Source organism: Lepisma saccharinum, chromosome 2 (assembly GCF_977018435.1).
Source record: "Lepisma saccharinum chromosome 2, izLepSacc3.1, whole genome shotgun sequence".
Lineage (NCBI taxonomy): Eukaryota > Metazoa > Arthropoda > Insecta > Zygentoma > Lepismatidae > Lepisma > Lepisma saccharinum.
Genome location: NC_139230.1, coordinates 164,157,916 through 164,446,273, shown reverse-complemented (window position 1 = coordinate 164,446,273; position 288,358 = coordinate 164,157,916). Strand labels below are relative to the sequence as shown.

General features: G+C 38.4%; 3 protein-coding genes and 1 non-coding gene across 5 annotated transcripts; 1 reads left to right on the top strand and 3 right to left on the bottom strand.

Annotated features, from left to right (window-relative positions):
- Positions 1-111,778: 111,778 nt before the first annotated feature.
- On the bottom strand, positions 111,779-133,097 carry LOC145984167 (uncharacterized). Of its 2 annotated transcripts, none has more exons than XR_014441284.1 (3): positions 132,994-133,097; positions 130,465-130,565; positions 111,779-115,489 (listed from the first exon to the last, which is right to left on the bottom strand). XR_014441284.1 is itself a non-coding variant. In XM_083117653.1 (3 exons), exons 1-3 carry the CDS (start codon positions 131,212-131,214, stop codon positions 115,349-115,351), a joined length of 309 nt encoding a protein of 102 aa, XP_082973779.1. In that variant the 5' UTR covers positions 131,215-131,247; the 3' UTR covers positions 111,779-115,348. The 2 variants fall into 2 exon arrangements, 1 of the variants encoding a protein (XP_082973779.1); XM_083117653.1 differs by lacking the exon at positions 132,994-133,097 and adding an exon at positions 131,148-131,247.
- Positions 116,525-130,016, bottom strand: LOC145984324 (uncharacterized). Its single transcript, XM_083117978.1, has 5 exons — positions 130,003-130,016; positions 129,491-129,590; positions 126,248-126,536; positions 125,477-125,570; positions 116,525-124,201 (listed from the first exon to the last, which is right to left on the bottom strand). The coding sequence occupies exons 1-5, from the start codon at positions 130,014-130,016 to the stop codon at positions 116,782-116,784; spliced, it is 7,917 nt and encodes a 2,638-aa protein (XP_082974104.1). The 3' UTR covers positions 116,525-116,781.
- Positions 133,098-133,530: 433 nt separating the features above from the next.
- LOC145984165 (dnaJ homolog subfamily C member 25 homolog) lies at positions 133,531-266,996 on the top strand. Its single transcript, XM_083117652.1, has 7 exons — positions 133,531-133,691; positions 153,856-153,997; positions 170,503-170,691; positions 181,576-181,758; positions 238,994-239,189; positions 248,678-248,743; positions 263,473-266,996. The coding sequence occupies exons 1-7, from the start codon at positions 133,592-133,594 to the stop codon at positions 263,593-263,595; spliced, it is 999 nt and encodes a 332-aa protein (XP_082973778.1). The 5' UTR covers positions 133,531-133,591; the 3' UTR covers positions 263,596-266,996.
- Positions 177,197-177,268, bottom strand: TRNAT-GGU (transfer RNA threonine (anticodon GGU)). Its single transcript has one exon. It is a non-coding gene; the product is annotated as a tRNA-Thr (tRNA).
- Positions 266,997-288,358: the final 21,362 nt, after the last annotated feature.

The window sequence follows — 288,358 nt, the reverse complement described above, 5'->3', positions numbered from 1 at the left end:
GAATGAAATAAGGCAGTTTTCTTTAGCAACGTGAGTAAAATGGCAGTGACTCTAGCATTGATGTTGATGATGAATGATTCAGCTGCTTTTATTGCATCTTTATTCCAGATTCTAACCCAGTGAAGGTTGGATACTATGCGGAAGGTAATAAATGAGCCCACAATCAGTGTTATTTTAAATGAAATTTTATTTTTTGACTTTTTTGTATTGAAATTTATGGAAGAAGCTTCTTGTGTCTATCAGAGGTGTTTTAAGGTTTTTTGTTTTTATTTATTATTCTGTGTAATAGTAAGTTTGTTTAAAATCCAATTTGATCTGTTATTCTAATTTTTAATTTTAAAAATTTTCCTTGCATTATTTACATGTTTAGATTTCTCAAGTGTAAGAAATGTGCAAAGTTACAGGGATTTTGATAAGTACACTCTGTCCCAGTAATCTGTGGAGCAAGCAAACAAAAGGAAGTCCTCTGTGCAAGTAGTGACTTGATAGTGCTCAGCCAATGAACACATGAGAAAGTGATTTCATGGATGGGAAAATATGGCTTTAGCTACCAGCCACTTGTATCATTGTGCACTGTTTTGCTCCACTCACTCACTTTCTTCCATTCTCTAATATTGTGTTTGCATTGCTCCACAGACTTCCAAGACAGAGTGTGCCTTGTTTTACCATGTACGTTGGATAGAATGGAGTGTTTTGCTTTTTCCAGAGGAGTGGTCATGTGGTCTGCAAAGAAACAAATGAGAGGAACAAGCATCAAGGAGCAAAACCTGAGGGTCTGGCGGTGTCTTCGTTTAAGAGGACAAAGCGTTCAAACAGGCATGTATCTAGAAATCTCTTTTGGGTCCAAGCAGTGGTCCTCCTCTTCCAGATATAGATCTTAGTAGGAATGTGAGGTGGTTAGCAGAGCACGCTACAATGCCAGGGGTTAAGGGTTCGGGTCCCAGTTAAGGCATGGGTATTTGTGATTGTCTATACTGAAAAGTCCTGAAATAGAAATGTAACTGAAATGATATGAGTGAATGAAGTGTGATGGGGAAGCTTCTGCTTAGGGGCTTTCCTTTAAAAAAAAATTAAAAAATTATAAAAGAAAAAAGTTGGTAATGCATCTGACTACCATGCTAAAGGTCCTGGGTTCGATCCCCGTCTGGTTCAAATCCGGGAACTTTTCTAATGGAAGCGCTCCCGGTGCCCACCCAGCGTCGAAGGACATGGGTACCTTGGAGAAACCCTGGGGAGTAAAGGCAGTCAGAGGCGTGATGCTGATCACATCACCCCCACTCACGACCAGTTCAAGAAAGTGTGGGGCATTACCCCCACACCCCTTATGTACCTTCATGGTGTGGTGCTAAGCACAGGGGGCCGCTTTACCTTTATATATATATATATATATATATATATATATATATATATATATATATATATATATATATATATACACACACACACACACACACACACACACACAAGGTGTTACTAAAGTTTGTTCCAATGCCTAGGAGGTGATTCTACAAGTGAAAATAAACACAAACATTCATATGACGAAATGCCGAAAACGGCACCCATTCGGAGTTATTGAAGTGGGAAAAAGTGGGAAAATTATGTTTACAAGGAAATAGTGGCACAATGGCCAACTATATGACCGCAGCAAAGTGCGTTCCACAAAGAAATGTGGCGTGTGCTCTATTCAAAAAAGCACATGGCAGATGTGTGAAGTTGATGCACAAGGGATTCCCCAAAGGAAGCGAATGGGTCTGTTGAAGTTTAGGGGATAGGGGAGGGTTTAGTGAGATGTGAATACCACGGAAAGTGATATGTGGAGACTGGCAACTAAGAAGAAAGTGAATATCCGTAGTGTACATCACCATTACGTAGAAAAACAAAGATGGTGGTGGTGCTGCGCTAGGTTGCATATGTGTCGACATGTTCAATGTGTGCAGAGTGGCGGTGCCGAGGGAACCACATCACAGACGATGTTCAAACTGTCTGCCATTAACTGCCACGCAGAGATGACAATGCTGAATCAACGATTGTCTAGTGCGAGCAAACAACCCCGCGGTGTCTGCTATCATCGCTGCAGCTACATTAATGCATGTAACGAGATCTTTGGCCGACACGACAGGTGTTTCGTATACAAGGCGTTTCATCTCTCCCCATAGAAAGAAGTCCAGGGGAGTGATGTCCGGCGATCTTGCTGGCCATGGCACAGCCCCACCCTTACCAATACACCGATTGTGGAACAAGCCATTGAGGAAGTGACGCACATTTTGGTCAAAATGTGGTAGTGCACCATCATGTTGGAACAATAGTCCTTGCCTCAGTGCCAAGGGCACATCCTCCAACAGTTCAGGCAAAACATCAAGAAGATATGCATGATATGTACCACCAAACAGGCGAACAGGGAAAATGTACGGCCCAATCAAATGGTCATGCACTATGCCACACCACACTTTAACCGCAAACCTGTGCTGATGGTGTGGCACGAGAATTGCATGTGGATTTGCAAAATCCCAAATGTAACTGGTTTTACTATTGAACATGCCCGTTTTGGTAAACATTGCTTCATCGGTCCACAACACGCTGTTCACAAAATTCTGGATAGTTTCCATTTGATGCAAAATCCATTGGCAAAACACCACATGTGGGTCAAAGTCCTGACGTAAAAGGTCTTGTACCTTTTGGAGTGTGAAAGGGTGCATCCCCTCTTCGGATAGGACGCCCCACAGATTAACATGGGAGGTATTGTGGGCACTGGCTATAGCGCATGTACTTGTGTCAGGACGATCCCTGACAGCATTTAACACCGCAACTTCACATATCTGCCATGTGCTTTTTTGAATAGAGCATGCCGCATTTCTTTGTGGTCAGCCTACCGCAATCTGTCTGCCCATTATGTAGAATCACAGATAGTGAACTTAATCATCTCCCAGCTTCCATATAGAGCCCGCAGTCTGAGTTTGGCTAATTCGATGATATGTTCCATATTTTTATGTGACGTCACAACTTTAAAATATGTCACTGATATATTATATTTTTATGAAAGGACACGTAAATGTTGTGTTACTATATGTAATAATCCACCTTGTTTGTAATGTATAACTTTTGTTTAATGTTTATTGTATTTTATGCTCTATTATGAGGAGTTTAATGTATCTTCATGTTTGCGAGAGTGCACTATGAGAATTTGTATTTCTATACATGTGTAGATGTCAGTTTTGTTGGTAGTATCCTTTTGTAGATAGTGAGTGATTCATCTGTACTTGAATCTGTGTTCTCGAAAATAGTATAAAAGCGAGGATATCGTGTACAAAATAACACACTTTCGCCATGGATCGATGAAGCTTTTAAATTTAGAAGGAAATTCTCGGTGCTGTGCATACATCTTGGTATGGTAGTTCGGGGTGCAAGCTAGGCCTATGTGACCATAGGTACACCGATAGCCATGCATTGATGCTATGCACAATACTGCAACCATTCTATGTCAAATAATAAAGCTAGCCTAAGGATTAATTTGGAAATAAAAGGCTAAAGAGCAAATATTGGCTCAGTTAATATTGCATAACTCTTGGTGTGGTAATTCGGGGCGCAAGCTAGGTCTGTGTGATCATAGGCATGCCGATAGCCACGCATTGAGTTTATGCATTTTAGTTGAGTCAATTCATCGAAAAAGCAAAATCCTCGCCTTCGTCTGAAGTATATTTGCATTATAATTGCAATAAATAAAGAATAAAACCTTTCAGTTTATACATACTGCAGTAATGTGGTTTTATTTCTCTGTGCTGTGAATATTGTCTTTGCCTAACATTATCCCTGTACCTGAGAGGAGTCTGTGTACTTCACCGAGTCTCATCGTTCACTGCTGAGTATTATTAAGTTATTAATAAATATAATAATACGTTTAGTAGTTTAATAATACAGGATAGGAATGTATCAAGTGGCAGCTCAATGTGTTAGCTCGATTTTGTAGTGTACAAGGGCAAGACAATTGTTTAAAATTGATATTCATTGTGCAAGAGAACTAAACCTTTATATTTGTAGAAAAGCACAGAGCTACTTCATTCGAAATGGAAAGAAAAAATTTGCATAGCGCAAATGAAAATCTTGCTTCAAGTTCAGAGCTTAATGTTCCCGATTGTTGTTGGGACATGATAGAGAAAGAACCACATTTGTGTGCAAGAAATGTACACAGCTTCTACATTATGAATGTTGTGGCCTAGATACTCGAACTGAAAGCCACGAAGCTACCGATTTGGTTTGTAAAGATTGTGAATCATTGTCTACAGATTGTTCATCTGATCGATTAAATATGTTCAAAGCATTAAAAGCCATGATTGAAGGAATTAGCAATGATATTAGCAAACAGCCTGAAGCACTGAAAACTGATATTTGCAAACAGTCTGAAACATTACAGGCTGATATTAAACAGCAAGCTGATTCCATTAATAACTTGAAGGCTGATATCTGTAGACAATGTGTGCTATTAAAGGATGATATCGGTAAGTAGCACGATGAATATATGAAAGCTTTAAAGCTGAAATAGGTGAGATGGCCTGTGAAATACAACAACTAAAGTCTGAAAATGAGGAAACTAGGGCCCAATTCTCTGAGGAAATTCGGCAGGCTAGGGAGATAGACTTTGATGAATTCCGGCGTAGCTTGGTGGCTGATGTTAATAAAGCGACAGAAGGTGTTCGCGTCGATGTAGAGGATATTAATTCGAGATTCACTGAGGAGTGCAATAAGGTTATTGAAAAACAGCTGACGATGGAACAGATATTGGCCAAGGCCAAGATTGACAAAATACGGTTCCGATCTGAGGTCCAAGAAAATATTGGTCAGATTTCCGTAGTTGTGTCTCAAAGAAGTAAGGCCATTGCGGAAATAAAGACTCAAGTAGAACAACTTAGGAATCAATTAGAGACCATGCACATTACCCAGCAAACAGAAAGAGAAACTGGATCTCGAACAGCTGGTCATCCATCTGCAGTTGCTGAGAGTGCAGTGTTGCCAACCATGAACATTGATCTAAATGAAGCGATGGACAGAGCCGGTGGAGAGAGAACTAGAGGAGAAAAACTAGTCTGTCGCCCACGAGTTACTGCTGATTCAAGAGCTAATGAAGTGGCATCTGCTGTTCCACCTACCTTTAGTCTTTCGGGCGATGACAGAGGTTACAGAGAGTGTGAATCTTGCAGGGCATGGCATCATCCTTATGAAGAAGGGGCAAAGAGGAAACGTCCAGAAAGGAAGAAAGATCGCAGTTCCTCCTCTTCCAGCACCAGCTCTGACTCTCAGTATCAAGCGAAAATCAGGAAGTGAACACTAAGGCATGGAAATGTGAGAAGCGGGTCAGATGAGTCACACCGCAAACTCAGCGACCAGCAACGACAGGTACCCCAAGGATGGCAGACCTTAATTCCTTGTCCAAGTTCAAGGGAGACCTGGAAGCCCAGAAAGATGAGCAGTATTTAAAAGAACTCAATATCAACTTTGATTTAATGCAAGTTCCATACGAATACTGATTGGAAATTATTGCTCGGTTATTCAAAGGCCAGGCTGAGCATTGGTTTCGAGCAAATCAGTTGGAGTTCAGGTCCTATTCTGATTTCTGCCGCCATTTTCACAAGCAATATGCTTCTGAAGAGGCCAAAGAGAGGCAGCTGATGGCAGTGAGATCTCGCAGATATTCAAAGCAGTCTGGTATGAGTATGAAGGAATATGCTTGGTCCATTTACTCATCCTACCGCAATCTGTCTGCCCATTATGTGGAACCAGAGATAGTGAACTTAATCATCTCCCAGCTTCCATATAGAGCTCGCAGTCTGAGTTTGGCTAATTCTCCTCAAACTGTATGACAGCTTGCTGATTTTTTGAAAAGATTCGAGGTGCTTGAGGAGCAGGACAGTTAGAAGCCGGTGTGGAATAGAGAAAGTGCTGGACAGGGAAATTCTCCTAGACAAAATAGAATTGTAAACGAACCCCCCCCCCCCCCCCCCCCAGGTCAGACAAGTTACGCAGAACCATAGAAATGGTTATTCCAATTACAACAGGTGGCATAATCCTCCGAAAAGGGATGGCAGGAACAACTACGCACGTGGGCCGCGTCGTTCCAGATCTGATCCAGAAGACCATTCCTGTGACTCTGAACCCAGTAACTTCAGAGCGACGGTGCCTCCGTTTGAACCTTCTGCTTCACGTTTGATGAACAAGCAATGGAAAAGCGTCGACATAACAAGAGACTTTTGTTGGGCACCATCGACTAGTGCTAATCCGAGTGGTATGCAGTCAGATTTAGCCAGTTGCCCAATGTGAATTCTTCGTTCCCGTTCATGGTTGGGCTAAAATCTTGGACTTCTCTGGGAACAGATGACAGCGTTATAAATAGTGAAGATAATCATCTTTTTGTTGTGCTGACTCTCAATGAAGGAGAACAAAGTTTAGATAGAGCACTACAACAGGCAGTTAGAAAGGAAAATTTACCCAGGGCTCCGTTAATTAAAGCAACTGTAACAGGCGTTGCTTTTATTTGTGTTCTGGACATGGGTATCGAATGTAATCTCATGAGCTACGCCATTTGGAAGAAGATTAAAGAGAAGCTGCCATCATTGCAGTTACAACCATGTCCAGATTTTGGATTGATTTGGTGTTTTAAGTCCACTTTATGCACAGTAAGGCTAATCGGGACTGGACCTACAGTTTAAAGTGGGATCCGAACCACTTGTGCCTCCACCGGGTATCGAACCCATGTCCAGATGTTAGGTTGACTGACTTCACTGCGAGAAACAAAACTAGAGTTGTGGGATGTAGACAAGTATATCGGGAAATTGCTGGAAGAAATTTATTGGAAGAAATGTTTGTCTTGAAAGGTTTCAAAGCTGATTTTATGTTGGGCTACCCATTCCTCAGGAAATATGAAGTGGGAATTGACCTACAGCGTGAGAAGCTATCCCTCACCGTAGACAGAGTTTCGGTAGAGCAGGACCTCGTTAATAATGAATCTTCAACAGAGACGTGTGTAAGAAAAGTCCGTCAAGATTCCCATGTCGATCAGTGGATGGCTAGTCCTGACGACATTCTTCAGAAGGTCAATATGTATGAAATTTTATGCAAAAGGGGGGGTAGTAGCCAATTGAAACAAGTCTTATGAAGCATAGAGATGTATTTTTCGAGAAACCTGGCACTATTAAAAACTTCCAGTGTGAGATTGAACTCACCACAACAGAACCTGTGTATCGATCTCCATATCCCATACTAATAGCCTAAAGAAAGCTCCTGAAAGAAGAACTGAAAAAGTGGAAACAATGAGATGTTACTGTGCCTTGATATTCATGTTGTATGAGCCTTTTAATTGTTGGTAAGCCTGATGGTAACATACGCCTGCAGTCATTTGGTTAATTAATTATTCTATTTCTGAGACCACTGGATATTCGCCTGCTGCACTATTCTTCAACCGTCCCATACCCAGAGAGATCCTAACTCATTTCAATTGGCCCGAACGGGAAGAAGCCCAACCGGATTGGAAGTCCAAATTATTCTTAGCCCAAGTCAGGGAGAAGAAGAAGCTATCAAAGAATATAAAACAAAAGGGAAACGCCAAGCCATTGACAGCTGGAGACTTTGTGATGGTTAGAAACCACTCTTTAAGCTCCCTACTAGATAGGATCATTCAAAAGTTATTTATGTTGTGGATAGGACCTTATTTAGTGGACAAAGTGGAAAATAATGTTGTGACATTGTTAATTCCAAAGACTAAAGAATTATATGGTAAGGTTAACTTGGATAACCTAAAACTGGTGTACTTTTCAACCACCTCCAGGTAGATAACTTCCTTCCTGAAACTTAGTTTCCGAAAGGAAGGGGCAGATGATATGATCTATCACGTCTATGACGTCACAACTTTAAAATATGTCACTGATATATTATATTTTTATGAAAGGACACGTAAATGTTGTGTTATTATATGTAATAATGCACCTTGTTTGTAATGTATAACTTTTGTTTAATGTTTATTGTATTTTATGCTCTATTATGAGGAGTTTAATGTATCTTCATGTTTGCGAGAGTGCACTATGAGAATTTGTATTTCTATACATGTATAGATGTCAGTTTTGTTGATAGTATCCTTTTGCTGATAGTGAGTGATTCATGTGTACTTGAATCTGTGTTCTCGAAAATAGTATAAAAGCGAGGATATCGTGTACGAAATAACACACTTTTGCCATGGGTCGACGAAGCTTTTAAATTTAGAAGGAAATCCTCGGTGCTGTGCATACATCTTGGTATGGTAGTTCGGGGTGCAAGCTAGGCCTATGTGACCATAGGTACACCGATAGCCATGCATTGATGCTATGCACAATACTGCAACCATTCTATGTCAAATAATAAAGCTAGCCTAAGGATTAATTTGGAAATAAAAGGCTAAAGAGCAAATATTGGCTCAGTTAATATTGCATAACTCTTGGTGTGGTAATTCGGGGCGCAAGCTAGGTCTGTGTGATCATAGGCATGCCGATAGCCACGCATTGAGTTTATGCATTTTAGTTGAGTCAATTCATCGAAAAAGCAAAATCCTCACCTTCGTCTGAAGTATATTTGCATTATAATTGCAATAAATAAAGAATAAAACCTTTCAGTTTATACATACTGCAGTAATGTGGTTTTATTTCTCTGTTCTGTGAATATTGTCTTTGCCTAACATCTTTCACCACTGAGCATTATTAAGTTATTAATAAATACAATAATACGTTTAATAGTAAAATAATACTGGATAGGAACGTATCAAGCGAGCGTACTGGTGTCAGGACGATCCCTGACAGCATTTAACACCGCAACTTCACATGTCTGCCATGTGCTTTTTTGAATAGAGCATGCCGCATTTGTTTGTGGAACGCCCTTCTCCTGAAAGATTGCTGGACATCACTCTCCTGGACTTCTTTCTGTGGGGAGAGATCAAATGCCTCGTATATGAAACACCTGTCATTTCGGCCTAGGATCTCGTTGCGCGCATTAATGTCGCTGCAGCGATGATAGCAGACACCGTGGGGTTGTTTGCTCGCACTAGACAATCGTTGATTCGGCATTGTCATCTCTGTGTGGAAGTTAATGGCAGACAGTTTGAACATCGTCTGTGATGTGGTTCCCTCAGCACCTCCACTCTGCACACAGTGAACATGTTGACACATATGCAACCTAGCGCAGCACCACCACCATCTTTGTTTTCCTACGTAATGGTGATGTACACTAAGGATATTCGCTTTCTTCTTAGTTGCCAGTCTCCACATATCACTTTCCGTGGATAACACATCTCGCTAAACCCTTCCCTATCCCCTAAACTTCAACAGACCCATTCGCTTCCTTTGGGGAATACCTTGTGCATCAACTTCACACATCTGCCATGTGATTTTTTGAATAGAGCACATGCCGCATTTCTTTGTGGAACGATCTTTGCCGCAGTCATATAGTTGGCGGTTGTGCCACTATTTCCTTGTAAACATAATTTTCCCACTTCAACAACTCCGAATGGGTGCTGTTTTCGGCATTTCGTCGCATGAACTTTTGTGTTTATTTTCACTTGTAGAATCACCTCCTAAGCGTTGGGAACGAACTTTAGTAACACATAATAACACAAGTAATATATATAAAGGTAAAGTGCTCCTCTGTGCTTAGAGCCACACCATCGTTATTACCTTTGCCCCTCCCAACAGAAAGCTCTCCTAGATCTCCGCAACAACCATAACATCAAAATCCTCCCAGCTGACAAGGGGTCCATCACGGTGGTCCTGAACTCTCAAGATTACCTGGTGGAAGCCACCTGCCAGCTGGGTGACCCATCCACCTACAAACCCACTACAGTTGACCTATCCTCCGCACACCTCAACAAGATCCAGGACTTCATCCACACCCATGGCCCCTCTGAAGGCCTGACAGCAATGTTAATTCCTGACAATCCCCGCATTCCCACCTTCTATCTACTGCCCAAAATTCACAAACCTGGCAACCCTGGTAGACCCATTGTGTCCAGCTATAACTCACCCACAGAAAGAATCTCAGCCTTTGTTGATTTCCATCTCCAGCCTTGTGAAAGCTCTGCCCTCCTACCTCCGTGACACCAACCACTTCCTCCAGAAAATCAGCAACTTTCCACCACTGCCCCCAAACACCATCCTTGCCACCATCGACGTGACTTCCCCCTACACCAACAATCCCCATGCACATGGCCTCCACATGTCATCAAGGGAGGACATCTGACAACCTCTATCCACATAAAACCCACCAACCACATGCAATACCTACACTTCTCCAGCTACCAACCATTTCACCCCAAAAAACCATTCCATTCTCTCTGGCCCTCAGGGGGACAACACTTCACCCACCTCCCGCCAGAATTATAACCTCCGCCTACACCAAGCCCTGGTCAACCGGGGATATCCCTCCATCCTGGTCACCAAACAAATATCGCGAGCTGCCTCACACACCACTACCACCAAGAAACCTGCTGCCAGCACCCCACCTGCACTCATCACCAAATATCATCCCCACCTCAACAAAATCAGGCACACACTACACTCTCTTCTCCCCATTCTCCACAGTGATCCTGAAACCAAAAACATATTTCCTGACACCCCAGAGTGGTTTTCAAATGACCCCTCAACCTCCAAAACATCCTGTCCACAACACTCCTTCACCACACAACCAACACCCCCCTGCCCATAAATGCAACTGCCCTAGGTGCAAAACCTGCCATATCCTCATTACCTCACACATCCTCCAGGTACACATGGCGACTGGCACAAATTTACCCTGCACCCCAAACGGACCTGCTATAACGATAAAACGTGATTTTAATGTTGTTAATATTATTATTAGACTTAGTTTTCCTTTTTAACTACAGTTCGGTTTAGGTAAACTGATTTCAACCATTGTTATAGATTTTTAATGTTTGAAGGAAAGAATAACCAATTACCTTTACTTTCTTTTATTACAGAAGAAAACTAAGAATAAACTTCACAAAAAAAATAATTAAAGGTTCACACTGATTCGCTGGTGGTTCTTGGTTTACATGAGTAAACCCAATACAAGAGTTGACACCAGTACTTTAGATTATCTAGGTAAAAGAAATATAAGAAAAACCACTCTCACATATATTTATAAAGAACAAATTTAACCTGTTTACTCACGATTACTTGGCCGGCCTTTAGAAAGAATTAGCGCTTTTCAAAATTTAGTGGGATTTTTTCATCAGAAGATCAAGCTTGTGGGGGTTAAAACACGAGAGCTCTCGACACTGGGGATCACTTCACTAAAATCCTCGTTGTTCCGTTTTCTTTTTCCGAAGATCCTTGGTGTCTTATCGCTGGAGAAAATCCATCTCTGCAACCTTGGCGTCACTGACTGAAAATCTGCTAAAGTTCTGCAGAGTGAGTTCACTTCCGCACCATCTCTTTTCCGGAGATCCTTAATGCCGATTTAACGTTTCTTGTGCCTCTGCAAACAACGGCGGACTAGCGTGGTCTTCCGACTGAAGAGACTACTTTACCACTTCGCCAACAAAATGTCACCGGAGGTATGCAAAACTCAACAGAAAGAGCACTGAATTGCGCGACCACCTTCCAGTCAAAATCTCCACGGCAACTGCTGTAACTTCTCCGCGCCAACTCCTCGAGCGCTTCCTTCCATTTGTGTAACGGACTCAGTCTATTATTTCAAAAAGGGGTGTTTCGATTCCTTTTGCTTCTTTCTTCCCGGAACGTTCTGTAAACAATCTGTTACAGATGCTCCCTCCCCGAAGAGACATTAGATGGACTGATCAAGGAGAGCTAATGTCTTTCCAAGTCTTTTAATCTCCTTAAATATTTGACCAGACCTCGTACATACATTTTTTTAAGAAAAAAATAATAATTCAGGTTACAATTTCAAAATATCTTATAACATAGTAAACACATATAGATTTTCCTTCAATTTCACATATTAATTCTGTTCAATCGTTTCTTACAATCACATAGGAAGAATAATCTCAAGAAAATATACACAATTACAATTTGTAAACATTGAGGCATAATAAACATATTACTCAATTTCTTTTCATTACATATATACCTTCATACATTACATAAAATCAACTTCGAATCTTTACTACGTAATTTATCAATATACTACACGTAACTTCAATCATTTACATATTGTCTTGCAGGTTTTCAAATTGTTTCAACTGACTTACATAAATTTCTCTCTTACAATTACTACAATTCCATAATTTTAAATTTTCCACATGTTGTGATTCAAGTACCTCTCCAGAGTAACAATCAAGTAAATCAAAACTTCCAGCATTAATTTGCTTTTTACACAAATAAGGACCCTTATAAAGTAAACAATATTTTGCTATAACTTTATTAAATGAAGAACTCTGATTTCTAGTCTTCAGGAACACTAGGTCCCCTTCTTGAATTTCCCTTCTACCTTACTCTTCATTTGCTTTCTTCTTCATATCCTTTTCCCTAATTGTTCTTGTCCTTGCTTCCACCATTATCAGCCGTTTCTCCCATTCTTCTGGAATCTCTTCTAATTTTAAAGCAACTTTCAGTGGGTTATCTATTTGCTCATTAAGATGAATTGTGACTGGCGCTTCCCCTAAAGTGTCATTGATAGAATAATTTAGTAAATTTACAACTTTCACCACCTGTTTAGGCCAATCTTCGTGAGCTTCATTGCAAAGAAGTCGCATCAATCTATTAATTTCTTGATGGATTCTCTCCACGAGATTAGTCTGTGGATGGTAGCTATTACTGTAATAAACCTCTACTCCAAAACTGTTCATTTTCTCCTTAATTTTTTTACTAATAAAACAAGGTCCTCGATCACAGATGATTCTCTTAGGTATCCCTAGGTGCACAAAATAGTTATTTACAAGTTTTTCCAGCACTTTCTCAGTTGTTGCAGCTGTTATAGCATATGCTACTAAATATCTTGAAAAACCATCCAACACCGTTAGAAGAAAATTTTCTCTCCGGGAACCTCTAGGTAAAGGTCCTTGCAAATCCACGAACACTTGTTCTCTCATTGTCTCCATGCGATGTTGCCTCAAATTAGACTTCGGAGGGTGCTTGTCAGCTTTACTCCTGGCACAAATCTCACAGTCATTAATCCAGTCTTTGATGTCTTGCCTCATTCTCCTCCAACTAAACGTCTTCAAAATTCGATCAAACGTTTTCTTCAATCCAAAATGTCCTGATTGATCGTGATAAATGAATAACACATTGCCAATCAAATTTCGAGGCAAACATATTTTCCACACTTGTTCAAAGTGAAAGTCTCTAATCATCAACACTCCAGACTCAAGTTGATAATATTTTAGTAGCGGTCCTTTTCTCTTAACATTTTCTACATTTTCGTCAGTTTCTAAAGCATCAATTATTTTCCTCATTTCTTCATCTTTTCTTTGTGCTATTACTAAATCTTCTATTTTCAGATTTAAATCTGATAAAGAAATATTTCCCACTACATTAACAAACAATTTCTCCTTTTCAACTTCAGGCTGAAAACGAGACAACAGGGCAGCTAGATGATTTTCTGAGCCCTTTATGTATTCAATTCGAAAATTAAATTTACTCAATTCCAGCAACCATCTACACAGCCGAGGGTTCCAATGTTTGGCCGCAGTCAGCCACTGAAGTGCTTTGTGATCGCTCAAAACAACAAATTCCATGCCCGCGACATATACTTCAAACTTTTTAATGCAGAATAGTATAGCTAGACACTCTAATTCTGTAATTGTATACTTTCTCTCAGCCTGATTTAGTTTCCTACTAGCATAGTGTATAATTCTCCGTTCACCATTTTCAAGCTGGAACAAATATCCACCTAAGGCCATAGTAGAAGCGTCACAGCTGATGTAAAACGTCTGTGAAAAATCTGGATGGTACAAAAGCGTTTCCTGCACTATAAGAGTTTTCATTTCATCGAAGCTAGACTGCTCCTTTTCTCCCCAAGTCCATTTTTTATTTTTCTGTAAAAGTTCCGAAATTTCAGCTATTACTTCCGAATAATTAGGTACGAACCTTTTGACCCACACAATGCTTCCTAATATCCTCTGTACTTCCTTTCTGCTACGGGGGATCGGTAACTCCACTATACTCCTGACTTTATCGGGGTTAACTTTTATTCCTTCTGCAGAGATAATATGTCCCAAAAAAATAACTTCAGATTTTCCAAACTCTGTTTTCTTCAATTTCACTGTCATTCCAGCGTCCCTTATGCATTTTAAAATCAAACACACGTGATTTACATGATCATCAAAGTCTGAATCAAAAATTAAAATATCATCAACATACACAATACAAAAATCAGATACATTGCCCAAAACATGATTCATTGCACTAGTAAACGCCGATACTCCAGTCGAAATTCCAAAAGGCAGCTTCTTAAATTTATACATTTTACCATCAAAAATGAAGGCTGTACAGTCTCTACTTTCTTCTGTTAACGGTATTTGAAAATACCCTGCACATAAATCAAGCGATGTAAAATACCTCTTGCCATGAAAGCTCGCCAATATTTCTTCTAAACTTTTCACTCTATTATGCTCCAGTCTAATTTTAGCGTTAGTAGTACGAAAATCCACAACTATCCTTTTCTCATCAGAACGCGGCTTGGGTACCACTAACAAAGGGTTGAGGTAAGCAGAATGTCCCAACTCAACAATATCATCTTCTTGCCACTGACCTATTTGTTTTCTAACTTCCTCTCTCAAAGCAAACGGAACAGGGTAATACTTTCCCACAGCTGGTTCATTATCAATCAGTTTAATATTATAAGTGAATTTATTGCAAGTCCCAGGCCGATCCGAAAATACATCTAACAAAAGAGAAGTTCTATTCAACATTTGTTCTTTTTGCGCCACCGTCAGAGCAGTAGACATTTCCATGCGAGCTCTTAGGTCTTCGATACTCGCGTCTCTAACGTCGCCAGTTTCTAAACCTGCTACGGTCACCAAATCGGACATAGTTCTCCCCTTCTCTTCATAATCACATCTTGGCAAAAATCCGAAACTACTTTTCCACCATTAGTTTGAAATAACATTTCTTTCTCTTGAAAATTAAGAGTAGCTTCAACGGTAAATAAAAAATCGCTACCCAGAATGGCAGACACATTCAAATCTCTAACAACAATAAATTCCATGAGCAAACTAGCATTTGCCAGAACAGTCGGTATTACTGTTTTCCCTATCACTCTTGTTTTGTTTTTTCCACTATAATCTATTAACATAATATTATCTACCTTTTCTAGAGAAGGCCTAGTCACGTCAGAAGTAATATTTTTCCATGTATTAGCAGAAATTAGCGATACCTGAGAGCCGGAATCCAGTAAACAGTTTACAGCTTTACCATTCATTTCCACTTCTACGCAAATAGAATGTTTAATTAATTTTCTCTTTTCCACACTGTTCAAAATTTCATTATTACATTTCAAGTTTTCAATTTCCAGATTTTCATACTCCCTTACATCTACTTCACAAATATGTACAGGTTGCAATTCTAAAAGAGTCAAAAATTCCTTCATAGCCATTTCATTCCAGTGAACTAAGTCTTCACGTCTGCCTTCTCTCTTTAGTAGGTAACGTTCATATTTGCTTAAATCTATCTCTCCATTCTCCATATAAAACATCTTTTCTAGATCCACAACCTTCACATGATCACACTCTTGATTTTTTATTACTCTATTAAAATACAACAATTTTTTCCAATGACCATATTCCGAAATATGAGCCACAGCCGGAATAGGTGGAACAGTACACAAAATAATCTCATTACTTCTTTCTTTCAAATACGACACTAAGTAGGAATACATTTCCTCAAAATGCTCCTTTTCAGTGAATCTCATGACATCATTGGTCCCTACAAGAACTAGAACATTTTCCCATTTACAACTTGCACCTTCCTTTCTTTCTTTTTCTTCCAAAGCATGAACAAGCTCAGAGACTCTACTTCCACTAACACACAACTCTTCCCAGCCGCTTTCTATACAGTTTAATTCAGGAAATTGCCTTCTACAATATGACGCTAATCTTTTTAACAAACTATCTCCTAACAGCACATAACTCTTGAGACTAGCCACAGAATTCTGTAAGTCTGCATTTATTTCAACATCAGTATGCTTTTTATCAGCATCAAAAACATTTTTACGGTTCACCTTCGACCCTATTTTTGATTCTCGTGCCTCACTCGCACTTTCATTTTTCTTCTCTACATACTGACTTCTGTTGCTTATTCATTCAAGAGTACTAATTATTTCATCCTTTTGTGTCTTCAGATAAATATCGCTGTTTATTTCACATTTTGAAAAATTTCCCAAATCTTTTTCCTCCGAGTTTAACTGTTCAAGTACGTCTTCTATTCGTTCTTCATCCTTTCTTGCAGGTTCAATAATATCTTTGAAATTCATTTTAATATTTACATCTTGGTTTTCAGTCCGCCCACTCTTTAGTGGCGGAACGGTAACTCGTTTTTTGGATCCTCCTGGTTATGTACTTCGGCGGCGACGATCTCATCTTCGCTTCTATTCCTCCTAGGAGGCAGACTAGAACTTTCATAATTTTCACTCTGCCAGATTTTTCTCTCAAAACGAGGTGAATAGTTGCTTCTTCTTCGCTCATCCCATGGTGATACATCAGATCTTTCATTTCTCTTCAAATTTTGGTTTCCTCCTCTTCCAAACTGCAAATTCCGACGATAGAATCTTGAATCGTTCCTCCCTTCATCATGATTCTCAAAACTTTCCCTTCATGTCTGTCTATAGTTATCCTTTCTTGGTGATGTAGGAGTAACACCGACATTACCAACATTATATCGTCGCTCCTCTCTACCTCCAACTTTTCTCTCATTTTTCTGGCCTCTAGAAGAATCTCGATTCTTCTGTTTCATCCACAATAATTCATGACTCCTTATCAGATCAGCAACTGAAGACAAGGTTTTACTTTTAACGGTTAACAACATTTCTCGAAGCCTAAAAGGGAGTAAGTTTGCTATTAGGCTGACACACTTTTCTTCCGATAAGGCAGGTTCGAGCAGCTTCAGTTGCCTCGCCTTGTCCCAATAGAACTCTTCTACACTTCTTCCCTGACCTGGCACAAATTTCTGTGTTAGAACTTGAGCTAAACGGGCAGACTTAACATTTTCTGACTCAAAAGCATCCAAAAATTCCTTCTTAAATACTTCATAGTTCGTAAACTTTTGCTTATTTTCTATATACCACATTTTAGCAGTCTTTACCAACACAAAAGGTATCACATTCAGGTACTGATGCTTGCTCAGGGCCATCAGATTCAAGCTGTCTTCCACATGCTGAAGGAATTCAGTGGGTAACATTTCGTCTGTCTCTCCTGTAAACTTGGTTAACTTCGACACTTCACTGTACTTAATCCCTACTTCCTGCCTGCTAAGAATAGTCACACCATCTCTCTTTACTTCCTCTCCATCATCAGTCTTTACTTCATTCTGAACAAAATCTTCAAACGGCTTAAGGTCACAACACTTTCTAGAATCCTCAGTTTCCTTGAATCTGACAAAATCATGCTCTAATACGTCAACCCTATTTTTTATAACCTGTATTTCAACATCAGTTTCCTTGAACTTGCTTTTATTAACACTCCATTCCTGAACCACACCAACTCCCAAACTTTCAACGTTCCCTCGAATGATATTTAAATCAAATTTCAACTTTTCCATTCCTGTCTGACATGATACTTAATTTATCTCCATAACGTCCTCCATTTTTTCTATCCTCGTGACGTGCACCTCCAAAACGTTTAGTCTTTCCTCCATCTTGTCATTTATTTTTTGCATGGAAGCATTTATTATTTCCTTGAGTTCCAATTTATTCTGTTCCTGTTTCTGCTCCAATTTTCTGTATAAGTCTTCCTGCACGAGCCTATCTTTTTCCTCTTTCTGTCTCCGTTCTAACCTATCTTGTTCCATTTTCTCGTATAATCTCTCCCATTTCAATCTATCCTGTTCCTTATTTTCTTCCCATTTCAGCCTATCTTGTTCCTTATTTTCTTCCCATTTCAGCCTATCTTGTTCCTTATTTTCTTCCCATTTTAGGCATAAGTTCTCCTGCGCTAGTCTACTCTGTTCCATAAATGACAAAATTGAATTCAAGACATCATTTTCCTTTCCCCGACCAACGTCAACTTGACAACCAAATTCGTCGGTTTCTTTCGAAACACCCTGTTCTTTTTCCGTTATTTTTACTCCAACGGCAGGTTCTTTTTCAACTTGATTCTTGCATCCTTCACATAAAAAGTCTTTACCAATGTCAGTTTCGTGTTCTTTATACTCTTCCTCACTCATTCCTATACAGTCTTTATGCAGCCATTGTTCGCAACCCAAACATTCTATCGCTCCATCTACTTTCAACAGTCTTCCACAACAATCCAATATTTCCTCCCACCCCACTTCGGGTGGGAAGTCCTTTTCAGACGGAGTCTTTCCTTTTGTGCGAACCATGTTGCCGACACACGCTGACCAACGTTACAACACAACGATAAATGTTTACATAAACATTGCCGACAACGACGCAACACAATGCCTGTTACCCCTTTTATTTTTTCTTTCACCAAGATAATCTAAGGCAACTCCCGGGAGTTTCGGGCACCATATAACGATAAAACGTGATTTTAACGTTGTTAATATTATTATTAGACTTAGTTTTCCTTTTTAACTACAGTTCGGTTTAGGTAAACTGATTTCAACCATTGTTATAGATTTTTAATGTTTGAAGGAAAGAATAACCAATTACCTTTACTTTCTTTTATTACAGAAGAAAACTAAGAATAAACTTCACAAAAAAAATAATTAAAGGTTCACACTGATTCGCTGGTGGTTCTTGGTTTACATGAGTAAACCCAATACAAGAGTTGACACCAGTACTTTAGATTATCTAGGTAAAAGAAATATAAGAAAAACCACTCTCACATATATTTATAAAGAACAAATTTAACCTGTTTACTCACGATTACTTGGCCGGCCTTTAGAAAGAATTAGCGCTTTTCAAAATTTAGTGGGATTTTTTCATCAGAAGATCAAGCTTGTGGGGGTTAAAACACGAGAGCTCTCGACACTGGGGATCACTTCACTAAAATCCTCGTTGTTCCGTTTTCTTTTTCCGACGATCCTTGGTGTCTTATCGCTGGAGAAAATCCATCTCTGCAACCTCGGCGTCACTGACTGAAAATCTGCTAAAGTTCTGCAGAGTGAGTTCACTTCCGCACCATCTCTTTTCCGGAGATCCTTAATGCCGATTTAATGTTTCTTGTGCCTCTGCAAACAACAGCAGACTAGTGTGGTCTTCCGACTGAAGAGACTACTTTACCACTTCGCCAACAAAATGTCACCGGAGGTATGCAAATCTCAACAGAAAGAGCACTGAATTGGGCGACCACCTTCCAGTCAAAATCTCCGAGGCAGCTGCTGTAACTTCTCCGCGCCAACTCCTCGAGCGCTTCCTTCCCTTTGTGTACTGGACTCAGTCTATTATTTCAAAAAGGGGTGTTTCGATTCCTTTTGCTTCTTTCTTCCCGGAACGTTCTGTAAACAATCTGTTACACTGCCATGCCTCAAACCTGCTCTACATCCTCACCTGCAACATCTGTGGTGATTTTTACCTGGGGATTTTTTACCTCCGCATCAATAACCACCGCTCCTCCACCCAAAACCTGGACTTCACTGTCACTGTCCATACCAACCACCACAATATCCCTTTCAGTGACTGCTTCCAGGTAGCGATCATCCATCTCTTACTCCAACCAGCCAACACCTCTGTTCGCAAAAGATGGCAGAAGGGCTATATATCAGCCATGAGTTCAACCCCCCCCCCCCCCCCCCGGCCTGAACAAGGCCACCCAGTAACTTCCCCACTTCATCTGCCCCCCTCCCCCCAACCAATCCCACCCACTCACAGTTTTCGATGAGCCTGGTGACGAAGCAGTGTTTTTCAGTTCTACACACTGCTTCCTCTTCGATCGGGACCTGGCAACTCTGCAGGCCCCAACTTCCGGTTCCGTCTCTTTCTTCTTACTCTGAAGATGCTAGGATATAATTAGCGAAAATTCAATTCTTTTCCACTGTCTAGTGAGTGTTTCCTTTCTCCTTCTTTGAATTATATATATATATATATATATATATATATATATATATATATATATATATATATTGAATGAAACACATTAGAATCACAAAAATATTGATGAACATCAGTGTGTTCATAACAGGTACTCGAGTAGGAAAACTAATGTTAAAATAGGACAAGAAATGTTATAAAACTCGCCAGAAAATTCTGTGACATCTTGTTAGCACAGACAGTCTCTGAGTGACTAATTGTCTTTCTTCAAAATATCACATACATAACATATTTCACATATTCCATGTAGACCTGTACATACACACACTATTTACAGTTTACACTTCACTGTACTTTGCAATGAGCTAATGTACCAAATTGATACACCTATCTCATCTGGCATTCAGTCCAGCACTTCTCCAAGAAGAACCTTTTGGTCCAAGTGAACTGATAATATGGCCAGGCTGCTAATTCGTTCCCTGTACTGTTTCTTAAATATGTCTTGAGATGCTTCAAGACATAAAACAATCTCCCAGCACTGCCATTGATACAGGCAGGGTGGCCAGTAGTGATGTATCGATGGGTACAAATCTATGGAACAAGCTTCCAAAGATGTTAGGGCATCATCAGGTAAGATGTCCCTATCAACACATTTCCATTTCTGAGACCATAATAAATACTCTGCAACTACTGAAGAGTTACTTGAACCCTTGTCTAACAAGGGAGGTTATCTAAGTGTCCCCCTCCGATTTCCATGAAACTTGGCAGGTGTATAGAGGGGCCCAAAGGAAGAAATACGTGTTTTTTGTTTCGGCTAAAAAACTGTTTTAGGGGGCAAACCCCCCTCTAATATCAAAATGAGAACAAATTGAAGTGGGGATCTGACCCCTATGTCCCCCTCCGATTTCCATGAAACTTGGCAGGTGTATAGAGGGGTCAGATCCCCACTTCAATTATTTGTCCTCATCTTGACATTAGAGGGGAGGTTTTGCCCCCTAAAACAGTTTTTTAGCCGAAACAAAAAAACAAACACATTTCTTCCTTTGGGCCCCTCTATACACCTGCCAAGTTTCATGGAAATCGGAGGGGGACACTTAGATAACCTCCCTTGTAAGAATAAACTCAAGTTCTCTAATTTCTCAATTGCACTTATTTCAACATTTCTTGGCAGCAAAATATCAAATACAGACAACATATCTTTGTTTTCTCCAAATCATGACTTCAGGTTTGAAATTAAGTCTTCACACAAGGTATAAAAACAGCCCTTCTGAGATCAGAAGTTCTGACGTTTCAGATACATAGTGCTTGCTCCCTGTATGCTTGCTTTTCAGCCAGACGTGGAATTTTTAGTTTCGAGTCAAAGTTTTTCCTCATGACCAGAGAAGCAAATTGGAAATGTTTATTAAATTCAGCCTCAGCATTATGCCTTAGTTTTTCCAGTTGTTGCATATATCTGCTGCATATATCATGTTTTGGGTTTTGAAGGTACTGTGAATGGTGAAACTTAGAAGCTTCTCACAGGTCAATAGAGAGATCAAGAAATAACTTTTCTCTATGGAGGATAACAATTGTTCGGCAGTGTTGGAAATTGTTTCCCAACTTTCAGCAAGGGTCTGCAGGCTGGCAACAATTGGCTCCAGAAGATCCATAAAAATCATCACGGAATTATGACATTCAACAAATCTTGTGTTACATAACCCAATCAATCTAGTTTACTAGGTTTCTGGTAACATTTCACTGATAGGCGTTTTCATCTAGCAAAAGAGTGGTTGTAAGACATATTACAAACATCACTCATTGTGCTAAAAAAAATTGTGAATGTGAGTTACATTCATGGCACATGACAATGCTAAATTCAACCAGTGGTTTGCACAATGTACAAATTTGCCTCAGGATATCGTTCTCTAAGTTTTGCCAGCACACCATTGAATTTTCCAGCCATAGATGCACCATCGTAGCCTTGCTTGACCATGTAATTAATTTCTAAACCCATTTTAATGCATTATTCAATCAGTTTCTGCAATGGCATTATCTGACGTGTCATATATTGGCACAAAACCCAAAAAATCTTCTTTCAATACAAAAGTGGAGTCAACATATCTAGAGCAAAGAGAAATTTGTTCAGTTGCTGTGATGTCTAATATCTCATCCATGATAACACTGAAATATTGGGAGCGATTGATATCCAACACCAGTTTGTTACATATAATATCCCCACAAATATCCAGTACATCATTTTGTATAACATAGCTTGTGTATGTGGTATTCTTGTTGGTACTGGCCAGATGTTTCTTCAAGGTCTCCTTGCCACTGTTAGCTCCGAAGCGAAGGAAGGCACAAAACTTGCCATCTTTCTTCTTGGGATTCATCAGAGTTAGTTTCTATTATTGAAATTAGAGTGGCTCGGTTTTCTTCCACCTCTTTTTGCCACTGAGAACTTACTTGACATACCACATCTTTAACATTACCACTTTCCACTGTCACGAAAAATATTGCATCATATCATTACTTATCCTCATCTTTGCGATTAGCCAAAAGTGGCAGAAAAGCAAAGTAATATAAACCAAATCATTGAAATTCTCAGCTGACAGTACACAGTCTTTGTACTAAGCCCTCTTCTGGGGTTGGTGAATACTTCCACAGAATCCTTCCATTTGCAGAATGGTTTCATCACTAAGGCTCTCAGGTTCTGATAAGCACCTTGACCTACACTTTGTTTGCAAAAAAGAACACAATGGCAGCAGTGAACGTCATCTTATGCCTTTGAATAAGTTAAACAGCCCCATCTCTCAATCCCTTGATGCTGAAACGAGAGTCTTTTAGAACCATGAAGCTGCACAGAGAATGTGTATGACTTTTCCAGCCTGGTGTGATTAATAAACATTTCATTCCGAACTTCCTGGGATATGTTCACATACTTACTTTCCTGGGCCAAAAATCCTATGTCCTTGCTGTAATGTAAGGATGTTTTTTTTCTGGTGACAATGATGATCTAGGCTGCACCTCTACCACACAATAGCTATTATCATTTTGTGGTTCTTCAAAGCCAGTATGCCATGAATTGTTATCAGAAGGAACTGTTTCACTTGCATTTGAAGTCTTAATATATTTACTTCTTGGTTTAAAGATGCTGTCTCTTGTCACAGTTCTCTTCACCCTTCCACATGTCCTACTATTATCCACTCTACACGTACTATTAAAGTCGAAAATTAACACAAGATTATAGACTCTCACACTTGTATCTGTATTACCACAGCCACTCACACAATGAATGACCATGAAGGGGGACGAAAGCAGGTGACTGTTTATGGTAGTAAAGATATTGGTCAAACTATTGTAAAAGCAACTTTTTCCTGACAATCTGCACACCAGATGAAGTTGTCCTCTCACATTTCAAGTAAACTGTTGAAAAGAGTTAGGGGATACTGTGTGGTATTTTGTGATGTTTTAAGAACTAGTGCAATCAAACAACATGCAGTTTCATCACCACACATAAAAATTATTGACATGTAATCCAATATCCAACTACATACTTTGAATTATCAGGGTAAATTCAATGTAGGGAAAATATTGCAGGTAAATATTTGCTTATTGAATATAGAAGCTCAAAAAATGTGGGTGGGGGACCCCTGGACCCCACTCCCTAAATATGTCCTTGTGTTTTAGAAATTAGAAATTCTATATTCATGGGTGAAATTCAGTCTGTGGTTGCTCTACCACTTATCCTGCTACCACCTATCACCACTATATGTATGGTACAGTCTTTGGAAAGTTACTTTTTAATAGTAATTGAGTTACAGTTACAGCATATTAGGTGTACAAATTAATTCTCAGCTGCTAAATTAATTTACCTTTACTGTTGTGATTGTTAAAATTTTAACTTTCCCTGCCTATCTGACTAACAGACCATGTAACATAAAGAAGCAGTAGTGAGCACAATGTTGTTCTAGAAGCAGCATGTCAGGCACTGCATGCTATTTGCACATAAACTGAAGCAGTGCCTGAAGTGGAAAATATTAGCTTGGGGGATGTTTGGTCTAGCCTTGGGTTAAGCTGGGAGAATACTCCTTTCTTTTAATGTGGTGGCAAAGAGACAGATGAGAAGGTGGGAAGGGTTGGGGGTGTGATGCAATAATTTTGCTAGTTGGAGGATAACATCCCTCTGCCTCCCACCTCACTTTGGACATTGAGCTCAAGGAAATGTTTTGTTCAGCCTTGGGTGAAGATGCTGTATCATATACAGAACCTGCAGGTAGTAGTTTCAGTGATTCTTGAAGGGGAATTTCAGTCTGGAAGATGCGCAGCATCCTGGACAGCCAAAGAAAGTGTAAGATGAAGATTTGGAGCAACTGTTAAATAAAAATCCAAAAATCAACATCAACTGATTCGTTTGAACAACAAAATTGAGAGAAAATGTCATTTATCAGCAGTGGGACTAGGTAGGTGATATTGTTGCACTAAGACTCAGTCAAAGTCCAACAGCTAATGTGCTCAGCTATCCAGGTGGCTGGTATGGGGTAATGAATATCAAGTAACTCCCATGTATGGGTAGGCCTCAAGGCACCATGTTGTGTATTACTTGGTTCGAATCAGTCTGTTTTCTTTAGGACTGCATGAAGCCATTGTGATTAAGAATCTTGAGCATTTCAATCAGTGGCTACAGTTATGCATACTATGTTGGGAGCACCTCAATAGCTCATCTTCTAACCAAGGTATTCTGAGGTCAATTCCAGGTGAAAGAACTTTAAAATGATTCAGATATCAATTTAAAATTTAGAAATCTTGATTAACCCATCTGAGCATAGAATGGTCTAAATACAAAACTGAACACTTGACATGCTACAAATTATGTGGAAAAGATGTGGATGGAATGCTTCATGGTGCTATTTTTACATTGAAGATACTATCTGCTGCTTCATAGCATACTTACAGCTAATAATTTGAAACAAGCACTATACTTGGAGACATAAAAGTATATGTATGTATAATTTGTTATGTTACCACATGTGCAAGCACACATGGAAGTAATTTAACAAATACTGCAAGAAAAATCTTGAATAGTTGTACTTGAAAATAATATATTTTTTAGGAGTATAGCAATCTATGGTTTTCCATTTTATTTTTTTATATCTATCATCTACACACTAGAGGCCAATCAACTGTGCAGCCCTCATATGAATTTGATCATTGAATGATGTTTTATGCATTTAGCCATTCATACATGATTCAATTGACACTGTAACAGAACGTTAAAGATACAGTAAGATTGGCAATTGAAAGGCAAATTTGCAGTCATGCACCATAGATTGCCACAATAAAGATGATAACTTTATTTCTGATGGAAGGTCTATGGCAAATATGGCTGTCACACAACTACATATTTCTTAACATCACTTTCTGTTCAACGCAATAAAAATAAATGGCATTAGGTGTCTTGTGCTTTGTTCAGCAATCTAGTTTTATACAATGTTGATTAGCATTACAGTGGTAATGGCTTTACTTAAAATCATTTTTAAATATGAATTTCTGGATGCTAACTTTGAATACAAAAAGAAAGTAGGTGTGTGCCATGACATTGCATCTACAAGTGCTTCTTTTGAGGTTCATTTGACCCTGTATGAACAATTTTATATTGGTAATATATAATCATATTAAATTACAATATTTATTTTGGCTTATGTTATAGGTGCGGGACAATCTCCACTGGAAGATAAATCTTGCACTCATACTGATGAGAAGCCAAAACCTAAAAAAAGATGCACACGTGAGTTATTCCCTGATGCCCATCATGATGGAGAACAATGCTCAGTATCCCATAGGTAAAGCAAACAAATAGATAGAAATTAATGTAAAACATAATAAATGTAAATCTTTTCTGTGCATCAACAGCCAAAAGTGTATTTTGCTAAGTTGTACTACTGTTAGACATATGAAATTGCCTTACTATTTTTCAGAGCATTCCTGCAAAGTATTTGGCTAATGTAAACATTGAAGATCTAAAGACTTAACTTTATGGCTAATGAGCAAATTATCTTATGAAAGGCTACCAGAACAACTTTACCCCCCCCCCCAAAGTGTGCATGTGTGTGTGGGGGTGTGTGTGTGTGTGTGTGTGTGTGTTTTGTATAAGCAAGTTATAGTTTTTGTTTAAATGTAACCTAAATCTGGATAGTCAAATCTGCTTATGCAATGAAAGAAATGAAAAAGGAAAAAAAAAAAATTTATTCACTCCTGCTGCAGTGTCTGAGATATTGGGCCAGAATGGTATTGGTCTATTTAAAGTCAAATATTTCTTTCTGAAACTGTAAGCACCAGCCGATTACAATGTACATGTTGAATGCAGTTTTCGAAGTGTCGGATGTCCCCCCCCCCTTCCATCATAGATATTTTCCTGAATGAAGGATGCCACACCTAATACAAAAAGAGCCAGGGGCAGCCAGAATGGTACATGGGTTTATACGAAGAGTCTCAAAAGTTAATACAGAATTGTAGATGATAATGATCATACCATCATATACTCATAATAAAATATTTTTCTAAAAGCCAGGGATGCCATAGTAATTTCAACCACTTTTCTATTTGAAAGGCTCGAACACCCTCGACCAATGAATTTACCACTTCGTGCACCAAATTCTTGATTGCTTTTCAGTTGGCTTTTGCCCTGGAAGTGTACCATGTGAAATGTGAAAAACAGCACAACACAAGTCCATAAGGGATAAACTTTGCAAGCAAAGTTCCCAGAATAAGCAAAGGAGAGCCAGCATATATTAAAGAAAATAATAATAAATAAATATGAGAAAGGAATTTGTGGCTACAAATTTTCAGAACACTTTATCATTTCATACAATGTGCAGGAAAAAACAATTACATGAAAATATTCCGAGAATTTTGAAAATATCTGTGCAAGGGGCATTTGCTCTGCCATTCTTCAATGAACACCACAGTCTTAGATCATTTGAGTATGGTATTATATATATTATCCCTTCTTTTAAAAGCATAAAATAACTGCAAAAAGTTTCTCCTGTGTTGTTGTATTATTCTTTTTTTAACCCTTAATTTGTGAGGTGTGGTCTCACAGACCACTCAAGGTTCTGGAAGTTTCAGATTACCACTTTTCGATCAAGCTAGTGTCACCACCTTCCATCTACCTTACACAATAGTGTACGTTTTCCTCCTCACAGCATCAGTTTCTCGCCAGCTTATCACATGTAAGGAGTGAAGCTTTGTTTATTGCCAAGTGTGGTCTGCCTGACGTACCTCACAAGGAGCGTTATGGTGAGTCTTCTATTAGAAAATAAAAAACTAAACATATTTTTGAACATTTTTTGCTTTCTGTAGTTAAATTGCACTTACTACTTGCTAAATATATTGTAAAAGGTTATTTTTATGTATATTTTTGACAGTACAATAAGTGAAATGAATATGTTCACATTTATAATAATTTTTGTAGATTAATAAACTACTAAATATAGTAGCTATATAACTTACGTTCTGGCACTAATTGCTGTAAAATCAGTCACTAATACCCATAATGTATTATTCTTCAATATCAGAAAGTTAAATTGGCAATTTATGTTGAGGCAAGGGAGAAAAAATTCAGAGCGGTCTGACAGACGTACCTCTCAAAGTATGTCCCAGTATAAGCACCTCACAAGTTAAGGGTTAAATTAAAAATCTAATAAATTTCTGACTATATCTGGTATTTGTTGATTACCTAACTGCAATGTATTGTTAACATTTCAGCAGTGGTGAATTGACCAATGAGACAGAAATCGTGAACTTGAGCAGAAGTCTTGGTGGCGTATTGGTGCTCAAAGGTAAGCAGAGTTCTCTAGACAAAGTGACCTGAAAGGTATATTGCGATGCTTCTCGTTTCCTCAAGGAAGCCAGAATGAAACAATTTGAAGAGAGTAATGAATTTACACTTGAAATTGTGTTTGGTTGATGATAGTACATTTTTTAATTTATACTGCTTCTACTGTCTGATATGTTTAAGTTCAAAGTGGAGTTATGTTTTAAAAATCTATAATTTTATATATTCAACTTAAATAATAAAAAGTCTTCTTTTCGTATTAATAATGTATAAAATCCAAAAACATCATTGTATGAACAGGTTTTTTCAAGTTTAAAAATGTTTCAGGAGATCACATGCACTTTTCATCAGACCTTTATTGAAATTCTAAAATGTAGAAATTACAGTCATAAAAATGTGTGTGACAAGAATTTATCTGAATAAAAAATGGCCAGTTCCAAAACTAAACAGCACTTGTCCTGATGACAGCTCAATGAGAAATGATCAAACATTGCAGAGAAAAGACTTGTTAATGTAATTTATACAGGGGAACCTGGGGCAGATCAGGATGCATAACTTTCAATGCTAACAAAAAATACACTATTAAATTTAAACTATAAAAATAGATTTTTGGTAAAAATCTTTAATAACCACAATACATTGAAAAACTTTATGAGTATTAAATACATATTATTAATTTTTGAAAATATAACAAAGGATGCAAATTGCCTCTGCTTTTTGGGCAAGGTAAAATGGGATTCCCTGTAAAAAGTCAGTTTTATGATGCACACAATTCACAAGTTAGTACCTCCTCATTGTCATCACTGTCTATACCTGCACATGACTTGCATGATCACTTTCTACATAGAACACGTGACACCCAGCCTTCCTTCAAAGTAGATAACACAGTAAAGATGTGCTGTGCCGAATCTTCCTGATCATCATCTTCACTTGACCATCTATTCTAATAGAGCCTTCTTCGTCAAGTACTTTCCAATTGTTCTAGCCGGCCTGGACATGGATGTTTGTGAGTGTCCATTCATCAATTTCATCATGTCACCACTCAACCCCATTTTCGCAAATTAGCCAAAAGTGGCACAAAAAGCAAAGTAAAATAAAGCAAATCAATCAATCAATCAACCAATTGTTCAATATTTGGTCCTTGGAAAAGTTTTTTATTTTCCCTTCTTTCATATTCTTACTTTCCTACCCCATTCTGCCCTGGGTGTTGTTGTTTAGCTGTGGCAACTAAAAATCAGTAAGAACTTACATTTAATAAAAATTATTTATCCTAATATAGAGCTGAAACTATTGGGATTTACCTTCTGCAATTGTTAGATATATAGTATGAACATAATTCAGATTACCTGCAAGGAGATATTCCTCAAAATTATGAAAATTCAGAAACAGGCTGTGACAAGCTCAATCCTTGTAAACAAACGATTCTACAATGTGATTCACAACTTCTCATGATGCAACAGAAGAAAATAAGGAAAATTGCACCATCTCCACAGGATGCAGAATCTATAAGAGGTTTTAGGCAGAGTACCCCTTCTGCCCTGGGTTCCAATACATATGGTACAATACTGGGACCATTCTGTGGCTTTATTATGTTCTTGACAGCCATGTTTGTATACATTCATCCAAAGTAACCACAACCATTAAGCTAACTGCAGTTTTTATGTGGGAAAGGTTATGTTTCTGTTGGCTGGCAAATTGAAGTTGGTGTTACGTTGTTGTCAATGGTTGTTGCCAATGCTTGCCCAATCATGGAAAAGTGGGTCAAAACCACTTTCAAAAACCACTTTCTTCTGATAAGACAACTTTCAAGAGTATGCTGTAAATTTTAGAGTGTAAAATAAGTGATGTGTAACAGTGTTTCTTTTAAAATATTCCAGTCTCAGCACATACTGAAAATATAATATTTGTTAATGAGGGTAGAAGCTATTCTTAACTTGTAGTCACTCACCAGTCCTTTGTCAGTGGCCATGAATGAAAGATGTGTTGGGAATTGCTTATTGTTTGTCTGTTTAGCTGTAGCAGGAAATAAAAGTACATTCTTGCTGGCATTCTTGTGAAGGTGGTTCAAGATCTATATATGTAAAATAAACAATGTTATGTACAGACTAAATTCCTTGAAAGGTGGAAAACTAGGAAAAGTCTAGAAAGTGTTTTGTGCTACTACCGAGCATCCATTTCGATCTTCAGCCGAGAGATCGGGAGAAGCGTGGAGGTGGCGCTGACGGAGATGCCGACATTTGGGGCCTGTAATGCCCGCTTATTTTTATGGACATATGCAGACATTTATATAAATATTGCAAAACGAGCAATAACCTGTGTTATAAGAGTACGGTTTTAATTTTAGTAGCTTAGTGGCTGTATGTGCTGATGATTTTGACACGTGCATCTCCTGTGAAACACGGCGTAGAGGTTTGTTTGGAGAACGTTCTAACGCTGCACCAATTTCATCAAGTTTTGCTTCGGTTAGAATCCGTCGTTTTTGCATAGGTGTTTTAAAATTTAACGATCCAGTACCTCGTAATTTAAAGACAAGATGTCTAACCGCATCTCTATGTGCAATGTGGAGTTGAAATGCCTGGGAATTTCTGTACAAATTGCCTACACACGTCTCGACACGAGTCTGTTTTCACGTAAGTGTCATACATAAAAATTCTTTGTTCTAACGTGAACCTTGCGGCTGGCATTCCAATCGTCTCACTGACACAACACACATACACACTGCAATAACACAGACAAGTTAGGGCAAGTAACCAAGAATAACACTCTTGCGCACAGTACGAAATTAACATGCTCTTGGTTTACATCTGCTCGCCACTATATTCACAGCTCTGTCTTCATCTAGTCGCGAAGGAACAAAAAAACTCGAGCTCGGAGATTTCGGATTGTAAGGAAGCTCACGAAAACCATTCACTTTTAACGGTTTTGTCTGCAGCGTAATCTTGATACAGTGTTGCACATTCGAAACCTCCAAACGATTCCCATCGCCTCAAAACTATTTCAAGGATATAAACTTAAGCAGGATGTTACTGGTCAAAACTATGATTAAAATGCTTTATTATCTGTGGCTCTTAACATCGTTTCTAAAGCATATTTATTTGTGTATATAAGGGCAGAACTTGGATGAATTACACAATAACTTTTGCGTGTTATAACACAGGTTAGTGCTCGTTTTGCAATATTTATATAAATGTCTGTATATGTCCATAAAAATAAGCGGGCATTACAGGTCGCAAATGTCGGCTTTTCCGTCAGCGCCGCCCGCCACGCTTCTCCCGATCTCTCAGCTGAAGATCGAAATGAACGCACAGTACTTGAAGGTATCTTAAAGGAAATTATACCATATGAATGAGATAGTGCTGTGTATTTTTTTTATCTTACACATATAATTTGTACTGTAGTTTATATTTAGCCTCACAATGAATTATACATTTATATATATCAGAGCACAAATCTATCTATACTTTAGTTTTCAGTAAGTTGTCCCAAGGTAAAAACTATGTGGGCCCAACATAAAAACTGCACTTTGGCCCAACATAAAAACTGCACTTTGGCCCAACATAAAATCCACCCATTGGTACATTAAAAAAAAACACGTTGGCCCAATGTAGAAACTACATGTTGGGCCAACATTGGAACCACAACCCAACGATATGTTCTTATATTTGGTCAACCACTTTTGGTTACTTGGGATGAGCTTAAAGATTTTATCACTGACATAGTCATTTCAGGTTCTTGTATTTATTTCTCTTAAACCTTGCAACTGGATGACCACTTGTTCAGTGCAAATATGACCACCCAATACATCAGTACCATTTCCAACCCTAAAATCTTGACAGTGCCTCACAGGTTGGGGTAGGGGGGTGGGGTGGGGTGGAGCCAAACTTTATTTTTACTAAAGGAAAATGGTTTTAATTGTACTTCCCTTCATGTCATTCTTTAATTTCCTTACATTACTCATATTTTTCTCAAAATTATGAACAACAAAAAGATATATTCAATGATTCAAACTGTGGGTCCCTGGCATTATAACCTGCAGCACTGACCACTCTGCCACAGAATTTGACACTGGGGCACCGTGTCTTTTTTTGTAGAATACAAAATCAAAAATGTTGGAATGAAAATATAAGAGATAATAAACAAGGTTATACTTTCCCACTTTATTTTAAATTTTGAACCCTGATTTCCATTGAAGGGGTGAAGGTGTTTTTAAATGTGCAATGCTGGGGAAAGAGGTTGAAGATTTTTGCCATCAAATTCAGTTGATTCCGAAATGACCATTAATTTTAAGTGCTATATTTGAACTATGGCATGATGAGGGTACAAAATTTGTACAAAATGTTTCTGGGGTTGCTTTTGAATTTCAACTCTGTGGCCAAATTTTAACCCTTAACTTCTCACGTGTGGTCTCACAGACCACTAGCGTTTATTGTTATTCTCTTTTTTATGCATAGGGGTGGGGTAGGAGATTGCAGCATTCTCTAGTTGTCCCTTCCTAAACCCTGTATTGGTTTACGTAGTCAGTTGCCACTTGAACGTGACCTTGAGCGATATTTATAGCTTTTTTAATGCTTAGCGGTCTCCAAGACCAGACCTGGCCCTGTGTGTTATGGTTTCATTACCTGGCTCTTCGTCTACTATGTGTGTTACAGACCCTGATTTTGAGGGTGGGGTGAATGCGTTTGTTCTTCACAACTCCTACAAAGACAGTTCTCAAGTGAGCCACTTTAATTTTTTGAATATGCTTGCAAAGTCGTTGGTGACCCCACAGATGGAAAAGCGAGTCAACAACACCCACTAGCCAGACCCTGTGGCCAAGTGGTTAGCACATCGCGCTGCGACACAAAGGGTCCTGGGTTCCAATCCTAATTGGGCTTGGTTGTTTGTGAATGTCTATTCATCAATTTCATCATTTCATCACTCATCCCCATCTTTGCCAATTAGCCAAGAGGCACAAAATGCGAAGTAAAATAAACTAAATCAATCAATCAATCAAAAGCACCCACTTGACCTACGAACTTCATGTGTTGGGTGTAGCAGAACCAAGACCAGAAATGGTTGGAGAGCAATTGAAAAAATGCAAAACATGTTCCACCTGTGACCAATAAAAGAGGAAGATGCCTTATGTTTGCCATTGTTGCAAGAAGCCCATCTGCCTTGAGTGCTCTACCAAAATTTGCAACAAGTGCAGAGAAAACTTATGAGAAGAAAAAAATTGGACCTAAAAGTACTAGCGTAATTTTTATTTTAGTTGGTGTTTTATGGGTCTCTTTTATATTTTTATTATTACATGTATAATAAACAATAAAAATATAACAAAAGTAAAATTTAGAGTAAAGGGTATTTGATTTTTACAGTAATAATGATATCATGTAATATTAGGTTAACTTTTTGCGGTTTTATGTTTTAATACATGTTTATTGTACATAAAATTAAAAATACATTTTTCTTGTGTTATTTGTGTAGCCTTTTACGTAACAAACCAAATTAGTTAAGTTAAATAGCATTCAGCAGTTGTTGAGTATTTTTTACATTTATTTTAAAATAGAGGTCTGTGAGACCAGACCTGGGACAGTGTGTGACAAAAACATGACCTGGGAAGTTAAGGGTTAAGTTTGGAATTCTGAATTGTGAACCAAAAATTCCATTGAAATGTTAAGGTTCATTTTTTTTACATTGTACGAGGGTATAAAATGTATTATATTTGTCAATATAATATTGTTAATTATGAGCCTTTTGCAAAATTCTCAGCTTTGCATTTCCTTCAAAATGGTGAGGGTACAAAACTTTTTGAAGGTGGTACAAAATGGTGCAATGCTAGGAGAAGAGGCATTTTCTTATAAAAATCAGTTGGTGGCAAAACTGGGAGTGAGAGTGTGAGAGTGTAATTTTGAAGGTTGATCGATTGATTGAGTTGGTTTTACTTTGCTTTTCTGCCAATTTGGTTAATCACAAACATGAGCATGAATGATGAGAAAATGCAAGACAATCACAATACATATGGATAACATACTCAAGGTCCCATAGAGGATTATACTGGCCGTGAGTCCAGATGGCAAAGCTGCACTAGTTTGCAAGATGCAGTACAGGGTGTACTACATGGAAGTGAGGTTAACATTTCGGTGTCTTGAGAAAGAGTCACCCTTACACCCCATTTTAAAGGTTGAATTCCATCGAAATGATGTGAGTGCAAACATTTTTAAAGATGGTGCACAATTGTGTAAAATAAGTACAAAAAAAATGAAATAAATGAAATGTTAATATAACAAAGTGGTACTCCAAGTTTATGGAATCTAATGATTACTTACTGCCCGGATCAAGAAAGTGTGGGGCGTTACCCCCACACCCCCTATACGCCTTCATGGCATGGTGCTATGCACAGGGGAGCACTTTACTTTACTTTATATTTCTTGGAGAACAATATTTCTGTACCATAAACTTTTATAGATGCAATTTACATTGAGCATTTGCATCATGGGATCATCATTTATTATTACTAGAGCCCGGAAGTTCAGGCATTTATTTTCGTTAAAATAGGCAGGCAAAAAGGCATTTATAATGTGGAAAATAGGCACTAAAAATGAAAAAAGGCAAAATAAACCAAAAAAGGCACATTTGGAAGTTGCTTACTTTTATCCATAATTTCTGGCAAAATGTTAAAATCTACATTGGGAAAAGCATTTCAATTTTCTCCGTCTTGATTGCACATAACTACCAGGTGTTTTTTTAGGTTCTCAACATTCATTGATAGTCGTCTGTCAGAGAGAATGTTTTTCATAATAGAAAATGATATTTCTACTTCGACAGAAGTTATTTGAGCATACATAAAATAAGCTAATGTAGCTGGACTCATTTTGGTAACAGAATTTTCACCTTTTAGAATATCACAAATTGTTTTCAATTGTTTCAAGTCCTCATTTGCACTCACTACCCATTTGCACTTTTCCGCAACAGCTGACCCCTTTTCTCCTGGCACTTCCATCGTATGCTGCATAGATTCCTCGTAGATTTTCATGGATGCTATAATTGTAATTGTCTCTGGCAATGCACCATAATGTGCAAAAATAAACTTGCATAGCACAGGAGTTTTTCCACTTCAAGAATTGAAGCCGCTTCATTTTCTGGAAGAGCATCTATCACCTCACTGATTTTTTCAAGGTTGTTAGCATAATATATAGCTGATGATATCCAGGTTCTCCATCTGGTCAAAATTGGTTGCGGAGGTAAACTAAGCTCAGATGCAACTTCCTTAAATTTTCGGGTTCGAGAGGGAGATTTCAGAAATATCTTCTTTGTGTTCGAAATCAACCTGTCCACTTCAGAAGTCAATTATGCACAAGGAAATGTTAACCGAAAGGCAATATCCTAACTCAGCATGAAATACAGTTTTCTCACACTTTTCTCCTTCAGCAATGTTGAAACATGCATGAGTTCAATATTATGTAAATAAGGCAAAAAATATTCACATAATAAACGGAAGAAAAATAAATGCCAATAACGTTTTTTGGAAGAAAAATAATTTATATACACATTTTTTTAAAAAAATGGTCAAATTTCATTGAAAAAGGCAAAAAAAGGCATTATAATTAAAAATAGGCAGTGGGATCCCAAATAGGCAAAATAGGCAAAATGAAAAGGCTTCTAAAACATTCGAAACAGCATAAGAAACGTATATCCAGAAAAATTTTATCAATATATGCAGTAGATAAAAAGAGGCATTTTGCCAAACTTCCGGGCTCTAATTATTACTATACCTCTTAAAGTAGAAGTTTCTTTTTTTGCAAGCAGTCATCCAATTGTGTTTCTTTTCTGTGAAATATTAGCCTACAAAAGCATGAATATGTTAGATAATTTTGGTTATATTTCCTCTTTTTTTTACTTTACACACATATATCAACTATAGTATGAAGAAATAGCTTTCTCTAGTATATTAGGAATGCTTGGTTTGATTGCATCAGTATTCCTGCACCTTTTCCTTCTTGTATTATATAAATATAACACTTTGTATTTAAAACATGAAAATACAATTCCAGCCACTGAAATCTTTCAGTACTGTGGCAGGGATTTTTCTACACCCCAAGAGCCCATCATCCTCAATTCCCTCAACACCCCCTAAAATTTTTCACAAAGGCCCACTTTATGGCTATTTTAACATTAAATTTGCCCTTACACCCTCTAAATACGAACTTGCACCCTATCCCCAAGATAGAAAATTCTTGGTAAAGCCATGCACAATGGCTTCCACAAACATTTTTGGAACAAGAAATTTTGCAGAAATACTGTTTCCCTTTATGATACTTTCCTCATCCTCGTATGCACTTTGTATGAATCACCCTGTTGATTTCATGCATCACTACTATCATTTTTTTTATTGATTTGCTTTATTTTATTTCGCTTTTTGTGCCACACTTTTGGCTAATTTGTGAAGATGAGGATGAGTGATGATGTGATGTAATCGATAAATGGACACTCACAAACATCCATGCTCATGCCAGTATTCAAACCCAGGACTCCTGGCGTTGCAGCGCAAAGTGCTAACCACTCCGCCACAGGGGCTGCCTACATCACTACTATCAGTATGATGATTAGGATTAAATACCAGAGTGTTGGTTGCTTTACCATGATAAATATTCCCAATGAGTTGTGTGAAATCTGGTGAAAGTATGGCAAGATGTTAGTTTTCTAAATATGTCAAAATTATGACATATTTTTTTAATATGCAATATTTCAGCTAATTTTAGTACTGATGACATTGAGCATGAGAATTTTGTTGTGAAAAGAAACATGTATAATATATTGTATTTAAAAAAGTGTCAATTTTACAATTGTAAGTAATTACAAGTTGTTGTTTTCTTATTGCTGTCATTGCAGAATCACATACAGATGAGGCAGTTTTTGATCATTCTGCCAGTTCCATCACACAAAAGCCTTTGACGCAGGAGGTAAGAATATACTAATAATCTGGGCAAATAATGATGGAACATTCAAAATTCTGATACCAATTACACTGGGAAAAAAGTCTTAATTTTATCTGTACCACAAATTTCAATAGATGAACACATAGTCATATTGCATTGACTTCAGATCTGTATTTTTAGCAGTGTTACATGTCTTCCATGTTACGTGGTAATTACCACTGGTAAACCAACTTTCTTGATACATAGAAAGTGCCAGAAAATTTGAAGTTGCCAGACTTTTGTTTTTGTTTTACTTGCATGTCTGCATTGGTGTTTTATTTCTATTATACCTAAATTATGTATGATAAATATATACAGCAATTAAGAATTGTCAGTGTACACTAGGTTGCCACTGGTTTTGGGAATTTTTTTGATATGTCATTGTTTTTTAATGGACAACCAATAAATTGTGCCCCAATATGTTAACTTAAATATGGCTACTGTTATTTAGCTTTGGTTTTCTGCCACTTTTGGTTAATGGGGACAATGAGGATGAGTGATGATGGAATTGATTATGGACACTCACAAAGAACACCCATAGCCAGACCAGGATTCAAATCTGAGAACTTTGGTAGCAAGATCAAAAGTCAACCACAGAATGTGCTTAGCCCTCAAGCTGGCACCTAAAATATGAATAAATTACCATTAAAATATACAAGTTTACATTTGACTTCTTGTTTCATAATTGTTTTCATACCCAAAATATTCTGATGAAATAATTTGCTTTGTGTACCAACCTCCATGATAGATAGATGATAGATAGATTTATTCTCCTTTAGAATGAGTACATTCATGGTTAGCAGTGTCCCTTCATCATTTTCATCATATCATCACTCATCCTTCATGATTAACCAAAAGTGGTAGAACAGCAAAGTAAAATAAACCAATCCAAATCAAATCAAATGATTGATTGCACCAAAATTGCATGTTAAAAGTTCAAATGTGTGTCCAGAAGTGAATTTCGAGACTCTGGAGTTTTCTGATATGTGATAGCTTAAAAAGTCTGAGTAAAACTTCTTCAAATGAGAGTCATGATTTTTGTAGTTTGTTTCAATCCTAATTGAACTTTCTTGAAACTTCTCCACTCAGAGCAGTTTCCTAATCTCTCCACAACCAGTTTTATCTAGCTATCTTTTATATCAACCCATGCTTGATATAAAAATGTGATATCAATTTTCTCAAAGTGCACAGGTTTCTTACAATAAATACTTAAAACTAAGTCAGATTAATGAATTTCTGTTTTCTCATTCCTGGTGTAAATTTTCACAAATTACCCTTCTGTTCGCAGGAACTGATTCCCTATAGAAAGCGAAAGGCTGTTGCAGAGTTGGAGGAGGATGAAGATGTTGGAATAGTGAAGGCTGCTCGTTTGGATTAGAGGGAAAAGTTTAATTACGTTTTATATTTTACTGCTTGAATGTGTGTTATTTGTCCTGTTTTCATGATTAGTTAAACATAGAATATATTTGACATGTTGTGGTGTATTTGTAATTTCAGCTGCCATGTGCACTTGATCATACATTTGGTGTAAAAATAAATGTTCCATGACCTCCAATGACTCTCTTTTATGTTCTGTTTATTTATTTGAAGATGCAAGTGTAGTAAAATGCATATGAAGGTGTCACCATACCACTAACAAACTTTCAGAGTGTGTGGAGTTCAGAAGCCTGCATAAGACCTAGAAGTGACCCATTTGTGAGAAATATCAAACAGTATATCATGCAACCTGTGCAACAAACTTGTTTCAAAACATTGTCTTACCATCTATTTAAACATATGCTCCCATCCCTCCTACCCAGTTTTCTAAACAGTCAGGAACCTGCAGACCTGAAATAACCGGGAAATCTCAGAGACTTCTTTTAATTAAACACACACCACTGTGTGATGTAGTTGCTGCATGCCCATAGCCAGGCAAGGGTCAGGTGGGGCTCAGTCCCCCCCCCCCTGGCACTGCTGTCAGCTCCTTGACATTCAATCGTTAGGTAAAACTATTTTTTGTATAATTTGTTTACAGTGAAAATGCAGACAGCAGCTATTACATTCATTCACCTTGTTTACGAGCCGAAGTCTAGGCAGAAGAGTCTGTAAACTTTAGAAAGTTCATTTTTAAGGGAATTTCTTTATATCATTGCTGCCCCTTCCACATCTGCATCAAAGCTCAACAGCTCCCAATTTTTGGGAACGAAGGGGAGTTTTATTGCTTTGGACAGTTGTCGAATGTACTGTAGGCACTATCGTTGAATATTGTGCATTTTTTCTTGTATGATATTAAAAGTAGCATGGAGTGTGTAGTAAGGGGTGATGTCAGTAGAAGTCAATTAACACTTCAAGATGTTTTATAAGATATAGAAAAGACTGTAGTATTTGCATATTTCTAAATTTTATGTTTTACATTAATTTGATGACCCCTCCCACATACACACACACATAATTTACCTTAATTTAATACTGTTTCAAAAATGGACTTGGTCTATAAAGTCCCCCCTGATAACCCGTGAGCCCCCCCTGGAGATCAATTCTAGCTATAGGCCTGAGTTGCTGCACACACAAATTGTAGCAGTGGTGAAGCTTCTTTAATATTGCCAGCTGCAGTGAATTCTCTGAGAAATTCAAATTTCTTTATATACTCTCTCTATATACATTAAGATGCACCCTTGAAATTAAATATTAATAAATAAATTATGCCATATGGTATATGTCTAGGCTTGTTGAGAAATATAATATTGGGTGTCAAATTGTTGGCAAGCATTGGATCCAGTGAACTCTTGCACCCTGGTGAACTCCTGCACAGCCATTGAGAAACACTGCCCTAGTACACTGTGGCCCTAAAAATGAGGCAGAAACTTTAATAGATTGGCCAAAAATGACCAAAAAAAGGACATTATTATTATTATTATTATTATTATTATTATTATTTTTAATCTGGCTTTCCGTCTGTAAAATTTTGTATAAGTCCATTTTATGCTCATTGTGCTTGAACCTACAGCTCAAGATGGAACCTGAACCATGTGTCTACATTGGGGATTGACCTTGGAACCTCTTGATTACAAGGTGGCAACATTACTTTATCCCATCAGGGACGCTGATACTTATATATATATATATATACAGGTAATGGACAAAATAATATGAACACCAATGCAATTGCAGAAAACTTGTATTAGTAAGGGGTTGGGCCCCCCCTTGCCTGAATGACAGCTTGTATCCTACGTGGGATAGACAAATAAAGGTCCTGTACAATGTAAACTGGAATACGTAGCCACTCCTCGCACAAAACAGTCTCAAGTTTCGAAAGTGTCATTGGAGGTGGATACTGATTATGCACTTTGGCCTCCAAAATACCCCACAAAGGCTCAATGATGTTAAGATCGGGGGACTGTGGACACCAGATGAGATGTTCTACCTCATCACTGTGCTCATCAAACCATGCAGTGTGAATAGGGGCGTTATCATCTTGGAAGATGGGGCATGCATTGGGAAACAAAGTCTGAACCATGGGATGGAGGTGGTCACCCATGATGGTGCAGTACTTCTCTGCGTTGATTCTCCCACGCAGGACGACAAGTGGGCCAACACCATTCCAAGATATAGCCCCCCAAACCATCACAGACCCCCCACCATGTTTCACAGTAGGCACTAAGCAGTCAATATCAAATGCTTCAAGCCCGACCCTGTGGCCGAGTGGTTGCACATCGCGCTGTGACGCCAAGGGTCCCGGGTTCGAATCCCGGTCGGGCTTGGTTGTTTGTGAATGTCCATTCATCAATTTCATCATTTCATCACTCATCCCCATCTTCGCAAATTAGCCAAGAGGCACAAAACGCGAAGTAAAATAAACTAATTCAATCAATCAATCAATCAATCAAATGCTTCAGCAGGAGTTCTCCACACATAAACACGTCCTGTGGTCTGAAATAATGTGAAAGACGATTCGTCTGACCATATCACATGTTCCCATTGCTGCTGTGTCCAATTCTTGTGCTCTTGGCACCACCTTCTTCATGTCACTGCATTACGTGGAGTCACCAATGGTTTGGGGATGGCAACTCTGCCATGAATGTTCACAGAATGCAGCTCACTTTGAATGGTTTTCGTTGATACAGGGTCCTGGAGGTGATTGTTCATCTCTGCGGTTATCTGGGACAGTGTTGTCTTGTGCTTTCGAGTCACTATTCGCTTCAACACACGTCGATCCCTGTTGGATAACTTTGTTTTTCACCCACTATTCTCCTTTGCGGACGTTGTCTTTCCATGTTGTCTGTAGGCTGTCAGAACAGTTGACACTGTGCTCCGTGCTACACCAACAAGTGTAGCTGTTTTTGTCACAGATGCTCCAGCCAGGCGGGCTCCTATGATCATGCCTCTTTTGAAGTCTGAAAGGTCAGACATACCTGCATTTGACTGATAGCTGACTGCTCGCATGCAACTCTCACACCAGCTTCTGATAGACTGATGTGTTTGCTTTCATCGCTACTAGATGGTTGAAATCTCTGCTGAGTGTTGTTCCTTTTCCACGACGGCATATATAGGCCTTTGCAAACCAAGGTGTTCATATTATTTTGTCCATTACCTGTATATATATATATATATATATATATATATATATATATATATATATATATATATATATATATATATAACACTCAATCAGAAATTTGGCCATTTTCCAACAACAGAACTTGAAATAATAAGTTACATTGGGCTCTTAATCTCCCTTGTAGTAGCATACTGATCTTAATTATTTTATGGATTATATACACATGTAGTTCTGCGTATGAATTGTGAATAGTAATGTTTTTAATTGTCCTGAAACATCTAATCGTGTAATGTTAACATTTGCTTAATTTTTTATGACATTAAGTTCTTTTTATACTCTGATAGGCTAATCAGGTCTGGTTCTACAGTTTAAAAATAGAATCTGAATCATTATGCCTTATGACCCCACTGAGGATCAAACCTGATACCCCTTGATTACAAGATAACATTATTATTACAATGCATTTCAGGATATACACAAATTCACAAACAACAAAAACAAATTAATAACTACTGGGTGTTCAAAAAGTCATGCAACTGAGACTGAACATACATAACTTTCATATAAAAAGTGATAGAGACATGATCCTTGCATTGGGTATTGACTTTGACTATGATTCTCTGCAAGAACATTCAGTATGCAGAAAAGTTACTAAGGTGTAAACATTTTTGTACGGAGTAAAGAAAGACATGGAATCACTTGTAAACATTTTTGATTTGTGTTGATGGTCTCCATGGGTACTTCTCAAATTGGCAAAAGAACGATAAATTCTTGTGTATTCTATGCATTACAGATGATTTATGGGGTTATTTATGGCATATTCATAAAAAAGTAAGTTCTTTGAAATTATAAAAACATTGATCAAACAAATATATAGGTAGGTTAGTGTTCTTGTACTACAAATTTAAAATTTCAAACATTTTCTTTCATCTGGACATTGATGACATAACATAGACAGATGTTGGACACACCTGACACTGCCATCTGACACAATCAATGTTGCCAGTACACTTTGTAATTTTGAAAAAACAAAATACTGTTTTGTGAATATGCCATAAAAAACCTATAAATAGTATCTTAATGCATAGGATGCATCAGAATTCATTGTTCCCTGGCCAATTTGATAAATACCTATAGAGAACATTGACAAACATTGAAAGTTTTGCAAGCGATTCCATATCTGGCTTTAATCCATTTTTCTTTCCTTTGTACAAATACTTTTTTGCACCTTAGTAATTTTTCTTCCACACTGAACGTTCATGCAGAGAATCATTTTAATTTTTAATATTTTAAAAATATCCACATAGGGAAGATTCGTATCTCTATTGGGTTTTATACAAACATTATGTACGTTCAAAGTCTCGGTTGTGTGACTTTTCGAACACTCTGCAGAAGAAATGGCCAATATGTGACTTCCGACTGCTACATGTAAAATTATTTAGCTACTTACAAAATATGACATTACAAATCCCTAAAGTAAACAAGTAAAATAAGTGAGCAGCAATTGGTAAAAAGCCAAGAAAGCCAAAATTTTCGGGTTTTGCTCCAAAAAAAGCTGGCCTTTTATAGAAAAAAAATGTCCATTAAAAAAACTGGCTTTTTTGTAACTCTACTCCCACCACTGTAATTTTAACCTTGCTTTCTTCTGCTATAGAATAAACTAGGTGGTTATGGAAGTGAAAGGATTGGCATGCTAAATACATTGGATGGAGGGAGAGGGGGGTGGATGTGACATGGGTTGGTGACTCATTGAATAGGTTTGATGTCATTCGCTCTTGATCAGCATAGCAACAACATTACGACCTACCAATAAAAAAGCCATTTATTGAATTTGAATTGTCCTGTGCATTATGCACAAGATATAATTGTTTGTCCCTTTTCCCTATCAAAAATCAAGTTGCACATTATGTTTCCCAGACCTACCAGGTCTTGTTCAATCCCAAGTTATCTTGAAAGCACAACATGTTTTGAAGATAAGTGCATGAATAGATTTGTTGGCACAGATGGAACAGAAGGGAAACCTGCTCTTGGAAGCAGGAAGCAGCAGGCAGCAAATACCTGGATACTGCATAACTCTGGTAGAGCACATCAAGATGAACAAGTTTTCTTGTAACAGTTTGAACATTGAGGTCTTGTTCTCATGTAATAAGCTGTCATAAAATCACATTTTCTATCCTGTACATATGCAATCGTGCAGCACAGCACAGGTTCAAAATTAATTATAATTGACATTGTTTCTTGTCAGAAAACAACACAATTTTTAATAGAATATGAACAAGCTATGTCATTAATCTAATCAAGGGTTATCCTCTGGAGCAGGAATACCTATCTTCAAAAGTTGAAATCTTTCTTTAATACATAAGTATTGTATATGAGAAGCAACATATGTGTATCTGTATATGGTGATAAATTAACAAAGAAAAGGGTAAGACCATTAACTTTACTCTGACATGATATTGTTTCATAGTGTACTATCACTTTTAGTATCTTATCAGTAGGGGGCGGATTTATATTAATATATAAAGGCCAGACATATGTATTCAAATATGCACTAAAATTTTAGAAATTGCAACTGTCCCCAGTGTGGAACAGTTTGTTGCAATAATTAAATAAAATAACTTGACAAATGTCACTTAACACAAGAGTATATTAACCAATTTCTACAGTCACCACCTCATTCCTTTCACATTTTCTCTATAGCCATCTTCAGTCTATTTCTTCTTTACTGTAATCTCTTCATTATCATTATTATTTCAAAACTATCTTACATCCATTTGAAGGGTTATATTCTTCACAAGTGCACTTCTTACCTTTGAAGCTACATGTGCAAATGAAGCCCTTCAATAAAATTGTAAACCATATTACATTCATCTTACATACATTCCTTCTTATCATTCTTCCTGCGAGGTACCTATTATGTATTCAACACCTTTTTTATAAACTCAGTACCATGTGCTGGCCAAAATAAAAATAAAAAAGATGACCAAGACAGGCGCAAAGGCTTTAACACCTCTGAAAAATAAAAAAATCAATCTTCATATCACCCATTTCTGAACTAGAATAACGAGAAATATTCAGGTCATTAAAAAACAAGCACTCATTTGGATTTGATGAAATACCAGATTTTCTGATTAAAGGTTCCTACAAACAGCTTTGTAAACCTCTCATACACATCATAAATCATTCCTTTGAAACAGGTATCTTTACTGACTGATAAGATAAGATAAGATTTATTTCCATCCACTTGATCATATGAGTACAAATAGCACTATGATATGAGATATGAGATAGGTCAATTACATGTGTAATTTTGAGTACAAAGAAATTGACACATACTTAAGCATATTAAAAGTATAAAGAGTATAAAATAAAAATAAAATAAAATTACATGTATAATTTTGAGTACAAAGGAATTAACACATAACCTCGAATGTATGTTGGTCCCCTCCCCCAAAATGTACAAAATTTTTATTTCAATCAATTAAACAATACAACACTGCTACTACATTAGTTTAACAGTCATGAGACAGTCTGATATGATATGATATGATTTATTTCCATCCACTTGATCTTGTATGTACAAATAGCACTATGATATGGGATAAGTTAATAGCAATATAGCAATTGTAAAACCAATATACAAGAAAAATGATCCAAAAAATGTAGCCAATTACAGACCTATATCACAACTTTCTGTGTTCTCAAAAATTGTTGGATGTGCAATGTTAACAAAAGTTTAAAAATTCTATGAAAAGTATTCAGTACTAAGCAAGACACAACATGGTTTCACAAAGAAAAGAAGGCACAAATTCAGCCCTGATTGATCTCATTGAACAAGTGGGTGAATCACTTGATAACTGCAAAAACACACTTGGGATTTTCTGTGAACTTACAAAAGCCTTTGACTTAGTCAATCATGAAATACTCCTAAACAAACTAGAAAATTATGACATACGAGGACTAGCACATAAATGGTTTAAATCATATCTTCATGAAAGAAAACAATTTGTAGAAATATGTTACTTAAATGCTGATGGAAATACAATATATAATCAATCTCCAGTTCAAAAAATAAATTGTGGAGTTCCCCAAGGCAGTATACTTGGACCTTTTCTATTCCTGCTCTATGTAAATGAAATGCCAAAACTTTTGGTTGAGGCACAGGCTGTACTGTATGCAGATGACACAAACATTATATTAACAGATTACTGTGAGGATGCCTTAAAAAATAAAGTAAATGACACATTATTAAAGCTTGATATCTGGTTTCAAGGAAATAATTTAATTTTAAATACAAGCAAAACAAATTACATAAATTTTACAGCCTCTGAAACAAAAAAAAAACACTTAAATATTAATGTTAAGTCCCAAAATACAGACTTGATGCATGCAAAAGAAACTAAATTTTTGGGTATTGTTTTAGATGAACACTTGAAATTCTCAAACCACATCAACATTTCTCCAACAAAAATTAAGTAAAGCCTGTTTTGCACTGCGTGTAATGGTAGACATTACCAGATTTTGGTTTGCCAGAAGTCTCTATGTAGCAAACTTTGAATCAGTAATAAGGTATGGAATCATGAGCTGGGGAAACAAGGCACATAGCTCCATACTGTTTAAATTACAAAAAAGAGCACTTCGAATTGTGGCAGGGGTCAATGGGAAATATTCGTGCAGAAATCTCTTCCGTGACTTCTGCTTGCTGACATTACCCTGTTTGCATAACTATGAATGTCTGGTATACATCAAACAAAATATTAGTACTTCTGAAACCAACGAAGATATCCATAGCCTGAACATGAGAAATAAAGATAAAATTCGTCTTACTCCCTACAAGAAGGGACCTAAAAACTCAGCAGTTGACCTGTATAACAAGTTGCCCAGAGAGTTAAGACACGAACCAAAAGTGGAAAGGTTTAAAAATAAAATCAAAACCATGCTAATTAAACATTCATTTTACAGCATACAAGAATATACAGAGGCAACACTCATCTTTTGAATGCGTACAGACATATCTAATGGTCAGTGTGTGAAGAACTCAAGGTCTTGTGTATGTGTAATCAGAATAATTGTTAAAAAATATGGTTAGTTACCATACATGCAGAGCTTGCTGTTGCACATCAAACTGAAATTGTCAAGTATAATATCTTTATATGCAAGGGTTATGATGCAACAATATATATGTGTGTATCTTATGTTAAAATTACCAAACTTTATTATCACATATTTCTATTTGACATGTCCTATACTACAGATGTACCTACTTGTACAAAATTGTAGTCCTTGGATGCAAATAAATCATATCATACGAAGGGCTTGGGTGTAAAACATGGTAAGTGACATTTTGGTCATTTTGGAGTTACAATCTGCATCGTGTAGTCCATCGTAAATGGAGTCGTATTGTACTCGAAGTGTTTCGTTTCGTCAACAGATGACAGAGCTAGGCATGTTGAAAGTTATGGTATCTACCAGCTGTTTCATGTAAAGTATGGTAAGTAGCAAAGATGGTGGCGAAACGGCTGTTACTGAATTGCAACGTGTCTCAGAAAGTTCGTGAGTATTGAGGCAACAGCAAAGATGAGAATGAGTTAGAAAGTGTATATGATTCCCATAATGACCCGGAATATGTACCACTGACTAAGAATGAGGAGAATGAAGAGGTTGCCAATCAAGAATGCGATTGAAACTGTGCATGGCCACTTACATTCTATTTCATGTAAAATGTGGTATCTACTGTAGATACCACTGTTTACATGCAGCAGTGCTCATAATGCCAGTTTCGAATTAAATTTTACTCTCGTACCTGGATGTGAACTGCGATCTAGTAGAGAAACACATACTTTTCTTCTACTAGATATAAATAACTAGTCACATAGAAATTAGTTTGATTTTTAATTGGGTATGCACATTTAAGGCTGCTTTAAGATACCATGCCTTACAAGCCACGTCAAAAATGTATTACACTTAAGGAATATGTAATTTGATCTGAATCATATCAATATTTGGAACAGTTTAGTTTTTTTTATAAAATATTTCTTTCAGTCTTCTGTAATGCGCATTTTAAAAGTTACAATATTTTTATGGTGAACCTAATAAAGTATTTGTAATTTAATTAACTTTCGTATTTATGATATGTGTGACTTTGATTAAAGCAAATTATTTTATTGTTGATATTGCAAATATGTCTTCTTCTTGGTTCAAAATTATAACTATTTTAATCCATATGAGCTAAATATCAGTGAAAACTATTAAAAACTTAATCCCTGTGTACATTTGAAATCATTCTTTACAAACATGTCAAGTTAAAGAAAAATACAACAGAAAGTTACAAGGTCATAATTGTGTCTTCATTGACTTGCTTTGCTTTACTTCACATCTTGTGTCACTTTTGGCTTAATTCCAAAGATGGAGATGAGCGACGATATGATGAAATTGATGAATAAGCACTCAAAAACATCCATGCCCAGGCCAGGATTCGAACCTGGGACCTTTGGCATTGTAGCACGATGTGCAAACCACTCTGCCACAGGGGCTGGTAATTGTTAGCTTGAAGATAGAGATATAAACTAGGGATGGCCTTTTCGAAAAAAAGAAATCGATTTTCGACAATGAAATTTTTCGATTTTTCGTTTTTCGAAAAAAAATAGTTTTTCGTTTTTTAAAAAAATCTTTTTTCAAAAAAACATAGTTTTTCGGGAAAAATTGTTTTTTGTCTTTCGACAAAAAACCGTTTTTTGGAAGAAAAAAATCGTTTTTCATTTTTCAAAAAATAAATGTTTTTCATTTTTTGAAAAAAAATCGTATTTCGTTTTTCGATTTGAAGACACATGCTACTTCGCAGCACGTAAGGCACTTCTCTTTTCTTCATTATAGCATTATCAGTTTATTTCTAATCAACTTATAATTTTCGAATCCTGGCTCTGGGTCGCCAATTTATTGCAACTGTCCCCAGTGTGGAGCAGTTTGTTGCAATAATTAAATAAAATAACTTGACAAATGTCACTTAACACAAGAGTATATTAACCAATGTCTACAGTCACCATAGTAATTAATAACAAAACAAAATAACATGAACATTGAATAAAGTATGTACAACAGAATTGTCTTCATTCATTTCAGATTAAAACAAAACCAAATAACAAAATATGATTGCAAAAATGTCTTAAATGTGCCCTATAAATTGTATTTTATTGTCTATAGTAATGTTTTACACCTTACTCTTACTCCAGGGACCCATACCTGCTCCTAATTACAACAATTGAATGAATTCTTCTCTATAGATCCATATTTCCTGTATGGTTGGGTAATATAATATCTCAACATAGGCCAAATAGTGAAAAAACATTTGGATTTCAAAAAGTTGGTACTGGGATTGGAAAAAATATACCATTCCATTTCGAACTTTCAGAAATGATTTCCAGGCTTTTCAGGATTCCAAAGAGTCAGGAAATTCCAAAGAGTCAGGAAATTCCAAATTTATGTGTAATTAGTGCTTAATTCTCATTAAAAGTGCCTGAAATTTCTTGAAAAAAGCAGTTTTTATTTCAGAAATGCAAAAATGATTATTTGAAAGGGAAATAGTGTGTACAATTTGAGACTTTCAGAGTGTTAGGAAATTTCGAACATTTCCCATCCTGAAAATTTCCCATCTTGGTCAAGAAACAAAGTTTTTCTATACCAAACATCAGGACATAAAATATTTCCCATCATGACCAAGAATTTTCCATCCTGCACAAACCTAATTAAAGAATAAAGGTCATTTACAAAGAAAATACTAATTTGCAAAGACTAATTGCTCACCCATTTTCTTTGTTTCTTTCTTTCTATCTTTGAAAATAGGACCATATGCAATGTAGTTAAGAAGGCCCGGCTGGTTCTTTGGTAAACACCAGCAAACTGTTTTCACAACTTCCTCTTCTTTCAAAATACTGCTATAATATTCCAACTTTTGAAAAATTACATCTGCTTAGAATTTATTTCCAGTCACAAAAGCCAGAAAACCGTGGCGATGGGATCCGATGCACTGGCCACGTGTCATTCAATGAAAAGCTGCTCTGGCAGCCCTGGCCCTTCGAGGGCTGTTGTGTCACGGAGTTTAAGTTTTAGAATTTCTTGTTGAGCATTAATGTGAATCTTCATGTTCTAGATATTTGCAGTCAGTGGCGGCTCTTGGTGAACCAAGGTGGAGGGGCGATAGGTCATAAATTTGCTCTACTAGTAATGTGAGTTTAAATTATGAATTTCGTATATAACAGCCAACGTGATAAGAAATTGATAAAATTGATATATTCGAGTTTACCGAATATCATGTTTTGCACGTTTTCACCTATTATGATAAATTAATAATTATTTAACAGTAATGAGAAGATTTCGAAAGATGGAAGAAGAAATAGAATTCTAACAGATTTAGTCTTAGCATTTTTTAACTTAACAGAGAGGAAAATTCAGAAGGGATATTAGTTTTACACAGCTTGATAAGCACAATTACGAATATTTACGTGCATTGATATGAAAATTACTAGTAAATAAGTTACACAGAAAAAAGTTCCCTGTCCACCATGACTAATTGATATGTGAAATAGGACACCAAAATGAATATCTCACGGGAAAGGTGATATCTGCATTACTAGAAGCTCTACCAATATACTAAGTAAAAACTTCAAACTTACCAGAAATCTTCTTCAGACATGCTTGTAACTGAAACCCACCCTTCTGTCCTTCAAACTGGCAAACTTGTTGATAACATGGTTGTTAAAATCTAGAATATCCTGGTTGAACTTTCGCTCAATAGAAAGCATGGCCAGAGCTGTTAATCTGTCCTTAACCATTGCGTTTCGCAAAAATGTTTTTCGGCTTCTGATGTGGTCATGAGGATTGTTCCAAGCACATTTAGAAGCTTCGTGCATTCGCCAAACGTATCTTGGAGATTATTTGCGTTCATCAACGAGAAAAGAAAAGAAAGCATTTTTCTTGTTACAACCGCACAACCAATCGCACTTGTTGTATGTTTATTTTTTCATCGGTAGAAAAACTTCGCACCAACAAGTTCTCCACATGGGCGTCGGGAAGGGGAAGTGGGGTCGAACGGGTCGGTGGACCCCCCTGGAAATTGACATTCTTTCAAACATTGTTGTTTATTACTCTTATTGTTAAGAACAGAAATAAAGTTCATTTAGTTAGTATCCGAACAGAATAATCAAAGCAAAAATGCATTGGATCGAAAACGTTGAGAGTAAAATACAGGAACAAGGTTATATTCTACCATTTCATGAAAAGAACAAATGGTTCCACAGTTTTCAAAATTCTAATAATTACAGTTGTAGGAGAGGTCACACAACAAAACTTTATGAACAAAAATTTCCCCTAACATTTAAAGCCTTTCCTTGAACGGGCATGCAAAAGTTAATATCAAAATGCATTTAGATACTAACTTCATAAAATGCAAAAGAAACAATGGGAAATAGTTGTGCTGGTATTCACTCGTTTGGTGGATCGAGTCTCCGCATTTATATAATAATAGTTATTATTATATTTATTTTTATTTCCATTAAAATGTGTTTTTATTAGAATATAATATTTATTATTGTATATTGACATTTATAACCGTGGTAATAATACTCATTCTTATTTTTTCTGCTATTTAAATTTTATCATTTTTCCGTCCCCCCACCCCCCCGCAAAAATTTCTGGCGACGCCCATGGTTCTCCACATTGTCCATCGCGACAAACCTACAGCACACAACTACCGAAAAAGTTTACTTCTCCATGGAAAACGAAGAAACAACAAGTGTCAATGCTATCGTCTTCCCATCCGGTCGTTTTATTGCCTCGGGGTTGCCAGACAATTTTGCCAACTTTTCAGAAATCTGTAGTTCATAGGATCCTGTAGAGGTTCTTGATGAGTTTAGATGACGAGTTTCTAATTTACTTAACAGAAAATAAGTTTTGACAACTTTGTCACATTATCAGGAATTTTTTGAAACGTGCTAATCAAAACATCTACATCATTGCAGTGGCGGCTCGTGGTTTGGCTCTATGGGTGTGCACTTCAGTCTATTGTCCAGAAGTGCTATACCACCCCTGTGAAATACTCACACCTGTTTTTGCGTACATAATGAAGCTTAATATATTGGCAACTGTAGCGATTTATTGCTATTACATCGCTAAATCGTACAACTTCCAACTCTGCGTGTTGGTAATTGCTGCGCTCAAAAAAAATACGAGATAAATAAATGACTGATAAGTTCATTCCTTGAACTTCCGAGAGATAGCACCACTGACTTATTTGCGAGATTTTTGTCGTAATCACGCCAGCTGGAACTCTGACGTAACAGGAAGTGAAAGTAGTAGGTGTACGTGCGCTTTCACAGAAACAGTCGCGCATTGTTCTTATTCACGCGCTCGTCCGCAAACGTTGCTCGCCCACCCAAAAAATCCTGTGCCCACCCAATCAAATTCACTAAGTACATACACTTGGGGATATGTGAATGTTTCAATAAATAAGTGTATTCTGGTGTTCATTACATGTATATTTTACTCGTGAATATTATCTATACTAGAAATGTTCACATATCATCATCCCATAGAAAGCTGCCTTAACTTTTTCATTAGAAAGCAAAAAGAATTACTAGAGAACTTGAAACAAAATAAACTGTCATCAATTGAATACTTCTATGATTAGAAGCAGCTAGTAGGCTTAGGAGGTACAAAATTATGCAGGGTATGGTCAGGATTTAGAGTGACCTTGAGGGCTGCAGCTCTGGGCCTTCTCTGGGGAAAACTGCTCTGAAAAGTACTGCATAAAGAAAGAAAGGAGGTACTTCGGATGTGATGAAAAAATGTAGAAATACATGTAACTAACCACCTCATGTAGCTTAGCGAAAAGTTCTAACTGAAACTGGAGGGGATTGGGGTAGGGTCTTGGTGTTGTAAGCTCCGGGCCTTCACATATAGAAATCCCGGCCTGCGCATGATTAAAATAATCTCTAAATGAACCAATAAAAAACATCTTAACCATGCTTCCTCCAGCAACACAATAAATAATTTCGACTCTTTGTAATTACGTCTACATTGAAATTCCAGAAGTGTATCTTTCCTTATTTTATTACAATTTTTACATACATGTCATCTTCAAATATCTACGTTGTATACAAACAACAACTTTGTATTCGTTCTACTAATAAATACTAAAAAGAAGTAATCACAATAATCACTACAATACCGAGGTGTATAAATTTTGATGTAACAGTTATGTGGGTTTGGAAAAATCTACAGAATTATTTAATTGATTATAGCCAATCAGTTACGTAATAATGTGATTAACTTACGTAGAATTAAAAGAAGAAAGAGGTTGGTAGGAAAGCTTTGTTTTGAGGGCGTCAGAAAACTAATCAATCACGACGAGAATGGTTTAAACTTTAGAAGCATCAGAGGTTCGGCCGAAAAGGTCAACAGAATCTGTAGATGCAGATGAAGTAAAGAAAAAAGGTGTCACGAAATATCCATTAGAAAATTTTGTTTCTTTGTTTTTAAATCCACTTTTATGCTCAGATAGGCTAATCGGGGCTAAACCTACAGTTTAAAGTGGGAGTCCGAACCAGTGCGTATTGTGCTCCCACCAGGGGAGGGGGTAATAGAAGCCAGAACCTCTTCATTATAAGGCGACAACATTATGCCATTCGATAAAAAAATATACATAAAGAACTCACAGAAAACGTTTCATTTTATCACCACAGAAGATGCGTTCATTTAAGAGGGTGTATTGACAGAGACAAATATTTGAGATTTTCGGAAAACAACTTCATTGTTCACGGACTTAGATACCTTGATCCAAGAATGAAACAATGTGAAATTGAAACTACCACCTCAACTTTCGAAGGGTATGAACTAACGAAACTTCACTTTTGAAAAAGTAAGTTGTTGCTGATTCGACTGATTTGTTCTATGTGAAGTCACTTTTCTGCTAACTTGGCTAATGGCGACGATGAGGTTCAATGGTGATTAGGTGAAAGTGACGAAGGACGAAAACAAATGCACGCAGACACTGAAAATACAACCCACCACAAGTTATTATTTTGACTGTGGTTCCAGGCGCCAGAGATTCGTTCACCTGCAGGATTAAAGTTTCCAGGTATGCTGGGCAGGATAGAGGTTGACATTTGAGCGCTTTCGAAAAGGTCGCACCATACAACCCAAGTCATCTGTGAAAAAGATATGAATTACCGGGTATGGTGATCAATTTCGATGAATTCCTTGTGTCCAAAATCACATTCTACAAAATGTAAACTATTTGTTACCTCAGTGCATGTGTTCATCTAACCCTACGTGTGTTACTTCACCCGCATGAGTAACGAAGACTAACTTCAGAAAACGAATAGCAACTTAACAAATAATCTCTTCAATTCTTAACAGATTTTTCAATGTTACTTGATTATTACTTTTGGGCGATGTCTTGTCAAAATAGCCTTTCATAAGCCTTGGGATACTTTATGCAGATTGAAGAAAGAATTGTTTTTAAGACTTTTCTACCAAAAAAGTAAACTGTCCTTGCCCCCAAGTTTTGCCACCCGATCACCGTTACTGCAAACATACATTCAGATACATTTGTCAGTTGCAATAACCTTGTAAGCCAAGAAAAGTTATCATTAACCCCTAAGTTTCAGTCAAAAACTCATATGATGAAAATAAAATAATCAGGAACATGCATTTAAATTACGAGAAAGTAATTTAATTCTTCAGCATTGTCTACCATCACACTTTCTATCACTGTCGCCGGATAGCTATATAAAATTGAGTATGTGCCTTGTATTTTTTGCACTTGAAGGACAAAATGTGATGCAACCGATTCACATTTATTTCACTACATTGACATGAATGAAAGAATGTGATTAGAATGTATGGCTGCGCACCAGTGGCGGCTCGTGGTGAACCAAAGTGGAGGGGCGACAGCTCACAAATTTGCTCTACTTGTAATGTGAGTTTAATTGATTAATTTCGTATATAACAGCCAACATGATAAGAAATTGATATATTCGTCTTTACCGAATATCATGTTTTGCACGTTTGTACATATTATGATAAATTAATAATTATTTAACAGTAATGCGAAGATTACGAAAGATGGAAGAATAAATAGAGTTCTAACAGATTTAGTTATTTGTTTTTTAACTTAACAGAGGGGAAAATTGATAAGCACAATGACGAATATTTACGTGCATTTGAACGTGAAAATTACTAGTAAAAATGTTACACAAAAAACGTTTCCTGTCCAACATGACTAATTGATATATGAAATAGGGCAGCAAAGTAAATATTTCACTGGAAATGTGATATCTGCGTTACCAGAAGCTCAAGCTCTACAGTAAAAACTTCAAACTTACCAGAAATCTTCTTCAGACATGATTGTTTTAGATTCATATTCGGTGTAGGCCGGCGTAGGTTTTTTATGTTTATTTTATTCATCCAGACTTCTGATAGAAAAACTTTGCACCAACAAGTTCTCCACATAGCTCATCGCAACAAACGCACAACTACAGCACACTACCGAAAAAGCTTCACTTTTCCATGGAAAACGAAGAAACAACAAGCAAAGAGAATCGAGTATTCTCTTTGAAACAAGTGTCAATTCTATCGTCTACCCATGCAGTCATTTTATTGCCTCAGGGTTGCCAGACAATTTTGCCAAATTTTCAGAAATTCGTAGTACACAGATTCCTGTAGCGACTCTTGGTGAGTTTAGATGACTAGTTTCTAATTTATTTCACAGCCGGCTTGAAAAGAAATAGTGAAACTTTGTCACACTCTCAGGATTTTTTTCAAAGCGTGTTAATCAAAACATGTAATTAAATCTAATTTTGTGAGTAACACGAAGCTGTAGCCGACTTCCGTGGCTAGCATACAGCATTACAAAGCCATGGATCCTGGGTTCGAATCCCGGCCTGGACATGGGTGATCTTTGTGAGTGCCCTTCCATCAATTTAATTATCACTTATCCTCTTCGTCGTGATTACCGAAAAGTAGCAGAAAGCGACGGTATATAACAAATATCAAGCACCTGTCTGTACTTCTTCAGTTACCGATATTTTCTTTCCTCATTGGAAATTGCATTTTTTATTGCTCTATGGAATACAGAATGATTTCTTTCGACGGTTGGTAATTTCCCTTCTTGTGTTAACTTCATTGCTTCTGGCAACTCTTCATTGTTTACCGTTCTTCGGAGAGAGGGCCAGTTTCGCCAAGGGGGTTGGTTTCGGACGACAAACCCTCCGTCCTCCCAGCCACAGATCCCGCGCGTGTTATTCCGCCAGTTCCCTCGCCTCTTACCCCTCGCGGCCGCGCTTGAGAATGCTCTACGTCTCGTAAGGTGGGAGGACGGCGACCCGCCACATTTCTCTGGAAGTTCCGTATTCCCCCGCACGGTGGCGTGCAAACTTCGCAATTGTCGCGGAAGAATTAATACAGAACCGACTAACCAACGATCTATAAGCAACGGAATATTTGTAATTCAGGCAATGTAAAAGAAAATATATAAATGTTAAAGTAATGTTTGTTCACTTGTGATTACACACGGCAGTGCGGCGTCCGTATCGTCCTTATGAGCGGCCGCCCCTGCTGCACACACACAAACACTTCCTTGAAATAATTGTGTCCATCGGAGACAAAGAAGTGGAACAAGATGCGAGAATAGATTAGTAAAAAAAGAGGAAATACACCAAAAAGAGAAATACTTGAACACTGCAACGAGAGAAAGTGAAAAGGAGAAAGAGGTAACAAGCTGAGAAAGATATGAGAAGGGATTAAAGAGTAAAAAAGAAAAGATGAAAATTAAAGGGAATAGAAGTGTAGGGAAATCAGGAGTGTAAGAGAGGAGGGGATACATATTAATATATACATACATATATGTATATGGCCATACATTTATACACGGACGTCGTTAGGGAGGGGCACGCGGGGGCATTCGCCCCGGCAAATTTCCACGTGGCCCCGGGAAGCTATTCTGTATTTGCTGGAAATTTTACTTTGATAACAAATATTGCAAAATAATTCTTCAGTAGCTTTTCCTTGCAGTTTGAAACACTTCTTTAATTTCCGTAGTACCCTAAGCAAGGCATTTCTTTCTTATTTCCCTCTTTCTTGCTTGTTGAACACAAACAGATGTATTGGCAGAGGATGCAGTTAATGGTTTTGTGGTCCGCCCCGGTCAGGGAAGTCTGAGACCTATTGAAAATACACTTTTCCTCCCTGCTGCACACCAGACCCAGGATCCCCCCAAAAAACTGCACTTTCTCTTCATCTGGCCCTGCACTGGCACCATGGGCGCCGAAAGGACGACACAAACAGGAGGATTTAGCTACGGGTGGCTATAACTTTCTGGGTTAATTATTTTATGGTTCAGAAAAGATATCCCCATGCGTTTCAAATTCCAAGAACAGAATTCTATTGCTTGTCCCTTTTTCAGCGCGGGAATGAATGAAATAGCGGTTCTTTTCACATGCACTCAACCCTCCTGCTAATGACCTGCCCTGCAAAGGAGGGGAAAGGCTAATTTCTGAAAATTCGGAAAAACATCGAAGCGGTCGGTTCATCTGTTGATTTGGTGGACAGTTGATATCTGTCAGATAGTTTGAAGTAGGATTTGTGGTCCGAGCGTTGGTAAACTTCTGTAAACGCGAGAAGATAGCATCACGAAGTGTTTGTGATCTCGTTTTCCTACATCGCGAGTGAAATGTCGAATGAGAAGCTGCCAGATTGTCTTCCTCTGGAAACAATGGATCAGGATCGACTGATTGACCAAATATCCAACATATTGGCATTCTAAAAGAGAGTCTGACTACCACACAAGATCCTGGGTTCGACTTCCAGGGTGGTTGATCTCATGTATAATGAGGATAAACCACGTTTCAATTAAGGAAGGAAACTAGGTATGTAGCAATTGTTTTTACAGCCGTCTGCATGCTCTATAAGTATTATGTTACAAAATTTGTATATCTTTCTGACTTTCTGTGATTTTTCTTCACTTAGCCTCCACCTGCAAATGCGGAAGCTGCTGCAGCTTAGGTGGCTAGGTTGGCTAGACATACAAATATAATTAATCCCTAGTAATACACGAAAAGGGACCTCCCCGATGGCGCAGTGGTAGCGTCGTCGCCTAGTAATCAGGGGGTCCTGGGTTCGATACCCGGTGGATGTACAAGTGGTTCGGATCCCACTTTAAACTGTAGGTCCAGTCCCGATTAGCCTTACTGTGCATAAAGTGGACTTAAAACAACAAATCAATCAATCAATACAGCGAATAATAGTTATATAATATAATCATGAGTTATGGAGAAGCAAATTACTTATCAAGCATTTTCTGTTTCTATTTGTTGTGCTGTGGTTAACAATGTGCACTACGATGACAGGGGTTCTGGGTTCGAATCCCGGACTGGGCGTGTGTTCTTTATGATGGTCCTCTCATCAATTTCACATCACTCATTTTCATCTTCATCTTCACGATTAGCCAAAAAGTGTCAGAAAAGCAAAGTAAAATAAACCAAATCAATCATTTATATATTTCTATATTACGTCGCTTTTCTACCTCTTGTGTTAAATGCGACGGTGGGGATGAATGTGTGCCGAAGGAATGACGATGGGACAGACATGATACAACCATATCTGTCCAATGTCCGAACCTTGGACCTCTGGTTTCGTAGCGTGTTATACTCAGTGGAATTCTTAGGAAGAAAAACTGTAAAAGTAGGGTGAAAAGAAGCAAAGTTGTACGATGAATAAAAAGCAATCTTTGGTTCTTCTAAAACCTTCCAATTATCGAGCTCGTGTTTTAAGTTCACTGTATGCACAGTAAGACTATTCGGGGATCCGAACCACCACTATGTGCCTCCACCGGGTATCGAACCCGGGACCCCTTGATTGCAAGGCGGCGACGCTACCACTGCGTCATCGAGGAGGCCGAGAAAAACTTACAATTAGTCCGCATATTAATATTGAGGGACAAGGTCTGTGAAGAGTTCTTTCATTCGGTTGCGTGTGGTCATCACATCGAGTCTCATAGTTTCGAGAGCAGAATTTGCTTCCATATGGCTTTCAAGTACTTCCCAAATTGTCCTCAGGATGTTGGAACAGCACAGAAATTTTGGAACTAATACAAGCAGGCACATACCCAGGGAAGGGGCTCGGGGGCTGCAGTCCTTTCCCAAAATCTTACAAATATCTGATTTTAATAATGTGTAGCAGTTGTGAAACGCCTTCCCTTGCCCGGGAAAACAAATGCTACCACTACCTAGATAGGGGCGGCAAAATCTCCCTCGGACAAGTGAAATAGCGTTACGGTCCAGGTTAAGTTCGTGTGTATGAACCGGTGACCAACAGTGCATAGTGATTAGCCGTATCGAATAGAAAACAAAAACATATATACTTTCAAATTACCACCTCTTTACCTGTAGCCGGGAAGCTACCTGAAAATCACGGGTAGCGACATGCGTGCGAAATGATATAGCCCAAAATTAACATGAAAATAAAAAGTATATTCTATTCATAACCAACAAAAATCAATTTACGACATCTCCCCCTCTCTCGCTCTCACTTTCATTCACACATTCAGTCAGTACGGGGTCATCAACACAAAATTATACATGAAATGTACAGGTTTTATGACAATAAGCCCTGATTATTGCGTTCGCATTGAAGTTTACCTTGAAATTTTGTCTAATCAGGCCATTTGTGATTTCGCTCCAGTGCTACATCAACTCATTAGCCAGCCCTTACTTAAGTTCACCTTTTTTTTAAAAAAAATAGGTCGGTGCGGTGACAATACGTTATTTGTCCAGCATAAACAAAGGCGTCTCAACAGCAATTACACTCACGTGGGCGGACGTTTTCCTTTTACATGACCTCACGTGGTTCTAAACTTAACAATAACCTCCGTTGAGTGACGCAAACATATACTCTCTAGCAGGCGGGACTTAAACACTTTGCCGCGACGAGCAATTCATATTACCAGGCAAATACTTTAACAAATAATCACATACACGACCTGACGTAGCTAGCAGCGACACAGCGCTGACACATAAAAGTGAACAAACCTCAAATAGATTAAACAATTAAGCGGGCGGCGCTTTACTCTATTAGTACGCACTTTAAACAAATACAAAAGGAGCACAAACAACAACGAATTTAAGATCATTAAAAATAAATCACAAGAAATAAGTACAATTGACCTGAGACAAATAAATTACAAATGATAAGCGCAACGGGAGTTCGGTATGAAGTTCGAGTTGAGTGGGCGTTTTCAAAATGTTGACGAATTTCTAGGGCGTTCTCTAAATATCAAACGAGCCGGTACGTGTTGACATAGATGAATACATTACCAACTCTCAGGTTTCACGGTGCATCCTGGCATCTTCATGGGCGATTGAAATCACTTAATAGTCACACGAAAGGTTTTCCTATTCTTCCTCGGTCGCGACGATGAAAATGCGAAGAGCGTTCGAACAGCTGGTTCCTCGGCGTCTCTTCCTCTCGGGATCGGTGAACATCTCCGCGGTCAGGCGCGATTCGGACGTCGCATCTAGGCGGTCGTTCTTGGCTCGTCGGCGTCTTCTCCATCACCGTCGGACGATCTCACGCGTCGGGACGTCAACAGGGCAGCGTTCGACATCTCTCTCTCTCCGTGGCGGCTGGTAGGCATCGTCGGCGCGTCGGGACGTCAACAGGGAAGCGTTCGACATCTCTCTCTCTCTCTCTCTCTCTCTCTGGGGCGGCTGGTAGGCATCAGGCGGCGTAGCTCGTCGTTTCTGGGCATATTGTAGGCATGGGTCGTGGTCTCGTCTGGCATCGGGCGAATCGAGGAGGACGCCCTCATCTCTCTTCTTCTCTTAGCCCGCCATAATTTTCGATGTTCCTCGTTTCACAAAAACTATAAACGGCGTAAGGTTATCACGGAAACACAGTCTCGCTTCAACTTCCTCCAGCGGTTGAGGTAAGCGCACTCGTGTAGACTTACTGCCTATCCACACTGATGTTCGCGAAGCACAACAAAGTCCACGGTATACGGAGAGGTAACACGGAGGTGCTCTCGCTACAAGAATCGCGGCAAAACTGTATACGGAGAGGTAACACGGAGGTGCTCTCGCTACAAGGATCACGGTAAGACTGTGTGTCGAAAAACCATGTCCTTCGTTTTATTTGGATTTCGAAAAAGGACGCTCGGCGCTCGTTGAAGGGACGCTTCCGGAGAGGTCATTCCACTTCGCTCTATTGTCTCCCAACCTGGACGGGTCGTGCTCGAAGTTTGGTTTCTACGGATTAAGCTTCCGCCTTGCTGTCGCCCATAGCTCAACTGCAATCAGTGCCCATAAACTGATCGATTACAACCAATTTGTTCTGGCATCCGTAATTGTTGATTGATCGCGACGAAACTCCACACATCCGTCCTTGCACACATGCTGCTGCGCTGGTAAAAGTTTCACTTAAATCTGGAAACCGAGATATTTAAATGGTTGTCATTACGGTCGAATTTCCTAAGCTTTACACGCATAATGTGACCTTTCAGGCGCTCGCCCTTAAGACACGCGAACGTCTCCTTCCTCCCGTTGGCTTGGTGCATCAAATATATATATACATACAATTAAAGACACTCAACACCTTGATTAAGCACATTATTTCACCGCTATGGACATGAATAATAATAATAATAATGACGACGGTAAACCTGAATGTCAGACAGTAATTAAATTTACTTCATTAACAGGATTAAACATCTTGTATATGGTAAGTTGCAATATACCAAGAAATTCATCTTCAGCGCATTTACTCCTCCCCCCAACCTTTTCGTCTTTAGATGGCGGCTGCCGATAAGGGATAAGCCACTTCCGAAATCAAATTCTGGCTACCGGCCTAACCACCAGCGATCGAACCTTGAACCTTTCGATTGATTCATTAATTGAACTGGTGTTTTAAGTCCACTTTATGCACAGTAAGGCTAATCGGGACTGGACCTACAGTTTAAAGTGAGATCAGGTTTTTGAACCTGCCGAACCAAAGACGAGAGCGTAATCATTTGAGCGTGTGGGAACTTTGTTTTATCCAGTGCCATCATATATTCAGTTTTCCACACACAAATAAGATTAATTTTAAGAAATTAGATGTGTGCATATAATTTCTTATCGTCATCATTTCCCAAGTGAACAATCAGATGCCGTAGAAGACTCGGGCCCGCCCTTGAACTAAGATATACCGGATTCAATTCCGGTATGAACTGTATACATGAGATGCCTAGCTTGAACTCATTACGCACACATTTCATATTTTCACTGTTGCCAATACTTGTAAACCTGGTTCCAGCACTTTATATCTAAAACCACGGAAAAGGGTTTTATCTACTTCTCAATTTTCTTCCAGCAAACTTACAAATCTAAAGACTAAGAACATTGTTCTTGGTGTATCAGCCAATAAGTTAATGAAGTTCATTCTGCATTTAGTTTCCCGATTAATGGCTGTGGATTTCGCGAGAGTATATCCGTAGACTGTTGGGGCTACAGAAGAAAATGACGTTCTTTTCCAATTTATTGATTGATTGAGTTGGTGTTTTAAGTCTACTTTATACAGAGTAAGGCTAATCGGGATTCTACAGTGTAAAGTGGGATCCGAACCACTATGAGCATCCACCGGGTATCGAACCCGAAACCCCTTGATTACAAAGTGACGAGGCCCTTGATCCTTTTCTATATAGGTCTATATGGTGTATAAATAGTTTGTTAATTTATAATAGTTTGATAGAAAAAACCTTACGTTAGGGCCCCCCAAACTGATAAACCTAGCTACGTCCCTGCATTTATACCTGCCCACCCTAATCTATCAATATACAGCTTCTGCCCACCCGGTGAAAAATTTCTGGCGCCGCCCCTGTTGCGTTTTATAACTCGCGATGAATTGTGGAAGTTTGCATGAAAGTAAACACGTTACTTCGATGTAAATAGACATCGCAACAGTTTAAAATATGGTACTAGTTGGATAATTGACGTATCAAAGGAACACGCTATTTAACAATTTGCTGCAGGCAGTGATATTGGTAATGTAGCAACGAGGTACTTCAGTTTCCCATGACTAGGTATTCGCGATTAAAATTAACCGATATGCCATCTGGTGGGATTTTCAGGAAGTACTCTAAGTAGGATACGTTGTGTTGAAGTCGTTTAAAGCATGGGGAATATGCGAGAAAATGAGGTTTACTCTTAAGTTGTTTTTTTTTTTTTTGCTCTAAATCGTTTTATGGGTCAGAACAAATTAAAAGTTTTCATGTGTTTCCATCCCGTGGAATCAACAAAATGAAATTTGTTAATAAATCAGGGAAAACGTAATTGACAGAAGATTGGTATGGGGGATATAACACTGTAATTCAGCAAGGAAATTACGAAGAATGCACGAGTCTGCTTACTTTATTTTTTGAGAGATAAATATATATTACCATGAAAGTAAAGTTTTAAATTGTACTTTATAAATAAAGTTGTTTTTCTTTCGAAAAATCATGAAGCGTCTTACCCAATGCGTCCATGTATTATCGGTATTACGTATGTGTGAAATTTAAAACAGGGGCAAGTCGATTAAGAGGGAAGATGAAAATAGTTTGAGAATGAATTAATGGCAAATGTAACCAGAAAAATGTGGACATGCTAATGTTACTGTTTCATTCAGTACTATGTCCTTTTTCAGTGAGTATAGACTGGTCATGAAATCGTGAATATTATTATTAAACCAGCCTTTCTCTTTCGAGAAAGAACTGCTACGATATCTTCGCAATTTTCTCCTGTCCCAGCTTTTCAGGTCAATTTCAATTCTTTTATTTTCAAATAATTTCCGAGAACCCCAGTTACAACATGACGTGCAGATGATACAGCACTGCTTTGGACAACCAATGGTGCGTATACACAGTGCATTTTCCGTGTTATTTTTGCCTATCATAATTAAATGCTTCGTTCTCAGTACAGCTTCAAGTTTGTTAGAGTACCTGGAATTCACATCGCATTCCCAATATTTAAAAAGAATGCGTAATTTAAACGTTTTCTACCATACCAGTCATGACAACACGCTGCTATTTTGTACTACTGCTGAATGTAAACAAAGATTTATCCTACTTAGAGCGGCTATATTGGAAGCGACACTAGCGCTCAGGTGGTAATTTTAATCGCGAATAGCTATACGCCCATTTGGATTAGTTTCCAAAAGTGAAGGATGTCGTCCCTTTCAGAACCTTGATGTTTTACGTCGCATAAATTAAGGTAGGCAAGTGATCTTGTTATTTTGGTGAACTTAGTGCGAGTGATAATGCCGATTTTGACTCTACAAAAACTACGCATTTGACGTAACATTAGCGTAAAAGTGATGAGAATCGCTAGTTTGTCAGTAGAAATGTTCTATCTAGCCTCAATATAACGATTTACAAAGAAAGGATAGAATGGAAACTTGTAGACGTTCGATAACAGTAACTTAAAAAGGCAGCGTATTGTAAAAAAAATAAAACTGTACGTCACGTGCTGACTAAGAACCATTTCTTGGTTGAACATAAAGATGGAAGTTTAAATTGATTTAAATGCATGCGTGCAATATTGTTGATGAATTGCAATTCATTAAGCATGGTTTTGGAGAGACTTGTGTGATTTGTGAAACACCGTCACAAAAAGTCACCGGAACTAATCGCGACGAAGTCTCAGTACTCCTATTTCTCCCCATTTTTACGTTGCAGTAATTACTGGCAAATTGAGTAACGTCAGTTAAATTATTTACTAAAGCCCGAATCACACGAACTGGATTTCCAGTAGGTATGCCCTAGTTGGCGCTGGACTGGCTATCAATTTGCGAGTTTTCGCCTCACACGATACTTATCAGCGTACTTGTCGATAGACTTTTGTTCCCATACGAGGGAAGTTGTAATGGCGGCCGCGTGAGATGTAAACAATGTATCGCTTCACATTTTTAAAAGCCGATAACTATTTAACCGAGAGGAATAACGTTTCGTATAAAACGTTATTAGGTACAAAACAAAGGCGCTGCTTAAATACATACTTTAAAACGTTTACTGTACACGTATGGAAGAATATTTTACTTGTTTCAAATGTAAACACCGTGCACTCAGCATAGATGGTGTAACTCAACGCGCCTTTCATGCTGTATACGTTATACATTGCTGGAGTAACACTCGGAAACCAAAGACAAAAGCGCTCCTTTGCACACTCACAGATTATCGTCACATGGCAAAACTTTGCTCTGATTGGCTGTTCCACAGAATCCAGTCGGGGAAAGCAAGTTGCAATTAGAACATGACTATTCGTCCAAACCAGTCAAGCAGTCAGCCAGGCGGCCATGATTGCTACCTAGAAAGTTAGTTCAGCGCCAACTAGGGCATTCCTACTAGAAATACAGTTCGGTGAGATAGGGGCTTTAGGATGAGCGTCTAGGTAACCTTCGACATAAAAAAATGTTGATGTAAAATTTGTCACAAGCCTCTTAGTATAAATTTCCGCAATTTAGGAAACCCATTAATAATGATGATGATAATTTGAAAGATAAATTTATTGTATTTTGTGTTGATCGCAAAACAGTAAAAGTATAAATTTGAAGGAGAGTTAACAAAAAAAAATAGTAACGAGGTTAGAAAAAAGACATTGTAGATTTATAATTTTGCTGGTTCAAATTTTGAAATCTATTAAACACTTGTCTCACATTATTTGAAATTGTAAATAGAAGCCATAGTAATACACGTGCTATAAGTTGTTTTACCCAATTGTTTTCAGTCATCGTAAAAATGACGTAACTTGTTGTTTGATTTATATTTGCCAAAGTATGTGAAATGTTATGAAGAATGTTGTTGATGGTTTATACGGCGCAATATTGTTATTGAAAATTGGAAGGGATGATATTTTCTTGTTGTTAAACTTTAATAATGAATAAATTGCGTGATTGAATTGTTAAAAAATTGAGATCTGAGTTTATCTTCATTTATATTAAATTTTCCCATACCATGAAGCTCTTGATGAAAAAGAACGAAGAGTAAAAAAAGGCATTGTAGTTAGAAATGTTTCTAGTTTGGTGAAGGTTATTATTATATTGTGATTACAATAAGGTTTACTGTATTGTGTAACGCACTTTGGAAAATTCGTTGCAGTATATTGTACGACGTTCTTATTTTCTAGGATGAACTTGAAAAGGCAATATTTTTACGCATATGTACAAATTGACATTAGCATTTGTGAAGTTCTTAGGTAACTTTGAGGCGTCACGAACAACGCGACAATAACCTCCACCCAATTGATTTTGTAGGTTCTGTCAAGGTGCTTAAATCAGACCACGGCATTTGAGGTAGCAGAATTAACGATCCAACCCAGTCACGACTTTTAAAATAAAAGCACCTTTCAACTTGAACGTTACACAACCCAAGTTTTGATCATCTTTCAGTGAAAATGAGGCTATGACAGAGTAATACGTATTTCATGATTTTTTTTAACACGGATATCTTCACAAATTTCAAATATTTTGGAAATTATCCAGCCAATCACGAGAAGAGAAATGTTATTGTGCAGTATGTAATTCAGCATTCGATAACCTGACAAAATCACTCAAAACATAGAAATTCCGATCTACAATATCAATACTATTGTCGATTTGCAAAATATTTCATAAAAACTTTCTCCCCCGCTCTGCTGATATTAATGAACAAGGAGAATAATAATCTTTTCGACAGAGAACTCGAATTTGTGCACAGTCCTTCAGAATGAACCGTTTCACGATAGTGCGACACGAGGTTCAGAAGGTTTTCAGAGAGGTTTTAAGAGGACTCTAGGTTCGAGCCCGTTTTCAGATAGCAAATCAATATATTCGCGACTTTATAGTACGCGAGATTTATTACCGTGTGGAATCCTTCAGCAAGGATTTTATGTTGTTGTGTGATATGTACATCATTATTAAACCATAGAAGTGATAGACCTACAATATATTATCGTTATTCTAGAGGAAGTATAGTGTTTATTAAACAACTTCGTCCAGGAGGATTTCCAGGAGATTCAACTTATTTCTCGTCGTCTGTTCAACCCATACTTTTTCGACCATAAAAGGGTGAGTAATACGACACATACTCAAAATTATCTCAGTTTTTATTCAGGTTACTCTTTTACATTATCCAGATTCTTCATCACCCCGCTTGGGTGGCGTTTGCACTGATAGTTTCGTTAACTTTTTTCCCGCTCCTTTTCCGTACTTTCCTGATCCTGGAGAGGATATGAAAGTTTTCCTTTTCCCCCATCTCTCTTCTCGGTGTCGCCTGTCGCTTCTATAGTGGTGGTAACTCAGCCGTCATTACAGGGAAATTCTCCCTCCTAAATAATCGGTAGAGATCCATTGCCGAACGAACCGTGTAATGAGATTGAACATCATCTTTAGAGAAAATCTTTCGGAAGATGTCTTCCACCCTTTCGTTTGAACGCATGTATTACGTCAGACCGGTATGGATGGCGTACAACCCCAGTAGTGTTATTTGACCTATTATAAACCCGATAAAGTATGAGCCCTCCTCAGGCAGATTTGGCTACACTTAAAACTAGCTCAAGATGTGCATATGAGCTTATTGCTCAAGTGTGGTACTCTGTCTAACCCAAGATTTTTGTAAAAATGCCCTCGGGAATTTCCCGTGAAATGATGAGCCCCCTCAGGCAGATTTGCCTACACTTACAAAAGCTACATCTGCCAAATTGTTGTCCATAAGCTTGTTAAAAATATGGCCTTCTTGATATTGTGTTTGCTACACTTAAAACTAAGCCAAAAATGCTCATATGAGCCACCCACATACGTACACCCACACCCACCCACACCCACACATATTTACTTCCGGTCCACTTCCGGTCACTTCCGGTCCACTTCCGGTCCACTTCCGGTCCACTTGTGGCCTACTTCTGGTTTATTTCTATTGCATCATGTTGTGCAACGAATTATTATCCAATATTATGCAATAAATTTTTAGGCATGTGTTTTTTTTCTGATCGGTTGGTTATGACATAATGTGATGATGTGGTATATTCTGATTGGCTTATTGTTTCAGATGTTTTCAATGCGGTCCGTGCTTAGGCTATATAAAGCGATTTTGCATTACATATCAGCTAGTATTGTGAGAGTGGCTGAGGAGTAAGGGTATGTTGTTGCAGTACTCCTCATATTTTTTAAAAAACACAAAAATATAGCAGATTTGTATAAATTGAATTATAGGTTTGTTTGATTTAATATACAGAATTTTTTTTATTATTCATATCAAACATATTTCTAATATATTGAACAAAGGGTTTATATCTGTCCCAGTTTGTTATACATGACACATGGTATTAGGTCATTGCCTTTCTAGGACATGCCTGTGTATACATGTATTTGTGGTGGCTTAGTGCTTCTGTAGATTAATACTTATTCTACCTTTGTGCATGTAGGCTATCAGCTTTATACAACCTGTCATAGTTTTATTAAGTATAGAGTTTTGATTTGGACCCCAAGAAATTTTATATAATAAACCAACAACAAAAATACCAAAGCCAAAAATATTAAGACACTAAGTATACACACTAGGTATACAAAGCACACTGCTGAACCCAACTGATATTTTTTATTAAGTATAGAATTTTGATTTGAACCCCAAGAAATTTTATATAATAAACCAACAACAAAAATGCCAAATCAAAAATATTGTAATCAATGCAATAAGAATATATCCAGCCCTAATTGGGCTAAGCACCAAAGGAATTGTAATCCAGACAAATGCAGAACTCCCACAAAAATATGCCCAAAATGCCATAGAAAATAAAGCATGGAATACTTCACATATAAACATATGGGTACTTGTTCTGCACAGTCATCAACATTGCCCCCACAACCATCTACATCTGGTCTGAAAAGGAAGCTTGAAACACCTGTTAATGCTAGACCGGCAAAGCAGCCACGCTATGAACCCATCCATAGCAGTTTTAATGGCCAACTTAGGGATCACCGTTTTGTATCAGAGCCAAGATGTGATATTAAGAATATTTTGAACAGTATAAATTCTGATGTGCAGGCAATTCTAAATGCACAAAATGGCTCTTATAAGCTGTCCCTCAAATTGTTTACACAATATAAGAAGCCAAATGGCACAAAATTTACACAGCCCCACATAACAGAAACTGTAGCTATATATTCAAATACAAATTCAGACGAAATAATAAGCAGTTTGATAGATCAATTGAATATTAAACACTCTGAATTTGCTGCAAAAGAATCAGGATGGAGCCTATGCGGAACTCCACACAAGCTCTATGTTAATATTTCTGAATTCAGCCCATTACAAGGATCTACATATCTGCCATTACCTGCCAATATTAAAAACAAAAGAGCCGTGGTTAACATAGAAAATAATGATGAGAAATGCTTTTTGTGGTGTATTTTAGCAGCTTTGTTTCCAGTTTTAAGGCATCCTGAGAGAATAATTTATTATAAACAACATGAACATGATTTTGATGATGCTATGGAGGGCTTAGAATATCCAATGTCTGTTCAGAATATTGATAAATTTGAAAAAAGGCCAGGGATATCAATGGTAAACAATTATCTATTAATGTATTTATTTGTTCCACTGGTCGTGGCAATTGCTTGATAGCACCTCTCAGAATCAGTACACTTGATGATGATTCTGCTGTTCCGATTGATCTGCTCTTAATTGAAGGGGATGACATACACCATTACACTCTGATACACAGTCTTGAAGCTTTACTCAGAAAACAACAAGGCAAATCCAATACAACATTCAAGTTGTGTAGAAGATGTTTGACTGTATTTGATGGTAGAAAAATGGTGAATGGTGTTTATGAAAAGAATGCAGAAATGGCTAAAAACAAGTTAATTGAACATTTAAAATACTGTGGCAACCATAAACCTGTTCATATGGTGATGCCTAGTCCAAGTGAAAATGCCAAATTCAAAAAAATTGAAGCCTTGTTGGAACACCCAGCATATATAGTCTGTGATTTTGAATCAAACCTCAAACCCCTTGCATTATGCAGACCAGATCCTGATGAATCTTCAATTACATCATACCAGTTACATGAGCCTTCTAGTTTTTATTATGTTGTTGTACAGGATGGTGTTGTTAGTGAAGAATATTTATACATGGGACCAGATGCCATCAAAGAATTTGCACATAGAATAGAAAATAAATGCCATGACATAGCATCTAATGTCTTATTAAAATCAAAACCTATGTTGCCTTTAACAGAGGATCAGATTGAAGATTTCAACAATGCAGAAAAATGCCCGGTATGTGATTCTGAATTTTCAGATACAAATATCAAGGTGCATCACCATTCTCATACAGATGGTAAATTCAAAATAGCCCTGTGTAATAGCTGTAATATTAAGATCCAGAGACCAAAATTGTCCCTATATTTTGCCATGGTGCATCCAATTATGATTTTCATCATCTGATCAGGTACGAGGGGTTTGACAAGCAGAATTTAAATATTTTAGCAGAAAATGATGAGAAATATATTGCTATTAGCAAGATAATTAAAGTTAATGGTGTTCCCTTTCACTTAAGATTTCTTGATTCCTAAGGAATTCTGTCGGCTAGCCTGGCTACACTGGCCAGTCAATTATCTGATGATCAATTCAAAATCACATGTGCTTTGTTTCCAAATCAGGACCTGAAATTAATTAGGCGGAAGGGTGTATACCCATATGACTATGTTACAGATTTTTCTAAATTTGATGAGTGTGCTCTGCCACCACAACAAGCATTCTACAGTAAACTCAGGGCATCTGGAATCACTGATGATGATTATCACCATGCTCAGTTGATGTAGACTAACTTAAAATGCCAGACATTTGGTGGTTATCATAAGGCATATTTAAAACTTGATGTGACTCTCTTAGCTGATATACTTCAGGCATTTAGGAAATCATCGATGGAAAATTATAAGCTGGATCGAATGTATTTCTACAGTACTCCAGGCCTAGCATGGTCTGCAATGTTTTTAAACACTAAAATGCAATTGGATCTGATCCAAGATCAAGATATGTATCTGTTTATGGAGCAATGTATAAGAGGAGGCATGGTGCAATGTTCTCAGAGATATGCCAGAGCAAATAACAAGTATATTCCCAATTATGATCCAGCACTGCCATCAAATTATATACTGTATGTAGATGCCAACAGCCTGTATGGTTATGCTATGATGGATAAATTGCCATATGCAGGGCTTGAGTGGGTTGAAGATTTCAATATTGAAGATCTTCAGGATTTTGATGACAGTAACTATGGCCTGTTCTTAGAAGTTGATCTGGCAATTCCTGATGATTTACACAACAAATTTTCTGATCTGCCCCCAATTCCTGAGGTTAAGTGTTCACCTGGCTCTAAACAGAAGAAGCTCATGATGACTCTAGAGCCAAAACAGGATTATGTCATATATTACAAAAACCTCCAGTTCCTAATGAATCATGGTGTTCAAGTGACCAAAGTTGGCAAAGTCTTAAGGTTCAGGCACTCAAGATGGTTGAAGCCATATATTGATACAAACACAGAGCTTCGAACATCTGCAATGAGCCAATTTGATAAGACCTTGTTTAAATTGATGGTAAATTCAGTGTATGGCAAAACCATAGAAAATGTCAGAAAACATACTGATGTTAAATTAATTACTGACCCCAGCCGGAGCAAAAAATTGATTGCAAAGCCTAATTTCAATTATAGAAGAATTTATGATGGCAATATGGCACTTTTCAACATGAAAAAAACAAAGATTAAGTTTGATAAGCCTATTTATGTAGGGGCTGTGATATTGGAATTAGCCAAATTACACATGCTAGAGCTCTATTATGATGTGCTGAAGCCTATTTATGGTGATTGTGTAAAACTGATGTACATGGACACAGATAGCTTTATTCTTGATATTCAGACAGAAGATGTTTATCAAGATATATCACAGCCTGCATTGCTTGAATATTTTGATACCAGTGAACATACAAAGATTCAACCCCACAACAAAAAGGTGCCTGGCAAGTTAAAAGATGAGACACTTGGTGATGTTATTGTGGCATTTGCTGGATTAAGGGCCAAGATGTACAGCTTTGAAACATGTAGTGGTGTTGTTGCCAAAAAGGCCAAGGGCATTGGCAGAGTAACTGTTGACAAAGAGCTTGCATTTGAAGATTACAAAAATTGTCTCAAAACCCAGAGTTTAATAAGAACATCAGATCCAGAATTCAGAGTGTGGATCACTTGTTGACTACAAATGTTGTAAGAAAAGTGGCTCTGGACCCACATGATGATATAAGAGATGCATTTTATCATGTGGCATACATACTCTACCATGGGGTCATTGTGATTTGAAAAGTGGTAATCAATGCCCAATTACAGAGCATGATTTGAAATAAATAAACATGCCAATGAACTTATTTGGGTTCAAAAAACAGGCTATTATGGACCTGGCAACACCAGCACTCTCTTCTAATATACAATCTATGATATCTAAACTAAGTGCTTTGTTAATTATTCATTTGAACAGCATACTTACAGATGTTGATGATAAAACAGGTAAAATATTATACATATTTAACAATAATTTAAATCATTACCAATTACCTGTAGGTGGTCAATTACAATTTATTACAACTCCCGAGGGTAATGTCAAGATTTCAGTAGGGAGAAATATTTATAGAATTAAGCACTCAAACATGATTTCTGGCACTGTATATACTGTTTCTGCTGGTGACTGCTTATATATTGAGGTCCCAGGATCCTATGACAAGCTTATACCTTTTTTTATAGAATTAAGAATTAGATATTTTATAATAAATAACCACTAAAACAAAAATGCCTAATGATATATTTGGCCATACAAGGCATGAAGATCACAGTGATGAGATTCTGATGCTTGATGTCAGAGTCAAAAAATTAAGAAGTGATTTACAAGCTTTACAAACCACACTCAATGCCAGTCTTCAACTAGAAATTACAAATTTACAATCACAATGCATGGACCCTCTTCTTAAAATTGATTCAGAACTCAAATTGCTGCTTCAAAAATATACTGACTTGGCCACATTAGAAAATTTTCAAAGTTTAGAGGAGGCTGTAGCAGCTCTTCAAGCCAAATTTAAGACTCAGGCTACCAACTCTGAGCAATTGAAACAACAATTGGAAGAACAGATTAATAATGTCCAGACACAGCTCCAAACAATTGTCAAAAGCATAAAATCACAAGAAGATTTTGATCTAGTAATTTCCACTCTAAAGGAACAGATTCAATCACTACAGATACCTAATCTGGACCCCTTGAACAATGCCATAGCTGAGGTTAATGAAAACATTGAGACACTTGAAAATTTTATGAACAACTTGCCATCTTCTGATGCTTTGAGTGCAATAACTCGTAGTGTTTCCAACATCAAGCTGCAACTTGAAACATATGAAGATTTTGGAAAAATTTAGACTACCATAAGCCATCTTGAGGGTACAATAGCAGCAGTGCAAAGTGATCTGACAAATGTACAAGAATCTCTAGAATCTCGCCTGCCTGGTATTGTAGACACCCTTGTCAGTTTCCAGCAACAGATCACAAAACTTGAAAACCTCAACACTGAATCTGAGCTATCTCATTTTCATCACTTGATCGATGATATCCAAACAAAGCTTGAAATTTTACAACAATCAACACCTACTCAGGCAGACATAACCCTGCTTCAAGATGCTATGCGTAGTGTGGCTGATGCTTCTGAATTAAATGATGTGAAATTGGCACTTGAATCTTTGCAGAATACTGTAGCAAATCTGCCTACATCACAGGAACTTAAAAATATTAAGAGAGCTGTGAATCGCATATTGAAATCAGAAGATATCAAGAATATCCAGACAGAGATCAAACAACTTACTCAGACAGTGGCCACTCTACCAACTAATCAACATATTAATGAACTTTATGCTTTGTTTGAGGATATCAGAAGACAAGTCCATGATCTTACTGCTCAAAATTCAAAATTGGCAGTTGTTGAAAATTTACAGCAAATTGTAGCCAACATCAAGCAACAGCTAGGGACCATGGAATCCAACCAAGCAAATGCTCTGTCTGTTTTTGCCACCCAGCTACAAGAGATTGTCCAACAATACAAGAAATTTGCTGTGGACATAAGAATTAAACCAGGGCACGATGAGATTGTTAGGACTATCAATGAGCACCTTGAATCTGTAACAAGTAGATTGCTTACAGCAGAAAAAGAAATAACTGGCCTAATCGAGGATCCTAAACATACAGTAATTCTTGAATTGTACAGTATCCCCAACAAAGAATATGATTCACCATTTACACCAGGTGGCAAAATATATATGCTGTCCCCTGCACAATTTTATTACAAATTTTTTGTTAGGGGCAGACTTAGACCAATCAAGATCAAATATTGGCTACAACCACAGGCACACCACTACCCTACCTTATCAATAACAAATGCTGACAACAAAGCAAAAATCAACAATTTTTGAGTTAGAGGATTTTACAGATCCCAATACATTAGAAACATCTTATGCTGAAGATGATGGCTCTCTTGAATTTAATATACAAATTTGGAGACAAATTATATTTAGAAAATCCTGTAGTATCAGCTGCTGAACATCCCATAGTTGCAATATTCTTGTTTACATACTATGTCTAGACAAATTATTGTTGATGAATTACACAGACAAGCCAGACATAATTATAAGAGACTGCCAGTGGTTACAAAAGGCATAGATGATTTATGGCAGTGTGACTTGGTTGAGATGGCAAGTGGACAGCTGAAAAACTTAGACAAGATCAACATGTGCTACAAGTATCTACTCACTGTCATAGATACATTTTCAAAATATGCCTGGGCTGTGCCACTCAAATCCAAGACTGGAATATGTGTTACAGAAGCCTTCAGGACAATCATCAATCAGAGTGGAAGATCACCGCGCTATCTACAAACAGATAATGGCAAAGAATTCTATAATTCTGTGTTTCAACAATTTATTAAAAGCCAGTCAATACAACATTACTCGAGTTACAGTGATCTCAAGGCCTCTATTGTAGAAAGATTCAACAAAACCCTAAAAAATCATATGTATAAACAATTTACCCTTCAAGGTAATTATAAATGGCTCAGTATCCTACCAGAACTTTTAGATAGATATAACAACTCGGTCCATTCCACAATCAACATGAAGCCCTCTGAGGTAACTTCATCTGATGAGCAAAAATTGATCAGTACTGTTTATTATCCTAGATACCAGCCAACAACAAAAAAAGCTAAATACAAGGTTGGTGATCAAGTAAGAATCAGCAAATATAAGCACTTATTCAAAAGAGGCTTTACCAGAAACTGGAGCACTGAATTATTTACAGTGGTTCAAGTTAAACCTGGGACCCCTAACACATATCTAATAAAAGATCACCGAGGATAAATTCTCAAAGGCAGGTTTTATGAAGAAGAACTCAGCAAAACTAAGCAGCCTGACACATATCTCATAGAAAAAAATCATCCGCAGAAAAGGCAATAAAATACTGGTCAAATGGCTAGGTCTCCCAGAACACAGCTGGATCGAGGCAGACAAAGTGATACTATGAACACCTGGGATGTTATAAAAAGACTGCCAGAGCCTGAACAGCAGTTTAAGAGAAATGGCAAGCTGCTGCCTGATAATATTAGATGTCTTATTGTTGGGCCATCGGCTTGTGGTAAAACTACACTAATGATTGATAATTTTTTATTGGCACCCAACTAGTTAGACTGGAAAAACAGGCACTTGTATGTCTTCTCTAAGAGCTTGGAACAATTAAAATATCAGCAGCTGATGAAGCTATATGATGGACTGGATATAGCCACTTTTGAATCAGATGTTAAGCCACTCCATGAATGTCTTGATAACTCTGTTGTTGTATTTGATGACATTATACTGGATAATCAAAACAAGGTTAGACATTTCTTTACACAGGGCCGACACAAAAACATAGATTGCTTCTACCTGGCACAGACTTTTTCTAAAATTCCAAAACAGCTGATCCGAGACAACAGCAATTTTATATGTGTGTTTCATCAAGATCATACCAACCTCAAACACATACATGATGAATATGTAGGTGGGGACTTGAGCTACAATGATTTTTCCAAGTTTTGCAGTAGGTGCTGGAACCAGGACAGCTATGGGTTTGTCACAATTGATATGACAAGGAAACCCAATAGTGGTAAATATAGAAATAAAATTAACAATTTTCTAGACATTGAAACATATATAAATAACCATGAAAAGGCCAATTATTGATGATCTTAAATTAAGAGATTATCTTGTAAAAAGATTTAAGGGATGGAAATCAGGGAACCGAGGAATCTATGAACAACACAAGCAAACAGAACAACCTATTATTGATGCTATTAGTGAATTAGGTAAAAATATCAAAACTGTTACAGAGCAAAATCAAAATTTGATCACAGAGCTTGTACCTGTAGCTGCTAGGAACATATTAGATTATCCAATCACCCCAATTTATAGTAGTCATACACCTAGTCCTGTTCCTCCTCGAAGAATTGAGGCTAGTCAGGATCCTATTGAATTGGGTCTTCTTACTCAAAAATATTTAAGCACACCTAAAGACAACAAAGATGAGGTCTTTGGCCTATATGCTGACACAGAGCGTGATGATAGCATCATACATAGAATTGGCAATTTTAGAGTAACATTTATGGGAGATGATCTAATTGTATATTCAGAATCTCATCTTGGAGAAAGAGGTGGTTTTGTTAAGTATCCTGGAACACCTGGATTGTGGGAACTGATGACTAGGAAGAGACCTGGCAGCTATACAGATCAAGATTATGAACATTACAAAGAAATATTAATAAAATCAGATGCTCTATACCAGAACAATGATCCCACACAAAAAAAAGTCAAGTCTAGTAGTGGAGCAAAATACAACAACTTAATCAAGCCCATATGGTCACAGATCAGGACAGGTAGTGGAATCAAACAATATAACACCCTGCCTAAAGAATTTGTGTGGGTTGATGATGTCAGGAAACTTGTAGATAGGTTGCTGGTGATAGCTGGGGGGGGGAAATGCTGGCAACCACAATTTTTGCAATGAAAAGGTTGGAATTATGGACATGATAAGCACCAAATTGTCTAATTTTATAGTGAATGACACTAAGGGCATTGGATATCTTATAAAAATTATTAATACTCTACCCCCCAAATTTTCGAATATCTCTGAGGGTCGGGGGCTGGTTAATGACATCATAAACAAGCTGCCATTTGAACTACACATACCAGGCTATCAGTATTGTGGTCCAGGCACCAAACTAGAGCATAGATTAAACAGAGGTGACCCTGGTGTTAATCCTCTAGATGCTGCTTGTAGAGACCATGACATAGCATACAACACACATTCTGATCTTGATAGGCGACATGTTGCAGACAAGAAATTAGAAGAGGCTGCATTTGGTAGATTTGTAAGCAAAGATGCTTCTTTAAGTGAAAGAATAGCAGCATTGGGGACCACCATAGCTATGAACACCAAACAAAAACTGGGGTGGGGGTTGTGATAAATTAAATAAATTTAAGCCACTTAATTAAGCTATGTAAACCCAGAATATGTATATAATAAACCTAGGATGAAGGCCAAGGGTGTTATGTATTAGATACCTTATGCAGGTCTTAAATATCTTAAAACTATTGATAGCCTTCTAACCAAAAAGCAGCGCAAGAAAAAAAATTCTTGTCTTGCCAAGGGCCATGGTATGAAATTATTACTTGGTACCCCTCAATTAAAAAAATTACAGCATTCCAGGAAAAAATCACATGTAGGTGACTTGATATTTAGTATCCCGGCCATCTTAGCAGCACTTGGTGATGTTGGGAGCTTGGCTGGGGGATCAGCTGCTATAGCAAAAACAGTAATAGATGCCAAAAAGAATAAGGCAGAATTAGATGAATTGAAGCGCCATAATCTGGCCATGGAGAAACAAGGCAAAGGTGTTAAGAGAGCCATGAATAAGTTTAAAAAAAACAAGAGCCGCTTACAAACCAAGATATTGAAGCTTGAATCAACAAACTAGGCATCAAAAATTTTAGAGGTGTATACATGTCTGATTCTCTACCAGAACAACCACTCAACAAAGAGTGTGGCATAGTTAATTTGGATAAGTACAAAAATCAGGGCACTCACTGGATTTGTTATCTTAAATATTTAAAAGATGAGGCATTTGTGTTTGATTCATTTGGAGGTATTCCACCTGAAAATTTAGTAAAATATCTAAAATCAACTAATCTTTATTACAATAATGCCCGTGTTCAAAATTTCAAAGATGTTAATTGTGGACATCTGTGTTTATCTGTTCTTAGATATCTGTCTCAAATAAATAAACCATCAATTGAAGATTTTCAAAAGGCCCTGTGGTATCTGAAGCATCATGGGAGTATTCCATCTCACCAGCCAAAATTCAATATTGAAACTTAGATTACATGATGATATAGTTTATCCCAAAACAATAGCTCTCAGAGCATTTTATGGCATGTACTTGATCCCTAATATTACACACCACAACAACAAGATTGCAGTTGGTGACCAAAACATTGTCATCACTCCAGGGCAGTATAATCTGTCTACTTTAAATGCTCAGTTACCCAGAGGTATAGTGTTAACTCAAAATTCTGTCACTCACAGAGTAGAGATTGTGTCTGCTACAGAAACAGTGATCTGGGTACTATAGGAGAGCTATTGGGCTTCCAGAACAACACAAAACTTGAACCAGCCATTAAACACACTGCTATTAATATACCTAAATTCTTAGCCATAGAGACTCTGAATATTCACTCTAATGTGGCCGAGGGTATGATCACCAAATCAAATGGCATAGGCACTCACAAACAAACTGGCTTCATTGCAATATTCAAACCTAACTCTGAATTCATGGAGCCGATCATCTACACTCCATCACCAACATTATATTTTCCTGTGTGCCATAATAGAATAGATTACATTGAGTTGATGGTCACTAATGAAAAAGAAGAATTAGTTGATTTTGCTGGAGCCACAACAACTGCAATCATAGAAATTAATATTTAAATAAAAATACATACAAAAAAATGGAAAATATTGAGAGTTATGAGCTACAATCATTCCCCCCAAACAGGAGGACCTTTGCAAATTTAAATCAACCCAACACAGAGATTGAGGTTGATCTTGATGTAGGAGATGGCTTTATACACCCCCACAGAGCAGATCTCTATATCAAGTTTGATGTTGTAAAGCTCGATGGTACAGATTATCCTGCTAACTCAAATATAAGATTGGTAGACAATTTTGTGCCACATCTGTTCTCTGAAATTGAGATCAGAAAACATGGTGTTGTTATAAACAGAGTAGATTATCCCGGCATTACCTCTACAGCTTTGGCCACACTAAAATTATCCAAAATACTACAAAATAGGTGGATTTGAGGCTAGTGATAAGATAATATCTAAGAGCCACACAGTGCTGTTTCCTATGCGCCTGTTGCCAGGATTCTTCTCAGATTACAAAGATATTATGTGGAAGGGTGGTTTAAGAATTACATTTAGAAGAGCTGCCAATGATAATAATGCTTTGATGAGGTACAGTACATTAAACTCTACAGGGGAAGCTCTGCCTAATACCCTACCTGATGAGGGCAAGTGCATTATTCAGACTATGGAGCTAAGAATTCCAGTTGTTGAATATGAAGCCAGTTATGCTCTTAAATACAAAGCAGATATCCTAAAAAATCCACAGGTGCCTTTACAATTTTATACATATCAATGTGTGCAGAAGCCTGCCACTGGTAGCTATTATGAATTTGATGCTACAAACTCATTCTCCAGTATACAATATGACATTCCAGATTTTGTGGTGGTACTGTTTCAGACTGGAAGACACAATAATCAGGAAAAAAATTCAAGTAAGTTTGATAGCTGCAACATCAAGAACATATATCTTAAAAATGGCAGAAATGAGGTGTTTCCTAGAGAAAATTATAATTTAAACATGTCCAAGGATGATTTTCTTAAATTATACGAGGCATTTACAGCATACAAAAGGGTTACAACTGGCAATACTGACATGTATTACACACCAGATGAATTCAAAGCACAGAGACCCATGTTTGTCATCAACACCTCAAAAAGAAAACAGGTTGTGGTTAATGACAGGACAAACATTAAAATTATCTGTGAATTCCATGATACACTCCCTGCCGACACCATATGTAGTGTTTTTCTTATAGGTGAAAAATCATATATTTATGATGTAAGAAATGAGAGAGTCACAGAGCAATTCTAGAAGGCCTCTGCACAATGCATTGTCTTAGTACTAGATATGCAAGTTGGGCCTGGTGCCCAATTAACATATTCGGGATAACATATTAATACTCTGAACTGACTGTCAAGTATTTAAGCACACTTTACAGAGTCTTACACTAGAGGCAATAAGCTCATATGAGCATCTTGGCTTAGTTTTAAGTGTGGCCAAAACAATATCAAGAAGGCCATATTTTTAACAAGCTTATGGACAACAATTTGGCAGATGTAGCTTTTGTAAGTGTAGGCAAATCAATCTGAGGGGGTCATACTTTCACGGGAAATTCCCGAGGGCATTTTTACAAAACTCTTGGGTTAGACAGAGTACCACACTTGAGCAATAAGCTCATATGCACATCTTGAGCTAGTTTTAAGTGTAGTCAAATCTGCCTGAGGAGGGCTCATCATTTATCGGGTTTATAATAGGGTATTTTACACTACTAACCTCGTGACGGTCCTCTCTGTCTGTTCGGCGCAGCGTTCAAAAGCCTCAAAAAACTCCTCCACGTCGTCGTCCATTATTTGTTGAAGGTAGAAAATCGTCTCATTTCCTCCGGACTGGATGTCACACTCGTGGTCTTCTCCACCGTTGGGGATTACTTTGCAAGAAACGCAGTAGCTGGCGGGAAAATCAAACGATGCTGGATTCATCTGCAAAACATATAACAAATAGAAACATATTACATATCGTCGATTTTAACCTCTCTCTCCACACACACACACACACACACACACACACACACACATACGCACCTATTGTTGTGTTCTAATGAGTGTATAAGGATCTTCTGCTCTCGGAATATTATCTTCCTCTTCTGGATATGGTTCGGTATCTTCCCCTTCGCTCTCACTTGAAGAGTGAGTAGAGACTGTCTGATTCTTCTGACCCTGGTTTTCTGTTTATGTTGTTATTTCTGCGTTTGTGCTTTTATTGCCCTCAGAGGAGGATGGCAGCACCACCTCTCGTTCTTCGTTGTGAACATCCGGTTCCATACTTAAACGGTTGTTTTTTTGTTATAATAACGGGGGTGTCTTTTCCTTGCCTACGTTCGTAAATTAACTGAACATCTGGTGGACTGGGAAAAAAGTATCTCTTCTATCTGAGCCCATGCGTAATATATCCCTCGGTATGTGACCGGGAAACAACCTTTCTATTGGACAAGTACCATCTAGTTCTTTGTGAAAAAGCGAAGCTACTGAAAAACTTTAGGTGGACTTGTAGTCACTGTGTCGTGAAGAATATTTAACGCTGCGTTTATATCCTCCGGACGATTTGCGTGGATGATAAAACACCTAGCGTAAGCTCCTACCATATTTGGAAACTGACGCAGCCGCATCAAACACAATCAAATGATGACGTCAACAACAAATAAACAATACCTGACCACTCCCTTTCATAACAATCAATCGATGACCATATTTGGAAACCAACGCTGCCACAAAACAAACACAATCAATCGATGACGTCAACGATAGACAATACCTGACCACACCCTTTCATAGCAACCAATCAGTGACCATATTTGGAAACACTTGTTTACCTAAAATGTACAAAAAATTAAAAAAATAGATTTTTTACCCCCCAAAAAGTTATTGACCACTTATCGATTATTGAAACGATTAAGGTAATCGATACTGATTGATTATCGTGCCCGGGCCCTTATTTAACTACTAACCGTGATAGGTAATGTAATGTAAAATATTTTTTGAACACGATTTCTATGCAGCGTTGTCGTGTATGAGCTTACGCTAGGTGTTTTATCATCCACACAAATCGTCCGGAGGATATAACAGTTGATGGAAGGGAGCTGCGTAACGTATTGTTTATTTAATTGTTGTTGATGTCATCGATTGATTGGTTATTTATTGATTAGTTGCTTGCAGTTGACAGCTTTCTCTGTGTCTGCGGCGCTTCTGGCTGTGCTATGTGTTGGACGATTTAATATAGATGTGTGTGAACCAATAAGAATGCATGTGCTGTAGTTGTGTCAGCAATGACGTAAGTGTAGCAGGTGTGAACCATGTAGTTCGACGGCGAGGGATAAAGAAAGTGGAAGGGGGCTAGAGTCCGGGTGTTTCTGGGAATATCTACGCAGCAGTTGTGTCAGCAAATATCAAAAGACATCTGTGTCGGTGATGACGCAAGCGTAGCAGGTGTGAGCCTTCTGGATCACTCTCTGAACGACAAACGGAGATCTGTTTTGTTGCTATGCGAAAATATTTCCCTGAAGGAATTCGGGGCAGGTGTCCACTGGAGATGGCGAATGTGACAATGTGCTTGGTCAGCGAATTGTTTTTCCACGCTACAGCACATACAACTTGAAATTTTTCCCATGGATTCCGAGTAGCATAACAGACTGTGAACTGCAGGTGTTTGTTTTGCAGAATGACAATACTGGGTTTGTACAAAATTACAGATACTAAATATGTTTGTAGGTTCTTTATGGTTGATGCGAAGAAATTTAAGATAAATGTTAATGTATCTAGAAATGCTAAATGCTTTGTGCTAAGGGAACAGGGTTCGATTCTTGGTGGTGGTACACTGATTAGAGTAGTCAATCTGCTTAAAATAGAAATCTAAGTTATTGGATGGGGTGTATACCAGATAACGTGCGAGTGGTAGTGTATTATGTTACTATAAAATAGCGCATAATATGTATAATTTCTTTATAGATAAATAAAGATGGCGACCGGTATAAATTGAAAATGTGAATTAATGTTTGGGCGATTGTCAAAGGTACTCGGAGAGAAACTAGGTTGTTAGTTCGAGTGATTCCAAAATGGTGGACAAGAGAGAGAGAGAGAGAGAGAGAGAGAGAGAGAGAGAGAGAGAGAGATCCTAAGATAGTCGACAACGATACTGTTATGTTGTAGCGTTAATCTAAGAGGTGACGGGGATAGAAGAATCAAAATGGCGACAAGGTAAATATAGTATAATAAGAATTAAGGTATGGAATATTGTAATATGGAAGGCAACAACATTATTATAGAGGATATATGTGTGACCAAGGAGTGATTGCAAGATGGCAGATAACAACATATTAATCAAAGGAGTCCAAATAACTCAGTGGGTAGAGTGTTCTAGTCCTTGTTCGGACAGAGTTTCATATTTGTACTATGTTGTTGTTGGGAAGACTCGCAATAAAATGAATAAGTCTACCGGCATATGTAACTAGTGTGTGTGCACTCCAAAAGGTTGCCACTGGTAGCATGTATGTGTGGTTGATATGCGGCCGAGCGAGACAAATTCTCTCTCCATAACAAACACAAATACGTGCTACAAGTGTTGAACCCCGGGACGACATATAGTGATAATAGAGAGAGAGAGGATACCACCTCGCGAGCGTGTTGATGCTCCACATAGTGTGCGTTCCCAAAACAATAAATGTTTGCAAGGGGCGTCCAATGGCCTTTGGCCGCGCGCGCCGGGGTTTTCTCGCTCTCTGTGTCTCTGTCTGGATGCGACGAAGTGGTGGTTGTTGTTGTTGTTCGAAATAAAACACAAAAATAAATTGGAATACAAATATGTGTTTATTGGACACACATAGACAAACGATACAAAACATAAGAAAAGTCACCAAATTGAATGTCCATTATAGGTCATCCAACCACAATTCACCACCGGTTGGGGATGGCTTCTGGTTTAGTCTCTCACTGTACATGCCATCCGCCGGAAATAAGTTTTTATGACCACTGCGCTCGTCTTGGACGCAGTCTCTCGGAACGTGGGGTTGATGATGACGCTTCTGCAATCCAAACGACGCTCGTAGAGTCTTCACCAACTCGATGTACTTGTCCGTGTAGAGGATCATGTTTGCTGTGGAAGTCGATCGACGTGACACTTGCAAACTCTCGTCGACGACGAAGACGACCTTCTCCATGCTGCACTCACACCGACGAAGAACCGAGAGCTTCCGGTTTCTCCAGCTGCGCACGCACAATCCGCAGAAGGTCGTTGTGGAATCGTTAGAGTATGGATCGATGTGGACGTGGTGGGGGAAGATGAAGATGTGTCGTCAGACTGCCGTCGATCCTTTCCTTGTGACGCTGCACGCACGAAGCGACCTGGTCCTGGAGGTGCTCGTAGAAGGTCATGTACGCTGACAGTAGTCCTCTGATGCTCAGGAAATGGTAGAATTCACCCTCGTTCCAGTGGATCTTCCGTTGCCTTACGATCAGCATGAGATGTTGCTTGGAGAGCAGCGTCATGGTGCCGATGATCATGCAGCTCTCGTCCTCCTCGTCGTCCTCGCTGTATCTCTCGCCCGTCCTGAAGTATCGCTCCATCAGAGCGGGATCGAGCGCCAGGAATCGGAACACGCTCCACTCGACGGCGATGTCCAGATGGTGGGATCGAAGGAACATGCAAGGCTCGTATTCTCCTTTCCAGCCGCCGTCGACGAGGACACGTCGATAGCCGACCAGGATGCATTTGGTGTGCGACGGCGTGAGATACTCGAAACGTACCCCGCTCCTTCTCATCCCTTGGATGTAGGCGAAATCGTCTTCTTCTCCTTCTTTGGCCTGCCGACCCATCTTTATCTGCTGCTGCTGCTTTACGTCTCGATCTTCTGTCTCCGACATCCTTGGCTCGTCTTACTGCCAAGTACACGTCTCGCTCTCTGTATTTATGGAACCGCTCCCGCTGCTGCTGCCGGCACGTCAACGATGGGGTGACGTCATCTTTGTCGGACTCACTGCTCGACGTAATATTCTGCTACACGTTGCTGCTGCTGCTTCTGCAACCACAAAGGGGGGTGAGCGGTCGAGCCATGGACGACAGAGCTGGTTGCAACATGCTAACTGCGACGTGCAGAGTGCTGGCGCACATATTTGTTACACAGACGCACTACGGTTCCATCGTTTTGTGTCAAAGCATTGGTGAAATGCATGTAAAATGGATGTTCCGACGGTGACAGGCAGCAGTACTGACCACACATCGTGCTGAGGAAACCATGCAGTTAGTGAGGGTTGTTCGACCACCGGACGCAATTGCGATCCATAAAGCGTCGGAAGGTGGATCGGATGGCAACAACGCCGTAGGAATCAAAGTATCTTCCATAACCCTGGTTGTCCACTTGAATGGCGACCCAATGCTGACCCTCTTCGCCGGATGGGTCGGTGTTGGCGACGAACACGTCAGGTCTCTTAACGATGACGACGTTGAGCAGTAGGTCGCTCGGGTACATCCGTTGGAATGCAGCTCGGGTGACTTGGTTTCCAGCGAGGGCTGCGTGGATCTGGGTCGTGTTCATCGTCGAACTACGTGGCGTGTGGAGAGTGAAAACATTTTTATTCCTACTCTTCCTCATGTGACTAACCTTTCTTTTGTAATCTCCACCGATGCATCGTATAGTAAGTACATTAGACACGTCATTGCCTTGTCGAAGACGTTCTTGAATCGTGCCTCGATGCAAAGTTAACCCGTTTCCGAAAGACTTTTGCAGCTGTTGTCGTCGGCGAGGTCGAGTGTCAGCTGGTAACACAGCATGAAGTATCCGTTTGCAAACATCTCCTTGGTGATTATGTGACCCTTGTTGGAGTGGTCGATGTCAGTCCCTCTGAAGAGCGTCTCGTAGGCTCGAGTGATCGCTCCGTGCTGTCCACGATCGAAATCGAGTTTCAGAGGCGTTGTCTGCACGAGCTGCTCTCTGACATAGAGAGTAAAGTAGTTGAGGCACTCCGGCGGCAGATGCCCATGTTGCGGTAGCCACGGGGAATCACACCTATCGTGTTGTGCGAAAGGAAATGTCTTCGGTACGCCAGGGAACATGCCGAAGCCATGGTGAAACAGTCCTGTAGAATGTCCACATGGGCGATGTCTAGAAAGTACTGGCGAAATTTGAGCACTCCCCTCCGAAGAACGGTGACGACCTGAATGCAATACTTCCAACACTCGTAGGCGTTGTGTGCAAGTCGAACTCCTTCGATGCTCGGTTGTACCACTTGTAGAGATTTCCGGTAAATAACTACGTTTATTATATACAAACTTACCGAAAATCCTACAAGTCTCATCTCTCTGTGTTCTTGGCGTAAAACGCTCACGTAATACATTGAAAGTTGGGTAGTTCTAAAAATTCACGATATGTGGCAGCACCTGTTCGTCTATTCTCGGCCGTTACTTGTATCACACGAGGTGTGGCATTGACGTAACAGCAGCACAGGTGAACCAGTAGTAGGTCACTTGCTCAGGCTTCAACCAGTCTGCCTGAGTTCTAATCACGCGTCAGCTTGATGTGGAAGCAGCACCTGCTTCGGCAAAATTCGAATTGGGGCTCACGTTTACTTGGCCCGTTTCGGCAAGTGCGATGCCTGTGGAATACGTTCACGTAATTGTAAGTATCGTCAACGAACTATAATACAGAAACTACTGACGATATTACGTGGAATGAACGAGAACGCTTAGGACTGGTGGGCAAAGTTGGAAATTCACCCCCACGTTTCTTGGAGTCGATAAGAATTCGTCAAGCAACCGTGGAAGGAAAGAGAAACGTCGACGCAATTACGAGGAACATCGTTTGAAGTGCAGTACAAAGGTATGAAACTTATTTTGTCAAAAAAGTGCGGCCATTATACTTAGTCTTACAAGTGGTTTACTATGAATTTAACAGTGCTATAACCAGTGATTTTGATGAAGGTGTAAAGTGTTCAAATTCTACCTTTCTTATGTAATTGGCACGGCAGTTACACAAAACACAGTTTAAAACAACGTAGAGAGTTCCTCCCCTTTTTTTCTGATGCGAACCTGGTGATTGAGAATATTTCGCGATAGCATTGCGTGTAGAGGAAAATTACGTAATTTGCAATTCTTGCGATGAGCGAAGTAAAAAGTTGGACCAAAAGAATACTGTACAATTTTGGAAATTGAATTGATTTTTTTAAAAAACTTGAGACTAAGTCGTGTTAAACACAAATTGATTAAAACAAGTGAATCGTTGCAAAAATGCAACTGGCCTAATCGAGACGTGTGACAATAGGTGCATAATGCATTGCTAACACACGTACGATACCCAAAGAAAGTAATTTGCCCTCTTTTACATCTACCTTTTCCTTAAAAGCATCTAATTTAATGCGTAGTAAATTCTTGTGCTGTTTATATACAAAAAAATGGAATAACGTTTAAGGCTGTGTGATAAAAAAGCTTCCAGGTTGTTAGTGAGCTATATAAATGAAAGCCATGTTAGGGACTAATGTTAAATTAAGTCTTGAGATTGCCGAATGTTGAACACTGGCGTGTTTAATAGGATTTTTCTTGCTGAGCGAGAATACAATTTAGTTTTAAGCGAATTGTAGATGCTGTGATCTTAAAGTTTTTTGAACTGCCCTGAAAGAAATTAACTAACTTTTACAATTGTCAAAATAGCATTTGTTAATTGAACGCACGATGCATTGTTTAATACAAAAACTGTATCCCATTAGGTTTATTGAAGATTGTTGATTGTAACATTAACATGGTTACTCGTCAAAGAGGTAAAGCCTAAAATTGTTGCTTGGTTAGCGTAAGAAAAAGAAGAGGCAAATCTGAAATTTATGATATGAACGCATGTTTTGCATCAGAATATTGACGTTTGTAAAAGGAAGTAATCCAATTGTTTCCAAAGTGCCTGTTACTATTATAATCTTGTTGTTGAAAGATAATGCATTTTTGAATAAATTTGTTATTGACGTTAAAAGAGAAACACGACGACAATAATTTAACCTTACTTAACAAATACTAAGTGTGGCCTAATTTTATACGTGTGCATATATTTATACATGTGTAAATAGGTAATTGGTAACCAGTGCTAAATGAAACTTAGTTGTAAGGAATAACAGTATTTTTACGCATGCGCAATTTTGAAATTCTTGTCGCGACACTTATTTTGCAGCTGTACGTAAAACCAATACGAGAACTTAAGCATAAGGTAACGTCCCTTTGGTACGAATTGAATTTTGAGTATTCTGTAGTATTTTGAGATACGACTTTTGGGCCCAGACAAACAAAGTTAATATTGATGTGCTGTGAACAACACAGCGAATACATCACGAAGCTTCCTCTTTATTTTCAGTAATTTTGCACGATCTTGCTAGTAATACCTTTCGATCCCGGTCTCAAACTATTTTTGGTAATTTTGGTAGCAATATTATTATTATTATCCTAGCAAGCTAACCGTTACACACTCTTAGAATTTCTCGCGGTGCTGCGGTGACATGTGGTCCGGATCGAAGAACCGCTCGTTGGGGAAAGGACCCTTGTAGTTGCGGTTTCCTTTGGTGTTGAACAGATGCGGATAGAATCCCTTTGTCTCTTCCAACTCGAATGTCTTGGAGAATCTCGAAAGCGGCATCTGCAATTAGTTCAAGGAGTCCTTAAAACGTAACTTCTTCCCCACGCTCATAAACAGGACTTTTGTACCGTCCATGATCACCTCGGGTGATCCCACATCCCTCTTCAGCAAATCGGACAACACGAACATACCGTCGTAGGCTCGGAAATTGTGGGCCACCAACACAATCCTCTTGAAGTAGGGTCGCTCCACGAACACGTAGTCTATAAACTGTCGCACGGTGTCCTCTCCTTCGAAGCAGTGCTGTAGAATACCACACTGTACGCAACCTTTCATCATGTCCGCGTCGTCGAGGCATGCACTGCACACTTGCTGCACCACGCATAAACAGGGTTTGTGCACATATGTCGAGGGTCGGCCTACATACGGTGTGCACGGCCTGGCCACGAAATCGGTGAACATGAACAGGTATCTTTTGCAGGCGGTCTCCTCACCGCCTCTTTTATCCCTCTGCATACTTTATACTTGCAACTCCTGTTCCTTTGAGAGACTTAAGGTATAAGGACCTATATTACTCAATAAATTTACTAGATAATATCATATATTCAAAGTTAGTATTTTATTATATTTATCATTATAAATTTCTGTAAATTTCAAGCTGAAAATCAGCACCAACCAAATCCTTAACATATACAAGTCAATTTAGAAATTTTGGAAACACTGGTCAAACATATATATGATTTAGTTTGTTATATTTTATATTCATATTCTGTATATACTTTCCTTTTATTATATTTATTCCTCAAGTACAATAATCTTAGAAAACACATACATATATATACACAGCTTGGTTTTATTAATAGGCACCAAGGTCCGAAACTTCTCCCTACAAATACTCGAATCCTCTTCCATATTCCAATCCTAAACGGGATACTACCGCTCTTGGCGAAATAACAGCTATGATAAGCAATCTACGCAAAAGTATACCAAGAGAGAGGGTTGCGTAGTGTGAGTTGCGAGAGGAGGCTGGAGGACCTCGTCCCTCAGTGTCCCAATCCATATATCCCTCTGCATGTAGCACAGGTGGTTCATCTCGCGGTGTTCTTTGCACGTCTTGCAGTATCTGTAGCCGCAACGATGTTTTGCACTCTCCGGATGGGTGGCATCCAACAACTGGTAACAGCACGTGCAGCTTCGTATCTGCGTGCACACTGTACCCCCATCGTAGCGAGTGTTTAGGTGTTTTTTTGTAACACACATCGCTGTTGAACATCCTGTTGCATCGTTCGCAACGCACCACATCGTCCTTCTTGCACACGGGCGAATTGTGCCACAGATGACACATATTTTTGCACACGTGCCGCATGTTTCGGGAAAACGCGTAACAGCGTTCGCAGAAATAAGGAATGAAGAACGCAGCCACGGGATTCACAATGACGTCATAGTGGTTGTCTCTCTGATTCAGCAACAGGTATATGGACTTCTTCGGTTGAGGAACCTCTTGGGCGAACAACACCTCCGACTTCTCCAGATCGCTGAACACAAAGATCTTGTACTCACTTCCGAAGTAACGTTGAAACGCAGCCAGTTCGGCGAGACCTCCTCCCGTCGTCTCCAGTGACACCCCGGCCTTTCCACAACAAATCCATTGCCTCCGACGTCAACACTCTACGGCCAAACTTAAATTGTTTGTGGTATTTCCGGAAATACTCAGGATCTGTCTCTTTTTCGGCATACATACGTCCGATCACCAGAGCTTTGGCCAGACATATCTTCTCACCCCTGGACTCGTTCTTCACAGTCACCACACTTGTCTTTACTTTTGTGTATCGCTCGGGCGGTAGGAGACCGCGAGAGTTCAGTTTTCGTCGTCCGTAACCGACAGGCATAGCAATCAGAGACACACGCCGCTGCAGCGTTTGATTGCAGAACCCGGACCGCCACAGTCCACAGCATATTCGACCCCAGTTGGTCGATCCTCCGAAGGGACAAGCCGATCGGTTGAACCGACTCGTCAGATCTGTTCTCCAACACCACTCCTACTTTGTCCAATTGTTTGTGTCGGTCCACAATATCGTTCAGAACAGCGTCCAAACCCTCGTGCATCCACGTCATAGCATCCGTCTTCTTATCCGGTGATCTGAACGTGAACGTCATCGTAGTGCATGTGGCGTTATACGTTTTCACTCGACGAACGTCATTCTTTGATGTCCACATATTTTGTGCGGGGAATCTCTCCCGGACCAGGCACCATTTCCCCCTCCACCAGCGGTTCTCCGTTGACATTGTTGTCTCTGTTAGACGATGTTCCCGCTCCCTCCTGATTTCCATCCAAAGTACGTACTTCCCACCTCAAACGTTCCAACAAATCAAGGCGTCGGCATGGTTCACCTCGACCCATCATTCGGATAATCTCCTGCAGGATCATCCTCTTCCTCTCCGCACCTCTACCTTCTCCCCTTTCATATTGCTCCAGCAGGATATAGCAGGCGCTCACATATATCACACTCGATGTGAAGAACACCATAGTGTACTCTTTGGTTAGCACTTGTTGTATTCTAAAAACAACAGCGGCCACACAATCGCTCACAGCGATCGACGCTCACTTATATTCTAACTTTGATGTGCGCATGCGCTCGCGCGTGCCGCCCACACACTCTACACCCAGAGCATTCTTGCAAAACAGACACCTGCAGTTCTCTGAATCCGTGGGAAATATCTCCAGTCGTACGTGTTTTAGCGTAGAAAACAAATCGCTAACCAAGCACATTGTCACATTCGCCATCTCCGTTGGACACCTGGTCCGCATTCCTTTTGTCGTATCAGGGAAATCTTTCACGCATAGCAACAAAAGATATCCCTTGCCTATCAGATTCTCCGTTTGTCGTTCAGAGAAATCCAGATGGTGCACACGTGTTAAGCTTACGTCATCGCTGACACAGATGTCCTTTGGTATTTGCTGACACAGCTGCAGCGTAGCCATTCCCAGAAACATCGAACTCTGCATATTTGCCAACGTCGAACCAGGTGGCGCGCACGTGTTACAATTTCGTCATCGCAGACACAGATGTTGCTGATACAGCTGGTGAGTAGATATTCTCAGAAACATTCGGACTCAGCCCCCTCCCACTTCCTTTGACCTCCGCAGCCTCCAAACCAGATAGCTCACAACTGCTACGATTGTGTCATCGCTCACACAGCTGCAGCACACATGTTCAGATTTCAGCCTAACCGATCCCCCCACCCACTTCCTTTGATCTTCGCAGTCGTCAAACCAGGTGGCGTACACGTGTTACGCTTGGCGTCATCGACAATCGCGCGCACATGCGTTCTTATTGGTTCACACAAATGTATATTACCTTGTCCAACACACAGCACAGCCAAAAGCGACGCAGCTACGGAGACATCTACCGCCTGCAATCGACAACTACAATAAATAACCAATCAATCGATGACGTCAACAACAATTAAGTAAGCAATACCTGACCACGCCCTTTCATACCAATCAATTAATCGATGACCATATTTTGAAACTGACGCAGCTGCAACCAACACCAAGTAAACAAACACAATCAATCGATGACGTAATACTTGACCACTCCCTTTCATAACAACCAATCAATGACCATATTATAAGCTCCATTGTTTACCTAATGCAGTCCCAACCAACAAGTAAACAAACAGGTAAACAATACACAGCGACGCCCTTTCATAGTAATCAATCAATGACCATATTTGGAAACACTTGTTTACCTAAAATGCACAAAAAATGAAAAAAAATCGATTTTTTTACACCCCCCAAAAGTTATTGATCACTTATCGATTATTGGAAAACGATTAAGGTAATCGATACTGACTTATTATCGTGCCCGGGCCCCTACTTAACTACTTAACTACTCGGTTCTTGACCCTGTTGATTGATCAACAGTCATGCCAGGGTTTCTTATCCCGATGTCATACTTTACTTTGCAATCAAGAGCGCTCCAAATTTGGCGATCGAAATGACCTCGTCTTACTCTACATATGAAGTCCACCTCCGTCATGATTCTGCGCACATATACAGGACCCGCCAGTTCGCCGCGAGCTTTCACAGCCTCGAAAAACTGGTCTTCATAACTTACCAGTCCTATATGGGAATAGACAGGAAGTCGCTCAGACGTCGAATAACATGGGTACCTGGGGGGTAAAGGCGGTCAGGGGCGTGATGCTGATCACATCACCCCCACTCACGGCCGGATCAAGAAAGTGTGGGACGTTACCCCCACAGCCCCTATACGCCTTCATGGCGTGGTGCTATGCACAAGGGAGCACTTTACCTCTACCTTTAGTCGCTCAGACGGGTCGATTGTGTGACACAACTCTACAGACCCAAAGGGGTTGACCGACATCATACATTTCACGCTAACCAACTTTCTATCTGAGTTAACAACCTCTCTTCCCTGCTTACTAACTGTCACCAATAAATCGCCATGATTTATATTTAAATCAAAAGAGTAATAATAGAGCGGACTTCTTTCTATGGGGAGAGATGAAACGCCTCGTATACGAAACACCTGTCGTGTCAGCCGAGGATCTATTTGCACGCATTAATGTCGTCGCAGCGACGATAGCAGACATCGCGGGGTTGTTTGCTCGCACTAGACAATCCTTGATTCGGCGTTGTCATCTCTGCGTGGAAGTTAATGGCAGACAGTTTGAACATCGTCTGTGATGTGGTTCCCTCGGCACCTCCACTCTGCACACAGTGAACATGTCGACACATATGCAACCTAGCGCACCACCACCACCATCTTTGTTTTTCTACGTAATGGTGATGTCCACTACGGATATTCGCTTTCTTCTTAGTTGTCAGTCTCCACATATCACTTTCCGTGGATAACACATCTCGCTAAACCCTTCCTTACCCCCACGAGTTCAACAGACCCATTCGTTTCCATTGGGGAATCCCTTGCGCATCAACTTCACACATCTGCCATGTGCTTTTTTGAATAGAGCATGTCGCATTTCTTTGTGGAACGCCCTTCGCCGCGGTCATATGGTTGGTCGTTGTGCCACTATTTCCTTGTAAACATAATTTTCCCACTTCAATAACTCCGAATGGGTGCCGTTTTCGGCATTTCGTCACATGAACTTTTGTGTTGTTTTTTTCACTTAACGCCTGTGACAAGGAACTTCTTGAGAGTTCCTCAGCAGGGGGTTTCATTGAGAGCAGGAACAGCCCATACAGTACTGACGTTACAAATTCATTGCCATAAAAAGCCTTCATTATCTGATGAATGTCAATTGGGGGACACATTTTCTGCAGTTAGAAACTTGGTCACCACACACAGTTTCAGGTTAGTATAGTTACATGCTGCCATTTTCCTCGCTCTAGTTCAGCAACCCCTGTTGATAGAAGTTTGAAACTTGGAATGGGAAAGTCTGGAGAGTACAATGCATGGTTGCTCAAAATCCAAAATGTCTTTACACCGTCACAAAAAAATAGGAGGCATTACTTTTCAGCCCGCCCTCGTACCTTGGTAAATATGCGTTTCCGGACATATGTTGATATGAACATTTTTGTTCCTTTACTTATCAGGAATAACCTCCTGAAGTTTGTCCCTATACTTCTGTTCACCCTGTATATACACAACATATTATTTAAATTACATAATCCTTTCATCTTCCTCATAAGAAACAAACAGCGAAAATGATTTCAATTCTCTCTCAACAAAACTGTTTAGCAGCAACTTTCTGAAGTACAGTAAAACCTCGTTAATCCGGACTAATGGTGGGATAAGTTGACCAGTTTAACGATAGTCCGGATTAACTAAAATGACCTAAAAGAACAGTAGAAAGTGCATTAAAACGCCGTTTATAGCAATAAAACACCTTTATTATGGTGTATTTAAAGGGCGTAGGCCTAAATACACTATACAGTACAGTAAAATGTAAAGCAATACGACAATGCAGTACGTACATACGCGATAGCCATATTATGATGATGTACCCGACGGATTTAAAACCTTGCATCCTGCTTTTTTCCCCTTTGCCTGTCCGGATTAAGCGAATTCCGGCTTATCGGGGTCCGGATTAACGAAGTTTTACTGTACATAGTTGGTCTCGCTTCTCTCTCTGGTAATTTAGAATGCATTACAAAAAAGTTCGCTCGCAAGAAAATATTTAGATCCAAATTTTTGCAAACTGAAAACAATATTGAATGATTTAGGTAGTGATTGCTGCCAGAACTGTTTCATTCAGGCATTGCCATTTGCTGACAGCTTTTCGGAGTAGTGAATATAATCTGTGGTGGTCAGGTTAGGTTAGGTCTTTTGGGTTTGGTTCTCTAAGAAGACGACGAAAAATGGTTTGTAGCAGCAATACAGACCAATATGACCATTGATTTAATAGAGCGCAAATAATTTCACGGGGCGCCATGGCATTTTCTTTTACATTTTTTTCTCCTTCATTTAGATTGTTCGGCTCCCAAGGCCGACTCTCGCCGATTTTGACGAGACTATTAAGAAAAGCGTGCAAGAAAATATTACGAAATATATTTTTATTTGTATAAGAATTGAAATCAAGGGGGACAATTGCTCCTCTGTGCCCCGCTGCAAGTATCCTGTGCCGTCTGGAAGAAAAATGCAAGAAATACGTAAAAAATTATCCCATCTTGAGTATCGATTTGTCCTGCTCCTGCTACTCTTAGATTCTGCTAGTCTTGCTTATTTTTACTTCAATGTTTGCCCCCCTTGCCCTCCCTAGAATGGACTTCCGTCCAAGGTAGGTTGGCAATCCCCCTACCCCCCAGTGGTTGCGCCACTGGAAGAGCCCCAATCTGTGAATCTCTACCCCTTAGGAACCGGGGATCAACCTGGAATCTTCAGAGCAGTCGGGTAATACCGAATGGTCATTTTAAGAAGTAGTTAATTCTGGACGTTTTCTGCATTGGAAGCAGTGGCGTACGCAAGGGGGGGGTTACGGGGTTTAAAGCCCCCCTTGAGCTTGTACAATATTATGGAAAATGCTGTGGAAAAATTTCAAAAAGGCCAATTTATCACAGTCGAAGATCTGCGACAATACTATTACTATTACTACTGCTGCTGCTACTACTACTACTACTACTAATAATAATAATAATAATAATTTGAATTATTATATCTATGCAGCACGGAGAAAAGCACTGCATTCCAAACACACGCGTTTTTCCAGAGTGAATGCCTTGAAAATAAACACGAATTCTTGAAAATAAAATATAAGGGTAACTATGATTTAAAAGAGAAAAAAGGTTGATTTGTATCTCAGTTGCAACAATGTTCAATACACTGGCGTACGGAGGATTTTTTTTCGGGAGGGCTGGAATAGTAAATGTGGATAGTACATGACTTCGTTTTGGAGGGCAGGATGCATAATAAAATATTTCGTATTTTTGGAGCTTTTCAGTCTATTAAAATTGTATTCAAAGGCAAAAATGGTAATCGGGACTCACTTTAAAAGAGGTTTCGCATTTAAACATTTTGATGTTTTAAAGTTCTTAACGGATTTTTATCTGAAAATTCTGATTTTCTCAAAATTTATGTAAAGGACTGTAACCCCATCAACCACCCCTCTACGTACGCCAGTGTTCAATGAAAATGTATTTATTTGTGTGAACAATGAGAATTAAATAAAGAAAGTTCTTGGTTCGTTGTAAGCGGCTAATGTATTGACAAAGGCTAGGTGGACAATAATACAGTTACCAGTCTGCCTTCCTATTGTTTACCGCGGCACGTTTGAATGTGTGTTTAAAATGTCTCACCTTGTTGACTAGACAATTATTCAAACGACAATAAGCTTAGCTATTGCAAAATGTTTTGTTGGTAAGAACAGCGAGACAATCCAGATGTGAATTATCGGGGACAATTATGCGGGGAAGAAGCCAGAAAAATTCCAACCAATTCCGGGAATTGAACCCGGATCTCCCACGTGGTTGTCAGACACTCTACCGACCAGACCACCGCAGCTCCTTGGATGAGTTTCATACTTTGATTATTTCAATTTATTTTAATATATTTTCTTCTTTTTTATGGATTTTCTTCACACTTAAAATGTCTCACCTCGTTGACCAGACAATTATTTCGTAACAAAGAAACAAAAAAATGCTCCCAGAATTTCATAAAAATAGAATGACTAGAATGTAATTTCGTTCTATTGCTTTCATAAATACTATATATATATGTAGATCTCTACTACTTAATAGTCGTAGTGGTATTAGTAGTAATTCAGATAATTGATTATAAGTATTGTTAATTAATTATGAGAATTATTATTTAATTAAAGTATAATAAGACAATGATAGTGTGAATTTGGAGAAAGTTTTAGAAATAAACCCCCCTTTATAAAATCCTGCATACACTACTGATTGGAAGTGTCTGGAACTTATCGAAAATCGTGTTTTTATTCCAGAAATGCAAGAACAATCACTTAAGTTGAAAATGACGTGTAGAATTCGAGATTTCCAGAGCTTCGGGAAATTTCAAACATTTCCTGTCCCGAAAATTTGAAATTCTCCCGTCCCGAATGTCGGGATTAAAAGATTTTTCCGTCCCGACTAAAATAAATTCTGTCCCGCACACCCCTACAATACACACTAATTGGATTTTAGGTCAAGATTGTCCGAAGACTCGCCGTATGGAAGTAGAACTGACGACAATGTGCAGGTAGAGAGAATCGACACTTCTATACCTTATACATATGTACAGTGGGATCCATGAGTATTACCGTGCAAATTGTCCATGACCATTTTCATTAAATGTTTCTCTTACATCCTATGTGTTTTTAAGCGATGGATTTTTGTGTGTCCTGGTGCAGAACTTGTCAACAGCTTGTTTTGAGTTTTCTTTTAATTTTGGTAAAATTTTCGTATCCCCAAAACGTATTTCTTCAATTTTACAGGAGAAAGTACTTACCGAAATGGCTTTATTTATACTTTAGGAAGGTCTTGGAAGTTTGTTTTCACCTCGTTGAATTTTTTTTTGCCGGTAAATCATGTAATTTTCGACATTAATGTCACTCCGATGCACGAAAGCTGTTCCCTTGATGTCCGTCTACTACGTGAACCAAATATTTGCGAGCGTTTCATGACGTAACAAGCGGTCAGTGTTTCCAAATACGCGGTTTTGTAACTGTGTAACAGTTCTAGAACGTAAATAAACGTGAGTTACTGTTCATCATTTCTGATTACGAACTTGCGACAACATGACGTGCACAGGATCAGTGGCGTGCTCAATGTGAGGTTGATGGGGGCTATAACCCCCCCTTTCGCCCAGTATCTCTAAGGCTATTTATGAATGGTTCGTGGGCTATTTATGAATGGTTCGTGGGGCTATCCGTGAATGGTTCGTGGGGCTATTTATGAATGGTTCGTGGGGCTATCCGTGAATGGTTCGTGGGGCTATCAGTGAATGGTTCGTGGGGCTATCAGTGAATGGTTTGTGGGGCTATCTGTGAATGGTTTGTGGGGCTATCTGTGAATGGTTCATGGGGCTATCTGTGAATGGTTCATGGGGCTATCCGTGAATGGTTTGTGGGGCTATCCGTGAATGGTCCGTGGGGCTATTTATGAATGGTTCGTGGGGCTATTTATGAATGGTTCGTGGGGCTATCCGTGAATGCTTCGTGGATCTATTTATGAATGATTCGTGGGGCTATCCGTGAATGGTTTGTGGAGCTATTTATGAATGGTTCGTGGGGCTATCCGTGCATGGTTCGTGGGGTTTTCGAACCCGAAAAAAATTTCTAATTTTGAAAAACAAATTTAACTATGTTTCCTAACCTAACAGAACCTAACCTAACCTTGCCGTGCATGGTTCGTGGGGCTATTTATGAATGGTTCGTGGGTCTATCCGTGCAAGGTTCGTGGAGTTTTCGAACCTGGAAAAAATACAAAATCAGTAACACGAAAGTAGGTATTTTTCTATGAAGCAGGGTGCAACACTGCATAACCACTGATCATGGACTACGCTAGTCAAGATTTCTCCGCCATATCGCGTGTAACGCAAGCAAAAGCGAACAAAATAAAAATACTCGATATTTCGAAAATTGAGATTATTTGCCTGCAAAAAACGAAGGTAGGCGTTCGTGCTACACCCCATAAACCGGAAGTAAACACAGTAATGACGTCATGTATGAAAAACTGGCGGAATTGATGACGTCCTAATGAGCAATTATACATGACCACCATCACAATGCAAGGGCATATCCCATGCTTCACAATGTCTAAATGTTCAAGAATGTGAAGTCTTCGCTAGATTACCTTGAAATTGCTCACCTGAAAGAGAATAGCACCTTAAATCACGCAACAACAAAATAACGACATGATATGTTCGACAGTTCTATTCATCTTCAATCACAACTGGAAAAGCGTTCGTGCTACACCCCCACTGTAGAATCTAGAGTTTCTATCCGAACATCACGAAACTCGGCTGAGAGCATTCATATGGACCATAGACATGAACGATAACAAGAAATTCGGCATTCTTTTTCATTTTCATAGTGAACTGGAAAAGCGTTCGTGCTACACCCCCCACTCTAGAATCTAGAGTTTCTATCGGAACATCACGAAACTCGACTGAGAGCATCCATATAGACCATAGACACGAGCGATAACAAGAAATTCGCCATTACTATTCATTTTCATAGTAAACTGGAAAAGCGTTCGTGCTACACCCCCACTCTAGAATCTAGAGTTTCTATCGGAACATCACGAAACTCGGCTGAGAGCATCCATATAGACCATAGACACGAGCGATAACAAGAAATTCGTCATTACTATTCATTTTCATAGTAAACTGGAAAAGCGTTCGTGCTACACCCCCCACTCTAGAATCTAGAGTTTCTATCGGAACATCACGAAACTCGGCTGAGAGCATCCATGTAGACCATAGACACGAGCGATAACAAGAAATTTGTCATTACTATTCATTTTCATAGTAAACTGGAAAAGCGTTCGTGCTACACCCCCCACTCTAGAATCTAGAGTTTCTATCCGAACATCACGAAACTCGACTGAGAGCATCCATATAGACCATAGACACGAAACATAAAAAGAAATTCGGCATTCCTGTTCCTTTTCATAGTAAACTGGAAAAGCGTTCGTGCTACACCCCCCACTCTAGAATCTAGAGTTTTTATCCGAACATCACGAAACTCGGCTGAGAGCATCCATGTAGACCATAGACTCAAGACATAAAAAGAAATTCGGCATTCCTATTCATTTTCATAGTAAACTGGAAAAGCGTTCGTGCTACACCCCCCACTCTAGAATCTAGAGTTTCTATCGGAACATCACGAAACTCGGCTGAGAGCATCCATATAGACCATAGACACGAGCGATAACAAGAAATTCGTCATTACTATTCATTTTCATAGTAAACTGGAAAAGCGTTCGTGCTACACCCCCCACTCTAGAATCTAGAGTTTCTATCGGAACATCACGAAACTCGGCTGAGAGCATCCATGTAGACCATAGACACGAGCGATAACAAGAAATTTGTCATTACTATTCATTTTCATAGTAAACTGGAAAAGCGTTCGTGCTACACCCCCCACTCTAGAATCTAGAGTTTCTATCCGAACATCACGAAACTCGACTGAGAGCATCCATATAGACCATAGACACGAAACATAAAAAGAAATTCGGCATTCCTGTTCCTTTTCATAGTAAACTGGAAAAGCGTTCGTGCTACACCCCCCACTCTAGAATCTAGAGTTTTTATCCGAACATCACGAAACTCGGCTGAGAGCATCCATGTAGACCATAGACTCAAGACATAAAAAGAAATTCGGCATTCCTATTCATTTTCATAGTAAACTGGAAAAGCGTTCGTGCTACACCCCCCACTCTAGAATCTAGAGTTTCTATCGGAACATCACGAAACTCGGCTGAGAGCATCCATATAGACCATAGACACGAGCGATAACAAGAAATTCGTCATTACTATTCATTTTCATAGTAAACTGGAAAAGCGTTCGTGCTACACCCCCCACTCTAGAATCTAGAGTTTCTATCGGAACATCACGAAACTCGGCTGAGAGCATCCATGTAGACCATAGACACGAGCGATAACAAGAAATTTGTCATTACTATTCATTTTCATAGTAAACTGGAAAAGCGTTCGTGCTACACCCCCCACTCTAGAATCTAGAGTTTCTATCCGAACATCACGAAACTCGACTGAGAGCATCCATATAGACCATAGACACGAAACATAAAAAGAAATTCGGCATTCCTGTTCCTTTTCATAGTAAACTGGAAAAGCGTTCGTGCTACACCCCCCACTCTAGAATCTAGAGTTTTTATCCGAACATCACGAAACTCGGCTGAGAGCATCCATGTAGACCATAGACTCAAGACATAAAAAGAAATTCGGCATTCCTATTCATTTTCATAGTAAACTGGAAAAGCGTTCGTGCTACACCCCCCACTCTAGAATCTAGAGTTTCTATCGGAACATCACGAAACTCGGCTGAGAGCATCCATATAGACCATAGACACGAGAGATAACAAGAAATTCGTCATTACTATTCATTTTCATAGTAAACTGGAAAAGCGTTCGTGCTACACCCCCCACTCTAGAATCTAGAGTTTCTATCGGAACATCACGAAACTCGGCTGAGAGCATCCATATAGACCATAGACACGAGCGATAACAAGAAATTCGTCATTACTATTCATTTTCATAGTAAACTGGAAAAGCGTTCGTGCTACACACCCCACTCTAGAATCTAGAGTTTCTATCGGAACATCACGAAACTTGGCTGAGGGCATCCATATAGACAATAAACACGAGCGATAACAAGAAATTCGTCATTACTATTCATTTTCATAGTAAACTGGAAAAGCGTTCGTGCTACACCCCCCACTCTAGAATCTAGAGTTTCTATCGGAACATCACGAAACTCGGCTGAGAGCATCCATATAGACCATAGACACGAGCGATAACAAGAAATTCGTCATTACTATTCATTTTCATAGTAAACTGGAAAAGCGTTCGTGCTACACCCCCCACTCTAGAATCTAGAGTTTCTATCGGAACATCACGAAACTCGGCTGAGAGCATCCATATAGACCATAGACACGAGCGATAACAAGAAATTCGTCATTACTATTCATTTTCATAGTAAACTGGAAAAGCGTTCGTGCTACACCCCCCACTCTAGAATCTAGAGTTTCTATCGGAACATCACGAAACTCGGCTGAGAGCATCCATGTAGACCATAGACACGAGCGATAACAAGAAATTTGTCATTACTATTCATTTTCATAGTAAACTGGAAAAGCGTTCGTGCTACACCCCCCACTCTAGAATCTAGAGTTTCTATCCGAACATCACGAAACTCGACTGAGAGCATCCATATAGACCATAGACACGAAACATAAAAAGAAATTCGGCATTCCTGTTCCTTTTCATAGTAAACTGGAAAAGCGTTCGTGCTACACCCCCCACTCTAGAATCTAGAGTTTTTATCCGAACATCACGAAACTCGGCTGAGAGCATCCATGTAGACCATAGACTCAAGACATAAAAAGAAATTCGGAATTCCTATTCATTTTCATAGTAAACTGGAAAAGCGTTCGTGCTACACCCCCCACTCTAGAATCTAGAGTTTCTATCGGAACATCACGAAACTCGGCTGAGAGCATCCATATAGACCATAGACACGAGCGATAACAAGAAATTCGTCATTACTATTCATTTTCATAGTAAACTGGAAAAGCGTTCGTGCTACACCCCCCACTCTAGAATCTAGAGTTTCTATCGGAACATCACGAAACTCGGCTGAGAGCATCCATATAGACCATAGACACGAGCGATAACAAGAAATTCGTCATTACTATTCATTTTCATAGTAAACTGGAAAAGCGTTCGTGCTACACCCCCCACTCTAGAATCTAGAGTTTCTATCGGAACATCACGAAACTTGGCTGAGGGCATCCATATAGACAATAAACACGAGCGATAACAAGAAATTCGTCATTACTATTCATTTTCATAGTAAACTGGAAAAGCGTTCGTGCTACACCCCCACTCTAGAATCTAGAGTTTCTATCGGAACATCACGAAACTCGGCTGAGAGCATCCATATAGACCATAGACACGAGCGATAACAAGAAATTCGTCATTACTATTCATTTTCATAGTAAACTGGAAAAGCGTTCGTGCTACACCCCCCACTCTAGAATCTAGAGTTTCTATCGGAACATCACGAAACTCGGCTGAGAGCATCCATATAGACCATAGACACGAAAGATAAAAAGAAATTTGTCATTACTATTCATTTTCATAGTAAACTGGAAAAGCGTTCGTGCTACACCCCCCACTCTAGAATCTAGAGTTTCTATCGGAACATCACGAAACTCGGCTGAGAGCATCCATATAGACCATAGACACGAGCGATAACAAGAAATTCGCCATTACTATTCATTTTCATAGTAAACTGGAAAAGCGTTCGTGCTACACCCCCACTCTAGAATCTAGAGTTTCTATCGGAACATCACGAAACTCGGCTGAGAGCATCCATATAGACCATAGACACGAACGATAACAAGAAATTCGGCTTTCTTTTTCATTTTCATAGTAAACTGGAAAAGCGTTCGTGCTACACCCCCCACTCTAGAATCTAGAGTTTCTATCCGAACATCACAAAACTCGGCTGAGAGCATCCATATAGACCATAGACACGAGCGATAACAAGAAATTCGTCATTACTATTCATTTTCATAGTAAACTGGAAAAGCGTTCGTGCTACACCCCCCACTCTAGAATCTAGAGTTTTTATCCGAACATCACGAAACTCGGCTGAGAGCGTCCATGTAGACCATAGACTCAAAACATAAAAAGAAATTCGGCATTCCTATTCATTTTAATAGTAAACTGGAAAAGCGTTTGTGCTACACCCCCCACTCTAGAATCTAGAGTTTCTATCAGAACATCACGAAACTCGGCTGAGAGCATCCATATAGACCATAGACACGAGCGATAACAAGAAATTCGTCATTACTATTCATTTTCATATTAAACTGGAAAAGCGTTCGTGCAACACCCCCCACTCTAGAATCTAGAGTTTCTATCGGAACATCACGAAACTTGGCTGAGAGCATCCATATAGACCATAGACACGAGCGATAACAAGAAATTCGTCATTACTATTCATTTTCATAGCAAACTGGAAAAGCGTTCGTGCTACACCCCCACTCTAGAATCTAGAGTTTCTATCGGAACATCACGAAACTCGGCTGAGAGCATCCATATAGACCATAGACACGAGCGATAACAAGAAATTCGTCATTACTATTCATTTTCATAGTAAACTGGAAAAGCGTTCGTGCTACACCCCCCACTCTAGAATCTAGAGTTTCTATCGGAACATCACGAAACTCGGCTGAGAGCATCCATATAGACCATAGACACGAAAGATAAAAAGAAATTTGTCATTACTATTCATTTTCATAGTAAACTGGAAAAGCGTTCGTGCTACACCCCCCACTCTAGAATCTAGAGTTTCTATCGGAACATCACGAAACTCGGCTGAGAGCATCCATATAGACCATAGACACGAGCGATAACAAGAAATTCGCCATTACTATTCATTTTCATAGTAAACTGGAAAAGCGTTCGTGCTACACCCCCACTCTAGAATCTAGAGTTTCTATCGGAACATCACGAAACTCGGCTGAGAGCATCCATATAGACCATAGACACGAACGATAACAAGAAATTCGGCTTTCTTTTTCATTTTCATAGTAAACTGGAAAAGCGTTCGTGCTACACCCCCCACTCTAGAATCTAGAGTTTCTATCCGAACATCACAAAACTCGGCTGAGAGCATCCATATAGACCATAGACACGAGCGATAACAAGAAATTCGTCATTACTATTCATTTTCATAGTAAACTGGAAAAGCGTTCGTGCTACACCCCCCACTCTAGAATCTAGAGTTTTTATCCGAACATCACGAAACTCGGCTGAGAGCGTCCATGTAGACCATAGACTCAAAACATAAAAAGAAATTCGGCATTCCTATTCATTTTAATAGTAAACTGGAAAAGCGTTTGTGCTACACCCCCCACTCTAGAATCTAGAGTTTCTATCAGAACATCACGAAACTCGGCTGAGAGCATCCATATAGACCATAGACACGAGCGATAACAAGAAATTCGTCATTACTATTCATTTTCATATTAAACTGGAAAAGCGTTCGTGCAACACCCCCCACTCTAGAATCTAGAGTTTCTATCGGAACATCACGAAACTTGGCTGAGAGCATCCATATAGACCATAGACACGAGCGATAACAAGAAATTCGTCATTACTATTCATTTTCATAGCAAACTGGAAAAGCGTTCGTGCTACACCCCCACTCTAGAATCTAGAGTTTCTATCGGAACATCACGAAACTCGGCTGAGAGCATCCATATAGACCATAGACACGAGCGATAACAAGAAATTCGTCATTACTATTCATTTTCATAGTAAACTGGAAAAGCGTTCGTGCTACACCCCCCACTCTAGAATCTAGAGTTTCTATCGGAACATCACGAAACTCGGCTGAGAGCATCCATATAGACCATAGACACGAAAGATAAAAAGAAATTTGTCATTACTATTCATTTTCATAGTAAACTGGAAAAGCGTTCGTGCTACACCCCCCACTCTAGAATCTAGAGTTTCTATCGGAACATCACGAAACTCGGCTGAGAGCATCCATATAGACCATAGACACGAGCGATAACAAGAAATTCGCCATTACTATTCATTTTCATAGTAAACTGGAAAAGCCTTCGTGCTACACCCCCACTCTAGAATCTAGAGTTTCTATCGGAACATCACGAAACTCGGCTGAGAGCATCCATATAGACCATAGACACGAACGATAACAAGAAATTCGGCTTTCTTTTTCATTTTCATAGTAAACTGGAAAAGCGTTCGTGCTACACCCCCCACTCTAGAATCTAGAGTTTCTATCCGAACATCACAAAACTCGGCTGAGAGCATCCATATAGACCATAGACACGAGCGATAACAAGAAATTCGTCATTACTATTCATTTTCATAGTAAACTGGAAAAGCGTTCGTGCTACACCCCCCACTCTAGAATCTAGAGTTTTTATCCGAACATCACGAAACTCGGCTGAGAGCGTCCATGTAGACCATAGACTCAAAACATAAAAAGAAATTCGGCATTCCTATTCATTTTAATAGTAAACTGGAAAAGCGTTTGTGCTACACCCCCCACTCTAGAATCTAGAGTTTCTATCAGAACATCACGAAACTCGGCTGAGAGCATCCATATAGACCATAGACACGAGCGATAACAAGAAATTCGTCATTACTATTCATTTTCATATTAAACTGGAAAAGCGTTCGTGCAACACCCCCCACTCTAGAATCTAGAGTTTCTATCGGAACATCACGAAACTTGGCTGAGAGCATCCATATAGACCATAGACACGAGCGATAACAAGAAATTCGTCATTACTATTCATTTTCATAGCAAACTGGAAAAGCGTTCGTGCTACACCCCCCACTCTAGAATCTAGAGTTTCTATCAGAACATCACGAAACTCGGCTGAGAGCATCCATATAGACCATAGACACGAGCGATAACAAGAAATTCGTCATTACTATTCATTTTCATAGTAAACTGGAAAAGCGTTCGTGCTACACCCCCCACTCTAGAATCTAGAGTTTTTATCCGAACATCACGAAACTCGGCTGAGAGCATCCATGTAGACCATAGACTCAAAACATAAAAAGAAATTCGGCATTCCTGTTCATTTTCATAGTAAACTGGAAAAGCGTTCGTGCTACACCCCCACTCTAGAATCTAGATTTTTTATCGGAACATCACGAAACTCGGCTGAGAGCATCCATATAGACCATAGACACGAGCGATAACAAGAAATTCGTCATTACTATTCATTTTCATAGTAAACTGGAAAAGCGTTCGTGCTACACCCCCCACTCTAGAATCTAGAGTTTCTATCGGAACATCACGAAACTCGGCTGAGAGCATCCATATAGACCATAGGCACGAGCGATAACAAGAAATTCACATTACTATTCATTTTCATAATAAACTGGAAAAGCGTTCGTGTTACCCCCTCGCACTAGAATCTAGATTTATTGTCTGAACATCAGGAAATTCGACTTAGAGCATTCCTGTAGACCATAGATACAAAAGATAACAAAAAATTCGAGATTGGCATTTATTTTGATGGTAAATATTAGGAAACGCACCCCTGAAAAAAAGTACTGAATAATTGGTGTTATGATCAAAAATATTTCTGTATTGGAATGATTTGATTGAATCTTATCCGCACTGATACAACCCGAAAGGGCCGGTGACTACAATGCACATTCCTCTGTACTGTTGATTGCTTTATGGAGCTAAAACACAGCTGCCAAGTTAAATAGAAAACTCTTCGATATAACTTTTTTTAAATATATATATATACACACACACGGTGAGGCAGTCAAACGGGAAGATTTAAAACCTTTAAAAAAAATAGAGAGAGCAAATATTATTTATTTTTTAGACATGAATGTACTGTACATGAGTGGAAATTACTAGTGTACCTGAAAAATGTTCATTTTTTGAATATGGTGACAGTAAGATGACATCCAATGTGCAACACACATTGTTGGATTCTCGGAGTAAATCCGACCATGACGTTGCATAGCATCTCCAATGGAATGTTGTGGATCTCTTGCCGAATTCGCTCCATCAAATCTTCCCTGGTTCTTGGAGGGTTGTCCTTGAATACTTTGGATTTGAGGTAGCCTCAAACAAAAAATTTCAGGAGATTCTAAGTCAGGTGAACGTGCAGGCCATGGAATATCCCCGAATCTGCTGATGCGAGTCTAAGCACATCCATAGACACGCTGGCCGTATGGCTAGTTGCACCATCTTGCTGGAAGAGTTTCTTCACCTGGCTCCTAGTCATCAAGGGTAGGCAGGAAAATGTTACAAACATGTCAGCATAACGTCCAGCATTTACCGTCACCGTGTTCATTTTCGAAAAAGTAGAGGTCGATGATTCCACAAGATGATAATGCACCCCACCTCTCGCAACCTCATGGACGGATTTACTCTGAGACTCTGAGAATGTGTGCAAAACCAAGAATGCCATCTTGCTGACATCATATTAAAAAAAAATAACATTTTTCAGGTACACTAGTAATTTTCACTCATGTACAGTACATGCATGTTAAAAAAAAAAAAAATTGCTATCTCTATTTTTTGTGAATTTATTAAATCTTCCCGCTTGAGTGCCTCACCCTATATATTACCAGCTTATCTGCTTTTGAGATATTTAAAACAGTTCTGAATATCAAAGTTTTTAGATTAGGTGTTTTTCCCTTAGCACATATCAATGTATTGCAGTTGAATTAGAATGAAATTCTTTTGTTTGAATTCTTGTTTTAAGTGCACTTTATGCAGATAGGCAAATTGGGACTGAAATTACAATTTAAAGTGGGATCTGAACCACTGTGCAATGGGCCTCCACTGGGTATGGAACCGATCCTGGGTTACATGGTGACAACATTACCACTATGCATCGGTTGGGTGAAATTCTTTTGAAATAGTATATCAAATGCTGGTATAGAGTGTAGTCAGACCACAATGAAAGAATTTTAACTTCCATGAATTTGAATTTTTTGTGTGTTTAGAATATAACCACACACACATAGCCCTCCTTTAGAATGTCTTCTTGAACGAGATTGAAATGTTTCAAACAGAAAATAATTTATCTCTCCATCTAGGGTAAAATAAACAAATTTTGTATCCTCATAGCCAAATCAAAGAGTAAATTAAATTGCAAGTTCCGCGTATAGAAAAATACCATCCTTAGTTGTTCCCATTTGTTCATACATTTTCACTTACAACTGTTGTGGCTAAACATGTTGACTGATTGACCACCACAGATGCAATCTTTGAGTCCTGATGTTAGCACGGGTGTTTCCTTGAGGTGTTAGCAAATTTTCCTACTTAACATTTCATTATCAATCATCACAATTACCTTACAGAGGCAGCAGAAGCTGAAAATTACAATAAATGCAAAAGATCTTTCTTTCATAACTGGTTTGTGGTAAACCCTTTCACACTTCCCACGCTAGCAATTGCTCGACAATGAGAAGTGAGAAAGAAGCAAATCAAGCAGATAGAACCAAGGAGAAGTGCTTACCAAGACAATGGTGTCACAGTGTAGTCTAATTCCTTGTGTTTTGTTGAAGAAACTTATTTTGTAAGCAAGGTGTTATCTTAATCCTGAGGGTTCAACTGCCAAAGGGTACTAGCAGTTACTCCTTGTTTCTTTTCTCAGCAAAATAATTCATGGCATTACACACACAACTATATTATATTACATACATTCATAGCTCATTCTCAAAGAGAATACCAAACACCAATAGAGATTTACTGTTCACATGCTGTGTAGACCCAACTACACATGGATCCCATCATGCATCCTTTGTGAGAAATGCATATCCACATACACTTCAGTAAAGAACCTGTGCTGATGTCACCAAAATTTTAATTTCAATCAATGAATCTAGTAACGAAATTGGTATATTCATCATCAGCAGGGGTAGAAAAATTATGGTTGCCATGAGATTTGGAAATTTTCAAATGGTGTCTGAATTTTCTTTTTCTATTAAAAAAAATGGAAATTTCCACTACCTTTTTTTTTTTTAAAAAAAAAAGAACAAATAGAGTATGTTTCTTATGGTGGTGTGTTTTCTGTATCACGTGCATCAATAAATCAGAATAACAAACATTAAATTGTTTTACTGTTGCTAGCTGAATTTTAAAATATTTGGATTTGCTGCATATTAAAATGTATTGCGAAGTTATTCATGCTGTTACCAGTCGAGTCTTTTTGAATGCCACTCCAGCAGCAATAATTCAAGACCTTAAATTCAATATTGTATTAATTAATCAAATGCTTTAATATCTCAAAATGTCCAGACTCCTGTATTTTGTATTAACATACACGTGGTTCATTTTCTTACAGGAAGGAAGTTAATATAAAGCATAACTGCTCAAATTTTGCATGTCACAGACAAATGATTTACTAGACATTCACAGCTGATGGTAAAGGTAAAAGTTTGATTTCTATTATGATGCTCTCTCAGTTTCAGACAATGTGAAAATCTAAGTAAAATGGCAATGCCTAAATGCAGAGGAAACTTGCTGCAGTCTCACCTCAATACCATTCCATAAAACACTGCAAGATGTGGAATAATGAATAAAAACTCAATACTGTTACCTTATCATATACACCATGTATCAGACACAGTAATGGAAGAAAATCTACTGCTGAAGCCAAAGAGGCATCAGTCTATGTTGCTTGACAGACCAGCAGTTCTCAAAGAGTGAACCATGAAAACCTACATGAAATATTATAAAAATGGGAAAACATGCACACACATTATGCATGGTGAAATCGTATCCCACAACAAACAAACAAACAAAAAGGTATGGTTTGAGAACAGCTGCTCTAGACACTACAACCTAATATTTACTTCATGGCATGTAAAGCAACTTACAACATACATGCGGCATCACAGAATGATGAAGGGAATTCTCCAAGAAAGTGAAAGGTCAATGTGTCAAATATTTAATTTATTGAAAGCATAGGAAGTATATATGGATGATGTATAAAAATTACATATTAAGAAAACAATGCATAAGTACAGAAAGCTTCTATTGATCATATAATATATAAAAATTACATATTAAAAAAACAATGTATAAGTAAAGGAAGTTTATATTGATCTCATACAATATATAAAAATTACATATACAATGTATAAGTATGAAGTTTATATTGATCATATAATATATAAAAATTACATATTAAAAAAAAACAATGCATAAGTAAAGGAAGTTTATCAGGGTAGCTACGATTTTTTGATTATGAAATTCCCTGACTTTTCCAGGTTTTCCAGACCAGAAATAAAATTTTTCCAGACATGTTTGTCATCATGATTTTTGCTTTTGAACCTCACATTTTTCAATTAAATATGCAGGCACGTTAATTATTATGAATATGAATATACACAGTTATTAGCTGAAAATTTACCTAGTGATTAATATAATGCTTACTTGAAAACCAAAATTAACGAAATTGAAACAAACAGCAAAAATAAAAATATCAGAGATTTATATAAAGGTGTAAATGAGTTTAGAAAGGGGTGGCAACCTAAAGTAAACTTGATAAAAGATAAAGACGGTGATTTTCTAGCTGACCCAAGTGATATTCTAAATAGATGGAAGAACTACTTTAATGACCTTTTAAATGTCCATGTAGGAGATAAATCAGAAGTGAATTAAGTACACACAGCAGAACCTTTAGTTCCAGAACCTAACTTGACTGAAGTTAAAGATGCTATTAAAAGGCTAAAGAATAACAAAGCACCTGGCATTGATTTAATACCAGCTGAGTTAATTAAATATGGTGGAAATTCATTAATATGTCAAATTCATAAATTAATTTGTTTAATATGGAATAAAGAAGAAATCCCTCAACAGTGGAAAGAATCCATAATTGTTCCTGTGTTTAAAAAAGGTGATAAAATGAACTGCAATAATTACCGTGGAATTTCTCTACTCTCAACAACATATAAAATATTATCTAACATTCTTTTAACAAGACTAACCCCATATGCTAATGAAATTATAGGTGATTATCAATGTGGATTTAAACGTAACAGATCAACTACAGATCAAATTTTTCACATCAGACAGACACTTGAAAAAGAGTGGGAATATAATCAAAATGTCCACCAGCTATTCATTGATTTTAAAAAAGCATATGATTCAGTCAAAAGAGATAAACTATATAATATATTAGTAGAGTTTGGAATACCTAAGCAGCTTGTTAGTATGATAAAAGTATGCACCAGTGAAACAGAAAGTAAAATTCGTGTGGGTATTAATATGTGACAAATTTACAATTCATGATGGGTTAAAACAAGGAGATGCATTATCTCCATTGCTCTTTAATTTTGCCTTAGAATATGCTGTTAGGAAGGTAAAAGAAACTAAAGAAGGACTAAAATTAAATGGTGTGACTCAGTTGTTAGCATATGCAGATGATGTAGACTTACTGGGGGATGATGTGAATACAATTAAGAATAATGCTAAAATATTTTTCAAAACTGCTAAAGAGATAGGTTTGGAAGTTAACAAAGAGAAAACTAAATATATGCTTACAGGCCGAAACCAAGTGTTAGGTAATAATCAAAATCTAATTATTGATAACAACTCGTTTGAACCAGTTTCCAAATTCAAATACTTAGGAGTAATATTAACAAATGAAAATTATATTAAAGAGGAAATAAAAAGTAGGCTTAATTCAGGAAATGCATGTTACTTCTCTCTTCATAAACTTTTGTCTTCTCGTTTAATATCTAAGAAACTAAAAGTTAAAATATACAAAACAGTAATTTTGCCTGTAGTATTATATGGATGTGAAACTTGGTCCCTTACATTGAAAGAGGAACATAAATTGAGAGTATTTGAAAATAAGATCCTCAGGAAAATCTTTGGACCTAAAAGGGATGAGGACACAGGTGAATGGAGAAGGTTACATAATTTAGAACTACATAATTTGTATTCATGTCCAGATATTATTAGAATAATTAAATCAAGAAGACTTAGGTGGGCAGGCCATGTGGCACGAATGGGAGAGGAAAGAGGAGTTTACAGGATTCTTGTTGGGAAACCTGATGGTAAGAGACCTGTAGGAAGGCCAAGACGAAGATGGAGGACAACGTTGAGATGGACCTAAGGGAAATTGGTAGGGATGGAAAAGAGTATATAGATCTTGCTCAAGATAGGGAAAGATGGAAGGCCTGTGTTGCTGCAGCCATGAACCTTCGGGTTTAAGAAGGCTAGAGAGTTAGTTAGTTAGATTAATATAATGCTATTCAATGAAAAAATAAATAACTATTGTACTTCCCCATTTTCACTAAGTCATTACAATTAAGGTGGTGTAAAAATCAATAAAATATGTGGCATATATCAAAGCTTTACAATGTAACCTGTATACAACCTCAATTAGTCTATATCAATACAAATGAGAAACAACAGAAAATTAGGTCATGTACCTTTAGAAAATATGCAATAAGTTTAATGATTATATTTTTTAATTTATTGAAAATAGTATATATTACGGAAATTCAGAACTTGAATGGGGCCAGTGACCAACCATACACCTAAAAAAAAAATATACGCGGGCCATACTTTGGAATCAAATATCTCCATTATTTGAGTTTTCACACATGCTGGAACCAATTTTATATTACGGAAAACATCGAAATCTGTCTTTTAAAAGGTAACAGTTCCGAATGTTTTATGATTTTTTTTTCAAATTTTCCTAGCAGGAAGACTAATTATCATAGAATTTTGGCAATCATTGTGACACGAAATTTGAACCTTCCTTAAAATAATGAGCACTATTTGGATTCAAAAAAAGTTATTTATATTGAAAAAAAAACTTCAAATCGATCATACACGCTTCCCACGGACAAGGTATTCTCCGGTTGACAAGCGACAGTAAGTATCGTAAACTAGTGGGAATGAATGTAGAAATAAATCGGAACCTTAGTAGAGTGCATTCAGGGTCTTTATTTTAATTCTAAGGCAACCAAAGCTGACATTCCTAACCTAACCACAAAAGCATATATTCACAAAATCTTAAGTAATCGCTAAAACTCTGCAGTATGTGTTAACAGACATAAATCGAAATCGAACCATGTAAAAGTTGCATTTGTAGCATAATGAAATCGTAATAAAACAAAAGGAACTTGGGTTCATTTTCACCACTTTTCAGCATAATTTCATTCTACACGCAAACAATACGTAAAATTACTATCGGCATGAAACCAACATTCCTAACCTAACAACGATGTGTGACCAGCGTACGTTTAATTCCTCTATTTCGCACCAGTTTTTAAAAAATAAATTCGTTCTACATGCACAAAACACGTGCATATTTGAATAATGACGTCACTGATACTGCATAAAATCACTAATTTGTCGGGTGTAACACATCTCTGCAATGTAAAAACTACGACAACAAGCAAATGAACTAGTTGATGAGGTTGCTTCTGAATGGGTCGCAAACGAAGGACTCACATTCACAGAATGGGTTCATGGGGTGAACGAAGTAGTGAGTCCCTTTGTTTTTACTCGGCATCCACACCCGTCCAGTGTGACGTCAACCACAGATAGTTACATGAAATTCTGCTCTTCAAGCTTTATTGCAGATCCAAAACCAATGAACTGTCCGAACACCAACCTGCTCCGCTTCACGTATCAAAAGAGAACAGGTTCCGAACGGGTGTGTTCTTGCAGAAAGGAAATTTCCTAACCACACACAAAGCTAAAGCAACATTTTCTCCGTAAGAAATTCTGAGGATGGCTGGTGCGTAGGTTTCGTCTTGAGTAGCTTGTTTTCTAAGGAAAAATCTCACACCTCTCCAAATTCCGGTCTTGAACAAGTTCTCAAGAAAAGAGTCGCAAAATGAACGGATCCAAGAACCTAGATCCGAGAGTGAATAAATATAGAATTGAAATGTGAAGGAACCATAATTTTGTACGTAACAGACTAGAAGTCATAATGACGAGAGAAACAAGTTTCTGAACTGAATCTTTTTGGGGGACTGGAATCACAAGAACCGAATTCGGAAGTGGAAATGAACCATTCGTTCATTTTGTAACTGGTTCTCCTGCGACTCCAAAATGCCCGTAAATTCCAGAAAATATGCAAAACCAACCAAATTCCCTGACTTTTCCCTGTTTTCCAGTCGCGTAGCAACCCTGTTTATATTGATCATATAATACACTGTGGCCCAAATATAGGTATACAGTATATACGACTGTCGGCCTGACATTGTTCTTTGTAAGTTCATTATCCTTTTAAGATATCTTGATACTATGAATGATGGCTAGTAATTTGAAAGTACACAGTCATCCTACTACCCACTAAAAATTGTTCATTAATTGTTGATGAATAAAGTCACTGGTACTGTATACCTACTTTTGGGCCACCCTGTATATAAAAATTACATATTAAAAAAACAATAAATAAGTATTACAAGACACAGAAATTACATATTAAAAATGCAATACATAAGGATTACAAGAGCCAGGAATTACATATTAATAGAATACATAAAGATTACAAGACCCAGCAATTACACATTAAAAGAAAGACAAAGAAGAAAACTTCAACACCCTGCAACAATCTTCAATCAAAAATCTTCACACGGTGCATCATATCCATGACGAAGCCTGAAAAGAAAAGCATATTAATATGGCAACAGGAAATTCTGTAATACAATTACATGTTCAAAATTATCTGTTGTCTATAAAATAGGGCATCGGTATTGGCAGTTAACAGTGGTATTGGAAAGTATCGGTTGGAATTCACTGACAAGATTGTTTTCCGGCATACTGGTCTTTCACGGAGTCCACGAAAGTACCGTGTGACATTTTTAAAGTTGAATTATCTTGGAAATCATGCAAAATTCTAACTTCCTCTATCTTTCGCACAAATTATGAAAGAAAAACTATTTTTTATTCCATAACATCTACTTTTAATACTCTCAAACTCACGACCGGATCAAGAAAGTGTAGGGCGTTACCCCTATACTCCTTCATGGCGTGGTGTCCTTTACCTTGTAATTACCGTGTAATTCTTGAATATTCTACAGCAAATTTATTGGTAAAATTCATGCACATAATTGTAGAAGATTAATTACTGAATATTTTGAACAAATTTTAATTACTTTAATTTTCAAGTATCGACATCAGTGGTAATTGGTAGATCATTGGCACCTGTTCTGCCCTACTTTAAAGCAATTACAATGCAGACCTATGAAGTATTTTTTTTCCTGTGCGCTACATACCTAGAGTGGGTTCTTATGTTATAACAGAGAATGTTTGTTTTAGTCTTCTTTCTCTACTTTCTGAATTATGTTAAATAAAATCTTCACACTTAATAAAATGGCATTTATCAATATAGGTTTTAATATTTACATGCTACAATTAATTCAATTTCCTAAGGAAATTTGCTTGTGGGTAATACATATTTACCCAGCATGACCCCTTGCATACAATCAGGTTAAAAAAGGTCTGACAAACACCCTTAGTAAAAATAATATAACTTCAATTCCACTGACTCACTTTGTTTTACAGGTCAATGGGAATCAGGGCAAACTGGATAAATGAACAGGGAAAACTAGATAAATTAACAAACTACGTAAATGCAATATAAATTAGGAAAGTGGCACTTATCTTTTCATTGAAATTCAAAACACAACAGGTCCGCATAATGGAAATTCGCCTACAGGCTTCTATTTGTGGTACCCATTGTACAGATGAATAAATGTTCTTCAGCTGCGAAAAACAAAACCACATGAAAGCAAAAAGGGTAGTAGGAACAGGTTTATTGATACCCCACAAAAAAAGGTACTATTGAAGGAAAATGATGTGCAAGTGCATCATCAAAAATGATAATTGCTAGGACTTGTATCATCCTTACAGAATAATTAAAGGAATAAGAATGGAAAATATGCATGCAATAATGTTCACTGCAATACTTTAAAGTAGAAAGACAATACTAAAATCCAAGTGATACTAAAGCTGGATATGTGTAAGTGAAGATAAATTTTGGGAAGGAAATTAATTGTAGCCATTTTATGTTGTAAGCGTGGAATGAAAGAGTGGGGAAAATAAATGTAAAATGCATTATCATACACCACTGACAAACTGGGATAACATCATTGAAGATTTTTGTCATCTTTTACAAAGCAAAAAAAGCAAAGTAAAAATTAGGGATGGGACGATATGAAATTTTGGCCAATACCGATAAAGTACCGATATAAAATTTACCGATACCCGATATTCTACCGATCCGATATAAAATTAGAAATGGTCCTGGAAAAACCTGAAAGGTTCATTGACCTCCTTAAAAAATGTGTGTTTCAAAGTGTCTGCAGTGCAAGAGAAATTGCATATTTAGACATTTACTTTTTAAAAAGGTAGGGCATGGAGATTATCCATAAAAATTACAACAAAATGGCAGAATTTTGCACTAAACTATCAGATATTTATCGATATATCGGATCAGTAAAATAATCGGTAATTTTACCGATAAACCGATATGCCTATATCGGCCGATACCAATAGAGTACCGATTAATCGGTCTTATCCCTAGTAAAAATGAAACTAATATATTAATAATGATAAATAAATATCACTGGGTAAAGAAGGCAAAAAATACAAAAATGAAAACTTACTGGGGATTGGAATTTACATACACTTAACATTTTTGAAGGAAAAGTATAGGGAAACAACCAAAGAGTCACAGTATGCCAAGTGGAAACACACACACACACACACACACACACAAAGTCAACCATCAATGCACATAAAATATATAAAAATATATAGTATCAAAGTATATGGTATAATATAAAAATATAGAATCTTAAATATAATAAAAATATATAATATAATAAAAATATATAATATAATAAAATATATAATACAATAAAAATATATATAATAAAAATATATAATATAAAATATGAGATATAAACATAAAATAAACATAAATATACACAATGAGAATTACTATACCAGGCACAAATAATTTTTTTTTGTCTTGGGAGAAAATGTCAAGCTACTTAGAAGGTGTGCTCCTTGGGGCATCTAAATGGAATTCCCTTGACATCAAAAACAGTGTCATCGATGCCCAGGCACTGTTTATGATACCATTCCCCACATTTGTTCTTGGAACATTTCACCATTATGTCTGTGTGACTGTAGATGCTTTTACCGCGTGTGTATGGTTGCCGGCAAATGCAGTACAGGTCAAATTGTTCTTCACGCTCAACAGTCCTCCTGGGCTGTTCTACACTTGCTGGGAACTGTTGCATTTTTCCTGAAATTATGCATTGCAGCAAATGTTGCCTCATCAACTTCTCATCATAGGCAACTGCAGTCATATCCAATTGGGCTGCTACAGAAAAAGCATTAGCAATTGCAAACAAGGCACAATTGTTAGTACCTCCCGCCTGCAGCTGACTCGGTTTTGTAACAACCGTTATTCTGCTAGCATCACACTTGACAATATTGCACACCTGATGGAGAGCATCAACTGGTATCATTTGATCAAGAGAATTGTACACATATACAGTATGTGAAGGTGCATCAATATTTGTGACTGTGATCCAATGTCTAAAAGACCCACAGTGTAAAATCTGCACAAATTTATCTGTAGAAGAAACCGGCTGAAACTGCAAACATTGACCTACAACAGAATCTTGCAAGCTTTGAATTGTAGGAAAGCGATCTCTAATCAACCTTTGTGCAGCATTCACGATCCTATCATTCACCATGAGCCCTTCTCCTAAAAGTTCCAACCTGTCACTTTCCCTCAGATCAAGGTGAGTAATCCACATAGGTGACGGTTGATCGTTTTTCGAAATTTTTGAAAGCCCTCGGTCATGAACTAAGCTGTCTTGAGGAAGAGCAGGCTTTTGAGAAGGACCATCCTTTCTTTTGCAGACCCTCTTCACTGGAGGTTTGCACTCAACATCAACAGCATCATGTGATGAAGCTGTTGATGGAGGAAGACAGGTATGATTGAACTCAGCAGCCATCATGTTTGACATGCATGTTTCCAAAGGTTTTAGAAAGGCATCCATCTTCATCTGTACATTTGGTTTCAGCAGAGCTTTCCTTTTTTCTCTTGGCCTTCCTCGCCTGTGCTTTGCAGCATTGATGGTGATGACAAAGTTGTCCAAACTACCATTGTCACTTGATGTGACATGTCCACAGGTTCCATTTATGCCGCTCATTTCCAGTTCATGATTTATCTTTTGTTCAACATTAATTCCATCATTTATCAACATTTCCTTCACCTCAATGTCTTCTTGCTTGTCATTTTGAGGCGATCCTGTTACCTTTGCAACTCTGATTTCTTCATAATCCTTTACTTGCATGCACCTTTCCTTAACCTCAACAGTTTGATGCTGAACATCCTGTGTGGGGTTTGTTTCCACAGACTTAATCTCATCATCAATTGAAGATAAGATACAAACTTCCCGGTCTTCGTCAGCAAGAGTTTCAGGTTTCACGAGCACAAGATCAGAGTTGCTTTTCCACTCCTTGAATAAATGCTCCAGCATTTTGTACTTTTCCCAGTACTCATGCTCTCCACAGGTTGACAAGAAGGAGCCCATTCCTTTGAGAAGCACCATTGCATGACAGTACTTTGATTCAGGACTGTCCATTTTTGGCTTTTTCTTAGTCGTTTGCATTACACTGGCAGTTGGTGGCTCAACCTTAACCTTTCCCAGGAATTGAGATTTTAGCCATCTTTCAGAAACCAATTCAGAAGAAAAAGTCTCCAACTGGCAATGGACCCTTGAAGCAAATATGTGGTTGCATGGGAGACCCATCCTTACATTGAAATCGCAAGAACAGCATGCGTTATTTAATACACAGTAAGACTTCTTGCCCAACGAAACTGTACATTTGTCAGCCTCCATGCAGACAGTATATGATACTTTGTTCTTCTCATACCACTGGAGCTGGGAGAAGATCAACTTGCTTGCCATGGACGTGCAACAACTAGAAACTGACAGGGTGGTGGAATTCAACATTGTCGTATCAAGTGTAGTCTTTAGTTGATTGTATGCAGATTGTCCCAATTCATCACCAAGATTTTCTGCAAACTGTATCAATTTGTGAAGAGCCGAAGAAAGGTGATCATGTGGTTTTAAGACTTCTTTCAGGAGCTTGTTATGTCTCTCCATTCTGTTGTTTGTTCTGTTGCTCAAATGACACAAGCCCTGTTGGAAGCAAGGGGCCCACATTTCCTTGCATGAATGCCAGTTCTGTAAAAAATATTTATGAAAATCTGTATCTGTTTTCTCCAACAACTGTAGACATTCATTATAATCTTCCTCATGTGGGGAATAAACCATCTTATTGATAAGAGACATCAATACATCCCGTACTTCGGCACTACCAATGCTTTGTATTTTCTTCTTGAATGCCTTAATAACATGGAAAATACACAGTATTATCCATGTATCAGGCAAAAGACATTTCAGTACATGGATTTCATTGAGGTCCTTATCAACTACTAAAACTTTACACTTTGTACAAATACATTTATTTGCATCAATGAAAGAGGACATTGCAGCAGAGAGAACATCCCTTGATTCATTTTCAACAAAGATATACCCCAAAGGTCTCCCCTTGCCATTCCCATCCTCGCATAAAATTGTATATAGAGGAAAACCTTCAATGTTAACTTTGTAGGTTCCATCAACAAACAGAACATCACTGTACTTTTCAGCAAGCTCCTTCATTGTTTCAGTTTGGAAAAAAACATACGAAAACGTATCATCATCATTTTTTCCAACAACAACATTACCATTAGGGTTTCTGGATTGAAAGTTCTGCACAACATCAATGAAGAGCTCAGATTCAGTCTTACCTTTATTGTTGTCTCTTCGTAAATCCCTGCGAATATTTCTAACATCCTGAGAGGTTAACTTCTTCCCGGTAATATTCAAAATGTAACGTTTGAACTCCCTGGTACTAACACTATACTCTAAGAGATGTGCATATCTACCCTTCTCTTCTTTTGTCAATAACCGATTTCTATTATACGATGCAAACAGAGACTCACCAATTTCATGGCAGTGATTGGTATCAACTTTCCCAATTCTGTATCTGAATGGTTTGGTCACCAAATTGACATTAACAAGTGCTGTGCAACCTAAAGCGTGAAATGATTGTGTTCTCCTAATATTTTTGCCCCGTGGTTTTGGCTTACCAAAATGGGTACAGTAATATTTAGCTTTTCTAATAGGGAAATTCAACAAAATTTCTTCTGTACAATCATCACCAACATGTTTTTCAGACTTTCGGACAACCATTGGCTGAAAGTTCTCGCAACACCATTGATTGAATGCAATGATAAAATCTTGAAATGATCCAAACTCCATGCCAGTATGAAGATCACCCCCTCCCCACAGTTTGGTGTGCGTACATGAAGAACAATGGTTTAAACAGTTTTTTGACTCGAAAATATATTGCCTGTACAAATGACATTCCTGAACTTTGCAACAAATTCCAAATAGTTTGATGAAAGAGCTTGCTGTGAAAAACAGTGAAATAAGAATTACTGGAAAGAAAGAAATTAGAAAACACACACACTCTGGACACACATTCAAGATTGGACAGGTTGGTAACAAGTCAGAACAAAACAGAGAAAATACCTTATGAGTTAAAGGGAACATTAAAGAAAGCACGTGTATGGGGCAACAGTGAAGGAAGAAGCATGAGAAAATTGAAGATGTGTTAGGAGACAAACCACGGCTAATAGAATGGCTACAATATTCTGATGCTGAGAAAAAGGTTGGAAATGCAGGACATTGAAAGGTGTTATAAAATATAGATGGAGGTAAAAGAAGCAAAGTACAGCATATAAATGCTAAAACAATTACTTTACAAATTATATGTGTAGTCACAAAGGATGCGGACAGGGAGGAGATAAGCAAAACAAATTTACTGAAAGTACTGTGTCGGACATCTGAAATTTGGAGTGGCTTGTGGGAGGTTGAAGACAGTGGGGTAGACAGATCAAAAGGGATAGATTTTTGAGTACGGCAAGAAAGAGGAGACTTTGGAAGAGCAGGAGGAGACTTAGGTGGCGTAGACTTTAGTGCAGTGGGACAAGGAGACTTTGGTGGGGCAGACTTAAGCAGAGCAGAATGAGATGGACGAGACTTTGGTGGGGCAGACTTTAGTGAAGTGGGACAAGAAGGAGACTTTGATGGGGCAGGATGGGATGGAGGAGACTTTGGTGGAGCAGATTTAAATGGAGCAGGATGAGATGGAGGAGACTTTGGTGGAACAGACTTTAGTGAAGTGGGACAAGAAGGAGACTTTGATGGGGCAGGATGGGATGGAGGAGACTTTGGTGGAGCAGGATGAGACTTTGGTGGGGCAGAATGGGATGGAGGAGACTTTGGTGGAGCAGATTTAAACGGAGCAGGATGAGATGGAGGAGACTTTGGTGGAACAGACTTTAGTGAAGTGGGACAAGAAGGAGACTTTGATGGGGCAGGATGGGATGGAGGAGACCTTGGTGGAGCAGGATGAGACTTTGATGGGGCAGATTTAAGCAGAGAATGATGAGATGGAGGAGAAATTGGTGGGGCAGATTTAAGCGGAGCAAAATGAGATGGACGAGACTTTGGTGGGGCAGACTTTAGTGGATTGGGACAAGAAGGAGACTTTGGTGGAGCAGGATGAGACTGAGGAGACTTTGGTGGGGCAGACTTAGGAGAAGACTTTAGTGGAGTGGGACAAGGAGACTTTTGTGGAGCAGGATGAGATGGAGGAGACTCTAGTGAAGTGGGACAAGAAGGAGACTTTGATGGGGCAGGATGGGATGGAGGAGACTTTGGTGGAGCAGGATGAGACTTTGGTGGGGCAGAATGGGATGGAGGAGACTTTGGTGGAGCAGATTTAAACGGAGCAGGATGAGATGGAGGAGACTTTGGTGGAACAGACTTTAGTGAAGTGGGACAAGAAGGAGACTTTGATGGGGCAGGATGGGATGGAGGAGACCTTGGTGGAGCAGGATGAGACTTTGATGGGGCAGATTTAAGCAGAGAATGATGAGATGGAGGAGAAATTGGTGGGGCAGATTTAAGCGGAGCAAAATGAGATGGACGAGACTTTGGTGGGGCAGACTTTAGTGGATTGGGACAAGAAGGAGACTTTGGTGGAGCAGGATGAGACTGAGGAGACTTTGGTGGGGCAGACTTAGGAGAAGACTTTAGTGGAGTGGGACAAGGAGACTTTTGTGGAGCAGGATGAGATGGAGGAGACTTTAGTGAAGTGGGACAAGAAGGAGACTTTGATGGGGCAGGATGGGATGGAGGAGACTTTGGTGGAGCAGGATGAGACTTTGGTGGGGCAGAATGGGATGGAGGAGACTTTGGTGGAGCAGATTTAAACGGAGCAGGATGAGATGGAGGAGACTTTGGTGGAACAGACTTTAGTGAAGTGGGACAAGAAGGAGACTTTGATGGGGCAGGATGGGATGGAGGAGACCTTGGTGGAGCAGGATGAGACTTTGATGGGGCAGATTTAAGCAGAGAATGATGAGATGGAGGAGAAATTGGTGGGGCAGATTTAAGCGGAGCAAAATGAGATGGACGAGACTTTGGTGGGGCAGACTTTAGTGGATTGGGACAAGAAGGAGACTTTGGTGGAGCAGGATGAGACTGAGGAGACTTTGGTGGGGCAGACTTAGGAGAAGACTTTAGTGGAGTGGGACAAGGAGACTTTTGTGGAGCAGGATGAGATGGAGGAGACTTTAGTGAAGTGGGACAAGAAGGAGACTTTGATGGGGCAGGATGGGATGGAGGAGACTTTGGTGGAGCAGATTTAAATGGAGCAGGATGAGATGGAGGAGACTTTGGTGGAACAGACTTTAGTGAAGTGGGACAAGAAGGAGACTTTGATGGGGCAGATTTAAGCAGAGAATGATGAGATGGAGGAGAAATTGGTGGGGCAGATTTAAGCGGAGCAAAATGAGATGGACGAGACTTTGGTGGGGCAGACTTTAGTGGATTGGGACAAGAAGGAGACTTTGGTGGAGCAGGATGAGACTGAGGAGACTTTGGTGGGGCAGACTTAGGAGAAGACTTTAGTGGAGTGGGACAAGGAGACTTTTGTGGAGCAGGATGAGATGGAGGAGACTTTAGTGAAGTGGGACAAGAAGGAGACTTTGATGGGGCAGGATGGGATGGAGGAGACTTTGGTGGGGCAGAATGGGATGGAGGAGACTTTGGTGGAGCAGATTTAAACGGAGCAGGATGAGATGGAGGAGACTTTGGTGGAACAGACTTTAGTGAAGTGGGACAAGAAGGAGACTTTGATGGGGCAGGATGGGATGGAGGAGACCTTGGTGGAGCAGGATGAGACTTTGATGGGGCAGATTTAAGCAGAGAATGATGAGATGGAGGAGAAATTGGTGGGGCAGATTTAAGCGGAGCAAAATGAGATGGACGAGACTTTGGTGGGGCAGACTTTAGTGGATTGGGACAAGAAGGAGACTTTGGTGGAGCAGGATGAGACTGAGGAGACTTTGGTGGGGCAGACTTAGGAGAAGACTTTAGTGGAGTGGGACAAGGAGACTTTTGTGGAGCAGGATGAGATGGAGGAGACTTTAGTGAAGTGGGACAAGAAGGAGACTTTGATGGGGCAGGATGGGATGGAGGAGACTTTGGTGGAGCAGATTTAAATGGAGCAGGATGAGATGGAGGAGACTTTGGTGGAACAGACTTTAGTGAAGTGGGACAAGAAGGAGACTTTGATGGGGCAGGATGGGATGGAGGATACTTTGGTGGGACAGACTTTAGTGGAGTGGGACAAGAAGAAGACTTTGGTGGGGCAGATTTAAGTGGTGCAGGACGAGAAGGAGACTTTGGTGGGACAAATGTAGGAGTAACAGGCTGTGAAAGATGTGGTTTTGAAGGGCCAGATTCAGGTAGAGTGGAAAGGGAACAAAACTTCATAGAGGAAAAATTTGGTATAGGAAGAGACTTCAGAGGGTCAGATTTTGCTGGTGGGGGGCAAGGAAGAGATATTTCTGGAGAGGAAGGAGTATGAAGGGCATTTGAAGATAGTGTAGTAATGAAGTTCTGAGGAATGGTAGAAGAATGCAACTTTACGATTGAGGAATACAGTGGCTTATGTAGGGTATGAGGATCAGTCAGAGGCGGGTTTTGGATGCAGAAAGAAGAAGGTTGAGGAGACTGAACGGGAATAGCAGGTAAGTTAGACACTGAAAGTGAGGGGACAGGATCAGGAGCCATGCTTGAGATATTGAAACAAGTACTTATCTGTTGCACATGCTCCAGAATCCTCTGCTCCAAGTATGAAACACCATCAAAATTCAGATGAAGTCCATCCTTTGATAGGTATTTCCCTGGAAAACTTCCCCAGTCCAGAAATGATGCACCAGTTCTGGAACAAAGATCCTGCAGCTCGTTGTTCAGCTTTCTTGCACTGGAAAAGCGAAAACCATTAGCAGAATGTTAAAATTAGTAAAGAAAAGTTACCATGTTCAGATTTCATATAGCAACCCTCCCCCCAAATGCTAAATAAGTAACATTATGGTGCACACTGTTAACCTGCCGTTCGACATGTTAGCGCTCCACTAACATTGAAATTCATGTTTATATATCTGTTGTAAAATACGAAAGCTCCCTGAGATGCAGTCTAACTGTTTTCTTACAGGTAGTAAAATATAATAGGGTGGAGTGTTCCATTAACTTATTAGGAGCTATGAGGTGATCACCGTCAACACATTGTGAGATGTTAGTGTAATGCCCACATGTCGACCAACTGCGGAACTGAGCATATATGTATTCACATAAACAAAAAGTAATGTTGAGAACCAAAAAAGATCAACGAAATTTGAAAAATGGAGGTGCTACCATGATGCTAACATCATTATTTGACCTAATTCAGACCTCAGAAGGCGCTGAGTCAGTAAATGAGTTTAAGAGTTTATTTTGCATTTTGCAATTCATATCATAACAAAACATGGTAGCAAAATGCACCTCACACCCCTCAAACATGAAAAATTAACATTACAGTGTGTTACTTTACATTGCATGTTTTCACCAAAAACTACATATGCAAGCTACTACGTATTATACATATTTCGTTACAGATCTGCCAGTCCAATGTGAAATAGACATAGTAATAGAATAAAAATGTTCTTGCTAGCTAGAATATTTTATTTGATATCTGCTTCAATATTATGTGTGATTATGTTCTTATATTTGCAACAGGTGTCTCATAACCATGTTAGGTAGCAATATAATGAAAAAGTTATTGCTAGCAAGCACATTTTGTTGTTTTCATATTGTCATTAATGGTCCTGCTGATAGCTAAACGATACCTAATTATTTTAATATTTATTTTATATTTTCATTTTTAATAGTAATTTTATTAGTAATGTTACTAAATAATAGCAATAGAACACAAATCCACATCGACGACCCAAAAACCCACTATGCAGATGGAAGTTCACTCTGTGGACAAGCCAATTATTACCAATTTATAACTTTTAGATTAACTAGGAGCAAATGATCTTGGCCAAGGTTAGAATTGGACTAGGTTCTTTGAGAACAAAACATTTAATTATTTCTACAAATTTTAAAACAATTTTATGGTTTTGTGAAATCATATAATTTATAAACTTATATTTTGAGAATGGCCCACATACAATAATAATAAAGAAAACAGATTAAAGAGGTTAAGAAATGAATTTACCAAGCGTTGATCAGCCCAACCCGAGAAATTTCTTCTGGATAAAGAGACTTCTTGCTGTTGAGGTCAAAGGTGTTCACATTTCTGGGCAAAATCCCTGAAAATAAGACAAATCAAATATAAAGTTAGCAATTATCTGCACAAAAAAAAACCAGACAAACATTTAAAAAAACAACGTACATTCCATTCTACAGAGTTTAAGTTCACACTTATAGGCAGATGGCTTGCGATTCAATGTCTATACAAAATATAAATAACTTAAGTTTTGCAAGTATCTAGGGAACTTCTGCGACGTTTCGGGACGCAACTGCTCCCTTCCTCAGGCTGCTCACATTTAGGTTATGTATAAATCATAACCACGTCGAACTCACCATAGGTACAGGATATATGATTGGTAAAAGGGGCGTGGTTAAAAAATAATAAAAATCTAAAAGCCATTACAGGTGCATGTCAGACTACCATGCTGTTTCCCGGATAACCTAAATGTGAGCAGCCTGAGGAAGGGAGCAGTTGCATCCTGAAACGTCGCAGGAGTTACCTAGATACTCGCAAAACGTAAGTTATTTATATTTTTACATTAAATTTGTGAGTAATTTGCACAACTTTCATCATGTAGTCTATACAAAGAAATCAGTTAATAAGTATGAGATTAGTCTAGATTTATGAGTGTGGTGCAAAGAATTTATGCATTTGTGATCCCCAACAGTACCATGCAAATGTGAAAAAGAAAAAAAACAACCCAAAACTAAGAAAAGAAAAGAAATAATGCAATACCTGAAACAACAACACTTCCTGTTGGGTGAAGCGACTTGATGTTCGACAGCAAGACCTCAAAGTTGTGCAATACAGCTGCAACGTTTGTCAATGGTCTCCCACTTCTCTCTGACAGGTCATTTGCTCCAGTGTGGATCACAATAACATCAAAATAAGGCACAAGGTCCTCAATGTGTTCCCACAACTGGTGCACTTTTGACCCAGGAAAAGCCAGGGAATGGTAGTCATTCCCTTCACCTTCACATGTGTGCAGGTACTTAACCTGGCTGTGTCCAACGATAAGAAACATCTGTAATTAGAAAAGTCTCATGTGAGTAGAAGTGAATGAAATATTATATACTGAAAAACATCAGAGTTTATTCACAATGGTGAAGCTATTTTACTTGAATATCAATTTGGCTTCTACGATTGTGGACATTTCTACATTTAAATTATCCTATTGGAAGTTGCTACATCCCAGAAGTGTCTGTGATCTTATAAGACGAGACTGATTTCAAATATGTATGTGAAATATATGATGGATAGAATGTTTGAATGTATAATAGAATATACACTTAAAATGAATTAAATACAAGATTTTAAAAATATTTATGGCTAAAACTGGAAAATTAATATTTATCTGAGCTCCGATGTAATTATTATACAACACAAGATAAAGGTGTTCACAAGACCCAAAACTCAGTGTAGAGACAAGTTTCCACTTTGGAGAACTCTGTACCTTTCAAAAATGCAAGATGGATTAATTTCATTATCAGTTTTGTCGTGGAAAGTAGATTGTTTCAGTTAAGGCTTGAAAGTTGCTGTGAAATTCATTTCATCATAGAAGATGCAGGATAGAAAGGAAAGTGTGGAAAAAGCAACATATTACACACACAGGTTTCTGATCTCGTTGAATGTGAATATTTGTGCCACATAGTTAAAAACCAGGGTTCCCAGTTTCCATGGTGCCTGAATTTTCAAAATTCACTTCTAAAAAAAAGTTTGAGTCGCTTGTGGAAATTACAATTACTTTTTTCATATAATGAGTGCAGCAGGGTTTTTTAATTGTTGTGCGTTTTCTGTATCATGTGTACCATTAAATCTGAATAACATACAATTAAATATTTATGCACGGTTGCTAGCCAAATTCTAAAATCTGCAGTGATATCATAGTGCCTGCCGTACATTAGAATGTATTGCAAAATTATTCATGCTGTTACCAGTTGAGCCTTCATTAGGCCATTGCCCGGTTTGATCAACACATGTTAAATTTTAAAGAAGCGTTAAATCAAGTTAACACTACATTAGCACATCGAGGCATTTCTACCACTTTCGCTAAGGCTAACAGACCTCTAATGTCGTCGTTAAATCTAAAAGCACTCTTTTGCTTCATTGAAGTTCTTAACAGTGCGTTGTGTTGTCGGAAATAAGATGGCGAAATTACATATGCCAGCAGTTGTGTTGAAAGGTTATACCAAACCGATTTGAACACATTATTTGCATACCATCGCAAAACGTACACTAGTTCGATTTCTTTCTACAGCAAAAATAATTTTCCCATTTCATATTATAAATTCGTACTGCAAATCAGAAATCACATGTAAGTTAAATGAGAAATATTGTATCAATGTACTTTTTAAAGTTTTGTCAATAATGGCATCGTGATCATCACACATTTTTCAAATTTTATTAATTTTGCCAAAAATGTATGTTTATAGTTAATTATACGAACTTGAATTTTATAAAATTCATATTGGGCTTCCACCTTCAATGCACTGTAACCATAACACAAAACATCACATGACTTTTTAAAATAATGTAACCTTCTTTTACATATTTTAATTTGTTAAGGTAAAGTTATTTACCAAAATATTCGGTGTCGTCGTCCACACCGTTTTCCAGTGGATTACGTAGAAACTGAGGAAGGTCATGGTTTGTTGTGTTTATGCTTGTGTCTGCTTATAACTACCATTCCAATTTTATGGTGTTTTTTTTTAAACTGAAAAATGTCAGAAAACTTAAGAGATAAAATTAAAATGAAGCAACTGTCCTAGAAATAGGCAATACATGTCCTGTACTCTCATTTAATGTAAAATAAATCTGTGACATTACACAATGTAGCCTGCAAACTTTGAAAATAGTAGGGAATTGTTCTTTCGAACTTTTCAAATTATTAACCACCTACTCCAATTAACATAATGGAAAAAAATGATTTTGCAGTGAAGAGAATGGTCGACACAAATGTTCATTCTATATTGTGAATCACAGTGCGTGCAACCACAAGCGGCTAGCGACAGCTGTAGCAACCTGGAGATAAATGTTAAAAGCACCAAACCTGACCTGCCTAACCTAACCAAGTACAGAAATAAAGAAAACCTGCCTAACCTATTTACTTATTCAGCTCATAGCTGTACCTAAGTACTGTACAATAAAACATGTTATTTAATATAACGTGAGTCTTAATATAATTATTATGCAGCATACTGAAAATGGGCTGACTTAATAACAGTGCAAATGGAAATTAAATCATATTCCTAACAAACTCAAAGAGCACTTAAAAATTGAAAAAAATAATCATCCGTTACATGTACAAAATACATTTACGAACGACTACCATCTCATCACGTAATATAGATTACATATGTTGTTTTATTAAAAATAAAAGCTTCAGGTCCTAAGCAGTTTCAGGTGTTGGCGTTTCGTGCATGGACATCTTTAGACCTCTTTTGAAATGCCATTTTAATATAATTAAATTTATCAACTTCAAACAGACTACCCTAACCTAGAACAGTAGTTTTTATTTATAGATTTATAATCTTGTATTGGCAGTCAGTAGGCACTCATTAAAATCTAAGTTACGAAATTACAACGTACCTGTTAACATTTTCGGTGTGTGGACCTAAATACCTAACTAACATTCCTTTCTTAAACATATGTTTATGTGTTCACATTACTTTATTTATTGTTGTTCCTGTGATTTCATATAAAAAAGTTCAAAACAAATGTTTCGGAAGAACGTGCTTACTGTCTACGGTGCAACCAATCAAAACGTAACATTTCTCATATCAAAGTATGAGAATAGCAAGGAATCAAAGCAAAATGCCTCTAACATGTCATTAGTTAACGGGCCTATAAAATCACTTGAGCGAACATTAAAAGTTTAACAGGCTGCTAAGATTACTAGTGATGCGTTAACTATCAGCTCATTAAGAACACTTTCAGGATGGTTGAGCGAACCGGGCACATGTCTTTCATAGTCCATACCTTCGTATGTACAATGGATGCTGGACGAAATCCCTTGATGAGTCGTCCTGTTGGTGAGTCCTCTTCCAGTGGTCCCTCTATGCAGTTCCGGGGAGAAATCCTGCAACATGAAAAAACAATGTAATCCCAATCTCAACCAATAACATTAGGTCATGTTGTCAGTGCCGATCTACAAGTTTTGGGCCCTTCCACAAAATATTTCCACCCCTTACCATCCCTGCTATATAAAACACACGTACTTATGAAAGAACATGTGAAAGTTGTTGCTATTATTAAGTTTATTCAGTGTGTACACACACACACACCTCTATAAAGATATAATTTAATTTGGCTTTTGTTATAAAGTGTTGCTTTTCTGCCACTTTCGGCTAATTGTGATGAGGATGAGTGATGATAGGATGAAAATGATGGAGTACTCACAAAGAACACCCATGCCCAGGCCAGGATTTGAACCAGTACTCTTGGCTTCATAACACACTGTACTAACTACTCCTCCATGAAGGTCGAAATACCTCTTGAGAGCCATGTAGAATTACATTGTATTGCACATGCAGATGAAACTATGATAAGTTGAGGTAAGCAATGAAAACAATGGGGAAGCTGGGAGTATTAATAAACCAATTAAAACGACAGGTTAAGGTACTTCCTTGGCATGCTATAGGAGATTGTGGATTGTTGAAAACTGTCGAAATGCGAGTGAATTGCCTGTTTCAGTTGATTATGGAATGTCGCGAGGCTGGGACAAAATCTGTACAATATACTACATTTATTGTAAACCTATTTGAGTATGTAACAGGCAAGGACCCTTCTAAAGGTTTCCTTATCCCCCTTGCTCTGTTGGGTTTGACGGTTTATAGATCTGGCACTCCATCGTGTGCATTCCCCTTAGAAAAAACAGCTTTTTGTGTCAAATTGCACATGCAAAATTTTAATAAACAATAAACTCTTCGAGAATCGTAAAAACAAGCACTTACCTTCCTATGCACGATGGATGTTGGAATAGATCCCTCGACGTGTCTCCTGCAGTGTTCCGTCCTCTTCCAGCGGTACCTGTATGCAGTTCCGGAGAAAAAACCTGCAACATGAAAAAACACAATGTAATTCCATTCTCAATTAATAACTTTAGATTAATGTTGTGTATTAAAAAGTTCAGTTAAAAAGGTCACCACAGCAGGATTTGCAAAATCAATATTTACAAAGCAAAAGAAATGAAGCTCACATCAAAGAAAGACCAATCAACGACAAGCAAGGGAACATATGTACCATATTTCTTTTAGTCACAGAGGTATCTTATGTGTAGCTATGGGGCAAGCAGCAGTCCATACTGGACAAAGCAAAATAGGCTGCTCTTTAAAAAAATTATAATTGAGACTTTAAAACCAATCTTGCTTGTGGGTCATATTTACTCAGTTTCCATCTTAATTAGTTAAAATATTTTCCTATGGTTACCTAGCAGTACTGAGAAATATGCCCAAGTTAGTAACAATTCAATTTACTTTGCAGAACAATCAAGTAAGCATTTGTAGGGATCATTGCAATGCTGAAGTCATATAATGGGTTTTTCAACATAAGGTTTGGCAAAACACAAGAGCTTAATTGGTACTAGTTTACTATCCTTCGGACAGATTTCTTCATTTCTACAGAAGAAACTACTTACCGTAATAAGTTCCTGTAGTATTGTCTAACATCTGGAAGGTGTTTTGTGTGATGTCGGAATGTTTCATAGCGGAAATTCAACCATTGACGCATAGCCCCACGAACCATTTGTGGTAAGGTTAGGTTAGGTAGGGTCACAATAGTTAAAAATTGGTTTCGAAAAAAATATCTGTAGCCCCACACACCATTCTCGCATAGCCCCACGAACCATTGACACATAGCCCCACAAACCATTTGCGGAAACGTACGTTCTTCAGTTACAAAAACACTTTTTTTTAAAAAAATTGAACAAAAAAACGTGAATACACGTTAAAAAATGATCTGCGAAGCAGATAGGTAAGTAGAAATGTCAATAATTAACGAAACTCAGAAGTTATAGGTGTCCGAAGGATAGTAAACATTTACCGTTGTGGTCATATGTGATCTGAAAAAAAAAAATGTAAAAATTCCCATATACCATGATTTATTCGGAATTTAACAATCGGAACTTGGTCCTTAGAAGCATGATAGCTTGAGAACTTTTTTTCCACAGCATAATTCCTGACTGAATGTCACTTTCAATGACTTAATCTGAACTAATCACATTCTCCAAACTTCCAAATAATGCCCATAAATATCGATCCACTAAATGACCCTTCACTCCTAGTAAAACTTGCGAACATTATCACACAACCTGTTTCCGGACCTGATCGACAAAGAGCTGTACCCTTGACCCTCTGTACCCCCTTGAGAAGCTGAAATATCTTACATGGTTGATGAAGATTTTGTTGTTTATGAACGTTTTCAGTTGATTTTACCTCGCCAAAATGTGTTATTGGGAAGTAAAGTACGGCTGTTATCTTGTTACTTTAATGTGTATCAGAACAGTCCGAAAGCTTCGCACAAGTGAATATAGCACCCAAAACGACTTTCCACAACAGCAGATATAATTTTGCATAGTTAGGTTAGGATTGCAAGGTTTGGTACTGACAAGTTATTTTTGACGTGTTCTTACGCTATTTTACTGTGCATACCACCAGTTCTTACTAACAAAAAGCGGCGAAAGTACTCTGAAATTGCAGGTTTTAACTTACGTGGGCCATACTAAATAAAAGTAAAAAAAAGTACGTGGGCCATACTTTGTGGTCAAATATCTCCATTATTTGCTTTTTCCGTTCGGGAACCAAATTTATATTACGTAAAACATCGAAATCTATAGATTAAAAACAAATTCAACATAATTCTCGAGGGAGTACAGTGGGTCAACGACCCCCAAAGAGCTACCTATTAAATATGGTATGGGAGAAATATCGAACAACTGACAAAAAATGCTATGCATAATTCAAGCGTTGAATTAAAAATTAACAACGGAATGAAATTAATCGACAATGCATCTAAAAAATGAGAGAGAAAAAAGCAAAAATAAGACCGCCTTTGAAGTCTGGAATAGCCATTACTGAACGATACCTCGTGCAACCTATGCAACTAGGTAAATACACGTTTCCTTGTTCCCGGGTACTATGAAAATTAGTTTTGAAAACTGCCAACAAAGAGATACAACAAAAAACGACAAAAAATCTGGGATGGAGGGTTGTATCGCAGGTCTAGCCAACCATCGTTTTTAATTGTAATGGGCTTTTAATAACCCATCGGACATTTATGAGTATAAAATATGCCGCAATAAAGCCGTAGAGGAACGTTTTATGCAAGAATTCTGTATCTATAAACAAACTGAATTTGAAAGCCATCACGATACTGAGATTGCAATTCTCGCATATACGCCAATCCTGACGTGCATGGATACGAATTTGGCACACACACACACACACACATATGCAGTTCGAAAGCATAACGAAGCTTGTACTTACAATATATAGCTGAAACTACTGCTAAATAAGGTCTTCTATGACACCAAGAAATGCAACTTCCTTTCACAAACACGAAAAGAAAGAACAATATGGATGCCGGACGTTTAAACTTTCCTCCGCACTCCTTACTCCTTATCCTCCAATGAAAAGATTAGATAGTAGTGACGTCATTACAGTTACACAACGTCACCACTGCGGCCATGTTCCCATCGATGACGTCACGACATTGTTTACTTCCGGTTTTAGGGGTGTAGCAGGAACGTCTACGAAAAACGAAACGCGAAATAGAAGAATCGTTACGAATGCAGAATATGTAAGTATCAATGTGAAAAATACGAAAATAAGGGAATTAGAGACGTTTGGTGGTTACCGAAATTTTAATTTAATTTTTTATGCTCTTATTGGGTCAAATAAAGTGCACGAACATGGTGATGGACAATTTGCAAGGTAATACTCATGGATCCCACTGTACATATGTAGCATTTCTCATTAATGACAATTGCGATCTCAAATAAAACGGCTCGTGTTTATGGTAATATCAAATATGGCCGCTGAGCGTTTAATGTTATGTTAACATGAACAAAATTGACTGTTAGAAATGAAACTGATTCTTCTTTATTTCTTAATTTTATTAGAAACATACAATGTCAGTGCAATGATAGAAGGACTGTACTGTGGTAAAGATAATTGCTATGAAGGTAAGTTACAGCATGAATATAAAATATCAATCAATCAATACACGTCTACGACATATAAGATAATATAAGATTAGATTTATTTCATCCATGAATAACATATTTGCATATACATGCAGAGCAAATTAAGTGATAATCTGATGCTGCTGTGCATGGAGAATAACGATTTTTGCTCCATTTCTAACAACACATGCCGGACCCTGTGGCAGAGTGGTTAGCACATCGCGCTGCGACGCCAAGGGTCCCGGGTTTGAATCCCGCTCGGGCTTGGTTGTTTGTGAATGCCCATTCATCAATTTCATCACTCATCCCCATCGCAAGTTAGCCAAGAGGCACAAAACGCGAAGTAAAATAAACAATCAATCAATCTAACAACACGTATGGTCTTTAGTTGTCCTGGTGAATAACATTTCCTTTCTTATTGGGCAAACCTGGCCTCTTCTCCTGTTATGTTGTATTGAGTTTCCAATTGTGAGCAGTACTTACTTATCTGAGTTTATTGTCTTGTCAATCAGGAGAAGTTCAAAGTACAGAGTTCCATTCAAACTTCACCAGACACGCAGTATAAATTTTTGAAGGTGATGATTTGCATTTTGGGTGATTCACCTTTACTTACCCTGGGTCCTTTTCTTTGGATTTTGTACACAATCTATTTTTTTGTTCGCAGTTACTAGTTATTTGGGCCCAAGTTCCATTTGTTTAATTGCGATTTCATCATGCTTCACACACATTTCTTACATGGTTGAATTTTGATTGGTACTAATCTGATATTCCCCGGACAGATTTCTTCATTTTTACAGAATAAACTACTTACTGTAATAAGTTCCTGTAGCATTGTCTAACATCTGGAAGGTGTTTTGTGGGAATGTTTCATGGCGGAAATTCAGCCATTGACGCATAGCCCCACGAACCATTTCCGGTAAGGTTAGGTTAGGTCACGTATAGGTTACAATAGTTAAAAATTGGTTTCGAAAGAAATATGCGTAGCCCCACACACCATTGTCGCATAGCCCCACGAACCATTGACACATAGCCCCACAAACCATCTGCGAAAACGTATGTTCTTCAGTTAAAAAACACTTTTTTTAAAAAATAAATTGCAATTAGTTTGATCAAAGAAACGTGAATACACGTTAAAGAATGTTCCGCGAAGCAGATAGGTAAGTACAAATGTCAAAAATTGACAAAACGAAGAAGTTATAGGTGTCCGGGGAATATCAGATTTTTACCATTTTAGTTATGGGTATGACTCATCGTACATACGTCTAATGCCTTCTCCTTCAAAAGCCGTATTTCATCTTCTGATGCAATCATGGACTCTTTTCATGGTTAGGTTAGGCTTGTTAGATTTAAATCTCGTAGTATAAATACACTAGTTTAGCCTAACAATGAAAGCATTTAACCTGACATGAAGGCCGAAATATAGTGCTTGACTGAGAAGGTGTTTGACTCACTTATGTTAAGTGAACCCCCAGAGAAACAAGTGAATAATGGTAGTAGTCTGTGGAATGCGTCATCGGTGCGAAACGGGGATGTTTGCTCAAGGCGCACATTTCATCTTCTTTGTGCCTATAAATTGGACTTTTTGTAACAGCAAACTGTGCTAATTACTTAAAAGGAAGCTTCCAATTTACTTCCACAATCATTCCCACTAGTCTACAAACTTCTCTGAATGGAGAATATCTTGTCCATCGGAAGTGTGGATGCTTGCGTAAGGTAATTTTTAGCTTTTTTTCAACCATAAATACCTATTTCTGGAAATCCAAACAGGAAGGTTTAAATTTAGAATGACTTTGAGTGCGTTCTGAAAGTCTTAACGAAATTAATGCATTCAACGAAAATAACTGGGCTCGTGAATCTGGTGAAACCAGTGAAACAGCATTTACGTAAGCGTCTCTCTTCTGGTTTCCAACAAACTACTTTTTCCTAGTTTCTCATTGGCACTGAAACTGTCGAGCGATCGCTAGTGGGAGAAACATGACAGGTTGTCACAAGTGCAGTTTAAGTTGCGCTGGATAGATAAACCCTGGATCTCACTTGTGTTGGTTAACATGCAACTTATGATCAATAAGTTTGATAAAGCTTGTTAATGAAATCCTCCTCTTGGATAAAGCAGAACATGTGCAGAGAAGTTGACAGGAAATGAGATACCTATAGTTATACATACTGAAATTGTAAAATGGCCATTAAGTTTTCATTGAAATTTGTCTAAATATTTACATTGGTGATTCTTCTGATCCCTGATACAGCATGAATGCCAACTTATTTAATTTTGACACTTTCAGTTTTGTAAATTTACATATATACTTGGCGGTAACGGTTCCAAATGTTTAATGATTTTTTACAAGTTTTATAGGAATATTAGGAAGTGCTTTAGAATACCGGGAACAATTGTGGAAGTAAGTTTGAAACTTGGAGTAACTAATTAGCACATTTAAATGCTTCATTACATGTTATTTACCTGAGAAATTATGTTTTTTGAAAAGTAGCGTATGACAGTGTCCATGCTTCGCAACGAGCAGCTGCTCGCTCTTGGTTTATGGTCATCTACGGTGAAGAGTTCTGGTGGATTTTCATGCAAGGCTCGAATGAAACAGATATTCTGTGGTTAGGTTTTTGAAACATTTAGGGACATTATTGTAATGAAAAAAAATCTAAGCATAGCCACCTGACCTAATAATGAATCATTTCAGGACATTTTATGGTATGAATTTACAATACCGGAAGTATCTCCAATTGCTTTCAAATTCGGCATACTCACTAATTTTGGCCTCGTAATCACGAATCTGCAGTTAAAATTTGGGTAAAAATTTACTATCCTTCGGACACCTATAACTTCTTTGTTTCGTCAATTTTTGACATTCGTACTTACTTATCTGCTTCGCGGAACATTCCTTAACGTGTATTGACATTTTTTTCATCAAAGTAATTGCATTTTTTCACATTACGAGTACTTCTTTCTCGTAGTATTTTCACTTGCCTGAGACACAATATGGCGCGTACACCTTCCCACATAATTGCGCATTGTGCTTGTGTTTTGTCGATTTTCATTCGTTATGCAGTGTTTCAACCTTAGGAACCAGAAATACCCGTGAACAAAGCTCATCTGATCCAATATTTTTTTTTAATATATATATATATAAAACTTTTTCGCATTGTTTTACGAAGAAAATTGTAATGTTTCGTGGGGCTATCTGTCCCGGAATCGGTGGATAATTTAAACTAAAAACATATTTTAGTTTGAAATTTTTGATTCCAAATTTTCCACCGATTCCGGGCTCTGCCCCTGGGGTAATTGACCTACCACCCTGCCTCCGCTCCTCTCCGGCTCCCCGGCTTTCTCTATAGAGTCCCTGTTAAAGGCATGTTAGAAATTGGCTGGAGTCACCTACCCCCAAATGTGCCCCAAACTTTTAAATTTGAAGAAATCCATTTCCAGGATACGGAGAACTTACCTGAATTTCAACATGCATCCACGACACGTCATATTAGGCATACCCACAGCCCATTCCTTCTAACGAGTAGCTTACATTCACTGCCACATTTTTGACATTCCTTTCCTTTCTTCATGATCCCGTGTTCAATTAATTAAACAAATAAAAAAGCCACTGGATCTTCCACACCCGGTACGAATTTCACCACGCATCCACGACATGTCATGTTTCTAAATTTCGTTGCAAACACAGACAGTTCAAAACACTGGATACCCAATGAACATGAACAAAACACAATCACGACGTGTGATGATGTACGAAGGTGTACACGCCAAAGGCTATTGTCAGTCGGAGAATTAATTTTCAACAATGAACATGAATTTCCCCTATCATACATTCCCACATCACACAAAACATCTTCCCGATGTTAGACAATACTACAGGAACTTATTACGGTAAGTAGTTTCTTCTGTAGAAATGAAGAAATCTGTCCGAACAATAGTAAACTATTGGCGGCCACGTCTAGAAATTGCAAAATAACCTTGTAAATTACCGTTATGATTCTCCATACATTAACATGATGACGTCTTCCTTTCCGCACAACGGTCTTGCTACCAACGTTGCTCAAGCATTGTGCAATAAGTGAGAACGTTGATCTGCATGTGAGAAAATTGCATCTTGCGTAAAGGTGGAAAACATGTTTGCCCCACGAACCATTCACGGTGAGGTTAGGTTAGGCAAGCATAGTTAAAATTAAGGGTCATCATAAACATAGTTTCGAAATGCTAATCATTGCCAAAAATAGTTGTTTTCTTCATAAATCAAGGGTGTTTACTCCATTCACGGACCCACTTTTTTTTACTTTTTTTGCAATTTCTAGACGTGACCGCCAAATCAGTCTGTTTACTATATGGTGAACTAATGTGTATTTTGAGATTGGCAAAATCTTCCCTACGTGCTTTTATTCTTCGGTAGGTTAGGTTCAAGGCTTTTAGCAGTAATATAACACTTCAAAGTGCTCATTTAGTCAGGTTAGGAGGGTCTCAAACATGGCACCCCTTCGAACCTTATGTGGAGAACCAGCAATGAATAAATACCTGAATAGTCTGTGGAATGAATTGTCGATGGGAAATGGAATGTTTGTATGAGGTACCTTTTACATCTTCTTGCTCATAAATAAGTAACGGGTGTTACATAAATAATTGAGGGGTTACAAACATTTATTGCAAGTAAACTATTGAACTTACGTTAATGAAACCAGTCCAGAAAGAATGAGGAACTCTAGGGTTTTGTTTTTTTTTTGTTTTTTTTACAAATCTTCAATATGTGTGAATCACGGATGACAGGGCACACATCAACACGATAGTCTAGTTCTTGCCAGACTCGCATCAACATTGGTCTGTTAATAGTGTATATTGCTGCAATCACATGTTCCCGTAAGTTACCATATCATGCGGCATCGGTGAGATGAATACCCTGTTTTTGATGAAACCCCACAAAAAGAAGTCACACGGTGTTAGGTCCTGTGATCTTGGAGACCGAAACATTGAACAAAACACTGTTAAGTGATGTGGGTGATTTGAGTGTCACCTAGTGGTAGGATATGAACTCTCAGCTTATCAAAACATACATGCACAAACTGTTTGCGTTCCTCGATCATTCTGGACTGGTTTAATTAATGTAAGTTCAATAGTTTACTTGCAATAAATTTTTGTAACCCCTCAATTATTTATGAAAGAACAGATATTTTCAGATTTACAAACAGTGCTGATTACTTTCAGGAAGCTTCAAATTTACTTCCACAATCATTATCACTATTCCGTGATACTTTTTCTTTCATCTATAATTGAAAAATGCCTTGTTGATGAGAAGCGTGGATGCTTATGTAAGGTTGTCTTTACTTTCTTTTTGCTGGTAAATTGGACTTTTCCGAACTCCAAACAGTGGTAATTATTTTCATGAAGGTCGAAATTTACTGTAACAATCATTCCCACAATTCTGCAGTAATTCATCTTTCTTCTATGGAACTTAACAATCAGAACCATTACCATATAGGGAAGGAAAAAATATTCTCCAGAAAACATGCAGCAGGTAATTACTGAGCCTCTGAAACGTGCATTAACAAATTGAATCATGTAAAAAATGGATGTGGTCATGGTTAATTTGGAATTAAACAGTCGAAACTTGGGCCTATTTGGTAATTCTTGCTAAATTTACTTTTCTCTCTCTGATGGTGTAGTCACCTTAATATCAACCTCGGAAAATGTCCAATGGTAACGTGATTAAGCCTCATTCTATGACAGAAAAAACACTATGTATGCTGACCAAGGTAGTCTACATAAAATAAATAAATAAAAAGTTTGGTTTCAAGTTAAGTGTTTTTTCACTGCCATGTGAACTGCTTTGGTCAGCATATATAGTGTTTCCCCCTTCCCCCTTAAAATCAAGGATTCCTGGTTCATTCCTTGGTGGAGACACTACTGCCATATCTACTCCAACTAAACTCTCACAACAGAGTTGGGTGATAGATAGTTCAACTTTTCTGTGTCGTATTGGATGAAGAGTTGAGAAGTAGCATATTCATCTGCTGTAGGGGACTGAAACAAGTAAATTTTGCATCACGCAGAAAACATGTATGAGCTCTTTTGTGAGTGTTCCTTCATCGATTTCATCTAATCATCATTCATTCTCTTCAATGCGATTAACCTATGAACTATTCAAAAGCCTAGCATAGCCTTGCCGTGCTAAGCACACAAATATAACACTATTATATTTGATTTTGCTTTATAGGAATGCAAAAAAGGCGATAAAATACATGATAGTTATAGAAGTGTATCTTTTCCACACTTTCATTGGTTGATCAGCATTGCAGCAAGCATTCCAGTGTTGAATCAAGCCTAAAGTCAAAGATATCATTTTCAGAAATATTTATTTAATTTACCAATCAACTTGACTTCTTGTGGCTGTGTAATTCCAACAGATATTAAGGGACTCCAAACAAGAGATCCTTCGGCCGGAAACTTGCATGTACCTTTCCCTCCTCCCTGCTGCTCAGGCCACAGAGAAGTCTGCTCCATCCCTCCCCTTCTGTGGAGTATGAATTTGCAGGACATACACGCAGAGGCGCAACCATGAATTTTTGTCTGGGGGTCAAGTACCAGAATAAACGTACCAGTAATAATAATAATAATAACAATAATGTTATTATAACATTGTTATCATTATTATTGTTATTATTGATTTGCTTTATTTTTCTTCGCTTCTTGTGCCACTAATTTGCGAAGATGGGGATAAGTGATGATATGATGAAATTGATGGATGGACACTCTCAAATATCCATGCCCAAACCAGGATTCGAACCCGGGACCAACATTATTATTATTATTATTAGTAGTAGTAGTAGTAGTAGTAGCGGTAGTAGTACTAGTATCCAAGTCATTATTATCCTCATAAATTATGCAAGAAGAGGGTAGAAATTGGTGCTAAAGCATTTGTGTTCGAACAAACAATTTGAATTATTTTTTCAACACATTTAATTTGACATTAATAATGGAAAACAAGCACACACACTATTTTTGAAAGACAGAAAATGCTTGATAAATGCATTCCAAATATAATTCTTTTTTACATTAACATGTATAACTTTCATGCACGATATACTGTGTTTCACATATATGCAACATGGAGCGACGTGGACACTAAATTGTGTACGTATTCAAATTTTCTTTAATACATATTATATGCAACATATATTATTTAAATACATTACACATCCAATTCATCCATCCCACAATAAACCAACAGCAAAAATTACATAAATTGTCTCTCAAAATGTGCACGTTCCCTTTACTCAAAATAATTGTTTGTGCATTTAAAACAAAATTGGTACCAGTTTCATAGATCGGAGACACATTAAAATCTGATATTTTGTGTTTCGCATGGTTCATACTTAACAATTGTGTATTGCGGAACATAGTTCAAGGTGCCATTATGCTTTTTACACGAAAAAAGAAAACACAATTTTTCACATAGAGACTAATTTCTTTGACTCCTTTTTTCGCTTCCATAACACAGAATATGGCGGGCAAATCTTGACTACCGTAGTGGGCATGCAGTGTTTCAAACATCCTTCACCGAAAAATACCTACTATCGTGTTCGTCACTTGTGCAAATTGTAAATTATGCACGGGTAGCTGACGGATAGCCCCACGAACCATTATGCGCAGTAGCTGACCGATAACCCCACGAACCATTCACGGAAAGCCCCACGAACCATTTCTGATAATGTTTGGTTAGGTTTTGTTACGTTAGGCAAGCATAGTAAAAAAGGGGGGGTTTGAAACACTGACAGGGGCTTATGTTATCATACGTACACAGCATCCGGTTGTCGTAGGGCAAGCAAATGAAAGCAATGGCAATTGTGCGTCGGTGAGATATTTCTCTTGAAAAATACACGATTTCCTGGTCAAATATATTCCACGATGAAAGAAAATACCTCGACGAACGTTGTAAACCTTGGAGAAACTCATTTCCGTAAGTAGTTTCTTGTGTAAAATTGAAGAAATGTGTCTCCGATGTATGAAACTGTTACACAAAATCAATTAAGACAAGTCTTATTTCTCTGTCTGGAAATCCAGAATGCATTATAGAGAACAATGATAAATTGCGAGCAAGAAAATTTTTTGGATCCAATTTTTTTGCAGGCTGTAATCAATATTGATTTAATAGGGCGCAAATAATTTCATGGGATGCCAATGCGTTCTCTCTTTTACAACTTTTGTGCCTCCCCAATGGTGTAATGGTAACATTGGTGCCTTGTGATCAAGGGGTCTCGGGTTTGATACCTGGTCGAGGCACATGGCACAGTAGTGTGGATCCCTCTTTAAACTGTAGGACCAGTCCCAATTAGACCTTCTGTGTATAAAGTGGACTTAAAAACAAAAATCAATCAATCAATCTTACAACTTATTTTCATAGAGCTCGTTCGCCACCCAGGGCCGACTCCCGCCACACCCTAGCTACGGTTCTGAACTTGATAAGACTAAGATAAGCAGGCATTGCGAGCGAAGCGAGTTAGAAAATTTTACGAAAAGTATTTATGTTTGCATAAAATTTGAAGTTGTTGGCAATAATTGCCCCCTGCAGGTACACTTGGTGGTCAATGTTTGCCCCCCCAGAACTAATTTCAGTCCAAGGTTGGGGGGTGGGGGCTGTGGTTGCGCCACTGTGTACACGTACTATATGCAGTGCCTCTGTTTTGAAACCACATAGTTGGGGAAAAGTAGTGTTGGGAAAGTTGAGCCACAAGTGGTAGCATCCCAACAGTTGTTTAACTGTTGTGCCAAGTAGATACGGCCATTGCACAATTATTTGTCTCCCACATTAAACTGTGTGTCAAGTCCCAATTGAGTATCCAAGTTTAAAGTGGACTTATACAAAGTATGCTAAATTTAGTCAATTTTTTAAAGTATACACATTTTATTTACACATATGTAGTGCAGACTGCAAATTACAATTTTGAATTATGTGAATAGTGTATGGAAATATTTTTCATGCCACTGCTACATGCCTACCTGAGTAGATTAGGCAGATAAAGTTTGGTGGTGTTGGCATTACAATTATGCTACTTCAGGCTTACAGCATTATTGTTTACAAGTTTTGAGTGGATTAGGATTGTTAGGTTTGATTTCCATAGTATTCAATCAATTTTCTTCATATCCTACACATATAGGGGAAAGGGGGGGGGGGGTTCCAAAAGTGATTGGTGATGTGTGAAATGTGGTATAATTGTGAAAAGCATGGTATACATTCAAAGTTCGAACAAGTGTTCTCGTGTTACCAGAACAGGTTATGGGTAAGTTGATGTTGGCTTCCAACGTTTTGAGTGCATACATTGCTCGTATCATCAGGAGATATGGAAATTGAGACCAGTGTAGGGTTAAGTATTGTAGGGTGGAGTTTGAACTTTGCCCTTCTTATTGGCTCACTCTGGATCCTGGTGTTCTTATTAGCTGGAGCTTTGTTTTTACGGAGGAGTGTGTTCCAGGTGTGACTAAGCTGGAGTCCCACGTCCCTGTTGAGATTAATGATTTCCCGTGATATGGCTATGACTTCTTTTCTTGTTGGTCCCAGTGACTGGCACATTTGGCTATTATCTTGATGTCAGCAAATTAAACCCTGTGTCCCTTTGTGATGCTTTGTTCTGCAAGTCCTGACTTTTCTGTTTGGAATAATTTTTTGTTGCACTGATGTTCATTACGTGGGACTTCTTTATCTTTTTGATTCTTTTGTCAGAGAGTTCACTCGAAGTACTCCTACTTGGTACATATTTTCATTATTTCAAGAAGTCTTTCAAATGATCCCAGAAGCTGTCATTTCTAAGAGAGTGTTCCAGAGAGATCATATGCAGCCATGTCAAGAGTGTTTGCTTGTAATGACTTAGAAGTGATACTCATCTGCTCCAAGACTTTACAATAATTAAAATGAAACAAAGATTCGATTTTCCCCTTAAGGCCAATTGCCTCACTTCTTTCATTTGGCTTCCTGCTTGTTAATATTATGTAAGAAAAACCTTTCAAAACATCAAAAAGCCTCTCTTTAAGAGCATACACATCTTCCTACCCATTGTTTTGGATTAAGTGTTTTGAGTGTTGGTTTTGGCTTTTTTTTGTTCAAAGTTTTAACTCTTGCCATCACAGAATATTGCTAGCAACAAAAATTATAGACATTCTGAACTGTTTAAAAAAAATGCTCTCCCGGTTACATTCTATAGCATTAAGAACCCCATTTCAATTATGACTAATACCATTTTGAGGTGCAAGTTGTCGGGTTCATTTTATTGCGTACATCAATTTTCTGGCCAGTTCTTACTTAATTGTGATAAAACCTCCATAATTTTACCCAGCTGCAATTATTTGCTTAGCATAGTGTAACATTGTGGCAAAATTTACTGCAGACATGCACCTTTATGAAACCACCAGCTTTGTGCCTCACACGCCACTGTAATCTGCCTGCAGCGGGCCAGTCTAACAAAAAGTTAAGTCAGGAAAAGCCATTACAGTCTTCGGGCCTTTCTGGAGCCCCCTTTACCTCAGGGGCTCCGGGGCACTGCCCCAGCTGCCCCACCCTAGTTACACCTCTGGGTTCATAACTGGAAGAGGAGGCCCATGGTGGCTCTTAAGGCCAGTGTGTGTGTGTGTGTATGAAACTATTCATAAAGAGCATTGATTATTTCTAAACATGGCGCCATGTGCATGATGAATGGCAAGAAGTTGATGCCATCTGAAAGAGGCTTTACACTGCATGTTTTAATTACCTGTGACATTGATGTAAATTTCCATGTGGACCACAAGGAATTATTTTAAATAAAAAAAAATATTAAAGAATTCTTAATATTTCTGGGGTGTAAGGGGTGACCTTCCACATAGTACACCCAAATGTCAACCTCACTTCCACGTTAGTACACCCATGGCCAGTATAATTTTGTTTGTATTGTCCTGTTCTTTTGTCCTTACATGTGCTGAGTGCCCCTTTACAGCCTCAGCTTTTAACAAAAGTCAGAAGATTTTAATATTTTATGATTTTAGTTCTGCAACGTTAGAGTTGTTATTTGTAATGATAAGGGGCTGGACCCCGTATAATGTGGCGGGTGCAAAATAGCCTTAGTGCTGATGCACCCACAATTTTAAATTCAAATTCTTAATATTTCTGGCAGGGTGGTTGTCTTTATCTTTGCAACACAATAGTTGCCTGCTCAAAAAAAAAAAAAAAAGGATTGTTTAAATGAACGATTGCTTGAAAATTTCTTCCAGTACATTCAATTATATGCACTATGAAGCTTTTCCAAAGCATTCCCAATCAAGTGAAATTAATTAATGAATTTTCCCAAAGTGAAACAACATGCATTTTTAAAAGAATCTACCCGCTAGTCATCATAAAACTCAACTACAGTCTACACTTGAGCAAGAACATCTGGAGTAACACTGTCAGTGATTAAAAGTTATCCTGTGACAGTAGCAGCTTCTGCCTATTCACACGTGCACAGCCAAATAAATCTGTAATGCAGGGTGTGAAATTTCCGGTCACCAGGTTGCCATTGGTGACCAAAAGTTTTGGGCTGGGGACTAAAATTTCGTTGTTTCGAATGTGTGTCAAACATGCCTCAAGACTTCACCTCTTGAGAGAAATGGCAGTAGTTATAGAAGAAATTCTAAAACTCAGTGATATCCACACTATTAGGTGGTTAGCCAACAAAGAACGTGCAGTAAGAGCTCTCTTGCACTCTTGGAAAGCTGTTGTGACCCATCTTGAACAGGTGGCCCATGGAAATACAATGATGGCGCTAAAGCTAAGGATTTGCTGAAAAGTTTGAAGCAATTTAAATTTGTTAAGCATCTGTACTTCCTTTTGGATTTCTATGGGAAATTGAACCCTTTAAGCCTGGCACTACAAAATAAGAATCTTTTGATTTCATCTCTGAAAATAAGAATTGAACACTGTATTTCAGTTTTGGCTGACCTGAAATCTAATGTTGGACCAAGCGAACAAGATTTCTTGGACCATGTATCCATTTCAGGGAAGATCAGGGATGTGTAGCTCACAAACATTCAAAACGGAGAGCAAGAGTTTGACTGTTAGAGGAAACAACTTAATTAACAATGCGAAGGTGTACATCACAGAAAGATTGCAATCTGTATCAACAGATGCGATTGCATCTCTGCATGTTTTCGACACCTTGGGTTGGCCTTCCAAAGAAAATATTCTTCAGTTTGGGATCGAAGAAATAAAGAAGCTCTACATATACTTGAACCCGAGCCTTTATAATGAGAAAATGGATGTTCTGTCAGCAGAGTGGACAGAATACAAACTTTTGTTTCCTTCTCCAGCTTTGAATCAGAAGCTGGAGAAGATCCACAGTGTAGAGTGTTCAGCAAGATTCCCCAATTTGCTCCAGATTTTGACATTTTGTGCTGTTCTACCAGTGAGCACAGCTTCATGTGAGAGAGGTTTCAGCTGTCACAACAGACTCAAGACTACTTACAGGAACTCTCTGAAGACTGAGACAGTGGATGATTTGCTCCCCCCCCCCTTTCCCTGTCAGAGTTTGACCCAGCAGCTGCGATTGATAAGTGGTACTTCAGTGCAGAACGACAGAGCTACACAAACATTAATTCCTAACTTTTTAATAATTGCTCATATTTTTATTATTTATCAATATAAAATAGTGGCAACCAAAGATTTTAGTCTGACGACTGATTTCAAATTAGAAATTTCATGCCCTGCTGTAATGCAATTAATTTTATTATACTTATTCACTGAACACTATGTCCTTCAAAACACCAAATGTTTCCATGGCTCATCTGGAACCATATCTTCGATTTACGAGAACCTGCAGGCTGAGGTCCGTTCATTTCGCACAAGTCGCAGTGCGCTCAGCTCCCACTGTTTGCATCATGCAAGGAGAGGAGGGGGGGGGGGTGCCTGTAGCTTGCAGTATTATGAGCTTGACGAGCACTGTTAGTGCTGTGTTCATGCAGTGTTGCAATCCCATTCCGTTCGAGTTCGTGTGGCGGAGTAGAGACAGCCCACACACACATCATCGTAAATCGGGGGATTTTTTTTAAAGGGACATTTCTATGGCATGTATCTTCGCCCACCCTTTTCCAAGCATGGCAAGAAAGAAGGGGAGGAAAGGGGGGCAAGTGAAAGCAAAACTAGTGTTTTGTGCATTGCCTTTGCTTAGTGCACTGTAGTCAATCAACGTGCACGGGGATAGCGTTGATCAGTAAGCTGTTTTTAGTGTGTGCCTGTTCATGCATCACAACAATTGTTACACTGTCAAAAGCTCATTTTTGTTTCAGTGCAAAGTGTTTGATTTTATGATAAAGGGGAAAACTGTGCACAGCAAAAGCATATACGTATGTAATATTTAACGTTGTTGAATATTTGGAGGGAAGTTTGCTACAAAGCATGCAGCGACTACAGTAATAATACAGATACGGTGGAAGGGGAAATAATCTGAAATACGAAACAAGACAGTGTGGATAGAGTGAGTACTGCTACTTTCTTTAATCTTTATTATTCTCTTGATTTCGCTTTGTGTGTTTGGTCAGTCGGTCATTAGAAATAAACAACTGCTAGATAGATTACAACTGATTTGCAGCATGTGATCTTTGGACTGGCTACCTTGTTTGCAGGAGCGACTTCAGATAAAATTTTCACCCGGGCAAGGTCACCTTGCCCCCTCTTTTCTACTCTGGTGTCCTTACTTTCCACCTTGCTCCAATGTAAATAATGGTTGTGTTATATATTTACGGTTTTGATGACTAAAAATAATAGCTTCTTTTTAAAAATACTTTTGGGTGTTACTGTTAAAGAAATTTTATTGTAGGTATGTGAGTATGTGTTTATTTAATACCTACATAATGACATAACAATAACAGTAATCTCTTAGCTTAAATTCCTACATGATTTTTCAATATGCTTATTAGTTATTCAATAGTAACTTCAATTAATTCTTGGCAACATGTCAACTTAATCTACAAATAGAGAGATGAAACAGGTTTCGACAAAACATTTTTTTCTCTGATCACTCATAAATTGCTTTTATTAATTTTTTCTTTGCGCATCAACAATTTTGTTTTTAATGTTTTCTTTACATCATATCAGATTTGCTTTAACATTGGTATTATCATAATTTTAACGTGCTTCATGTATGTCACTTCTGACAATTTGTAACATATGTATCGTGTGTTTATGTGCTTCATTTCAACAAGGGTTGAATTTTACTTGGTCTACTGTATTATATTACAACAGGTATGGGAGGGGAGGGGGCAAGTACAGGTCACTTGTTCCCCTGCCTGATTTAGCCGCGCATGCCACTCCTAGATATTCACTCATCTGTTGAATCGTGTAGTGAATTGTCCTCGTTTATATAATAATAATAAATATTGGAATAAAATTGGTTTATTTTATTAGTTTATAATGTTTATCATTGTATAATAACAATTTTATTTTTTATCAATTTTTGTTAGTTGTTACTTCTACTATTCAAGTTTTATCATTCTCATGAGTTCCTGCAAAAATTCTGGCAACGCCCATGGTTGGAATAATGCCTAAATGAAATTAATTTGTTATTATTATTAACAATAAAAATAACATATTTTCTGTTTTTTGTAATTTGAAATTAACGATGCCAACTTCTAGGAGCTGGTCAACAGATCGATTCGAACCTTCAGGCAATATATTCCCATTACACCAAAGTATCTAACCATATTCTTATAGTACTATATTTCTAGTGTCAAATCTTTAGAGTTTGCAACCAATACAGGAGGATGCAGACCAAATGATCGGAACTTATTAAAAGGGTTTTTGTGAGGAAGTGAGTTTTATGACGTGTTGCCAGAATGGCTGGAAAGAGACACATAGTTGACAATTGCAATGGCTGCCTCTGGGTCATTATACGGCGTACACTTTTAGAAGGAACATGAGTTCAGCCAATACCCATCCAGTGCTACTGCACTGTTGCCAAACTAACTGCTAGCGCAAGGGAAGGACAGAAAATTCGTGATGTGTCCATTATTTTGATAATGCATGCACAGTTTATATGAGTACAGTAAAATAATATAGTGAATATTTCTACACAGGATTATAAGGATTATAATATCATATCACTGTAGCATATACGAGAAACCCATACCTGAAAGAAGCTCGAAGGTATTTATTGTAGAGGAACTGCCAGGTCATCACCGCTCTTGTCTCCTTCGGTCTCTGTGTCACTGATTTCACTCATTTCCGAGTCACTCTCCTGGAGGTTAATGATTAGATTTTGCACTATGCTGTCTCGGGCCACTTCCTTGTGAAAATCCTCTTCCTGAAGCTTTTCAATGTGCGAAACGTGACTAGCCCAGTCCTGTACGGTGACCTTGTCAAGGGCCTGATGCATAAGTCTTTCAACGTCCGCAAGTCGAAAAGTATTATTTTGAGTTGCAACTTCCCCCTTTACTTTAGCCCAAATTAATTCTATGGGATTGTACTGGCAGTGATAAGGAGGTAAATGGATAATTTGGTGTCCCCTTTCCAGTGCAATTTGGTCTAGCTTGTATTTTTTGTCTTGTGTTCTGAACTGATTAACCTTCTGTAACAATTCTGCTCTTGTTTCAGAGGGATTGAATGATACGTTATTTTTTCGCAGCCAAACTTGAATATCCTGTTTTCTGGAATTTGTGGAGGGAAGTTTGTCAATGACTCTGGAATGATAACTAGCATTATCCATTACTATGATACACCCTTCTTCCAGTAAATCTATGAATTTATTTACGAACCAATCTGTAAAACTGTCGGCATTCATTTCTGAATGATAATCTAAATTTTTGTTACCTGGTCAGGAACGGAATACCCATTTACTCTCACGAATGAACCCTGTACTTGCAGAACCAACATGACAAATTATAAGCCTGCTGCCTTTTCCTACAGGGACCCTGAGCCCACCTCTTCCTGTCGAGTCTTGCCAAATGTCTCTTTTTGAATGATTCTGGTTCACCCACGTCTCATCAAGATAGAAGATGGGACGATTATCACCAGCCGCTCTCAGGTTGTGCATTGTTCTCAAAAATTTAATTCTCGAGGCAACTATATCGCCCCTTTCTAACAGAAATTTACACCCATCGTTGGTTTTTTTTATATTTGAAGCCCAAGCGTTTTAGTATTAACACCATAGAAGTAGAGGAACCAGTGTAATTAATTATTTCCCTCATGACATGCACAAGTTTCTTGATAGAAGGATATTCGCCGTTGTCATACATTTCAAATATTGTACGACGGAGTACATCTTTCTCGAAGTCATCTAAGCTAGTAATACTTTTCTGTTTTCTGGCATGTTTCCCAGGAGATTTAAATAGGGGTTCGCAGATTTCTGTGGTACATGTTTTACCCTGTTTTACAATACGCGACACAGTATGAACACTTACACCACACGCTTTAGCCGTAAGTTCTCTACTATGTGAAAACACTGTTTCAGCACGCACTTCTTCCAACGCCAGTTCCTTGAAGTACAAATACACCTTAAAAATAATATTTCTCCCTTGTGAATGTATTATTTTACCCTTGGTGCCTGTACTACTGGTGCTAGGTTTCGAGAGTGACATTATTTAAAATAAAAAGAACACACGGAACACACACTATTGCACGAAAGGGCTGTATTTAATCTTTTCACAAACTGTTCTTTGTGGCGCACGAGTGAACGATAAGCGAATATGTTTACACCGGCCTTGCTACGAAAACGCTGAACGCAAACTGATCCAGACTTTCAATGTTCGAGAACGCCCAGAACAATGAAGGGTCATTGTTTATATCAAGGCGAATTTAACACCCACAGTTTTCCCTAGACACAACAACTCAGTTGCGTCAACACCGTGGCAACGAAAATAAACAGGTGGAAGGAAATGAAAGGTGATGTTTCCCTTGTTTCTTCAAGGAACGATAACTCCGGCTGTAGGCGACGGAAATTCATGGGACTTGGACGGTCAGGTTCAAAATGTCTTTCCCCATCTTATGATGAACCTTAAAGTGGCGAATTTTATGAAAAATTCTTGCGCACAAGAAAAATACAGAACACGGCTTTTAACTTCCGCGCCGCAGTCTCCTAACTGTACAACGTTGCACTCCTGCCATTGGCTGATCGCCACACACACCCTCTGCGTGGCTCCGCCCTATATCGCTTCTAAAAGAGTGTGTCGTATAGTGGAAAGGTGAAAAGGAGAGAGAGCTAGGGTTAGCAGATAGTTGCCAGATTTAAGATATTCACAAGAAATTTTAGTATGAAGAGACAGGGATTTTATAAGTAAAGATTAGGGTTTGCGAGGAGAAATCTTTCAGCAATACTGGCAAGAAGTTGCTGCAAAATCGGAGAAATTTTGGAAAATCTAGAAATAAGAAGAAATGATAGAATTCTTAAATGATATGAGGAAATAATTAGAAATATAGATATGAACAGTGTCCATTGGGGACCTACTTGAAAAGAAGTAGTAGCAGTCTCTGGTCTTGAAAGCCAGAAAAGAGCAGCAGTGGGTCTCGATGTGCTGACCTTAGAGGGCTCTTACTCCATTGAACCTATATACTGGCAATGAACAATGCTGTTCATGTTTTCAGCCTTTGACTGCTGCCAGTATTTGATTCATTGGTGTAGTGGAAAACTCTCCAAAGTGATGTTGAATTGTAGGAAAATGCTTTTTTTGTGTGTTTTTTAAGTCTACTTTATGCACATGAAGGCTAATTGGGACAACCTACAGTTTAAAGTGAGATCCGAACCACTATGTGCCTTCACCGAGTATTGAGCCTGGAACCCCTTGATTACAAGGCAATGACGTGACTGTTTTCAAGGTATCTATCTCCATTTTAGCTTGGCTTTCACCCTCACTTTTTTTTTAGTTTAGTAGTTGGTGCTATGATGCCAGGAATCCCAGGTTTGAATCCCAGCCTGGGCATGGATGTTCCTTGTAAATGCTCCTTCATCAATTGATTGATTCAATTGATATATTTTACTTCCCATTTCTACCACCTTTCGCTAATCGCGAAGATGAGAATACATGATGATTGAATTGATGTTTTAAGGCCACTTTAAGCACTGGAAGGCTAATCGGGACTGGATCTATGTTTAAAGTGAGATCCGAACCACTATGTGCCTCCACACCGAATCGAACCCGGGACTCTGTGGTTATAAGGCGACGATGTTACCACTGCATCATCGGGGAGGCCCTGGGATGAATGGTATGATGAAAGGACACTCAAGAGAGAACATCCATGAGCCAGGTGGGATTTGAACCTGGGACCCCTGGCGTTGTAGCTCGCTGTGCTTATCACTGCAACTACTGTTAGGACATAATGTATATACAATAAATGAATCTCACGTTTTTGTGCTGCTATTAGGACACTTGTGTTTTGCACAGTAATTAATGACATTACGCTGTCATGTCCATAGTCCATGCTAAGTTTACAGGGCCAGCCTTTCTAAGGTCTACATTGTCCATGGCTGGTCTCTGTTGGGATGTAACTGACTTGGTACCAACCAGTACCAACTACCAAGGCAGTTACATCCCAACAGAGACCAGCCACAGTGTGAATCTTAGCAGGGCCGATTTGTGACAACCTGGGACAGCTGAGGATGGGAACACACTAGTTACAAGTACATATCCTTCATTGCACAACACAAGATAGGAACACCCCATTACAACTGTTTTACCATTTATTGAACACATCTGGGAAATTAAACAAAATTCCATAGACTAACACTTAAGACCAAGGCTCTACTCTGCTCAGTGAAATATAATTTGGAACTCTGTACTCCAGGGGTATACGGCATACCCCGTAAATGTGGTTCACCATATACAGGGAGGTCACAAAGTGGGTGTACCCTTCCTGTATTTTCAACACTACGATGGTTATGGTTGAATGCTTGATATGAACACACCTGATGGTTTAAGTGTCCGGAACATCGGTATGGAGACAGTCTTTTTCATAGCTCGGCCGAACTCTGTGCCACATTTTGGCACACTTTGTGATGCAAATGTGAATAAGACCTTTTTCCAGGCAGTGACGTTCCCCTCAATACGTTCTGAAGGGCCTCCAAGAAGTCCCAAAGGTGGTTGGTTGGTTGGTTAATCTTTACTATACTTGTCCTATCTGCTGAGGGAGCGACATGATGTGGTGAAAGCTTCAGAACAACTAAGTACATGCCTTAACAAAAATCATAGCCATATGTACTGGTTACTGGGACAGAAGAGTAAAGGAAGCCATGGCCATTACCTAAGGAAACCTGAATCTCAACAGGGATGTGGTACTCCAGCTCAGCTGTGCCTGGAATCCACTTCTCCAGAAAGGCATGCCATCCTCCCAATATAACACAAGGATCAAGAGCAAACCAACCACAATACAGTCTAAGCTCTTCCTCTTAATGCACACATATATTTAACCTCACCCTTGGTACCTTAATCAACATTCCCTGATGATGAGAGCAACGTATGCGCTCGACACATTGGATGCTAACACCATCTTAACCTGGCTGGTAACCTGAGAGCACTTGTTCGAAAATACTTGTGTAGTACCTAGTAACTGTATGTAATGCTGGGGGTGTCAGTACGGGAAAATGGGTAAATTCTACACTATCTCTTTAATGTCTTCTTCTGTGTGTGTGAGAGATAGTGAGTGAGTGAGGTTTTTTTTATGATCCTGTATTGAATGGAAATCTATTGGAGGAAAATGAAATCATTGTGAAATTGAAATAGAATGTGAAGTCAACATATAAGCATTAGGAAGTTAATTCTGTTGTTTAAGTCAAAGTTGTTTAGTCCTGAAGTTCGGATCACTGTAGTTGTGGCTCTAATATGTACAGCTTTTAGGAGACTCTTTTTCATGTACCTCTACATGAAAGCAAAGGAAGTACTAAAGCAGTGAGCTTTAACTTGTCAAAACCTACAGTGGCTGTATACTGAATCCAGATCTAATTATGATTTTAGTCTAGAAATTATGTATATATAATAGACCCCCTTATTTATTACTTTGAATTTGGAGATTTAATGATGAAATCTTTTTATGCCAAGAAGGCAAAAAGAGTGTTGCACTTTTGAATGGGAAATATGAAAAAAGATAGCTTATACTTATTTTTATTAAGCAGTGCCATTTCTAAATGTGAAACTGAAGAACATAGTGAATTTTAACAACTTTCTTTTTTTTCATAGTTTTGGGAGTTGAAAGAGACACATCCAAACATGACATCTCCAAATCATATAGACAGTTGGCCAGGAAATATCATCCTGATATGCATAAAGGAGAGGAAGCCAAACAACAAGCAGAAGAGAAGTTTAAACTGATAGCTACAGCGTAAGTAAATTCAGTATGATGTAATAGCATTTCTAGACTATGGCTACAATATTTTATTTTGATGATAACTTTATAATAGTACCATACACAATTGCATGACATATTGAATGTTTTCAATATGTTTTTTGACATATTGAATATTTTCAATATGTTTTTAAATCGATTGTCAAGAATAGTAATGTGATGCAAGTCTTAAAAGAAAAGAAAGAGATCATTCTTGTACCTTACTTAGAAACCTCATAAATCTAGAAATATAATGAAGCACAGGGTGCTCAGCCTAAATGTTGACCATGGATATTAATATTGAAATTTGGAATGCAGCAGTAGTGTTCATCTTCAGTTCCCATGTTGTGAAGATTAATTTTGAACCTTCATGGGCAGTTCTGGATTGTAAGAACAGAATAGAAAGTCAATGGGTTTGTTAAGAGGGTCATTCGGAAAGTAACTTCTGTTTGGATATAAAACAAACACCAGGACATTGTGAGAGTTTCTATTATATACAACTGAAAGAGACAACTCTAAGCTATTTTTCTACATAGGCATCTTTTCTGTTGAGACACTTATCATATCGGCGAACAAGGTTTACAATTGCCATGTCAAAGAAATCTGCCGCCTGTGCATTCAGCCATGCAGTAACACTGTCCTTGAGCAATTGTGTTTTGGGACAACTGTTGGTGGAGTTCCTGGAACGAGGCACAACAATCAACACCCAAGTGTATTGTGAAACCTTGAAGAAATTGCAATTCAAAACAGTCGACGTGGCATGTTGAGTTTTTCATTGTTCTCGTGCATGAACGCTCGCATGCATACTGCTGTTTGAACCAAGGACCTTCTCCAACATTTTCAGTGGGAATTGTTTGACCACCCTCCTTAGAGCCCAGATTTGGCCCCTAGCGGTTGTCACCTCTTTCCACAAATGAAGAAGTGGCTAGGGGCACAACACTTCAACAATGACCAGGAGCTCAAGGACAGTGTTACTGCATTTCAGAATGCACAAGCGGCAGATTTCTTTGACATGGGTATTGTAAACCTTGTTCGCCAATATGATAAGTGTCTCAACAGAAATGGTGCATATGTAGAAAAATAGCTTGAGAGTTGTCTCTTTCAGTTCTATAGGCCTATAATAAAAACTCTCACAATGTCCTGGTGTTTTTTTTTTACCCAAATGGAAATTACTTTCCAAATGATTCTCATACAACCCACAACTGGCCATGACTGTACACTGTGTTCTTCAGATAAGTCGACAGGATGAAAACTTCTTAGACCTGGAATCCTGGCTGATCACAATTTATTGGAAACTGTCATGTTCCCAAAAGACTCAAAATAGCCAACCTTTATAATGAAATAGTTAGCACATCATGCTTCAGTGCCAGGGGTCCTAGGTTCAAAGCCCAGCTTAGGTATGGTTGTTCTTTATGTATGTCTGTTCATTTCCATCATAGTGTCACTCATCCTCATTGTCACAATTATCCGAAAGTGGCAGAAAAGCAATGTAAAGTAACGTAATTCAGTCAAAGATTCTCAAAGTAAGACCTTAGTGGTCATACAACATGATATTGCCCTGCCTTACTGGAACTAAAATCCATGTTTGTCCCCTTTGGTGGCACGTAGTGATTTGGATTCCACTTTAAAATGTCGATCCAGTCCCAATTTGCCTAGCTGTGCATAAAGTGGACTTAAAAACAAAATTCACACTTCAAACGTTTGACCTCTTCCAGCATGGATACAAACTGAGTGCCTATTTTTTTGGTAGACATTTGCATCCACACATATCCAACAACCCTGCATCTAGACACAGCACAGCCTCCCCCATACTTTTCGTGAGTGCATGTGGGGTTTGAAAACTAAAGTGGGTTTTCAGCATGCCATGAGCAGTAGTCAGTGGGTCGTTACAACCCAAAAGTGCCCTTGACCTGGGTTGACATTTCATATAAAACATCATCCTGAAACAATATACTAAAAAAAATGTGTAATCTCGAGCATTTAAACACATCATGATAATGCTCTGTGGAAAGTTAACTTCAACACTAGCAGACACTTGTTTATGCCAGCCACTCCACCCTTACCTATTGTAGGAGTGGTTGAAACCAGTTAACAGTCTTCCAAAAAACACTCCTGTATACTACATGTATACAATACAGCACAAATTACTGGTACTGAGAGAATAAGAATTATAAAATATTTACAATTTAGTAGGGCTGAGCCGATACTTATGCCAATGTATCAATATCAATGAATACCAGTAGTATCGGTATCAAAATTTATTGATTAGAATTCATGTGCCAATACTGGCTAATACATTTCTGGCATATTGGTCTTTCTCGGGGTTTGCAAAAATATTACGCTACACTTTCGCTTAGTCCAATAATCGTGGAAATTATGCAAAATTCAAACTTTATTTTTATTTTGCACCAATTTTGCACAAAGAAAAACAAACTATTTTGCGACTGCATAACATCTACTTCAATGCTTCCAACCTATCCAGAAATCACCTGGCTGATATCCCGAGAGAACTTCATCATCATACACCGCCAGGAAAGCTTCAAGAATTACATCTGCTTTAATATTCTGATGTATTTGTGTATTTTAAAGCAAATTTCTTTGCAAATTGATCCATATAATTGGAGAATAATATTTACATATATATTGATAAATATTGATCAATATTTTGAACAAATTTTTATTATTGCAATTTTCAAGTATCGGTATCAGTAAGAGTATTGGCATCATTATAGGTTCAAAATGGTATCGGCTCAACCCTGGAATTTAGTTGAAGGTATACTTTTAGGCTAGGATTCATGGTGGTCTAGTCAGCAGGGCATCTGACTGCCGCATGGGAGACCCAGGTTCCATTCTTGAGGTCGGTAATCTGTTGTAATTTTTCCAGCCTTGTTCCTGCATAATGCAGATCTGGGGTTCACCCTGCCTTAAATAAATTGGTACCTTGGGTCTACCCTGGGGGTAAAGGCAGCCAGTGTGTGATGCTGATTACATCGCATCCAAGAATAGCGGAGATCGAGAATGTATGGGGCCGTCCCTCCACAATTACCCTGTATGTACCTTAAATGTGCATGAGGAACTTTACTTTATAATTTTAAGCTGAAATCCCCATATCTTTTTTTTCTGTACATAGTTCTACATTTCTAATTTTGACAAAATGAAATGCATAATTTGTACATGAGCCATACAAGTCAATTTCTTCATTTCATGTGGTTGGTTTGGTGTGGATTTTTCAATCAACTGGAAAAGTGTGTTGGATAGGGAGCAGAAAGGGAGTTTCCCCATTCCTCGGTTTCAGGGCCACTGTATACTATGCCATTGTTTCTCAACCATTGTGCCATGGCTTGCTACTGGGCCCTGGCACCATCATAGTGGGCTGGAGCGGTTCATTAGATTCAGTGGTTGACAACTAATTTAAACATAATTTTTTAATGTCAACAAGCCTCGACATAATGGAACTATTGCTCTTTATGATTATAAATATTGTATTAAAGCCAAAATGAAACCACACATTTTTTTGACTATGTCACTGCGTATAACATGTATATATCTACAGATTGTCTTTCTTTAGCAATAATAATTTTAAAAAATAACCTTTAAAAGCAAAATGGGCATTTTCCGTGAGATTTCACTTAGTATTGGAAAGTTTTGCGACCGAGAAAAGCAGCACCGTTCTGGCGGCATTCAAGCATGCACCTCCCGTCACATAGGTATATCAAACGATATTTTTCGCGGGAGAAATAACTTCCACAAAAATGGGTTTTTGCCTTAGAAACTGTCATGATCAGATGCGAGCAACTCCTAGTAACTGCATGTAACACGTATACAGAGGTTGTTCGCTTTATATCCAACCATTTTCGATTCGGTGCTGCCACCTGGCGTATCATGCTGGAACTATGGGTCTGCTGGCGGGAGCAGTGTTGTGTCTGTCTTGTAGGTGCATGAGTGTTGGTAGTGAATGTTATCAAATGGCACCGGAAATCAACCGGTATTGGGAGGGTTACGTAATGGCCCTTTTCCATGCTAAGTTTTCATACGTACGCATTGTGAAACAGTGTCGGGAGAATGGGTTAACACTCGGGGTGACAACTGCGAAAGCTATTGTGGCCCGTTACACACAACAGGCTCTCCTAGCGAACAAAATTCACCCACGAAAACCACCAGGAGAAAGGCTGCAAGCAAAGTGTCACCCATAGTGCGAAGGGGGATCCGTCGATTGGTGTGCCAAGAAAATCCCCCGACTCAATGTGATATGGCCCACAGATTTCACCTCGCACCGTCAACTGTGAACAAAACAATTCGCAAGCGCCTCAGGTTGAAGTGTGTGCGGAAGGCCCATGTACACCACCTTCTACCGCATCACATTGTCAACGTAAGACGAACTGCAGGAAACTGTATGAAAAGAACCTGGCAGGTTCCAAATGGAAGAAAGTTGTTGCAATGGATGAATCATATGTCCATCTCACTGCTGGTGGTCACATTCGGGCAATCACATACCATGACATTGACGACAAGTGGCGCAGCAACTTTGTTCGTCAGTGCAGGGAAAGTTTCCCTCGTGGCTTTATGGTTGTGACAGGATTCGAATATGAGGGTAAGTTGATGATATGCAAGGTGGACAAAAACGTGAAGGTGAATGCCAGATACTTCCAAGACTCCATTCTCACAGCTATCTATCTAAGAGACATCCCAGAATTGTATGGAATGGACGCAAACCAGGTGATGATCCATATGGACAAGGCTTTGAGCCATACCGCCAGAACGTCACTACGTTTTTATCAGGAAATGGCAGAGGAATTAGGAATTCATGTCATTCCGTTTGAAGACATTCCTGTGAAAAGCCCAGATGCCAGTCCAATGGATTTTTGCGCATTTGGACTGTTGAATCGAAGTCTTCAACATCGCCATCCACACATCCTGGATGGTCTATGTAAAGCTTGCAGGGAGGAGTGGGACAGAATTCCCATGCCTGTCTTGCGCCGGAGCTTTCTGCAATGGAAACTGTGATGCCGGGCGATAGTCCACAATGCTGGGGGTCCGATAGAACACGATCGGTGGTGGCAGTGCGGTATCTCTTAAGGTGAGTACCCGTCAAAAATGGTCGGATATAAAGCGAACAACCTTACTGTACATCAACATGCATAAATAAAAATTATGCATGTGGGGGTTTTGAATGTTTGCAGGAAATCATCGTAAACAATTGGGTGAAGCCATGCATGTTTTCACTGTCACTGCATATATCACGTATACCTAGGTATATCAACAGGCGCAAATACAAATTACGAGGTTGCAGTGGCATGCCAAGGATTGTCCAAGGAGGAAGGGGGGGGGGGGTACATATACTTTTTTCTTCCCTTTTTATCAGAACGTTTTCACGCATCGAGAATAGCGGGATTCTGGTGGCATTCGATGACGCACCTCCCGTCACACGGGAGGCATATCAGCCTTATTTTTCGTGGGAGAAATAACGGAAAATAGCTTTCTTAACCCTAGAAAGCTAACCACTTCTGGAAAAGTGGTTTTTAACGTGTTTTAAGTGCAATTGTTTTAGTGGTTTTATAGATGCTTACATCAGGATTCTAACACAATGGTAGGAATAAGGCACCTACACACATTTAGCAGCCTTAAATCACATTTTAACCTTTTTATCCATTTTTACCATACCTCTTAATCAAAGTCTTATTTGACGCAGCCAATGTCATAATTAAATTGGCATAGCTTATCTACCTGATGAAGGGAGTAGTTACATCCCGAAACGCTGTTTCACGGAAATCATATACTCACCAACGTAAGTACTTTTAAGTATTTTATAAAATAGTTTTCCTTTTGTATTGTACCGATCACTGATTAACAAAAAAAAAAATTTCGGAGGATATCTTGATATCCAACACACGTTCTAAGACAATTGAAACATGCTGATTCAAAATATGCAAGCCATTTGTCTGTAACACCCACCATTCTTGAGATATACGACATCAACCATTTATATATGTTTAACATTGTATCAAGGCAAACAACTCACAGACATAGGTTTCACTAGAGCACTTATTGCTACATGGAGTACTAATGAACATGGCTTTAGCTAAGAAAATAGTCCAAATACGTCACATGACACATATACTATATAGTAACATTTAGTTTAAGGTATAATACACATATAAAATACATACATATAGAATATATTTCCTTAATTTAAGGTGTATTTGGTTTGAATTTCTTGGCTGTAGAGTTGCGTTTGTGCTGAGCATTTGGCATGTCGCGCTGAAGCGTCCAACAGTAGTCGGCCAACATTGCTGCACTCCATCGACCCTGATAGCGTGACTCCATCACCAAGATGTCCTGATGAAAATGTTCACCATGTTCGTCGCTGGCTGAACCTAGGTTCTCAGGGAAGAAGTCAAGATGAGTCGAGGAAATTAATTTTGAGGGACATGTTGCAACCCAGCTGTCTATACGCACTAATGCACTTCTGCACAACATTCACATAGCAGATTTATAATTTCCAAGGAAATTGGCTACGACTGACTTGATTGCCACCCATGCATCTTTTTTTCAGTGCCACCCACTAAGTCTTGGAAGTGGCTGTCAGCAATGATCTTCCTTATTTGTGGACCTATGAACACACCTTCTTTCACTTTCGCATAACTCAACTCCAGAAACTTGTTGCACAGGCACCGAAAAGCATGTGACGTGAGTCGTCTAGTACCTTCACGAAATTCTAAATGAGCCGCAGATTCAAATGAAGCGGTGGCATGATAACTTTTTTCACGCTCAACCAACGGCACACAAAGGACGTTTTTACTTCATGGCTGCATCCTATCTCTGATCGGCCAATTCTTCTTTATGTAGTGGTGATTCCTATCTCTGCTATCCCACTCGAAGATGAAGCAGCAGTACTTCTTTGCCTTCCTTATCCAACCACGCAAGTTGCATGCACATGTCAAACAGATGAACTGTGGTGCCCACAACTTACCACTATCCACCTTCGAATCAAAGTATAGTTCATATGCTTTCTTCAGAAACTGTGTAAAAGTCTTCCGATAGGATTTGTCTGTTAGATAGCCGCACACGTATCAAAACAGATCTGTTGAATTTATGCAACCTCTGGATACCATAATCCACTGTCACTCAAAATAAAAAAAAACAAAAAACAAATGAAAGTATAGTAATGCGATCTCGAAAATATTTTGACGTATTACATTAAGTATAACTGTTTTCACAAACGACAAAAAGAATTTTGGTGTTGCATGAAAAATAACGAAAAACGACTAAAACATTTTCGATGAACGGTATTCCATGAAAAATAAAATTTTGTCGATATCTTCAAAACCTGATATAGAGCAACACTGTTTTCAGATTTGAAATCAGCATGAAAAACTGCATTAGAAAATGTAAACATCATGTCAGATATCTACAGCTTGTTTATCAGTGTAATTTATACTACATGAGTAAGTCACACCTGCATCAACATGAAGAAAGCTAACGTATCGTAAAACCTACGATCCAAGATAACCATATTTCACCGAACACCCCTTAGCCAGTGGGCAATGAACTCGTCCGCTCAGTTCCGCTCACCACATTGCCTTTTGTGTCGGTTTATGGTAGACTCAGTTTTCAACCAGCCGCCGGTATAGTAGTTTTCAGAACGTGCTCGTACGTTGTACGACAAGTTAGCTTCTCTGCCTGGATTTTTGCTGCAAGCTTTTTTGTGAACTTTTAATTTTTTTCATTATTGTGTATAGTTTGTGAAGTTAAAGTTCAAATTATTTATAAGCACCAAAAATTAGTCCAGGGAAAATATGTAGTGATGAACTAATTTTACAATATTTGAATGAGTGTGAAGATATTTCGGACCCAGAAATTTTATCTGATAATGAAAGTGACTGTGTAGAACATGACATTGTGATAAATAGTGATGACTCTGATGACGACCCACATTACACTCCAACACAGAGGGAACTGGCAAAAGACTCAAGTTCGGGTGAGGACAAGCCCTTGCCTCACAAACTTCCAAGGAGGAGGAGTTTTCCATCCTAACCACGCACCAGCACTGCTCTTTCATCTAGCCAGAATTCTACAAACAATGGCACTACACCTGATCCATAAATTGTAGTGAATGATAAGGTAAGCCTTAGAGGAAAAAATGGACACTGTTGGACAAATAAACCCACACATGCACGAAATACTTCCTCCACTACTAGAAATGTGGTTCACATAGCCCCGGTTCCTACTGCAATTGCTAAAGGTAAATTGATCCTTGTAGAAACTTTTAAATTTTTTTTACTGAGGAAATTAAAAATAAATGTGTTGTTCATACGAACACCAAAATTAGGGAGCAAAGTGGTAAGTATAGCAGATAGACTGCCACTGTAAGTCAGCTATCGTCTATGGAACTTGACTCTTTGGTAGGTCTACTTGTACTTTCAGCAGCCCAAAAGAATAGTCATCTACCTACAGCAGAATTGTTTAACTCTCAAATCAGTGGCAAGAGATACCATGCCACCATGACTTGTGACCGGTTGACTTTTTATTAGAATGTTTACGATTTGATGATTGTAAAACCAGAGACGAAGGGAAACAAAGAGATAATTTTGCTCCTATCAGGGAAATCTGGGAGAGTTTTGTAGCCACGTGCCGAACTTCATTCAAATCTGGGTCCTTCCTGACCATTGGTGAACAGTTACTCGCATTTAGAGAGTGTTGCAATTTTAGGATGTATATTCCGAATAAGCCAGACAAATATGGATTGAAAGTGGTTATGATGTGCGACAATGCAACAAAGTTTATGGTAGACACAATACCTTACACAGGCAGAACATTAGACACAGAAGGTTTGCCTGAAGCGGAGTTTTTTATCAAGAAATTGTCGGTATCTTGTCATGGTTCCAACACAAATATAACCGTTGATAATTGGTTTACCTCAGTACCTCTAGCAACATCACTGTTGAAACCCCCATACACACTGACCATTGTCGGCACCCTTAGAAATAACAAACGGGAAATCCCCCCAGAAATGAAGAATCCCAAAGGCAGGAACATTGGGACAAGCATGTTTTGTTTCGATGGAATGAAAACCATGGTTTCTTACAAAGTGAAACATTCTAAAGTAGTTTTGTTGTTATCAACTTGCCATGAAAAGCCTGAGATTGATGAAGTCTTGAAGAAACCTCAGTTCATCGAAACTTACAACGCAACCAAAGATGCTGTAGACACCTTGGACCAAATGTGTCATCAGATGACATGCAGCCGAAAGACAAAATTATTGCCATGCCACTGTGTGTTCTACGGAATGCTAAACATCATGCTGGTAAACTCGTACATCATTTATGTTCACAACGTGGTAAAACAGGGTGGTAAACCTCTTTCTAGACGTCAATTTGCAAAAGAAATCCACAATGAGTTGATCAAACCATGGCTCCAGCACCGTATTGGATACTCCAATTTACCACAAAAACTCCGGCAATCTATCGCTGATATATTGGAAATACCGCTTCCAGGAACCAATGTTGATCTTCCACAAAACCAGCCACGCACAATCTGTGTGTCCACGCACAATCTGTGGAATTTGTCCATCGGCAAAGAGGAGGATGACATCATTGTACTGCTGCCACTGCAACAAGCCGATCTGTGGGGAGCATCGGGGGAAATGCTGTGTGCACTGCAATGATGAACTTTAAAACAGTGTTTTTGTAACCAAAATGTTTCTCAAGTTGTATTCTAACAAGTCATGTTCATTAAAATTAAATTTTTTAAAAACTTATTGGTTATCATAATTTTTTTAACCCCCTTGTAAATTTTACGATACGTTAGCTTTAATGAAACTTTTCATACACCTTAGCTTTCTAGGGTTAAAAAACTGAACAGTGAACTGAAACTGTCACGAATATCTGCTAGCGACCCCTGCCAAAATGACCAGAAATACCAAACTGAATATACATAGCATAGCATAACCTAAAATAACATAACCTAATAACAAATATATGAAGGTAAAATAATTATGTCAACACTTACCAAATAGAAATAACTACAGTCAACTCTCAATACAATGACCTTTCACAGTTCCTGGGAAAAGGGTTGTTATTTCGAAGGGGTCGTTATTGGAATTTGCACCAATTTTCAGCTTAAACAGAGCTCAAACCGACACAAAGATTCCTTGGAGATGGTAACACCATTTATTGTGGTAGTTATACAACCTGTTATGCACAGGACTCGTGTTGTGAGAACATGAGAACGTTTTCACAAAAGAGGATTTAAAATGTTATTTTCTCTTAATTGTGCACAGTTGTTGCTCTTCCACAAAATTCTTACAATTCTAATTCATGAGAAACCCGTTTGCACTGAGATCTATGGAAAGGAAAACAATCTCTCGCTTATTGCAAACTAAACTCGAAGAATCTTGACACCAGTGACACTGACGCCAGCAAAAGTCTGAAGATAATCGGCCAGAATGAATGTTGGAGGATTGTCTATTACAAGATTAATTGGTAAGATAAGATCTCTCGGGAGAGACAACACAACCTATCTAGGCACCAGACAAAAAAAATCGGGACTGTAAATTTCGTTCTGGTTCGCCTGTGTAAAATACATCATAAAAAAGTCACGTTTTCTTTGCTTCAACCAACTTCATATTCATTCCCCTCCTCCATTACAGGGAGCAGTCCAAACTTTTCCTCGACTTGCATTGTAGTCCAGCCTGAGAAAAGAAACACGCAACTTGCGATCTGTTTGCACCCAATGCGTATTCTAGGACACATTAAACATCATCGCACTCAATAATCATTCGGGTTTGGAATTGGATTTCACTTTAAACTGTATATTAGTCCCGATTACCCCATCAGCAGAAAATGAACTCAAAACAAGTTTATGAAACCTGCGCATTTTTAGATATCATAATGGGAGATGGTTATTTACTTGCACGTGAATCGACTATTTAGTGTTGGATTTAAGAGTATTCTCGATGTCAAACACCCACTCCTCCAAACATTTTCCCCTTGAATAATGTTTCTTTAAATCGGAGCTTTTTTTTTTTTTTTTTTTTTACACGTGAATGGTTCTGAAGAAAAGCGGCAATTATATTGTGTGCATTTTCTTGAGTGTTCAGGAAGCTTATTCTTGTCAGATGCAAAATGAAATTTACAGTTTTGCTTATCGGAAGGCGCAGAACACGAAGTTGTTTTAACCCTTGTTTTTCTTTGTGGAGATCGATTGATTGATTGATTGATTGATTTAGTTTATTTTACTTCGCGTTTTGTGCCTATTGGCTAATTTGCGAAGATGGGGATGAATGATGAAATGATGAAATTGATGAATGGACATTCACAAACAACCAAGCCCGACCGGGATTCGAACCCGGGACCCTTGGCGTCGCAACGCGATGTGCTAACCACTCGGCCACAGGGTCGGGCTTGTGGAGATCGAATTTCGTTATCTTCACATCAAAACAGCTTTGTGAGATTCAAAACAATGACTTTTTCCTTCGCGCTGGATGAGTCATTGCTGTTATCAGCAAGAGACAGTTTGCAGGCACTAGACGAAACACTGGCGTCAGCTGCCTCATAAAAAGAAGGAGACTGGCTGGAAGTTCGAAAAACAGGTGGTCGAAGAGAAAATCCTCAGTATTTCAAATATAGCGCAACTGTCGAAGACGGAACTTTTATCAGCAGTGTGAAGAAGAAAGAAATGACCTTTGCTTTACGTTATAACATGCAACAGACAATAATACGGGCAATATTTCCTATGCAGACAACAGCATTAAAAAAAAAAAAAAAAAAATAGAACCTGAATTCTGCAATTGTCACATTGCCGTGCACACCAGTGGCGGAGAATGAGCTGGGAAAGGGGTAGGTCACTTTTTTTTTAAAATTGTCATATTGTTTTCAAGGTCGATTAAAAATAACATCCAAGCATATTTGATCTTCTCTTCTCGCATATCCAGGAGCAAGCGAAATCGCAATGGCAAAACAAGCCTGGCACATTGGGTAGTGGCTGTCGGGTGCAGGATAACATTGGTACGCTTGGCGGGAGGGGAGGGCAGAGGTCAAGTGCTATTGGATATCACTCAAGCATGGTGTGGTGGTGTCTTATTTGTAGATCAGACCCACTTGCAAGCGGTAGAGCACTTGTGAAGGGAGTGAGTGCGAATAAAATGAGTGCAAAAAGCATATTTTTGGCGCATATTTTTTTTGTTACTTTCCCCATCAAAAACGAGGGTGCGTATTATACTCGCGTAAATATGGTATTTATTTTTTTGCTGAACACAAATGTAAATCCTCAGTTTTAGATACAGTTGAAGAAAGAATAGTATCATTGAGGGTACATTTAGATAAGTGTGTTAAAAGGTGTAGCAATATTATATTTTTGCTTCATGTGCATGTTTGTATCTCAAATTCAAAAGTTGAAAATTATATTATTGAATTACTACTTAATTGTGTGTAAAACAGGAGGAGAAATGGAACACTTGCATCCCATTAGAACTGTTAAGGTAGTTAAGAACTAACCCAATTACAGCTGTAATTGCTTAATTTTCAATTGGATTTAATTTAGGCCACATTTCTAAATTTCACTTAATGTTTATTTTTTACCCTTGGCCTGTAAGCACCAATAATTATAATTCCTTAGAAAGTTGTTTGTAATTAATGAGTTTGGACAGAACAGGCGAAAATAAAAGTGTCCTTCAATTCCCAAGTGAAAATTTATATGATCTTGTCAACCGTCACAATGGCACCAGTTTGCCCACAGTGCATCATTTGCTCAGTTCAGCCATGCAGCTGATGGTGTAAGGGGTGACCCTTCTGGAAGACACCAAAATGCCAAGCTCTTTTCCACATAGTACACCCTGGACTGCATTTTGCAGACTAGGGATGCTCCTGTCATCTGTACTCACAGCCAGTACACTCCTCTGTTGGACTTTTGTTGTGTGCTGTTCTTGTAAAAAGGTAAAAAAGAGGTAGTTTCCTAATGCATGTAGCACTGTGCCATGAAGGCACATTTAGGGAATGTGGGGGTAAGGCTCCAAACATTCTCGATCTCAGCAAATTTTGGAGGTGATGTGATCAGCACCATGCTCTGGCCACCTTTACATCCATAGGTTGCCCCCAGGTACCCATTGATATTAGGCTTGGTGAGCCACAGAGCTGTTTTACCCCCAGGAATCGAATCGGGGTCTTCCACATGGCAGTCAGATGCCCTACCGACTAGACCACCATTGCTCTGTGTGTTTGTGATTGTCCTTTCATCCATTTCATCTTATCACTATTCATCCTCATCTTCAAAATTAGCCAAAAGTGAAGTAAAGTAAATCAATTCAATCAATCAGCTGTGCAGCTGAACTGGAGGAGGAATAGCTGCAAACTTTGTTTAAGTTTTTCATACGTTATTCATTCTCATATCATCCTACTCTTCACTGTGCAGGTGCATGTGATACTGCAAAAGAATAGCAGAGCATGAATGAAATTGTGCTGCAACTCTTGCAAGTTTGATGTAACTGACAACTATGATAGAGGTTTTGAAGGGGAGAGTGGAGGAAATTCTACTTGACATTTGTATCTTCTGTCACAAACCTGCAATACAAACATGCAGCGTTGATTGAATTATTTTGCATGTTCCATATCTAGTTAGTAAGTAAGTAATTCCCTTCACAGAAAAACAGGTGTTTCGTGTTACTTCATGAAAAAATTCATGCATATTCATCAGTTAGTAGGTATGCCATTAGTTGCAGGATCTTTAAAATGAAATCAGTTTTGTACATTTTGTATTTTTGTACATCACCAAAGTACACTACTAATTGCAGATGTTTACAATCCACACACAGATTATAATCAATGCTGTAGGAAGATTTCTATACAAATGTAATTTTTCATAACCTAAATTATCAACTTGGTTCTTAAGGTTCTACCCCGGCGAAGGTTTGAGCATTTTCCATGTAAGCTTATGGGGGTTTGGGGGTATTTTGGTCACGATTATCTTGAGAACCAGTCTACAAAAAATTTTCAAATTTTAAGTGAACACCGAGAAAGGATGTTTCTAGAGAACTACTGATTAATATTTTCATTTTCTGCATCAACGTCCCGAAAATTAATAAATTAATAAATTTTACTCTTTTTTCACTTTTCTTGACAGGGCAACCCTGCAGAGAGCTCAGTCGGCTCCTCACGGAACCTCGTTCATGACTAATGAGCCAGGAGGAGAGGGGGGAGACCCGAGGAGAGCTCACCAGATGTTTTAGAGCTGCATAACTGGTGTCTGGTATAAATATCCGGGGAGGAAACCTCTGTGAAGATTGAACTGGGTATTTTTGAAACTATACGGCTAGATTGAAAATGGACAGAAGTTAGTGTTCAGGAATGCGATTAGAATCAGCACAGATATATATTCACTTAGTCTGGAGCATGTAATTTCTCGAAGTACCGGGATGGCGAAAGTATGCTGTAAAGTATTGCTGTTCTCCAGGAGGGGTTGAGGGCGACATGTTCCCTAGCATCTCAGATGTCAAAAAGAGAATTGAATTACATAATGTCCATTTCAAAAATATTTTGGCAATGGAATAAAATATTGATATTGTGTGGTGACAAAAAAGTAAAGTATCTGTCTTATCACTGGCATACGCAGAGGGTGTGCTGAAGGGCTACAGCCTCTCCTGAAATTTTGAGAAAATCAAATAAACCGCAGGTTAAATAGTTCATGAATATCTGGATAATGAATTTCTAACAATTGTCCAGATCTGACTTGGAACCAATTATAGTGAATTCATTACTAATCAAATATGTTCCTCTCTGCCTCATTGCACACATGCAGCACGATGTCCTTTTTATACATATATTTTAGAAAAATATGTTGAATTTTATGATATTGAAAGGAAAAATATCCCTCCCCCAAGAATTTTGATGGCGCGGTCTGAGTCATTATCCCCTCCCCCTTCCTGTTAGCACCCCTGGCCCAGATTGATGCTCCATAAAATGCAAACATCCTGGTTCTCAAATGAAGCGGCTTACAGTGAGAAGTGAAATGAACAACCATTTTGAGTGATCCCTTTATGTCCATTGCATGTGCCCGGTGTGTGCATTTTGTGTAGCTATATCATGGAGTCTTGTTCCCTACTCTTCTACTGGACATGTCAAGTAATATTTTTTACTTTCATTTTATATTGTGGCTGGTAGCAGTGACAGATTTGAAGGGGAAGCTAGGGAATCTCCCCCTCTCTACATTTTCTTCCCCCACCTCTACATCTTATTAAATTCCCAACCAGAGAAGGAATTTTCCCCTTCCATGTTTCCTGTAATTTTTGTCCTTATTAATGAATGTTTATAGTTAATTTCACGCTAGTAAGTTGGTGTTAATTTTCAGATTTTACACTAAAATTTCAATTAAATTGGTGGTTTGCAAGGAAATTTTGAAAAATTTTCTTGCTCGCAAATCTAACGTTACTGTACAATTTACGTCTGTTTTTACTTGAAAGTTAGTTTTCGGTTTGTTGGTTTTCAATATATATCTAAATAGAAAGGATTTTGCTGTCAACCTTTTTCTCATAGAAATCTCTATCAACTGTTCTGAGTGTGTACAAATATGATTCACGTAATAAGAATAATAATGATGATGAACGTTATTTGAATATTTGCATTTTGGTTTCCAACTGCTAGTAGGTCCATAGCCAGGCAGGAGCCAGGGATGGGGGAACCACACTTTAAACTGTAGGCTGGCTATCCTTTCTGAGCATAAAACAAATTTATTTTAAAAATCAACGTGTTATTTATACCTATAAGTATGATCCGTATCTTCATTAATAACTGAAGAATATGCAATAGTGTATTTTACATTAACAATAATAATGCCACAACCAGTCCCATTACAGGAATGCCACTGCTTTAGAAACATAATTCACCTACGCAGTAAGTTGACGCATATTCTCGCATCACATCCCAACTTCATATTTTTGTGGGTTCGGAACATACTTCACCAATTTCTTTCCACCATTTCCAGTCTACAATTTAAAAGCTGCCCAGTTGGAAGTTCAAAAGACATGCTGCTTTCTGTTCATCTTCTAAACCTGTTGTGTGTTGGGTCGAAACCACCTGCCATGTTACAACCCTCTTTCAACTAGGTCATTAAGCGACCGCAAACGCAAGCACCTGCAGTGAGCTCGGTGGCCGGCAGTAGCGTTGCCCTGTCAAGAAAAGTGAAAAAATGCGAATAAAAATGAATTAATTAATTTTTGGGACGTTGATGCAGAAAATGAAAATATTAATCAGTGGTTCTCTAGAAACATCCTTTCTCGGTGTTCAGTTAAAATTTGAAAATTTTCTGTCAACTGGTTCTCAAGATAATCATGACCAAAGGTATCCCCATAAGCTTACATGGAAAATGGTCAAACTGTTTGCCGGAGTAGGAGATCACCTTAAGAGCAAAGCACTTTGGAAAAAAACATTACTGATAAGGCCCAAGGTCCACCTAATTAAAGTAGAACATGAAACTTTGCACATATGCATAATTTCTTCTCTTCTCTCTTTCAGGTATGAAATACTGAAAGATGATGAGTCCAGAAATGATTATGACTACATGTTGGATCATCCAGATGAGTTTTATAGCCATTATTATAGATACTATCGCAGACGTGTGGCTCCTAAAGTAGATGTCAGAGTTGTTATAGCTGTTACCATAACAGTCATATCTGCCATTCAGTACTTCACAGCTTGGCAAAGGTATGTATATGTATGTCAACTTTATATGTATGCAGTTATTATTATTACTATTATTGTTTTGTTTTTTTCAATCCTGTAAGTGGTTTGAGTTTCTTCTTTTATCACATTTACATGGCAGGATCGGTGTGGTAAGCCAAACAAGCTGCCACATTCTCTCTGGCTCTCAGAGGACAATGCCACAACTCCTCTACCACATCCAGCACAACTACAACCAATGTGTACACCAAACTTTAGTCAAACATGGCTACCTATCCACTCTTATTAAAAGCAAGTAACAAGAGCTGCTCCATTCATCCCACACCACCAACCCTCCTGTGTTAGTAACTCAGTATCACCCAGAGCTCACCAAATTTACACACACCCCAGACCCATCCTCTACATTGATCATGTCACTAGGGATGTCTTCCTTGATAGAAGATACTTCGCCAAAGTAAAACGTCCTTCGTTTCTCCAATCCAAGAGAAAATCACAGCCATCAATCTAGGGTTGTAGTGCACACGGTTCTTCCCTTGCTGCCTTGAGCATTTTTCGAGAGATGCGAAAGTTTCGGTTCAGTCCCTTTGTTTTTTAATGTTCTTGTCTTCATCCCTCTCTCACATTCATGCTGCTGGGCGATGCAATGACCATACCCAGAGAAAGCCTGGCTGCTGATGGGCAAGAAGAGGGAAAAGATGTGGCACTGCTTTGACTCAACTGTGGCATACGTCGTGGTTTCAGCAAGAAGAGGGAAAAGATGTGGCATTGCTTTTGACTCAACCGTGGCATATGTGGTTTCAGCAAGAAGAGGGATAGGGTACGGACACTATAACACACCCTCTTGTTCATAAATGCAACAAACCAAAGTGCAAAACTTGTCTGATTTCATCACTTCCTCAACCCTTCATATTCACACTGTCGCAGACAACTTCACTTGCCACTACTTTATGTTCTCAGCTGCCAGATCCAGATCTGTGGCAACTTTTACCTGGGCAAAACCTCAAACCCCTAAATCTCAGAATCACCGTTCTTCCACTCAAAATCCCTATTTTATTGTTGCCACCCACACTAACAACCACAACACTAACTTCAATGACTGTTTCTAAGTAGCCATTATCCAACAACTACTACCCCCATCAATCAACACATCCCTTCAGAAACACTGGGAAAGAACCTACATGTCTGTTGTTATTGATGTTACCAGAGGCTCCCAGACTCAACCTAGTTGCTCATTAACCATCACAACTTATACCCACCCATCTGATTCCAGCCACATATTTTTGACATTTTCAATCCCGCATACCATTATCCAGCAAACAATCTATAACACTGGTGAAAGCATCTTTTTGTGTAATTCCTGTTGCTATCTTTTTCCTTCATGTGACTATGCTGCAGTATGATACCATCTTTTCTTCTCTTGTGAACATGTGACCAGGCTGCAAAATATAGGAACTTTCATTTTGTGTGGTACGTGTTTACTGTTTCCTTTCATTTGTGTTTCTCCTCTTTTGACTCCTTTCCTTTCTTTATATATATATATATATATATATATGTATGTATGCGTGCGTGCGTGTGATTATCAAACATACATATATGGAAGGAAACCGTAAACACTTACCACACAAAATGAGAATTTCAGATTGTTTGCACCCTGGCTGCATGTTCACTGGTGAAAAAATGGATGGCATGGTACTGCAGGGTAGCCAGAGGATGGGAGAAGATAAGCAGCAGGGGCTTAGACAAAGTGGCACTTTTACCAGTTTTTTTTTACTTTTGAATGATGGGTAGGTGGGATGGAAAATTTCGGAAATGTGTGGCTGAGTTCAGTAAGTGCATGTTTTCTTCCATTTTTATTTATCCACCATTTTGGCTCCTTTTCTTTCTTTTTTCATATGTGTGTATGTGGAAGAGGGGGGTAGGTGTGATTATTAGGACAGAGCCAATATCAGTGGTATCAGTATTAGAGATTATCTGTTAGTATTTAATAGCTAATACCAGCTAATACTTTTCCAGATTCTAGTTCACTCCAGTAAAATGCTGACTTTTACACTTTCAGTCAAAATATGTTGCATATTATGAAAAACAAATTCCTTGATTAAATGAGTCTTCTTTTAATATTCTTATCATTTCACCTACTAATAATTTAAAACAAAACACTGACATATTGATGTGGTGTTCATGTGGTGGAATTATATTTGATCATTTGTGAGAGTATTTGTATTAGCATCTGTTGAAAGTAATATTGGCTCGACCCTCATAAGAGCTATTAGGAAATTATGTCATATTTCATCAGGAATGAAGATATTGGATGATTCAGTGGTATTGGCCATCCAGTTTATTATTTTCTTGATCATTTCCAAGCCTGGCTTATTCTGAAATAATTTTGGACCAGGTCAGACTTTTGGACTGCTTCAGATGTTAGTGTTCACAGTATTTATAACAAATATTATTTTTAATATTTTACCAAAGTATAATGAATAGTAGATAATAATTAATAATTAATAGTAGATAGTTACTAATGAGAATGACCTGATTTCCATTATGACAAAACTATATGCTGTCAATTCTCAATCATCAGGGTTGGAACAATCAGATGAAGCCTAACCTTGACTGTCCATATTTCCAAGTCATAGTTTAGAAGTTATTTTGAAGGGTAAATTGCTGGTCTGCTCTCCAGTAACTATTTTAAGATTTATGATGATAAATAAAACAAGAATTGAATAAGACAATGTTTGATATGAATAACTATTGTTACAGGCTTATATTGAGTATTCTGAAAAAACTGTGGTACTTCTTGTGAAATGATTACAGAGACTCACTGGTTAACCGAGCCTTTAAGAACATTGAAACCCAATAAAAACATCCTTTGGCCTTGGCGTAGGTATTGGTCTCTTACTCCCCTCTCCTCTCACTTTTGCCTTTTTGATTTTGAGACCATGAGAAAAGCTAAAATGTATGAGAATTCAATAAGGAAACTTGAATGCACATACAATTTTATGTGATGTGAGCTTTTTTATTTACTTGTCTGTAGAGAGAATGTTTAATGGGCATCTTGTAAATATTTGATTAGAACAAGTTAATGCTCTTGTGTCTTGAAATAATTTTGTATGAAAAATTTAACATAATCTGTGCTTATTTGCATAGATAGAAAGGAAGGTGTTTAGTGTTAAATTAGGGATGGGCCGATATGAAATTTTGGCCGATACCGATACAGTACCGATATAAAATTTGCCGATACCGATAACCGATATTCTACCGATCCGATATAAAATTAGAAATGGTCCTTGAAGACCCTGAAATTTTCATTGATCTCCGTAATAAATGTGTGTTTTGAGCTGATTGCAATGCAAAAGATGTTTAATATTTAGACATTTACTTTTTCAGAAAGTAGGGCATGGACATTATCCATAAAAATTACAACAAAATGGCAGAATTTTGCACTAAATTATAAGATATTTATCGATATATCGGATCGGTAAAATAATCGGTAATTTTACCGATAAACCGATACACCGATATGCCTATATCAGCCGATACCGATAAAGTACCGATTAATCGGTCCCATCCCTATGTTAAATATAGCATGCATGTTTCCTCATTTGTGCTTTCATTGAAACTAAATGATTGGGTTATATGTGTAATTATGATGAAAATCAGCATAATTTTTGTACATAATCATTTTCAATTTTGCTTGTAGAATTTTCATTACTGCTATAGATGGAATTTTTAAATGATCATCCAAAATTTATTTACAAATGTATAAACTATAAAATCCATAACAAACTTATAAATTATCAAGTAAATGGATATAAGAATTCCCTGATTGATTCTTGGATGAGAGACACCAGCTCCAATAAGTGTTGCAGGTGTCCAGACATTGCTACATACACTTAATTTATTGAATCATAGTAATAGTATAACATTTTTCATCCATCTTTACCACCATAATATTTCATTTTGAGGTGATAAGTTGATTTGTCTCCACTATTATCACACCCTTTAATTCAACCCTGCTTCTTATGGAATGTTGAGGGAGGTGCTATGAATTTTATTATGTACTATTGACTGAATTTTTCTGCATTAATTTATGTTACATGGCCCATCATCACCTGAAAAGTTGACAATTGCCTTCAAGCAACATAGTCATATCATGAAAGCAGTGCTGCAAAATTTGTACAAACAATTGTGCCCCTTTATTTGGACAAATTATTAATTAAGTGCCCAGGACCTTGATTTGCAAATTATTGGTTTTGTATGCTATAAGGTAAATTTGCCACAATCATGCTAGTGATATAAAGTTTTTTTTAAATCTGAAGTATAAACCAATCTTTGAAAACATGTCCCCATTGTAAAAATAATCTGTTACTATAGGTCTGCAATACTGGAAAAATTTCATATAGATGATTATTTAAACCCAAAACAGTGCATAATGTGAATCTTACATTCAGGGTGCCCTATCTTATGAACCCTCCTTTTTTTTTCTTTAACCATGAATTTGTTCAACCTTATTCAAACCCATTGTAAGCAGAGCAAGATATATCTCACGTCAATTTCCATAAAATAAAAAAAGTGTTCTGTGTTAATGTGAGAGTACGTATATCACCATAAAATACCTGTTCAATTACCAGTCTCAAAGTCACTGCTGCTGTATATTGACCTTTTCTTCTCTGACCTCATCTTCTCACATCTGTTCACAAACATTGGTTTGAGTTGATGTTTTAAGTCCACTTTGTGCACAGTAAGGCTAATCAGGACTGGACCTACAGTTTAAAGTGGAATCTGAACCACTATGTGCCACTATGTATCGAACCCGGGACCCCTTGATTACAAGGCAACAAGACACTGCATCATCAGGGAGGCCCTGTTTACAAACATCCCCACAAGGTAGCCTAAGGTGGAGTTAAGTCCTGGATATCCCCAGTGATTCAGAAAGTTGACGTCTCAAAGATCTGCTCTACAGGACCAAGTGTCTCTGGTTACTGAGGGACATTCAGTGATCTTAGAAATCTTACTTCTCCGAAACAATTCACACTTTTCAGGTGCGTGCTTTTCAAACTTGCCACAATGTAAATAATAAATAACAAAAATAAATAGGAAGGGAAATGATTCTCAGAGAGATGAAATGTTTTTATTTTTTAATTTTTGTGGAGTGTTAAATGGAGAAGAAGAAAATCAAAATTTTACACAAAAATTTGCATTCAGCACCCAACTATGGCCAACACAATAGACTAAAGTGAATGAAAAATGTAGTATGCAGTATATTCCTACAAACGTACCAAGTCACGTTTGAAAATAGGGGAAATCAAAATGTTTAAGAAAAGCACTGTAGCCATCTAGAGAATAGATTTGCAGAAAATCAGTTCTAGTGTTGACCCTCAGAATGCTGGATGCACCAAATTTGGAAGCAAGCGCAACACAAGACAACTCTTCGAGGGCATGCAATCCCCATCTCTGAATTTTTATAAAAGGATTGATTTGCTTTATTTTACTTCTCTTTTTGTACCACTTTTGGCTAATTTACGAAGATAGAGATAAGTGATGATATGATGAAATTAATGAATGGACACTCACAAACATCCTTGCCCAGCCCGGGATTCAAACTCGGGACCTTTTTTAAAAAAATTGTCATTTTTTAATTATTTTTTTTTGAAAATTGGAGGTCTCCTGCTGGACCTTTAATTGTTGTACCCTGGAAAAGAAACATTTGTTCTCATAGTATGTACACTTGTATACAATGAAGAAAAGTTTTGTTGGTAGCCCATGTATAATAAAGTGCACACAGTGAAATCATTAAATTGCATTTTTTTTAAAAAAATGCAAACTTCATCTAAGAAAAAGTGTATCCGAAATTTGCTTCTTGCGTCAACCCGATAGATGTTGGATGCACTAAATTTACAGGAAGCATGGCAAAAAACCAAAAATACTACTCTCAAAGATCATGTGTTCTATGTCTCCCAATTTTAAAGAAAAATGCATCACACATCTGCTTGTGTGGTAAAGCTTTCTCAGCCAGATGCAAGTTGCTTAAAAGTCAAGGTTACTGCCACCCAACTCTGCCAGAGCTGGAATGGTGCCACACACCTAGTGCACATATTTTGGTTTTTACTAACTGACTCCGATATGATTTTCTATTCACATAAACTGTTACAAATCCTGCTAGTCACATTTACAAAATTTGCAAGCAAAAAAAATATTTATTGTAAATTAGGCACACACAGGAGATGTACTACGTAGAAATTTTCAGCGAAAAATGCAGGCTCGACCAGGACTCGAACCTGGGTCTCTGGCATACTGTAACATTTCTGTAACCACTGAACTACCGAGCCGGCCTGGCCTCGCCTGATTTTTTGCTATTGCTGTTTTACCTGCATGGAATCGTCTTTGCCAGTGCTACTGCAATGGGATCTGTTGCCTTTGAGACACAGTAGATTTCGACGTTGCCTGGTTCTTCCCAGCATAGAGATGTTAATTGTTGTAGATTAGGCACACAAAGGAGATGTACTATGTAGAAATTTTCATCACAAAATACAGGCTCGACCAGGACTCGAACCTGGGTCTCTGGCATACCATGCCATTGCTGTAACCACTGAGCTACCGAGCCAGCCTGTCCTCACCTGATTTTTCGCTATCACTGTTTTAACTGCATGGAATCATCTCTGCCAGTGCTACTGCAATGGGATCTGTTGCCTTTGAAACACAGTAGACTTTGACGTTGCCTGGTTCCTCCCAGTGTAGAGATGTTAATTATTGTAGATTAGGCACACACAGGAGATGTACTACATAGAAATTTTCAGCAAAAAATGCAGGCTCGACCAGGACTCGAACCCGGATCTCTGGTATACCGTGCCATTGCTGTAACCACTGAGCTACCAAGCCAGCCTGGCCTCATCTTATTTTTCGCTATCGCTGTTTTACCTGCGTGTATTTGTTTCAAATGCAATATTAACATAAGAAATTGTATTTGGAAAAAACAATAGGTACATTTTTCATGTTTGGGGATTAAAAGACATGGTTATATAATAAATATATGTAAGTGAATTACTAACTCTTTCCATAAAACTTACTTGTAGAGGTTCTATTAATATTGGTGCCCCCGAGTGCTGGTGTAACCAGTTCATCTGCTATGTTTGCTGCATGCACTGGATTTGATGTGCCTGACCGACCATTCATTGTCAATGTTCAGTTCATGAAGAAAGTGTATGATTGTGTGTGTGTGAATTTGGTGTCAAGTAGGATGTGCTTGACCAAAACGTTTTTGAGTGTGTGTTCGTTGAACTTCAGGTGCTTTGCTAGTCTAGTAGTTGGTTGGGATTTTTTTGCATCTGATAAATACTGTTGTGTATGTTCATTGATGACGCTGATTGATCTGCCAATGTACTGCAAAATACACTAACACTGGGTGAGATGAAATATTGTTCGTGTTTGTTTAGAATGCACGCTATTTTGGTCATTGGTTTGTGTGCTAGTTTGATGTCAAACTGTCTCAGGGTCCTGGGCAAGGTGGTCGGATGTGGTATGGTGGTAGGGAAAGCAATCCATTTCATTTCATTGTTGCTTGTTTGTTGGAGATGGTTTGGCTGTCATCTCTGCTTTGCTGCACCATGTTGAGAGTTGATGCACTGTGTACCCATTCTTTAGTCCTGTGTCTGTGATTATGGTAACTTCTTCCCTTAGATATTCTTCATTTGTGCAGTAAGAGAGAGCTCTTTGGTAAAAGTTACACCAAACATTGATTTTCTGTTTGGATGGATGATTGGTACATTGTGAACATTTTTGTCATTAATACATGTAAAAGTAAAACATATCTGCAAGAAACGGTGGTTGAAAACTAATACCTCATTCATGTGTTACATTTTAAATAGCATTGTATATTTTTTCTTGGAAAAAATTGACATTTTCAAAGTTTGTGTTAAAAATAGTAACAATAAATATATTGTTTTGTCGTTCCAATATGTCATACGTTCATATGAAATATTGTGTGTAGTTTTCAAGAACTGACATGTTAATTGCTACCATATACTAGCCACCGAAATGTGCATAATTTGCATGATTTAATTTGAAACCAGCCATCCTGATAAGGTTGTCACACACATTTTATCCTCTGTAATCATTCATACAAAATTATGTCCCAGGGTCAAGCAGCAAAATAAATTGTGACTAGAAACACATAAATTAGAAAATAATAAACTTTCTTAAAACATTAGTACCTTTCCACACAATTTAATATTACCACTCACATTGTCGATTAACATTCTTCTGCCATGGACGGAGTTGTTCTTTCTTAACTTGCCTGTTGAGTTCAGTTAAGATTTACTGTTAGTTTAAGGCATCTTTTGGGGAAGGAGTGAGACTCAAATCTTGAACCTCAAGGAAGCAATCAGTTTTTTAGATGTTAAATGAGAGGTGAAAATTTATTTTAGACCACATTTACTATTACTTTTAAGATGTATTGTTAGTCTAACTGTCTTGGATGAGAGATTGCCTCCTGTGCCTGCGACAGTGGGAGTTCACATTGAGGAGACAAGCAACAAGTGACACGGGCCCCTTCAGTCTACAAGCAAACATTCAACACACATGTGCGAACAACAGTCTGAGGTGATATGATGCATGATATTTATAGAACAGCTCAGTCCGAGTGACACGCAGTGGCAAGCAACACGTGCAGCTTGTCATATTGCTTTAGTTTGGAAGGTTGCATTTATTTCTGATTCTTGGTTTCCAAGTGACATGTGTCTCTTGTTGCTTGTTGCTTCAGTCTGAAATCTCCTAAATCTGTTTCTTAATCATTAAAAATGCCAAGCTAACCAAGGTTTCATTTTATATTATTATTTTTTCTTTGGAATACATTTGGTTCTACATGTTTGTTATGCAATGAATGGTTTTGGTATCAAGTCACACTAAGTTAAACTTACTCAGTGTAGCTTGTGTATAAAATGATAAAAATAATATAGCTGAACTATATTGTAAACTGCTACTCATGCCATGTCATTTTTAAAGAATTAAAAACATCTATACCGAATTAATGAACGTTATACCTGGTGATCCATTTGAGATGTCAGAAAAGTAAACCGTTGTGTACAATTGGTTAGTGTACGTATCTCTGAGCAGTTTGTTGTAATATATGCAGAAATTATGTAAGTTTTGAGTGAGTGCAGCTTTACAGACTTCAGCCATGTAGCTGTACTAGTGTGCATATAACACTCTAAAATTTCACATTCCATATGATACATTGTGCGCTGTTGTGGCGTGACCACTATCTTTATCTACCATGAATGCTAGCACCACGTGACTGAAGTCTGTAAAGCTGCACTCACTCAAAACTTACATCCTTTCTGCATATATTACAACTTACTGCTCAGAGATACATACATTAACCTATTGTACACAACGGTTTACTTTTCTGACATCTCAAACGGATCACCCGGTATTATTTTGGCATATAGAGATATCTTTCATAATATTTCAAGCAACCCATTATTTACCTGATGAGTACCATATTGTCTACTCTAGAGTAATCCTAATGTGTAACTTGAGCTGGAAATAATTTTTACATGCAGAGGAATTGAAATTCTTGAATTGATGACCTTGTCACGACAAGTGCTCCAACCAGCTGGGCTACCAAACCATCCTATGGCTAAATCTCAATTTCCATCTCTCAGATAATCTGTGTATAACTTAACTCTTCATTAGGCATGTGGGATACCAGTGTCCCCATCGATATTCACTGTGAGATTGCAACACTGTGAACTAAGCTCACATGTGTGCATTTGTGGAGCTGAATTTTCTTTCTTTATCTTTGTTCTAAGCTCAGCTGGGTTGTTCTGTTGAACTTCTAAACCACGTAATGTTATACAGTTAACTTCAGTCTCATGCTTGGGAGGCTAAATACATGACAAGAAAAATATCAGCGCATTGAAAGAGACAGCAGATTCAGGTGTTATGTGGAAGTATGTCAGTGAGGAAGGGGATGACACACAGGTATGCGTTTGTGATTAAAGTGAATGACACTGCTTCAGTTGTTAATGTTTTTAGGCATGTGGGAGACAACTGTCTCCCAAACATGTGACTGACGTTAACTTTATAATATTACATAATTTAGAAAGTGCAGCAGAAAATCACAGCTGTTCTTAGAAGAGAGACAAAGAAAGAATATTCAGTATGCATAGAAACTTTAATTCACGATGCATTTCATACCTTAAAAATAGTTGAGAGTGTTGGGGGACAGGTGTACCCCACATGCCTATGAATGTTACAGAAAGTGACACTCCTAATGCAGGGTTAAGCTTTGGAAAACTTAACTTAAGCACAAATCCCTTGTTGCTATGACTAGTAACAAGCAACAAGTGACGATGCAGGGTCCACACCAAAGTGAAAGTCACGTGACCACATACTCCACACCCTACAGGTGTAAAAAGCATTCACTGTGCATGTGCAACCAACAGACTGAGGTGCCACAATGCACGGCCCAGTCCGAGTGACATGCAAGTGACAAGTGACCTGCAGTTGTGTCATCCCGGTACAAAAGGTTGAATTTATTTCAGAAAGTTAGTTTTGAAGTGGAAATTGTCACTTGTCACTTCAGTCTGAGCACACCTTTAGATTCTTGAAATAATATCGGAAGGAGTAGGAAAAAAGTAAAGTAAAGTGTTCCCCTGTGCATAGCACCACGCCATGAAGGCGTATAGGGTGTGTGGGGGTAACGCCCCACACTTTCTTGATCCGGTCGTGAGTGGGGGTGATGTGATCAGCATCATGCCCCTGACCGCCTTTACCCCCCAGGGTTTCCCCCAGGTACCCATGTTATTCGATGCTGGGTGGGCGCCGGGGAAGTCTTTATTATTCTCTTGATATACAATTGAGAAAATCACATCAGCAGCAGTACATAATACAATTGTATCTTTGTTACAGGTATGAATCTGCCTTAAAATATCTTCAGCAAGTTCCTAAGTATAGACTTAAAGCTTTAGATATGGCTAAACGTGAAGGAATGTTGGACAATCTTAAAAAAGGACGTAGAAAGAGTAAAGAGGAAATTAAAGAAGAGGAAGAAGCCATAATAAGAAAAGTATTGGAGGAAAACATGGATATCAGGTAACTAGATCACTTTACTTTGTATCTAACTAACACTCTAGCCTTCTTAAACCCAAAGGTTTATCGCTGCAGCAGTACAAGCCTTCCAAGCCTTTGTCCCTATCCTGAGCAAGATCTAGCCACTATTTTCCATCCCTACCGAGTACCTTTAGGTCCATTTCAACATTATCCCTTCATCTTCGTCTTGTCCTTCCCACTGGTCTCTTACCATCAGGTTTGCCAACAAGAATCCTACAAACTCTTCTTTTCTCTCCCATTCGTGCCACATGGCCTGCCCATCTAAGTCTTCTTGATTTAATTATTCTAATAATATCTGGACAGGAATACAAATTGTGCAGTTCTAAATTATGTAACCTTCACTCACCTGTCTCCTCATCCCTTTTGGGTCCAAATATTTTCCTAAGGATTTTATTTTCAAATACTCTTAATTTATGTTGCTCTTCTAATTCGCATCCATATAATACTACAGGCAAAATTACTGTTTTGTATATTTTAACTTTTAGTTTCTTAGATATTATACCTAGGGCAGTTGCATTTATGGGCAGGGGGACGTTGGTTGTGTGGTGAAGGAGTGTTGTTGTCCGTGACACAACCAACATCCCCCTGCCCATAAATGCAACTGCCCTAGGTGCAAAACCTGCCCCATTCTCATTACCTCTCACACTCTCCAGATGCACATGGCCACTGGCAAATTTACCCTCTACCCGAAAGGGACCTGCCACACCTCAAACTTGATCTACATCCTCACCTGCAACATGTGTGCCCTCAACCTCTGCATCAATAACCACCGCTCCTCCGCCCACAACCAACCTAGACTTCACTGTCGCCATCCATACCAACCACCACAATATCCCTTTCGACGACTGCTTCCGGGTAGCGATCATTCATCTCTTACCCCAACCAGCCAACACCTCAGTTCACAAAAGATGGGAGAGGGCCTATATATCTGCCATGAGTGCAACCACTCCACCTGGCCTGAACAAGGCCACCCAGTATTTTCCCCACCTCATCCCATCCCCTCCCCAACCCATCCCACCAGCCCAACCCAATCGTTACCCACCCCACCTTGCCCACCCACTCACAGTTTTTGACGAGCCAGGTGACAGAACAGTGTTCTTTTCCATTTTACGCACTACTTCTTCTTCGATCAAGACCTGGCAACTCTACAGGTCTCCAACTTCCGGTTCCGTCTGTCTCCTAACACTGATGATGCAGCGATAGAGTCTGTGAAAATTTGAATTTTTTCACTGTCTGGTGAGTGTTTCCTTTCTCCTTCTTTGCTTTTTAATAAAAGCAATATATATATGAATTATTCTGACTATGTGGCTGAAGCCTCCCGCCAACTCTCTGATTCATCCACATACAAGCCCACTACGGTTGATTCATCCACCACACACCTGAATAAAATCCGTGATTTTGTGCTCTCCTGAGGCCCCCTGAAGCCCTATCCAACTCCACCATCTCCTCACTCATACCTGACAACCCTCGCACCCCCACATTCTACCTCCTCCCCAAAATTCACAAACCGAAGAATCCTGGGAGACCCATTGTGTCAAGCTACAATTCACCCACTGAAAGCATATCAGCCTTTCTAGACTCACCTCCAAGCCCTCGTCCAAGCCCTGCCTTCCTACCTCCGTGACACCAACCACTTCCTTCACGTCATCCACAACTTACCATCTCTACCACCAAAAACAATCCTCACCACAGTTGATGTAACCTCCCTCTACACCAACATCCCCCATGCCCATGGCCTCCATGCCACGGAATCATTCCTTAACAGCCGACTCAAACTCCACAATCCCAGCACCCACTTCCTGATACAACCAGCCAACCTAGTACTTACCTGCAACAACTTCTGCTTCAGAGACCAACATTACCTGCAGATATGTGGCACAGCTGTGGGCACCCAAATGGCCTCCTCTTATGCCAACCTGTTCATGGGCAGGCTAGAACAGGAATTCCTTGACTCCCAACAACTGAAACCACTCCTTTGGCTTAGATTCATTGATGAAATTTTCCTCCTCTGGGCACATGGCGAACCCTCCCTCACTACATTACTAAAGCAACTGAATGACTTCACCACCCTCAATTTCACCTGATTCCACTCCAAAGACCAAGTGGCCTCCCTAGGTGTGGACATCCACATCGTGGGAGGCTACTAGGAAACATCCATACATATCAAACAGACCAGTATCTCCACTATTCCAGCTCACCCCTACCACACCAGAAATGCCATCCCATTTTCCCTAGCCCTCAGAGGCCAACGCCTCAACTCATCCCCCTCTTCCCGCCAAAAGTACAACCTACGCCTGCACCAAGCCCTGACCAACCATGGCTACCCCTCCATCCTCCCACAACCGCACCAAACAACTCAAAACCAACCCTCCAGCTCTGATCACCCAATATCACCCCACATTACAAAAATCAGACATACCCTCCACTCCCTCCTTCCCATCCTGCACAGTGATCCTGACACCAGGGACATCTTACGGGAACAACATCTTAGAGTTGTCTTCCATTGCCCCCCCCCCCCATCCTCAGGAACATCTTGGTCCAAAATACTCCCACCCCTTCCACACAACTCCCCCCCAGCTCACAGGTGTAATAAACCCAGGTGCAAGACCTGCCCCATACTTATCACCTTCCCCACCCTCCAGATCTGCACCCTGCCAGGTGAGTTCACCCTTCACCCTAAGAGCACCTGCCACTCATCCGACCTCATCTGCCAAATCTGCAGCAACTTCTACCTTGGTGAAACCTCAACCCCCTAAAACCATCGCTTCTCCACCCAAAACTCCAACTTCACAGTTGCCATCCACACCAACAGCCATAATACCACCTTCAACAACTGTTTCTATGTTGCCATAGTCCATCTTTTACCCTCTACACAGACACGTCTTTCCGCAGGTGATTGGAAAGGGCCTATATATCAGGCATGCATGCCACTATACCCCCTGGACTCAACCTAGCCAACCAATAACCCTTACCCCTCTTCCCTGAAACTACCCACCTTAATGCAGTAAACACTGGTGAAAGTACTTTACATTTGTTACCTATCAACTAACTTTCTGTGGCAACATTGTAGAGTCCAGCGCAGATAATTCTGCCGTGCAATGCGCGACAGAACTAAAGAAGCAGTGTTGCTAATGGAGCAGATAGAAAAATCGCTGCGGTGCGCCGATGCACAGCTGTTACGTACAACAATAAAATTAGAGAATTCAGGTCTATCTAACGTTGAGTTTTAAACGTCATGCATTATACCAGGACTAGGATTAATATGTACTAACAAGTGGCTTTGTATGTAGCTACATACATATGGACTAAAAATTCGCAAAATATGAACTAACACATAAGTACAATTACCAAAAATTCTGCAAAGAAAACTTCTTCATACGATTCCTTATTTGAGTGATTTCAAACAAAATAAAAAAAATATATACGTATATATTATTTTTCATTGCATTAATGCACTGGTGGCGTTCTAACTTTTCACTCCCAAAACCCGTATACACTGGTATGGAACTGCAACGGCAGATAATAACATGCCAACGTGTTAAACCGCTACAATTGCACCATAACACTCCTCCTCAAACAGTATTATTATTTCCTCTCTGAGATCTGTGACAGTCGGTTGCCTTTGTTGTACATTTACAAAGGATGCCGGCTTCGACAACAATAACAAGTACATATACTGCCACTAGATGATAAGCTGCGCGGCTTTTTCTTTTGTTATGAACCAGGGCCGGCGCTAGTCATTTTGCCTCCCTGGGAGGTGGCAGTAGATGCCGCTCTATTTCGACCCCCCCCCCCCCCCCGGGTCATTACGCAGCAACGGAAAATTGAAAATCAATATATTCCTAACTAAAACATCAAATATAAAATAAATAATGAGACTTCTTATGCTATTTCAATACTATTCAGCGCAAAAGAATATCTCGCTCGATCACAGTTTTCAATAGGCTTATTTTTTTCTTCTCTTCAAATTTTGCCGCTCGGTTCGCCCTCCCCTTCCGTCGGCCCTGCTATGAACTTGGTCACCCATCAAAGCATGGCAATTTTAACACAGAAAACAATATGTATCGCATTAAGCAGCAAAAATGACAGCCTCCTCTATGCAATTTCTACAAGAACACCTGCCGGAGCCAGAGTTGAATTGCTTAGAATTTCCCGAGCTTGGCTATGCAAGGTTTTTGATTTCAACTTCGACAGAACTGGAGGCATTATGGAATTTAACGTTCATTAGCAAACACACACTTTTACATACACACACGCAATACACGCACACAACGTCAAACCGGTCAAATACTTAGTATAAAATAAAAATATGGTGCTTCCAATCCAACAAAACTCACCGCCACTTTACCTGCTTTCCCCTTCCGTGACAGAAATAGTGCTTCATTATTACAGTTGGCAACACTAGTTACTAGCTAGCCAATGAACATGCACTGCATAAAAGAAGCAACGACTACGCCGTGCTATATTGCCACATTGCCGTCCCTGCTGACCGGTGGGAACCGCGAGCTGGAGCGCTGTTCAATTGTTTTCAATGAAGTTTGCGCGAGTGTGTCCAGGAATGGAATGACAATATGGCAACAATAGCGAAGGTTTTCGAGCAGGGTAGAACACGTGATGCTAAGAGAGAGGGAGACGAAACGAAAATTCGTTTCTACGCAACGGCAAATTTACGTGTGTGGCACTCTACCAATGCTATCATTAGTATTCTGTGCTCCTGTACTATGTGAATATGTGCACCTCTTTCTTCTCGACTGACAATGCTGTAACCCTGCAAAATATCAACATTTTTATTTTGTGTGTTAAGTGTTTACTGTCTCCTTCATCATTTGAGCCAGACCCTCTGGCCGAGTGGTTAGCACATCATGCTGCGATGCCAAGGGTCCTGGGTTTGAATCCCGCTCGGGCAAGGTTGTTTGAGAATGTCCATTCATCAATTTCATCACTCATCCCCATCTTCGCAAATTAGCCAAGAGGCACAAAACACATAGTAAAATAAACTAAATCAACCAGTCAATCAAATCCTTCATCATTTGTGTTTATCCACCCTTCTGGCACATTTTCTCGTCCTATTTCTGTGTGTGTGTGTGTGTGTGTGTGTGTGTGTGTGCGTTGGTATACCCGTCATTAGGAGGAACAAGATCAGAAAAATTACCAGCATTAAGAGGGACTTTTTCATTGCGAGGTAATTTTGGTGGTTCCTCGGAACGAGAAAGCACATTATTTAATATTATGGCCGAACCGGCAAAGGAAAATTTAATGTCGTGGAATTAATCGACGAAGGGGACCAAGATCTATATTTTGATAAAAGATAGAACAATGTCCGACAATTGTACTCGGAGTTATGCTACAAAACAGTGCATTTTTCTGGTTCCTCTTTTCGGGGCATTGTGCCTGTACGTGTGTATCAGGTGTTTATCGGTTCCTCTCAACGGGGCTCTGTGCTTATCACCTACACACAACGTGTGTGTCGTTTGTGCGACGCCAGAGACATCTGGAGTGTGTGAAAAATTGCGGAACTACATCAGCGGTGACGTCAAGGCGGAGCGAGGAAGATCGTAAGGGGTGGGGCCTGCGGTTGCAGAGAACAGCGTTGTCGGATCTCCCCCTCAACTTACATGACTCAGCATTTTTCACTGACGGCTCTGAACGTTGCATTGTTCGCAGTGCTGCATCAGTTGCAACGCTGGAGAATGCAGCGTTGCTACATCATTGCCTACATGGGAAATGTTAACGGCGCTTCACGATTGCGTTCTGAGAGGGTTCGTTGTGTGATAGTAGCCGTATTTAATATAACGGTTTGAGCTTGGGCAATTATGTCTCGTATTTCTCGGAAAATATATATATCAAGGAAGAATTGTAGCAATCTGCCGGAGGGCGCGTGTGAGCGAGCAAAGAATATTGTAGGAAATGCTTGTGTATTTCCTCATCAAGAAAGCAAACTAGTAGGATTTCTTCTTGTATTAATTAACAAAATATTCAACCAGAGTTCCTATGCTAGAATACTGGAAATGATTAATCTGACTAAAACACAAAAGCCAGATACAGGACAATATAGTACAAAAACAACATACATTTTTACGTTCTTAATTGTGGTCTAACTATTCGTTTTCTCCGTCTACTCAACTCGTTAAAAATTTGCTCCTCCTCTGTGGTGACAGTGGCGTATTTAAGAGTACGACTTCAATCTCCTTCCCGAAATACCTTCCACCCTTAAAATGTTTCTTTCGTCACTAGAATGCAGATGCATATGTTCAAAAATGGCAAAATACGTAGTTAAACATTAATAAGAATAGGTTCTTCACTAACATTTCAATATTTTTCGTAATACATGTCTCTAAAGTAAGGTAGAATTCACACCGAACTTACAGGCGACACGTGTTGCTTGAGGATTTCACCAATCCAACGCAAGTTTCTGAGACCTATTATGCCTGCCGCTACGTTATGAAAGTTACAGGCGACAAGCAACACGGAGATGCCAAGCAGCTTTCAGACCAAAGCGACACACAATACATGTCGCTTCGGAACTAGTCAATCAATATCAACGTTTCACACCTTACCGGTAGCCCCAGAAGACTGAGTTCGACTGGTGAGATTCTCAAGCACCACATGTCTCTTCAATGTGAAATCTCTCAATGAGAGAAGAGCCCAGTTCGAGAGACTTGTAAAAGCTCACTAAAGCAACACATACACCGCGCACAAGTGAACAGACCAAGTCAATTTGATGCACGGCCCGAGCGACATGGTGATTTCACACCCAAGCGACAAGCGACACGAGACCCTTCAATCTAATGCAAAAGATTCATTGCGTATGCGGGAACAACAGAAACAGGTGACACTAGCACCGTATTGAGAACATAGTCCAGTCCAAGCTACAAATGCAGCTTGTGTCGCTTCAGTTCAAAATTTTTGTTTTCAAGAAGCACGTTACAGGGGGATTTCACACTGAAACGACACGACACACATGATTTTGTGCGAGCAATAAAGGTTTCGATTTCCTGTGGGGCATAGCACCTTGCACTGGCGTACGCAGGGGGGAGCTGATGGGGCTACTGCCCTCCAGAAATTTTAAGAAAATCCAAATTTTTAGATGAAAATTTGTTAAGAACTCAAAGAAAGGAAAGATGTAAACGCAAACCTCCCTTAAAGTTAAAATGACACCCGATAACCATTTCTGTCTTCGAGTACAATTTTAAGAGTGAAAAGTTCAAAATGTACGATAGCCTATATATTTTATTCGGTATCCCACAATTCTAGAACAAAGCTATATACTATACACCTTTACAATTTCAGCCCCTCCAGAACAAAAATCCTGCTTACGCCAGTGGCACCGTGAGAACAATTGGAGCAGACTATGATATCGAAAACCAGAAAACTACAGCGACTCAATTGTATTTAACTTAGTATATGGCACATGTTTTCCCTCTTCTCGAGTGGCAGCAACGAATCGTCCCCTACGTATGGTCAGTGCATCGCCCACTGGCATATACATGAGTGAGGGATGAAAGACAGGCCTGTGGCAAGGAGTAGCAAGTCTCCATTTTGACTTCACAGCCTAACAAAGAAAACTAAAGGTGGCCAGGAGGGGAAATTTCCTTTGGGCTCAGGATCGTGGTGTGTGTTGCAAGGCGTGCTGTCGACAGTGGCGGCGATTGGGTTCCAAAACTGGGTTGGGCAAAGGAACTTTACTTTTCCTTTATAGATAAGCTTTAGCATAGTATCGGATCAAAAGTGGCTAAAAGTGGGGGGGGGGGGCAACTGCCGCCCTACGCTCCCTCAGTCAGTAATGATTATTCGACTGTGAAATCAGTTGAAATATTGGAATCAGATTCTTTTCTCATTCATCCATACACATTCTATTTCATTTCGCTTTGTAATAAAAATAAGCACTTGATAAATTTTAAAAAATATATATTTTTAAAATTGTTTTTAAAATCAATGAAATTAGACAGAAATATGACTGACACATTTTAAGAAAGAAGTTACAGTCCGTGAATTACTTTTTCACAGTGTTCAATAATTTTATTAGGAAGCGCTTTTCTGCCATTTTATTTAACCGCAACGGTGCGGATGTGTGGTGTTTAGAAGAAATTTAGGAAGGGACACGTCATGCCCAGGCCGGGATTCAAACCCGGAAACCCTGGCGTCGTATTACACTGAACTAACCTCTCCCCCAGATTTTGGGGGACAGAAAGTAAGTTATTAATATAATATACAAGATGTAATATATTATATATTACATATTATATAATATAATATTCGAACCAGTGTATAGGGCCTCCCCGATGGCGCAGTCGTTGCCTTGTAATCAAGGGGTCCCGGGTTCGATACCCGGTGGAGGCACATAGTGGTTCAGATCCCACTTTAAACTGTAGGTCCAGTCCCGATTAGCCTTACTGTGCATAAAGTGGACTTAAAACACCAAATCAAACCAAACCAGTGAATAGTGCACCTCCACTGCATATCGCCAGTTTACAAGGCGATTCTCATATTCTCTATACCCTGTACTATTCACAGTTACAATACAAGTGTTAACCCATTGAGAAACCTAGGTTTGCCATTTTGGAATCTCTCTCTCCAGGAAGTAGTGTAATCAAGGGGTCCAGAGTTCGTTACCCGGTTGAGGCAATTGCATGGACGTCCGCAGGATTTTTTCCAGGGAGGGGCAAGGAAGGTATTTTTTTCCAGGGGGTCAAACGAAGGCAAATTTTCCCCAAAAATTGTGTTGTTCCCTAAAAAACATTGCTTTAATTTGAATTTATGGTGTTCATACAATAATTAACACATATTATTGCGGCTAAAATGAAATTATATGTGTGAAATACATATTTTTAGTTGACTTTCATTTTCCAGGGGGGGCCACGGCCCTCCCTTGCCCCCCCCCCTTCCGGACGCCCATGGGCAATTGTGGTTCCGATCCCACTTTAAACTATAGGTTCAATCCCGATTACCCTTTCTAGGCATAAAGTGTACTTAAAAACAATCTTACATTGAACTCGATTGAAATTACATTTTTGCTTGCAAGTTTGAATATGTATATTAATATTAATAATATTAACAATAATTACTTTAATTAATAGAGCACGTAATGAAGTACGAAAACATTGAGATCTGATCAAATTGTTCTTTGCTTATAGAGATGTTACTGACGCAAGTATTGATGGAATGAACTGCAATGAGTTATTTGCTACCCTTGAAAAAAAAACGAACCAAACGAAAACGCCGCCCGCCTCCCCCTCCCTGTCCTGTTTAAGGGGAGAGAGTGGTCAGACGTTCAGACCAGACGCTTGGCAACTCTGAACTACCCTTTCTTTGTCAGTGCCGGGGTTGGGGGTGCGAAGAAGTGTTTGCGCACCTTTTAATTTTCTTCCGCACACATTTTTCAACCAATAACACCAACTCTTAAGAGTGCCATCTCCGGTGGAGGCACACTTTAAACTGTAGCTCCAGTCCTGATTAGCGTTACTGTGCATAAAGTGGACTTAAAATACCAACTCAACAAGAACAACTCTTAGAGTGCCATGCTGTCTCATGTCATATTCAGCGCCGAATGTTACGTTCTGAAGTGAGACCGCTGTTATTGTTTACATCAGGCAAACACTGATCCCCGATTTCTTTCCTGTACTGTCGGCAGTTTATAAAGGCAAGCCGCCATTGTCTTTCTTTCGTCAGCATTGTTGTTAAGAATTGTTTCTTCTTATGTTTCAAGTAGTCTGTGTTTGTCGATAAATGCCTATAGCTCAGTGTCAGGTGCTTTGTGTTATCCTTTGCATTGTTGATCCACCGTTTTTGTTGTCTGCCTACTATCGGATCAAAAGCTATGTATACTCGAGTTTTGGACTCCAATTAAAAATTAATCAGTAGACCTAAATAAAAACGAGTTACATCAAAATTTGACTGTTTCAATTCTGTGTTAAGCTATAGTAACCAATCATTTTCGATTTTTAGTCGTCTTGAGAATAAAAAAACTGCCGTTTTTTTTTCTTTTTCCAAACAAGAAATAAAAAAAAATAAAAAAAATCGTCCGATCGTGATCAAATTTAAATATGCAGGTAGAAAGGTTGTAAATATAATTCTTAATTTTCAATTTTTTTTATTGGGTAAAAAGTCAAATGTGTCTTATCAATTTTCTGAAACATATTCCCTCCCATCCCGTGGGAAAATACCTTGCTTGCATTTCCTTGGAAAAAATCTTCCAATTTTTCATGTATGTCATTGGCCTCCCTTCAACAAGCTGTTCTTTTCAAATTTTTGGCCTCTCCGATGGCGCAGTGGTAGCATCGTCGCCTTGTAATGAAGGGGTTCCGGGTTCGATTCCCGGTGGAGGCATATAGTGGTTTGAATCCCACTTTAAACTGTAGATTCAGTCCCGATTAGCCTCACTGTGCACAAAGTGTACTTAAACACCAACTCAATCAATCAATCAATCAAATTTCTAAACATGTCTTGTACTAAAACCGAGCAAGAGTGAAGCAGTTGGAGTTTTAAAATCCACTTTATGCACAGTAAGTCTGGACCTATAGTTTAAAGTGGGATCCGAACCACTGTGTGCCTCCATTGGGTATCGAACCCGGGACACCTTTCGCTAGTTTTATCCACTTTCATTGGCATATTATTGGAATTTCAATTAGTGGCTAAAACATGCATGCATGTTTCATGTTTTCTTTATTTTCAACACCGCGCCCCTTAAATTTCATTCCACACCCTCTCAGCACTTCTACAGAGCATTCATTCCCCGACATTCGCTACGATACTCGGCGGCTAGCGGCCCGGCGTCAGCGCTTGTCTTTCCCAGTGAACGGGTCCGCGACATTCGCACGCTAGTCTGTTTTTTTCGCTCTCCCTGCCTTCGCTCTCTTTCCCTTTCAGTTGACGTTGCAGACTGACGCCAGTATAATCCTCCCTCGGAAGGTGTGTTGTGTCGTGTCCGTGTGTTGAAGATTGTGGCTTAATATGGCTCAACAAAAGTTTACATTGCAACAAAGAATTTACGTTGTCGAGTGTTACTTCGGAAAAAGGAATTTTGGAGAAGTGCAACGACGTTTTGCAACGAAATTTCCTGGTGTTCCCGTTCCACATAGAACCACTATATTAAACCTCGTAAAAAATTTAGAGTAACAGGGCCAGTTCTGAATAAAAGTGGAAAGAAGAATGGGGAAATCTAAAAAATAAAGTATACAAAGACAATCCGCACACCATCCGTGAGTTAAAAGAGAGTATTGTACGAGAAATCCGGAGAATTACAGTAGTAAACGAACTTGCACGTGTAAATGCCAATTTCTTTCGGAGATGCCAGGAATGTGTTGTAGCAGAGGGACATCATTTTCAACACCTTCTGTAGTCAATGTTAGTACACAATATGAAAACTGTAATTTTAATAGCCGACTCGAGCGACTGTCGCGGACCCCGTTCACAGGGAAAGACGAGCGCTGCTACCGGGCCGCTTGCCGCCGAGTCTCGTAGCGAATGTAAGGGAATGCTCTGTATATAATTAGTTCTGGCAACGCACCAAGATTTACGGTTGTGGTTTTCTCTCCGTTGGGGACAACGAGGACGTTTATGTAAGCAAATAAATAAAATAATAATAATAAACAGTTGTGTTTATATACGTACGTATACGTATATAATTTATATCCCCTCCTCCACATTCACCTGAAAGTGGCAACAGTTGTGATTCGTGGGACCGTCTGCTCAGTTGATATCTATGTTTTGGCTTTTTGAGTGTGTGCAGTATTCCCCAAGGCCCTCTTCTCTTGTTTTTGCTGTGCAGAAACACAATAATCCTGAAATCGCTTGTATAGCTAGGAATTAAGTACAATGTAAGTGACAGCGTTGAAGAGATTAGAGGGAAGAAATGGTATAGCAATGAGCGAAGTTGCCAAACGAAGAATGTGTGTATGAGAAATTACTATTGTTTTTGCATGCTTAGTTCGTCATTAATTTCTTTCCTTTTGTTGCAACATATGATTTTTACTTCGAGACTTATAATAGGTCTGTGTGGGCCTCCCTGATGGCTCAGTGGCAGCGTCGTCACCTTGTAATCGGGGGTCCATGGTTCGATACCCTGTGAAAACACATAGTTGTTCAGATTCCACTTTAAAATGTAGTTCCAGTCCCGATTAGTCTTTCTGTGCATAAAGTCGACTTAAAACAACAATTCAATTCAATTATAATGAATGCTTTCATTATACTTTAATAATCCTAATTATTATGCATTGAAATATATATATTGATACAATCAACTCCATAAAATGCTGAAAATTGATATTGGAAATATTAATAGATTGAAGAAACAGGTGTATATAACTATACTCTTCTTGTTTAAAGTAATCGAATTTTGAAGGAAAATGTAACTCACTTCCCCTTTTGTTATTTAGTGTCTAGTGGAGTGACCTACTAATTCTGACAGCAAATTCAATGAGTCATGATATTCATCCTGGTCAGGCAGGGTGTGGCTGCCTTTAGATTGTGTTTCATTTATCACATATTTAATAGTTCATCCTCATGCCGCAATTAACCTGGATACATATAATTTTGACCATAAATAGCAAAATGCAAGTAAAAACTTCTTGAAATTTACGATTTTCTTCGCATCAAAATTGTGGACATACGCCTAGTAGGCTCCTGTTGTCTGCAAGAAAAAATCTGGAATTTTATGAAATTTCTTGCCGCGTCTCATCGGGCTTGAAATGTATTACTTCACAAGAAAATTTTGAACAACTGTACTATCTTGCATTACGAGTTATAAAAGTAAGTAAATTCATCAAAAACTTTCACAAATCGTGTTTTAATACTGTCATAAACAGAATAGTGAATTGAAAGTGTCTGGGTATGGTTTGTGGAGGAGGTTTGTGTCTTTTTAAAGGTATCATTATCGTAAAATCTGATAATAGTCATTTAAATGTTTTTAGTGAAAGAATAGCCTCACAGTTTCCATACGTCTGAATTACTGGCTCTACAATGGCTTTTGTGATAGTTCAACGGTTTGAGAGCTTTGATAAGTATTGATTGTGCCAAGCTCGCACTGCCGTACCCATGTAGTTGATGGGAGTTATGGCCCCGTATTTGACCCAGGTTAAAACAAAATAGAAGTCGAATAAATGAGAAGATGGCAAAATTTTAGACTGTGTGCTAAGAAGAAAAAGCCATAACCAGTGGCGTAAATAACACCCCCGCAACCCCATCATGCGGGGGAAGGGGGCCGAGCTTCGGGGGTGCATTAATTTTTGTTGATATGGAGTTTTTTTAAGTCCACTTTATGCACAGTAAGGCTAATCGGGACTGGACCTACAGTTTAAAGTGGAATCCGAACCACTATGTGCCTCCACCGGGTATCGAACCCCGAACCCCTTGATTACAAGGCGACGACGCTACCACTGCGCCATCGGGGAGGCCCTGGGGGCGCATTACGAATGACTGATAGTTCACAAGTTTTCTTTTTGGCGTTAAAATATATTTTCAACCAAACATGTATTTTTATGCACCTGCAACTGCAAACATAAAATGTTAATCACTAGAAAAGTAGAAAGCGAATTACCAGATTAGAAGAAAACCCTTCATTAGCTGTATATTTCAACCTCCGATTATTATACCCTAGTACTTAAACCGGACAGAAACGTCGTCGCCTTGTAATCAAGGGGTTCCGGGTTCGATACCCGGTGGAGGCACATAGTGGTTCGGATTCCACTTTAAACTGTAGGTCCAGTCCCGATTAGCCTTACTGTGCATAAAGTGGACTTAACACACCAAATCAATGAATTAAACCGGACAGAAAAGAGAGATTTTGGTTATGCTACTCCTCTATTTTAGACGCTGTTTATTGTGTTGGTTGGTTTCTTGTGTTTATTAGTTGTTTGCCAATAGGTTCGATAAACACTTTAATGGTGCATGGTGTAAAGGTAAAATTAATGATTGGATAGGTTTAAGTAAAAAAAGAAATCAAAGAACACCAAACCGATATCACATGATATATTTGATGTTGCGATATTTTTGCAACTATTAGTTACAAGTACGAAATTTGGTGATTTGAATTAACTGTGAATTATCAAGTTGATACAATATGATATGCCTATTCTAGATCAGCCTGTCTGTTTGCCTGTTTTACTCGGCCCAACAATCGAACCCAATCTGAACGTAGCTGTCACGATCTACGTAACTCAGTTCTGCGTAATTCGGTTTTATACGTAAATTACTGTAGGTCTCGGGAAAATATAATTTTAAAACGTGTTAATTAACCTTTACTTGTACGTAATGCATTTATAGGTAATTCTGTGTTATACCTATAACATCCACTTTAAACTGTAGGTCCAGTCCCGGTTAGCCTTACTGTGCATAAAGTGGACTTTAAACAACAAATCAATCAATCAATCAACCTATAACATAAAATACAGTTGATTTGTACGTAACCAAGCTACAACAATGTCACACAAAAACACAAATACGCTACAGGATAGGTGGATATGGCGGCGGTCGGTCTGGAATTGCGAGAAAGGGTAGTGCGGCGCGGCGGTGTCACAGAGAAGACAACAAACAGAGGCGGCACGCGGCATGAAATCAGAGATTTGACGCAGTTGTTGAGAACAAGATACGAATTTTTTTTTGTACGTACACTAGGTTGGCCACGTTTTCTTAACAGAAAATTAGGACATTCATGGATGCTAACAGGGGGAGGGGGGGTTGTAGCTATAACTAAAAGAGCACAGGGTCCAGTACACCCCGCCCCCCCTCTTTGGCAAAGAAAAAGTCATGCTGCTTATGTGTTTCCTGAAACATTACATAATTCTCTTTAATCTATTTTCCTCTTGATTTTATTTGATTTTTGTTATTTAACACGTCTTATTGTCACTTTTGGCTAATTGCAACAATGAATATGAGTTTAAATTCATGAGAGAGGAAAAGTTACCTGCTTGGTCAGAAAGTAAATTGTATACGGGAAGTCAACGCTAATCCACATAAAACTATTCAAGTGACAAATGTAATGCACTTAAGAATTAAACTTTTAACTTGTAAATTCGTTAATTTAGCACTTTATTACAGAAATGACCTGTATTATACTGTATGTTGTAACTCAAAATAGATGCAGTTATTTTAATAATGGCGTGTTAAGTAAATCTGATTTCTAAGTAATTCTCAGTTATACGTATTATTTTCTCTTCACCTTGACATACGTATAACTCAGGTTCAACTGCATAGCCATTGTGTTTTTCAACTCCCGTCAATAGTAGCATCATGTATCTGTTGGGATCAGATTCAATGGTAAACCATATTGCTCGAGGAGTGATGCCCAAAATAATCAATACCACCCTCTGTGAGGGAAAGGGTCATAAGATGGAGGGGGGCGCTAGTTGTCGTGGTGGATTCATTCTTGTGTAATATTCGCTTATTTCCAATTTCCAAAAAGTAACCTCAAGAAAGGTACCAAACTGGAATGTGTGATCTCACGTTCGGAAAGATGGCATTTGTTGCTTACAATTTAACTGTTCATTTTATTATAATTTTTACACTATAAGGCAGAAGTGTTTGAAATTTGCAACGGGAAGGTGAAGATTAGACTATGTACTTAAGTAAATAGTGGAGATGGGTCAGTGCTTCGAAGTAATTCGTTACTTATAATGCCGCCGTTTGCAACTAATACTTAAATTCATCGAGTACCTAACTGTAACGCAGTTACCTTCCAAAGGGAATAACTGCAACTCTGTTACTTTTTAGGTAAATGTAACAGGTTTTTTTAGTTACTTCTAAAGTTACTTTTCCCGGTAATTATATGCTAACTTTGCGAACAATAGGACGAAAGAGAAAACATGACAACTCTCTTTATGATTGCTTGTGTCTCCGGGAATCTGGAGTAACCAGATATCAACGAAAATACGATACAGTCAGTACCTTTTCATTTCTATGCTCAATTTAGAAGCATGACGTACGAGTATCGTACGTAGTATAAAGATAATACAACAAAAATTGTGACATGCTTAATTATCTACATCTGAATCTAGAACTGTAGATTCGGATCTTGTATGAAAATAAAAATCGGGTATCCGGAACCGAAAATCAGAACCGGATATCAGGATCCAGTATCACCCGAGTTCCAGATCTAGCCATCCCAAATGCTAGTTCCTTTCCTTGCGATAGATCCGGCCTCAGGGTTGGCTGCGCCCTGTTCGAGGAAACAAGCTGGCGCCCACCTCTTCATTTTCAAGGATTATGTTGTGAATTACATGGGAGTACATTTTCGCTAAATTCATTCCTCTGATTCAATGTCACGAAATCTGTTTTTGTGTCTTGAGAATATAAAGAAAAATGCATGTCTCATTTCAAAAACATGTAAGTTCATTTTGTAGGAATATTCATTCCTTTTTGAGGAAACCTAAACTTGAAGGAAAGTCTTAGCTAAATATATCTACATCCCGGCAGGGATGCCCATTCCCCAAGGCCTTTGACGCACTCCTTCCCCCATAAAGATATAATATTTCCCCCACCCCCATCTTTATGCCGAATTATTTACTGAAATTATTTTGGTCACAAAAAATTTGCGGAACAATACAATATAAACAAATGTAAGCACTACATGTTTACTTTAGGTATTGTATTCAATATATACATTTATATGTTTATTATATGTTACTTTGACATTGATGGGGGGTCCCGGGTTCGAATCCTGGCCTGGGAATGGATGTTTGTTAGTGTTCATTCATCAATTTCATCATGATCCCATCTTCACAAATTAGCCAAAAGTGGCGCAAAATGCGAAGTAAGATAAAGCAAATCAATCAGTCTATTTGACGTTGAGTGAAATAACAATTAGATAAATTATAATAACTTCTGACGTTACAAAGTTGTTGCAGCAAAACTATCGATAATTTCCTCATTTTGTACCACTTTGAAATATCGGACACACAGGATGGAATTATGGTAGACTTTAACCACTCATCAGCAATTCACGAACGTAGTCTGCTTTTAATGATTCTTATGACACTCCTTGTGCATTTTGCAGAGCAACTTGTCACTGGTATGGTGATCAGAATTTTATACAATACCTGCACATTTGGAAAGGTCGAAAAACTGGACAACAACAACGTATGGTCTAAAAAAGCGATTCTTAAGGGTTAATGCATTTCTGTTGATCGTACATAATCTTCAGAACCCTTCATGTCGCCTGTGCCTGAACTGAACTTTCACTCTCTTTTAAGGAGTTGTGCATAGAGACAATGTTTGCCACTGGTCGAGATGCCAGCAATCGAAAGGCGCATGCCATTCGAAACCTTTCATTGCAGTTGAAATTAAAAGACACAAGATAGAAAAGGCACGGCTCACTTTCATGTTTGCTAACATAAAACGTACAAAACTGCTGAGTCTCACTGCCATTGTTAGTGTACTGAACCTTATTATTATCAGTTTGTTTGCTTGACTAACCTTGTATTAATGAGAACAGCATGTCCCCCACCCATCCAAATCGATTCTAAAGGCATGAGAGGGGGTGTTTCATTTCTATCCCATCGCCGTGATCAACCACAGGTAGGTAGATAAACTGTACATAATAACAATCATAACTAAAAATTAATAACAAGTGAATCAAACGAAACGATCCCCACATTTTTGTGTGAAGATATGTATAATTGGTAGCTAAACTATAAACTGTTGTCCCCCCTAAATATTCCCATGACTCAGGCACGCCATGGATCCCCCTTGTGAGCACTCCTGGGTCCCGATCAAGAAAAGAATTCGGCGCCACACATCAATTTTAGGAAGAAAAATCTTTTAGTTCTGTCGGAATTAGTTTTAAGAGAAGAAACATTTGATTGATTTATTGAGTTGGTGTTTTAAGTCCACTTTATGCCAATATGGCTAATCGGTACTGGACCTACAGCTTAAAGTGGGATTCGGGCCATTTTGCGCCTCCACCGCGTATCAAACACGAGACCCAAGGCAGAAACATTTGATGATGCCTAAAATGTTTTAGAGTGCGAGCAAGATTTTTTTTGGCAAATATGTTTATTTGCAAACCAAAAACAACATTAGTTTGATAATGCACCAATATTTTTAAAGTAATAGGCCTAAGTATAAACTTGGTATGACCCTTTTCAAAACATTTGTATTGCGAGTGTAGTGAGCAAAAAAAAAAAAATATGATCTCTCAAACATTTCACACATTTTTATTTTTCGTTCATGGATTTGGGGATGCTGTAATCCCATCAGCCCCTTGCATCTGTCTCTTACAAATATGACATGCGAAATTAGGAAGTATTCCGTCATATCGCGAAATATATCAGAAAGGGTGGTTTTAGTGCAGAGGCAACACAACAATCAAATTAATCTTAACTGACGCGTCACCACAGCTATAGCGCCTTGATGCGGTGGCACCGTTTGCATCGCCCTAAAGCCGGCCCTGCCTTGCGATCTAGCTCAAATCGTATATCATAAGGAGAAAAAGTGTGCGAAGTTCAGCAGTCTGCCAGTGACGTAACCGATAATATGGCCCATTGATTTAGTTCGTTAGTTAGCAGGATCTTAGAAACTGCCTGGATAAATTTAACCCAACGCGTGCTCACACGTTTCAGTTTATTGTTTCAACATGTTATTTTTTTCTCGTTTTTATCAATTGTGTGATTCCATTCAAATGTTCGAAATTAATAAAATTAAATTAATCAATAAAGGTATTACTAAGTACAAGCTTTAAAACAATTAAAATTACACAGCGTGCGTCCTGCCGGGTTAACAATTGCAAGAAAACAACTTGCAAGCAGAACAAATACGTCTCGATTCTCCATAGAGGCACACAGTGATTGGGATAGCACTTTAAACTGTAACCCCATCTCGAATAACCTATTTGAGCATATAGCGGACTCAAATATTGACGTGGAGATCGCCCACCTTGCAAATCAAATCCGTGTTCGCCGCGTGGCAGCGTAACACACTCCCGATAGATCCACCACGGGTACATAAGATTAAGCTATGATTTAAATACGCAATCATTATTTTTCCATAATTCACTCGTTTCATAACATGCAAATCGCATATAAATGGTACTGCGAATTTATTTTTATGAAGACACGTCAACTTTTCCAATAGTAGATTTACCGCTTCTGTTGGAGAAGTATTTTCAGTAATCAACTCATGACCTATTACACAGGAGTCTAGTACTAATTCCGGCATGCCTCATCATAAATTCCATCCAATCATCGCTATTAAACTAAAAAAGGGAAAATAGCAACTCAGAAGAATACAAATTACAACAATCAAGCATAGACCACCCAGCAATATACGTGTTTCTGTCTGAATATAAATAACTTCACTTTGGAATCGGATGTACATGTATCTCGATAACCCCCCCCCCCCCCCAATTTTCTTTAAAGCAATTCACGGGTTTGCTTGTCCAAATTTTTCTGTACCCCATACAGTGGTATGTCAAGGATTTTCATAAGGGAGGCTGATGCCTTCAATTTAAAGGAATGCTGTGGCAAAGGGATGAGGGGTATGGCCCAACCAACACCTGCTTTGGCACTCTACTGACACTAGAAGATTAAAAGCATGCTTTCTTGTAGATGGGATTGGAAATAATATGTAAATGAGAAGATGAAGAGCATTGATCCGTGCAGTGCTTTTGTAAGGGGTCTGTGAGAGAAGCTACCTCTGGATAGGTGACCCCAGTGTCTTTGAAGTAACTACCCGTTAAATATGATATGAAATGATAGATGAAAAAAAAAGTTTTTATATTTTCCAGGACTTTTTACTACATTACCATGAATTTTGAGTAGCTGATTTTATTTCCTTTGAACGTACGTGTATGAAAATTCGTTTTGTACTGGAGTGTTCCACGTACATAAGAACATGAAATAGGTGAAAAATCTTCAACGGAATTGCCCAGGTACGATTTATCTCAGTGGCGCCAACTGTGGAGCTCAAGACCATTCAGCAATTTGTCTCTTATTGTTATTATATTTTAGAAATAAAGTCCCAGCATTTAACAAAACAAAAATTTTCATAATTACAGCATACCCTTAAAGAATTCTCACAACTTAATTACTGCTCATAATCATCCGTTAGATTTTCAGTTTGATACTTGTCAGTGTTCTATATTATTAACACTGTTCGTGGTCATATCGTCATCATGCAAATAAGGGAGAACAAGAGCTTAGGGCATGTATTATGTGTAGGGCCCAGGACTTTATGTCCTATAAAACTGTAAAATATGTGTTATTATGTCATAAAAGTTGAAAAATATGTCACACGAAATTAGAAATATGTCATAAAAAATGTAAAATGTCAGAAAATGCAGAAATATTCCCTGTAAAACTAAATATATGCACAACAGTACTTTCAAATTTCTCATTATTCGGGGAAGATGGATTAAGGTGGGGTATTAAATAAAGACAGAATTCCTTTAACCGAAGAATGTGGTGGGAAAATATAGGAAATGTCGTGAGGTTCACTGCAATTATTCTAAGGAGGGACAGAGTATACACACTGGCTCCAACGACAAGATATCTTGAAACTCCTGTACTCGATTGCCGATAGAGTAGGGGCTGTAATGTACAGAATGCTATTTTTGCTTTTGACTGATTATTGTGAGAAGCGAAAAAGGTAAACAAACGAGAACAGTTGACACTTGTTTACTGTGAGTCTTGTGCATGCACAACAATGACAGAGTACATTCTTTCCTCAATAATGTTCGCACAGCTATCAACTGTTGCGGGATAAAAAAAATCGGGGGGGATATTATTGTTCTGCATTAGTTGGTAAGAAAAGACGGCATCTTCTTTTAATTTCTTTGTCCTTAATTTAATTATACTGCCATCGATAATATAAACTATCCGTTGCGTTAAAGGTACGAAGAATAAATTATAAAATAGTGATGGGTCGTTCGTGAACGAACCGTTCCATGTTCCAGGAGTCGTGAGCTTTGCGTGTATGTTCTCTGGTTTTCTTGTGGGAAGTCGAGTAGTAGTAAGCGCAGTTCCCTCTCCCCTAATCCTTTTCACTCAAGCTAACTCCAGAAAGTCCTCCCCCACCCCCTTCACTTCAGCTGCACGAAACCAACATCGGGAGGAGTTGGTCCTTCGTTCCTTTGAATGGCTGCTTGAGTGAGCGAGCTCCGGTGAAGTGCTTCCCGAAAAGGAACTGCCATGACCCGTGGTAGTTCCTCAGAAGTCGTGAGCTTTGCTTGTATGTTGCCAACGCTCCTATTGGATGACTCACTCCTACGAACCTGAGAGAGAGAGAGAGAGCGAGGTCCATTCTTTTGTTGCTGATTGTTGATAGTGGCGGTTTTCCGCGTAGCTATGCGTTCAACTCTGTTTACAGTAATGCTGCAGAAGCTCAACGATGAGGGAGGGATGGGCAACTAATTCACCTTTAATCCTTTTTGTGGCATGTTTTCGCAAGTCGCATTGCAAGGAACTTGATAGATATAAGATCATCATATCAAATGTTCCGTTTCCGTGCTCTTCCATTTTCTCAAAGTAAAAGTGGGGCCGGGGGGCGGAGAGAGCTTGAAAAATACGAATGCATTCTTCGTAGTCAAAGATTTAGCGTCCTCTCTTCCATTCTCTTACGGGTGTTTGTTTGACCGGGGATTCATTTAATTGCATGAAAGTCTGAAATGGTGGGGAGGGGCGACGGCCACCCTAGAAAATAAATTTCAACCTACAATTTGTACATTTTACACATACGTATAATTTCATTTCAATCTCAATTTGTTAATTATTAGAAGGGCGTTACAGGTTCATGCTAACTTCAAACTGAACTCTTTTTTAGGAGATTATACTATTTTGGAAGAAAATATGCCTCGTTTGACACCTTGGAAAAATACATTGTTTGCCCTTCCCTGGAGAAAATACAGCAGACGTCCATGTTTAAAATATTTACAATTATTTTTCCTAATCTATCACCAGGCGCTGTAATGCACTGCGACAACAAGGGGTAGGAATTCATTTTTGGAAAGGAAGAGAACTTGTCCAACTTTTCCTTTCCGATGAGGACTTTTTGTCTGCTAAAGTTCAATTATCCATTAAAATGTATTTTCATTCACCCCCACCCTGAAAGCAGCTCCCGAACCTCGGTCGGTCAGTCGATACATTGTTTCCTATAGCTGTTTAATATGTGCACGAAGACGGATTCCTCCCCTCTAATTCTTTTCACCCACTCCAGAAGCAGTCTCCCACATCCCCTCCTCCGCCCACGAAATCAACTTCGAGCTGTGTTGGTATGGCTGTGAACGACTCCTTCAACGAGCAAGTTCCAGTGAACTGCCTATCTAAAAGGAACTGCCTCGTCCGAGAGCATGCTCCGTGGCTTCGTAGTTCCTTTGAATGACTTCCGGTGAACGCTTCCTTTCGGTGAGCGAGCTCCGGTGAACTGCTTCCCGAAATGGAACTGCCATGACCCATCACTATTATAAAATAACCGATTATGTGCAAGACAATTACGAAATTATACAGAAATATGTCTTATTATGAGAACATTGAAGAAATACGTTGTATAGACGCGAAATTGGTAAAATATGTTAAAATATGCCTTGTCAAGTTTGTCTATTTCGGCTGATTTTCATCAGTTAAGTGTAGATAAGTATTCGATTCGATGCCAAATGAAAAATATGTTATAACAATAAAGGCCCTGGCCGTAGTTACATGTTGTATAAATTTGTAAAACAAATCTCAAGAGTACAGCCCACCATAGGCGTGGGCAAGGGGGGCAGTTGTCCCTTAATACTGCCGATTAGAAATTTAGTGTAGAGGAATATTATCGACAATATTATACTACTAAAGAAAAATGAAATATCTTCATGTCAATGAGAGTTCCAAGCAATTACGTAGGGGATACATTATTTACTATGTAATTGGACTTTCCCACTTTATACTCTAACAAATTTATTGTCATTAACATTCCAGAAAATTTCTTGTTTTTAACACTCCCTCATACTTAGGTGGTTGAATGATTCTGATACTACGTCAAATGCGACATGTACATTTTTTTCTAAAATTCTGTCCACCTTAAATTATATGTATTTCACACAATTTCATTCAGACACACTAATTTTTGTTAATTATTATTAGGGCATTGAAGGAACATGATAATTTCAGACCAGGGGCGCCGACTTGTCAAATTTATTGGAGGGGGCTCTGATCACTGAAATAAATTAATGAATGACTCGCTCTCCCTTTTTTAAGTTTTGGCTTCATTGTTCGGAATCTCATAAAAGCCCATGAATTTCTAATAAATGTCAAAATTTTTATTCACAGTTCGAATGCAGAATATTAATTGTCCACGGATGTATATGGCACAAGTTTCGTCAACCATAATAGCAAAATATTCCCGACTTTTAATATCTGCTACCACGGAGCGCAAAACAGATCTCTCTAATATATCAATGATCTCGTTCTGAATGTCATGTGAGAGCCATTTGTAGCCCGAACTACCCTAGTTCATGCATATCGTCTTTTGAAACTCTTTTTAGTAAAAAAAATTAACAATACTCATAATTACATACTTAGTATATAGTAATAAGTCATGTGTTTTGCTGTCTCTGGTCATAGCCCCCTCAAAGTTGATGATTTTGCGGTCTCAGCCCCCCCCCCCCCCAAGTTGATGGTCTATAACATTTCAAATGTGTATTTAAAGTTCAGTTCATGTGGCACAATTCAGAGTAAACTTTACAAGAGAAGCAAAATAATACATTAGATCCTCTTAAGCAAAATTATTTGGAGGGCTCTGCCCCACATCTTTAACATTGGGGGCTCGAGCCCCCCCCAAGCCCCATGGAGTCGGCGCCTATGTTTCAGACTGAAGCAGTGTTTTTGAGGGGTATCACTATTTTGGGGAAATATATGCCTCCTTTGCCCCCCCCCCCCCCCGCTGGAAAATTACCTTGCTCCTCCCTGCGGACGTCCATGACCGCCACTGCTGAAGATACTTTGTTTTTCCTGTGACAAAGTTGTTCGTGTGAATGGGTGTTCTCTAAGATGGTGCAATATCAGATACCCGTTTAAACAGCTTAAATTATCTGTTGTTGCCTTATGTTAAGCAACATTTTGTCGCACAGGATTGTGTCAGTGACATTGGAGGCGTTTGAAACTTCTACCAACTGTAAGAAGACTAACGTTGTAGTATAAGATATTCTCCTAAGACGGCAAAAGTTCATTCTAATCTTTGACGATCAGTGTTTACGTTATCCAATATTTGTAAATATATATGTAAAAATATGAGCCTTTAATTTGCAAACGTGTGCGTAGTGAAAGGTTTAGTTAAAGAAGGGTCGGGAATTTTGTTCAGATTCGGCCAGTCGTCTCCATCAGTGTCCCGACTTTCATTTTAACTGCAATGGTGCTGCGAAAATGCAAAAATGTTCTATTGGTTAACTCAGAAATAGACATTTTTTTACTAGAAGAATCATTGCTAATGCGCATCATTTAATTTATAAATATATTATTATCTAAACCTAGAATTATCATGGTTGTTCAATGGTGCTGGTGTAAGAAAATTAATGGAAAATTGAAAACACAATTTGCGGAGGAAAGTACTATTAGAATACTTCTGAGAATTGAGTGCAAAAATAATCACTCAGTTGTACGCTGTGTGACAGACTTTGTATGTGAGCGACTGTGCTGTTTATTGCCAGGTTTATTGTTTATTTTTCTCGTTACTTTGGACCATAATTTCAACTCTACAATTATATATCTCCTTGCAATACCACCATAGCATTGATGGTGACATCTAATACTCCAACAGCATTTCGCCTACAACCGTGGCAGAGTGGCTAGCGTATCACGCTCTGACGCCAGGTTGGAATCTCGGTCTGGACATGGGTGTTCTTTGTAAGTGTTTTTCATCAATTTCATCATATCATCACTCATCCGCATCGTCACGATTAGCCAAAAGTGACAGAAAAGTGACGTAAAGTAATTTAACTCAACTAATCCAACTGCATTTTCGGCCCTTCTCTTTGTTCCACATTTTAGGATCTCCCCCGCCCTAAAAAAATCTGGGTATGCGCCTTTGATATGGAATGAGGTTTTAATTTCCCGACTGGATTTTCATCAAGGCTTTTGCCCCCTCCCCCTAATCAGAGTGTCTGCGCACTCCTATGCAGCCCACAGACGAAGTACTCGTAACGAAAAACAAACACCGCTTCAAATGCCCTGGCTGTAGCTTGAGCAGATAAAAGAAGGGAGGGAGACTTTCAGGCGGCAAGGCTTTGATGAAAGGTGAGAAGCCGCGATGGAAACAACCAGCCAAACTCTCCAATAACACTAAAGGTGGGAGGTTATGTTACGATTGTTGTGTGGCAGCTAATGTCTCCGAGAAATTTAGTTACAAAGGAAGTCTGCCGATATACTTTGTCAGTAATCCATAAATCATTGTCACTGTAGTGCGGTGCATATGTTTGCGTCTTTCATTTCATTCAATATCTCAAAATCCAGAGTATTTGAGTAGTGCAAAAGGTGTGACGAAGTTTAGCATTAATATGGCTGTTAATTAATTAACGAGAGGACGTGTCACGTAAAAAGGCCTTGCGACGCCAAGGAGTTCACATTTAAGCTGATTTTATTCATCTGTTGGGAAGGGGGGTGGGCTACTGCTGCATTCATAACTCTTACGAGTTTCACTCCATGAGTACATATAATTAGTTCACTTAATTTTCCTTCGATATTGTTTCTTTGTTTAAGTTTGATTTTAAGCCCACTTTATACACTGAAGCCCAGTAAAAACTATTGAATTATCAAGAAATTGATGTATCTTCACCAAAAGTGATTCTGATATTCACAAATTACTTATGTGCATTATTGTATATTTATTTTATTTTAAAAGAACACTGATTTTTGTCAATCACACAATTTAAATCAAACTGATTTAAACAACCTCGAAATTTTGTAAGCATATCATGCAATTTGTCATGTAAAGGCTTGCTCAAAATTGTAAATGACTATTTACGTTAATGGTTTTTATATTTTTCTTCACGAGTAACTTGGAGAGAGAAAAGGAAACATTGGGAACTTCTCTGTACTTACATTTAAATTTCGCACATAGGCATGAACATGAAAACTTGAAAGAGAGAATGTTTTCTTTACCAAGGAATCTTTCGATTTTTAAGCCAAGACCTCTCCCCGATGGCGCAGTGGTAATGTCATCGCCTTGTAATCAAGGGGTTCTGAGTTCGATACATGGTGTTTCGGATACCACTTTAAACTGTAAGACTAGACCTGATTAGACTTTCTGTGCATAAAGTGGACTCAAAACAAAAACTCAAACTCATTTTCAGCTGATAACCACGATAATGGGAACACGAGCACTCAGATTTCATTGTTCCATTATTAATCACGGAACTCCGTAAATTGTTACTTAGAAAACAAACAACTGTTGCAAAAAGTGGAAAGTATAACTTTCCTTTGCATTATGAAAAATTTCCATTAATCCAAGGAAAAACTAAAACACGATCACAAAACTTTATCAAGAAAATACGGTTTTACCAAGTAAGAAGTTTGAAATATGTAATTATGAAAAACGTATAATTCATGCCTCCATCCAGCTTGATTTTAATATGCAACGACTGTATCTTCAAATATCTCTGCAGTTTCGATCTCTTTTCACCAACAGCGGCGCCAGAATTATTCATCTACGGGTGCTGAGGGGTTGCGGAAAGAAAGTTAGGGGGTGCGATATGTATTACAAGAAAGTGGTCATTCCATGCAGTGTAAACATTCAGATACACGTTGCAGTCTTATTGAACTATGTAGTGAAATACAAAATAAAACCATCCTGCCCTTAAAAAGACAATTTTTGAACCTTCTCAACGTAACCAATGAAGGCACCGTCTGCCACAAGACAAAACGCGAAGAGTACAGGAACTGTGTCATCTTTAAAATCCCTTCTGCCGCACTATCCCCAACAACGAACTGTAAAATTTCTTCGTGAACATTGGGCATCTTCCTAACAGTCTTGGAAAAAGTTTGAAATGGTACGTTTACTGGACATTAAACGTGGAACAAATATATAGAACGTATTAAGAAGAACAGTACCCTTCATGTTACAACTCGCATTAAATAATTTCCATAGCACGACCTGATGAGGTGATACCTTAAAAGTACCTGAATTTTTTGCTCCAGTGTAAGGAAGAACAAGTAGACGGAAAACAAACCGTTTATGAACAATGCAAGAAAGAAAAAAACATAACTCACAGTAATCTATAGCCAATTATCAAAAACCACGAACAGACCACTTGAAGAAACAATAGAAGAAAAAATTGATAACGACAATGCTGACGAAAGAAGAAAAACGGCCGCTGATCTTTACAGAGGCTGCCGCAAGTACAGAAAAGTATTGGTACCTCTTTCAGTGCTTGCCTGTTGCATACAATAATAACCTATCATTCGGCCCTCAATATGACATGACATAATATTACATATTAATGTTTTCAGTTGAACGTAGGGTGTGCTGAAGGGATGCGGAAGAAAATTAAAGGGCGCGCAAGCACTCACTCACGCACCCCTGGCGCCGCCACTGCTTTTCGCCTAAAATTTTGTCTCAATTCTCCTGCCCTGAGGGAAGTTTACCTTCGCATAGCAACACTAAACTGCAACCATGATTTATACCAGTAGGACGGGTGAAAAAAAAACGAACATTGCTTGCCTGCTCATCTCTTTCCTGGCGACAGGAACGTACGTTTAAACGTGAAAGCTTAAACCCCCTCGCCGCACTGTAATGGACGAATCCTGAAAGGCTGGCCTTCATGGTGGATGGTTAGCACAGCACGCTACGTCGCCAGGGGTCTCGGCGTTCGAATCCCGCGGCCTCGTCATGGGTGTGTGAGGAGTGTTCCTTCATCAATTTCATTGTATCGCCACTCATCCTCATCTTCGCGATTAGCCAAAAGTGGCACAAGAGCGAAGGGAAATAAACAATATCACGAATCCTGAAAGTTCGAATTGCTTTGTAATTTTTGTGTGCATACTTCTTTCCAACGGTAAGGGACTCAGGGTGTAAAATATATAGGATCACAGTTAATCTAGTGGCTAGTGAGAAAACTCTAGGAAGGAATCTCTTCACGACGACAACAGCAGTTCCAGCATATCATGACAGGTCGGACAACCCTAAGCCTGCGTTCGATTGGTTTTATATTTACAAAACAAGTGTTTTCAATGTGCAATGCATATTTTACAAGTATGCAAAAAAACAATTTAATCAGCGATCAGCAAAAACAAGGTAATGCACACAATTAACAGTATTGGTCTTTTTAGGTTGCACCGCGTCCTCAACGATTGTATAGGTCGAAACTTCTCGACACTCACTCTCTTTTTCTTCAGTTATTTTCGTTGTTTTTTATCTCTTGCGGTGACGATGAGAATGCATTTACGAGTGTACAATGGGACAAACACAACTATACACTCTCATGTCTCGCACAAAATAAAAAATAAAATTAAAAGGGATTCTTCTTTCGCGCCTTGATAGCTTTGTAACGACTGGGGCAGCGAAAGAGACTAACTTTCCATTTAAACTTACAGACCGTCAATTTAGGTTTTAATCTTGCAAAAATTGTGTGAATCTGAAAATTTGCACATCTGTTCTATTTGATGTCAAAACAACATATCAACAGCCCTTTCCGCATCCTGAAATTCCAGGCGGTGGTAAACTTTGAATGCTGAATGCTGGAGAAGTGCAAGTTATCACTGGAATGAATGTTACGTGCAAGCAGCTAAACCCACGGATTTGAAATAGGGCTCCACCGAAAGAGGAATAAGCGGGTTTTAACTATGACTACACATATTGTCTTCCAGGACCGCACAAAAGGAACAAAAACTACCAAAGTCGATTTTTTTTCTATTTATCATTCTTGACGCTTCCTTTAAACTTTCCGTTGACATCTTTGTAGACCATGTGCAGAACTGTTACGCCACGGAATTTATTAAGCTCGTGTATTATTCTGAAAAAAAAAAATCATGAGGCTTCTTCTCTGATATAGCCTAAGCAGCAACAAAGCTAGTGAAATAAAAATCAAGTGCAGAGAAACAAGAGGGAATATTCTTTTCTGGATATTACGTCGCATTAAAACAGTGAAATTCATTTAATTAACATTTTTGTCGTGCCAATTTATGGCGAAGAGTTTTTGACAGCAGGGGATCTAAATTGTGAACACTTTTCATGCAAAATACAAATGGATTGTCAATAATTCAGACATTTATATACATCGATAATACAGCCTGTAAGTGTAATTCTTGTTTACAAAGAAAGTTACTTCATCATTCTTTGAACAATTAATTTTTAAGGTATTCATGAATTCTATATTAATGATATTACACTTTACTAAAGCTGACGCCAAGCAGTGTTTTCAACTCTAGCGAGAAGTCGCTAAATCTGGCGGATCTGGCTAGCTGGCGACAAAAGACGTGAAAAAGTGACGAGCGACTTTTCTGGCTACTTCGTGTGCTCTTTAGCGAGTAATTTGGAGAATTCACAAAATATCTGCGTAGGTACGTCTAAATGCTTAAAAATGTCCGTTTTATAGTTATTAAATAAGGAAATACCCTCGTAATTCACTTCTGATGCACAAAGAGAAACTGAAGCAAAGCGTACCCCCTTTTCCAGTATGGTTTGTGATGTTTGTAAACATCACCATTCGCAGCTCATTGTTATCAGACACTCCTCCTGGCGCCATTGCGGCTGCCTTATTATAAAACAGAACGTTCGACTTCGCGGTCGCGTCGTGCGTGGGTTCAGATTGGAGTTTTTTGGGTAGTGTGTGGTGACAAAGGAAGTGCTAGTGTAAATTATAAAGTTCGTGCGTGTTTGCGCGCAGGTCAGCCCAGGGCAGGGCAGTGTCCAGTGTGGGGAAAACCGCAATACAAGAAACATTATCGGAAGGAGTGGGAAAACTACAAATGGTTAACCCCTGTCGATAGTGACACGGCGAAAGCGTATTGTAAGTACTGCAAAGTAGAACTATCTGTATGCCCAAACTACCGATCTGAAAAAAACTTTCGAAACACAGAAACATAAAGTCAGATCTGGTTACTTCTGTTCTGCAAAACAGAAGAAAAACAGTTCAAACCGGAAAATTTAAATACTTCTAGTGCTGAAGCTATTTTAGCTTTATTCATTGCCGAACACTGTTCTTTGCTAACCGTGAATCACTTGTCCTAATTATGTATGAAAAGGTTTGGTGACTGACAGCTGCAGTGCACCATGCATTCGCCTGCATAAAACCAAGTGCACAGAAATAATAAACAACGTTCTTGCAGTGCATTTTCTCGATGATTTAGTATCTGACATCGGTAATCAGTGTGAAGTGCAGTGTTCAGAGGAAGAGGAAAGTAACGAGGAAATGTAGCTTTTATAGGCAAGTACTCGATTTTTTCCACCTTTTTGCTATTTTTTAGAAGTACATTTGATTTAGCGACTTTTTCTAGAGCCTTTACATTTCATTTAGCGACATTTTAGCGGATTTTCTAAGGACTTTTCACGACTTTTACGTTCAAGTTATTGGCAATACTGACGCCAAGTATACTCCAGTCAAGGTCACTCGCTTTCGGAGTTTCCCCTTGCCTCCTCCACACCCCTGGCCCTCTAGGGTTGCCTCGCTTGTTCTAAGCTGTTAAGTTGACACTTTGCACGTTGTACAGTCAGGGACACTTCTGGATTATAACAATACCATTGACTTTCAATTAAATCATTACAACCGACAAGTGTCCGCGACCGTACGTTTGCGGTTGATTTAGTTTTCGATGTTGTTTTGTGAAAGGGCTATTTGGTTACGATTAGCAAGGAGGCGAGGGGGGCATTTGCCTCCACTTCTCGCCACTTTTGCCCTCACACTATGCTAAATCTTATCTACAAAGGGAAATATACTGTCTTTGCCCCCCCACCCAGATTTGGTACCTTGACCCCTAGTTTTGGAATCCAATCGCCACCACTGAGTATCGAGGATTGAGGAGCAGCGTCCTACGTGTGGAACATTTGCCGGTGAAAGTGAAGCGAGTGCCTCCCGAAAGGACACTAGAAAGCAAAATTTATTTTACTTCGCTTCTTGTGCCACTTTTGGCTAATTTGCGAAGATGGGGATGAGTGATGATATTATGAAATTGATGAATAGACATCACAAACGTTCATGCCCAAGCCAGGATTCGAACCCGGGACCCCTGGCGTTGCAGCGCGATGTGCTAACCACTCCGCAACGGGGGCCGACCATCTTCTAGTTCAAAAGTGATGGTACACATATTTTATGTTAAATAAATAAATATAAGTAAATATCAACATGACTTAACGGCGTTCTAATGGAAGTTAAGAAAAAACAGTTTTATCTAGACATCCCAACTGACAATACTAACAGCGATCAGCCTCCAACGCATCACAATGTCCATCGAAATAATATTATCTGATGCCATGCAATGGTGGTAGTAGATGCACATTGCACGGTGGTTTGGTTTCCACTTTAAACTGTAGGTCCAGTCCCGATTAGCTTTTCTGTGCATAAAGCGGTGTTAAGAACTAACCCAAACAAGTAACAATTCCATGTGATGAAAATTCAAATATATTCTTTTTATAAGAATAATTTTTCATTCTACCACAATTCTACAATCTCCCCATTTATGTCCTATCACCTTACGTCGACTAATTGCGCGAGGTAGAAAATGGCCACCGTACGTACGTTCCTCGCCTGTCGTACCGCTTGCACCGTTACTAAGCCATCCGAAACCAGCTTGTTCCACCCCTTTTGGCGCGGAGACGCTCTCGCACATTGTTGCAACATTTATTCCCATATGATTTGGTATGGAGGGCGGTGCTTGGGTTGCCGCGTGATCGACGGCAGATTGCTGACAGGTAGCGCAGCCAATGGGGGCCGAGTTAGGAACGTCAAACACCAGCGCGCGCTTCGAATCACCCGTCACTCATCATAACGTGACACGTAGTTCCTCTCTATTCACGTTTTACGGACACTATTGTGTTTAGTTGGTTCCTCGCTTCGGGGTTTGGTGCTTGTGGCTTCCTCTTACATAACGTTTCGTCAACGCAGTGTGTGACCTAAGAAATAACAAATGAATAACGATTCCTCGCAATACTCTTAAGTTTGCACCTTCCTCTCTTGGGGGTGCTGTGCTTGTCCGCCCATTCATTGTCAATATCTCAACTTCCGTGGAGTGTATAGCAGCCACACCCAGATTCCCGCTATCCTCGGGAGTACCTCTATTACGTATAAAAATCTCAGTCCAATCAGAGCACTTTTAAAACTTCCTCGCTTTGGCGTGAAAAGTCCAGCTTCCTCTTAATGGAGGGTGGGAAAACAGGGGTGTGTGTGTGTGTGTGTGTGTGTGTGTGTGTGTGTGTGTGTGTGTGTGTGTGTGTGTGTGTGTGTGTGTGTGTGTGTGTGTGTGTGTGTGTGTGTGCGCGCGCGCGCGCGCGTTGGTATACCCGTCATTAGGAGGAACAAGATCAGAAAAATTACCAGCATTAAGAGGGACTTTTTCATTGCGAGGTAATTTTGGTGGTTCCTCGGAACGAGAAAGCACATTATTTAATATTATGGCCGAACCGGCAAAGGAAAATTTAATGTCGTGGAATTAATCGACGAAGGGGACCAAGATCTATATTTTGATAAAAGATAGAACAAAGTCCGACAATTGTACTCGGAGTTATGCTACAAAACAGTGCATTTTTCTGGTTCCTCTTTTCGGGGCATTGTGCCTGTACGTGTGTATCAGGTGTTTATCGGTTGCTCTCAACGGGGCTCTGTGCTTATCACCTACACACAACGTGTGTGTCGTTTGTGCGACGCCAGAGACATCTGCAGTGTGTGAAAAATTGCGGAACTACATCAGCGGTGACGTCAAGGCGGAGCGAGGAAGATCGTAGGGGGTGGGGCCTGCGGTTGCAGAGAACAGCGTTGTCGGATCTCCCCCTCAACTTACTTGACTCAACATTTTTCACTGACGGCTCTGAACGTTGCATTGTTCGCAGTGCTGCATAAGTTGCAACGCTGGAGAATGCAGCGTTGCTACATCATTGCCTACATGGGAAATGTTAACGGCGCATCACGATTGCGTTCCGAGAGGGTTCGTTGTGTGATAGTAGCCGTATTTAATATATCGGTTTGAGCTTGGGCAATTATGTCTCGTATTTCTCGGAAAAGATATATATCAACGAAGAATTGTAGCAATCTGCCGGAGGGTGCGTGTGAGCGAGCAAAGAATATTGTAGGAAATGCTTGTGTATTTCCTCATCAAGAAAGCAAACTAGTAGGATTTCTTCTTGTATTAATTAACAAAATATTCAACCAGAATTCCTATGTTAGAATACTGGAAATGATTGCGCTTAATCTAACTAAAGCACAAAGCCAGATACAGGACAATATAGTACAAAAACAACATATATATTTACGTTCTTAATTGTGGTCTAACTATTCGTTTTCTCCGTCTACTCCACTCGTTAAAAATTTGCTCCTCCTCTGTGGTGACAGTGGCGTATTTAAGAGTACGACTTCAATCTCCTTCCCGAAATACCTTCCACCCTCAAAATGTTTCTTTCGTCACTAGAATGCAGATGCATATGTTCAAAAATGGCAAAATACGTAGTTAAACATTAATAAGAATAGGTTCTTCACTAACATTTCAATATTTTTCGTAATACATGTCTCTAAAGTAAGGCAGAATTCACACCGAACTTACAGGCGACACGTGTTGCTTGAGGATTTCACCAATCCAAAGCAAGTTTCTGAGCCCTATTATGCCTGCCGTTACGTTATGAAACGTTGCTGCGGATTGACGCGTTTCCAAGCGACATATGTCATTTGCACTTGCTGTTTGGAGTGAAATCCACGTGTTGCTTGACGTTTCGGTCTGAAAGTTACAGGCGACAAGCAACACGGAGATGCCAAGCAGCTTTCAGACCAAAGCGACACACAACACATGTCGCTTCGGAACTAAGCCCTGCGACAAGTTAAGTTTGCAGCAACTTTTCGCCCATGTAGACCTAAACGTGCACGCAGAATATAGTTCCGCTGCAATACTGCCGATTTTCTCAATGTCTGTGATATGAACAGCTCGGCGGTCGAGGTAAGACTCGCACGGGAGATGCTGAGCGCCGTTCTCGCGCGGTTTAATACATAAAACCTGCTGCAAACTTAACCTGTCGCGGGGTATAGTCAATCAATATCAACGTTTCACACCTTACCGGTAGCCCCAGAAGACTGAGTTCGACTGGTGAGATTCTCAAGCACCACATGTCTCTTCAATGTGAAATCCATCAATGAGAGAAGAGCCCAGTTCGAGCGACATGTAAAAGCTCACTAAAGCAACACATACACCGCTCACAAGTGAACAGACCAAGTCAATTTGATGCACGGCCCGAGCGACATGGTGATTTCACATCCAAGCGACAAGCGACACGAGACCCTTCAATCTAATGCAAAAGATTCATTGCGTATGCGGGAACAACAGAAACAGGTGACACGATGCACCGTATTGAGAACATAGTCCAGTCCAAGCTACAAATGCAGCTTGTGTTGCTTCAGTTCAAAATTTTTGTTTTCAAGAAGCACGTTACATGGGGATTTCACACTGAAACGACACGACACGCATGATTTTGTGCGAGCAATAAAGGTTTCGATTTCCTGTGGGGTATAGCACCTTGCACTGGCATACGCAGGGGGCGCTGATGGGGCTACTGCCCTCCAGAAATTTTAAGAAAATCCAAATTTTAAATGAAAATTTGTAAGAACTCACAGAAAGGAAAGATGTAAACGCAAACCTCCCTTAAAGTTAAAATGACACCCGATAACCATTTCTGTCTTCGAGTACAGTTTTAATAGTGAAAAGTTGAAAATGTACGATAGCCTATATATTTTATTCGGTATCCCGCAATTCTAGAACAAAGCTATATACTATACACCTTTAGAATTTTAGCCCCTCCAGAACAAAAATCCTGCTTACGCCAGTGTCACCGTGAGAACAATTGGAGCAGACTATGATATCGAAAACCAGAAAACTACGGCGACTCAATTGTATTTAACTTAGTATATGGCACGTTTTCCCTCTTCTCGAGTGGCAGCAACGAATCGTCCCCTACGTATGGTCAGTGCATCGCCCACTGGCATATACATGAGGGAAGGATGAGAGACAGGCCTGCGGCAAGGAGTAGCAAGTCTACATTTCCACTTCACAGCCTAACAAAGACAACTAAAGGTGGCCAGGTAGGAAAATTTCCTTGGGCTCAGGATGGTGGTGTGTGTTGCAAGGCGTGCTGTCCATGGGCGTCGGGAAGGAGGGGCAAGGGGAGGCCGTACCCCCCCCTGGAAAATGAAAGTCGACCAAAAAATATGTATTTCACACATATAATTTCATTTTAGCCACAATAATATGTGTTAATTATTGCATGAACACCATAAATTCAAATTTAAGCAATATTTTTTAGGGAACAACACTATTTTTGGGAAAAAATTGTCTTCGTTTGCCCCCCCCCCCTGGAAAAAAATACCTTCCTTGCCCCTCCCTGGAAAAAATCCTGCGGACGTCCATGGTGCTGTCGACAGTGGCGGCGATTGGGTTCCAAAACTGGATTGGGCAAAGGAACTTTACTTTTCCTTTATAGATAAGCTTTAGCATAGTGGCGGAGCAAAAGTGGCTAAAAGTGAGGGACAACTGCTGCCCTACGCTCCCTCAGTCAGTAATGATTATTCGACTGTGAAATCAGTTGAAATATTGGAATCAGATTCTTTCCTCATTCATCCATAAACATTCTATTTCATTTCGCTTTGTAATAAAAATAAGCACTTTATAAATTTAAAAATAATATATTTTTAAAATTATTCTTAAAATCAACGTAATTAAACAGAATTATGGCTGACAGATTTTAAGAAAGAAGTTACAGTCCGTGAATTACTTTTTCACAGTGTTCAATAATTTTATTAGGAGGCGCTTTTCTGCCATTTTATTTAACCGCGACGGTGCGGATGTGTGGTGATTAGAAGAAATTTAGGAAGGGACACTCATGACCAGGCTGGGATTCAAACCCGGAACCCTTGCGTCGTATTACACTGAACTAACCTCTCCCCCAGATTTTGGAGGACAGAAAGTAAGTTATTCATATAATATATAAGATGTAATATATAATATATTACATATTATATAATATAATATACGAACCAGTGTATAGTGCACCTCCACTGCATATCGCCAGTTTACAAGGCGATTCTCATATTCTGTATACTCTGTACTATTCACAGTTACAATACAAGTGTTAACCCATTGAGAAACCTAAGTTTGCCATTTTAGAATCTCTCTCTCCAGGACGTAGTGTAATCAAGAGGTCCAGACTTCGTTACCCGGTTGAGGCACATTGTGGTTCCGATCCCACTTTAAACTGTAGGTTCAATCCCGATTACCCTTTCTAGGCATAAAGTGTACTTAAAAAGAATCTTACGTTGAACTTGATTGAAATTACGTTTTTGCTTGCAAGTTTGAATATGTATATTAATATTAATAATAATAATAATATTAACTACTTTAATTAATAGAGTATGAGATTTGATCAAATTGTCCTTTGCTTGTAGAGATGTTACTGACGCAAGTATTGATGGAATGAACTGCAATGAGTATTTTGCTACCCTTGAAAAAAAACGAACCAAAGGAAAACGCCGCCCGCCTCCCCCCTCCCTGTCCTGTTTAAGTGGGGGGAGAGTGGTCCGACGTTCAGGCCAGACGCTTGGCAATTCTGAACTACCCTTTCTTTGTCAGTGCCAAGGGGTAGGTGCGAAGAAGTGTTTGCGCACCTTTTAATTTTCTTCCTCACCCATTTTTCAACCAATAACCCCAACTCTTATAGAGTGCCATACCCGGTGGAGGCACATAGTGCTTCGGATTCCACTTTAAACTGTAGGTCCAGTCCCGATTAGCGTTACTGTGCATAAAGTGGACTTAAAACACCAACTCAACAACAACAACTCTTAGAGTGCCATGCTGTCTCATGTCATATTCAGCGCCGAATGTTACGTTCTGAAGTGAGACCGCTGTTATTGTTTACATCAGGCAAACACTGATCCCCGATTTCTTTCCTGTACTGTCGGCAGTTTATAAAGGCAAGCCGCCATTGTCTTTCTTTCGTCAGCATTGTTGTTAAGAATTGTTTCTTCTTATGTTTCAAGTAGTCTGTGTTTGTCGATAAATGCCTATAGCTCAGTGTCAGGTGCTTTGTGTTATCCTTTGCATTGTTGATCCACCGTTTTTGTTGTCTGCCTACTATCGGATCAAAAGCTATGTATACTCGAGTTTTGGACTCCAATTAAAAATTAATCAGTAGACCTAAATAAAAACGAGTTACATCAAAATTTGACTGTTTCAATTCTGTGTTAAGCTATAGTAACCAATCATTTTCGATTTTTAGTCGTCTTGAGAATAAAAAAACTGCCGTTTTTTTTTCTTTTTCCAAACAAGAAATAAAAAAAAATAAAAAAAATCGTCCGATCGTGATCAAATTTAAATATGCAGGTAGAAAGGTTGTAAATATAATTCTTAATTTTCAATTTTTCTATTGGCTAAAAAGTCAAATGTGTCTTATCAATTTTCTGAAACATATTCCCTCCCATCCCGTGGGAAAATACGTTGCTTGCCTTTCCTTGGAAAAAATATTCCAATTTTTTCCTGTGTCATTGGCCTCCCTTCAAATTTTTGGCCTCTCCAATGGCGCAGTGGTAGCATCGTCGCCTTGTAATCAAGGGGTTCCGGGTTCGATTCCCGGTGGAGGCATATAGTGGTTCGGATCCCACTTTAAACTGTAGGTCCAGTCCCGATTAGCCTTCCTGTGCACAAAGTGTACTTAAACACCAACTCAATCAATCAAATTTCTAAACATGTCTTGTACTAAAACCGAGCAAGAGTGAATCAGTTGGAGTTTTAAAGTCCGCTTTATGCACAGTAAGTCTGGACCTATAGTTTAAAGTGGGATCCAAACCACTGTGTGCCTCCATCGGGTATCGAACCCGGGACACCTTTCTCTAGTTTTATCCACTTTCATTGGCATATTATTGGAATTTCAATTAGTGGCTAAAACATGCATGCATGTTTCGTGTTTTCTTTATTTTCAACACGCGCCCCTTAAATTTCATTCCACACTCTCTCAGCACTTCTACAGAGCATTCATTCCCCGACATTCGTTACGAGACTCGGCAGCTAACGGCCCGGCGTCAGCGCTTGTCTTTCCCAGTGAACGGGTACGCGACAGTCGCACGCTACAGTCTGTTTTTTTCGCTCTCCCTGCCTTCGCTCTCTTTCCCTTTCTGTTGACGTTGCAGACTGACGCCAGTATAATCCTCCCTCGGAAGGTGTGTTGTGTCGTGTCCGTGTGTTGAAGATTGTGGCTTAATATGGCTCAACAAAAGTTTACATTGCAACAAAGAATTTACGTTGTCGAGTGTTACTTCGGAAAAAGGAATTTTGGAGAAGTGCAACGACGTTTTGCAACGAAATTTCCTGGTGTTCCCGTTCCACATAGAACCACTATATTAAACCTCGTAAAAAAGTTTAGAGTAACAGGGTCAGTTCTGAATAAAAGTGGAAAGAAAAATGGGGAAATCTAAAAAATAAAGTATACAAAGACAATCCGCACACCATCAGTGAGTTAAAAGAGAGTATTGTACGAGAAATCCGGAGAATTACAGTAGTAAACGAACTTGCACGTGTAAATGCCAATTTCTTTCGGAGATGCCAGGAATGTGTTGTAGCAGAGGGACATCATTTTCAACACCTTCTGTAGTCAATGTTAGTACACAATATGAAAACTGTAATTTTAATAGCCGACTCGAGCGACTGTCGCGGACCCCGTTCACAGGGAAAGACAAGCGCTGCTACCGGGCCGCTTGCCGCCGAGTCTCGTAGCGAATGTCGGGGAATGCTCTGTATATAATTAATTGTGGCAACGCACCAAGATTTACGGTTGTGGTTTTCTCTCCGTTGGGAACAACTAGGACGTTTAAGTAAGCAAATAAATAAAATAATAATAATAAACAGTTGTGTTTATATACGTATGTATACGTATATAATTTATATCCCCTCCTCCACATTCACCTGAAAGTGGCAATAGTTGTGATTCGTGGGACCGTCTGCTCAGTTGATATCTATGTTTTGGCTTTTTGAGTGTGTGCAGTATTCCCCAAGGCCCTCTTCTCTTGTTGTTGCTGTGCAGAAACACAATAATCCTGAAATCGCTTGTATGGCTAGGAATTAAGTACAATGTAAGTGACAGCGTTGAAGAGATTAGAGGGAAGAAATGGTATGGCAATGAGTGAAGTTGCCAAACGAAGAATGTGTGTATATGAAATTACTATTGTTTTTGCATGCATAGTTCGTCATTAACTTTTTTTCCTTTTGTTGCAACATATGATTTTTCCTTCAAGACTTATAATAGGTCTGTGTGGGCCTCCCTGATGGTGCAGTGGCAGCGTGGTCACCTTGTAATCGCTGGTCCAGGGTTCGATACCCTGTGGAAACACACAGTTGTTCGGATTCCTCTTTAAAATGTAGTTCCAGTCCCGATTAGTCTTTCTGTGCATAAAGTCGACTTAAAACAACAATTCAATTCAATTATAACGAACGCTTTCATTATACTTTAATAATCCTAATTATTATGCATTGAAATATATATTGATACAATCAACTCCATAAAATGATGAAAATTGATATTGGAAATATTAATAGATTGAAGAAACAGGTATATATAACTTTACTCTTCTTGTTTAAAGTAATAGAATTTTGAAGGAAAATGTAACTCACTTCCCCTTTTGTTGTTTAGTGTCTAGTGGAGTGACCTACTAATTCTGACAGCAAATTCAATGAGTCATGATATTCATCTTGGTCAGGGTGTGGATGCCTTTAGATTGTGTTTCTTTTATCACATAATTAATAGTTCATCCTCATCGCCGCAATTAACCAGTATACATATAATTTTGACCATAAATAGCAAAATGCAAGTAAAAACTTCTTGATGTTTACGATTTTCTTCGCATCTAAATTGTGGACATACGCCTAGTAGGCTCCTGTTGTCTGCAAGAAACAATCTGGAATTTTATTAAATTTCTTGCGGCTTCTCATCGGGCTTGAAATGTATTACTTCACAAGAAAATTTTGAATAACTGTACTATCTTGCATTATGAGCTATAAAAGTAAGTAAATTCATCAAAACTTTCACAAATCGTTGGTTGATTTGGTGTTTTAAGTCCACTTTATGCACAGTAAAGCTAATCGGGACTGGACCTACAGTTCAAAGTGGAATCCGAACCACTATGTGCCTCCACCGGGTATCGAACCCCGAACCCCTTGATTACAAGGCGACGACGCTACCAATGCACCATCGGGGAGGCCCTGAGGACGCGTTAAGAATGACCGATAGTTCACAAGTTTTCTTTTTGGCGTTAAAATATATTTTCAACCAAACATGTATTTTTATGCATCTGCAACTGCAACATAAAATGTTAATCACTAGAAAAGTAGAAAGCGAATTACCAGATTAGAAGAAAAATCTTCATTAGCTGAATATTTCAACCTCCGATTATTATACCCTAGTACTTAAACCGGACAGAAACGTCGTCGCCTTGTAATCAAGGGGTTCAGGGTTCGATACCCGGTGGAGGCACACAGTGGTTCGGATCCCACTTTAAACTGTAGGTCCAGTCCCGATTAGCCTTACTGTACATAAAGTGGACTTAAAACACCAAATCAATCAATTAAACCGGACAGAAAAGAGAGAGATTTTGGTTACGCTACTCCTCTATTTTAGACGCTGTTTATTGTATTGGTTGGTTTCTTGTGTTTATTAGCTGTTTACCAATAGATTCGACAAACACTTTAATGGTGCTTGGTGTAAAGGTAAAATTAATGATTGGATAGGTTTAAGTAAAAAAGAAATCAAACACCAAACCGATATCACATGGTATATTTGGTGTTGCGATATTTTCGAAACTATTAGTTACAAGTACGAAATTTAGTGATTTGAATTAACTATGAATTATCAAGTTGATACAATATGATATCCTATTCTAGATCAGCCTGTTTGTTTGGGTGTTTTACTCTGCCCAACAATCGAACCCAATCTGAACGTAGCTGTCACGATCCACATTCGTTCATACGTAACTCAGTTCTGCGTCATTCGGTTTTATACGTCAATTACTGTACCTAGGTCTTGGGAAAATATAATTTTAAAACGTGTTAATTAACCTTTACTTGTACGTAATGCATTTATAGGTAATTCTGTGTTATACCTATAACATAAAATACAGTTGATTTGTACGTAACCAAGCTACAACAATGTCACACAAAAACACAAATACGCAACAGGATAGGTGGATATGGCGGCGGTCGGTCTGGAATTGCGAGAAAGGGGAGTGCAGCGCGGCGGTGTCACAGAGAAGACAACGAACAGAGGCGGCACGCGGCATGAAATCAGGGGAGATTTGACGCAGTTGTTCAGAACAAGATACCAATTTTATTTTGTACGTACACCAGGTTGACCAGGTTTTCTGAATAAAAAATCAGGACATCCATGCATGCGTACGGGGGGGGGGGGGGGGGGTTGTAGCTATAACTAAAAGAGCACAGGGTCCAGTACACCCCTCTTTGGCAAAGAAAAAGTCATGCTGCTTATATGTTTCCTGAAATATTACATAATTCTCTTTAATCTATTTCCCTTTTGATTTTATTTGATTTTTGTTATTTAACAAAAGGTATGTAACTTCATGGTATTGTACCATCTTCGCGATTAACCAAATGTGACAGCCACGCTAAGTAGCATAAATCAAATCATTGATTGATTGTTTAATTTGGTTTGTTTTACTTCGCTTTTCCTACACTTTTGGCTAATCGTCAAGATGGTACGATAAAATTGATGAAGGAACAAACACAAATAACACCCATGGCAAAGTAAGGGTTCGAACCCGGGATCTCTGGCTTAATAGTCAAATCAACATGTTTTGGATTTTCGAAAGGTGGGATTAACACGCGCTTCTTTTCAGTAGTCCTTCCTCATTTTGCAATCGTTTCCTTTCTTTGACGTTCTAGTTTTAGGAATACTGGGCCCTAAAGGGGGGAGGGGGATTATGACCCACAACAACCTCCCTGGGCACGCCACTGATTGCTACCCCAAGTGTCGATATCACCGCAGGACACTGGTATACACACTGGCTCCAACGAAAAATATCTTCAAACTCCTGTACTCGATTGCGATAGAGAAGGGGCTGTAATGTACAGAATGCTATTTTTGCTTTTGACTGATTGTTGTGAGAAGCGAAAAGAAGGTAAACAAATGAGAACAATTGACACTTGTTTACTGTGAGTCTTGTGCATGCACAACAATGACAGAGTACATTCTTTCCTCAATAATGTTCGCACTGCTATCAACTGCCGCGGGATAAAAAAAAATCGGGGGTGGGGGTATAATTGTTCTGTATTAGTTGGTAAGAAAAAACCGCATCTTCTTTTAATTTCTTTGTCCTTAATTTAATTATACTACCATCGATAATATCAACTATCCGTTGCGTTAAAGGTACGAAGAATAAATTATAAAATAACCAATTATGTGCAAGACAATTACGAAATTATACAGAAATATGTCTTATGAGAAATTTGAAGAAATACGTTGTAAAGACGCGAAATTGGTAAAATATGTTAAAATATGCCTTGTCAAGTTTGTCTATTTCGGCTGATTTTCATCATAAAAGCGTAGATAAGTATTCGATTCGATGCCAAATGAAAAATATGTAATAACAATAAAGTCCCGGGCCCTAGTTATGTGTTGTATAAATTTGTAAAACAAATCTCAAGAGTACAGCCCACCATAGGAGTGGGCAAAGGAGTGGGGGGAGTTGCCCCTTAATACTGCCGATTAGAAATTTAGTGTAGAGGAATCTTATCGACAATATTATACTACTAAAGAAAAATGAAATATCTTCATGGCAATGAGATTTCCAAGCAATTACGTTATTTACTATGTAATTGTACTTTCCCACTTTATCCTCTAACAAATTTATTGTCATTAACATTCCGGAAAATTTCTTGTTTTTAGCACTTCTTCATACTTAGGTGGTTGAATGATTCTGATACTACGTCAAATGCGACATGTACATTTTTTTTCTAAAATTCTGCAGATTAGTGGACAAGGGGGCAGTTGCCCCTCTACTTTTTGCAGCCGGAACATTGCCTCTTGGAGCTAAGCCTTGTCTACTAAGAGAAAGTAAACTTTCCTTGCACCCCCAAGTTTTGGCATCCAATCACCGGTACCATTGACGTCCGGAAGGAGGAGCAAGGGAGGCCAACACCCCACTGTAAAAAGAATGTCCACCTTAAATTATATGTATTTCACACATAATTTCATTCAGACACACTAATTTTTGTTAATTATTATAAGGGCATTGAAGAATCATTGCTAATGCGCATAATTAAATTTATAAATATATTATTATCTAAACCTAGAATTATCATGGTTGTTCAATGGTGCTGGTGTAAGAAAATTAATGGAAAATTGAAAACACAGTTTGCGGAGGAAAGTACTATAAGAATACTTCTGAGAATTGAGTGCAAAAATAATCACTCAGTTGTACGCTGTGTGACAGACTTTGTATGTGAGCGACTGTGCTGTTTATTGTCAGGTTGGGAGAGGGGGTGTCTATCGATGAATTGATTTTTTTCCGTTACTTTGGACCATAATTTCAACTCTACAATTATATATCTCCTTACAAAACCACCATAGCATTGCTGGTCACATCTAATACTCCAACAGCTTTTCGCCTATCACCGTGGCAGAGTGGTTAGCATATCACGCTCTGACGCCAGGTTCGAATCCCGGTCTGGACATGGGTGTTCTTTGTAACTGTTTTTCATCAATTTTATCATATCATCACTCATCCGCATCGTCACGATTACACGATTAGCCAAAAGTGGCAGAAAAGTGACGTAAAAAAATCTAACTTAACTAATCCAACTGCATTTTCGGCCCTTCTCTTTGTTCCACATTTTAGGATTTCCCCCCACCCTAAAAAAACCTGGGTATGGGCCTTTGATATGGAATGAGGTTTTAATTTCCCCGACTGGATTCTCATCAGGGCTTTTGCCCCCCTCCCCCCTAATCCGAGTGTCTGCGCACTCCTGTGCAGCCCACATATGAAGTACCCATAACGAAAAACAAACACCGCTTCAAATGCCCTGGCTGTAGCTTGAACAGATAAAAGAAGGGAGGGAGACTTTCAGGCGGCACGGCTTTGATCAAAGGTGAGATGCCGCGATGGAAACAACCAGCTAAACTCTCCAATAACAGTAAAGGTGGGGGGTTATGTTACGAGTGTTGTGTGGCATCTAATGTCTCCGAGAAATCTAGTTACAAAGGAAGCCTGCCGATTTACTTTGTCAGTAATCCATGAATCATTGTCACTGTAGTGCGGTGCAAATGTTTGCGTCTTTCTATTTCATGCAATATCTCAAAACTCAGAGTATTTGAGTAGCGCAAAAGGTGTGACGAAGTTTAGCATTAATATGGCAGTTAATTAATTAAGGAGAGGACGTTTCACGAAAAAAAACCTTGCGACGCCAAGGAGTTCACATTTAAGCTGATTTTATGCATCTGTTGGGAAGGCGGGGGGGAGGGGGGCTAGTGCTGCATTCATAACTCTTACGAGTTTAACTCCATGAGTACATATAATTTGTCCACTTAATTTTCCCTGGAAATTGTTTCTTTGTTTAAGTTTGGTTTTAAGTCCACTTTAAGTAAAAACTATTGAAATTAAGAAATTAATGTATTTTCACCACAAGTGATTCTGATATCCACAAATTACTTATGTGCATTATTGTATATTTATTTTATTTTAAAAGTGACATGAAACACTGATTTTTGTCAATCACACTATTTAAATAAATCAAACTGATTTATACAACCTTGAAATTTTGTAAGCATATCATGCAATTTGTCATGTAAAGGCTTGGTCTAAATTGTAAATGACTATTGACGTTAATGGTTTTTATATATTTTTTTTTCACGAGTAGCTTGTAGAGAGAAAAGGAAACATTGGGAGCTTCTCTGTACTTACATTTAAATTGCGCACATAGGCATGGACATGAAAACTTGAAAGAGAGAATGTTTCCTTTACCAAGGAATCTTTCGATTTTTAAGCCAAGACCTCTCCCCGATGGCGCAGTGGTAACGTCGTCACCTTGTAATCAGGAGGTTCTGAGTTCGATACATGCTGTTTCGGATACATCTTTAAACTGTAAGACTAGACCTGATTAGACTTTCTGTGCATAAAGTGGACTGAAAACAAAAACTCAAACTCATTTTAAGCTGATAACCGCGATGATGGGAACACTAGCACTCTGATTTCATTACATTATTAATCACGGAACTCCGTAAATTGTTACTTAGAAAACGAACAAATGTTTTAAAAAGTGGAAAGTATAATTTCCCTTTGCATTATGAAAAATTTCCATTTATCCAAGGAAAAACTAAAACACGATCACAAAACTTTATGAAGAAAATACGGTTTTCCCAAGTAAGAAGTTTGAAATATGTAATTATGAAAAACTGATAATTCGTGCCTCCATTCAGCTTGATTTTAATATGCAACGACTGTATCTTCAAATATTTCTGCAGTTTCGATCCCTTTTCACCAACGGCGGCGCCAGAATTATTCATCTAGGGTTGCAGAAAGAAAGTTGGGAGTGCGATTCTGAAAATAAGGAAAACATGAAACACGCATGCAACCTGTCAAAACTGAGGGAGCCCGGTGCCAATACTGTGGGGGGAGGGGAGGGTTAAGGACAGTTTACTTTTCCTTGGTAGATAAAGGTTTAGCACAGTTCAGGGGCAAAAATAGCAAAAAGCGGGGGGCAACTGCATCCCTAATCGCCGTTACTGATTAACATAAATTACTGAGTGAAATTAAAATACATGTGTGAAATATATAACTTAAGACTGACATTCATTTTCCAGGGATGCTACCCCCCCACCCTGTGCCCTCCCCCTGGACGTCCATGATGATATGTATTAAGTCTTCTACTCCAAGAAAGTGGTCATACCATGCAGTGTATACATTCAGATACACGTTGCAGTCTTATTGAACAAAGTAGTGAAATACAAAATAAATCCATCCTGCCCTTAAAAAGACCATGTTTGAACCTTCTCAATGTAACCAATGAAGGCACCGTCTGCCACAAGACAAACGCGAAGGGCACAGGAACTGTGTCATCTTTAAAATCCCTTCTGCCGCACTATCCCCAACAACGAATTGTAAAATTTCTTCGTGAACATTGGGCCTCTTCCTAACAGTCTTTGAAAAGCTTGAAATGGTACGTTTACTGGACATGTTACGTGGAACAAATACACAGAACGTATTAAGAAGAACACTACCCTTCATGTTACAACTCGCATTAAATAATTTCCAGAACACGACCTGATGAGGTGATACCTTAAAAGCACCTGCATTTTTTGCTCCAGTGTAAGGAAGAACAAGTAGGCGGAAAACAAACCGTTTATGAACAATGCAAAAAAGCAAAAAAAATATAACTTACATTAAGCTATAGGCAATTATCAAAAACCACGAACAGACCACATGAAGAAACAAAAGAAGAAAAATTGATAACAACAATGCTGACGAAAGAAGAAAAACGGCCGCTGATCTTTACAGAGGCTGCCGCAAGTACAGAAAAGTATTGGTACCTCTTTCAGTGCTTGCCTGTTGCATGCAATAATAACGTATCATTCGGCGCTCAATATGACATGACATAATATTACATATTAATGTTAGTGTTTTCAGTTGAACGTAGGGTGTGCTGAAGGGGGTGCGGAAGAAAATTAAGGGGCGCGCAAGCACTCACTCGCGCACCCCTGGCGCCGCCCCCTTTTCACCTAAAATCTTGTCTGAATTCTTCTGCCCTGAGGGAAGTTTACCTTCGCATAGCAACACTAAACTGCAACAATGATTTATACCACTTTGATGGGTGAAAGAAAACATTGTTGTCTGCTCATCTCTTTCCGACGACAGGAACGTACGTTTAAACGTGAAAGTTTAAACCCCCTCGCCACACTGTAATGGACGAATCCTGAAAGGCTGGCCTTCGTGGCGGATGGTTAGCACAGCACGCTACGTCGCCAGGGGTCTCGGCGTTCGAATCCCGCGTCCTCGTCATGGGTGTGTGAGGAGTGTCCCTTCATCAATTTCATTGTATCGCCACTCATCCTCATCTTCGCAAGTAGCCAAAAGTGGCACAAGAGCGAAGGGAAATAAACAAAATCACGAATCCTGAAAGTTCGAATTGCTTTGTAATTTTTGTGTGCATACTTCTTTCCAACGGTAAGGGACTAAGGGTATAAAATATATAGGATCACAGTTAGTCCAGTGGCTAGTGAGAAAACTCTAGGAAGGAATCTCTTCACTTACGCCAACAGCAGTTACAGCATGCCATCACAGGTCGGACAACCCTAAGCCTGCGTTCGATTGGTTTTATTTTTACAAAACAAGTGTTTTCAATATGCAATGAATATTTTACAAGTATGTAAAAAACAATTTAATCAGCGATCAGCAAAAACAAAGTAATGCACACAATTAACAATATTGGTCTTTTTAGGTTGCACCGTGTCCTCAACGATTGTAAAGGTCGAAACTTCTCGACACTCTCTTTTTCTTCAGTTATTTTCGTCGTTTTTTATCTCTTGGGGTGACGATGAGAATGCATTTACGAGTGTACAATGGGACAAACACAACTATACACTCTCATGTCTTGCACAAAATAAAAAATAAAATTAAAAGGGACTCTTCTTTCGCGCCAATAAGTGCTCCTTGATAGCTTTGTAACGACTGGGGCAGCCAAGGAGACTAACTTTCCATTTTAGACCGTCAATTTAGGTTCTAATCTTGCAAACATTGTGTGAATCTGAAAATTTATACATCTGTTCTATTTGATGTCAAAACAACATATCAACAGTCCTGAAGCCCTTTCCGTATCCTGAAATTCCAGGCGGTGGTCAACTTGGGATGCTGAAGGCTGGAGAAGTGCAAGTTATCACTGGAATGGATGTTACGTCCAAGCAGCTAAACCCACGGATTTGAAATAGGGCTCCACCGAAAGAGAAATAAGCGGGCTTTAACTATGACTACACATATTGTCTTCCAGGACCGCACAAAAGGAACAAAAACTACCAAAGTCGATTTTTTTCTATTTATCATTCTTGACGCTTTGATATCGCAGATGTCGAGAAGACACTCCTATAAAAGGTTTTCATCAAGCTTTAAACTTTCCGTTGACATCTTTGTAGACCATGTGCAGAATTGTTACGCCACGGGATGTATTAAGCTCCTGTATTATTCTGGAAAAAAATCAAGAGGCTTCGTCTCTGATATATGCAGCAATAACGCTAGTGAAATAAAAATTAAGTGCAGAGAAACAAGAGGGAATATTCTTTTCTGGGTACTACGTCGCATTAAAACACTCGCTTTCGGAGTTTCCCCTTGCCTCCTCCACACCCCTGGCCCTCTAGGGTTGCCTCGCTTGTTCTAAGCTGTTCAGTTGACACTTTGCACCTTGTACAGTCAGGGACACTTCTGGATTATAACAATACCATTGACTTTCAATTAAATCATTACAACCTACAAGTGTCCGTGACCGTACGTTTGCGGTTGGTTTCGTTTTCGATGTTGTTTTGTGAAAGGGCTATTTGGTTATCTATTTAGTATTAGTACAGTACTTGCGATTAGGAGGGGGCGGGGGGCAGTTGCCCCCCTCACTTCTCGCCACTCTTGCCCTCACACTATGCTAAATCTTATCTACAAAGGGAAATATACTGTTTTTGCCCCCCCCCCCCAAAGTTTTGGTATCTTGCCTCCTGGTTTTGGAACCCATTCGTCGCCACTGAGTATTGAGGATTGAGGAGCAGCATCTTACGTGTGGAACATTAGCCGGTGGAAGTGAAGCGTCCCGAAAGGACACTAGAAAGCAAAATAAAATAATCATTGCAAAGGTTAACAAGATTTTCAAGAATCTTGCACACAACGAAAAATTTAGAAAGCTACATTTACTTCAATGCGGTCTCTACAAAGATCAGCGGCTGCTGTATCTTTTCCGTCAGCATTGTTGTTAAGAATTGTTTCTTCTTTTGTTTGTCGCTTTCGATAATTACCTGTAGCTTAGTGTGAGTATATTTTCTTTTTCAGTATTGTTGATAAAAACAACACTTAGTTCTTTATGATTGTAACTTATAGCGTTGTACACAATATAGTATACCATGGCCAGCCTTGAACAAGCTTTGTTCGTTTCGAATTTCATAGTCTGTGGTTTTTGACTGTGGTAAAAAGAAAAAAAACTTGCAAAAATGAAGTGCCTCCTCGATGGCACAGTCCAATAAGTGGTGTACTTTTGATATTGTCACTGAAGTTCAATGGTTAGAGCCCCGGCCTTCAGTTCTCTTTCATCAATGTCATCTAATCATCATTCATCCTCATCTTCCTGTTTGGTCTAAAGTGGCAGAAAAGCGATGCTAAATAACACATATATACAAAAATTAAGTTAGTTCCTACAGAAGTCTTCACTTTCATTGACATATTTTCATAGAAACATACTAAAAGTTGATTAGTATTTGATGTAGTGGCTAAAGGTTTCATGCATTCTATATTTTTAACATCGTACTCCATACATTTCATTCCGTACCCCTTCCGCACTCCTAGATGACTAATCGTCCGCCGCCGTTGTTAGAGAGAGAGAGAGAGAGAGAGAGAGAGAGAGTTGATTCTTACTGTGGAAGAGACAAATATAATGTTTTGTAGAGTTACGGGAAATATTTGCATCTCCAGTAAGTAAATGAAGCCTGGCAAAAGCCACAGGTAGCGAGCGCGCAAGATCAATGCGCAGCAAAATTCGTTCAAATGAACCATAAAGTATAGCTGACATCTTACGCTAAAAACGTTGTAGCCTATTTGTTTTCAAAATTAATTTGAATATTTTATTACAAACTTTTGTCACTGAAAGTGTATACATAGGTGATCAATTAGAATGCAAGTTATAGTTCTTGTCTAATGTTACGGCGGGCGCTCTACATTCTGCCAAGAGAAGTGGGGATCGGGGAAGCGACCAACCCACAGCGATAAGAAACTCAGCAGCAGTGTTGTTAACTCTAGCGAGAAGTCGCTAAACCTGGCGGATTTGTAATGCTAGTTGGCGACAAAAGACGTGAAAAAGTGACGAGCGACTTTTCTGGATACTTCGTGTGCTCTTTAGCAACTAATCTGGAGAATTCACAAAATATATGCATAGGTACGTCTAAATACCGTTTCATAGTTATTAAATAAGCAGGGACGGCGTCAGAAATTTTCGACTGGGTGGGCAGAAGCGCCATATTGATAGATTAGTGTGGGCAGTATAAATGTAAGACCATATATAGTAGTATATGTGAGTATGTAAGTCGTATGTATCATCCTCTCTCTTACACTCCCGATTCTCCTCTTACATCTTTTCCTTTTCCTTATCCTGTTTTCCTCTTTATTCTTTTCTAATCTATCCTCCCATCTTGTTCCATTTCCTTTCGCTTTGTCTCTGATGTACACAATTATTTCAAGGAAGTATTTAGCATGTGCAGCCATACATTCTAACCACATTATTTCAAGCATGTTAATACAGTGAAATAAATGTGAATTAGGTTTAAGCTTGTGTTGCAAATGCAAGGCACATACTTGATTTTATGTATTTGGCGACAGTGATAGATTGATTTGATTGGTTGATTGATTTGCTTTATTTTACTTCGCTTTTTGTGCCACTTTTGGCTAATTTGCGAAGATGGGGATGAGTAATGACATGATGAAATTGATGAATGAACACTCACTCACAAACATCCATGCCCAGGCCGGGATTCGAACCCAGGACACCTGGCGTCGTAGCGCGATGTGCTAACCACTCCGCCACGGCAGCCGGAGCGACAGTGATAGAAAGTGCGATGGTAGACAATCGTGAAATTTCTCGTAATTGAAGACATGTTCCTGAGCATAGTAGGCCATAGTACGGGTGCAAAAAGTGGCAAAATGTGGCGGGGGAACTGCATCCCCCACTTCCCGCTCCTCCTAATCGCCGCCACTGAATGTTTGGATTAAAATGAACGTCTTATTATAAATGATTTAAAACACACACGGAAACCCAATTCTTTGTTCATTGTCAATGAAGTGTTCATAGGCTAATGAAAGGCTATTTTGACAAAATATCACTCATATGTAATAAACAAGCGAGATTGAAAAATCTGTTCAGAATTGAAGAGATTATTAGCTAAGTTGCTATTCGTTTTCTGAACTCTCATGTATCTAATGCGGGAGAAGCAACACAACACACGTATGGTTACATGAACTTTTTTGAGGTAACAAAATGATTTAGGACACAAGGAATTCATCGACGTTGATCACCGTAACAGCAATAATTCATCTATTTTTTATAGATGACTTGGGTTGTATGGCGTGACCATTTCGAATACACTAGAATGTCAACCTGTGCAGCATACCCTGGGCAACGAGTCCCTGGAGCCTGGAACCACTGTCAAAGTAATAATTTATGAGGGTTTGTATTTTGAGTGTCAGAATGTATTTGTTTTCGCCCCTTCGTTACTTTCATCTAATCACAATTGAAATGACTTAAAATAAAACAAATCAACCACGACTTACTCTTCCAAAAATGGAGTTTCATTAGCTCGTACCTCTTATAAAGTTGAGGTGGTAGTTTCAATTGCACAGCGTTTCATTAGTGGATCAAGACAGCTAATTCCGTGAACAATGACGTTATTCTCCGAAAGTCTCAATTTGTCTCAGGCAATCACCTTCTCAAAATGGACGCATCTTCTGTGGTGATAAAATGACACGTTTGGTGCGAGTTCTGTCTGTATATTTTTTTCCCCATGGCACAACGCTGTCGCATTATAATGAAGACGTCATGTGTTGAACTCCCCTTCTTCTGGTGGAAGCACAATGCACACTGGTTCGGACTACACGTTAAACTGTAGGTTTAGTCCCGATTAGCCCATCTGAGCATAGAAGTTGGCATATAAACAAACTAACAAAATCGTCTTCTGGATACTTCGTGTCATAACTTTTTTCTTTACTTCAGCTACATCTGCAGATTCTGTCGACATTTTCGGCTGATTCGTGTGGCAAACTTGGTGTGCCGAAAGAGGATAAATATGATAAGCCAGTCATTAGCAATTGGATAATTCTGTAGCTTTTTCCATACATAAGTGGTTTATTAAAATGTATTCATTTCGGTATTGTAGTGATTATTGTGATTCGTTCTTATTAGTAGAACGAATATAAAGTTGATATTTCGCATACCATATTGATATTTAAAGATAACAGGTATATAGAAATTGTAATGAAATAAAAAAGAAGTACACTTCTGGAATTTCAATGCAGAGCTAATTAAAACTATACTATATTCTTTAGCATACTTAAACCCGAAGGTTTATGGCTGCAGAAACACAAGGCTTCCATCTGTTTCTATCCGGGGCAAGATCAATTCAATCTTTCCTATCCTTACCAATTTGTTTTATGTCCATCTCAACGTTATCCCTCAATCTTCGTCTTGGCCTTCCTACTGGTCTCTTACCATCAGGTTTCCCAACAAGAATCCTGTAAACATTTCTTTCCTCTGCCATTCGTGTCACATGGCCTGTTCATCTAAGTCTTCTTGATTAAATTATTCTAATAATAATAATAATATTTCAAAAAGTCGAAATAATTTATTGTGTTGCTGGAGAAGTAACGCTTAGATGATATTTTTATTTGTTTATTTGGAGATTATTTTAACCATCTCCAGGTTGGGATTTATATACGTATGTGGAGGCCCGGAGCTTACAGCACCAAGGCCTCACTCCAATCCCCTCTACACAGTTTCAGTTATAACTTCTTGCCAAGTTACATGGTGTGGTTTGTTATTATATTTTTTACCACATCCGAAGTACCTATTTTTTTTCATTATGTGGTACTTTTCAAAGCAGTCTTACCCAGTGAAGGCCCGGAGCTGCAGTCCTCAAGTTTACCCTAAATTCTGATCTAATCTTGATCATACCCTGCAAACTTTTGAGCCTCCAAAGCCTACTAGCTGTTTTTAATCATGGAAGTATTCATTTGATTACAGTTTTTGTTTCAATAGCTCTAGTAATTACTTTCACTTTCTAATGAGAAAATTGGCTTTATATAAGATGATATGTGAACATTTCTAGCAAAGATAATATTCGCAAGTAAAATGTACATGTTATGAACACCAGAATACACTTATTTATTGAATCATTCATATATATCCAAGTATATGTACTTATTGAATTTGATTGGGTGGGCAATCGGGTGGGCACAGGAATTTTTGGGTGGGCGCTTGCCCACCCGTGCCCACCCCTGTCGCCGTAAACACCCTCTCAATTCGCTTCTGATGCGCAAAGAGAAACCGAAGCAAAGCGTATCCCCTTTTCCAGTAAGGTTTGTGATGTTTGTAAACATCACTGCTCACAGCTCATTGTTATCCGATACTCCTGGCTCCGTTGCGGCTGAGTTATTATAAAACAGAACGTTTGACTTCGCGGTCGCGTCGTGTGTGGCTTCAGATTGGAGTTTTTTGTGTAGTGTGTGGTGACAAAGGAAGTGCTAGTGTAAATTATAAAGTTCGTGTGTGGATTTGTGCGCAGGCCAGGACAGGGTAGTGTCCAGTATGAGAAAACCGCAATACAAGCAACATTACCGGAAGGAGTGGGGAGAACTCTATAAATGGTTGGCGCCTGTCGATAGTGACACGGCGAAAGCGTACTATAAGTACTCCAAAGTAGAACTATCTGTATGCCAAAGCTACTGATCGAAAAAAAACTTTCGGAAACACAGAAACATAAAGTCAGATCTGGTTACTTCTGTTCTGCAAAACAGCAGAAAAACAGTTCAAACCGGAAAATTTAAATACTTCTAGTGCTGAAGCTGGTGTAGCTTTATTCGTTGCCGAACACTGTTCTTTGCTAACCGTGAATCACTTGTCCGAATTATGTATGAAAAGATTTGGTGACAGCTGCAGTGCAGCATGCATTCGTCTGCATAAAACCAAGTGCACAGAAATAATAAACAACGTTCTTGCAATGCATTTTCTCGTTGATTTAGTATCTGACATCGGTAATCAGTGTGAAGTGCAGTGTTCAGAGGAAGAGGAAAGTAACGAGGAAATATTGTTTTTATAGGCAAGTACTAGATTTTTTTCACCTTTTTGCTATTTTTTAAAAGTACATTTGATTTAGCGACTTTTTCTAGAGCATTTACATTTCATTTAGCGACTTTCTAGCGGATTTTCTAAGGACTTTTAGCGACTTTTACGTTCAAGTTGTTGGCAACACTGCGCAGCAGCCTTGTGTTAAGCTGCTGTAGTATGAGGTGCGTGAAGCACCTCCTCCCGCGACGTCGTAAGTCTAGGCGCATACGCTGTGGCCGGGTTGGTCTGCTGAATTTTCCTCGCTTCCCACCTTTCTTGCCAGCATATAGATCGTCCGCCGTAAGAGTAGACAACAGCTATAATTTACGTTCTATTTGATAGCGTATAAATCTTTCAGTTGAAATTGTTGCTTATTTGAAAAAAAAAACTGTAGGTAGATGGTGTGACCTTGACTCGACTATTTTCGTGGCGTCAGCTTTAGGATAATGTTTTACTTTTATTAATTTCATCATATCATCACTCATCCCTATCTTCTCAAATGAGCCAAAAGTGGCACAAAAAACGAAGTAAAATAAAGCAAATAAATCAATCAATTGTCGAGACCACCTCTCCATCGTTCGACAAGAGTTTGTGTAATACCCAGAAACAGGGCGATACTGTCTCGAACCCTTGAAAATATTGCTCACATGCACAGGTTCGGATTCAAAAACTATCTTGAATCAAATCGCTCTAAGTGGCAGTTTACAAATGGTTAGTGGTTATGCAGAAAAAGAGAAATTCGAAATTAGGTTTCTGTCCGAAATCAGGATTCTCCTTGGCCGAGACCGAGTGAAACACCCTGTATTTCATATATACTTTTCATTCATTCTCTCATCTGATCATCTTCTAGGTCAACGTGACGGTACACATATTTTATGTTAAATAAATAAATATAAGTAAATATCAACATGACTTAACGGCGTTCCAATGGAAGTGAAGAAAATTCAACCATGGCTTAAATGGCCAGAATTAAGATATAGTTTAAAACAGTTTTATCTAGACATCCCAACTGACAATACTAACAGCAATCAGCCTCCAACGCATTACAATATCCATCGAAATAATAGTATCTGATGCCATGCAATGGTGGTGGTAGATGCACATTGCAAGGTGGTTCGATTTCTACTTTAAACTGTAGGTCCAGTCCCGATTAGCCTTTCTGTGCATAAAGCGGTGTTAAGAACTAATCCAAACAAGTAACAAGTCCATGTGATGAAAATTCAAATATATTCTTTTTATAAAAATAATTTTTCATTCTACCACAATTTAGTCTATCTCCCTAAGATACAACTCCCCATTTATTTCCTTTTATTTCCCACACACCTCATTAAATCACAAAATCAATAAGTGTCTTTGTTATTTTTCTAGAGTAATACAGGATATAATTGTAAAGATTAGTGAGAATACCAGGTAGGAATATGTTCTGTACATTTCGCAGGGGGGGGACAGTTGCCCCCCTGCCCCCCTCTAGCTACGGGCCTGCATTTATTTCCTTTCACCTTACGTCGACTAATTGCGCGAGGTAGAAAATGGCAACCGTACGTTCCTTGCCTGTCGTACCGCTTGCACCGTTACTAAGCCATCCGAAACCAGCTTGTTCCACCCCTTTTGGCGCGGAGATGCTCTCGCACATTGTTGCAACATTTATTCCCATATGTTTTGCTATGGAGGGCGGTCCTTGGGTTGCCGCGTGATGGACGGCAGATTACTGACAGCTAGCGCAGCCAATGCGGGCCGAGTTATGACCGTCAAACACCAGCGCGCGCTTCGAATCAACCGCCAATCATCATGTAGTTCCTCTCTATTCACGTTTTACGAACACTATTGTGTTTAGTTGGTTCCTCGCTTCGGGGTTTGGTGCTTGTAGATTCCTCTTACATAACGTTTCGTCAACACAGTGTGTGACCTAAGAAATAACAAATGAATAACGATTCCTCGCAATACTCTTAAGTTTGCACGTTCCTCTCTTGGGGGTGCTGTGCTTGTCCGCACATTCTTTGTCAATATCTCAACTTCCGTGGAGTGTATAGCAGCCACACCCATATTCCCAGTATCCTCGGGAGTAGCTCTATTACGTGTAAAAATCTCAGTCCAATCAGAGCACTTTTAAAACTTCCTCGCTTTGGCGTGAAAAGTCGAGCTTCCTCTTAATGGAGGGTGGGAAAACAGGGGTGTGTGTGTGTGTGTGTGTGTGTGTGTGTGTGTGTGTGTTTATATATATATATATATATATATATATATATATATATATATATATATATATATATATAGAGGAGAGTGAGAGTGTGAGTGTGAGTGAGTGTGAGTGTGTGTGTGTGTGAGAGAGTGTGAGTGTGTCAATAGAAGCGTTTTTGAGAAAATGGCTATCAAAAGTTTCTTTACACCACCTTTAATTGCTTTTTTTCCCCTGACATAGGCATGTAATACTCGTGTGAAAGGAGCCCTTCAGTACCTTTCCAATGCCATCTGAATCACTTCTGTAGGTGCCCTGATTGCTGGGGGGAAAAAAAAATGAAAGAAATTGTCAAAATTGCCCATTTTTCACCCCTGTAATTTCAGAAATACAAAATATATAGATCTGCAACTTTGCATATTTTCCTACCTCAGGTGGCTCTTTCAGTTTGCCAAATTTCAAATAAATCAAAATATGTGAGGTTGAAAGTACCTCTTCATTGGTTGATTTCACATGGAAGGACCCTATGGTGAAAGTTTACCCATAAGTGATCATCATATATCAAGATTGTATTTTATCTGAAACTAAAATAAGACCATGTAGATTATGTGATTTGACAACACCTCAAATTACATTACACTTACGTATGTATATTTATTGTCTTTCATTCTTGTATTTAGGTTTTTTGAATTTTCTAATTTTTACTATTAATTAATTGCTAGAAATTCATGTATGGTGCAAACTGGTAAAGTAAAGTATTATAAATTATCTCTACAGATGAATAAAACAATTAATTAAAAATAATCAAATAATCAAAATGATGTGGTTATTAACATGGCTTTATTTCTATATTTTTTTTCAGGGGAGGTTATGCAAAACCAAAAGTTAGTGATATTTTGTGGATACAAATACTTAAGCTCCCATATGTTGCAATTCTCTATGTTGGTTGGTATGCTCATTGGATATGGATATTTAATATTAGAAGAGAGCCTTATGGAGAAAAAGAAAAGCTTTATCTAATAAGAAAGAATATGAAGTTGGGAGAGACGCAGTTTGACGTACGTATTCTGAATATGCATGCACTTTTTACAGTGCTGCATGCTTTTTTATTATAGTTTTTGGAAAATTTCCAGTGATGTGAATAATTAATTAGTCTCATTGTTATAACCTGTTCTTTTTTTTTCATTACTGTGTATAGTGGCATTATTTGTCTACAAAGTAAATGCTCAAGTATAAACTGCAGGTGAATGTCTCATATCCATGTTCTAAAGATATTCATAAAACAATGATTGCATATATTTTATTTTGGGCAGATCTCTTTCAGTGCGAATCAACCATTAGAACCCAGGTTCATAATTTTTATCAACATTTTGTAAAATGTGTACAGTGGAACCCCGATTTTATGTTGCTCAGGGGACCAGGCTGAAATAACTTAAAATATGGGAAAATGTAAATTCAAGGAAAATTTTATGAAATTTTGCTATCTTGGACCATCACAATTGAACGTATAATGCAGGAAAATTTAAAATCCAGGAACGTAAATTGAGGGTTCCACTGTAATATTTCTTGTGTTTAAATGCAATGCATATGTATATAGTTTGCTGGGCAGAATTGCGCTGTTGCCACATATGGGAAAAGCAAAGCGAGAGCAGGACAAAAGTCACTTGTACCTGCACAATGTGTGGCAATGTCAACCAGGCTGCGTTACCTAGTTTGAGCACCAGACCGACCTCTCTCCAGGGCACTTTTATGTCATTCCTGACTTTTGAGCAAATACTGTCAGTTTGTATCACATGGATTACAAAGACCAACCCTACAATGAGATCTTTCATTCTCTTAAACCTCCGAACACATGGGGTTGGGCTCTTATGTGGCAACAGCACAAACTTTTGCCACCCACGTAATTTCATGGCCGTGCATTTAATTAGTATGTTACAACATACAAACTGAACTTGTAGGTAAGTACTGTGTAATAAATGCCAACCAGTTTTAATGTTCAGGAACATAGGTTTATTAGGAAAGAAAAGCACCACTAGTACATTCAAAAATATTGAAACTGTTCAAATTCTTCATTCTTCTCTAAGCTAATATATTTAAGCTACCTTACAAACAAACAATGTTTTGAAAGGACCCCCAATGGCACAGTTGATGCGTTGTCACCTTGTAATCAAGGGGTCCCATGTTTGATTCTCAGTGGAGGCACATAGTGGTTCAGATCCCACTTTAAACTGTAGGTCCAGTCCCGATTAGCCTTACTCTGCATAAAATGGACTCAAATCAATCAACAATGTTTTGAAAGCTAGTTACAATTTTGTAAAATTTCAGTAGGAATGTTTTTTTTTTTTTTTTGTAAGTGACATTACAGTTCTTGGTAGGAATGAGTAATGGCACAGTGAGTTGAATCTATCCATGGAAACCCAAATGCTAGTATATTTATTGCAAATGAAAATTGTGCCAGAAGGCGTAATGCTGTTTTGATGGGGCCAAGTTGTTTTAAGGGTAATTTGCAACTGGTTTTAACGTGATATTTGGCATTATTCTGAATACAAAATACAGTTATCATACAGAAACTGTTTTGGCCTGTATGTATTACACTGGTGTGGAATTCTAGTTTGGCCCATGCTGTGTAATGATCTTGATTTGAAGTGAGGAATACTAATATGTAATAATGATTAAGGCTGAGGTGATACTGCTGTACTTGTGTTGGTATATATCAGTTGTAATGACATTGGAATGTACACTCCTGTTCACATAAAGTGGTATACTTTATAGTGTTGAACTGTTATGTGCCTCTTTATCTGAACAGGATGTATGAATTTTGTGATTGAATGACACCTATTTCAATATTCTGATGATCTCGATGCTAACTATGAAAGATTAGTGTGGTATATTTTTCAATATAAATTTTCCAACATGTGCAAATGTTGTAAGTGACTTAAAATTTGCAATCATTGAAGTGTTACTGTTAGTATTTGGTAGGTTCTGGTAAGTGTGTCAGCATCAGTACTGATTGAGAGTAGTATTGTTTTAGCTCTAATTATTTATGTTACGTTCTCAGGTTTTCCCCAAAAGTTTTCATTGTTGAATTTGCAAATTACTGCCATATTTGAGTTTTTGTAGTAACTGTGATTCTTATTTACTTGAAGTTGTTGGTTAATATTGTTATTAGATTGAACACTTCAAATTACATCAACTAGCGAAGTAAGAATCAGCATAATAGTTTAGAGAATATTAAAAATACTTTTGAGTAATGTGAGTCATAAACTCCCAAGTGAAAATTTTTTAGAAGTTGGTGTTTTGGAAATAAAGCTATTTGTGTAAGTGCTTCATTTATCACTACTTGCCATATGAGTTTTTAAAAAGCAATAAGGATATTATATCATATATGCTACATTGAAGGAAATGAAGAAACTGAAATACAAGAGGTCATAATATGATTTAAATTTTTCAATAAATGCAGTTACTATGCCGTAATTTTTCAAGCATAACTGTTTCTTAGAATTGAGACATGACACTTCAAAGGTGTGCCATAAATTGAACGAAAATGTGTTTTTATTAAACAAAGAACAATTTGAAGAAGTTAAATATGAAGGATCAATTCACATTTCACTGAATGTGCTCAATGTTGAAATTTAAATTTGTGTTTCTAAGAAATATACTAAGAAAATGGTATATTGTGCCATAGCCAAGAAATACATTGTAAGGACACTTTCTTTGTGACTTTGTGGGAGTTACCTGCGGAATCATCAGTGAAGAGAAAAAGATGAATTGTTGAGTGCATCTTAAAAGTATGCTAACTGCTTTAAAGTAGAACAATTCATTATCAGTAGGTATTAATTACCTGTGTGTGATCTTTGTGTGTTTGGTGTTTCAAGAATAACTATTTTGCCTATTAGAAAGGTGAACATGAAAAGGATTCTCTTAAATCATTAGCAGATACAGTATGAATAAAGCTGTAAAGCTAAAGGTTCACGTCATTCAAAGAACCATACTTGGAAGAGAGGACTAGACTGGCCATGTAAGTAAATATTCATTCATTGTGAATTGTGATTGAAAATGATTCATTGCATGCGTTTATTAAAAGGACAGATTTCTTAGATGGACATTTCTGTATAATGGCTTTTGTTGCTGCATTGAGTAGTATTCATAAAAAAAGAAAAAAAAAATTTTGCTGTTGTGTGAAATGCTTTCTGTGTATATAAGTGAATTATTGGTGTGGAGCATTTCAGTCAGGGTTGAATTATTTAAAAGATTTTGTCTGCCAATGTCGGTTGTTACAAGCTCAATATTTTATGGAGTTATGGAAATAAAATTCTGGCAACATGATAATGGATAACCAAATTATTTCATGCATGCATATCAAGGAGTTTATTGTCTGTCCTAAATGAAATCTTCTACTTCATGTGCCAAATAATTATTGAACATTTGGATCATTATAAAATGCCTCGATTGCTAAATATGTACTCTGCTTCAGATGTGATTTGATTTCATTGGAGTAGTCAAATGTAATTTTTATGTGGTGGTGTGGTATTGAATAACTGAAATTAAAATGGGTAGCATTTTTGGAAAGGTACCAGTGTGTTTACAGAACATTTGTCATGAATCTACAGTTGCCATTTGAAAATCGCCACTGAAATTTTATTCAAGTAAATGAAACACTGAAGGCAGTGCCATTAGTGTGCACAAATATATTAGATGTGAAAAATGAGAAGTAACCAGTGAATTCAATACCATCTGTAGAATCTCAAGTTAAAATAACAAGAAATGAAACTTCAACATTCTTGAACAGACACAAGAAGATATTTATGGACCATGCAACCTCTCTGCAACTAGGTCTTTGAATTTTTGTCCATGGACAGAAGGCATGCTGTGTCAGAAATGTATTTTTTTAAAATTTTAAAATAAGGACAATGCTTATTCATATGCATAATAATACATCCTTGTGGGTTATTTTGTTTGACGAAGTGAAAGAAATGTAAAAAGGATTGAAATTAATTTCATTTTGGTCAAAAAACAACCATAAATTTCATGAAGCAATGAAAATAAAATACTGTGTAAAGCTGAAATTCTGAAAGAAACTTCAGTACAGATATCATGACTATTTACAATAGTCCATCTGGGAGAGTATCAGCAGCAGAAAATAATTCTTTATTAGATAGATTTGAATGAGAACTGCATTATAGACATAGTTGGTATTTATGCTTCTGTAAACAGTACTCTTCAGTTACACAGTCTGGCCTTCAAGTATGAAAATTATTTTTAGTAATTCACACAAAAAAAAATAGTTTCGTTAATTTTCTTATTATCAGTAGAGATAGAATGCCTATCAGAGGGTGACGTATGTTCAGTTTCATAAGCCCAAACTAAAGTTGAATAATGGCCAATACCTACCACTTGACGGCACATCTCCATCACAGCGGAAGGTTAAATGTTGAGGCTGATTTCGAAATCACTCAACTTCCCATGACTCCATCTTCTCAATATGGAAGAAATTAGATAAATTACATGGTGCATACCTACAGGCAAGGCTTATGGACATGAATTTACAGCAAAATGGCAATGGAACAAGTGGAACTCAGACAGCATAGTTTGGCAGGTCAAATTTTCCATATTCAGTTATGTTCTCATGGAAGACAGTGTTGTTATTTATGTACACTTTAAACAGTGTCAGCAATATGACACAGTCATTTAATTTTTAGTTCTTACAGTGTAAAATATGGTGAAAATATTCAAATCTCTAATCATTGCTTGTTTTCCTTCTATCACTGCAAATTAAATTGATCCACAGAAATCACAACGTGACAAATTTGTTTTGGTTATAACACCCCATATTGACAGAGTCCAGAGCCTTATGGATGAGAAGAAAACACCCTACAAGAGGACAACATTGCATATTTTCGGAGATGCAATAAGCGTTAACCTTTTGCATGATGAAGTTTTTTGTTCATAGTTTTGCTCAAGTACTGGAATGGAAAGCTAAACATGAAGACCTTTCGATGGTTTAAGACACTCGTGTCAGACTTTCTAATCTTCCTCCTGCCAGAACGCATTTGCAAAAGAAACTATATGATTCGAGTATGATTTCTATACCAGTGATATCAGTCAGTTCACCAAATGGCCAGTCTAGGCATCAGGGTACCACAAGACAACAAAGGCAGTGGACTGAGGATGTATACAAAATCAAATTTCTCCAAAATATAGATATTAAAAATGTACTTTCCATGTTTTAGTTTCAAGAGAGATGAAACAAACCACTTTTCATGACTGTAAGAGACTAGACTTTCTTTGCAAAAGTAGATCAGCATTATTGTATTCTGAACAGAAAATGAAAGTTAAAATTTTCTGTTTTTGCTTTTTATCTTCATGCCAAACTCACCTATTCTCATAAAAATCACACCATGTATTAATTTGCTTCATATGTGGCAGACTTCAACTTACATGTCAGAATGATAGTGATAAAGAAACAAAGAACTACTTGTAAAATATGTACTTTCCAGACTTATCATGTGCACTTTTAAGAATAAAACTAAACGAAAAAGTCAACAATTAATGCAAGATTAGCCAAAAGACACATCTGAGATAACTACATGCAGAAACAAAAGGAGAGGATACTTGTGATGAACATTTCTATGAAATATCTTTTAAGGTATCTATTGTGAATTGGTCCATTCATTTTGTCAAGTAGTAAACATGACAAACGTGTAAAAAATATCTCTCTTGATTTGCCATGTGTGATTATGTGATACCACAAGCAACATGAAAATCAATTTATTATGCTAAATATAGACAGAGCCATTGGCAATGTTTTTATGCTGAAAGCGAACAGATACGAAGAAATATAAAATATATCCTACTATGGAATATACCAGAATGACGTTCAGATTTATTTCATGTTATACAGTTTGTCATCACATGACCTGCAATACTGAATTAAATGTGGAGATTGATCAAAATTAATGAGCATTATCTGTGCAGATAACTTGGAATTTATTTTGTGTGCTCACATAATTTATTTAAGTCATAGTTTGAAAGGATTTACAGAATTGGCAATCACATATTCAGCATCACTGAAAATCATTGTCATGAAGTGGACATACTGTACTGTTGCACTGGAGTACTGTAGAATTTTCCAGTTAATCATGTCTTTCAGATGAGTTAGTCAACAAATGAGGAAGTCTCAAACTCAAGAACATAAAAACTATATAAAATGTGTTACAAATAAAGGATGTGCATTTACTATGAAAATTAAACTGTGAATCACTTCAAGTATGTAAGAAATCAACTTTGTAACAACAAAACAACAAATACTATAAGATAGAATAATGAGGAAGGAGAATTATTGTATGCTGCTCTGTTCTGTTGAGGAGAATTGAAAATTGTCTGTTGCATTAATACAATCAGGAATAAAATAATAATAATAAGATACTTATCTGTTATCAGAAAGTTTGAGTAAGTTTCATAAAAAAATAATTTTATATATATAAATATAATATAGACAATCCAGAAACAGCAGGATTTGTACATTACAAAGGAATATATCTCATTTCACGAAATATTATGGCTGCAAATTCCCTCAGCAGCCTGTTAGCAAGTGCAACAGCCTCTGCTTGCAGCCACACTGCATCGGAAACCAATTCTCCCGAAGACTCTTATGGTGAAGAGTAACATGCTGCTTAAGGTTCGGCCACCAAACCACCAAGAAAGGCTTTGCTCTTTGGAGCTTTTCAGCTTATTGAAACTAGCCGAGCCAAGCAGAGATAAATGTTAACATGGTCTCAAAGATGAATGTTTGCTTTATTATTAACACAGAATTATTGAAATATTATAACTGTTCTAAATTCCATGTCGACAAACTTTAAAGCATTAAGTTAAGTTTCACAATTTGCAAAATTTGTCAATAATGTTGACCTTCAGGGGTTAAGACAAACATAATGTTCCTGGCACTGGAAACCCTTGGAATCTGCAGAACAGCTGGCTGTTGTCTGCCTCACTCATCTCAAATTACAATGCCAGCATTGACGACTACCAAATAATTTACATTATATTTATCGTGAGTTTCCATACAAACAAATTCAATCAACTGATGGATTTTGGATAAAACTTGGATGTAAAGAAAGCAATGAGACCTGAAAATATTACAGGCTATTGATGGACAAGACAGCCTGTTTAATGTAAACTATTACATGCAGACATTTCATTTCTAAGTCCAGTTATCTGAAATGTATCATAACAGAAATGTTCCTGCTGCAGCTATAAAAGTTAGACAGATTCTTCTACCAGAGAAAAACGCACAGTTGAATGATTACATTCCTTCTGATATCTTTAACTTATAAAATATGCAGGGTATCTGATAATTTGCACTCTTATTTTTAAATGATTATAACTTCTTTATTTGCTAACAAATTATGTTGCAACAAGTATTATTATTAGGGCTGAGCCGATACAGATGCTGATGTATCGGTAATGACCGATACCAGTGGTATCAGTATCGAAAAGTATCAGTTGGAATTCATCTACCGATACCAGCCAATACTTTTGCGGCATATTGGTATTTCACAGTGCCCGCAAAAATGTCGCACAACACTTTCGCGGAGACTGATTATCCTGGAAATTATGCAAAATTCAAACTGTCTATTTTGCACTAATTTTGCATGAGAACTATATTTTGTGATTACATAATATGTATTTTAATATCCTGATATAATTCTTAAATATTCTAAAACTAATTTATTTGTAAATTGATGCATATAATTGGAGAAGAATATTTACACACCAATATTGATCAATGTTTTGAACAAATTTTAATTTTTGCAATTTTCAAGTATCGATATCGGTGGGAATCGGTAAGAGTATCAGCATTGGTATCAGTTCAAAGTGGTATCAGCTCAGCCCTAATTATTATACATTCCATTTATCAGTTTGAAGATGTTTTTGTTTTTGACAAATATTGTTTCAAGTAAACTTTGTCTAATTGAGACTTGATTTAATGTTTAAAGTGAACTGTCGAAATGTGCCCCCAACAAGAATGGGGCTTAGGATTACAATGCTATGGGGAGTATTGTTAGTGCTGCTGCAAGTTTTGTCTCCACTTAATTTATTTTTTCTAGACCCATATATTTAGAAGATTAATTGAATCATGGGTGCAGTACATAATAACATGAAGCTCCTATTTTCAACTTATTATGGCATTTATTTCCACTTTTAGGAACATCTTTAATCAGAATACATATACCGGTATACATGAGCATATATCTGTCTTCTGAATTTCAGGTCACTGAGTTTTCAGACTGTGATGACAAGTGACAAGCAACACACAACAGGTGACACTTGTAAATGTACGAGGTTTATTTTTAATTAGGACCCGTTTTGAAATAAAACTAAAACATGCAAAGGAAGAAATTTAATTACCTCTGTGGCTGTTCATATGTACATTCAGCTACTTCTCAATGTAGTTGTTGAGACACTTATTGTAGCAGTAGATGAGCTTTTGTAGACTCTCATCAAAGAAATTTGCCGCCAGGTCAGACAGCCAATCCGTCACAGTCTGTTTGGCTTCATCAGCACTGTTGAATCACTTCCCAGCGAGGAAAGTCTTCAAGTGGAGGAATAGGTCATAATCGCTTGGGGCAAGATCCAGACTGTACAGAGGGTGGCCCATCTGCTGAGGGTGGCAAATGAGTCAATGAGCGACTGTGTGGCAGCTGCAGTGTGTGCCCATTCATTGTCGTGCAGCATCATGATACTGGAAGACAGCATTCCTAGTCGTTTATTCTCTATTGCTCAGCAAATTTTCTTGAGTGTTGCAATACACGGCTGCATTAACTGTTTGTCCATTCGGCAGAAGCACACCGAACCTGTCCCAGAAGACTGTGAGCATGAGTTTCTTGGTGGAGGTCGCTTGCTTGAACTTTACCTTTGTGGGAGATGATGTGTGGTGTCTTGATCATGGTTCATCATGAACATTCATGCCTTAAACAGATGTACCCACTTTGCCTTCAACAATGACATTTGCACCATACACCTCATGTATTAGGTGATAAATGTCTGCCACTTTCACATTTTTCATGGTCAAAAACCTGATCACTGATGCTATCTCACACTCGGCGGGATTTTCAATCACCACTTCCATTGTCCACCACAACCACACCAAGCATTTCACATGCAAATGGCATCTGTTTAGGTGCAAGGCAGTTTGTAACTAATGCACATATGCAAAATGCCAAGCACACAGTGTTGCCATCGTGAGTGCAAAATGGCCCCTAATAAAAAAATAAACCTCGTACCTTCACAAATAAATGCAACCTGTTATGGCACAAAGATTAGGGGCTCTTTTCTGTGTTGATCATGCACATGCAGTGAATGCTCTTTTTTGCAGGCTGGAGTTGCCCATGTTCCTAGTCACTTTTGGCTGAGAGTTGATAGTAATACTGAGGGGAGGGAACCAAGTTTGTGTAGTTCTACTTTCTGAGTAGTACTTGTTTTTGTATTTAAATTTCCCTTGACAGTATTGATATATGTGATTTATTTTATTTTATTTTAATTGCAGGCAATAGATGATAATCAGAAGGAACAATACTTGAAGGATGAATTGTGGATCAAAGAAAAATATGAGGTAAAAATTAATTTTACTTAATTTTGTTGTATCATAAACAAATTTAGTAGTCCTTCAGCATTTTTTCCAACTGCTTTCTTATGGGTCAGAGCAGTATTTTAGCTCATTCTGTGTCATGTCATTAGAAGTTTTTAGTTTTCTTCATGAGATTATCAAGTAACTAAAATACAGATTTGAGCCTTGGGAAGAGTAAAGTCTGGTAAGTAGGCTGGATTCAAAAATTCCTCCCCCCCACCCTTCTTTGAACAAATGGACTTGTACATTGCCTGGCCATTTTTACACAACTTTTAACTTGTTTATTTTTTTTACTCTCTGTACACCTTCAGTACTGCTTTTCTTTTTAAATACCCTGCCAAATTATTTTGCTTCAGGTCAAGGAGATATTAATATGACCAAGATTGGTTTATCTCAATTTAAAACCAAAATGCCAAACACCAAAACACACCACGAGATTGTTGATTGCAGAGACCCACTGGAATATTTTTTAAAAAAAATAAGGTTCCAATAATGTATGTATTTCATATTTATGAATGTTTGGGGAAATCCATATTTTGTTTGTGATGGAAACATGAAATTTGAAATTAAATATTGCAGTGATTACTTTTGAAGTTTATGAAAGGTTTGAAGTAAATTTTTCTACTATATTTTGTCACACAAAACTGTGAAATCGAGTTTAAAATTCAAAATAATCATCCCACATCAAATCACATACCATCTGTCACCACCCTTCCAGTTTTGACCAATTATTTTTTGCTCCACTTGTACTACCATTTCTATTTTCTGAGGAGAGGGGATCATATTCGCTTGAATTCTACACTGGGATGGGTGTTGGGCCATTGCTATGAAGTCTGCTTTGATTTTTCTCAGTTTTGAATCTCGTTCATTGGGTAGTATTGTTATGTTGTTCCACTGAATTCTATGTGATTGATGCCATGACATTCATGCCTATTGTTGACCTATTTCACCTTTTTGTGTGTGCCACTTGTGTTCATCTATCCTCTTCTGTAGAGCACTGGTTCTCAACTTTCATGAGCCTGCAGCCCGGTAAATTATTTTTTAAAAGTGGATCCCAACAATTTTTAGTTGTTAATAGTTCTCTATTTTTTAATTTTGTATGTTAATTCATATGTATCCTTAAAATTTAATATTAACAAATAAATTATGGCATAACCATAGAGAGTAATAGATTGATTTCCTCTGGCCATTCAATTAATTTAGCAAGTGAGGATTTTCATTGTCATGTCTTAATTTGGACACTGAAAAATTCTAATTAATCAGATTATTTCCACTTCAGTATATTTGTTAATGAAGATTGTTGCGCAAACTAAATTGACTCTGGTGCCTGTCCATCAACCTCCAAATTCGGAGGAAGGAAGCAATGTGCTCCCCAATTAGAGCACGTGATTTCTAGAGGCACATATTTTTGGTAAATAAAAAAGCAAAATTTCGGTACAAAAACAAAGTCAATTTCGGGTTGAAAAGTGGTATATAAAATAAAATTTCGCTGTTATAGCAGTTAAAAGCGATATAAAATGACATTTTGGTTTTAAAAATGTGAATATAATCCCAAACTGCACTTACTACACAAAATAAACATATCTCTTCTAATAGCACATTTATGTCATTACCAGAATATTAAGTTTATTACTGTATAAAGGGATCCATTTTTGCTTCTCAAATATTTACAGCAGAATTAATCAATTTTCCATGAATTACATAACTCGCAGGAAAATTCTGACTTCAGAAAGTGTCACTTCGGTAAATAAACTTTAAATTTCATGTTTAAGAGTCTATTTCGCATTTTGCAGTTTATTTCGCATTATTTGGTGACAAAACAGGGTAGGAAAATGCACCTCACACCTTCCAGAAACATGAAAAATTAACATTACAATGTGTTACTTCACATTTCGTGTTTTCGTCAAGAACGAAATATGCATGCCTCTAGTGATTGCTCACCACCATTGTCACAAAATCATTTCCTCGTATTGCTGGTGAACCCTGAATGAAATGAAATGAAAGATCATCTTTTCAGGTGTTTGCCAGCTCAGGCTTCAAGTGGCAATCTTCAGAAGAACCTCTTTCAGCCCTGTATAAATGACACCATAGCCCGATACCTACAAGAGACCTACCTATTAAAATAAATTATTATTTAATAAATAAGACGTAATTTTGCCACTAGAGCCTAAATACAATTTTAATGCAATTTTTGCATATGGGGGTCAGAGTGGGTCAAAATTAGCCTCTGAGCTACAGTCATTTCAAGGTACCGCTGCATTTTGAAGCTTGAATCAGTGGCGTGCTAACCATTCCTTTTGGGGGTACAACTCGTGTTACATTGGTCATACAATAATAATGCAAATATTTTTGTGTTCCTTACATGTCAGCAATAATTTCCATGTGCATGTTGACACTGTCATGTACTTTTTTCTTGGAAATACATTTCCTGAATTGAAATTTAGATATAAAAGAACCATGGAGTCATTCCATGCCAAATCAACACAGATATGTGCAATTTTTAACCTGACCATCTCCGATTTTCATGAAATTTGGGGCGTTGAAACTATGCATGGAACTTAGTAACTATGAAAATTTTTAGTCTCGTGCATCTTGTAATTGTTAAATTATTCAAGGTCAAAGTTTGCAGAAATTGCCTTTTTTGAGCCCGCTTAGCTATACTAAATGTGCTGTAACTCCGGCCCTAATTTGCCTAGGAAGCTCAAATAAAGCTTATTGTACAGGGAATTGAACAAGCTTTCCAGTGATATATAACAAGCCTACCTTTGGATAAAAATATAATTTTGTCACGTGACCTTGACTTTTGACCTTGAATATCTCAAAACATGTCATCACCAAAAATCGTGAAAAAATATATTTTGTCCCTCATGCCATACTCTAAAACATATCAAAAATTCATTCTGGGACTGCCATGGGATCAGAAGATACAAAATAATATGTTTAACTATGTGACTGATAAAAGCCTCATTACATGAACTATGACGAGTCAAAAGTCCTTTAACACCCCCTACAAAATGTAAAGGAGTTATCCTGGTCATGAAAGAAATATGTTAAGCACAGGCAGATCTCTAGCTGTGTGTGTCAAGCGCAGGTCCGGCATATTGTTGACCACCATATTGAATTCAATGCAAACATTTCAAAGGAAAGTGGGTGATGTGATATATCAAATCAGGCTAGAATTTCACGAGAAATGAAGTGACGAAGGTTTATCCAACATATATTTAACCAGCAAAAATTTATTACTGCATGCTTGTAACCATTTTCTCCTTTTCGAGGTGTTAAAAACAAAGCATTGGAATGCTCCTAATGTGTTAAGAACTCATCGAGATCACGCTGACATCTTGGGAGAGAAAGAAGTATACGCACCATTGCATATGATTTTAATCAGCTACATTCACCAAATAGTTGAATAGTGAAGAATATTGGGAAAAGTATCTCAAACAATTACGTGACACTTCCTTTGGAATGAAAAATTCTTCAGTGACGAGGCAAATTTTTATGTTCACGGTGAAGTTCATAAAAATAATATGCAATACCTGTGATTTGCTCAGTCGAATGGTTGTTGCTGGTAAGCTAATTATGTGGTATTATGTATGGCGAACGGAAATGTTTGGTCCATATTCAACAACGGAACCTTAAATGGTGAGGGCTTCTTGGATTTGTTAAGTGAACAGGTTTTTTCACCCTTGTTTACGGGATATGACACTTTTCGAGAATTTTGAAACAGGACAGTGTGTGACCACACTATATGGACATTTTGGCAATTTCTTCATGGTAATTTTCTAGGTAGATTGATGGGCACACGGGGATCTATTAAAAGGCCTGCACATTCCCCAGATCTAACATCTTAGGAGTACTTTTACCGTCAGAAACATTTGAAGAGAATGGTGCATGCACTAAAAGTCCCCGATATTGACCATCTGAGAGAAGGCATAGTTGCTTGCGATGTTGTTGCACATGCTACATTACCAAATGTTCTATGCGAGTGTGAGAGATGTCAACGAGTGTGCTCACAGGAACATTGACAACATTATAATGTGCATATATCGTAACTGAAAGATATGTGTATAACTTTTTGCTGGCGTAAGATACGTTGGAAAATCCTTCGTCACTTCATTTCTCGTGAAATTCTAGCCTCATTTGATATATCACATCACCCCCTTTCCTTTGAGATTTTTGCGTTGAATTCAATATGGCGGTCAACAATATGCCGGACCTGCGCTTGACACGCACGGCTAGAGATCTCCCTGTGCCTAACCTATTTCTTTCATGACCAATTATACCCAGGATAACTCCTTCACATTTTGTAGGGAGTGTTAAGGGACATTTGACTCTTCATAGTTCATGTAATGGGGCTTTTATCAGTCGCATAGTTACACATATTATTTTGTATCTTCTGATCCCATTAGTCACAGAATGATTTTTTGATATGTTTTAGAGTAAGGTATGAGGGACAAAATATATTCTTTTCACGATTTTTGGTGATGACATGTTTTGAGATATTCAAGGTCAAAAGTCAAGGTCACGTGACAAAATTATATTTTTATCCAAAGGTAGGCTTGTTATATATCACTGGAAAGCTTGTTCAATTCCCTGTACAATTAGCTTTATTTGAGCTTCCTAGGCAAATTAGGGCCGGAGTTACAGCACATTTAGTATAGCTAAGTGGGCTCAAAAAGGGCAATTTATGCTAACTTTGACCTTGAATAATTTAACAATTACAAGATGCACGAAACTAAAAATTTTTATACTTACTAAGTTCCATGCATAGTTTCAACTCCCCAAATTTCATGAAAATCGGAGATGGTTAGGTCAAAGGCTGTGTTGATTTCGTATGGAATGACTCCATGTTGATCTATCCTTATAATTCGAAGATTTTATTAAAAAACACAGAGGAGGAAATAAAATAAAATAAAACCATATTTCCCACCAAAAACCCCCAAAAATAATAGTAACAGAATGGTAATTGTGTAAATACTTGGAGATACTTGAAATGCGAGAACAGGCAAGAGGCATGAATGTACTGTCTGGTGTAACTTTGCTGAGTAAGACAAGAAAAAAATAACGGTTCTGAACTTGCACTTTGACACTCGCTCACATAATCATGCATGAGATAAGCGTACTGCCCCTTTTGCAATGGCCGCTGATGAGTGACATACGAAAACACTGACGTAATTGACATAATATGTCAAGGGTGTGGCCAAGCAACAATGATGGCTGCTTAATACTTGAGTTGACTGGAAAGGGCGTATTTCGTTTGTCAGCACAAAATACTCATATGTGGTGTGTGTTCACTTGAGTTATGTACAGTAATTTTGTGGATGCACTACGTAACATTGAAGTATGTGGATAATAAATATACTTCCACTGTGGTTTTCTTGTTATATGGTGCGATGCACACACGTTCACTGAGTGATAAATATTAATCACTAGCGTAATTGCAGAGAAAGGTGTTCGTTGAACAGGATAAATTTTGTAACACTGTGACATTCAATACTGCATGTGACTATTGTTTGTTTTCCAATATTTCTTTGTAAACACACACACATGCTCTTGTGGATGATAATTCCAGTGAAACACAATCATTGTTAGAAAATTTTGCACACACTGATTTCCGTTGCAACATTTTCTTCCGAAGAACTGAGTAAGAAAGCGGTCAATAAAACTGGTAAGCACTTGCAAAATATAAATGTTGTCGTGCTGCACGTTCACTTAAACCAGATCAAATGCACTGTTAATAGACAATGTTCTGTGCATTCTTTGAGAAGTGAACAATTTCTGATGTTTTCTCACTTGGTACACTCGTATCGTATATACTAATCATTGAAGGAAGGTTTCACACACCGGAAAAGTACTTTTTCAAAACTGTCGTGCGTGAAAACTTGTGTAATGGGATGTGACTTATTGACTTTATCACATCGATGCACTTCTAGAAGCATTGTGACATGACCATTTCAGGAGGGGTCATGTATTTATGCTGGAACAATGGGTATGAAGTTTGTGGAACTAAGGTTCAATGCTTATTAGTTTCCTCTTCTTTTGCTTTTGAATTGAATATCTACATAGGCTTGTAAATATTTAATACATTTACACGTAAGGTAATCTGGGACGGGTGATGCACTTTTGCTGGAACATACTGTATGAAGTTTGTGTGTCCAAATCCACAGTTGTTCATTCTTCTTTCTTCTTTTCTTCATATACTGGAACATTGATTGGGGAAAGGGACTGTAGAAACTTAGTCCGTTGTGGGGAATTTCTTCTTGTGGACAATTGTGGAAAATTTTGTTGCTGGAACTTGGTAACTCTGCTGCTGGAACTAGCTAACTCTGGCAACTTTCTTCGAGAACAAAATAGAAAAAATGCTGGATTTTTCCGTTGAAGTTGGGGTGCTTTGTTGCATGTAATGGGAACTGGAGCTAGAGTGCTGGCTCACATGGCTGTTGCATGCTGTTTTCCTAGCGAGCTGAACCATCGGGATGTGTGCAGATTTGGGTTGGAATCCCGTTCTCCTCGTTGGCGATTGGCGAGAACTGCTGCATATTGATTCCCAAATAGATATGGGGGGGGGGGATCCTTCTGTTGATAGATTGTAATTTCTTAGACAGGAAATGAGGAAAGGGGTGTTGATCTAGACTTATTAGTACAAATATTGAAATTCCAATGCTTTGCCATACCTTGTGTGAAAATCTATAAATTACCATTGTAATATAAATGAAAGAAAACTTAACTAAAACTATTGAAATGATAAAATACGTAGGTGAGTTGATAATAAATAAGATTTATCCCATTTGTGTGAGAATTCATAAAAAAGCCAATGAAAAAAATATTTGTTACATTGATCAAAATTGTTACTTCTATTTTCCCTTGTGCTATGAGAAATGTTTTGTTGTCAATTAAAAGATGAGGAGTATACCTTGAAATTGAATTTATTTAATGACATGCTTAAAAGGGTGCTAATTTGTGGGCTTTGAAAACATCGTAACAATTAGTTACGGTACAGCACCTTGAATAACGTAGTGTGGAAAACGACCCAAGAAACTGGTTCCCAAGACGGATGAGAACATAGATGGCAGTGTGATCAGTATCGGTGCTAATTTTCTTATGAAAGTAATGCGGCTTTGTTAGTTTTTGGAATATATTATGTAATTTGTTTGTCTTGAAAGGCGGTACGTGAATTGATGGAAACCATTATATTTGTGGAGTGATTTGAAGTCACGAAATGGCATTAATTTGGTAAGAAAAGTAAAATAAAATGAATAAATAAATAGCATGCGTGTGTAACACAAGAAGAAACATCGCAATGTGATTCCGGACGTCAGGTCTTGGACTGTGTATTAGAGTTTATTTTTCTTTGTTATTAGAATATAAATAGTATCCTGAAAGATATTTCATACCGAGGCAACAAACCACAAGTGTCGCTTGAAAGCGAGCAGTTTGTAATCAATGCAGCCTTTCAAACCATAGGGACACAAGCTCTGACTGCACCGTTTCCTCAAGAACATTTTAGACCAAAGGGACACTCGACAAACGATATGAGGATTTCACACCAAAGTGACATGGATCCTTCGGTCCAAGGCAACTTTCATACTGAAGCGAGACGCGACACATGTCGCTTGGAAATGAGCCAATCAAGAGCAACATTTCACATTGTAAAGCCATGACGGGCAGCACAGGCCAGCATTCGGTTGGTGAAATCCTCAAGCGATAAGTGTCACGTGCCGCTTTGGTGCACAATCTCCCTAAAGCAAGGCACTCATTGTATCACGCATGCGCAAGCAACAAACCACGGCAACACATTGCAAGCTATTGAGGAAATGACCCAGTTTGAGCAACACACAAGCGACAAAGCGACACGTGTGGCTTATCGTGTCGCCTAGATCTGTTGTTTGCACAATTAGCAGCAAACGCTTGCTACTGAAGTGCCGCTTCAAGGCTGTCGCTTGTCACTTAGTTGGGAACCCCCTGTAGCGCTCAGTGTAAACATCCCGTGTCGCTTGTCCCATTGGTCTGAAAGTTTCCTTACACTCATGTCGATGGCATTAAGGACGTTTTGTGGGTTTCCCCTTGTAGTTTCATGCAATCATCATCATCATCATTGCCGCGATTAGTTTAAAGCGGAGGAAAAGAGACAGTAAATATAAAAAATCTAAATGCTTCAGTGTGTATATCATTAAAAGAAATAATGATGATAATAATTATGAACCTAATTCATACACAAAAATTTAGTTACCAAGAGCATTCCACGCGTATTTTTTCTCCCATATTATTAATGAAAGTATAACGATAACAGGACGTGGTCGACTGTCTAGAATGTTTGTTAATATCTTCATGACCACAGTACTAAATATCATATGGATTATCATTCATAGAAATGCTTCATGTAAAAGAATCAGATGTTGCAGCGAAAACTCCATTTACTTCCATTATAAGCAGACAAATACCATGCACTGAGACCAACACCAGCGCCTCTAGTGGTATCATATTCGATTGGAACCAACCAGAGAGCCCAGAACCGTGCCGTTTTCCACACTACGTTATTTAAGGCTCTGTAGTCACGGTGCCTGTTTGTGACGGGTGTCATGGCTGGTCCAAATACATGTGATAATATATATCAATTACCCCTTATGCATGAAGTGATGTTGTTGTGTCCTGAGTTTGACTTGCTTGCTTATTTTAAAACCTTAAAATTTCTGCCACACTGAAAATTATTAAAATTGTTGAACATTTAGATGGAAATTTATATTAATTGTTCTTAAAGTGCCAGCCAATGGACATAAAAGATATAAACTGACCATAATTGTACTTGAAAGTAGCATTAAAGGAAAGGGGGTGCTGTCTCTGTGTGTCCCCCTTAAAAAAGAATTAGTCTCGAGTGATTTGTCAACTAGAGTTAATTATAATCAACATTGCCACACAATAGTTATGGATGTTGCCATCACGTGCTAAAAATTGTTCTAAAATTCCTAATTATTATTGATTTCTAATAACATCAATTTATCTAAAACTCACTCAACTTATGAAGAATGGTGTTGTGCATAGATACCATGACTCTAATAATGTTTCCATTTGTTAATTTCCTTTCTTGCTTGTATTAAAGTTTTCCCTTTGCGTGGATGCAAATTCTATTCCTAAGGACAGTTCTCAGAATTATGCTACCGAAGTGGCAACACCTTTGTAATTTGGCATCATTGTGTCCTACGAAGAATTTGCTGTCATTGAAATTTCCTTTCCCTTGTCTTGCTGTTGAGAAAATACATGTCTCCCGAGACTGAAGTTATCCGCATGTCGCTACGTAATCGGATGCACGGGAGAGCATGGGTTTTAACCTTTTGGGTCCCAAGCATCTCGGTCGAGATACCCAAATGTAACTCTCGCGGTCCCAAGCATCTCGATCAAGATGCTGTGTCAAGGTCATAGTTTTTACGTTATAACTTTTCTATTTTTGGCTAGAATTTCGATTGTTTTTATATATATATTGTTCCTAACACATGTATTTAACAGAAATGTTTCTTGCACTTTTTTTCAAGGGAAAATTTTTGCCGATAAAGGACGACTGGCTTTGTTGTTCTAAAGCAATGCTTTCTCTCCCGCCTGGTAACTACATTCGAAGGAAGCTTGTTTATCAGTATCCGATGTCAAAATGAAAGTTTTCCATGCAGGCGCAAGCAGGGGGTGGGGGGAGGGGGAAGGGGAAGACTGGTTGTTGAATCTGCGTTGTGAGAATGGAATTTCGAGGCGCGCTGAAGGAAACCTTTGTTTTTGAGCACAAGTGTTCCACAAGTTGCAACACAGGTTACACTGCATTGTCTAAAAATAGAATTTCAAGCAGCTCCAAGAATCGGTGCTCATTTTTCACTGCGTTCTAGCTTTTCGTCTGTGAAAGTGTGTGTGTCATTTTGTGCCCAAGTGCAAGGATATTTTTTGAGTGAAGTGACATAATTTTTTAAAATTATTTTTCGGGGATTTCCTCCCTTTCCCCTCCATATATACGCCAAATTTGCATAAATTTTGCATTTTGTGCATTTTGACATCCTTTTTGGGGGGGGCAGGGGGGAAACTCCCTTTTTTTTAAAAAAATGTATTTTTCAGGGGATTTCCCCCCTTTTCCCCTCCATGTGTATGCCGAATGTGCATAAATTATATATCGTCTGAATCTGTGATTCATTCTGCGTACAACGGTATATCTTCAATATCTCTAGGGCATTTAGTTTCTGAGCTATAGTCATTTCAATGTAACTCTGCATTTCGCTCAATTCCGAAACTTGAGACAGTGGCGTACAAGCCTTTTGTTTCAGGGGTACAACTCGCGTTACATTGGTCACATGACAATGATGCAAATATTTTTCTGTTTCTTACATGCCAGCGATAATTTCTATGTGCATTTTGAACTTTTCATATCCTTTTTTTCAGGAGGGCGGGGGGAGAAACCCCATTTTGTTTTAAAAAAAAGTATTTTTCAGGGGATTTCCCCCCTTTCCCCCTCCATATGTACACCGAATGTGCATTAATTATATATCGTCTGAATCTGTGATTCATTCTGCGTACAACGGTATATCGTTCATATCTCCAGGGCAAATAGTCTCTGAGCTAAAGTCATTTTAAGGTTGCATTTTGAAGCTTGAATCAGTGGCGTTCCGACCATTCCTTTTGGGGGTCCAACTCACGTTACATTGGTCATATGATAATAATGCAAATATTTTTGTGTTCCTTACATGTCAGCCCTGTGGCCAAGTGGTTAGCACATCGCGCTGCGATGCCAAGGGTCCCGGGTTTGAATCCCTCTCAGGCTTGGTTGTTTGTGAATGTCCATTCATCAATTTCATCATTTCATCACTCATCCCCATCTTCGCAAATTAGCCAAGAGGCACAAAACGCAAAGTAAAATAAACTAAATCAATCAATCAACTTACATGTCGGCGATCATTTCCATGTGCATGTTGACGCTGTCATGTACTTTTTCTTGGGGGGGAGGGGGGCCCAATTTTTTTCCCGAAATTTTGGAATTTTGAGAGTTAGCCCCCTCCCCCTGCCACATACATGCCGAATTTGCATAAATTTCATATAGTCTGGTTCATTCCGCGTACATTGGTATATCACTCATCTTTCTATGGCAATTGGCCTCCGATGTACACTCATTTAATTGAAACTCTGCATTTTGCTCAAAATCGGCTCGGGACCAAGGGGGTTACATGTGAAAATGGCCTTGGGACTCAAAAGGTTAAAGCTTACATTGCAAATTCAGAGTCCGGCCACTGCCAGAGAGAAAACAGAATCTAACATTTGAACCAGAAGAGAGAAAAATATGCTGTGGCGTGTGGTAGGATTATGGCTGGGAGGATAAATTTTGCGGGAAGGCAAGGGGGGAGTGGGGAAAGGGGAGATGCACTCGTGCAGATGAACTTTAGTCGCGTCCATACAAAGATAACACATGTTTTGAACTGTACGGTTTACTTTCTCTAATGTTTGCACTTTTTGTGCTGAACTCGGGATGAGATAGAGGTCAGTTCTAATTCAGTCTTTGAGGAGCAAGTTCCGATTGTGTGTGTAAGAGAGAGAGAGAGAGAGAGAGGACGATTCTAGGGAGTGCGTATTGACGCTAGTAACAAGTCAGACTCTACATACAGTCACAAGCATAACCTCTCACGGCAGATCTTCAGCTGCAGTTCAGAGACAGGCATATCCTTTCATTAGCCATGCTGATCCAGTCTTTAGGGGTTTAAACTCAAGTGTCATGTTTTTCCATTCCAGTGTGTAAATAAGTACCTCTTGCACTTTACCATCAAGCTCACCATAAGCCGAGAGTGCTCTACCATGAAGGATGAATGATGATTAGTTACATCACCCATAAATATTGGGAGTGGCAGGTTCAATCCCATCATTCACTAGAATGATACGTGGTGGGAATGGGAATTGATTTGTTTTCCGTGCATTGTACACACATACTGGGGCTGGATTCCCTTGCATGAACTTCTTCGTTAGACAGTACCAGGGGTGACAACATAGGTTCACTACTATTTTCACCTACAGATCGATCTGAATTTGCTCTCATAATTGCCGCTGTTTCCGAAGCATTTTCTTTTTCTCCTAACTGTACAAAAGAAAGATGTACATAAAGATGGGCTGATTGTTCCAGAGTTGTATCTACGTTGTCGTACAAATGTTCTACGGGATTGAAGTCATTATTTAAGTTGGATAAATATAGATCTTCGTTGTTTTCTTCCTTAATTAAAACAGGCCTAGTGCTTTTGCAATGAAAATAACATATCATAAATAAAATAATGCAAATGATGAAAACTGCTAAAATTAATCCCGTAATGATATTTTTGGGATATTTAAAGGATCCATTTAACAATTCTAGAACTGATAATGCTCTAACATTTACAAGAAAACAATTTATGATTAATGAAAATCCTAAAATTTTAATTGTTACTTGGTAACTGAGCTGTTTCCCTATTAACTAAATGTTATTGCGGCCGCCTTACTTTGTATACTTCTGTCCACAGAAAGTGGCACACTCATTTGAAGTCCAGCTTCGGGTCTGGCAGTGCAGTCGAATTAAGTGTTCGGAAACCAGCAGCATTGCTTACTGTCAAAACATTTTAACCATATGCAGGGAATTTTGTGTCTCTCAGACTCAAAGAAAAGGGCTAACGGAAAGATTTCAGCATAAATATTAATTAACTGGACTGTCCACGTCTACATTGAAAGTAATGTAAATGCAAAAAATTAGTGAAAAATAAAAAAAACAACTCATATTTTGACGTTCGTGAAGAAGTAGTTATCACAATGCGTTAGAATGCAAGGGCCCCAGGTTCAAATTTGGCCTGAGCATGGGTGTTCTTTTTTAGTCTCTCTTCATCGTTGCGAGTAGTTGAAAATGGAAGAAAAGCAACACTAAATAACAAAAGAAAAACACAATTTGAATAAGCGAGGCAGAAATAGTGCTGTTGTAATTCCTGAAAATTATGGAAAAAAAAAATACAACTTATTTTTCCTTTCGGAAAAAGTGTTATCCTAGCCTGGGAGAAGGCTTGAAAATTGTCGGCTTTTCTTTTTTAAACATGCATGTTGGTTTCGTAATGGAGCAAGAAAATAGAATTGTGACTCGTAAAATCACTACCGGCTGAATGAATTTCTCCATAGATTCCAGAATAATGACTCTTCTTTCTGAAATAAATAGTTTAAAATAAGATAATATATGTCCATTCATCATTTTCATCATATCATCACTCATCCCCAACTTCGCAAATTAGCCAAAAGTGGCACAAAAAGCGAAGTAAAATAAAGCAAATCAACCAACACTGTGTCGATGTGTGGTTATTTTGTTTGCTTGTTCTGCTACAAGGAGAATATTCAATTTTACACATTGTGGTAAAATGAATGTTCGAGTTGAGGGAGAATGCGGGGGTGATTTCCCCCCCAGCTAGGGAAATTAACAAAAGGCTGACTCATTATCATCATGTTAAACATATGAGCATCCCACCCATTTAGCTTCAAAGTTCCATCGCACATCGCAGTTACAAGTAACAGTTACTTATTACTTTTGTTCCTAAAAAAAAATAAAAGCTAAACTGAGAGAAACTTGCCTCAGGGCATTTATAAACATGTTTAAATATAATGGGATTTGGATTGTTCTTTTATTGTTACTGAATTCAGTGTAAAATGGTTACGTGCTGTATCTGAAATTTCCTCAATAAATAAATAAAAGTTGCAATTTTTCATATCTACAGAGAAATAATTGGAATAGAGAAAACACCAAGTTTTCCTATTTTTCATGTTTTGTCAAAATTCATGCATAATTTCCAGAGCCAATAATTCACGCATAATTTCCGGAGCCAATAACTCACGTGTAATTCCCGGAATTCAAGGAATTCCAAGTGAGTATCCACCCTGATACTGTGCAGCAAATTATACATACGTAATTCATTTTTCATATCAAGAAGTAACTTTTTCTAACAGCACAAGTGCGGTATTATAATAAGTTGTAGATAATTTTGAAAATGATATAAATAAATGTTTAGAAAATTAATATTTGGTTCTTACAGTTCTTGTGAAATTTTGTTATTAATGATTGTATCTAATCAGTATTTTTCAAGAATTTTGTACCAAATTAAGTCTTTTTGCAACCTATTTCAGGATTTTTCGAACCTGATTTAAGGATTTTAGAACCTATTTTAGGATATTAGAACCTAAAAATCCGAGGTCTAGTCATGCCTTATGCATGTTATGCCTATCATTGTTGTTCCTAGGGCACCGTCAGCCATGAGTATAACAAAGTCAAGCTATATAGTTCGGTCATAATGACCAACATGACATGATTGGTATGTGCTAATTTTTATCATTATACCCAATGTGGCAGTTCAAGTGTATTGTATTTTTGAATTAATTGGTTTTATCCATTTCACTTCCTGCTAGTTATATAACTACACATTTGCAACATCAAATAGGTGAACTATAAGTATCATAGGAGAGGAATGTTGATATGAAAGATGAAAATTTTTACTCTTAATTTTTCATCTTTTACCTAAAGTTTGAACTGAAACCTTTGACTTTTAATTGCTGTATGCTAATCCTAGCCCTACAGAGTTGGAATGAATTGCTTTAGTTGATATAATTAATTGTCCATTGTAAATATTTTATTGTGTAGTTATTGTTTTCATTTTCCGTGATATTTGTATGTTTATATTATTTCTTACACTGCTAATTTATTGTAGGTGTGGCATCAAAAGAAGGAAGAAGAAATGAAAAAACAACTAGCAGAAAGCTCAAAATATAAACAGTATAGGAGGTACATGAAAAATCATGGTCCTGGCAGAATAACTTTTGATGATTCATGAAGTATTTATTTGGAACCTGTGCTCCTATTTTGCACTGTATCAGTGTGAATAATTCTATGGCTGTTGACTGATTTTTTAAAGGTGGTATTTATTATTTTGATATTATTGGATCTTTGTTCTGTTTGAATGGTGTTCTGATATTTAGTTGTGTGTAATGAATTTGTGAATTTCTAAGCTTGCTTTGATTATTTGTGAAATTTATTTGATACATTACAGGTAGAAGGTTAATTATAATGTTAAAAAGTATACAATATTGGTATGGGTAAATTACTTTATTTGATTTTGATTGTTTTAAAATTAGACCATGAGGAGCAATTTTTTATTCAGTTTATATGGTAAGTATTTGAGGCATAATATATTGACTATAAGCCACTCTGTGATACAATTTTGTATTTTTATAGCTCCAGCAAGCATAGTTAAATTCTGTTGTTTAGCTTGCTCTATCTTAAGTACACCGTCTTACCAAAAGTATTCACATGCACACTAGCCCCTATTTCAGAATTATAGCATTACACAATAATATGATTACTTTTTTCTTGTAACTCACGTATCTCTCTTACCTTACTTCCATCCAGTCCCATGTATATTTCTCCTCAGATAACTGGCACATTCTTTAACACTATTGAGTGTGCCACTCTATCTGCATTTTCAAAAGTCACTACAACTGCTCCTATAAGCATAATCTTATATCACTTATTTTGTTGTAATTGTTGTTGTTGATATTTTGTATTTCTTTTCTGTGCAGTTTTATTAAAGTGTGACTCGCCCTATGTGCCAACATCATAATATTATAAAAGACACCTTGGCATGTTGTAATGTTTTTATATTTTATTTCACCAGGTTCACGTGGCTTATTCAGAGATTGATTGTAAAACTGTAGCACTTGCATGCTGGAGACAGCAGTGTTAAAAGTATAAAAGCTGGTATCCATAGAAATATTAAAATGATTGTAATACTATATGTAAAAGATGAAGGATGAAATAAGAGGTGTGGCTAGAAAAAAACCAGACTGTTGCTACAAAATCTTTTATTGGTTATTTTGTACAATACGAACATTATCCTCTTCAAAGCACTCCCCTGAACTATCGATACACCACTCCATACGATTCTTCCAATTGCTGGAAGCAGTGCTGGAAATCATTTTCTGAAACCATGTTCATGACCTCCGTCGCTTTTGTTTTCACAGATTCTACGGTCGTATATCTGGTTCCTTTTAGTGCTGATTTCACCTTTGGGAATAAAAAAAAGTCACAAGGAGTGAGATCCGGCAAATAGGGTGGATGTTCTAACACTGGAATCCCATGCTTGGCCAAAAAAGCCTTCCGGGTTCGGAACCCGGTTGAGGCACATAGTGGTTCGGATCCCACTTTAAACTGTAGGTCCAGTCCTGATTAGCCTTACTGTGCATAAAGTGGACTTAAAACACCAAATCAAATCAAACCAAAAAGGCCTTGACTGACAATGCCGTGTGGACAGGAGCATTGTCCTGTTGAAGAATCCATGACTTGCTTTTCTACAAATCAGGTCGTCGTCGTCTTAGTCGCTAACGAAGGGTGGTCAACACCGTAATGTAATAATGTTGGTTGTTTTGCAATAGCTCGAATACTCAAGCGACGATCTTTTCAAATCAATTCACTGACATTTGTAATGTTTGATTCAGTTTTTAACGTGCAAGGCCGTCCAGGATGCAAGTTGTCCACGATCACTTCTCGTCCCTCTTTAAACCTTTGAAACCACTCAAACACTTGCGTGCATGATAAACGCTCATCTCTGTATACTTCCTTCAACAAACCATAAGTTTCTGTGGTGGATTTTTCGAGTTTCATAAGAGACATCAAATTAATATGCTGTTCCACTTTCAAACTTAACATTTTTTCCACAGATGTACGGTTCACTTCGTCTACAAACTACAGCGGAACTGATCACCGCACACCCTGGAATATCACACAGTCGATCTGCAGGATATCATATTATAGACTCATGCACCGCTTGACCTTGAGGTGCTTGCAGTTTGTCGACAGCAACATCAATCTTTTTTTTCTAGCCACACCTCATATATTGTTCCAGGCCACAACAATTTAAACTTTCTATGGAAACCTATTTTTATAGCAAGTCTTGAAAGCTTTCCTGGAGACTAATGATGAGTCAATTCTCACAGGCTATTTGACCAGGTGAGTTTTCTAGATACAATTCTAAGCTTTTGAGAGCTAACATCACTCTCATCATCTACCTTCTCAAAAGTTTGGAAACCTTTCCAAAACTCACTTGGTCAATAGCCCGAGAGAATGTATTCACTTATTTTTATACTTTTAATGCTGCAGTCTCGGAGATGTAAGTGCTCTTGTTTCATAATTTATCCCTGAAAAAGCTTGAGTTTCTCCAACATTTCACTTTTTCAGTAATATTGCTCGCTGATCTTGCAATGAGAGAGACATATTGGTAAAAAAGTTTTTTTATTTTTTATTTTCTGTTGGCTTCTTCCCTTGACATAGACATTGGTGTAATATTAAAGTCCTGGATTCTTGGAGTTGTTACTGTTAATTGCCTTATGGATCTAAAAGCACTTCACAAGCAGCGATGGATGAAGTTTCAGTGACTGAATTTTTGGTTGATGTTTTTATCTTGAAAGCTTTTTTGACATGTAATTTTTATGCTAGTTTGCACCAATAGAACAAAAATATCTGATATATTCATATCTGAACCATGGCTGCATCTCAAGAAACTAAGCCAAGAAATTGAGCATATTAGTAAGAAAGCATAATGTTATTAATTATAAATGAAATGAAGAGATATTAGAAATGTTGATGTATACATGTCATTCAAGAGAGAACATTTCAAGATTAATTATTAATGTCAAACCTGCTTTCATAGGCAAATGCATATTTAACTGTGTTCTCTTCTATGCATTCCTGAAACGTCTTTGCTTCTCTTGAAGATGTTTAGTAACATGGTTAATAATATCTGCTGCCATGAACTTTTGAAGAATGCTTAATGTTGTCCAACCACTATCCAAACCGTAAACTTCATTCAATGTGCCATACTAATATTTAATTCACTTAGCTCCTGAAGCAAGTGCTATCTTCTAGAACTGACTACTTACTGCTTAATTCCACATACATTTTCATTGAAGTTACAAGTGTTGGAATACTTTTGCTAGTATGGTGTATGTTATTTTAAAAAATCTGCATATTATATTTTACATTATTACTTTCCTTTGTTACCATGTTTGACTTATTGTGTGTATGTAATTTTTGGTAAAAATGGGAAATCGCGTGGTTGTAACTATGGGAAAAATTGTGTAGGTTTTTAAAAAAAATATATGATTATTTATTACTATTATTAATGTGAAAATGTGAAAGGTATATGTGGGACATTAAATTAACACTTTCTGAATGGTGGTATTTTTTGTTTTTAATTCAATAATGTTAGATGAATTTAATGGAATACAGTGGAACCCTGATTTTACATTTTTCAGTGGGCTGAGATGGAAAAAAACAACTCAAAATGCAGGAAACTGTAAAAGCAGGAAATATGGCGTAATTGAATGTGAATGTATATATGACGTGGAAAAATGTAAAATCGGGGAATGTGAAATTGGGGTTCCATTGTACAATTAATATGGATATGCTGACTTTGTTCAGTAATTTTTACTTATGTCACTTCCATTTTCACCTACATCTTCATTATATTTTAAACCCCACAATTCTTACATTCTGCATTTGTGCAATTGTTACAGAAAATACATGTATGAGGAATATATACAATGTTCCCAGATTGACATTTTGCAGATATTATTTGCACAGTTACCCTTTATGGATTTTGTGCAGTGTTTTTTGGCACTAAGTTCAGGTGTTAAATTACTGTTTTCTTTGTTTTTTCTGCAATTTAATTCATGCCTAAGGTGTTGACTTATGACCAGAAAGAGGTAACTGCAGACTGCAAGACCAGATTGTACCTCTATGATGGTGTAATGGTTATGCTGTTGCCTTGCAATTAAGGGGTCCTGGGTTCAATCCCCATTGGAGGAACATGCCATGGTGGGTTGAACCCCACTTTAAACTCCAAATCCAGTCCCAATTAACCTGTCTGAGAATGAAGTGCACTTAAAACAACCTTGGCAAAATCAGATCAAGAAAAGCTTAAATTTCCTTTCCCAATTATAACTGATAATTTATTGGTGTGATTTGAAAAAAAAATGAACATCATAAACCTCATATTTACTGTTTAGCCTTGAGGAATAAATTCTTTGTACACAATATTATCCATTTCAAACAGATCTCTTACCATGCTTTGGCATTGTCCTATGCCTGGCTAGCTTTTTTGTGCATGCAGTTAAAAATTTGGAAACAGTGTGCTCTTAGTGCGGTAAGACATGGTATCCTGATTCTTGATGATATATGTTGTTCCAAATAGTAGCACAAATTGTAACTAATCAGATTGATATAAATGTTGCTCAAAACTACCTTTCATCATTAGTAACATGTGTGCTCCTATCCCCTCATTATTGTTATTTACGTAATTATCTTTATATATTAGGTGCCCTAAAGAGGTATGGCCAAAATATAGGACAATCTCTATGGCTAGAAACGTAGTTCAGAAATATGTCATTTCTGGACCTCTTCATGTGTAGTGATAATGTCACTTTTTAATCAAGGTATCCCAGGTTTGATACACACACAGTCTGACAATTAAGTAACAAGACTGATTTTATGCTGTCATGTGTGCATTCTCTCTGTGAAGTAGTGTGGTCCACAATCTACAACCTGGCAGCACCTCATAAACTTGCGATGGGTGTGCTGGGAGTTAATGCCACCCTGTCATGAAGGGAGTATGGGGATGTTGTCATGTAATCGCTATGGAGCAGTGAGTGAACATGAAGTTTCATGTAAGGCATTCTGAAAATTGCTCACAGGAATAAATATTTCTTGAATTCCATTGTTGTGGAGGATGAAACGTAGCATTTTTGCTGCGGTCCTCCTACGAAATGATGAATTGCAGAATGGAAGTTGCTAAATTTACCAAGGGGCAAGAAAATGCAGCTCCAAGAGTCGAGGGTGAAGAAAATATTGTGTTTTTTTGTGACAGCAAAGGCATTGTTCATCACACATTTGCTCCAGAGAGTGAAACTGTATTTGGCTGTTACTATTGTGGTGCCGTGAATGATTATCAAAGAGAATTGTCCATGTCCAACCTTAGTATTCTGAACCAATTGGCAGTTGGTTCCTGCTCCATGATAACAGCATGGTGCCAGCAGGCAGTGCTTGTCCAGGTATTCCTAGCCTGAAAAAAAGTTAATATGTTGAATCATCCTATCTACCTTCCAGATCTATGCCCTTGGTACTATTTTCAGTTTCCAAAAGTGAAGCTGCCGCTAAAATTACATCCTTTTGATGAACACAGGAACATGCAACAGGCTGTGACATCAATTCTTGAAGTCATACCACACGAAGACTTGCAGATGTCATTTCAATCATTGGCCAACCATGCCACAGTGCAGGAGAGATGTGCTGTGAGAATGAACAGGAATGTTCAAATATTTTGTTCCCTTTTCATTTAATAACTACAGACTCATTACTTAATTGTCGGACTGTGCAGCACAAAGTACAGGCTTCACCATGACTTAAACTAGCACCACTGTGTCCATGCCAGGGTTTCAAATATGGTCATCATCATCATTCTTCGCTGTTTCCTGCCTCTGGCTGGATCGGCATAGAAGTGAGGCCTCTCCATTTTCTTCTGGTCTTCCACCATTCCTCTCTTTCCTCGGTGTTCCAATCTTGTCCTCTTCTCCTAACACTCTCCACTATCTGCTCTTTCCACTGACATCTTGGTCTCCCCCTGGCCTTATTCCCACTCCTTGTGCATGGTAAGCTCTTACTGGTAGTCTTTCTGCATCCATCCTCTTCATGTGTCCAAACCATCTCATCTGTGCCTGATCTATCCTGTCCTGAAGCTTCACCACACCCACTGTCTGTCGGATCTCCTCATTCCTTATTCTATCCCTTCTAGTCTTCCCCAACATGCTCCTTATAAATTTCATCTCCGCTACCTGCATCTTTCTTTTGTCTCTCTCTGTCATTGTCCAAGTCTCTGCTCTGAACATAATTATTGGCACATAGTATGTGTTATATATTACCTTCTTGCATTTCATAGGTACATCCCTGTTCCTTATAAATTTTCGAACACTTTGATAGAGTCCACCACCCATTTGTCCTCTTCTGTTTACCTCCTCATTTATTCTTCCACTTCTTTCAGTTATGCTTCCTAGATATATATGAAACTACCCTCAACTCTTCAGAGTCCATTTTTATTCTTGCTACATTTCTGGCTCTGTATCTTGTTGTTATTAGCACCTCATCTTTTCTGCACCGAATTTCATTCCTGCTCTTCTGATTTCCTCATTCCAACTATCAAGCTGTCTCTGTACTACTTCTTCCCCATTTCCCCATATAACTAAGTCATCAGCAAACAACGAGGCCTTGATCTCTTCCTCTCCTATCTTCTTCCCCACCTCTTTGTTAATTACATCCATTGTAATTATGAAGAGCAGTGGAGACAGAGCACTTCCCTGTTTTAGTCCATATTTCTTAAATATGGTGATGGATCTATAATCAAGGAGTCCAGGTTCATTATCCAGTAGAGGCATGTTTCGGATCCTACTTTACATTGTAGGTCCAAACCCAATTAGCCTATCTGTGCATAAAAAATATATATCAATCAATCTATTGTGCGACGCAGATTTATGAATATACGTAGCTATTAACAAATAATGCCATCTTCTGTTGCCTGAACCTGGAAATGTGACTAATTTTTTTTTAGATGTCACTGATTGGTGGATGATGGTTTTCTCAATTTTCGCAAGAAAAAATTTAAAGTTTAGGAATGTCCTTGATCTGACTAGTGCCCACAGTCAGGTGATGTAGGTTACTTTCTAAATGTTGGCTTAAAGGATAGGAAAGGTCCATGAGACACTTAAAATGAACAATAGAATGAAAATTGCTCTTAGCATATGCACTATAAAACTTCAGCAAAGTATTCCAAATAAATCTGTTGAAAAAATATTAATTTTGCCCAAGGAAGAAAATATACAAAGTTCTGCCCCCTACTGATCACATAATTCATGAAACAAATGTGCTTTACTTTATGTTGCAAACAAATATATGTTGTTGCTGTACCTGTTATCAGTAAGAAGTATAACCAAATACCAATAATAATTATGTTAAATATAATGACAATAATATTAATTTTAATATTTTATATTATTGGAATTGAAAACATTCAATCCTCCTTGAACCTGAAAAAAATTAAATACCGTATTTATTCATGTATAATACACACTTTTTCCAAAATTTTTGCTTCCAAAAACTGTGGTGCGGAATAATTCAGACAGCCAACATGAAACCGTACAGGGTCATTCCATGATTTTGGGACACTTGCATTGATTTTTCCTGTTTACTGAAACTTATCATGTTATATATCATTGTAAAGCTTAAAGCCTGCAGTTTCTGAATATGGCAACAGTATTCCATTCAAGGTAATGACACTAATGTGAAATGTGGTTGAAATAAGTTCATCACAAAATGAAGGAACGTTCTGATTTCTATGGTGCTTTGGATGAAAGAAAACTTAAGGAAAAAGAAAATAATAATTAAAATGTATTACTGACCAAATAATATTATATATTTGGAGTGTGCAAATTCCTTAATGGAAGAAATCTTGTGCTGCTAACTGCTAGATTGAAGGTCCTGAATGTGCCTTGTATAAATTATACATTATAACCCTCTGCCCATAAAGTGAGTTGGTATCATTGTATGATGTCTTGCCTCATTTTGATTGGCTAGCATGCTCAGAGCCATGAGGAAGAATCAAGCCTGCTCATTCGGGAAGGGGGAAAGAGTGGAGTGACTTATGTACACGTGAATGGTGAAAGTGGCTATGCGATGGGGGAAGTAAGTAGATTGGGGTTCCTTTTAATTCTTTAGATAGATATTTATAAATTTGTTCAATATTAGGTTTTGTTATTTTCAATTGATAATTAGATTATTATTAGTTTCAGTATCCAGGAACTAATCTATAATTCTCGGTCGTATGGCAACGGGCACTACTCACGTATTGTCCCCCAATTAATAATCAATTAAGTTGTAGGATATAAATTTATTTGAATTTGATATAAAAGGAAAGGGAAATATCAACTAGGTGTCTATTAGAATTCTATATTCTGGCATTGTTAAAAATAAAATTGAAAAGATCTAAGTTCTGGTTTGAATTCGTAAAAATAATTTCCTAGAAGAATGGACTGGGACAACAGCTTACTTTCACTGGCACTCTGTATACGGTAGATCCTGCTTTAAGCAGTTGAGATTGAGTGTGACTACAATGAGATGGGCCCTTTTTTACAGCTTAGTTGCAACATTAGTCACGGAAAAAGTATATATTTTGAAGTTTTTAGAAAAAGTAAAGAAGGAATGAGCAAAACCACGTATAAAAGTTTGACGGCCATTTCACATGATTTTTCACTTTGTAATGTTATGTTCTGTGACACCAAGAAAAGCAGTGCAACTCTGGCAGAATTCAAGCATGCACCTTCTGTCACATGGGATGCATATCAGCAGTATTTGTTGGGTGAGAAAATAGAAAATAACTTCCTGAGCACTGCAAATCCATAACATAATTTTGATCTCGCTTTCTACTGTTACAGAATAAATAAGGTGGTTAAAGAGTGAAAGCTTTGAGATGCTAAACACAGTGAAGGGAGAAGGGGGAGGTGGCATGGGTTGGAGACATATTGCTTACACAAGAGAATATTCTCCTCATGGTCCACATAGCAACAGGTGACTCATTGCATAGGTATGATGTCACTAGCTCTTGATCAGCATAGCAACAGCTGTACGACCTACAACTAAGGAAGCCATTTCTTGAAACTGAATTGTACTGCGCATTATATACGAGATATAATTTTTTGTAACTTTTACCCATCAAAAACTAGTGTGCGCATTATACATGCACACACACTATACACGCGTAAATACAGTATGCCATTCCTCATCCTTATTGTGAAATACAGTCAACTCTCGATTCAACGACCTTTCACAGTTCCCGGGAAAAGGGTCGTTATTTCGAAGGGGTCGTTATTGGAATTTAAACCAATTTTCAGCTTACAGGGAACTCAAACGGACAAAAAGATGCCTAGGAGATGGTAACAACATTTATCCTGGTAGTTATACAATCTGTTATGCACAGGATGCGTGTTGTGAGAAGGAAAATAGAACATGAAAAAGTTTTCACAAAAGAGAATTTAAAATAATGTTACTTTCTTTCAATTGTGCACAGTCGTTGCGTTTCCAGGAAATTCTTACAATTCTAGTTCATGAGAAACCCGTTTGCACCGAGACCAATGGAAAGGAAAACAATCTCTCGCTTATTCCAAGCGAAACTCGAAGAATTTTGACACCAGTCAGACTGGTGCCAGCAAAAGTCTTGAAATAATCGGGCAGAATGAATGTTGGATTTTATAGGGGTTTAGTGGAGCATTGTCTGTTACAAGATTAACTGGTAAGATTAGATCTCTCGGGAAACAACACAACCTCTCTAGGTACCAGACAAAAAAAAATAAAGACAGAGCTGTAATTTTCGTTCTGGTTCGGCTGTGTAAAATACATTGTAAAAAAAGTCACTTTTCTTTGCTTCAACCAACTTCATTCCCCCTCCTTCCCCATTCAAGGGAGCATTCCAAACTCCTTCCTTGACTTGCATTGTAATCCAGCGTGAAAAAGGAAACGCGCAACTTGCGATGTTTTCACCCAATGTGTATTCTAGGACACGTCATTAAACAGCGTGGCAGTCGATAATAATTCGGGTTTGGAATTAAATTTCACTTTAAACTGTATATTTAGTCCCGATTAGCCCATCAGCATAAAATGAACTGAAAACAAGCTTTATGAAACTGAGGATTTTCACATATCAAAATTGTAGATCGTTATTTACTCTCACGTTAATCGACGATTTAATGTTGGATTTAGGAGTATTCTCGATGTCAAACACCCACCCCTCCAAACGTTTTCCCCTTGAATAATGTCTTTTTAATCAGTCTCAGCGACCATTCCTACATTGAACACACCTTTTTTTTCCCTCCACAGGAATGGTTCTGAAGAAAAGCGGATGCAAATTAAATTTACAGATTTGCTTATCAGAAGGCCCAGAACATGAAGTTATTTTAACTCTTGTTTTCCTTTCTGGAGATCCAATTTCGTTATAAATCAAAACAGCTTTGCCTTTGTGAGATTCAAAACAATAACTTTTTCCTTCGCGCTGGATGAGTCATCACTGTTATCGGCAAGCAAGAGCTTTGCAAACGCTAGACAAAACACTGGCGCCAGCTGTATCCTAAAAACAAGGAGACCGGCTGGAAGTTCGAGCAACAGGTGGCAGAAGAGAAAAATCCCAGCATTTTAAAGATAACGCAACTGTCGAAGACTGAACTTTTAACAGCAGTGTAAAGAAGAAAGAAATGACCCTTGCTTTACGTTTTACCATGCAACAGACAATAATACGGGCAATATTTCCTATGCAGACAACAGCATTAAAAAATAATAATAAATAAAAAAAACTGAAATCTGCAATTATCAACATTGCCGTGCACACCAGTGGCGGAGAATGAGCTGGGGAATGGGGGGAGGGTCACTTTTTTTTTTACTTGTTCTATGGTTTTTGTTCGTTTTCAAGAATATATATCCAGAACTGGTTGCCCCATTTTAGACATCAAAGGAAAGGAAGAGGGGTGGTTCATTTTCCACCCTCGCCTGTAATCAGCCTGCATCAGCAAGAAAATCGTGGCTGAAACAATCTGCATCGCCCCCCCCCCCCCCCCTACGTTTGCTGACAGGAAAAGAGGGAGAAGTCAGTCAGCCAACTTAACACTTTTTTGGCAGATATTACGACATCGACACAATTAGGAAAACGTATGAAGTGTGAAACGGGAGTTATGATGCACGTAAGATCGAAGTAAACTTTTGTGGAAACCTGGATGACAACACATTAAGTGGGTTGACGATCTTTAGTTCACCTTTGTGGTTTTGATTATCTCTAACAGTTTCGCTTTTTTATGAAGTGTTGCAGGGAACAAAGAACACGTTTTGAATGAAAGCGGTTACCGGAAGTTGTCGGCTACAAGACCGAGAGTTGATCACTCACGGGAACCTGCTGAACTCTAGGTCAGAGCTGGACAGATGGGCCAGACTTCCAGGCGCCACGCATCTGTATTTTCGAACATTCCTGCGATCTTACCTCTCAAGGTGGTGTATTTATCGATGAAAGAGCTTGACCTGCCATGCACATTGGCAAAGACTGCAAGTCCAGCAGTCATTTCGGGCTGCTCCCACCCTCCCCCGCGAGTTTTCAGCACCTCTTAGGACAAAGAAACAAGTCAAGTCGATTTTAAATAACATCCAAGCACATTCGATCTTCATTTCTCGCGTATCCAAGAGCAAGCCTGGCAATTGGGTAGCGGCAGTCGGGTGCGGGGTAACATTGGTGCACTTGAGGGAGGGAAGGGCAGAGGTCAAGTGCTATTGGATATCACTTAAGCATGGTGTGGTGGTGTCTATTTTTAGTTCAGACCTAATTGTGAGCGGTAGAGCGCTCTTAAAGGGAATGAGTGGAGGAAAAAACAACGCATTTTTCGGCCGATATCCTTCAATTTTTCAACTTTTTTTCCCCAAATTTTTCTAAATTTTTCACGGTTCCCGGGAAAAGGGTCGTTACTTCGAGAGGGTCGTTGTACCCAGGGTCGTAGAATCGAGAGTTGACTGTATGTAACATATAGTTAATAATGCGTAATGTTGCTGTAGAAATGCAAATTAACAATACACGTTAACTTTGATGGTAAGATTACTTGGCAGAGCGTTTATTTTTCTGAAACAGGTGTCTCAGTAATCGAACCCCTAGTTTGCAGGGGGGCCCTTTTTGATATAATAATATAATTTGCTAAATAATTTTACCTCTGTTGATATCAGTTCTCTAAATTATTTCCAATAGAGGCACATTTCAATGGTTCATATCCTATTAGGTCCAGTTCAGATTAGCCTAGCTGAGCATAAAAGTTAACTTAAAACAAACTCTGCTTTGTTAAGTGGAGGGATGTTTTCGTGAGCCTCGGATCAGGTATAGGTAGTTGGATGCTTGTATGGTTAACCCTTAAATGCCAGGATTTAACATATGCTTCACATTTAGATGAGGTCACTAATGCCAGGATGTGACATGTATATCACATTTTGTTTTATCAAGTTTTGGAACATACTGTGAATCAGGTAATGTTCAGAGATACATGTTTTGATTACTGCATGAGCCTTGAGTCATTAGTAAAGTTTAATTTGATTCTGGCTATATTTGGGGGAAGGTGAGGGAGGAAACTTACCACCGAAAAAGAACATGGCTTTTACATTATTTTTTTTCCTCTGAAAGTATTAGCAACAAGTGCCATGAGAATGGAAAACATATCAGACAATATACAGGTACCATTTTGAACCCTCATGTCCCAGCCTTACCTACATAGGGGCCTGATGAAGTTCAAATTTCATAAATTTTTATAATAAGTTTTCTACTTTCATCTTCTTCTACTACTTGATAAATTAAAAACTTTTTCTTCGAACATAGGTTTATAACCTAGTCTGTACTGAAGAAAACTAGGTATAATTTGTAATTCTAGCGTACATAAATTTTTAGATAATAATATATTTTTTAAAATTTGAGAAAATTTTAGATTTTCCACCAAAAACAAGCATAGTTTAACATTATTTTTCTTCTCTGGAAGTATCAGCAGCAAGTGTGCAATTCTTTCCACGAGATTGGATCACACATCAGGCAATATGCAGGTTTCATGTTTTGAACCCTCATGTCCTTGGCATTGTTTACATGGACAGACAGTGAAGTTCAAATTTTGTTGTCATCTTCTTCTACTGATAAATGATTTTTTTCTTTTTTTCTACCATAGGCTTCTAGCCTAATTTGTACTGAAAAAAATAAGCTAAAATTTGTAACTAGCATTTATAGTCATTGAGATATATTTTTTTAAATTTAAAACCTTGCATAGTTTTAAACTTCCTGCTGAAAACACACACTGCCTTATTGCGTAAAATGAGTCTTGATAATTATGAGTTAAAACCTGTACAACAAAACTGGTGAAAATAAGCTCTGTGCAAATTTTGCACCCCCTGCCATATCAATTCACTTCAAGCACTGGTATTAATGGTATAATACAGTGGTGTGCGCTGACCATTTAGATAGCCGAAGCACTGAATATATAATTTTTAAGTAAACAATAGTACATAAGGGGCAGGCTTGCCTTGATGAAAATCACAGCTGCTAATAGTTTAAATTAAAAGAATAGATATTGAAATAATTAGACATAATATCAATTTTACTATAAGCAAAATTTTATAGAAAATTACTAGTTTCTGGCTTTCAACTCACCCTAGACACTTCAGTAGATCACCTCTGCAAGATGAAGGAAATTGAAATTCAATCCATCTCTCCTAGGAAGCAAATTTGGTAACCACCTCCTCAAAGAACTGTTCCTTCTTTCTGAGTTCTCCTAGTAGGCAAGCTTCAAGTAGAATTTTGAGAGTAGCTTTTGATTCTCTTCAGTGCTGAAAACAACCTTTCTACTGAAGACGTACTCACAGGAATTGTACACAGTAATGACACTAACATATTAAACTGCTGAAAACATTTGTTTAGCATTGAATTAGTGCTCAGTAGTTTTGCAAGTTCACTCATGTTTTTTTTTTCTAAACTCTTCAGAACTGTACACTACAGTCAGCTAATTTTTAAATAGAATGGCGTCGAAGAACTTTCCATATGCATCTAAGAGACTTTGAAAGCTGCTTTCATAGTTTTCATGTGACAACAAATTTAAAAACTTAAATTTAGAATAATCTTGAAACCTCAAATCCAAGTGGTTATCAGTGTTATCAAACACTTCGCAATAGATGCATTTATAGTTTTTATTTTTCCTCTTCGAAGGCTCTCCTACTTGAGACACAGTTTCTTGGAAAACCCGTTCACAGTTGTCACGTAATGCAGCTATTCCTTTAAACACAGTAGGGGTTTCTAAATGCTTCGCTAAAAGTACACTCTGCAGTGTACTTCAAAAATTCCACATAATTGCCCTGATTAATAGAATTTGCTGTTTCATCATGTCCTCGGAAGGCCAACTCTTGCTTTCCCAGAAAAAGCACTGCATTGATAAGCCTTTTAAGGATGTCCCTGTTCCGCCTTACCTTTTGATTGTGTAGATATATTTCATTTTTAAGCTGGTCATCAAGCGCAGTTTCTATTCTATTTTCCCCAAAAGCAACTATAGCTACAGACGATCATAGATGGTTAACAGACAGTCCATGCTCGGCTATTGACTTCACTAAATTTCCCAAATGTGTGAACCCAGTTTTGGTCCAAGAAGTATTTCTGTCCTTTCCAAACAACAGACAATACCAGCAAAACACCGCATTTAGCTCAGCACTACTGGTTAACCAGTCACATTTGGTATACATATTACACTGAAAATGTCTAGTGAATTTACTGGTCTTTTGAACCAAGTTTGGTAGTTCTGGTGTTGGCTATCCATTTTTAATTATCTCATTTTTTTCTGAGAAAGAACGGGCAGAAAACAGCTTGGACAAAAGCTCTTTTATAGTACATATTCTTCTATATTACAATTACTAGATACCACCTGATACCTTCACACACTTTCATATACATTTGGCAAACCAAACCCGTAAACTAAGGAAAACCGAAAACAATATGAGTTGAAACACTCCGATACACTCTCTGTCTCTGTATAGAGTAAACTAACTCCCTGTCCGATGCTAGCTTCGTGTGCAGCAGAAATACATGCACATGGCCCGTGACCTTGAGGTGCATGCACAACTGTGTGCCACTGCTGAACTGATGTGAGAGGGAAATCACTTTGGCTCAACCTCAGTGCAAGTCTGCAGGGTCTGGTATTTGTTCTATGTAGCAAAGAAATGGAACAGTTTTATATATTATTGAATAATTGTGTCATTATAATGACATAATATATTGTTATGTTATTGCATATTGCATTCCAAAGCAATGCTTCAGTAGCTTACATTGTATGCATTCCACTGGTATAATAGTAATTGAGACTGATTTTCTCCATAGCTATTTTATAATCTTTACACTGCATGCTGTGATATGAATGCTCAAAAATGTACTAACCACATAACTTGTGAAAGGAGCCGTGGCGATCTAGTTGGTAGGGCATCTGACAGACCCGGGTTCAATTCCCAGGATGGGTGATCTAAGGTCAGAATTTTTCCGGCCTTGTCACTGCATAAAGCAGCTCTGGGGCCCACCCAGCCTCAAATCAATGTGTACGGGGGGGGGGGGGGGGTGATATAGGTGGCCAGATCATGGTGCTGATCACATCACCTCTAAAATGGCCAAGGTCGAGAATGTGTGGGGTGAGGCCCTATCCCCACATGCCCTAAATGTGTCTTCATGGCACAGTGCTATATCAGGGTGGCTACTCACCGGGAATTCTGCGTGAATTATTGGATCCAGGAATTATGTGTGAATTCTGCTTGAATTTTTCTCCGTAGATGTGAAAAATGGCAACTTTTATTAATCCAAATCCTATTGAATTTATACATATTGATAAATGCCCTGAGGCGAGATTTTCACAGTTGAGTTTTTATTTTTATTGAAGAAGGAAAATAATGTTCTGTGAAAAATAAAAAAAAAATCCTCTTGATCTGTTTACTTTGTTACTGCCCTTGGTAGAGCAGTCCGACAGACTGAAAATTATTCCAAGATAAGATTTCTTGAAGATGATTAGGTAGGTTTGAGTTTGGAATTCTTACACAATTAACAATTTTTCGCAGTTTAGAATATATACCATAACATTTGTGTGACTTGTATTTGTAGATGTATATCGAGTCTGAGTATGTGAAATCACAAATGTAAACTAAGGACCTCAAATTAAATGTTTTAAATATAAAGTTTAATTAAATTAGAATTTTTGGATACATTGGAATCACACAGACACTTAATATTGTTATTATATTTGTGTGTGCATATCAGTGGCGCAACCACAGGGGGCATTGCACCCGCCCTCAACCTTGAATGGAAATCAATTATAAAGAGGGCAAGTGGTCAAACATTGATGGCCAAGGGCACCTGCAAGGGACACAGAGGGCAATTATACCCCTCGATTTCAAATTGTATGCAAATAAAAATACATTTCACAAAATTTTCTCACTCGCTACACCCACAATTCCTGTCTTTTCTTAGTCTTGTCAAGTTCAGAGCTGTAGCTAGGGAGCAGCGGGAGTCAGCCCTGGCCGCTGAACAGTCTAAATGATAAAAGTTGTAAAAGAGAGAAATGAAATTATTTGTACCCTATTAAATCAATATTGTTTTCAGCTTTGAAAAAGAAATGGATTAAAAATGTTCTTGTTCACTTCACTCGCAGTATGATTGTTTTCTGTAATGCATTGTAAATTACCACAGATAGAAATAAGATTTCTCTTAATAGATTTTATCTTAAATGCATGAACAGTTGTTGGGAGGAAAAGGAGCGTGTACATTTGAAAGACAATTTATATAATGTTTGCTGTTGGTTTGTTATGAGGTGAATGAATTGATTATGTAATGAATATAAATAATAGACCTATATGCTGTATGTGCGTGTATATATATATATACACACACATATATATATACACACACATATTAAAGAAATTTTGAATACGTACACAATTTAGTGTTGGCATGAATTTTCTTATTTTACATCTCTCCATTTTGAATATGTTGAAAACATATGTTTGTACATGAAAGTTATACGTGTTATATGTACAAAAAGAATAATATTCGGAATACATATATCATACATTTTCTGCCATTCAAAAATACAGTTTGTGTACTTGTTTTCCATTATTAATTAATGTGAAATTGAACATTTTTTTAAAAAAAATGTTTTAAGTAGTTTGTTCCAACATAAATGCTTTAACACCAACTTCTACCCCTTTTTGTGTAACTTACGAGGATGATAACGTATTTGACACTACCATCACTACTAATAATAATAATAATAGTCATAATAATGTCATTATTATTATTATTGGTACATTTATCGTGGTACTTGCCCCCCCCCCCAACAAAAGTTTGTGGTTGCGCCTTTGGTGCATGTGTGAGGCTGTAATATGCAAGGTTGAAATGGAGAACATCTGCTTGTGGCCTTGAATTTTTTGAAAATTCGCATTGAAAACCGGGAATTATACTTGAATTTTATCAAGGTCCTAGAGTAGCCACCCTGTATATGCACAGGGAACTTATATAACTTATGAAAAGCCTAGTATGTTTGGTTGTAACTATACTGTAAAACCTTAAATCTATACCCTGTCCCAGCTGTGGAGCAAGGCTGCGCATAGCATCAGAGAAGCAACTGAAATCTATTGGCCAGAGCGCTGATGTGCAGGCTGGTAACTTCAGTCACTTTCCCCCACTCCATGCAATTCTGTTCCTCTCTCATGTTCATTGGTGGAGCTGTATTGCGTCACTTCTTGTGCAGAGACTTGCTTTCATTTGCCTGCTCCACAGTTAGCTGGGACGGAGTATAGATATGGCCATTGACATACAGATCATATTTTTATGATCGTTTAATGTGCATTCCTTTTTGTTCCATATTTGTGTGCAACGTTTCTAATTCCACATTCAACGTGCTTTTTTTCTACCTACGTTTGAGATGTCATTCTAGGAGATGAATGTTCAACTTCCAATACAGAATGAACAGAAAAATTGTTTGGATGATGCACTTGAATCTCAAAATATATGAAAGATATGTATGAAAATATTTCATGTATGATTTTGTTGAATTGCGTGGCATATTTTGTGTATCATATGCTTCAAGATGCATCATAAGTAATTAATATTTTTATCATTCGAAATTATCTTCAAGCCAAACATGGGCATGAAATATAATGATACCTCACTCTACCAGTGCCCAGGTAAGGCAGGGAAATGACCATTATTTATTCACACATTTGAATAGTGACTTGATGCATATACTGGACACTTCTCCATGTGTCAAAGGTGTTTGGTTCCATATGCTTAGTGACACTCCCAGGAAAGGAATAGCTATTAAAGTGAAAGGGAAACTCTGTGCAAACCTGATTATTGGTGTCTAACCCACATGATTCCTAAAAATATTTTCCACGTCAGTCATTAGGGCATCTGACTACCATGCAAGAGACCTGGGTTTGATCCTCGGCAGGAGAGAACCAGGATTTTTTTCCAACTGTTCAAGTGGCTCCGGTGCCCACCCTGCATTGTATAAAGTGGGTACCTGGAGGAAACTCTGGGTGCATGGTGCTGATCACATCACCCCCACCTTCGGCCGTGATCAAGATACTGTGGGGTTCTAACTCCACACCCCCTATATGCCTTCATGGCATGGTGTAAAGCACAGGGGAGCACTTTACTTTTACTTTACTTTATTCCCAAGCCCTTGAAAGATTAAAAATAATGTAAGTCTTTGAATGTTCATGTACCATGGATGTTCTGTTCACTTAAATGACATGATCATGCTTTAAATCAAATTCTAAGATCAGTTAAAGTACTACACCCAATTTTTGCGGGAGGATATCTCCATTCAAATATCAGAATTGATTGGGGACATGGTGAGTCCTCAATTTCAGCATGCAGTGGAACACTGATTTTATGTTCATGCATTATAGACTTTTACACTGTATGTGACTTCTCACTTAAAAAATCCATTGTGTTTAAGCAAGAAATGCCAACTTATTATTTGCCTCTCTTACTAGAATGAAATCTTCAAATTTTCCTCTACCCTGGATACAACAATAGAGAAAGCTATGAAAACACCATTCTTTGTCCACCAAGTTCTTGAAATGAAACACCTTGGAGCAAAGTATTACACAGGGTGTCCAAAAAGTCATACAGTCGACACTTTGAACGTTCAGTATGTGGGGAGAAAGTTACTGAGGTGTAAAAAGAAAAGTTTTTGTATGAAGTAAAAACAAACATGGATAAAAGACAGCTGTGGAGTCGCTTGCAAAAGTTTAAAATGAGTATCAATGGTCTGTGTGGGTATTTCTCGAACTGATAGAACAACAATTTTTTTATGCATTTTATGCATTACAGACAATTGATGGAGTTGAATATTGCATATTAAAAAAAACTGTGTGTATCAGTCATGAAAGTCAAGAAAAAGTAAAGAAATCAACAAGTAGGTCAAAAGTCAAGAAATTTTGTGTTCAATAATTTTTGCTACCACAATGACTGATTGATTTAGTTTATTTTACTTCACTTTTCTGCCCTTTGGCTAATTGCGAAGATGAGGATGAATGGTGGTAAGATAAAATGGATGAAGGGACAATCACAAATATCTAGGGATGACAACACAAGCCCCACATCTGGCTGAGAGTCCAGACGCCAGAACCTCACTATTCTGACAAGTGCAGTCCAGGATGCATTAATAGATATAAAGCAAGTCAAATTCTTTCATTAAATACAGCTTCAGTTTTCATCTTAACTGGCCTTTTATTAGGGATTTTTCATTAAATAAATATTTATTTTCGTAAATGCTATTTTCCAACTTTACCTAAGTAGGGGTCAAGTAAATAAAGGTTAAGAGAAACATAAAAACGTCAATTTTCGATTTGTTATTTTGGTAGATACCCTGAAAAGTTTATCATCAAAATTTCAAGGTGTACTGGCAACATTGGTCATATCAGAGGGCAGTACCGGGTGTGCCAAACATCTGGCTATGTTATTCAATTAATGCCAAGATAAAATAAAAGATTTGAAATTTATCATACAAAAAGATCAATAGGTTAGGTAGGTTAGTTTTTGTATGATAAATTTCCAAACTTTTATTTCATCTGGGCATTTATTGAATAACACCTGGTACTGCTCTCTGACATGGCCAATGTTGCCAGTGCACCTCATAATTTGACTTTTGCCAAAATAACCAGAAAAACCTAACTGAAAATGTAGAGTATAGTATAACCTAACCAAAACTAACATAAGCTAATAAAGAATGAATAAAGTGAAAATAATTAAAGTCAGACCTTACAAAAGTGAAGTTAGGAATGCTAAACATAATGTGGTTGCATGGGTTGGTAACTCATTGTATTTATGATCGTTCACATAGCAACAGCTGACTTATTGCATAAGCATGATGCTATTCCCTCTTGATCAACATAGCAACAGCTTTATGACCTACAACTAAGAAAGTCAAATCTTGAACCTGAATTGCGCTGTGCGTTTTATACAATATATAATTGTTTGTCGCTTTCCCTATCATAACCAGGCTGCACGTTACCGACACGTAAATGTGGTATATACAGTGAAACCTCGATTTTCAGGGGACCAATTTGAAATAATGCAAACTGTGGGAAAATGTAAGATCTGGAAAAATTTTATAGCATTTTGCTCTATTGGTACAGTCATGGACACTTCTGGGTTATAACAATTCCATTAACTTTCAATGGAATCGTTACAACCCAGAAGTGTCCATGACTGTACCAGGTGGGATAATGTAAAACTAGGAAATGTAAAATTTTGTCAGGTACAAAGAAATGGTGACCTTTCCAGGAAGAGGTTTTTCTGACTTTTTTGGGCAGGGGATATAGATTCACCACCATGTTTGAAACTCTTGCATGGAAACAGTGGCACTAGTGTTTGCTAGTTTAACTCACAGGGAAGCCTTTAGTTTGCATATTTTCCTAGGTTTCGTGGTGCTTGTATACAGTTGTGTGCCCAGGATTTTTGAAAGGGAGGGGTTATGTACACTTTTCCTGGTAGTCGGCTCTCATTTTGCCAGCTTTTCCTACCTTTGATGTTCTTTTTTTTAGGAATGCTGAGCTAAAGGGTGGGTTATAACCCCCACAAATCCCCCCTTGGGCACGCCACTGCTTGTATACATTTGTCTTTTTTATTATTATTATACTCTGCTATTTTTGCAGTGCAAAGGAAGCACAGAATTATGTTGATCATACCTACCTGCATTGTATGTTCTAAACTTCCTCTTCAGATAAGGTTTGAACATTGTGTAATCTTACTCATTTTTTCCATTTTGCTACTTGACTTGGCTAAGTTATAGGAGTAGGTAAATGTAAAATAATGTGTCCACACAATTTGTGTAGATATTAAAAAACAGAACATAGCAGTGGCGGAGCGTGACCATTCCAACAGTGTAAGCCTATGATGATGAAGGTTATTTCCCGTTGTGCTTATTTTTGGGCTGACATGGTTAGTGATTTACCCACACACATCAACCCCCCCTTCTCCCATTTTTTTCAGAACACTTCCCTGGAATTTGTCACCAAATTAAAAATTCTGGATAAATCCCTGGGGTTGGTGTTTTCTTTGCTAGGCTGTGTATCTCCTACATTTCAACTGATAATTAAGTCAGTCTTATTCCTATCACAATGACTAACGTAACGAGAAAAAATATGCAAAGTTAGATAAAATGAATAATAATAAACGAAAACGGAAGGAAACAGAAAAGTATTGAATACTTTTTACAACTACATAAACAAGTATCAGCTTCGTACCCTGAATCACAAAATCGGCGTTTCTGTTACTATGCCTGCTAGAGAAGGAAGGGGTGGGCCTACCTACTGTACATCCACAAGTTTCTTCTTGGCAGCAAAATCCTTCCTGGATAACAGCGTCTTCAACAAGTTCTCCACCCCACCGCACAATCACACTCATTTTATTCCATAATGCACTTCACTATCACACCACAGCACAGTGCCGACAGTCCACTTTCAGTACATGGAATTCGCAAAAGCAATACCTCGACAATAAGAACGGGGAAACAAAAAGAAACCAGATCCAAAATTGCTTACTGCTCAAAGCAGTGATCTTTCGGACTGTAATGCGAATATCCCTTTCAGATATAAATAAATTCCCTCTCTTGCCTTAAAATTCCTTATATTTAGTAAAATAAAATTACAATATTAATTATAAAAGATATGCTCACTAATTGTAGGGGCATATCCAGAAATGTCTATCAAAGGACATGTAAGTGATTTCTTAGGATAATGTAAAAGCAAATCTAGCACCTAAAAGAACATAAACAGGCTATTCGAACGCTGTTCGAAGAGTGTTTGAAGCACGGACTACGTAATTAATAATATTTGATTCACATTTGACATGAGATTTGTAAAATTGGTTCAATCTTCAGCTTTCATTAACATTTATTTATTTATTTATTTTTGCACTTTTTAGCTCAATTATTACCAGCTGAGTTCATACATAAACGGAAAACAGAGATCTTAATATTTCTGATGTTTATGCTCTCCTACAAGCTAAAACCAGAAACAAGAATTTAGCACATCAATGTGTATCTAGTTTTTCCGTATCCCGCTCATTTTTAGGTTTCTCCTTTTTCCCCTTCCTGTTAGATTTTTGCTTCAGAATTCCCTTTTCCTGGATAAAAACCTCCTTGAAGCACCACCGACTCAAATTTCCTTTGCAGTCAAGCATTCATACCCGACAACGCTGGAGCCCCTCCTCTTGCAGGACCTGTGTCTCGCTGGCGCGTATTCAGTGAAGCCAACCCAAGCATAATGGTGCTAAATCTTGCACAAGTTTAAAAAGTCGTTTGTAACTTGGGGATATAAATAAAACAAGAGGGCCACTTTTTGTTGTGGTTGAATTTTATCAAACTTTTCACGCATAACGTCGAACCCATGCCGTTGGTTGAACCATTCGAATTTATATTTATGTTTTTGTTATAAATAAATATTAAAAATATGAAAATCACAGAACAATTTAGTAGTATGTAGTATAATTTCGGAGTTTAAACGACACCAAGGATGTCCAGAAGGGGCAAGGCAAGGAGACACTTTCTGAAAAATAAATGTCAACCATTTTCACATATACAATTTCATTTCAGTCACATCAAATTGTTAATTATTGTAAGGGCGTTGCAGAAAAATGTTAACTTCAAATTGAATTAGTATATTTTAAGAAGGGAAATAAATATGCCTAGTTTACCCCAACCCCTGAAAAAAAAAATACTTTGCTTAATCCTCCCTGGTGGAAATACTGCGGACGTCCATGAACAACACTTTTTCTAAACATGAGGTTTGCAACGCTGCTGTAAGCCTGTGGCCGTAGGTTTACAAACCTAGGGTTTGGCCCGCTCTTCTCCCTATATTCCTTGCTCTTCTGCATCCAGATACGGTAGGCACTGCTCCTTCGCGGTCAGAAATTTGTAAGGCAACATTCAGACGGCTTACAACTTTCCGCAAGCAGAAGGCGGGAGTTCCCATGTGCCCCTTGGTGCTGAAGTGTTGCAATCTAACAAACAGGATCTCGAAGACTGGTATCGGGCCGAGTTTAACTTTGAAGTTTTTATGAATTTTGCCATATAATTACATACATTTTACTAGAACTAATAAAGTGTAAGCCCAGCTTACACGGCTTACATGGACGCTCTGCGCCTGGAACATAGTTATGAAGAGAAGAGATGAGTGTAGTGGTATTTCACCAGGATCTGACACAAGGAACTGTCTCCCACTTATGCCGTACCTCTCATGTCTACAATGCCAGAGAACAGTAAGTAGAGGCAGTGAGAATCTCAATAGTCCATTCATGCAAGTTCCTAATTAGATGGTGAGGATTTGACTGCCTCTTTTTTCCTTTCCACAGATGTAGTGTGAAATGTCCATTTGAGGTAGATATACCCATTTCTTGTCATCAATCTTAGATATGAGATGCTTAGTGCAAACTTTTCTACCTGCTTCTTTGCTATCAGCAATCACAGGTCCACGATGTGACACTGAGCAGGATGAATGAATGTCAATTCACTTCATGGGCACTCCCTACTAGCCTCGATATTTCCACGCCTAAACCTTTCACAAAGATGACAATACCTGATTCATATTGTTGGACTTGTCCAATTGTGTTTTGATAAATATGAAGACAAGATTTTCCACCTTCCCTTCACCAAACTTGAAAACATAGAATCCGTGTTGTTGGTTTTAGTGAACAGAGTTTGGACCCATAATCAGCATCCTGAAGGAACTGAATTGAGATTTTTTTGCATGAAAAATGGTGTGTGATTCCATTATTCACCATCCAGGACTTACATTTATCCATTCCAAAATGAATATCAGTTAGTCCTAGATGCCGAGGGTGGTCTTACATGATATTACATGAGGAACTCCGTATTCTACCAGGTGTTTCCATATTTTTGTCAATCCCCTGTACCTTCAGGAGCCACAGTTGTCTGGTTGGTAGACCATCTGACTGCCACATGGAAGACCTGGGTTTGATTCCTTGGGATGGTGATCTGAACAGCTCTGGGACTTACCCAGCCTCAACTAATTGGGTACCGGGGGGTTAAAGGCAGCCAGAGTGTGGTGCTGATCAGATCACATCCAACGTGGCCAAGGTTGATAGAATGGAATGTGTGGGGCCCTAGGTCCACATCTCCCTATATATGCCTCATGTCATGGTGCACAGTGCACAGGGAACTTTACCTTTTTTACCTGTACCTTAACAAGAAAAAGAACATAATTAAAATTATGATTATAATGTTGCTTTGGTTGTGTGTAAAAGAAAAGAAAATAGTTGTTAGATGTAATTTGAGGTCTTGAATTCACAATTTTAAATTCAAGATATATATATTCTGTTTCAATACAGGAGATCACAGAGTCTGGGTTTTCACCTTAGTTTTACGTTTAATCCGTTCGCCAGCTTAAACTGC

Excerpts from the sequence above, each read along its gene's own strand:
- LOC145984167 (XM_083117653.1), bottom strand. The coding sequence starts at position 131,214 with ATGAAACATTCCGACATCACACAAAACACCTTCCAGATGTTAGACAAT. Across the intron at positions 130,566-131,147 it reads TACTACAGGAACTTATTACG|GTTTTTTCTCCGGAACTGCA; the intron begins GTAAGTAGTTTC and ends TTCATGTTGCAG. Across the intron at positions 115,490-130,464 it reads CATCCATCGTGCATAGGAAG|CTGAAGAACATTTATTCATC; the intron begins GTAAGTGCTTGT and ends TGTTTTTCGCAG.
- LOC145984165 (XM_083117652.1), top strand. The coding sequence starts at position 133,592 with ATGAAACTGATTCTTCTTTATTTCTTAATTTTATTAGAAACATACAAT. Across the intron at positions 133,692-153,855 it reads TAAAGATAATTGCTATGAAG|TTTTGGGAGTTGAAAGAGAC; the intron begins GTAAGTTACAGC and ends TTTTTTTCATAG. Across the intron at positions 248,744-263,472 it reads GGATCAAAGAAAAATATGAG|GTGTGGCATCAAAAGAAGGA; the intron begins GTAAAAATTAAT and ends AATTTATTGTAG.
- LOC145984324 (XM_083117978.1), bottom strand. Across the intron at positions 126,537-129,490 it reads CATCCATTGTACATACGAAG|ATGTTTCTTATCGTTGGACA; the intron begins GTATGGACTATG and ends TTCTAATTACAG. Across the intron at positions 125,571-126,247 it reads AGGAAGTGTTGTTGTTTCAG|GGATTTTGCCCAGAAATGTG; the intron begins GTATTGCATTAT and ends TCTTATTTTCAG.